The sequence below is a fragment of the Macrosteles quadrilineatus genome, unplaced genomic scaffold, assembly GCF_028750875.1.
Source record: "Macrosteles quadrilineatus isolate MER2022 unplaced genomic scaffold, UCM_ALF_1.0 Scaffold_13__1_contigs__length_4303367, whole genome shotgun sequence".
Lineage (NCBI taxonomy): Eukaryota > Metazoa > Arthropoda > Insecta > Hemiptera > Cicadellidae > Macrosteles > Macrosteles quadrilineatus.
In genome coordinates this window covers 383,602-671,959 of record NW_026542606.1, presented here as the reverse complement: position 1 = coordinate 671,959, position 288,358 = coordinate 383,602, and the positions used below count along the sequence as shown (strand labels likewise).

General features: G+C 34.2%; 1 protein-coding gene across 5 annotated transcripts; it reads left to right on the top strand.

Moving 5' to 3' along the window:
* The first annotated feature begins 81,372 nt into the window (after nt 1–81,372).
* LOC129004934 (myelin transcription factor 1-like) lies at nt 81,373–278,443 on the top strand. Of its 5 annotated transcripts, none has more exons than XM_054433650.1 (17): nt 81,373–81,388; nt 133,207–133,267; nt 189,499–189,542; nt 206,871–206,914; nt 218,893–220,307; nt 229,606–229,678; nt 237,952–237,992; nt 238,867–239,758; nt 239,934–240,108; nt 240,827–240,954; nt 242,521–242,627; nt 249,585–249,792; nt 262,839–263,033; nt 268,734–268,796; nt 270,464–270,750; nt 273,536–273,687; nt 276,967–278,443. In XM_054433650.1, exons 3-17 carry the CDS (start codon nt 189,534–189,536, stop codon nt 277,252–277,254), a joined length of 4,077 nt encoding a protein of 1,358 aa, XP_054289625.1. In that variant the 5' UTR covers nt 81,373–81,388; nt 133,207–133,267; nt 189,499–189,533; the 3' UTR covers nt 277,255–278,443. The 5 variants fall into 5 exon arrangements, with proteins under 5 accessions (XP_054289625.1, XP_054289629.1, XP_054289628.1 ...); XM_054433654.1 differs by lacking the exon at nt 276,967–278,443 and adding an exon at nt 272,693–272,823 and having other exon boundaries at nt 273,536–273,647; XM_054433653.1 differs by lacking the exon at nt 276,967–278,443 and adding an exon at nt 272,693–272,827 and having other exon boundaries at nt 273,536–273,636.
* The last annotated feature ends 9,915 nt before the right edge of the window (nt 278,444–288,358 follow it).

Below are 288,358 nucleotides of genomic sequence, written 5' to 3'. Positions count from 1 at the left end.
AGTTGTACAATTGTGGGTTAAGGAAAAAATATAAAACAACAGAATATTTTAATTTGACATGCTTATCATATAAAGGAAAAGAAAAATGCTGTAGCTTGCTTGTTTATTATTTAGATCATATTAGGCAAATTTATTTATTTCATCTTATATTATTAAATTTGGTCAAAAACACCTTTTTCTTCCCCGTAGCTGCAAACCTAAGTATTAGTTAAATCTAATGCAATTTAAATTAGGAATACGTCATATTACGACTTGTTTTTATAAATATTTGAATAAAAATCAAATCAGACGAATTTAAATTCCCTTACTACGAAGGTTTACTGTGGCGGGGTATTTTGTTATTTTTAGGTATTTAGACTGGGTATTAGAGATTAAAACAAAGGTTATTGTTCAGTTTCCACAACTCACCTAAAACGCACTTAAAAACGTTCTTAAACTGTTCTTTGACATCAATACTACAACTCGCTTAAATAACTTTTTTGTCGCCGAGGCTTCCTTACTCGCTAAAATAATTAAACTCGCTAAAACATCGAGACAACAGGGTTTTTGTTATCAGCCATTATTCCTACTCACTAGGGGACAGAGTGGGAATCCGGGGTTTTGGGTGGGGGGAAAAAGTCGCTTAAACATCGAGACAAAAGGGTAATTTCATGGGAAGATGGGTAATTTGTACAACGAATATGGGAATTTTTTTTAATTATGCGGGATAAAGTACCTAAAACGGGATAAAAATAAAAATTACTGGGGATAATATCCCCATTTTAAGGATTTTATGCACATATCAGGGATAAATGCAATGTCACGTCACTAGGTTTGTTGTCGCGTCGCTATTGGCCAATGATACGTCACTTAATATTTTTATTTTGCAATTTTATATAGCAGTTTTAGGCTTACCGAGTCAAAGCGAAATTTAAGATTTGTATTCAAAGAAACTATTATAGTTAAAGACAGACATATTAATATCTTACTGATAGATACCGAGAATGTGTATAAGGAGAAGAAGGAGTGGATTAATAATTCCAGCACCTTGAAAAGGCTAATGCTCATAAGTGAAAATTAAAACAAAACAGAGGGAGGCTGAGATTTCTTGGCAAACTCCTGATGTGATCCAACGTCTTAATAATTTTATGAAATTTTACCAACGCAGAAGAATAGGGCGGAGTTCACCCTTTGGAAACGATTAATTAATGAAAACAACTGAAAAATTCATGCGAACCTCTTTCATTAGCGATTGTCGTGTAGGAACGGTGTTTAGAAAACCTCATCCGTGAAGAGATCGGGGTGAAATTTGGGGAAGAGGGGATGAAATTTAGGGATGGGGGAGAGGTGCCGCAACGCATTCTTGTCCGTCGTCTTTGATTAGATTTGGCCTAAGACAGCTTATAAGGGGTGGTTTGTCTTACTGTGGGAGTGGGTTTATTATTTTATTTATAATTGGTACCTTTTTGGGGAGATGAACTTGTATCAGTTAATACGATCTTACCAAAAATGGTTTGTATGCTATGATTGCCAAGATAATTTCAAATTGTTGATATAATAGTGAAATATTTACTTAATATATTATAGACATGTTTTATAGTATTATTTGAAATCGTGATAGTGTTTGTCCATTTAGGGGTAAGCAAAATAAATCCTGATTTACATTTCAATGAATTGTAAAAATATACGTAGCACATGATGGTGTGAAATCCTCCATTTAAAATTGAGGCTAACCTTCTCCTAATAAGCCTTCTTTCTTAGCAAGTGCATGATGGAACCCTTCTATGATTGTTTGTGTGTTACCTGATTCAAAAAGAATGCCTGAATGACCGAATATTATGTTTGTTTATAACATTTTATAGTTCAGTATTAGTCATTCAGTTTAAAAATTTATATTTACATTTGTCCTTTTCTCCAATATTGTTGAAAAGTAATTAAATCTCCACTCATTGTAATAATATATCGTGTAAAATCACTAATTGTAGACCTAAATCAAATTATACATATATATATATATATATATATATATATATATATATATATATATATATATATATATATATATATATATATTAAAAACAATATTATAAAATCAAACTAATAGCCTAAATATATGTAATTAATATACAGGGAGTCCGTAAAAACCGTTTCAGGACTTTGGGAAATAAATCCTCATACTAAAAGGAAGAAAAAAGTTCATGTGAAGGTATGTCCGAAAATGCATATTTACACAAATATCCGCCACTTTGTTTTTTATACAAAACTATTTTTATCTGTGAAGTTTTTCATTCGATGATTATGAAATTGGTAAGCATGTTAATATACACGAGAATTAGAAAAAAAATACCTATTATAGAAAAAAATATAAAGTTGGTCTGATTGTAAATTTCAAAATGGCAGCCGATTGAATTTTTATAACTTAAATAACTCAAAAACGGCTAATTCTATGAAAAATGTTATGAATATTTGTTAATTTTTAGTTCCCTATAAAACAATACCAATATCAAAAATTTCTGACAAAAGATAACTGTAATAACTGAAATATAACGTTTTTGGTGTAAAAATAAGGTAAAGTTAGCCGGGGCCTGCATATTGTATAATATTTAAAAAATAACATTAATAATTAAAACAAAAACAACAAAATAAAATTCTGTCTGACACCAATGTAGAGTTGTTTTGTTCAAGAGTTCATCACGATAGTATTTTGGGATGTCAAGTTTTGTTTGCCTTTGTCCCAACTTTCTCTGGGAGAGGAGTGTGTCAACAGCGGTCCTTTAGGATTTTGCGATTGAGATATATTTTACAAATGAAAATCGCTGCCGTTATATTTTGCCTAAGCATAGTAAAACTATGATGGATGGTATGAGAGTAATACATTAATGGTTTAAAATAGCTAGCTTATGAAACCGATGTTAAACATAACGTACGCTATTATTCCCTCAATAAAATTTGGGATAAAGGGACTTAGATATTACTACAAATTATGATGAAGAATCCGTAGTGTACTTTGATACGTATACAAAATTTGGTACGTTATGAATTGTGATAATACAGAGTGTAGATAGTAAAATAGTTCAAAGAAGTACATGAAAAACGCATTAAAAATAAAATCCACACGAAATACCGAATAGGGTGAGGGCACCAGTGAGTGACCGTTTTAACTTGAGTTCCCATTATTTCGGGTACGATACGAGCGCCGAGCGGCAACGTGAGCCGCTCGTAAGCGGCGGTGGTGGCTACGATACATAAGGCACGTTAAATTTACTCAGCAAATTTTTAAAAGGCTCATTGAATATCCCCGTTGTAGGAGTCAGTTTAATATGGCTAACTGTGATGACCTGCAAGACTTATTGCAACTATTGCTGTTACCTGACATTCTCTTTTAATGAAAAACTTTCCTCCCATAGTTTTCTGGCGACTGAAATGTTTTTAAAACCTCCGTGCTGGTCATTTCAGAAACATTGCCAGGAATGCACTTCACTTATCAACACTTCTATTTGAAAATCACTTAAATTAACCCTCCCTGTCTTCTTGGGTTTGGCTGGAGGCTCGCACGTTTTCTGTTGTTCCTCTGATATTTTCGGCTAAACTGAAGCAGGACTCAGTAACATGGTAAATTCCAATCAGGCTCCAACGTTACTTTTAAAACAAGCTTTTATAGACGAGGCAAATGCATAGTATGATTTTTTGTTTAGAAACGGTTATTTACTGGTGCATTTACACTAGAGTATATTTGTGAATATAGAAGGAGAAAAAATACTTAAAATATTGTCGCTAGAAGCATTCATGACACCTTACTAGTGTGGAAGCTTGGCAGGTAGTTCAAGTAAAATATAACTGAAAATAATGAGGAGAGAATAATTGGAAATCAAAAAGCTATACCTACATAATTTCAATTATGGATCCAATCCAACATTTATTTATTGCCATAATTCAAATCTTAAATACTTCTTATATATCCACTTTGAGCTATTGTAGAATGAACAATCTATAACCTTTATGTAACATAATTCATATACACTAACATTGAAAATGTAAAATAAACTACAATAAGGTTCATAGTTAATTAGTAAACAAAGTCAAACTAGTTTTGAAATTGTAGTTTCCAACACAAACGACCTGCTCACAAGAGTTAGGGAGGGAGAGGTCATTGTTGGTAGGAACATATGGCGGGAAACCTACCTAACCTCAACTTGGGACAAAAGCTGTTGATCAAACCAAGATGGCGACCGTGTTGTTGCAAGTTGAGCTGCTGCGATTATTTGAAGTGAATTTCTGACCGAGTAAATCAAAATGATCACTGGTTCTCAGACAACGGCTGAATAGTTCAAGTTTGAGCTGCGTGTGGTAATGTCGTCGTTTTGGCGGTAAACTGTCGTCCAACATGCGACCGGCACGCTGCCTCTCATCTACACGCTGTTGTTGCGTGTTACTCATTGGTACAATGTACAAAATGCAAGAACTGTGTGGACGTACAGGGGGCTCAGCTGTTTATGAGTAAATATTTCAACTCTACAAATGCGTAAATCGATAATATCTGGATTTAATGCATAAACTGTGTCATATGGCCAGACGATTCACAGATGAAGCCAATTCTATATGAAATTCACCTAACGTTGCCGAAACCCCATAATACTTACCACTTACTTAAACAACTCATCGTATGTGTATGTACATAAAGTAACGTTAAAAAACCGAAGCGTTGGTACTTAGTAGAATCATTGAATCGTCACAGTTTTGTATGCACATTAATATCAAATTAAAATGTAATGTTAGTAATTTCATTGTGAAAGGAGGATATTTTAACATTTTGCCACCTTCTTGTTTGCCAATTTCTTGTCTTGCAAGCCAATCAACCAATCCAAACTGACTATTTAATACAAATTAAAATTTCAACTAAAATAGCAAAAGTAGTTTGGATATACAATTACATACTTTCACAATTTACTTTAGCTATTCCCAGCTATTTCTAAACTAGCCCCGGCTCAAGCAGGCTTTTAACACCCGTGTTCTCTTTATAATGCGACTCATGTTCCTATTCCAATCTAAAGGAGCGGATTTACCTTTTCGGATTAAAACAAATTACGAGAGCTGAAAGTAAACAAAATGCATAAGCTTCGTCCGCAAGTTGTGAGTGGAAAGTTGATGTTAGGGTCGTGATCTTATCACCTCACCGAGGATTACTCGGAGCTGCTGAGTGAAGGTGTATCTCATGTTAATGTTGTATAGAGTAAGAGGGACCTGTCACTTACGTGCTACAGCTTCATCCGTGGTTCTTGTGATTTTAGTCAAAGACAAAGATTTATTAGGTCTGGTTTATTCAGAGTACTATATAAACTGTAAACGTGGCTTAATGATTACTCGGTTTAAGTTCAATGTTTGTGATAGACGAGTGATTGTATGTTGTAGATATATCTTACATACTGTGCTTTTAACCCTTACAACCCATACTTGTTGAAGCATTACAAAATAAATGTGTGAAAGAAAACTTATTTTGCTTTAAATATTCTTTGCCTGGTTGCAAATATGTAGAATTTGAGTATTTTGGGACTCGATTGGAAGGAACTATACGTTCTATAATCAATAAGTTATTTATTTTTTCAACATGTCAGAACACAATTTAAAGATCATCGGAGAGAAAACAGTAATGATAAGAAGTTGTTAGACACTCGGAGTTTTTCGATCATAAATCGTGTGTAAAAAATTTGATTAAATCACTAATATTGGCCACAACCTCAAACGATTTTTAAATTCATATTTATTTTTACTTTGCTAAAATTGTACATTTTACCATCAAGATATTTCCAAAACTCCAGCACCAAATATTCACTCCTCCAAGTCTGTATGGAGATGGAGGCTCAATACATTAGCGCGGAGGGGAGTCGGTGGTCAGCAGAACCAATTTTCGAGATGTTTTCAATTTTTCAAACTTGACGTGTGATTTGACACGCAAACAACACGGCCAGATGTGTCGCCCATCCATCGTCTCGTGAATGTTAAGTCTGTTTGACCACCCGCCCCCCCTGACCCTAAGGGACCCCCTAACATTGGCAGGGGGTCTGTCCCTGGAGCACATACGTCTTGTACGTGCGTATCAATTCACCATCTGATTCAATATGCCATTGCCTCATGTCCAAGATGTTTGTTTAAGTTATGTATCCACGCGGCTATTTTGTATCTTTTAAATTTAAATGTCTGTATTTTATATTATGAGGATTACTTTTTGCCTTCTTAGATTGTATGGGTTTTATTCAAAATTGTTTACTCCGTTGAATCAGTTAGTAGGCCTAACTGAAATATTTTAGTGGAAAGCCATCCACTAAACTAACAGAAATTCGCTTCTGCAGGTTTGCTGCGGCGGGAGTATTTATTCTAATATGCTTACAAAATTAATCAAACTATCTAGGGTAGAACTAGTTCATGCCCAGTTTTAAGATACTACTGATTTAAAAAGTACCTATAAAAAAACATTTCAACTCGGTTAAATATACGTACGTATGTACTACTGTACACATAATGCAAGTATGATGCAGTTAGGTTGGCAACGGCGGTACAGATTGCTTCAGAGACCTTTAAAGTGATTATCCCGCATTACAGAGTCGCTGTATTTTTGTTCCATCTTCTTGGTTCATTACAGCTTTCATTATCTGGCTTTGTAATTGGACAACAAAGCAACCCCCCCCCCCTCCCCCTAGAGGACAGACATCAAACCTCTGATTGTATCTTTACAAACTCATTATCAATCAAGCTGGTTGACATCAAGTCATCTCTCTCGCTCCCTCTTTCTCTTGCCTCATCAGCAAGTCTAGTTTATGATTCTACCCAAGTACTTGTTTGTTTTCTTAGTTTTTGCCTCAAGCTGGAAATTTGTTTTGGCTTTTGTGTTGTGAGTAGGTTACTGACTAAAATAGAGATTTACTAACCTTTAATTACCTGATCTAGTAAATTTAAAAGCAAGAATGTCGGATTATACATGTTTGTTTATTCACTGTTAATTTATTCTTGTTAACAATATTGTTATAGGATCGAATAAGTTTTGCGAATTTATTGTATTATTTAAAGGCATTTTTGTGTTACCCTATTATTTTGGACGTGCCGTCCAATAAGCCGCATTGTAAATCTTAACGTATAGATTTTGGACTCAATTGGAGTACGCCATAGATTCATTTATACTTATCTGAACAAGAATTGAGAATCAGGGAGTGTAGAGGCATACATTAGGCGCATGTTTGTCTACATACAAAACAGGGGCACACAAATGCTGGTCAGAGTTGAATATGGATAGAGAAAGATAAACCTCGGATGGACATTTACATGAATTCCACAAACACATTTGGAGAAGCTTGTCATCCAGCTCTTGCAAGGAAACCTAAAATAATATGCGTTATATTAAGATTACTTTACTTTGTGTATATGAATACATGTATAAATGAAATGTACTACGCTTATTCTTTATAATAAGTACTTTATAATAAGTAGTGTAATAGCTACTTGTGTATTACTTTAAATTATCTGAAAAGTGTTAATAATATTAAGGCTAGGCCTAATGGTGTGTAGTAACGTAGTAACAATAGTAAACATTGTAAAGTTTTTGTTTCGGCAAATCTTTGGTTTCTTTACATATCACTCAAGCAAGTACATTTTATACAATGCACAGCATACACTGTGTTACAAAGTTGGAAAATTTAACTCCACTTGCGATTATGTTATAAACCTCCCATTTGTTTAAACTACATACTGGAATTACTTATCTGTGTTGGGAAAAGTAATTATACTTATGACTTCCATTGTTTGGTTAATGAAAATCACGCAGGTTTTAAATTCTATCTTTCAAATTAATTTATTACTATCCAACACCCCCAATTTCTATTAAATTACTATTCTGTCATGCATTGCGGCTTACTGTATACTAGCTATTTACTGTGGTGATAAATCAATACCCACTCACAAAGCAAGCAAACTATTCACTACTTACAGTCAACAATACGGGATAGCTAAATACACACGAGGAAACAGTTGTAATTTCAACCCTGAGTAAATTGCACGTCTTCTACATCCAACGCACATTAGTGGGGAACAAACCCAAAACGCATTATAAGGCGCTCAGCTAAGATGTCCGTCGTTGATTTGTGTTAATATGTAAACGATGCCGACGGCAGCAGCTGGGGCTAATGCGCCCCCATGAATACAATATTTCATTACTGAGGGGGTAAGACTCCGGGGAACGTCTTGGGGCTGCTGGCCGATTGAAAAGTCGCCAAGGATCTGAGGGGGAGAAGGGAATTCCTACCGCATACACAATGCAAATATCTCGACAGGGTCTCGGCTATCTCATTATAGGCCGTGATATAGCAATGGTTGGAATGCTGACAAGATTACGGGGTGAGATGTGGTTGGGGTAATGTTCCGATAGTGATTTGGATTTTTTAGGAATTAGGCCTAACACATGACTTTTATTGAAGGTTCTCGAATAAGAGACCTACGCTTCTTCTGTTTTAGTAAACGTTCGGGTAATGCTAACACCTGGTCATGACGTTATTGCATATGGGATTTCCAAAAGCATTATTTTTATAAATAAAAGACAATCGTCTCCCATATTATACTTTTTGAAATATCGTTTGATGTTCCTAAACCTTAATGTGTCTAAAACACTTATAAACATACGTACAGTATATTTTGATTAAATGCTTGTTCGTCATACCATAGAATAAAAAAACCATATTACTTATATTACCATATTACTTTATATTACTTCATCTATGGTCATACTGTAGCAAATTGAGCTCGGGCTGAAAAGAGTCACTTTAAGCCCTACTATTATCCTTAAATGCATTTGATAAAAGAGATTTGTTTCAATGAAAGATAGTTAGGAAGAAAAGTTTCCTCCTGGACAGTTATTGACTATTTAACACTTAACATCGTCTCGGTGCTTCGACTTATCATTACTGACTCATTACTAACCTGATTGGATTTTTACTCAAATATCTCCATAAAAATGTCATTATTATTCCCTATATAAATAACATAAGTTTGGAATTTTCTTCGTGGTCATTAAACACATTACAAGACAACGCTTCAATATGCTAAATTATTTATTTCTTTACGACCCATAAAATGGCTTGGAAATAAATTGAAAATCTTGTGTATTATGGTTCAATAATTGGAAAAATCTACTTTTACCCCATAAAACCACCTATAATCCAATTACGCTACGTATTCCCATAGTCCGAAATTATCTGGATAGTTATGAATTATGCTGGTTCGTAAAATTATTCAAATAAAATGCAGGTTTACAAATTTAGAAAAAATGTCATCAATGGCAGATGATTTTTGTTTGAGTGATCATGTTAAGGGTCAAACAAACAATGGCCTCTGGCAATCTCAAAACGAAAAATTAAATCGTTCCCGGGTCCAGGTCCTACGGTATTAGACCTACGGTAATAGCTTTTCCTTGTATGGGAAATTCCCTAAAACCTTAGATAGATATCAATAATATTAAGAATACTACAACGTGAAACAACTAATACCTTGCTTGGTAACGGTAAGACTCTTTCTTGTATATGAAGTTATTGGGAGGTATAAATGCTAAGGATTTCAGTAAATTATTTCGGTGCTATAACTCTGGTTCTTCACAAACAAGTATACAGAATAACGAAACCAATTGTAACGTATTAAGGTAGACATTGATAACATATGGATGGATATTAAGGACAACATTATTTTTAACTGGTAATTATAATATACATAACATATTATGTTTAATTTTGAACATAAAACAGGAAGTACTCAAAAAAGGAGCATAGATCGCATGTCGGACGATAGTTTACTACCAAAATGTTGACATTAGCTTACGCAGCCAAAACTTGAACTATTTACCCGTCGTCTGAGTGCCAGTGATAATTTTGAATTACTCGGTTCGAAATTCACTTGAAATAATGGCAGCTCAACTTGTAACAACCATCGATGTATAATAACTCTACTGGATAGAGCGCTAGGTGGTGGAAAAACGGTCCTTGCCCGCCAGTCGAATTGGCGGGATACCGAGGCGGACGGGCCGAATGAACCTCTCTGTTTTACACAAACATACATTCACTGAACCTGCTCTGCTACACTTATTTGTTAACATAAAAATTTCAAATTGATATATTATTTTTCTGGAAAAACCAGTGCTCATTACTATGTAGCTAGTTTTTACATTAACATATTTTTTATAATTTATTTAGGCAAATTAAAACAGATGGTTGTTTTTTAACACCATTAAAAACATGAAAAATGTAGTAAGCGAGGAACTTTTTTATTTTTTGGTCAGGAAAAAAATTCCTGCGGCAAAGTTTTAGATCAAAGTATGAATTTTATTTTTTATTTGAAGTTTTTTTTATACGGAGCCTGCTTGTATCATTTTTAAGCGATTAAAAATAGGTATAAAATCGCTTGGTGCGGCATTGGCGCTAGGAGCTCAGCCGGCTCAGCATCAGTTTACGGGATATAGAAACTGAGTTTCTAGCATTTAATTATCATTATATTACATCCAATATGTCATTACATTACGAAGAATGGTAACTAAATTTACAGGCGTATGTTTATGCATTTTAATGCTTACCGGTAGTCTATAGTTAGGCCTAACAAAATTCTTTGAAACAAAGAATAAATGTTGGATTTCACAGTAGTAGTATTTAATACATAAGAACATATTTTGTTATTATTTTACTTTAGTGAGAATAATGAATACATTTGAGATATTGGCATTAAATATCATACACTCATTTTATTTAGCAACATAATATGTTTTCCAAACACGTTAATCACAGTATGACAAAGAAACATACTATAATATAAACAAAATATATATTCTTAAATGATGCAAAGTCTCTCAATGATAATTGGGCCTCATCGAAGCAAATGATGACATGCATATGTGATCAAATAATTATTGTGATATACTTTGCTCTGGTTAATGTTCAAATATAAATAAATCTAACTCTTTTACATCATCACTACATTTCTTATGAGATTTACTTTTGACACATAGTCTATAAAGTGTGAGCAAGTACGTAGATTAATTATATCTGCTTATAAAACCTCCTTAAGTTCGTTACAATCAATTATCCTCGGAATATTTCCACAAAACTAACATAGCAATACACAGCGAGAGCGGGCGCGACGCTCGCCACTAGGGTGACTCATGCCTTTTATCCCCACTCCTCGCGGACAGAGCGAGGTAGCGATGGACCGTTTTTCGAGCCCTACTTCAACCTGAGCGCGCAATCCAGGGAGTTATTATACATCGATGGTAACAACACGGTCGCCATCTTGGTTTGATCAACTGCTTTTGTCTCAAGTTGAGGTTAGGTAGGTTTCCCGCCATATGTTCCTACCAACAATGACCTCTCCCTCCCTAACTCTTGTGAGCAGGTCGTTTGTGAACCTACAATCTGAATATTCTGGACTTTAGGATCAGCTCAGTGCAAATAAAATTTAAGTCACTTCTACTAGTATTTATAGTAATTTGGCGACAACAATAATATTGTAGTCTACTGGACTATGAACAGTATATGTGAATAAATTGAGTCACGTATAAAGAAACTAAAATTTGCTCAGTACATGCTAAAATTGCACATAACAAAAGCTCTAAAGAGTTGATTAGCATAATGAAAATGCCTAATCCATGTAAATTTAAACGATATCTAATTTTAGAGATGGATAAAGCAGAAAATCTTCAGAGTAAGAAAATTTCAAATTGAATATTTATAATTTCACTCAAATATATTCTTAAAATTGTCAGATTTACTTCCTGTTTAAATTTCAAGTTTTATGAGTTGGTTACTTAGGTTTGCTGCTACAGAAAAGACAATACAGTTGCAGTTTTATTGAAATTTTAATAGCTTAGTATGAAATAAATAATTTTGTCAAATTTGATTAAAATATAGCAATAAACAAGTAAACTACATCAGTGTTTAATTCTCCATACAAATAACACAAAAATAGCATGACCACTACTTAAATATATGGTTTTTAAGATTTTTTAAATTATCTCCGTTAACCATTAGGCGTGTAGCAACGCTTCACTGCACTAAGTTATTTATTTTCTTAAAATATACTAAATGGTTCCGAAATAAATTTAAGGGGTAAAAATGAGAAAACCTATTTTTTACGGTATACGTTTGTACCAAATTTAATCACTCTGGGGACATCGAAAAAAAAAGTTATGGAAATAGTAATGATAAAACATTATTTTTCCAAAACTATATGTAGGCTTATAAATAGATCTATGCAATCAGATCTATTTATAAGCCTACATATAGTTTTGGAAAAATGATGACAGCAGAAAACAATAAAAATAATATACGTTTTGTTTCAATTGCTTTGTTTATAATTGACCAAAATGTACTTGTAAGAGTTCGACCTACACTTCAATGCACATTTTAAATACTGTATTAAACTTATGTACAGTACTCAATAAATAATTTTGAAATCAAAACGCAGGCTAGAGCTTGGTTAGCAGTCAATAGTTATTGTTAATGTTGCTCACCAATGTGTTAATACTTACTTATGTTTGTAATATTACATATTATCACATATATGTATGTAATATTACTCCAATATTACAAAAGGAAATTAATTAAAAAAACTTATAAAATCATGTCTCAGTCTCTATACAGTATATACAGTATACATTATTCCACACGATCCAAACTTCCAAACCCAATCGTTTGGTATTCGAAACACCAAGCACGAAACCCAAACTTCCAAAAGAGGTGTCTCACGCCAGAAGTGGAAAGTGAGCAATAAATTCCCGCCCAAGTGCAAACCTTGCATTCAAAATAGTTGGGCCGAACACACAGGAAGTGTGGCCCATGTACCGCTCACTCTTATCTCCTCCTGACAGAAAGTTGAAAGTTGAAAGACGGTAGATAAAACAATAAACTACTGCTGATGAGTACGAGTTAGGGTACTCTAAGTTGTTTCAAACTCAACTTGTTCGGGAGTTTACTTATAAATGCTAAACTTCGGCCCACTTTCAAAGTCACCGCTTTTTTGTAACTCGCTTGTAGTTTCCGGACTGAACTGTTCAAGGTCGTTGACCTGGGCTCACTTTTGTTTACAAACATTGCATGTTTTAGGGTTCTTTAGTATTGATTAGGCTGTTTGGGGATTATAAAAGTAACTGCACAGCTGAATTGAGAATAACTCTTGTACTATTCAAAGGAACTTGAGTGTATAGCAATTTGATTATGAATACAACTCTGCAAAAAAACATGCAGACTAAGCAAATTTCCATTTAACTGGTTGGGTTTATTAAAATATTTCTTTAGAAGAAAGGGTTTAATTAGTTGTTAAATAACATTTATTTTAATATGTAAATAAATTTGCTACAGGGAAGGTAATAAAATGTGTTTTTATTGAAACGTTAATAACTTAGTATGTAATAAACAAATTTGCCAAATTTGGTTAAATGGTATCCCTAATCAAGCAAACTACAAACGTTTTTTTATCGCCCATAAGAATATCATGGGCCTTTTTAATTTACCGTGTATTGGAATTTTCTCTCTAATCATTAACGCTTTAATATACTAAATAATATTTATTTTTAACTAAATAGTTTGAAAGTAAATCGCAAAATATTATGTTTTTGGGGTCAAAATGGGAGGGGAAATTTAACCCAAATACAACCCAACATATAAATCTTAAAAACTCCTTCATATTGTCTGATCATTTTGACTCGAGAATTTGTTGGAATAAAATCTAAATTCGCTAATAAAAACTCTACGATTTGTGTGTGTGTGCGTGTGTGAGAGAATACACCATATCTAAGTATCACCAGATATATGTTTAATTGATCCGTAAACAATTTTATAAAATGAGTTACTTTACGGTATTATCTATATTGCTTTTCGATCCTAGACTATACGGTGTTCGTATATTATGGGCTAGCAAGGATAACATATTTCTATAAGGTTAAATGCACAGATGAATAAAATGAGTTCCTAACTTTACAGTAGCTTGAATAATAAACATGTTTAAGAATGTAGAAGATTATTAAAGTGTTTGGATCATCTTTGTTGTTACTAACTTATACGTACATTTAGCTTATAAAGCGCTTAAGTGAGGTTGTTGTTTGATATTGTATTTATTCTGAGCAAAACAGATACCTTTAAAACTACCACACTTACACTACTTACAACAAAAATGAGATTATATCGTTCAGTAAAAAATAGCCCAACATGTGTGATTTGCTTGTAGTAAATCATAAACGGGCCGTAGTTGTTTGGCCAAGATTGTCAAACATTGTGAGGTTTATAAAAAAGATTTAATTAAGAAAATAGATTTACTATACAGATCTACATTAACGTCAATTAAATATAAATAAATACATTTGAATATTACATTGAACAAAGCTTTGCCTGCAGAAAAACTACATTATTATAATAAATTACAACACAGAGGATTGAAAAAGAAACATGTTTTAAGAATTTCTGTTGGTATTCAGCAGGGCGTTACCTAATTCAGCATCTCCGTGTTATAAAATATTCATGTTTTAACTCTTAGAGTAAAGATAGAAGTAGTTTATAAAGTTTCCTTTTTACTAACAAGTCAAACAGCTGAACTACAGTTTCGAAAAAGTTATTTTAATAGTCGGTATGTGGAACATAGATTTTCTGAAGTACGTTGTGGTATTTTGCATTTACTGCACATGTTTAAATGCTAGAAATTTAAATGAGGAATAGTTAATTCAGAGTTAGCATAACTATGCTGTGTCATTAAAAATAATATAAAAAATCGTATGGATTTTAATCTAACTAAAAGAACAGCTCGCGGGTAAAAGAACAGGCAGTGGGAAGCAATATAGGTACTTGTGTGTGATGCTGGACTTGCAGCACGCGGTATAACAGGAGCTATCAATGTGGCAAGACTGATTATTATTTTAATAATTTTGACGTGATAGACACATGATTGTAATCACATGTGGGAAAAAACTACTTTAAGAAATGGGTATTGAATTTAACGTCATTGTGATGAAATTGATCGCTTATGTCTAATTAGTTTAACTAAATGCATTACTATGCTTTTATGTAAGAAAATCGTATTTTATACACATTGTCTTCTCATATAGAATTGTAGTATAATTTAACCTTAAATGTTAAATTAAAAAAAAAATCATTCTAGATAATCGATCACAACAACCGGAAATCAAAGGACCCAAATACTGGGTTCAAATATAGACCAGGTAATGCGGAAAGTGACAAACTCTTTATTCCGGAAGTAGAAAGTTATTCGTTTAGGACAATATTTAACATCATAATTTATGTGGTAAGTTTTCAAGGTCAGTCATCGACGGGTATCGTTCAGGTCAATATGACCGCTGTACGCCTGTCAGTGTACCACGTGGGTTGGGTGAGGGTAGCTACCAGGGTAGGTTGTACCGTGGGCGGACGGGTTGAGAGTGGGGAACCAATACCCACCTAGGGGGGCGGGGGCTGCGGCGTCTGCGTCCCAAAGTTTTGGGGAGGGAAAAACTTTTGAGTTTTTCTCGGCCCCTCCCCTTCCCTGGTTGACCTCGTTTCAGCCCAGCCTTCAGCCGATTATTTCAGTTTCTTGGCGATCGATATTATTGTGTAGTCCCAGCTCGACAAACAGCAAAATAATCTGCATTAAAACATCCAGGGGACTCTACGATGTGGGTTAGGCAGCTTCTTGTACGGTAATGGGTGACTCTGTACTTCAAGATTGAATCTTTTTACCAAGTCCTTGTAAACTGAAATTACATCGGGGTTTAGCGTTTGCAGTGAAATTAATTTTAAAGAAAAATGATCAACATACAAGGAAAACTAATTGTTTTACTTTATCGAGATTAAAATGATTGCCTGAGCAATATGTAAAAATGTTTTTTTCTTTATAACTGTTAAGCCTTTTTTTGCTTAGCCATAAAAAAATAACTTCTTGATCAGCATTGTAAATGTTATTAAATTTACGGAAAGTAAATAAAAGAAAGGTCTTATAACACTTAAAACATATATTTACGCTTATACTCTTACTCACAAGACGGTAAATATACAAAAATTATGGGTCTGATGATGATTGGAGTGTCCAATCGAAATCGATCACCACTTACCATTTTTTTTGTATATTTACCGTCTTGTGAGTAACAGTATAAGCGTAAAAATATGTTTTAAGTATTATAAGACGTTTCTTTTAGCCATAAAATAAACAACGCTACATGAGAAGCAATCATTACGGTCACGATCGCAAATGTTTTTGTTACCGTTTAAACAATCGAGCTATGCATACTAAATAATATTTTAATACGTTTTTTAGCTGAGAGAAGTTCACATTATAGACACATTTCTCATTACCTACGAGAATTATACTTTTTTCGCTTTGTAAATAGTCATAACTATAAGTCATGGGCTTATCAACTCTGTACAGATCAGCTACCTACCATGAAATTGATAAAACATGACTATGGATGATGACAAACCCTACATGCTGCCCGCGGAGCTGCTCGGAGGTAATCAGTGGTAATGTGGTGTATCTATACACCTCACTGCACTCACTGCTCCTTCCCTCGCAGCCTTATCTTACCGACTTCTTGTCTTCTTGTATATACTCCTTGATTGTTTATGAATGTTCAATTCACGGCTTAACATTCACATGTTATCTGCACCATATATCAATTCTGTCTCAATTATGCATTATTTCGTCCGTATTCTCTCGAGATTAACACTCTTATTAATTGAAATGTCAGCAAACTGGGTTTTATTTATTTTGACTCATAATTACGTGCAATCCTGAGTGTTTTTTTTTTTTTTTTTTAAATTGAAAACAACCTTTTAAGTTATTAAGTATTGCCATTCAGGCCAATGCAATTCATTATAAGATTTTAAATATAGACGGTAAGGTATCAACGATATAGTTGAATTATTCTGGAGCTAATTTGACTAAGACCCCGTTGAAGGTGGGTAAAAGTTTTGTTATACGGGAATAAAATTACAATTTTCGATACCTTCATATTCAATACGTAAGTAAACTTAAACTAAAAAACTGTTCCTGTATTTACTTAAGTTAATTACCATCTAAGAATTAATGTTTTATCTAATGTTTGTTTATGTTTGCCACGATCATAAAGTTTCCACTGCAAAGAATTTTAAAATTCCTATGTATTTGATTTAAACGTTCTAGGATGGATATTGAAATTTCCACTATAAATTTTATAAAATTCGCTTTAATACTTTATCACATCCAAACACCGCCCTAGTAATGATATAATTACATATTTTTTACAACATTCACCTACTGCATTCTAAGCTGGCAAACAAAGCAATGCAAACATATTCAACAAGAATAGAGCTTGAAAATAAAACTGTGTGTTATCTTCACAGATACTGCTATTCACATAATATAGTAATTGATAATATACATTAAATGAATAAAACAAACACCATACAATTTAATCGTATTGTCAAATAAAAACGTGAAATCCTTTTGATTTATAAGAGTATTAAACCTTTTCTAATAAAAGGAGCAAATAAAACCAAACAGAGGAATAGAGTATAAAACGAAGATGTCTGCGAGACTACAGCCCTACAGCTGATTGTGTTATCAACCGGCGTCAGCACCCCTGGACCACTGATGCTGCTGATACTGAGCTCTAAACCTGACCTAAACCTCCACTCGACTTGTTTGTTTTCTGTTAAATACTGTAGCTCTTAAATTCTACATTTTCATGGTGTTCTTAGATTGAGTTTTTAAATTTGATACATTATTCATGTTTGGATTTCCTTTTATGTACTCTAGATCTTCTTTGATATACTATTTGTTAAAATTGTTTGATTTTCTGGTAAATTATAGTTAATTTTAGCGATTAAAGAAATATTTCATGGATTCCTAGCAAATGGATTCTACAATTATCATCTTTCTATGTACCAAATGACAAATAATGTGTTCAGAGTCATTAGCTAAAATTGAAGAATTTAACAATACATGTTTACTTCATTACGACGTGAACTAATAATCTTAAACATTCTGGATGAGGAGTTGTGGTTATCAGGTGAAATGAAAGAATCTTTTTAGTAATGCCGTATTTCCCCCACTCAAAACATTATTGACTAAAAAGTAATTGGCAATTTGTTGAGCGACTGACTAATCAGTAAAGTAGTTTAAAAAAATATTACATATAAATGTTATATGACTTAGTTCGTTAGTTGCAAATTGGTGTAGAGAAATTTCACTACGAAGAAGTTTTCAACGTTTTGAATATGTTCCTTACCATTATTTTTATACCAATCTTTAATTTAATTTTTGTTATTGAGGTTTCATTCCCACACACTAATTAATAAATATTTCAAATCTCTTCAAATTTGCAGGCTAGTTGCATATTCCTCTAATTTTGTTCAACACGTGTTTTATATGAACGGATAATAAGTTTAAAAACACGGTTGCTTCTGTAATTGCACATTTTTCACGATTTGCTTGTTACTTGTACCACGATTTCTATCAGTAGTTGTTGGTTTAGGCTCTTTACAAACGGTTTCGCTGATAAAGTTTAATATAAATGTACTTTATAGCATTGATTTTTGAATACTGAAGCTTATAGTGATGAAAAACGACTACAGAATTATTGTACAGATAATTAATGATAAAAAACAAATAAAATCCCTTTACTAATAAAAACCGGTTTTTAGCGAATTTCCCTATAGGGAAGTAGTTATTACCGTAGGTCTCATGGTAAGACCTAAGCCCGGGACCGATTTACTTTTTCATTTTGATGTCCCCAGAGGCCAAAAACACCATTCGTTCAAATTTTTATATATCTATATATATATATATATATATATATATATATATATATACATATACATATATATATATATATATGTGTCCATCCGCACGATAACTTGAGTAATTTTTGTCCGATTTTGATCAAATTTGGTTTGAAGGTGTAAGGCGGGATAAACTTGAATGAGTTCGCGAACCAGCATGATCGGACTATGGGAACGGGGGTTTATGGGGGGTTTTATGGGGTAAAAATAGGTTTTTCCCATTTTTGACCCTAAGAACACAAAATTTCACAATTTCTTTTTAAACCATTTTGTAGAGCTTAAAAAAACAAATAATTTAGTATATTGAAGCATTATTATGCGCCTAATTGTTACGGAGAAAATTCAAAAAAATTGTAATTTTAAAATTCCCATGTTATTCTTATGGAGAATAAGTCAACTGTTGTAGTTTGCTTCTTTATGAACATATTTTGATAAAAGTTGGAAAATACATTAATTTCTTACTAAACCACAGTACCTTTTAATATTCTACATAAAAAAAACTTTTTTACCCTCCCTGTTGCAGCAAACCTAAGTACTCATTAAACTATAATTCTGTTTAAATAGGGAATAAATGTGATATTTTTAAGGAGACATTTTAGTTTAAATCCAATCAGGCAAATGGAAATTCGCTAAGTCTGCAGGTTTGCTGCGGCGGGGGTATTTTACAATTGATAGTAAAAGATTTAACAGCAATAGTTAACCTTCTAATTGTAGAAATGAACTCTTTATTATATTGTGGTTCTTTTCCCTTTATTTGTACAGGCCAAGCAACAAGTACATTTTTTACCCGATCATCGACCAGACTCCCCTTGTAAGACCATTACATGAACTCACCACCTGTTATTACCCGTAGAAGGGGGCAGGACTATTCAGTTCAGGGGTTAAAAGCGATTATCTGATCTCCAAGATGCAAATCGCAGGTCATACAGTCTGCTCACGTCTGTACGAACGTCTGTACCCTGATGTCTTTATAACAGCCGTGATTTTAGGGAGCGATAGTACGCTGCACGATGGTAATTATGGTATCGCCAAGGAGAATTAAGTCCTCAATTCTGAATAATTGTAATTTATATTTTAGCTTCTTTTATCATTTACTTTATAAATGCTTATACAAATTTATCGTACGTGGTTATGGAAACTAGAGTCTTGGATGATTGAATATTTTATATCTGCTGTATATATGTTACACTCAAACTCCGAATTCGGACAATGTCCGAAATCTTTACCAACTTTGCGATGTGGACAGTGTGAAATACCCACGTCGCGTTCATATATTTTAGGGTTTTTGAATACGGTAAAACTGATTAGCAGCAAACACCACGTGGTATGTGCAATAACAATTAAAAAAAACTCCCTTTCGTCCTTTAAGCTACCCTATTTTGTCTAACTTGAACAAACTAGGTGATTTTTAGAGAGTGAAGACCGTGAGTAAAAATACAGTAACTTCAACCAACAAATTATATTAAAATATAACGTTTGAGGAAATCTCTTAAATGCTAAAGAATTATTGGATTAATATCAACAGGTTTTTCCTTATATATATATATATATATATATATATATATAAAATAAAAAAAAAATAAAACTAGAAGATGTGTAGTCTATACATTTTTGTCTAATAAATTTATTTTGTGAACAAAAAAGTATGTTCAAAGAATGTTTGATTCACAAGGCTATCCTTTCTCGGTGAGATAAAGGGAGTTTCGTCTTCCAAAAATAACACCCTTTTACTCTAAACTGAGGAAAGTTGTAAGATATAGGCTAAATAAAACCGAGTCGTGGGGACGGTCCATATCTCAGCCAGCTCCCAAGCCCTTCTCCATCTATCTCTATACAAACGATAGATAAACATACAGGGTAGGGATTTAATACAGACATTTCGAACGATTTTAAATCTACATGGGCATAAAGTTGTTGCTGTACATATTTAAAGATTGGGAAATCACACCGTATTGTTTATGGTCAGCCAAATAACTAAAACGCGTTCAATATATTCCACCCTCTTCAGTCATATTCAACTTAAATTGCCTCCTTATATTATGTATAAGTCTATGTACCAGTTTAACTATATCGAAGCTACGAAGTAAAAAAATACAACGTTTCAAGAGATTTTTTATTGAAGGTTTAAATGTTTTCCATAAAATGTGTAACAGTGTTGAGAAAATATCAGCAGTAGCAAATTCCTATTGGCCTTTTAGACATGAACCAGTGTTGCTAATACTATGTTTCTAAAAACTGATAGGAGATAATTTTTACTTTATACTTTACTTATACTTTAATACTTTTCATTGAAATGGTGACCATACAAAGTAGGTACTTAAGCCATGGAAGAATGGAGATGAGTGCATGATAAGTGGCACGATCTTGTTAGTGACTTAAGGCCAACATATTCTTTAGACACAGCTGTTAATTGATAGCCCATACAGCTAATGGTAACTAAGGGGCCCACAGTTTATAGTGGAATCCGAACCACATTTTTCCTTGTAATTGACGAATTGGTCTAATTATCAGGATAGTACTGCGGATAGTCGTAGTGCTCACTAGTGTGGACGTTATTCCACAACAGGGAGAGGGAGTATCGCATCCACAGTGCATACCACCTATCACTTCGTGACCTCCTAGTAGCTGGATTACAGGACGACATATTATAGGTTAAACACTTTTTTTTGTCTGATTCACGTACTGTGATATGACCTTTGAAGGGAAACGATCCTAAAAAAGGTGTGTTGGAAAACGCATGGGTAATCACGAAAATGTGAGTTGATTTTTTAAATAGCCATCTTGAGATATATTTGTTTTTGTTACAGGTAAATCTGTTATGATTATGGTACAAATGACAAGCCATGATTGGTAAGTACTTTTTGAAACATTTTAAACCGACAGTTATTCGGTCATGCACATAGTTTTTTTGTAATACAATAAGTATACCTTATTATGGTGGTAAGTATGAGTTAACATTAAGAACCGACAACTCATGGATTTTACTGCAAGTACTGTTTTTGATAACCTTGCATATTTTTAAAACTAAGATTGACTATGTTTGATAGTCTACAACTTGTGTACTTCTGCTCCTACCCCCTCCTTCCTGAAAGTCTTTAGAGAAGTATATTCTAAGGAAAGTTTGAGACAGCCTGCGAACAACGGTCGTGTGTCTTGGTGTCGGAATTTCAAGAAACTCGTTCTCTTCATCAGGCTTATGCTGTTCTCAATACTACAATTGATTTATTCAAGTACGTTAGAGATCTATATAATTAAACTTACTACCTATACTCAACCAAAAGATTAGGGTTAGAATATATTACAACTTAAAATGTTTTCTTATCGGTATTGTTTTGGTATCTAAAAAATGTTATTTAAGTTTTCTTGAGCCTTATATTATTACAAATTATATCCAATAAAAATTATTCATGGTTTAGTTGTGCAAGGGTTTGTCAATTATTAACGAGAAGATTATTGTTATGTAACAGTACGTAAACCACACGTTTTAGAGTTTTTGGTACCACTCACCTTAAGCAAGATATTCTATTATATAAATTGCATCATATTTACTAACTTGGACAACTATTTATATCATGGAACATATTTTTAGTTCAATCAAAATTATCATCTCCTTGTTAGATTCCTAGATGGGTGACACAAACCTGAAAGTCACGCCATTATTACACAGCTGATTGGTATTGGAGAATTCTTTACCCACACCTTCTGAACAGGCTCTAGCCACAAGACTAGCCAGTTTCTTTTTCTCTATTATGATTTCTTGAAAGAAGAAAAACTCGAAAGCCTCATGTCAGTGGATAGACTCATTTAAAATCAAACTTGTCTATAGATGAACTATAGTTCGGCCGCTTAGAAAGCTACCTCCTCCAGCATTGGCTTAGCATTAGCGCGCAGGTCGTTTTCTAAGCGGCCGAACTATAGCTAATGTTTCCGTTATACAAAATTTACCTTAACGTTCTTCTCTCATCACGCCTCATTGCCAGTGAGATTACTTTCATACAAGTACAAGTGCAAGTTAAAGTAAAAAAGATACAGTAACTTAAATCGCAACAAATAATGTGACGTTGAGATATTCGAGAGTAAGTTATTCCAATAATAATATTCTGGACGGAGATGGAATTGTGAATGCTCGCCGCAGGGTGTGAACTTTGGTGGGCAAAGTGGGCGAATAAGAATAAATATGAGCGATATTGTGGCGATATATTGTGAGAGAGTGTCAACGTTTCAATATCGACTATTGCCCAGAATTGTATTTGTGACTGGCGAGTGTTCCCCTCCAAGAAACACTTCTAAAGTATGGGTTCCGAGCGGTACTCTGACTGACCATAACTTTGCTCTATTTGCGAGCTTTGCGCTGAAGAAGCCACACACACAACTTACGAGGATTCAGCTTCGTTTTGAGAGGGGATGTTTATGCTTTACCGCTTTACTTAAACATTCGTCTCTGATTTATTCTCACACATGAGATTTTATTTTCATGCTGTAGAATAGTAAAGTGTATGTGAGATATAGCTTGGTTTATAGTCAAACGTATCAAACGGGTTTAAATGTATTTAACTATTTACTTCGATATGATTTTAAGTAAATTTTAATATACAAATTATTTTAGCAGAGTTACCATTTTGTGTGTAAAGGAATGGTATGAATTAAGATGAGAGAGGATTTCTAATAACAGAAAGAATAAATCACAATAAATTGATCACAACAAACAAATTTTAATAAACCGTGTCACTGGTTTGGAGATACACTGAAATACTATACAAAATATGGTTTAGGTTTACATAAACACATATTCTGTTTTAGTAGGAGCGGCGATAGCAACACTAATCAACGAGGTATTCAATCCAAGTAAAATATTTAATTTTTCACAACTTCTACCAATTCCTACTTCCTTATGCACCTTCCTTACCACCATTCCATTGCATTACTGTACCTGAGTTAAAAATAAATGCAATGTCTAAAAAAAATGTATTTGATTTTTAAAAGACTATTTAAGGCTTATAACAATTAAATGCTCATAACTTTTACGTTTAAAATTTAATTCTCCAGGCTATTATTAAAACCGGATTATGAATCCAGTGAGCACTTTATAACACATTGACTTTGAGTGTTGTAGTATTAAATAAGAAGCATAATAAAGGTATCGAATATTCATATTTTTTTTAAATAACTACGAGTATAATATGCTTTGCCACACCTGAACAGTACTGTAGTTAGCATAACAGTTTGATAAATAAAGAGATTAAACATACATTTGCATTGCATAATTTTTGTTTGAGATCTAATTAACTAACTGCCTTCTCTCGATCAGTTGAAGCTCTTTAAAACCCTTTAAGACAATTAAAAAAACGAGCGACCGGCCTATTACAATGTGCTGGCTTATTTAACGTGCAATAGGGTGTTGATTTTTCACTTCCAATACAACATTTACCCGTCAATCGATGGTCTTATACTGTATAGGGTGTTTATGATATTTGAAGAAAAAAATCAAAAACAAGCCCAACTTTTTTTACAATACCACCAAGAATTAATACAGGTAAATTCTTGATAATTAAAATTCATAATTACGATTTAGGAAAGTGTATAGTCTCACTAACAGCAAGTAACTTATTTACAGTCGAGTTTTATTAAATTAAATCCTGTAATGTTTCTTAAATACTAGTGCAAAATCAATAGTATAGTTCTGATGTATTCTTGGAGAATACACAAAGCTCCACTTCAGCTAAAATCAAACTAACATACACATATGAATATCTATCAAAAAATTTACAGAGGTTTGCCCCGGGTGCATTAGTTTTGTACGTAAAACATAGCAGGGAAAATATAATACGGTAAAATTAAATAAATACTACAAACTACAAATAATATAATAACGTAATATACAAATTAGATTTTTAGATTTTTTAGTTATCTATATCATTTAACTAATATGAGTACATCGATCATGGAAGCAAATCGTCCCCCCCGATGACACTGCAAAGCGTCAGTTGTGGAGACAAAATAATAGTGACAATAAGCCAGATTGCGGAAACTGCAACAATAAGCCAGTCCGTGGCAACGGCTCATCATTGCTCATCTCAACTTCCGGTGTCCACAGGAAGTGGTGTATTCATTAAAACCGTTCATTATACAGTATCGAACATCGCACCGCATCTCAATGCCTTCAGTGAAGCAAGAGAAACACTTTTACAATGGAACCAAGTTTGCTAATTAAATCGCAGTCGATACAATGCGTTCATTCGGTTTTTATTCAGTTAACGAACCGACTCTTGGGTTGTTTCATTATTGTTCCACATTCACGTGCTCTTTCGTTGTGCGGTTTTCCTTGTATGGTTATATTCCAAAGTGTGGGTTTGAGTTTACATAATATACATATAGAGATCATTCACAATTAACCTATGTTGGCGGTCTGTATATAGTTTACATATAGTTGAATTATTTTTCGCTATTACCTACTTTGAATAATACCACTGCTGCAGCAAACCTGCAAACTCGTCCAAGTCGATCCCATCCTTCACCTTCAAGCCCAATTTAGTCAAAATCGGTTGAAAATTACTCGAGTTATTGCTTTTACGCACACACACACAAAATTAGCTAAAATAAACATATCAAATACAGTTGGCAAACATTTTGTGATTTAAAAGTAAACAATGTGGTTCATAATCATTTGCTTGCCTCAAATAAGGACTCTGTGATAAGTGTTTGACTATCCCTTCAGGCTATATTACTGTAGTTACATATTTGTCCTGCAAAGATTGATCAATTTTAGTTGAATTTTCGTTGTCACGACCTCGTCATCGTCACCAGCAGTGACGTTTTCAGCCTGTATCGATGTCACTAGAATGAAACTTCGACACATTTGGTTACAAATTACCCAATTTAAAAATTGTTTAATAGGCCGGTTGAGAATGTTATGGCGCCACATTGCTACACGTGACGGCCTCAAAATTAAAGCCTCAGTGAACTTCGAGTTAACTATTCTTTAAGCATACGGTGTTTAAGAAATAATGGAACTAAAATTAATAGCCAAAGATGTAGATCTTTTACCAAAAAGAGAGTCTGCACATTGATTATGAATTAAAATATTGATGTTGTATATGTTTTGTAAAATTAATATTCTCTTTCCAAAAGTATCCTACAAAAATGTAGAAAAAGGTAAGAAAGGAAATGAGAAAGCTGGTTGGGATGAGAGAGGGGGCTGGCGAACCTCTCCCAGTTTTATTTAGCCTATATTTCGCAACTTTCTTCAGTCTCGAACGAAAGGGTATTATTTTTCCCCAGAAAAGAAAAGTCCGATCTTTTATCCAAAGACGTGAAGGGAACGAGCTGAATAGATTTTCCGTTTCGACGTGAGTTCAAAGTTTTCCTTTCATTGTGACGCCGACTGACGGTTACAATTATTGGAACACGATTTGTGAAATTTAAAATGTCAAAAACTGAACTTTTTGTCCAAGCTAAGAATAATAAATCTCTGATAGATGATAGGTCTTTTGATTGATGAGAAATTTGGAATACATTTCATGAAAGCACCTTTATTTTAAGTCAATTAAACGATTAACTGCTAAATAACCCCTGAGTTTTTTTTTCAAAAAGTAGTGTAATATGCACTTAGGTATTAGCTAACCAGATTTCCGATTAGAAGAGGAAAACCCCTTAAATATTATAATTTAGCCTCTCGTATATTCGTATATAATTATGTAGGTTCATCAATTACACTAGTAGACAAAACAAAAACCGGTGAACTTGTAAAATTTCAGCAGCAGAACGTACTTTTATAAAGAGCAAATTGTAAAAGATGTTCTATGTTTCAAAAAGATAAATAAATAAGATGAGTGCCATGAAAGCTTACTGTATTGTTAAGAGTCGATATTTACTATAAACAGAAGTATATTTTTAAGTAACCCTTTATATAATTACTTGAGTTATTGCATTGGTTGAAACTGAATAAAACCTGGCTTTAACTAAAAGCAGTAGCCAACTGTTTCTCTGATAGAACGATGATAGATGATGTAGGCAAACAGAGTGAAAATTCAATAAAGTTACAAACAAGGTGTAAAAATGCAATATTATACTTGTATCAATTTGTACAGCATAATTTATTTGACATAGTTCACAGTATTACGGCCAGCCTAAACAAACCAAAGTACCAAAGTAAAAGAAGGCAATTTTTTTTTTTAAATAGAAGTAGGTTCATTACTCATAATTTTATTGTAACTTGTACAACTCATTTCAGGAAATATTAGCTTTAATAGTTAAATTATTTATGCAAGCGCTACAAACAAGCTTATGTGAACCCTTTGCGTGCCTCTATTCTTTAAAATGTTAATCGACAATAGTATGGCACACAATGTGTCATGATAACTTTGTGATAAGTTTTGATTGTAAAAGGAGTAAAACATTTAAAATAATACATTTTGTTATCCTAACGTATTTTACTTAAGTTTGAAAATTTGTAAACTAGGGAAAACTCTATTTTGTGTGTTTTATAACCCAATAACAATTTATATATATAATACTAATATTACAAATATTATTTAAAACAAATGTTGCAAAATGTTTATTTATCTTGTATGTTTTGATTCCCCTCATGTTGCTCTAAGGGAAGACGAATATAATCTTATATCGTGAAACTAGTAAGAAAATGTGTATAGCATTCCTCGCATCCCTTCCTACCAATCGATAATTTTAATAGTGGCAAATCGAATATTCCACCAACTAATAAATAACTGAACTTGATAATAAATTATTGATTTTTTTGCATGAACATGACATGCAGGCATAATTAGCTAGTGCATTGAGGATTAATACCTCGTAATCTTTAATACACTTTCCAAAACAGCCTTGTAATGTTTAATCTTTACATATTTAATGCTTTTCTCTATTGACACTCTGATTGGCAGGTACGATTATCCAAACTCCGCTTTTGACGGATTTCAAATTGTAAATGTGAAAGTTTTGAAACTGGTATTAATGTTTCTTAAAATAAAACTTCTTGACAGTTTTGTACCTTTGGATGTAGCTTTAACTTCTAATTATTATGAGCCTGAAAACATAAAGCACATCTATACCCAAAAATCATTTCTGTAGTTTAAAAATCTGTTTATAAAAGCTTTCCTAACGTAATCAACTGAAATACATAGCAGGATACATAGACAATCTTTGTAATTAATGTACAAAACATTTAATTTATATTAGCTGTATTTAGTAGCCTCACCAAAAATACTGCCAACTTTAAAAAGTTATGTAATCTTATAAATTTAGTATCTATCAAACATTTGCCACAAATCCATCAAAGTCTAGTTAAAATCAACCGCTAGAGTGGACTATTATCAATGAGGCAGTGAAAAAATACATCGTCCAAAGTTTGGCTGATTACGTCACTCGAATGTCAGATCAACTCAGTAGAAGGTTTGGCTTGAATGTTGTTTTGAGTTTTAATGATTTTAATTAAATGTAAAGAGGGTTTTATACCTTACTTTTCTCAGCGATGGTTATAAGAAAATTGCTTTCCAAGACAATAGATCGAAGGGGATGTTTTATTGAAAGTGAAAAAATTAACACCCTATTACACTTTCAATTAAGCCAGCCCATTGTAATAGGCCAGTCGCTCGTTTTTTCATTGTCTTGAAGTTTTAAAGAGCTTCTGCCGGGTGCACTTGATTAGGTGTAAAATAAAAACGCTGTAATTATAAATATTGCCGTCCTCAAACGAACTTTTTAACATTGTAATTCATTGATATAAAAGTATAAAAGATTTGTTACTCTTATTTGGATGAATATTTCAATTAAGTGTAGTTGATTGTATATATGAAAAAAAAAATGCTATGGAAAGTAACATTGTTTGATTGAAAATCTAAAATCAACCTAATTATTCTTGTTTATACTGACAGTTGAACGAGTTGTCTACAATGAAACGGTTGAATTGGATTTAAAAAATTAAAAAAGTTTGCACAAGCCACCGTGTGTGTATTTCTTAAATGTCCTCCAATATACCAACTCATCCATTGAAATACTCCACTTGGTTGATTAAACAATACAACAACATTAATCGGATATTCGTTAATAGAATAAATACCCCCGCCGCAGCAAACCTGCAGACTAAGCGAATTTCCATTTGCTTGATTGGATTTACACAAAAATGTCTCCTTAAAAATACCACATTTATTCCCTATTTAAATAACATTAATTTAACGAGTACTTAGGTTTGCTGCAACAGGGAGGGTAAAATGTGTGTTTTTTTAATGTTAATAGTTTAGAATGAAATGAGTGCATTTTCCAAATTTGATCAAAATATGTTCATAAACAAGCAAACTACAACAGTTTACTTATTCTCCATAAGAATAACATGGGAATTTTAAATTTACAGTTTTTTGGAATTTTCTCCGTGACCATTAGGCGCATAATAACGCTTCAATATACTAAATTATTTGTTTTTTTTAAGCTCTACAAAATGGTTTGGAAATAAAATGTTAAATTTTAAGTTTTTAGGGTTAAAATGGGAAAAACCATTTTTTACCCCATAAAACCCCCCATAAACACCTGTTCCCATAGTCCGATCATGCTGGTTCGCGAACTCGTTCGAATAAACGTGGGCTTACATGTTTGTACCAAATTCATTTGAACGGATGGTGTTTTTGGCCTCTAGGGACCTCAAAACGAAAAAGTAAATCGGTCCCGGGTCCAGGTCTGACCATGAGTACTACGGTAATAGGTTATTCCCTATATGGGAAATTCGCTAAAACCGAATGATCGCATCGCATCGAGCACTGGTGCTGGTTAATTAGCAAACTTGGCTCCATTGTAAAAGTGTTTCTCTTGCTTCACTGAAGGCATTGAGATGCGGTGCGATGTTCGATACTGTATAATGAACGTTCTTAATGAATATACCACTTCCTGTGGACACCGGAAGTTGAGATGAGCAATGATGAGCCGTTGCCACGGACTGGCTTATTGTCATGGTTGCTACAACCGATTCCATTGTTGATATTCTTTTGTCTCTGCAAATGACACTTTGCCACCGCTGTAGTAGATATGATACGATAATTCAATCGTTACAAATGGTCAGCAGCACTAGTTTTTCCCACGTGTGGAAATAAGTAATTTATTCTATTCTTTGTATTATGGTAATAAAATATATGATCTAGAACTTTTACACTAATAAAAAAAAATAATTATACCAAATATATGAATTTGTAGCTGTCAAAAACATCTGGTTTTGTAAAATTTTATTTATTAATTCAAGATTGTCATGGTATAAAAAGTTAAAGTTTTCAAGTAAATTACATGATTTATAAATAATAATTCACAATTGAACATACAATAAAACCATTATAATTATTGCACATTTCAGTGCATCTCAGAGATATTGAAAGTAGTATCAACATCAAGATGAGTAGGAATCCAGTTAATATATTTGAATTTCAATTCATAAAATCGTAAGATGCCTTTCACAAAAATAATGTTAATGAAACAACATTATCTAAATTTTCTCACATAAGCACATGCCAATCCCCACTTGTACTAAAGTATCCCAATATACAACCGAGCACAGCTTTCCCTTTGAGGAATCACGTGTTTAATTTAAAGTCAGCTGTGTCATACGAGGCGCAACCTAAACCGGCTGATGTGATATTGTTTGGAGCTATTTTATTAAACGTAATTGCGCCAGCTGAAAGAGCAGAGCCCTTGTTATTAATTAACTGACAGATAGACAGACAGACAGAGAGTCGCGCCGCAAAACTTTGTGGAATATCGAATTTTGACGAAGCAACCTGAACTTATATCCGACGTTCCGTACCATTAGATGAATTAGAACCGCGAGAAGAGCTTAAGGTTCTCACCTCATGTCTCTCTCCCTCTCTCTGCCTAAAACACACACACACACACACACACACTCACACACTGGTAATCAAGTGTTCGCGTTCACCACATTAATTGAACTAATGTTGTGTGCACCTCCAAGCACATACTCGCAATTGAGGTACAGACAATTTACCCATGTATGTGATCCTTGGTTGAGAGACACGACCACCACAGACTATTTTTCTATAGTCACCACACCACTACTGTCAACAATTTTTATATAAACATTTCAAGCAATAAACCAACTATAATGCAGAGTAGATTGATATAATTTTTACATTACGTCAAAAATATTTAATCCCTGATCTGGTCCATTTATATTTTGGCAATCTACTCTGCATTATATCTGGTTTATTGATTGAAATATTTATATAAAAATTGTTCGACAATAACTTTTCTAGCATTAATATTGTTCAAAATCTTTTTGTTGAAATACTTTTTCACAGGAAATATTAATCATTTCAAGGCTTATTCTTAAATTTTAAATGTTAAATTTAATAAGATAACCCATTTTATCTTCACTATTAGATAAGATAAGAATCCCACAACTAATTCCAAATTTTCTTGTGGAACGAACAACCACGGGCCATGAAATTAATGTTGGTAAATAAATGTGTAGGCATGAATTTATTCATGTTGCCTTGTTAAAATGCCTATTTTTAACTTTTAATTCAGCTTTAGTTTCCCAACTAGTGTACCCTAACTATTGTAATTCTATTTGATATATTATTCGAATTCTCAGTAATCTTGCCACATCTACGGTGTCATAAAGTATATATTTCGTTGTTTTGGTTGCAAAGAAAATAATATAAACATATTTTGCATTATATCATGTTGATGTTTTGTTTATTTGGACTTTATAAGCTAAATAAGCTAAGTTTAACTGAAGATTCATTATATTTTTTAACTATTTGTAATTTAAAACTTGTATTCGTTCTACTCTGTACTTTCTTTGTAAGTTTTAGCAACGTTATTTTCTTGGCAATAAGTATGTCCAAGAACACTGAAATTTACGGTGTATCTTAAAACAAAAACCAAAAATATAGTTAGTTGAAGTGGCGATCGAGTAAATGGAAAATACCCAATTTAAATACAAATTTAAATAATTAAAAAACAAAAGTAAAATTTGTATATTTGACTAAGTCCAGTTAAGCTGATGATTTGACTTATTAAACTGATTACTCATGCCAGATGGATGATGAGGTATTAAACGTGTTAAAATTTCCCCGTTATTTATAATTCGTCAAAAATATAAAACTTAGAGAATTTTACGGTCGTATATATCTTATCCGCAAAAAAGAAAACTCCAGTTAAATTTTTTCTTTAGTGATGTATAGTCTAAACTTTCAAGAAAATGCACATCCATACTCTTTAACCGCATGCACATACGCAGTAATTCATCTATATAAATCCTTGCATTTATTTGGCGTCATCCCTAACTTTCGTGCAACCCTCTTAAAAATATGTAGATTATCCTTTAACCATTACAGAATCAGTTTGATTTCAAGTGTTTTCCAAGGAAAGTGAAGAATCTGTGTTAAAGTGGTCGCATCCCCTTCCTCGGTAGGTCTATAATGAGGATTGATGATGATAGAACCCCCCCCCCCCTCCAACCCTGTACCACGCGCTCCCCTCATCTTTGATTAACTATAGTAGCAATGTTCCACTGCGCTACACTTCACCCTCTTTGCGTATTTTGACGACATCTCGTTATTAGCAGGTACGGAACTGTTTCTCCAACCTTATTAGTATCTCGCCTTTATGTATCGACTTACTGGTTCTTCTCGGTTGTGTCAAAGTATTTAAGCCTTTGCACTATAATATTAAAAAGATGAAAGTCGGAGGTAAAACACCCAAAACTACTCATTAGGCGATTAAATACTAAATTAGAAAGCTTAAATGCTAAGTTTACTGCGTAAACGTATACATTTCCAAACACAATGACAAGATGGCCTGTGTACGCTAAAATTAAAATGAATGCAATTATTTGAAAAATTCTTTATTCGTTTTTATAAGGCTCCTCTTTATGGAACTATATAACATTTCAATATCTATTTTATTTTCGAGTCAACAAACAACACAATTCAACACAATTTAAACATAATATTTTTTAGAACGTACAAGTCAACTGTAAAAAGCGTGGAATACATTTTGATATTGTCAAACCAAATCCACTCAACATTTAAATACAAATAATGATAATGAATTATAGTAAATGCTATAAAATTAGTCTAATATACATTCAGCCTCCTAATGTATACAGAACCACGTGTGATTTGGTTTAACGACTCATCTACAGTTTCTTAAAGAACTCCATGTAAACCTTCAGTCCAACACATATTCAAGAATTCATTCATTTTTTTCATTTCATTTCGTAGGAGCCATTCAGTTTTAAAATTTAGACACGACAAACCTTCTCACATCCTCTTTCAACTGACAAATGAACAAGGAAAACATATCGTCCGACAAAAGAAGCACGTATGATATTGACATTCAGGATTCGGCAAAGGTGGCGAGTGTATGCAAAGATGCCAAATTGTGACTAGTGTATGCAGAGGATATGCAAAGGGCCGAATTGTGAAGATAAGTTGGGCAAAGAAAGCGTGTGTGAAGTGGCGTTTTGGTAGTTGAGGCACGTCTCCAGGCCACAAAGAAGCGGGGCTACATATTCGTAGGTCATTAGGACTGGGTAACAATCGAATATAGCGTGTAAGGTAGCCCATCCAATCACACTGTCTTTGGTACAATACGTGTTTGTAGCATGTTGAATTGTTCAAAGACAATTAAAGTGTTGGATCCTTTATACTTCTATCGAAATTTAAATATTGTTATTGTTAGGACGTTACCTAAATAAGGTTTTGTAGTTGGTTTTACTGTTTTAGAAATCTCTTAGTGATCAATTATAATCTTCAAATTTACACAATTGTTTGATAGCTTTTGTTTATGACTCTATTAAATTCACATATACAGGGTGTTGAAAATGTCTGGAACCAACATTATATCTCGTGAGTGGTTAAAGAAAAACAACTGATATTTTGTGTACGGATATACTATGGTTTTACCTATCTTTTAGTGCCTTATGAAAATTTTTACCACTTATAGGGAACGTCCTGTGGAGGATGCAGTAAAAAGTTTAAATGGAAGCCTATGGTAAATGATACATCATTTTAAAGGCCATTTTTTTCTGAGTAAGGAGCCACAAGTTTCATCTCAAAAGGACCACCCTAGCAAAAATGGCGACTGTTTGAAATTTAAATAACCACTTATAGGGAACGTTCTGTGGAGGATGCAGTAAAAAGTTTTCTTTGAAGCCTATGGTAAATGATACATCATTTTAAAGGCCATTTTTTTCTGAGTAAGGAGCCACAAGTTTCATCTCAAAAGGACCACCCTAGCGAAAATGGCGACTGTTTGAAATTTAAAAATTCCGTTTCCTATAAGTGGTTTTTTAAATTTCAAACAGTCGCCATTTTTGCTAGGGTGGTCCTTTTGAGATGAAACTTGTGGCTCCTTACTCAGAAAAAAATGGCCTTTAAAATGATGTATCATTTACCATAGGCTACAATTAAAACTTTTTACTGCATCCTCCACAGGACGTTCCCTATAAGTGGTAAAAATTTTCATAAGGCACTAAAAGATAGGTAAAACCATAGTATATCCGTACACAAAATATCAGTTGTTTTTCTTTAACCACTCACGAGATATAATGATGGTTCCACACATTTTCAACACCCTGTATATGTATTAATGAATGGATTCACTATTAACGAATGAATAGTTAAAAATGTCAACCATATTACGAAATTAATTGATGTTATTGGAGAACAATGCTTGACGTAAGCTTTAAATGTCCAATCACTCAAAGACTTTTTCTAATGACATCTTGAATAAATGTTTGCATAGTTCTAAATTTGTATTGTATAATTTAAATTTATTATAATTTAATTTATTTTAAACATTCCAAACTCTAATAAATAAACCTGTTTTATAGGCGTTTGGCCAAATTATATAAACCATTTTTTACACAACCTTTCAATCTAGTTATTCGTATTATGGCTACGAATGATAAACATGATAATGATGCGTATTGTTGAGGTTACATCAACAATGTGTGACTGGTCGAGACCCAACGAAACCTCCCAAACGCGACTCACAAGGGACCAATCTGCTATAATGACACCACTGCCTCCATCATCACATCTCTAGCTGCTGAATGGTGCTGGGCTTCGCGGATCCTTATATATTTTGCTTGGTCATGTAACTAGACATACTTGCATTAAATATCTTTTTTTACTGAATCTACCTTTACATTATAACAATGTGTAAGTTTTGTGTGATATATCAGTTAGATAGTTATCAGCCCACGTGAGGTTTTAAAATCTATGACTTGGTGTAATGTCTTAACTATTTTATAGCATAGAATAAATTAAATTGCTAAATATTATGTTTAACTACAACAGCTTTGAACCTAAAAACCCAATCATTTGGTGTCGGGGAAAAAAGTGAAAATGTTTGTAAAAGTGAATGTTATCATCTATATATTTAAAAATATGGGTTTTTCTTTTCTGAGTCGGTACGGCTCCTCTATCCGACCTATTTCCATAAGTTTGGTTTTAAATTAAAGTCATTCACGCACAACTTTGCCATCAAGCGTCATCATTAATTTATCTGCTGTATTATTCGACCAAAAACAATAAATTAGATTTTTTCATATTCTTACTTCAATCAAAGATGTATTTCGCCAGTTCTACTAATTACATTATCCTAGATGTTACGGTTTAAGAACCTTCAGTGAAATACCAGCTTTCATTTGAGCTATTGATTATTAAGATAGGACGTACCTGAAGCACGCTGCTGAATCACGAATCAACAATAATACTTCTTTTAGGACTTATCTGCAATCAAAGATACGTAACTCCATTTTTATTTTAGTTATTTTAAATGTGTTGGTCTTAACGTATACACATTCTGTGTAATATATACACAGAAATAAAGGCTTTCATTTGAGATATTGATCGTTTGAATGAGTTAAGTTCAAGATACTGTATAACTCAATCAGAAAACATTAATATGATTATTTCTCGGATATGGAATTTAATTTTAGATATATTTACTCAATTCTTACGTTTTTATATAGGAACCTTCAGTGAAACACTAGCTTTCATTTGAGTTATAAACTATTAGCTGCTGAATATAACCTTTTTGGACGGACTCTAAGGCAACAAAAAACGTTTAAATCTTTAATCTTACAAATAGTCAATATTACAATAGACATTAATCATGCTATTATAATTTAATACACATTTTTCGTACCGTATTTTTGTTGTTGTTTACATTTAAAGTTTTTGCCAATAAAAGAAGATCGGACTGTGAATTTTGTCCTGAGGATATAGAGTGATTGTTTCTTCCGAAAACATAGCGTAACTCAGTTAATCAGGAAAAAAAATGAATTTACAATGGCCAGTTTTGACCACATTGCCTTTATGATGTTAGTTTAAGTATTTTGTCCCATACATTTCCTCTTTTTCACTATGCTACAATTAAATAAATCAAATTGTTGAATTACTAAACCGAAAAGACAACCTAAATTCAAATTGAAAATTCAGTATTCCAATAGTTAATGTTATTAGGAAAACACACGGTTCGCGATTTCAACTAACATAAACACTGCAAAACGCCTAGGAATGATCCGTTAAAATGGCGAATAATATAACCAACTACCATAAACCAATAAACCTACGGCAATCGTTTACAATTCACCACGATGCAATAATTTAAACCGTTCTCTTCCATAATCTATTGTAAAGTATAAAAATAATTATTTCATGGATAGTAGTTATTTTTTTATAGAATGTAATTTAATAATAGTAAATTTATTTTCCGATATCGAAACCCGTTACATCTTTGAAAACCTATTGAGTTTCAAATAATATTTATATTCTGGTTTCAGTAATAGTTTGAATGTATCTCACTCATTCACAATGTACCACATTCTTGCCTATCACATCTTAATCCCCTTACACAAAGCTCCATGATGGTTTGACATATCAAAGATTGCGTCGTTAATGACTCCGCGTTATCTTGACAAATCTTTGCAATTATCGCAAGAATTGGAGGCATTTGTCTTGCCGGTCAGACGAGGGGTCCCCCAGAGTCCTATGCTGGGTAATGGCTTCATACAGTCACTTCTACGACGGAACCTCCTGGGTATAGACCACGCAACACTCATCTTTCTATGCTACTTGATTGGTCCATGCTTGATATGAGGACTTAAAACCTTACATATCTTGATAGTTCGTGACTATTGTTAAATAAATGTTTGTATTAATTAACTGACTTTGGTATATATTTATTTCTATTAGTTTGCATTTTAGATTGAGTTTCTTTTGATATTTTCGTCGAATTCAGCTTTTGATAACTATTTTTCGTAGTTGTTTAATTATTATTCAGAAATACATTTGATTTAACAAACTAGACATATTTAGATTTTCTAGAGCAAAAATATGAAACTGAATTCGAAATTTTAGTTCGGAAGTCCTATTGAGGTGGACCTAAATTAATGTTGTCACATAGTGATACATATGTTTTCTTTTATTATACAATAAAGTTAAAATTCATTTGTTCATGTTTCTTACGGCTTTTAAATTGTCAATTAAAGTAGTTGGGGTAAATACTTCCTTTTAATTATTGATTTCCACTAAACTTTACTATTATTTTGAAACTAAATTATTAAGACACAGAAACTGTCAAAGACTATGTAAATAAACTGTAAATCATATCCTAAAACCTAATCCTGTAATTGATTAAATATTAGGTTTTATCAAATTAAATACTGTACAGGTCTTAAATATATTTAACCTAAAATTTTTATCCTAAAATTGTGTCGTCTAACATAGCTTATACAAACAATCATCTTCATAAATTACAATTTCAGTTTTGGAAATGACAACTATCCGAACATATTAATCGTGACGATAGTTTCAGTTCACAAATTAATATTGTGTTCAATAACAATGTTTCCATAGTTACATTGAAAAAATCAATATTGTTTTTTGTACTACTACACACACAAAATTTTTCATTTTCAGTTAGTTGCCTTTAATAATTCAACTTGAGTGTAACATGGAAAATTAAAGACGAACTTTCTTTTTTAAACCACCCCCAGCCAATTTTTGGTGTGTTTAAAAATCAAGAGACACAAAATGATAGTTATTTAAATACGTAAATGTCCAAGATTATTACATACATTGTAGTTGCGAAGTTACATTGAAGTTATTGGTAACGATAAAAAGAAAACCACCCACCCAACACACGGTCTGCTGAATATTTTTCAATCAGAGTTATAGTTTTGAATTTATGATTTATAAAAAAAGGACCAATAATTGGGAGTTTGCAATCGTATTTAAATTTCAAAGGACATTCTGTATGTTTTTTTTTTATTATTAACGTGATTGGTTATTGAATGCAAACATAAAAATAGCAGTAGTCTCCCTACCGCGGTATCTCGTCCTATTTAGTTAAAAACTATAAAATACCCTTGCCCTGCCCTTGCATATTTTCCTTCGTAGATATGTCCGCAATGTTTAAATTTGTGGAGTCCAATAAGATCCTTGTTAAGTGGTAGTAATACAGGTAGTAGTAGTGTTCGCAATCGCCCGCAGACCCCGGAAACCCCGTTGACAATTTTGTTTTAACGTGAGAAATATTTTACTGAAATGCTGACATATACGTATTGTATTTTTAATTCAATCCTAAGGTAAATTTTCTTGGGCTCGAATTATAATATGACATAGTTTTCTTGTCACTGTCTTGATCCATAATGTATTATTAGGATATTATTAAGAATTACTATAAATTATTATGTCTTATCTTTTTGTAAAAGAATCGTGTTAAATTTGATAGTGCTGTTAGATTATACTGGTGTACAAATGCACTTGTAAAGTTCCGTTGTTCCACTGGAGAGAAGGCCCCAAGGGTGCGATATTCCTAGCTGAGAGTACAGTTATAGCCAGGTCATATATACACTATACGGTGCTAGATTGAGTTCGTTGTTTACAACTAACTCAAGTGTCTTGCCTTCAGTTTATGATATGGTTTATTAGGTCTACGCATATAAACTGCAAACAGTAATTATGAAGGGGATTGCAAAAAGTGTATGATAGGTCAGTAATAATCGGTAAAAATGGGTAGATGTAAGATTTGTTCCTTTTAAATCTATTTACTTGTGATAAAATTGTTGTAACAATGTTACCATATCTTTCTATAGGTTGAGGCAATGAGAACACCCTAATTTTCTCTTGCTGTCACATGAGTAGTGGAGCAAATAATGATAAGCTGTGCTTATAGACTCAATTAAACTATGCCGTTTCAGTAAAAATGGGGCTATGGGTTGGTTGTGAAAACTATGATTTTGCTGTGGAAACCTGTTTTATGAATTGTGATTCTTTTGCAAACACTCAGTAATTTTCGGGCTACATTTTGTTTTTGGTTGACTGGTGCTGTTCCAGATCGAAAACGGCAGGGAACTAGGTAAAATGATCTATGATAACAGTTTAAGCCATAGAAATAATTCATGGAAACCACAAAACCCTTCAAACACCAGCAAACATTGAAATAGTGCAAGCCACAGTAACTCGAAGTCCAAAGAGGTTTACCAGAAAGCCTTCATTGCCTTGGATGATTTACGTAACCTCTTTTCTTTCTTTGGGGGTTCTCCCAAAAAAATACTTTAAGGGTTTTTTTAAGTTCAAGGAGTTTTTTTTTATTGCATAAAAGATTGGCAAGGACTGAAGCTATTACTTGCCCAGGAAATTAGGGAAGTTACTGAATGTTGGATTCGATGCCATAATCAAGGGACTAAACTAATGTCATTACTAAATAACCTAAAGGGTCAGGACGTAACTTGAAGAAGGTTTATTTTAAGAATGGAAAAATAACACAGTCAAGTTAAAATGACATAAGACAAGCTGTGTCCTGATGGGTTATTTATATGTATGTAGGGTAAATAGTATTAAATTTTTAATATAAATATATTGGGACTAATTGCCTCAATCTGTATGATGTTAGGAAATGTATAAGTGCTATCTAGGTCAGCTATTAAAATGATGAAAAAGACAATTTGGCAGAAAAAATATACATTATGAGATTGGGTGGGATGGTATCATAATAATGATAAAAAATATTAATTAGACAATAGAGTATAAATTCCAATTAGTAGGTTTATAAAACAATTAAATTGATGGAGAAAATTAACAAATTATCATTGTATGAAATTAATTAATGATAATTGTTTTCTTATAACTCAATTAATTGTGTTAGAATAAACAAAGTATTACTTTTTAATACTCTTGCAATTTAATAACACTGATTTTAATCTTAAATCTGAAGTTGAATAACAGTCTTGGTTGTGAAGGCAATGATATTGTACAACTCATGACACACTCTTGCAATAATAAAATAATACATCGAGTGTATACAATATAACCCACTGTGAAGGAGGTTTATTATTTTTTCCAAATAAAATTTATGAAAGCCCCTAATCTGTTTATATATTACTACTATGAACCCGTAAATAGCTTAAACTCTTAAATGGTATTTCATATATACTGATTAGTCATTCACAGATTGATTGTAAAAGCGCAATTGATTCATGAGGCTTGACTCTTGATGCACAGAACCCCCCTTAAACTATCTCTCACATTTCGTTTTTTTAAATCGCTAGAAGTTTTGGGAGAAAAAACATTGGTTTGTCAGCTAGATATATGACGCATATACATAAAACATCACGCAATGATATATTCTGCTGCAACACATGTCTCAGTTGCTTCCCTATAATGAATATAGCTCTCCACGTACAACGGCCCTGATAACGAGGCGAAGTTTGGGGCAAGGGGGGATGCGTCCCCCATAGAGTGGGGGGGGGGTTAGTCACGTCGCGACGGCCAACGTCGCCGGATTAGCACAACTTGGGGCATTAGGGGCAGATGGACACACCATTACCCCAAATAGCCTCAAGGTGTTGGGCTAACTAAGAAACTGTGATAGGAAAGTACCGCGTGCCCCCCCCCCCCCCCCCCCCAAATATCATGGAATTTATCGAAAGGCAGGAAATCACGTGAAAACCTATTTAGGTAAAAAAACATGTAAATTGTTTTTATAGTAGAATCACATATATAAATCATACACTACATTTCAAAAGGTCTGCAAACATAAACAACAGTTTCAGTTTTATGACATTAGTTAAGTTACCGGTAATAATAATTATTTAACTAAATCGTTCAACCTTAAACCAGAAATAACATATTTTAAAGTGAATAAACATTTGCTAACTTACTGGGCTTGTTTTCGTACCCATGGTGGGAAATCCAGCAATAAACAATTTGAAGTTACCTTGCAAAAATAAATTATACATATCTTTACAGATTATAATATTTTCACGGTGGAAACCACACTTTTAACCTTGACATTGTTTTATGAAACTTTCAGTTTAGTTTAGTAAGCTAAAATTACAAACTAGCTCTTTGGTTTTAAGTATTTTGGCATTTAATGCCAACATTATTGTTCCGTTTGTTTATCTTTCCATCTTCAACTAAGAACCTATTGAAACCAAATTTCGCTGAAATGAACTTTGGCCTGGCAACTTTACTGGACAACTAGGTTAGCAGGTACTTAGCTGAGTAACCAGATTAGCTTTAACTTTTTAGTAAACTTTAACTTAACTAGGTTGTTAAGGTAAAGTGTGTTCATGTATAGCACGTAGTCAGTATTTCGTTATTTAAAACTACATACAACACTTAGATAATTATTATAAATTTATGATACAGGATGAATTTTACTTGGAAGACTATTTCAACTGCATATTTTACAACGTATATTTGTTCTGGTGTAGAAAACTACACAACTGCTGGAATTATTGTGAAAGTGGTCACATTAATGCTATATTTATCAAAGGTTATCTGCTAGCAACATATAATCTGATGGGCATTTTTTGGACATGTTATGATTCATCGAACCTCAAAGTGATGGTTTGCTCGTTTAGTTGGAGCACATTTATTGTTTTTTGTTGGTTAATAATTTTCTTAACTATTTTATATAATAAGTTTTAGTGTAATAAGTGTTTTTTTGGGGTTGTTATGTAACCTTTTTCTCAAAATAATTGATGACGATATGGGCCTTGCATAAAGTCAAAAGGTAGTCTTGCATACAAGGGAAGCCGAGGAGACACTAATAAACGACCTTGTAAACTTCGGAAAATATGCCTTTGTACAATTATGTTAAAGATGGAGAGTTATTATGTAAAAACTAACTAAATCCTGCATTGGGTTTATTCATGAAAATTAACTTTTCTCGTTCAGTATATTTGTACCCAACTTAACATTTACTATTTGTCTTAACATTCAGCTAATTAAGTTAAAGTATATTCTGCTAACACGACACATCCTAAAAATATGACTCCAAAGCCACCTTTGTTGGTTGCATCCTCCAGCAGAGCAGCCAATTGAAAACTTGTCGTATTAGTCAAATAAAACAAACGACTGGAAAGTTTTCTTATTAAGTAAATGCGGAAGTTGGCACAGAAACAAAGCATGTCTCAAGTTGGTAGTAATTCAAATAAGAGTAGATGCAACGCAATCTTAGCTCTTACGAGAGTGCAAGGTGAAACGTCTTTGTAATTACTCATATGTTGATGCAACCTGAAGCTAATACGATATTTATGTTGAAAAAATATGTAACTGTATATTTTGGAACGTAAAATGACTAACATCTGTTATTCATGTGTTAATCAACGTTCATCTTTAAGGGGATCCGCCACCACCAAACCTAATTTTCTTATTTAGGCTAATATTTCCATTTTTATCTTATTCTTAGCAAATTTCCCATATAGGGAATAAGCTATTACCGTAGTACTCGTGGTAAGACCTGGACCCGGGACCGATTTACTTTTTTCGTTTTGAGGCCAAAAACACTGTGTGTTTATATATGTGTCCGTTAGCACGATAACTCGAGAAAAATTCATCCTACTTTGATGAAATTTGGTATAAACGTGTTAACCTACATTTATTTGAACAATTTCGCAAAACAGCATCATCGGACTACGGGAAACGGGCGTTTATGGGGTAAACATTGGTTTTTGCCAATTTTTGACCCTAAAAACAAACAAAAAATTTAGAGCTTAAATAAACAAGTAATTTAGTATATTGAAGTGTTGCTATGCGCCAAATGGTTACGGAGAAAATTCTAAAATATTGTAAATTTGAAACTGCTATGTTATTCTTATGGAAAATAAGTAGCTAGTTTGCTTGTTTCTGGACATAATTTGATTAAATTTGGAAAATACGTTTATATCATATTAAACTAGTAACATAAAAAAACACTTATTTACCCTCCCTGTTGTAGCAAACATAAGTATTCGTTAAACTAATGCTATTAAAATAGGAAATTAATGTGATATTTTTACGAAGACATTTTAATGTAAATCCAATCAGGCATATGGAAATTCGCTTAGTCTGCAGGTTTGCTGTGGCGGGGGTATTAGTTTTTTGGAATTTATATAATTGAAATATGATTATAAATCATAAATTGTTTATAAAAACTGTTGTGTTGTTGTTGTAATGAAAAAAAAATTATTGTTGTTTGTACCTACATATACATATTATATATACATATAAATTTTGGAGTGGGGTTTTATTTTAAGTTAACGTTTTATTTTAAGTTAACGAGGTGAAAAATATATAGTGAAAATAAAGAACTAAAATTACTTAGCTATAATCAAAAAATGAAAACATGAAATTGGATATATATTTATTTAATAGTTAAGTCAATAAAGATTCCAGTTGTTGGAAATAATTCCGGGAATGATAGATTTATTATACAGTTAGACCATGTTGAGATATGAAAAAATACAAATAGCTACTTCCCTATAGGGAAATTGGCTAAACAGAAAAATTAATTGCTTTAAGAATGACTGGATTTTTAATGACGACTTTGATTATTGATGTACAAAAATAAAATATCTAAAACACCTACTTGCATAAAAAAGTAATTTGAACAAGTTAGTGCAAAATGCAAGCCAAATTTGACTCGTTGAGAAAAGAACGTGCTGTTCTATCAACAGTCAAATAGTTTCAAAACAGACCGGAAGCATTTTTGTAAAACATACGTCACGGAAGGAAGTTAAAGAAAGTTCGGATTATGAATACAGTTAGGAATATTGATTATGTTACAATTTGCCAAGTTCGGCAGTCGTGGCTGCAAAGAAGTTTAACAGGACTTTCAAAGTCGCGAAAGAAGTTAAAGTGATCAAGTGAGTTTGGTCGTGAACTGGGCAGAACTAGGCCAACCTGTTGAAGCTGTATTTATATTTGTAGACTATCCAGGAGTTATGGAAGTTAAGTTGGGCAAACTTAACGTGGGAGAGTATTGAACCCAGCGGCCGCGAGGAAGCCTAGCTTGGAGCTGTTAGACACGAGTTGTAGACAATCACGTTACGTGGCTGTGGAGCAAGTATTTCGAATATCAGGTGCTCGGAAAGTTTGACACACTTGCTTTGATATGATAGTACTCCTAGTTTGGATGGGTAGAAAACAAAATAAAAATCATGTCACATTGCAAGAAAGGTTTAACAGGGATACTTAGAAAAATACGGAGTTGCTAAAAAACCCCAAAACATCAAATTGAATGAAAACTCTGCTTTGAAATTGTACACTACGAGTATATATGACATTTACTCACATTTTCCTTCAAATATTTAGTTTTTTTTTTATATAAAACCCTCCCGACTAAAGATCAACAATCTAAATCATAGAAAAAGTAATTCGATTCTAATTACTGAAGCAAACTATTAGAATTAGATTTAGGGGTATATTTAGTACAGCAAAAATTAGTATATGATAGTATCACACCATGTTGATTGAATGATTAACAAAAAGCTGTGAACAAATAAAAAAGCGACGTTTTAATGAAAATAACATTGAGTTTGAAAAATTTGTTCATGACAAAACAAATTCATCTCCGTGTCAATATATTTTTTTATTATATATTTTAATTTACGTTAGTTACTTGCGTGTTTTTACAAGGCTGGTAATCATGTTCTATTTTTAACCGATAACTGTGTGGTTTTTAATTATAAAACTACATTATTGTGCGAAAAAAGTACACAATAGAAAATAAGCAATTACTTACATCAAAAACCACATTTATTTATCATACCTGCGGTGGAACACTCGGGCTTCATAATCGAGTCTTTTAACTTAAGGCATAGAAAATATTGCCAAACATTTAGACAATACTCAACATTCTATGATCTCTGATTTTGATCTCCTCACGAAAACTTAGCAGAGTTTTCAATTGGACGAACTATGTATAAACTTGTCCCAATGCCATGAGGTCCAAGCCCAACTCTGACACCAAAGTTATAGAGAGGGGAGCCAGTCTGCGTGGCGACCGACCTTAGCCCGCGGGCGACTGAATATTTCAGCCAGCAAAATTTCAATCAATTGATAGCCGATATTGAAAACAAGAAAGACTGATGCATTATTGATGCCCGTATTGTGGTGGCTGCGCTACCTGCAAACCTTGACTTTTGTTTGTGTTTGGTAAACAACTCTACACCGGGGTCATATTACACGGCGTGTTTCTTTTATTTATATCAGAGGAAACAAAAAGCATTTTGTTATATATGATGTATTGATCATTATTTTTTATATAAAAATGATTTAGCAACAATTTTATGAGTTTTTCCATGGGGCCAAAATTATTATTCAAATCATAGTATTCAATCAATAAGTTTTTTACAAGAGCATCATAAAAGAAATGTATAACCATTTTTAAGATAATCAGTTCGAAATTCAAGTGTATACCAAAATATTGAACGATAAAAATAGCCACTTAAAGCTACTAAAGTTTATTATAAATAAAGACTCAATAATAATCATATAGAAATGCGGGGGTCATCGGACAGTTATGTTAATACTAAAATACTAATTTATTTGCTTTTTAGTTTACGACACCATATAAAATCAAACAGAGGGTTTCCAGCCAGGTAACAAACAATAAACGGTCCTTTCAGTAAATATTACGAGAACAATAACTGTAGAAAGCAATCAATTCCTTGACGTAATCTAAATAAGTAATATCTTGCAGAAGCCATAATGAACTTGGTCCTTCAGAGAACGAAGCTCTGCAAAGACGGAACCAACAGGTAGTTCCGCTTCAGCGAGCCGTGAACCCCGGTGGCAATATGTAAGAGAATTATCCATAAGAGGCCAAGGAAATAGGTTTTGACTGAGGCGTTTGACGCAAGAGAGGCTGAGAGGGGGGGGAGAGGGGGTTGACCGCAAAGAGCTCGTCAAACGGCGCGGAATGTGGTGCATTGTAATTTGGTAAGTACAAAGTAAGATCTGTTATTAGACGCGGCGCGGTTAGCTAATAATGTCTGGCTGAACAGTGCCACTATTGTGCTGTTTCTTACTTAAAGAGAAGAGTTTAACTGGCAAAGGATTCCTTGTAAATTGAAAATGGTAGGAGTATTTAGTGAGTTACTACTCTGTATTTTAAGACTTGTTCTATAGACAGACACTTCTTTAGAAGCAGTTTTTATGTTTTATTAAAGTTCTTTTGTTTTTTGGGTGCTACAATGAATTATTTATTTACGATGGTTTAGTAAAAAAGGTGGTACAGGAATTAATATCATTGTTATGAACTACACAACTGCACACATAAGAAGTAAACATAAGAAGTAATCGTAAACTTTGTGTTAAGGGAATTCTTAATACATAAAAAAAAGATTCATCACCTTCGATAGCTGTATAGTACTGTAGTTTTATTTGATGTTTTAAATGGGGTAGTGGATTTTTATCCCCCTGGAATTTTACCCCCTGGGCAAACGTGACGTCACAAACCAGGGGCCGTGAACTTTTGAGTTTTGCGACATCAGCTCGATGGATTAAACGCGGAATTAAACATATAATTTCACGGTTGTGAATTTAATCAGAACACATCAAATTATAAAAACCTAGAATGTACGGCCCGGATTTTTACCCCCGGATTTTTACCCCCGGAATTTTACCCCCCGGATTTTTACCCCCGGAATTTTACCCCCTGGCCAGATATATAAATTAGTGAGAATTATTACTTATCTTCATTCAGTTTTAATTTAATAGTAAACATTGTATTATTAAGTAGCCTATCTTAATTTATTTGTAACATTAACTAATCGAACAGGTTTTTAATTTTAATTTTGATATTCGTGTATCAGGATTCGATCTTTGAAGCCAACTGCTGTTAATATTATCAAAATAAAACAGCGAATGCTGTTTACTTAGTTGAGATTACAAAATAAATAAATAAAGATAGGCTACTAAATAATGAAATGTTTACAATTAATTAAAAACAGAAATAAGAAAATCAATCGTTCAATTTCTAAAATCGGCCAGGGGGTAAAATTCCGGGGGTAAAAATTCAGCCCGTACATCTTCAGTTGTCTAAACGCTAGTTATATGGACAGGGGGTAAAATTCCGGTTTTCATCGCTAATCTAATTAATAACGCTCTGACTATTTTCATTAGACTTCCAAATCCGCGGGGGTAAAATTCCGGCCGCGATCAAACTTTTGGCCACTCAGGTTACTACGTCATAGTGACGTCAGCTTTGCCCAGGGGGTAAAATTCCAGGGGGATAAAATTCCGGCGACCCTTTTAAATATATCAACTTAAAACTGAAGTTGGGCTCCTTACCACTGTGCTACTAGATTAGTAGTTGAACTTTTATCAATAACCTAGCCAGAGAAATAAATTTTAACCCACATTCTGAATTTTTTAACTTAAATTTATTGAATATACGATATAAATATATTTATTTCGCTGAAAAATAAATAGGTATAAATACGCTATTTATTTCTATAAGTAAAATCCCAACTAATTCATATTTAAATGTGTTTTCTTTTTTATAATACACCAGGGCAATAATTCAGGAATTAAGCGTGGTTATTGACAAAAATTTTCTACATTTATGGTATTTTAAATTATTAAATCAATACTTAGGTATAAACCTTTCTAAGAACACAAACACAAAATATGTCCCTTGCATAAACACAGGCGACGCCTGGGGTAAGTATATGGATGTCTGAGGGTGGGCTGATGGGCAGCGAAGGGTTACGAGGGATTAAGAGTGGCCAGTGTTTGTAGGAAGTCAAAGCGACTTAAGTCCTCCATCAGTCGGCAAGTTGGTAAGCTTCTTAGCTTCGTGCATTAGAGGCCTGACACGTGGTAATGACTAGGGTTAAAACACCAACAGCATGCATAGAAACGCCAACAATATGTATTTAAAAACCAAAAACATACCAAGAACGCAAAACATTTTGTTTGAAATGCCTATAGAATGTATGATAACACCAATAATAAGAATCAAAATATTTCAATGTGTGCGGAAAAGCCAACAATATGAATGGTAACCACCTTAAATGAATAGGGGAATTAATCAATATAGAGTAAAGCTGCTAACCGACCTTTTTAACCTATTTACTTTTGATCCAATTTTATAATTTAAAAAATTATAACACTATAAAGTGAATATTTTCCAAGTTGGCTACAAATTTACAGTTGAGGCTCTTATGGGGTGCAGTGATTTTCTGCCAATTTTAATTTCGTGTTTGGCCCATCGATGCAGATACCGTAGGTCTTGGCTATCTGTATGTGAATAAAAAGGCAACATTCATTGTTTTAAGGTGCCATATTGCAAGAGGTTGACATTTGTCGGAAAGCAAACGAAAATATGTATTAAAAACTAAAAGATTTCAACGGTCGTCCGACGTCTTGTATTTATCTTTGGCCGAATCTCCAAAAATGTCGATTACTCTTATTGGCACAAAGGGTTATCTTCAACAAATATTGTAGGATTTTGTTAATGTTTTGCCTGTTTAGTTGCGAAGGCTACACAATTAGATTCAGTGGCTTGTGGAAACACCAATATTATTTATAGAAACACCAATCTATAATAGTCTTTTAAACAGTTTCCTAGGTAAAAAATATATAAATAGACATATCAACACATTTTATGAATGAGATTGCTTTAAAAACAAAAATACGAAAAGGTTTATTAAGTACTACAGGGAATGACACATCAGTTTATGATGACGTGAGAAATTCAATAAGGCGTACAGGTATAAATAGCAAGTCATTTTAAAGTTAACTTCATTTATCTAAATAATTACACTGAAACCGTTTTGGCTTAACCATCTGAGATAGTGAATAAAACCATTTTGGTAGTTGTCAATATTTGATCAAATAAAAAAAAGTTGCACTACCCTTGAAAAGACACAACTGCCTGTACATTTTAGTTCTAGACTGGAATTCGTTAATTAGGCTTTATACATCAGAGAATGTTATGTTTACAATAATAATTTATATTTTCTACATTTTAAATTTTTAAATTTTATACATTGCCAAAGTTGGTTTCGGTAATTAAAAAAATCTATGATGGTTTACATTTTGTGGCGAATGCAAAAGTATTATTACATATCCAATTTTTTCACAACTCCCAATTGTAATAACAGTCTTTTTAAAGAATGGTTTGGTGGAAGAGCGGGTTTATATATGGTTTGGTAAGAAGAATGGTTTAAAGAAACGTTTTACTTTGCATTTATGTTTGTGCGTACATGTGTTACCAAAACTATAAGGATTTATAAACAAAAATAGAACCCTTGTTGAAATGTCAACCAAAGCCTTCTTAACAAGGGATAGATGTACTAAATACAGAGTACTCCCTCCGGATGATTAACATGCTTCTTAATAACAGACATTAATTGTTTGTAAAAAAAGTTTTCTATTTTACTGTTGGTGTTTTACGTCATTTTAGATGTTTTTGGAATTGATATACTAAATACAGTGTACTCCCTCCTAGGTCTAACTAGGTCCTAATGATCCTTTTGCGAGGATAAAATAAATCAACAATAACCGTACTTTAAACAATTGATAAAAAATACAATAATTCACTCTGAATTTTTAAACAGCAATCTTGGTTGTTAAACGTCATACAAGTACAACATCGCTCATGTGACGTGCATGAGAGTGTGTTAGGCGAGACAGTATTGTATTGTCTCACAATACAGCTCACAATACACAATCCACAATTCACAATACGCCCAGGAGGAAGGATGTCGCAAAGATTTATGCAAGAGAAGTACATTATCTTGTAGCCTCAGACGGCTAATTACAGTCAATGATACCACATTAGGCCCACGGCGGGGGGGGGGGCAGCTCCCACCCCCACAACATCCCTTGGGACTCAACATCCAAGATTGTCACGACTCATCTCCGAGCCACGAATTTCTATTCAATTTTAAGCATTAATCCTTCCCTGGAAGCCGAAGGAATGCTCCACAAAGGAACCGGAGTATTTTAAGCCTCTTTATCTTTTGTAATTACATAGAACATTGCTGTAGACTGTATGAGATTGGTAGCTGGAGGTTTCATGATTGTGGTAGTTCTTACATGAATGAAGGGATATGTGAAGGGTGTTATGACAATCTTTGTGGATTATAGGTATATATATATATATGAAAAATAGAAAAATAGGGCTACTATATATAAATAAAGATTAAACATTAATAAACTTAGTACCCAAGTAAAATTATTTATTAAAATAAATATAGTAAATATTTTAATAAATAATTTTACTTGGGTACTAAGTATATTAATGTTTAATCTTTATATATATATATATATAAGCCTAAAAAGGTACAATAAGAAAACTAAAAAAAATCATTTTGTTCTTTTATGAACAGGGTAGTATCATATTAACAATAAAATTTTATGATTTTATATATTAAAATATTTACTGTGTATACAAAGTTTAATTGATTGCTATCCTATTTCTACCAGGGTAACAAGCAATAAAACATTTGAAACGTTACATCCTCTTAGATAAATAATAGTTGGTTAATGCATTTTACTCGATATTTTATTGTTAAAAGGTCGAGGTTTTATAAAATTTTTTAAGAGTCGTGTATTTAACTAATGGGGCCAATTTAGTTAAGAATAAAAGGTCAAATAGCTCAAAACTGAAAATCGCATTGAAGAATTAGTTGTGTAAACAAAGGACATTTCTTATTCAAAGGATCCAGAAGAAAGATATTTCAGAAATACCTAATTATTGGCCCTAGCGAAAGGGTCGCTGTGTCGTTATAGTGACGAATTGCGCAGATTTTCCTTTTTCACTTTTTTTCATTCTCGGGCTTTAATTGGCCAAATCTGCTCAGAGCCGGCGCAAAGTTTTAAAGACCTACGACTCGCCCTGATGAAAAACGCGCGTCTTTTCAACTTCCCTCATTCTTTCCCTTATTCTAACAGAGCTAATTCCCATTAGTTGACGTAATTTTACCTTTCCTTACAAATTTTCAGTTTTGTTTTTCTGGAGTTAAAAGAAACATTAATGTTTTAACGGTACGTACACAAATAGCTATTCTAACAATTGTTTGTAAGACACATTTTTGTAAATTAAGTTGGTAAATGTATGCAATATCTCTATATTCGATACCTTTCGATTAACGATTTTTTTATTTTAATTGTATGCGTTATTAATTGTGAGAGAATCTTATTTCAAACTTTGCAAAATAAGTAATAAGCATAATAGTAGGTATTGTATTCCCAGTTTTCATTGGTATTTTGCTACCATCACTTCTTTTATTGCAATATTATCAAACGTATCAGTTGAGCATTATTCGAGAAAAACATAAATCCTCCGTTTGTATTCAAATGTCTACTCATGTGGGTGGTAGGTTAACTCTTAAGTGTTTCCATTATAATACTGTATTTTAGAAGCCCGTTTTAACAATGAATAGAATACGCCTTTTTTATTGAAACATACTATTTACTATTTTAGCATATGATTCCCACCCATTTGTATAGCTTGAGTACGGATATAAATATAATGTCGGCCCTTTTAATTTGAAGATCAGTGGAAGACCATGTTTTTTTACCTTTAAGATTCTGTTAAGGCATGCTATTCCTGTTTAAATTAACTTTTAAACCACCACTCAAGATTTTCAACTATGAGACATAACCATGTTGAATTTTAATTTCTTTGACAGCTCTATATGTAAAATAGCCTAATTTCCATTGGTTTTCTAGGGATGTGTTATTTGCCCAATCAATTTCGAGGTGTAGAAAAGTCCAGAAACCCAACGTATTTCGTGTTGGACATATTTCTTGTGGTAAATAAAGTTGATTAGCTAAATAACAGAATTTAAGTAGCTTCTTACGCTAAAGGTTATGAAAAACTAGGAAACAGTAAATAGAAGTACTAAAATAAACCTCAAAATTATAAAAAAAAGAACACATGTAACAGTTAAATTTATTGAACCACCAGGCTTGGACAAAGAAATCTCAATTTTTATAAAAAAAAAAATATTTTTCTTCACACAGCCGTTTTAATGCATGTGTTGCAGGTTTAAAGTAGTACTTTTACTCCCTTGCGTTTTTAGCCCCCAGGGAATAAAAATCTGCTGTTGTCAACTCAGTTGTAAATTTCGAGTGTAAACAATAGCATGTATGAAAGTATGTATCGATTATTTAATCGACTGTAGCTTATTGTTGCCTTATTGTAAATGGTTTGACATATCGATAGTACTATGTACAATAACACAATCGGAATAGACGAAACGGAATAGACGAAACGATTGAATCACTTACTAAACAGCTGCTTGTTTACATTAGCAAGCTAAATATACAAGTTAGAAGTAGTTTTGAGAGGTTATCGTTAAATTACTATTTTAGTTGTGTAACATAGTTTGCTCAAATAATGGTGCTATATGACGAACAATATAGTTCACCACAAGGGCGAAAAGTGTCTTTTCGACCTCAAAAAGAGTCACCTTAGGTCCTAGTGATGAAACATTGGCTATTATTAATAGAAAATATTATTTGAGATGCTGTTCTGTGACGATACAGTTTGAGTAAAATTATCCAACGATAAGGTTTAAAATATTTGGTCACATACCTCCTAATAACAAGTAAGTGACGATGGCGTGTTACAAACCATTCGATAACGATTATTGAGAGTGTGTTAGAAAAACATCGATGAACGTTGACGTAGTTTTTTACAAACCTCTCAATGACGAGCAAGATGTCCGGTACCAAACTATTCAACAGAGTGACTAAATAGTATACAAACCTCTCAAAAACGAGTGTTGAGATAGTTTGTTACAAACGGTCAACATGTAACGGCATTCTACAATCGCCCTATACACGTTATTGGTCCAAACTTTACCCCCTCAACATTAATTTCGGTGTTTTTCTTTCTGTCATCCCAATATCGGCAAGGATTGTTCAACATCGGTCAAACGGTTGGTAAACCTACAACTCGGTTATCTGTTTGGCAAAGTGAAGTTTCAAGAACACTCAGCCCACAGGTGTGGATATGTTATTGTTTTTATTTAATTTTACGAATGTATAGAGGTTTTCTGAAATTATAGTCGGATAGATTATTTGTCTCATGTGTTGTTATTTAAGTATCTTTGCATAGTACTATATCCCCGGTTAATTTTTAGAATGATAAATTATTCTAAAAACTCGATTTGGATGTAAAGTGTTATTTAAATTTCCCTTGAAAATTAGGCCCCTTAAGTCTCTTGGAGTCTATTATGATTTATTTTGACTTCAGTTTACTATTTGAACTAGATAAGTTGGGCACATAATAATTTTCCAAATTTCCTTGATAACCGCACCAAGGTGTCCTAGGGGCCCAGGATAAGACAGATAAGAGCCGGGCCGTGTAGGTGTAGTGGCCGTTTATCCTTCTAATGAAATTATAACCCGCCTCGGACCGCCACATCATTCTTACTTTAATCTTGCAACAACTTCATAACAGAGGCTAACATCCTTTTCCTTGGTTCCCTTGCCTTTGAAATATAACTTGGGATTGAAAACTCTCTCTGGCTAGAAACAGACAGTGTTACATACTTACCTTGGTCTACTTTCAATCACATACCATTATTACTAAATCAATCATCTAGATAGAATATGATTCCAGTAGAAAATTGCATCAAGTTTAAAATACAAATTGAGTTATAATATTTCCTTACATGTTACAGATATTTAAAGAAGGTCGCCATTTAGAAACTTTTTTATTCCATGCAGGCAAACTGTACCAAGGACTATCAGTAAATTTAAAAAATGACGCTTTGACATTATATTGTTGGGTAAAATTGAATGAACTTGTAAGCCACCTTCTTGATCTACGATACCTAGTTACTGTGTCAATTGGTTATAATTTATGATAAAATATGTATAATAATTCCTATGACAGTACTTTAAAACCAATTATTCATACTTTATGAATATTGTTTTAATCATCAAATAATTGCTATTATTTTGTATATTAAATTCACATCTGTCTAAGCTTATTGTCGTGGGATTAGATTTGGTTAAGATTTAATAAGTTTTTAATAAACCTAATAACAGTTATAACAGTACATGGGCCCAATATGTTATCTAGCGGATTATTTAAAAAATCGTTCATAACAAAGACCTTGTGCGATAACGCGCGATATAGCACACAAAGAGGTATTCATGATCACCCGCCAGACAAAGAGAGGGTATTTATGATCACCGCGGTTTCCGTCGCAGAAAGGGTGCGGAACCACGGCGGAACACGCTGTAAACCTTCATAAACGACTTTTTCAGCTAAAAATAATTGTTTCTTTTGTCAACAACCCTTTGACTTCCGCTGTTTTGTCCGCCAAGACGCCAGCGGACCTGCATCTTACGTAATTAAATCTGTAATTATAAGAATTCTCGGTTGAATTCATTACCATAAATCTTTCTCGGCGAGTTTCGCACCGGAAATCCCAGGAAAAGCGCGGTTTATTGTCTAACCGGTGTTTAAGTTTATCGTTACTATTGAGCGATGAAGAAACAACAGTACATAAATGTTGCTGTACGAAACTTTGCCTGAAGATTTACAGTGACTGTTTTTGCAATGACAATGTTTGCCAAAACATATCCCACTTATAATTTGGCTTTAAATTTATCATGCTATCTAATCAAAGTTTGACCACAGACTATAGAGTAGATACGTTTACTGTATAGTCTGTAGTTCGGTGTATATTATTTATAGATTGTCTGAACCGTCGCCTTACAAAAACATTAAAACTGCTAATGGTGGTGGTAAACCTAGAACAGTATGTATCCATCAGTTATGTTATGACTTTTTAATGGACCATTTTAATACATATCGCCTTTAAAATGTAATTGTAGGCCTACTTAAAAAATATTTTTGTCTCTATCAGAAAAAAATATACCATAATCAGAAAAAAAAAACAATATAATCCTCAATAATCACAAATCTTTACATCTTTAATGCGTCGTCATTAATTTAAATCGAAATAATAATATGAATTTTAGCATTTTACAATACCATTCAACTAGCACATCTCTTTAGTAAAATAATTCAGTTTTAATAGGGCATTAGGCTGTTTGATTATCCAACTAAAATATTACAAAAAATTTAAACCTACATACCACACCTAAAAAATTGTACAACTAATTAATAACCACCTTTTACCTTAAAGTAGCCTCTACTTAAACATTAGCATAAAAAATATCAGAACCCGACTCTATATAACGTCTCTGAAACCCCTAACAACTTGAGGACGAAATACGATCGTCCGGGGGCAGAACGCTCAACCAGCCAGGACTAAAAGTTGTCGTAAAATAGGTAAAAGTAATGAGAAGACCTCAGGAACAGTCCTGGAGGACGGTGAATGCGTATGTGTGTGTGTGTGTGTGGGAAGGGGTAGGAGGAGGGTGTGTGTTTTACTGAGGGTTAGATTCACAGCGGTCACCTCAAGCCCCATTGACTTGACATAAGGTCACTTTATCCTGTGGAACATATGTCCCAAGGCTAAGATTGAGTAGTACAAGATATATTAAATAAGAAACAAAGATCTGTGAGTTAATCTCAGATATTATTTTCAAAACCTTGTAAAATAGTTGGAGACTTGGTACAGTAGATGTATAAAGAGAATGATTAATATGTAGATTTAAAATGTGACATACAGTATTAAGGTCTTGTTTGTATCGTGCACCAGTGTCTTGTTCTTATGGTCTAGAGGGACTGGTTCGAACCTGGAGACAACGTGTCCACTTTACATGAAGAGGTTTGTACTGCTGCCTCACACCACATATTTTATCTAAAATAATATACCTCTGCTATGGGTAGTAGAAATAATCTATAAGGTAAGTGTTTAGTGGATATTGTTATAAACATAAAGGTGCTTTACTACTCGTGACACAAAATCCTTGCCTTATAAAATACGCAATCCAAACTAGTAGAAATACTGGACTTACAATCGAAACATTTCAAGTAAGCTATCGTTACCTTACCAGCTATTGGAGGTATTCTGTTCAATTATTATCAAGAGACTTTGAGGAGGCAGTTTTTGGATTAATGGCTCTAGGGCAGGTGGCTAGACCAATAACCATCGCAATAAAATCAATTCTATGGCTCGTCCAGACTTTATGGCCTAATAAGTCATCTAACTCAGGGTCGGGTGTACAAAGTTGGTTGGGACGGTTTGAATTGTTCCTTGATGGTCGTTCTAAAGGAATGTCTTCAATGAATAACATTAAATTATAAACTGTGGATGTAACTGTTGTGGATGTAATCAATGCGGAAAGGGCTAATCGTGTGATTTACTTAATTTTCAACCAGCACCCTTTTCTTGAGGCTATAATATAATTACTTCCAATAACTGTTTATTAGGCGTTAAAGTGGTACATATTTGTAACGGAAAACTCTAAAGTACTTCTGGAAAGGACTTTTTAATTTTGTATCTAAACTTATTGAATTACCAATAATACAGATATTTTAAACAACTTATAGTATATCTTAATAGTTTGGAGGGTGTCCATCTTGAAAAAGTAACTATTTGTTGATGTATATTAGAATTTTGATTTAAAACAAATGAATTTAAGCCCATTAAAACGCCTAATCACTCTCAGGACTTCCCCAAGCCCCCACTACGAGGATTTCCCATGTAAATTGCATCGCCGCCGATAATCGAGTTCTTAGACTCTTTGGGTTGGCAATTACATTCCTCCAGCTTTTTACAAACAATGCCATTAAGTGAGTGAACAATTATCGGACCACTTCCAAGCACCCTTGTCTTTGATGAGGAGTTTTTATTTTCTTTATCCAACAACCCTAAATTAGTGGCAGACCGAGTCTTTGAAGTGATTTATTGTTTCCCGGAAGTATTTTTGTGAATGCGAAAGAAAACACGATTCTTTTCCACCTGAACTTTCGGTGTGGTTTGAATTATAAGACGGGGCTTGAGTACGGTAATTACGTGAAGGGGTTGGTTTTTGTATTTTTAAGTAATTACGTTTTGATTTGGGTTTTAATTTATTTTGAAAGTACAAAACTAATTCAGGTTTTTTTAATGGTTATTTTTGGGGAATTACATTTGTTGTCTAACTAAGAGTTTGATACTATCAAATGCAAGTGATTAAGAAGACCCTCTGACTTTGTTCTATAAATAAACATGTGCCATTTGCATAAAAAGGTTACAAACCATCGACCAAACTATCCACTTTTAAATTGACCCAAGCTCAAACCACCGGTAAAAACGACAACTTCCTACACTGAAATTTGGCATTTTATGATCAAGAAGTCAACAGATCTCTTATCACCACGTCTTATCTCTTAATTCGCGTTTCTTAGTGTTTAAATCGTTGTAATTAGGCTACATAGTTTGTGTCAGTATGATATATAAGACATGATGACATTAAAAGAGATTGTGTGAAATTATTAGTGAAGTCCTGCACATTACCCACAGACCATCTGCACCCTTTTATGTTACTGTATCTACTAACATCCTATAACGTGTGAGAAACCTAGTTAGCTATAAAAAACCATTGAGGAAGTAATAAATATATATATATGTGTATGAAAGACTGGCCTGTAAGGTGCCACTGAAATTCTTAAAAAGTGGAGTAAGTTGTTGTTTTGTGTCATAATTCAAGGTTCAAGCTTAAACTAGTCGTAAAAATAAAGTATCGTATCCAACGTGATACAAATTATATTTTACAAGCCATATCGACAGTTTCTTTGCTCATTAAATTTGATCAATAATGTATTTCATTGTTTTCTTTTTAAAACCAAATAAAAAAAATATTTAACGCCTTCGTCCACAAGCTACAAAACCATCGCGTGGTCGTTGACACCGAAGTCTGAGACTTAAATCACCACATTCACCTCAACTAATGGAGCGAGAGAAGACTTGGCGAATACATAAAACATAGAGGAGACATCAGGCTGTCAGGCGACTCGGCCTTCAATAACCCGTCTCACATCGTTTATCATGGAATCACAACAAATATGCGCCCCAAAACACCCCCTGCACACCAGAGGGACTTTACATTCCCAAACGCCCTGATAAGGTCTCCCCCACCGATCAGGACAAATACACATCCAAATATTTCATGCCTACTATGATTCAATAAGTAGTTTTTCAATTCCATTGGATTCCTTTTCTTTCCAACTAAAGACAACGATTTCTATTGTGAATTGTATCGTTATACTTGGCCATTGAATTGATTTTGAACATGGAGAATTTTACTAACACTACGATGTTGATATTAGTTCAAATGTTTCTTAAACATAGCATACACTGGCTTTAAAGCCAATAAATATTGTAATCGATAGGGTATTTTACAAGCCTAGTTTAAGGCACTAAAAAAAGTTTAATGTCTTAATTTTAAAAATTAATAACTTATATTTTGTCATGCTATTGTAACCGTGGTTGACATATTTAGTGTTAAATTAATTTTGGCATATTTGTTTAGTAGTTTAGATTTTTCTCTCTATAAATAAATGCCTATTTAATTACAACTATATATAAACTATTATCAGCACCTGGGACGAGACAATAATTCAACCCCATCAAAAATTCAAAGTTAAATTAAATAGGTTTTGGTAAAAACTGAAACTTGTTTTCCACTTCTATTACGGACTTTCTAGAAACAGCAATACAGTTCATTCATAACTAATTTTCATCAGTCAGTCACTTACTATTACAGTATTGGAATACTGTACTAATGGATTATGCTTTTAAGGAGTAATAGAAATAACATTTACGACGGCTAAATAAAAAAACGACTTTCATTTTACTATTATTATTATTGCAGTTCGTCAACATTTATCCGTCCACCTGCTAGTCTCGCGGAAAATAGTCAATTTACCTTTGGTTAAACTCATTAAAATATAAATAACAAAATATTCGACAGTGAAATTTTAAACATAATACGCATCAACAAAAAGTAATGTATAAACAGTAAAAATACATATTACTTTTCTGTATTCACATTCAGTGGTTTTCAATTAGATTAAAATGTCAAGAGAAAGATTTGATCCAAGTGTGTTTGGTTATATTTTTCGTCCATCGATAAAAGTAGATTTTGAAATAAAGTCACCATAATATCAAACTGGCTTAAAAGAATATTTAAACATTGTAGACCTATATCCATTTACAACGTTGGCATGTAAGTGAAAATAAAAATTGAAGATAAAATGACTAAAACACTCTAAAGTAAGATCAATTTGATTTATTCAGCTTTAAAATAGTAAAAGCTTTACATAATTTCACACTATACTTGAAGCAGTGTATTTACGTGACTTATGGCACAGACTGGCGTACCCCAAATGTATGTATATACCCTTTTTGTATATTCAGAAAGTAAAACGGCGCTTGGAGGTGATCTTGTATAAATAGACAAGCGCTGCTTATGGTAATACACATGTGTGCGCTCTCTTCGGCTTAAAGGGTGAATTCATTTCGGCGGGAATAATGCTAATGCTGCCCTTGCCACTTTGGAATTTTAATTAGATAGAATTGAGAAAGGCTTAAAGAGTAAAAATAGGTGAAAATATTCTTTAGGAAAACATGTGTAATTTCTTTCCTTGGAGTTAAAAGAAAAGAGTTATGAAAATTATGATTGTACATACTTGATATGTATTTAGCTTTATTTGTATTTATTTGGTAAAAATTTAAAACAATCGTACATTATGGTATTTCAATATATACTGGGTCTCTATTAGTACTTAAAATACATAGAATTTGTATATACACACGTGAAATGCTATAACTTCTGTTTTACTTCTGCATGTAAAACTTGTTCTATGTGTTCTATGTAAAACTTAATAATGAATGAATCTGTACTCTTTTATTACATTATTTGTTAAAAAATAAACTTGTAAAAATTTGTGCATTTGTAGTGTCAAGCTGGGATTTATCTTCAGATACCTAAATGAAATTATCGATGCTAAGTATATATTTGATAAACAACAACTCAACCTACTTCAGTTTCCCTCTTTTCGATAGAATTGGTAATAACTTGGCATAATTAATTACAACAAAAAACTTGTGTTATAAAATATACGTCTTCATAGTTAACTTTGTGTTATTATAATTTAATTATAGTGGTATGAAAAATCTTGTGTGTATTACGAGCACATACGGTCATTGTTGCTCTCGAAATGTATAGCTTCACTCAGCTATAGCTTTGTGCCGTCGTCTATAGTAACCTACAGTTCTCTAGCGACAATGACGTACTTTGCGCTCTTAATACATAAATAGGTATTGCATTTAAATTAAAATATAACATTTTTCTCTTGTCAAAATAGTGTAAAAATAAACGTTAAGTTTGGTATTAATATACACTTTTTGTTGTCCAGCAATACTGTTAAAATTTGAGTTTGAATCTAGCAAATATGTTGGTCCGCTGAACTGTTATTGTCAGGTTAAGTGATCCGCGGACCTCAGCAAGTACAGATTCACAGATTTATTTAGTTGAGTTATAAAACATTGGGTTTAAATCAAGTAAATTTTAATGATAGTGCTCTAACAAATGTATTGTAAATAAATGTCCAACAAATTTCACTTGTATCAATTTCTTAGGCTCATATTTTCATCACACAAAACCTTTAGGCATCGGAGTACATTTCCCACCATGTTTCAAAAGTAGCAAAGTAAAATAAATTTAATTTCTGAGATAATTTTATGACATAATTTGCTTTACCTTAAATAATCTGTTTGCGAATTAATTATTGAGTGTATTAAGACAAGCTTTAACACTGTTAATTTGTTTTCAGGTGAGAACTGGCGTAAAATATTCCAATCCCACTGTTAAGCATCAACAAGTTTGTAAGTATAAGGATAATCATAAGGAAGTTTTATTTTAGTTCTTATATTACTTTTAAAAATATATAAATATGTAATATACTTTACTTGATGATGAAGTCTAACGTAAACTTTGTCCTTCCTGTCTGACGTTTTCCAAAGGAAAATAAATTTAAAATGTAATACTTATTCATCGCCTTTATTAGTAAAATAATATTTCCCATTCTGGTACTAACTTTGTTTCACTACGTTATATCTGTTGGAATATGACATCGCAGTTCATGTCCTCGTGACTGTACTTAGTCAAATTATCAGCATAATTTTGACGATTGGTATTAGTATAGTGTATCTATGAACTGTGGATACTGAAAACACATTCCATTCCTATGGACCATCCGTAGCCATTTTTCTGTGTTCATAAAGAACGCGGATGAATGAATGACCCACAGTTTGGGGATTACAATACTACAACTTTACCATGGGAATTGAATGTTTCGTTTTATTGTCAAATACATCGTACGTTAGGTCAAATATGTAATGCAATACAGTGGTGAATTGTTCCACAAATGCTCTATTAAATTTACAGAACACCGTTTCCGGAAAATTAAGAACGAGTAGAGACAAATCGTTGTAAGACCAAGAACCATCAAAAGACCATAGATCATTGCGAGTCATTAGTCCCATCTTCCCGGTTAAAGAGTGTCGGCTGTTAATAACACGTGATAAATGAGAACAACCCCTGTGATCTCAGCTGAAGAACCCTTCCGCCCTGTCTGTCAGATATCTCTCTGACTGTGAGTGTGGAGTGTATTAGGTGTGGAAGCTGTTTAAATTCGAGTCTAACACTCTTTTAGAAGCTTTTTTGTGGTTCAAAACTAAACCAAGTTGTCCTTTGTTATTTCGCTTCTAATATTTGGTTTTGGGTTTTAACTATGAATATGAATATACATGCCATACCCACGTTTGATTTCTTCGAGTAAATAGGAACACAGTTTTATTTTTAACAACACATTTTGCTGTTTTAAATTACTTACTTATGTTGGATAAACCAACTATAGTTTAACTATAAATTATTCTAAAATATAGCAACTTTTATGTCGCATAAACTATCAAAGTACCAAAGAAGAATGTCAGAGCTTATACGCTGGCAAACTCTGTGAGTGCTCATCCAATCAAAAAAAAAAAGCTACAGCTGGTCAATATAGATTGGATGTCTACTTCAGTATCCCTGTATAAAGAGCTAGCCGATCTTGGTCAATTACTAACATTTAATTGCATTTATTTTACTCTTATGCTTCACTCAAACATGTAAAAATGTGCATCCTGGTGCGTTGTAATCATAGTACTCTTTAATATTGAATTGCTGAAAACGTACTTTTCTACAACGATTTTTAATTTACAAATTGTATTTGTATTTGCATTTGACTGGAACATTGGAGAAACCCTGAGATTTATGACTTACCTATCTTCAGTTATCAGGTAGATGGAAGGAGCTTGTATTTTTAATTAGATGAAACTGAATCGGTAAATTTAATATTAAAAATATTATAAAAAGTGTTATTTATTTTTAGAGGTAAATAAAGTAGTAGGGCATAGTAGGCCCTAGCCTAGATACCTTTTTCTAAACAATAGGGGTATTTTGATGTACTCAAATGGTAAAAAAATTAAATAAAGATTTAGTCTCCACACTGGTACTGCATCAGGCTGCGGTTACTAAGCGCCTACCTGCACAAGACAAGTTTACTAACGTTGGATGACTACTTTGTAGTCTATCTACACTTCTCTTAGATGACAATAATGTCTTGGGATTGCCACTTTATCAATAACTATTTTAATATAACTAATTGAATATCAATTATTCTTTTCTAATTAATCACGATTTACATATTAAATGTTTTAACAGTTTTATTTATTTTGATTTATAACTGTTTGTTTACCTTTTTCCTGAGATAACCTTTTGATAATTATCATGGATTTTCTATAGTACACCATAAAAAGTTACTAAGTTTTTCTTACAATGTGATAGGCCTATAACGTTTGCTTTAAGTGTTGTTTTTTAAGTGTTACATTTTCATTATTTATATATAAGCTTTCAACATTATTGAATAGGGCCTACTACTTCTATTTGTTGTATATAAAACACATTATATTTGTTGTATATAAAACACTTAGTAATCGACTTTCAGAAAAATATTGTTATACTTACTTAAGAAAGAAAAAACAATATTAACGAATAAATCAATATCTACGAAAAAAAACTTGACGATGGTATATAATGTTTGGCTATTAAATACAACCGATTAACAAAGTGCTAAAAAGTATGATTTTCCACCACATAAAATACCGTAAGTAATAAATTGATCAAATTCACAAGACCCAACTAAACTTTCCAAAATGCTTATCTTGAAACTCATTACAATTAAAAATATTCTAAATAAGAATTTTAAAGAGATATAAAAGTAAAATATCCTGTAATATACAGTAAATAGGGTCTCTGATAGAGGCTGGCACGAAAACTATATGTTTACCATGGTCTGTTCCAAGAGTTGGCGTGTACTTAAAATTCCCTACTGTCACTATTTAAAAATTGACCATTCATTAACAGTAAATGTATTTAGATTTAGAGCCTTGCTTTATAACTTGTACAAAAATCTGAAACCCAAACAATTACGTACTTTGTCAAATTTAAAATAATTATTAATAAATTACACATGGTAAAATGCGTTTGATTGTTAATCTACAAAACATGAAACAGTAATGTTTCGAGAGGTGGTGTCTACATCGTCACATTTCGACATGGCCCGGCGTCAAGACATGTTCCTGATAAATGTCCCAGACGTGTTACACACACTCACACACAGACCGGCCGCAATGATGGATTGCCGGACCGGATATTTAGGGCCGGACACGTTTTCGGACGATGTTTGCTCCATTAATCAGACCTCTATTAGCGTGCCGTATCTCCTTCTGCATTTTTGGCGAGAGTGACGTGTTAATCAGTATGCTTAGTCTATTAATAACGCCTGGTGGCCGGCGATAGCAAACTCGCCAAGTCATCAAACTGTTTGTCTTGTGTTGTGGTCAGTCGACAGATGTTGACAAGCTTAAGATTATAGTCTTGGCTCGTCCGAGGAGGTGTATGTTGATGAGGGGTAGGGGGAGATGTGAAGAGGGTTGGTGTGATATCTATCAGAACACGGGAGTTTTATAGTGTATACATGTAGACCAGGTTGATTGGCACAGTAGATTTAAGAATAACTGATAACAATAAAGCATTAACAATATAAGTTTTACTCTGGAAACATGCCTTAAAACCCCTTTTAAAGCTTAAAAACACACATTTTAAGTTTATATTTGACCAACAAAAACTTAATATACTTTAATTACTTTTTCTTATTTAACAACGTAACAATACATATTTACAAAAGTACTTTTTAGATTTATGAATTATGTCAATTTAATATGTTTATGGTTGTTGAAGCATTATAAATCGAATACGCTTTTCATCAGTCTACGATAAACTACAATACACTCTACTATTCCTACTACAGTAAGAAACCGAAATTCCTTGCTACTCCATCGGGCCAGATAATTGGTTTACGAAGGGCTAATTTAAAGCGGAGTCCTGACGAGAAGCCGTGTAATCATCTCAAAGGTCCGCTCCTCCTGCTTTTTCCTTGAGATTGGATTATTCGGGCTACGAAAGGGTAAAGGAAACATTTAGGAGGGTGGGATCATTGGGTTAACGTAAGTCCAGATGACTCGGGAATAAAAGTAGCCACAATCTAGTTAAAACCGAGTAATGGAGCCGGCGAATCCCTTGACCTATCTGATTGGGAGATAGAGGTTCTGAGTAGTGGGACTCACTGTAGGAAATTTGTGGAAGATAACTTTTAGTGGGCCACTATAGAAAGCTGACGAAGATAACTTTTAGTGGGCCACTGTAAAAAAAACAGTCATTAATAAATTATTGTTGGTGGGCCACTATAGAAAACCTGTTGATGATAACTTTTATTGGGCCAATGTAGAATCCAACGATGATAATTGTTAGTGGGTCGCTAAAGAAAATCCGCCCAAGAAAATTGGGTCACACTGAACTCTAGAAAAGCTAGCTAAAATATTGTTTAGTGAGCTACAGTTTTGGAACTGGTGAAGATACGGAATCTGATCTGAGGCAAATAGATAGATGAGATGTATGATATTTTGCGACAGTTGACCTGGTCTTACCTTTGCAATTTTGTATTTTTTTTATATTTACATACCTAAAATCGACAGATTTATTTTTTTGTAATGACAATTTTTTTAGATGATCTTCTTGTTATTTGCAAACCACTATAACTTAATATACATAGTGTTTGTTGATACTGCAACATACATTATATTTAAGAAATAAAATGTCCCTATACTACGTTAACAGCTTGTAGAGGAGCAAGCAGACATCTAAATATGTAATGGGTAATATTTACCATAGTACACGTTAATGTCCACAATTGGAGGATTTGAGGAATTTTTATTGGTCCTAAGGTTTTGATTTGATTAAATCCTATTTATAATAACGCACTATAAAGTACATTAAAGGTATTTGGAAATAAAAAAAAACGTCTCTCTTAATTAATTGTATCCTCACAATAATTCATGTTCCAATAAAACACATCGATAAATGAGCCAAGTAAAAGAGTAATAACGCTAAAACGAAATTTTACGTTTTGAAAACAACCACTTGACCAAATCACTCAGTTGACCCCCTCCCCCACCACCCTTGTCTCACCTATTCACCAGATGTAGATGGTGCTGAGGCGAGGGACAACCACGATTATCCAGCAATTTGTCTTGGCCACGTCTCAAGACAACCCTCCCCCAAGCTCCCTCCACCCAGCCCTTAGTTCACCCCGGGGTAATCTCGCCTTAATTATCGCGCCAGCCGCGCCCTTAAAACCCCTTCACTCAAATAATTCATGGCCAGCCCGGAAGGGGCTCTTAAAATTATCAAAATGTAGAGATTTTAGTAAGAGACCCTACACTTGTGTGTTATTATTTTTTGTGATGCCATTTTTCTGTGGTATCAGGCTAGTCCTGTTTGGCTTCTACTGCACCAGAGTGAAATTAGTTGCTCAATAAAATGTGTTGATTAACATTTGAATAGTTTTTTTTTATAATTAATGTTGAGGTAAGAAACACAGTTTTTAAATACTTTGTTACTATTTTAACATAAGTTAGTTGACTATACATTGATAAATTTACCATATACTATGTATGATATACAGTATTTACGATTATAATTTATCAAATAAGAATTGCCATTATTATAGAGTTATTATTTTAATTATTTACAAAAATAAAATATCTTAAACATTTATTCAACTCGTTGATGGATGGCTACTGCTTACTTTCACCTTACAGTTACCAATCTCCTTTATTATAATCAAAATCTGATACAGTTTTAAATAGGCGTATGAAGTATCATTGGTCAACATAGGTTACGTCAGAGTTTGTGATCTGTTATTTGCATAAATTAATTGCCAATGGAAATATAGAGATATTACACTACAATATTCAGAAAAATCTTTTACCTTGTTATATATAGTTTAATTTTCAAATCCCTAAAACCATGGAATTTTTAAATCATCATTAAATTGCTCTAATTTTCTGGCCAAGCTTTACTTGTAGGTAAATCTGACGTATTTAATGACATTGGCATAAACGAAGTGAACCATAAGTCCAAATATAATACATTAGCCGAACTGTGTTAACGAGGCAATGTTTTGTTTAATTAAAACTTTCTTGTTGTTAAAAAAGATCTGAAAAAAGGATTTACATTCTGATAGTTTATCAAATAGATTTATGGATCAGATAGCTCATATTTAAAACAATACAAAGACATTAAATTAAAAAAATATGTTTAAAAAATCGGTAATGATTGACATTTTATTTTAATTTATATAAACTTGGTTACTAAAAAAATATGGTGGGAAGTGACAAACATAATTTTACTTAGAAAAGAGACTAACAAAGCCAACTAGGAAACGCCTCTGTAATGGAAAAAGTAAACAGAAAACGTTTGTCAATACTGTATATTTTTAGCTAATGGTATTGTCGACTTCTTATTATCCAACCTTTTACTAAAATTATCTTAATATATTTTCATGTTTATTTTATTATTATATTATCTCTGATGCGATATAAAACTTTTGATTCAGTCTTTTAAAACAGTTTTATCAAGCGCAAAATACGAGGTATTATCATAATCAAAGGTATTAATATCTTCACAAGATAAGATTAATATAATTGATAAGTAAATAAAAAGTTTCAATTTGTACTACTCGAGGATTTTGTAATATCTTTCTTCACTTGACGAAGATTTCTTTAAAATCATTTTAGATATTAATTTGGAATCATACGCATATAATAAAGGATTAAGCACGTTTTGATCAGCTATAAAGCAATTATATATCCGACTAAAAGCCCCTGCTTAGTTTCCCTGATGTTACAGTAGGACATTTCGTCTACAAAGTGATATTTGGCCCAATTCTCGTCAGATCTCCCACCACTCTCGTTCTTCTTGATTTATTGTGCCAATTCAAGAAAGTAGGTGCAACCCCCTTTCTATTAGTTGTCCATTATGAAATATTGCCAATTCTCGGATTTACTTTATCTCCAACAACGTGATTTGAGCACCTTGGTTCGAGAGCCGTTAGATAAGTGGTTTCTGTTACGTATTTATCTGTTACTTAGTATTTAGGTGAATATAAATATTGTTGAAAAATCGTCATTCGGTTTTAGTAGTTTATTTATACAAAAGTGAGTAGTGGGTTTTTCGTCGCAACTACTAATATAAATAAATTAGTTGTCAACAGCTTACTGTTGTTGTCAATTAACTTTTTTGGGCAAATCCTAAACAAGAACCTCTATTATTTTTAAATCTTAAATGTTCGAACCTACTTGTAAAAATAATATACAATATAAACGACTAGGCTAATAAACAACAACTTAATCCTTAACAGCTTTAACGTGATCAATTTTTATGTTTTTCAAGAAAGAAATATTATACAGAATTTAACGTTAAGAAGTTTGTTTAATAATATGGATTTTTCGTCCAAACTAGTTTTCAACGTAATTATTTTTATTAATCGTTTATCCAACTACTATAACTTAGTTCAAGGTCATACATGTTTTACTAAAACGGATTTTAATTAAATTTTCAATATAGCTTTTATTTTGTGTTTACATTTATTAGTAGTGTATTTATAATACAATTGTAAATACAAAGTTAAAAGTTTTCAGTTTGTTAGTTGAAGGCATCGGTTTAAACTTGTTAAACGAGTAGAACTTTTGTGTGAATTTAGACACACTGAAATCTATGTGACAGTAAATATATCGATGCACATTATTTTAGATTCACTCATTGAGTTATTTCAAATGATAAAATTTGGCATTGGTAATGAATTTGATTAGCTGTGACAATTTGATTAGCTTAAACCAACGAATCAAATATTATCGAATTGACTTTTTTTGTAACAATTATATAAAGAGAGTTCTCTCATTTTATGCCTATTTTAACAGGTTTGGACCAAAAGCTCTAGACAGGCTTCAAATTGCCGGGGCACGGAATTGTCTCATAGTTTTAAGCGTGTGTTTTGCACACTTTGAATTTGAGTCTCCGGGGAAGAGCTGTAGCTATTCAGCATCTCTAGCCCTTGTTGGCCCCACCTGTAGACTCTTGGTGAAAATAATCTGATAAAACTAATTGCCATCTTTTTTATTGGACATAAAAAATGAACTGATCCAAATAAACAGATGAAAGCGGTTGTGATTTAATAAAGGAGTATTGCAATGACGCTTTCTTTACTTTCATAGAGTATTGTTTTCAATTCATTGATAAATTTATTGACAAATTCATTATCACGAGGGCAACCCATCTCACTTAAAATTCTTTATTTTATCGTAACCAAAGTGTAATGTTTTTGATAGTATATCAAACTATCACAGTCTGAATATAATATTTTGCCAACCTATTTCACATTGGACCAAATTCCAAAGTGATAACAAACAATGAGAGTCAGTAGGGGCCACATCACTGAGCGCGGGTCATACATAATGCAACATGAGGATATGGTCGAGTTATATAACCTGCGAGTCACTCCGCGAGCGTAGCAGAGGCACGTCACAGCGTATATCACAGTCTCGGTTATTAAAGGAGAATAAAGCGGTAGTAAAAACAAGATTGCTTTGTTTACTGATGATACAATGAAGAGCCCAGAACGCTTCCTGCGTGCCTTAAGGAGGGAGGGAGTGGAAGGGATGGTTATTATTTCACCTCAAGGATAGCGCTCCTTGATATATGAGGACCTGCTTAATTACGTAATGCTGCAAGCTAAAGGGGTTTTTAACTTTGGTCAACCGTGGTAATACATTTGTTAACTTGATGTGCTCGTTCGGGGTTGATGCAATGTTTAAGGATACAAAACTATAAGAGGGTTTGTGATGGATAAAAATTATGCTGTGTTTAGTTGTTTACTAATTTTTTTTCATAGAAAATATTTGATGGGTAAATAGTTAGAAAAGTAGATATTTTCTAACGAGAGAAATATTTTAAAGCATGAGGCTTTCGGAATAAGACTTAATTTAATCTTCATACGGCCCATTTCTGATGTTTACTATTCAAACAAAGTAAACTTACCATACATTTCGGTTTTCATCCAGAGAAGTAAAAAGCAGTGGTCAAAGAGTATTGGGTGAAGTAAAATGTTGATAAATCAGCTGTTTTGCATAGTTATTCCAGTGGCCAAAATGCCACTTTGTTCTGTCATACAAACTTGTTGCTATTTTTTGTGTTATCAAATACTAGCTGGCCCGACAGACGTCGTCCTGTCCTATTGTGGTTTTATGTCACATGCTCGTTCATTTTTTTTCAAGATGAGCTCGTTCGCATGGCTCAATCACGTCCTGGTTGAAGTTCGTTCGCTACGCTCACTCACCTTTAGGTTGGAGCTCGTTCGCTGCGCTCACTTGCCTTCAGGTTGGAGCTCGTTCGCTGCACTCACTTGCCTTCAGGTTAGCTCGTTCGCTACGCTAACTCGCCTCCAGGTTGAAGTTCGTTCGCTACGCTCACTCACCTTTTGGTTGCAAATTAGCTGTTCTCATAAATTAAAAAAAAATATAGTGCTGCACCCTGTTGGTAAACCTATTAACTTTTTAATGCTATTGAACATCACAGAATCAAATTGTTTAGTTGCACCAGCTGTTAAGATTCTTTAATTCCATTTAAATATGAGTACTCATAAGGTTAGAGCCACTGGGGTGGAGCCCTTTTGACGGATCAGCACCAAACTTCACAAAACCATCCTTGAATAATGCTTAATAATGCCTGAAAGTTTCATCGCAATCTGTCGAGCGGTTTCGGAGTCCATAAAGGACAAACAAACATACAAACAAACATACATACAAACATACATTGGATTTTATATATATAGATATACAAACATCCTCTTTTATACTTATAGATGAAAGAATTTTGACAGCTGTTTCAACTACACAAGTTGGTTCTATGATTTGTCTATGACGATATTATGTAGCACTAGCTGTACCCGCGGGCTTTGCCCCGTTTAACTTCATATGTGAGCTCGTTCGCATGGCTCAATCACGTCCTGGTTGAAGTTCGTTCGCTACGCTCACTCACCTTTAGGTTGGAGCTCGTTCGCTGCGCTCACACGTCCTTGTTGAAGTTCATTCGCTACGCTCACTCACCTTTACGGTTGGAGCTCGTTCGCTGCGCTCACTTGCCTTCAGGTTAGCTCGTTCGCTACGCTAACTCGCCTCCGGGTTGAAGTTCGTTCGCTGCGCTCACTCACCTTTTGGTTGCAAATTAGCTGTTGTCATAAATTTAAAAAAAATAATAGTGCTGCACTCTGTTGGTAATCCTAGTAACTTTAATGCTATTGAACATTACAGAACAGAACCAACTTGTTTAATTGAAACAGCTGTTATGATTCATTAATTCCATTTAAATATGAGTACTCATTAGGTTAACATGGGAAACTCCAGAGCCACTGGGGCGGAGCCCGAGAGTCCGATCAGAATAAAAACCACTCAGTTTTCCTATTTAATGCCTAAAGAATCAGTGTACCAAATTTCAGCCTCCTAGGTAAGTGGGAAGTGGGAGAATTAGTGATGAGTGAGTCAGTCAGTGAGGGCTTTGCCTTTTATATACAGGGTGTTTGTGAACTCTCTCGAAAAAATTCACAGGATTATTCCTTGGGTTAATACATGAATATTTTACATTATAAACATGGGTCGCCGGAGCCTCGTTTTCCGTCTGTCTGTATGTATGTGTTTTTTATAAATAACCTTATAACTGGAGTTTGAATCGAGGTACAAACTTTAAATTTGACACACTTGTGTATAGTAACGTGATACATAAACATGCAAAATTTCATTTCGTTGACTATAGCCGTTTCAAAATGGCGGCCATCTAAAATCTTTGATCTCAAATTACATGAAAACCACTAGAGTTACAAAAAAAACACAAGAATAACAAAATGTAGGAAATTTTATGTCAAATCAAATGACACATAGATCTTAAAGATCGGACAACAAACAGCTGAGTTATTAATTTTTTTAATAATTAATAATTTCTTTACTGTCTTTTAATTGTTATTGTTTATTCTTTAAAATCATCTGATCCTTTCTAAATTGTCACAACACTGTAAGACAGCTGGTTGGACAGATGATTTTGAGATGATGATCAGATGATTTTTTTTGTTATTATTTTTTTAAATAATTAATAATTTCTTTACTGACTTTTAATTGTTGTTGTTTATTCTTTAAATCATCTGATCCTTTCTAAATTGTCACAACAATGTAAGACAGCTGGTTGGACAGATGATTTTGAGATGATGATCAGATGATTTTTTTTAGTTATTAATTGTTTAAATAATTAATAATTTCTTTACTGGCTTTTAATTGTTATTGTTTATTCTTTAAAATCATCTGATCCTTTATAAATTGTTACAACAATGTAAGACAGCTGGTTTGCCCTAACAACAACATTTAGTTTTTTTACTAGATGGTAAATGTAATTAGTGTCCTATTTTTACCTTAACTATTGAGATCTGTTTAAGGTTACGTAATGTACTCTGTATCAGATGATTTTAAAGAATAAACAATAACAATTAAAAGCCAGTAAAGAAATTATTAATTGTTTAAAAAATTAATAACTAAGCTGTTTGTTGTCCAATCTTTAAAATCTATGTGTCATTTGATTTGACATAAAATTTCCTACATTTTGTTATTCTTGTGTTTTTTTTGTAACTCTAGTGGTTTTCATGTAATTTGAGATCAAAGATTTTAGATGGCCGCCATTTTGAAACGGCTATAGTCAACGAAATGAAATTTTGCATGTTTATGTATCACGTTACTATACACAAGTGTGTCAAATTTAAAGTTTGTACCTCGATTCAAACTCGAGTTATAAGATTATTTATAAAAAACACATACAGACAGACTGACGGAAAACGAGGCACCGGCGACCCATGTTTATAATGTAAAATATTCATGTATTAACCCAAGGAATAATCCTGTGAATTTTTTCGAGAGAGTTCACAAACACCCTGTATATAGATAATGAAAATAAAATATATCATTTCTTTGTATTGTATATTACGTGTATAAAATGCTTTGCCCAAACAAACAATATGTGTAAACATCATCTAACAACCTTTCAGTGTAACAATTTTGTGTGAAATTTAGTTTGAAATCCACAATCTTTGCCTAGTTTTCAATTGTATCTGAAGTCTTCCATTGAAGGTAATTATAGTCTGAATTATGTGATTTCGATAGGTATATCACTCATACACACACATAAACTTTTTTTAAAGTTCGTTTTGATTCACAAAAACACTAAATTTTACATGTCTGGGGAGAATGATCAAAGATATTTTCGGTGACGACTGTCACATCGGCAGTTAGTTATGACGAAGTGCGAACCCCTGTCCACTTCACCCCCCCCCCCCCCCCACCACACTGGACATCTCCGCGACCCTCGTGGGTTAAAACACAAGTCGTGTGCGCGGTCACCTTGGATGTATTATTTAAATCCCTTATCTCTATAATGAAGAGTGAGGAGGGTCCGTGATTGCATTCTCTGGTTTTCTCGATTCCCCGTTTCCAATATTGAACTGGAATCGTGTTCAATGTATTGTTTTGGGCTTGTTTACCCCAAAGTGTTTTGTGGTTTTTACCGTTTTGTTTTTATAAAATGTGTTTTTACGATGGACAATTTTAACAAGTTTGAATTTTATTTATGTAGTTTTTGGGTAGGAGGGTTTTAATATCAGTTCAAATATAAAAATGAGTTGTTTATTGTTTGAAATAAGTAGGTTTTTTGGCATAAGGCCGTTTTTGCATGGTAACGGCGGAATGGTTAGTCTATGTTTCCCGAGACACCAAATATTTAATCACCAAACAATCCATTGAATATTTGTATTTAGTTAGGTTACATCTGATACCAAAAGTGTATGTTACTTGATTATACCACTCAACGCATTGCGCTTTCTCTCGTGCGTTCATGGTGCCTGCTTAATGACAGGGCAATGTTTTTAAATTTCAAGTTTCAAGCGACAACAATGAATCAGCTGATAGTTACAATTGATATTGAACAAAACTTCATGAGCTCAGTTATCATATGATCACCTTATAAAGAAAACTACTACAAATCAATTAAAGGTAATTTAAGCAAAATGGGGAAAATAGAAGATTGAAGAATTACATACGCTATCGCGCCTACTGGTGGGGTACTACTATAGTAGAAATGATAATACGTTTCAGAATGAATAGATCTAACAAAATAATTGAATGCCATTAATGACTAGGGATGATTTAAGGACATCATAACACATGTTATAAATTCCAGAAAAAAACTCCAATACTCCTAAAAACAGTTATTGAAACGGGTATACGTTGATCGTCATGCTATGGTTCCGGGCCAATGTGTTACCACGTCGCCTCAGACTTAGCCAAAGAATGAAGAGGGAATACAATACGCTCTCTATATTCTACCCTAAGACTAAGGAGAAACCTGATTCAACACCATATGCATGTTATAAATATACATTATAATTTTTTTTTTTTTTTTTTTTAAAAAGAGGTTGGTGGCCTCTTTTAACCTTGCATTTGCCCGTCCACATAGACTAAGCGCCCGTGCGTGGATCGTTTACGGCAAAGCAAGGAGTGAGCCGGTACATTACAAAGGTGAACTGTACTGATAAAATGTTATCGGCAGTGACCAGGATCCGAACCCACGACACTACTGCCTTGGGCCCGAAGTCCGCGACGCTACCGACTGAGCCACCGACTCACTAAAAGCTGTATTATGTCTGGATGTATTTTACCATTATTAAATTCTACGATAAACCACACTACCATAGAACATAAACTATACCATCATAACATGGTGTTCTTCTGTTTACAGCTGCGGGAAAGACACCGGCTACAATTTATGACGGGTCATATACCTTGATGGCTGTTTACAGGGTCTCGTTGACTCTTGGTTTATGACTTAAACTAGACGCTAGGAGTTCTTATTCACAATATAACTCAGTATTATTTATATTACTGCTATTGATCACAACTTAAATTACCTAAGAGTGCAAATATAAAGTTATAACTAAGTCATAATTGCATCTACTTGCAATTTTTGATAAGGTGCAACCCTATGTGAAGGTTTAAATTTAGCTTTTAGTTTTCATTTATGATACGTGAAGGGAAGATGTTTAAAATTCAATGTAAATTGTTCTATTAATCGTTTACAATTTGTATAAACCCGTGTAAAAATATAAAACCATAATTATGGTATGCACCATATGCACCATAATTATGGTATGGTTCGTGCAGTATAATTATGTAAATATAATATTTTTTTGTTATCTTTTTAAGTATATAGCACAGTATCTTTATATTTATTGTATATTGTTTGTTATATTACACACACATTGTTGGTTGTATGCACGTACCCAAATTAAGGAATAATCTATATATTAATAGGCAAGCATGTTTCTTTAAAACCTTTTTTCTCAGCTCATGTGTATCGTACGGAAAATCTACGCATACCGTTAGAAAGCTATTTTCCTTTAGGTGTTCAGAATCCCTTTATAAACTAAAATAGGCACAAAAATAAGCACAAAAAATGAATTTGAAATTTAAAAAAATTAACATGGGTTTTATGGGTTGCTATGGTGATGACGAAATAACAACAAAATATAAACAGAAAATCAAAACAAATGGAAGACATTCCAATCACATGTTTTATTTAACAGTGTGGGGTGAAAATAGAGAAGTTTGCACAAAACATACTTTTGGTCGATTTTTCGACCACGGGGCGTGCTCTCGTTAAACTAAATACTCTATATCACATTTGTCATCCAACCTATCACATATTTCATTTTTTGTTGAGTTATTTGTTTCTAATTGATTTGTTGAGTTAAATACTTACTTGTTTAAATTTCCAACGCCGTGGACTTAACATATTTCTGTTACAGATTAAAAAAAAACTTTACTTTTGTATTTTGTGCTATTTAAAACAAGCATTTTAATGGGGTTCATGCAAAGTCGGTTTGACGTAGGTAAGAAGCTAGGGTCCGTTGAAGGGGAGAGAAAGGGGGACATTTTTGGAAACTCTCCCTCCCCCAGAAGTTACCCTTACGCTAGACAAACATCCCTCATTGATTGTTCATATGTAGTTAGATACTGCTGGTACTCCTCTTGTGGTGTTTGGCTATCATTGTTGTACATATTTACTATACATTCAGTATAAATAAACCTGATTATTCTAACAAATTCTAATTTGTACAGAATGGATACATTTACGAAATCGTATGCATTATAATACTAAAGCGTGTGTATTTTATCATACATAGTGATTTTCAGTTACCTTCTACCAGCATTTAACAAATTCTACCATTGGCCAGACACTGATTCATGTGAACTATTATATTATTATCATGTAAAAAAATTATAAAGTAATATTTCTCGATATTGTCGAAAAATATGTTAAGTAAATGTTAATTACTTTTTTATCGATAGTTTATTAGAAACTTATTATTTATTAATATTAATACTTATAGAAAAATATTTAAAAATTGGAAAACATACTACACGTTTCTACTGTACTTCCCTTGAAAGCTTGTAATAGTGCTTGGTTTTGCGAAACCGACGCAGCGTGGTAAATGATTCAGACAGAGGGAGTATGAGAGTATAATGACAAAAATGATGACCTCTGGTACTGACTAAAATCAGATGTTTCTTCATCAAGAATTATTTCAAAATCACCAATGATAAAGGACAGTTGGTTAAGCTATATTTACATATCTGAAAAAAGTGTTTAGTCAACGTAACATTACATGCTTTTCTTGCTATATGGCTTTAAAAAAATATCGTGAAAAATTATTAATTCTTCGCCTATATTAAGATTTTTTCTACGATATCGCATTGAGATGAATCTAAGCTCTTTTTTGTTTGCTTACCATTCGTGTGTTAATAATTAATTGTTTTAAGTGGATTAAAGCATATCTACACGCGATTTTAAATATCCACGTCAAAACACAAGTTATATCAAATATTGACGACTTAGTACATTTTTCCAGACCGTACCAAATACCAATTTCATTTCATATTGACCCGCTCCCACTTTAACCCTCATATCGATTCGCAGTGTCCACATAACCTATATACTTATTTTTCAATTACACCAACGCTAAGCAAACGAAAGAAAGGGGAAAAGTTTGCAGGGTGGTGAAGCTCGGGAGAGGGTGGTTCTGGGGGGAAGTGGGGGCTGGACGTGAAACTGCCAAACTTTTTTATTTTGTGTTAGAGAGAGACGGAGCAAAGTTTGGTGGGTGGCGGGCGGGTCGGTATATAAGGGGTAAGGACGATCCCTGGGCAGCATAACCACCCTTGCCTCCAGGAGTGTAACACCCCCTGCCATCCACACCGCGATCTTTTTATCTTGCAAACGTTTTCTTCATCTCAAATGGTATTTAATGATTGTTCCAAATTAATACATGTCATCTAAAGTAGTATATTGAAATATAATATTAATTCTGATTCTTAATTTGAAATATTTAATTTAATCTTTCTCATTGTTTATTTTTAGGTGGTGTTATTTTTTAGTACGTGTCGTATAAATACTGTTGAATTTCGCTTGATATTCCAATCTTCAAAATGCAAATTAACAAGACACATTTCAAATTGACCAATCACCATCTATTGTCTACGTAATAATTTATTTTCGTCGTGCACTTGTACGGTTTTATATTCAACGTTTTAACCCGACAACACCTGAAAACTTCAGAAACTTCAATAAATTTAATTAATAAAATAAGAATTATTGAAAATATAAAAAAAAACTGTTGAGGAAACCGATAAACTATATCTATTGGGATTTCCCCTGCTGTATTATATCAAACCAAAGCAACGTACAAAACATTTTAACCATGCTAAATAATGTCAGAGAATAATATATTACTTAAGTCTTTATTTAAAACACATTTTTCCATGCATTAATAAAAAGTGTTGTACGTATTGAAATAATATTTTTATTCAGTTAGCTTTTAAAATAAAATGCAATTTTATAACAAATAAATTGGGTCATCAGGGGGTTTACACCCCTTTCAATCTATGAAAATAAATTATTTATATACATTATTTTACAGTATTTTCTACTATACTTGTAAACACTTATATTTGTCGATTTTCTTTAAATACTTATACCACTTTAATTAGAGCTCCCGTCACACTTTGGACCTATAATAGTGTTAAACGTAAAAGTCCAATAGCTGATTATGACGTATTTTCCGTTGTTACTTCCACATCCACTTACGACCAGTTGACAACCCCTGTTGGGTCTCCGGATTGGACCTCAACCCAGAAGATGGAAATCCCGACTTAGCCGAATCTATTAAGAGGCTTAAACCCCAATGAAGCCAACCCTTCTACACCACTCTGCCCCACTCTGATATTTTCTTCGCAAATCCTTTTAATTCCGGGTTGGTTGGGAGCTATTTTATTAACCTGGTGTTAAGCCGGGCTCTTGTTTTATACTGTACTCAAGCTGTGGATTATCCAAAAAAGGGAGGTTATCTGTGACCTTGTTGTAGGGAAGGACTGTTTTTGGCTTATGTTCCAAGACAAAATTACCAACTGTCTTGGCAAAGAACCTTTAAAAGGAAGTTAGATTGAAGAATAATTTATACATGAAAGGTTTGTTTAAATTAGATGCATATTAATAGATTTATTACGAATTATTTCACGAAATAGATGGAATTGGGACTAAATAAAATCGACCACTTGACTCTATCTACTTAAATCTTGACAATATTAATATAAGTATGCAGACTAAGGCTTTTTGTAAAGCAAACCAAAATTCAAATATAATAAATTAATCAAAACCAAGCAAAAGGCTTACTTTTATGTTATACTTAAGACAGCTAGAGTTTCTTACTGAAATGTATTTATCCCAGGTATATTTGTTGGTATATTGGAGTTCAACAGGTCAAGTTGAGACGTATGCATTTCCAAATTTAACCAAACAATACATTATGTAATGGATTAAATTACTTTTAAATGTACAGCAAAACAATAAGTATAGCTTACTGTTTTTTGCGAATTAATTATTTTGTAACTTAGATTAAAACCTAAACCTTTAAATATCAGGGTGTCCCACGAAATATACAATGCTTGATTTTATATTTATTCCCCATTTATAGACCGAATATTTTAATACTTTACACAATCTATAAATTATGTTTTAAAAATTCTAGGAACATTTTAGTTCCCTAACCCTTGTATAAACCAAATGGTGGCATATTGAAAATGTATTATTATCTAATAATATTAAGACTCTACTGTTAGGTTTATCATTAGGTTTTATTATAGTTTTCTGATGGAAAAGCCTCATTTTCCTTGTAAATGTCACTAAAAGTATTTTTAAAAACCAAAAACAGCATTTTTGATGTGTTTAATGTGTCATTTTTCAATATGCCACCATTTTGTCTTTTCAAGGGTTAAAGAGCTGAAAATTTTCCAAAATATTTAAAAAAATTACTTTATAAGTTGTGTAAAGTTTCAAAATGTTTGGCCTATCAATAGGCAAGATATATAAAATTAAACATTTAAACCTCTTTGTGGGACACCCTGTAATTCAGTCACGGTTACAGCATTATTGTTCGTTTGATATGTAACTGTATTGGTATGTAACTGTATTGGTATGTAACTGTATTGGCATGTAACCTTATTGAACATTAGTTATATGATTAAGATGACCCCAATCCTGTTTAAACATAATATATGCGGAAATGCTGACAACTAACTCCATACACTTCTTGCATCTTAAAATACACATCTGAACCAAAGAAATGACCGCACTGAGCGCGTTGTCCGAGAAGCGACGGCGCTGACAGGCAATATAGGTGCAGACTGTAGCGCGGGTTGCATCCACAGTGTAAGGCATCTCGCTAGCAAGTCGTCATACCACATTTTAAACGGGTCGCCGGAATTTTATCCCCCTGGAATTTTACCCCCTGGGCAAAGCTGACGTCACTATGACGTAGTAACCTGAGTGGCCAAAAGTTTGTTCGCGGCCGGAATTTTACCCCCGCGGATTTGGAAGTCTAATGAAAATAGTCAGAGCGTGATTAATTAGATTAGCGATAAAAACCGGAATTTTACCCCCTGTCCATATAACTAGCGTTTAGGCAACTGAAGATGTACGGGCCGGAATTTTACCCCCCGGAATTTTACCCCCGGAATTTTACCCCCCGGAATTTTACCCCCTGGGTGATTTTAGAAATTGAATGATTGATTTTCTTAATTCCTGTTTTTAATTAATTGTAAACATTTCATTATTTAGTAGCATATCTTATTTATTTATTTATATATTTATATTATTTATTTATTTATTATATTTATTTATTTTGAAATCTCAACTGAGTAAACAGAATTCGCTGTTTTATTTTGATCATATTAACCAACAGTTGGCTTCAAAGATCGAATCCTGACACTCGAATCTCAAAATTAATATTAAAACCCTGTTCGATTAGTTAATGTAACATATAAATTAAGATAGGCTACTTAATAATAAAATGTTTATCATTTAAAACTGAATGACGATAATTAATCATTCTCACTAATTTATATCTGGCCAGGGGGTAAAATTCCGGGGGGTAAAATTCCGGGCCGTACATTCTAGGTTTTTATAATTTGATGTGTTCTGATTAAACTCACAACCGTGAAAATATATGTTTAATTCCGCGTTTAATCCATCGAGCTGATGTCGCGAAACTCAAATGTTCGCGGCCGGAATTTTACCCCCTGGTTTGTGACGTCACGTTTGCCCAGGGGGTAAAATTCCAGGGGGATAAAAATCCGCTACCCCTTTTAAACAACTTTACGTAAACTTGTTTAAACCTAAATCCATATAAAGTATATACTTAATAGGATATTTACAATCATGTCACACTTAGAGTAGGTTTTATTAACCGTCTAGACTTAACAAGCATACGAATAGTATGGTCTTTTCACAGCAAGTACTGTTGAATGAGACTCGATGCCAAGAGATACTGACAGAAACTACATAATGTTTAACAAACAGTATAATGAAAAAATTCAAATAGAATAAAAAACATTCTTTAAGAGAAGGAACCAATGGGTTAAGTCATTTAGATGGATGACAACTAGGTTGCTCTTTTGTTGCGGAGACAAGCCAATCGTCTCAGGAAAGCTGTAAGATAACACTGATTTGGGTAAAAGTATTGTAGAATAAGCTATAATTAGTAAATATTCTGAAAAATATAAATTCACAAAGATAATAAAAGCCTGTTACAACACCTACATTATTTAATTTCGAAGCTCACTGGATATTCAAGCTGTTTGGGGACGTCAAATCTACACACTGTTGGTTGGTTGCATAACTGTATCAATGATAAACCAGTTTTATAATATTACATAACATACTATGACGTTCATCCAAACATTAACAAAAATCCGTTGTAAAACTCTCGACATTGAAGAGCAGAGTTCCAAATTCTTTGCTTGCTTTTGTAGCATCACCTACGCATCAAACGTACACGTATTTCGTAGGTTTTCAAAATATTTTTAAAAACGCATAGTTGATAAAACAATGTTCAGTGTCGAGAAAGAGTCGATTATTATCGGGTACAAGAAAACCCTGAGTGGACGGCAGGTACGCCGGGAGAAAAAATAAAAGGTGCGCAAGAGGCTACGATTGGGCCCGTCTCAACCCCTTCTTTCGCTGCCTCCGCCCCGGCCGTGGGTGGGGGCAAAAGTGGAAAAAGTCGCGCGAAATCCACCCCTCGGAATCGATAAGGGCGGACGCAGAACCCCTCTTGCCCCGCACAGCTATTCCGACCCGGACCGCGAGTAGACGTGCCGCTCGGTCGCTCCCTCGTCTTCGGGAACCTTCGGGCCTCCTCGGCTTCGTCCTCGGACTGTACCTCGGCCCCTAACGCCCAGAACTCTTCTTCGTACGGCCGGGATCGCTCTTCTGGAGGTGAGTCACTCATAAAACCGGACCGAACAAACTTTGTTTTTGATGGGATTTTATACTTTGTTGTTCGACTCTACTTAAGTCTGTGCAAAATTGCCCCCCCCCCCTCCGCGGGACTTCTTAGTATAACTAACTTTGACTTCACCCGCGGTTTTTCCGACGAGTAGTTTCCGAATAAAAGTTCAACGATAAAAGATTCGCGAACACTTAGTTTATGACAGTTGCCAAAGTTATCCCTCCCCGGAGTTTAAGTGGTATTTATGGGCAGTCTTCCTGGTGGATTAGTCGATGATTGTTGGCTGGTCGGTGTGGTAGAGTATCGTGGGATGTGTGGTGTAACTGTGATGTCGGTATACCATTAAAAGGGCGACATAATCAAATTATAGGGATACGGTGTATTTTGTTAAAATGGGATGGGTGTCGAAGTTAGATAGATCTGTATCATGTCTTTAGTACGGTCTGTAGTATGTGATAAGAACGTCGTGCCGCGGTACACAGTGGTAGGTAGACAGCGGCCGCCGCGTCAGTAGCTGCTATTGTTGTACAACAATACAACACGACACGGCCGCCGAGCGCTCCTCTTATCACAGCCCTGTTGTTATCAACAGTGTTGTCGCTCACTCCCTACAGCATATCTACTGTCTTACATTACTTATTCTTGACACGTGTTTCTGGTTTAAAATATTAGTTTGTGTAAGGTCTTGATTTTAAGGGTCCTGTAACAATCACCCACCTGAAAAGAAATGACGACAAGGGGCAAATTTAGTTATGTTATTATTTGTGAATAGTTTATGTTAGTTTTGTATTTAAAAAACAAAGAGTATTCGGCCCAAATAATCCATATGGGTAAGTGGTGTTTTATAATTTTCCATTTAAGTTAATGTACTAAGTTAAATTACTTTTCTTAGCTTAAAGTGGAATATATAATATGATACCGGTGTATTAAAATTTACAATTTTTTAATATTACCAGAATATTAGTTACATCATATAACTATTTAAACATACATCAAAATATACATTAAAAAAATAAAAAAATATTTCGGTATATTATCATTATGGATTTTATTTTGTTGTGCTACCATTTCATTTTTAATATCAATTTATTAACTTGCTATCCTACCATTTTCTGTTTGGAATTAATAGATTTTACTACCACTAATCTAAAAATAAGTTTATAAATTTCAAGTAAATTGAGTTGTTAATAGACTACAAACCGGAATTTACTGATTTTGATATGAAAGGCCACTATGTTATTTCGTGGTCTGCAGTGGCGCAGCTTTCTGGGTTCTGTAATACTTTTTTTAGAAAGACGCATAAAGTGAGCAAGCTTAGAAAATCAATCCCTACCCTTTTCTTCTTCATAAATTACCAAGCTAAAAAAACATTACACAAGTAATTTTTCAAATGATGTGTTTAACAATCGGACCATGATTAAAGGCGTTTAAATAGAAAATAAAATGGCCAGTTAGCACTACAAAATATATTCGTATGAATTTTAAAAACTTACTTGTAGTATTTAAATGCAAACATAAAAATAATGCTTCAATTTATTATTAACAAACTAACTTGTTTCTTTTTTGAGGATTAAAGTTTTTTTAATTCACTTTAATTAGTGTTTATAATAATGTAATGAATTTAAAAATGCAATATGGATAACTGTATAATTTTCACAACACTAACATTATTTTTAAGATCCCAATAATATTATTTTTCTATATTTTATAACTTGTAATTATTTTATACTCAACTAATACATTATTTTATGGCTATAGCAATTTATTACAACATTATTATTGCAACTAAACTGGTTATTGTAAAAATTCTCACAATTTTTGTCAACAGTAAATTTACTACAAAAACTCGATGGTTATATTGTTTGAATGAAAACATAATTTAAAATAGCCAAAATAAAATCTAGATTATGTAATCTCCAATCCGAAGCAGTGCAGTAACGATGATCCGCTGTACGGGTGTTGTGTGCGAGCCGCCGCTATGATGATTGCAGAGACTAAATGTCTAAATGTAAAGACTCCCCACGTGTGAAACCACAACCCTTACGCCAATCAACCCAATTCTCTCTCTGCTTATTATTAAACAATGTTACTGCTTTTCAGTTTGCATTAGTGTGTTTCTTACCTACAGACTAATGTGATTGAAATGCAGGTTTTGCCATTCAACCTACAGAATATGTAACGGTTTTTGTTTAAGTGGAAGTTTATAAATCGTAATTTCTGATTTGACTGTCTAGTATCTGAATAAAAAGTTACTATTTTATACAATTTAAAATATAATTTTTTGAATGTGCGTTTATCTATTAGGATGAAAATGTTGTACTGCTTTTTGGTAATAACTCTAATTTATTAAAATAAAAGATGAATTAACAGTATAATTGGAGGATTTGATACATAGTATTATTGAATAAGTAAAAAAAAAAAAATATTAAAGGTGCATTTCCTACAATTTAATCTTGGCTTTGTCAATTTATTAACCAGACACTTTTGTTAAACTTGTAAAATAAGGTAAGTTTATATAAATTAATACAGTTTTTTCTTTGGGCTGTCAATTAATACATGCTAGCCTATCAAATAAAAGAACAATACTAGATTGTAATAAGACCAGCATTTGGAACATTCCCTTACAAAAATTGAAAGCATCCAAACAAGTAGATAAACAAAAAAATATTATTGTAGTTTTTGTCGGGGGACCAATATGGTAGTAATTATATTATCTTTCGCGATTGTGATAAAATAATATAAAAGCAATGAACAGAAAATATGTAATTAGTTGAAGTATTCGAACCCTAAACTAATCCTCGGTTTCATTTTAATGTATTTTTTTGTAAATTTTTAAAATATTATAGCTTTTCTAGCTCCAATTAAAAATATAATCCAATGAGATTTTACTGTATAAATGGACCAGTACCTAGTGTAAATTGTATTATTTGTCATTCGTAAAATAAATGAACAAGAAAACTATGTTTGTTTAGTTGACTAATAGACTTTATAATATAGGCTCTACAATTTAAATATGACTGCTTTAGAAAATGTAAATTTTTATTAAAAAATTGTAAGCTCTTAAAATATATGATTTCATAAATAAACAATCAAATTTAATTCGTTTTAAGACATGAGTGGAATAAATGTGTTTTCACTTTATAATTTAAAACATAAGTTATTTAAATAAATCCTTATTAACATACATTAGTTAAATAATAAAAATTAAAAGGCAAATCTTAACTGCCCTTGACTGTATTTCTATACATAAACCAATAAAATTAATTTACAACAAATTATTTAGCTCTGTTTTTGAAAGGATGATTTTTTTAAAGAAGATGTCTGTTCTCAATAAAAGGTAGATCCGGGGAACGTTATTTCTATATAAAAAGGAAATATGCATTATAAACTATTGTTGTCACACACATTTAAAACATTAATCTAAAATGGGTTAATTTTAGTAAACGAAATGTTATACACACTATGTTTGGCCACATAACTACTAAACATTTTAATAATTGGGGTGAAACGAAACATTGTAAGACATTTTAATGTAGATATAGTGTAAAAAATGAAAGTTTTTCTAATTTAAATCATTTTGATAATATAAACACAGTACTGCCTACACAACAAATGTACATTGTACAGTTTGGCGCGCGCGGGATGGCAGTTTTTGCCGCCGACGGCGGGTGTTTGGACCCATGTAGCCCCGCAGTGATATGACTTCTTGCCCTACAAGGGCCGTCCCTTCACGCTATTCATGGCCTTTGCTCGCCCTCTAGTACGAGTTTATACTACGAGTGGTTCTGACACTTGGAACGCCATTTACCTCTGCTTTGATTGTCAACTGCGTGTAAGCGCCTTTCATACGTAATATGCCCGTGTATGGGGTAAAGAAGTAATTTAAAACATTTACGTTTCTTATACTGTTAAATTACCTTTACCAAATAAATGTAAGCTGTAAGTTTAATCTAGATATATGTGAACAGGATACTTCAATAACTTTGTAGACTACTGAAATCCTCTTAAAATATTTTCGCTTCATAATACTAAATAATGAAAGATCCACTATAAAAAGTAATGATAAATATTTTAATAAACAAATTAACATAGCTTACTTGGTCAGTTTTCTCCGTTTTATAAAGTAAAATGCGAGTAAATTTAACCGACGCAACCCAACAATTCAACAGACAAAAATATAAAAATATACTTCTTCGTAATTGTGTTACTAAATAACCAAAATTATGTGTCTATGCCAAATTCAAGCTATTATTTATTATAGAATTCGTGAAATTCACCACTATAACTGTAGGAATACTTATAAAAAGTCAACTTAATAAAATTATTTGTTTAGTGCTTATTACTGAATTTATATATTATTATTAATTATCAACCAACTCCTTTTAAAAATGGTCCGCAAAATACCAAATGAATGTGAACGATGTAAATGACGATAGAGGTTGCATATATTAATTAATTAAGAACAAAGCCACAGCCATCAATGATATATTTCTGTTGATTACTTTTAACAAACGAATGTACGTACATAACTGAAGTCATAAGAGCAAATTCACCCTCCTTTAAAATATAATCAATTCCACAAAGAGCTACTTACTCATGAAAATAACGTCAACTATTGAAACGGTCGTATTCCCAAACACAATTCGTATCATTATCAAAAACATTTTCTCATTTCACGCCGTAAATCACATTTCATCGCAATTACTAATTTGTGTAACAGTGTACAGTGTAACTACAATGCCAAATAATCATCACATGCTTACAGTAAATCTTAAGCATTGCAAACTTAAATAATCCAATAATTCCAAAGGGGGAAATACGTTCTGATTCGCTTTACAAGTAAAACCTTTTCATAAACGTTCCCAAACAGTGAAATTGCATCAATATATATTAGATTGCTTACCTTGCTTACGGGGAGAGGGCGAAATCGGTGAAATCGATAGTTTAAAAGTTAAATCTGAGGGCCATTGGCGGAGGAGACGAGGGGAGGGAGTATATCGTCTGAATCGCCTGATCTCAATCGGTGACATCTGCAATTCCACGTTCTATTCGAATGGAAATTCAGCGTTAATGAAGGAGCCCGACTCCGCGCGGGCCACCAATTATTTCAAATTCGGAGCTCAAGATGTCATTATGTACGTTGTGGAGAGCCTTTTGTGGCCTCTCAACCTGCGGTGTCCTCGTAAACCGATTGATGGTGTAAAACTACTTATTCCACGTGCTTGTCGTCGAAATAGGGTGAAAAACTGGGCAATAGTAGATGCACGCTTTTTAAAGTTAGTTTATTCATGCAAGGGAAAATGCTTAAAGATTATATTTAAGTGATGTTGTGTTTAAAATGAATGCACGTTTTGCTGGCTCATGGTTGGATTACCTGTTTTTGTAAAAGAACATATTTTTAAAATGTCTCCCATGCTAGTTTCAATAACCAAGAGAAAAGATTGTACATTTTTGGTTAGACATTTAATGATTACTAAAATATTACATTTTAGGCGTTTTTAAATTTATTTATTAGTTTATATTGATATACTAGATATATGAATAGTATTGTTAGTAGTGTAACATATTAAATCGTATGTATTCTCGATTATTTACCTTTTTAATGCATTCATTTTTGTTATTTTTTGTTCAACATTTTAAATTTCTCCATACACCTGTTATTGTTTGAAAAAATATATCTGTGAATTATAGTTATTGGCCACTTATTTAATTATTAGGATAGGGAGGTCTCTATTTTTCGTTCACAGTTTTTTGGAGTAAATTGTTGGTTCTCATATAATATTTGAATTGCCATCTAACTCGTTCCTCTCCAAATATTTAGGCTTTGGCGTCAGCTGTGTATGCATATTGTGTGTAGTTTACTTTTAAATTACCATGCAATTCTTCCTCTACTAAATAGAATTTGAGTATTTTTCTGCATACACATGCCCGTTATTAACTGTTGTTTGACGTATGTGTCTCTCGTCCGTCGACGTCGTGTAGTTGTTGACCAGATTGTCCCGTGCCCCCGGGACTCCTATAGTCCCTATCCTACTTTGTATGTATGTCGCAAGCCCCTACTCATGCATAAATATACTCATTACGCCCCCCCCCATACCCTTCCTATACTCTCGCACCTTTTTCAGAATTAACGCCCCAAATTGAATCACTTCAGTCTTCCGGGACGGCTTGAGATTGCGGTGTCTTTGCTGTTTAATTATTTCAGGCTTTGATTTTTTGATAAGGGGTTGGGTTGGTTAGCGTTGAGTTTCATATCAGTGTGCTTCTGTTACTTTAAAATCTCAACCAACATCATTTAATTGTTTAAATTATATTATTGTAAAGGGTGTCATGGGGCAATGTTTATTTACAATTTTAGAATATACGCTGTTTAATGCAAAGCTCAAGAAACTAGTTAAGTTTTAGTTATGTTTAGATTTCAATTAATGTTAACGATTTATTAACTAGATATCAAAGTCTTATTTATTTAACTGATCTCATGGATCTTCTATGTTCATTAAAACATTAATATAAAATGCAAACCCACTGTTAAAGATTTCATAAAGAGCAACAAATCACAACAACCAATCGAAGGCTGATCACAACACTGGTACACGGAAACACAAGCCTGGTTCATTTAAATTTAAAACAAATGAATTGGAATGTTATTTAGGTTAGGGGAGGAAATTAAATTTTTGCCGTAAAAGAGTTAAATACGTCGACTGCCAGTGAGGTCTTTGAAAATCACCGCCAATATTCGTTTGGTGGGCTTTTACCCTTAAATTGTTTTGTTTCGATTGGTTGTTCCATCAAAGTGCACGTGCTTACAGTGGAATACTGGGAGTGTCACTTTAAAATGTTTGTATTACAATAAACGAATGTAGTAATGTTTACCACTTAGCAGGAAATAATAGTCCAATAATCGATTACTGCATTGCAATTGATTAAAGGTAGCACCTCAATAGCTTTTGACATGTATATGTTATTTTTCTACAATAAAACCTTGTTTAATACAATTCATACCATTTGGTCAAAGGAGGGTTTCCAGTTTATGGAAATATGTATAACGGTTCATTAAGATTTAACCGACACTATTGTCTTAAATATTATTTAGTACAGTACTTGATATTTGTAAAGGTTGCATTTATTTACTAACATAGCAAATTTTACTGTATATTGTCATTCAAAAAAGTATACAAAATTTGTAATATATAGTTATATTACATCTTGTAACCTGTTCTTGACTAAAGTATGAACAGTCATAGAATCAATTCAGCAAACATTTTAAAATCAAATTTAAAAACACCATTTATGGAATTTAGATCGACGAACGTTGACTGGTCTTGCATTATACTGCGGTATTATGTTCTACATTGCGAAATTCGGCAAACTATTTTTTTTTTCACCGATAAATATAACGGTTCGTTCTCATTTCTTGCAAATTAGTTTTGGAGCCCTTCCAAATATTTTTAGTGTTATGTCACACTAATAACATTAGCCAAGCGTGGAAGTTAACTCCCCAAACATGGAGAGGCCAACAAGAAACACATGTGCCAACTTCCAAGATGGCGTCATCACAATCACAGCTGTCATTTAGATAATGCGAGTCGCCGCTATTCTCAATAAGCTTGGACAGATTGCTTCTGTTATTGATGTCAGCATTATCTTGATGATCGGTAGTTTGTTGTTCGAAGGGATGAAATATTAAATGCCTTAGAAACATTAGATCCAAGTAGGTAATTTATCACGAAATAAAACTCAATTGCAATAAGTAAGTAAGTCAAAATGGAGTTTGAAGACTCAAATTGGTTTCATTTTCTTGGGTTTCTCGTAAACAAAACTTAAAAAAAACCTTTTGTTATTGTCTTATGGGTACAATTTGTGTATACATCAAAACATTTTAATCTGCCGCTATCTGAATGATAGGTGTATTATATATTATTTAAGATTTAAAATGCGGTATCTCTTAACCACAATGGCATACATTATCTACATATTTATTTGTTAACATTGAATTAAGATTTTCCCAACACTTTGAACCAAAATATATTTTATAAAATAATATTAATTTACTAAACTTTTGGTTGTTGTAGCATTGCCTTGTTAGTGTTGATATTGTCTTTACAAGTATCCGAATAAATAGTATTTGGAAAGACATCTCTAAAAAAGTGGAATCTCACAATTATTTGCTCGAACGCCATTTGTTCCAGTAAAATCTACGCATATTCTTTAAATTGTAAAAACACAAAGAATCATAAATTAAAGAAAATTTCTGACTGCTTACGAACCATCCAACATAGAACTTCGTCACTATAAGGCGACGCGACAACCGCACGACATCCTATTGACTTGCATCTTCTACGCAAGATCTTCGGATCAGTTTTAAGAGCTTCATCAAACTTATAAAGCATTTACATTTACGATCGGCTTACCATATAAACAAGACCGAGTATATTGAACTGTAGGTTCCAGCCGCACAGACCGTTAAAGCGGCACTTCTTTGTTGTGGTGGCTCGTAAAAATATGCATTTTGCGAGGCAGCGATTTAATCAAAAGTTGGACGGCGGTGTCGATGTCGGAGCACCTGGGGGATTTTGGAGGGAGAATTTGGCGGGAAACATATGACATGGCATCGTCAGCAGTTGATTGCGAGAATCAGGAACTCGTTTTGAGCAGTATTGAAGTTCACGTGTGGAAATGAGACGAAACTACAGCGAATAAGAGAATATTTTATCGATACAGTAGCACATGGACTTATTGAGCCTTTAAGGAGAGTCAAACAAGATAAGTTACTTGCTCTGTTTAGCTAAACAGGTGAAATATCTTGAAAGAAACAATATTTTAGTTATATTAAAGCATAATCACCATGAGGTTACAATAAAAGACCAGGAATCTTCAGTCCTAAAGTGTGAGTGCAGCTGGTAATACGCGGTCCTTGGTGAGGTCGCTATAGCTGTAACATTACTGACCAGAACTTAGGAAAGAAAATGATAAGGTTTTATTTATACAGGTTTTTTCAGATGGGCTTCTGCCACTTCATAAAACAATACAGTATATCTAAAATTGGAAACTATTCTGTAAAATATTTACACAACAAGCAATGATTTTTTATCAAACTTTTATAGCAATCAAAGCTAAAAATAACAATAATAAACTACTATTAAGAGCTTATAGAATAGTCAGTGCGTTGATTAATTTTGTCTATAGGGCATATTCCACTTCCTGAACTTCTTTAATTTTGGACCTTTTTATCACAGCTCTTTCATAGTTTCATTTATTTATTAGGAATTGTCTAGAATGTTTTTTCCAAAAACATTTAATCACACGTCACAAATAAGAATTTAAAATGAGATGAAACACATTGTGCAATGAACACCGGGCCGTCATCCCTGCTGTTAGGTGACGTGCGTCACCGTAGGGACGTAACGTAAGGAGACGTGAGACATGGAGTTTGCGAGTTGGCGACCACAGCTGTCTAGGTGGTTCTAATTCGTTCCGTCAAGCAACAATACGCGCTTCTTATTGAGTTCAGTCTTAGACACTGTCACCACTAACGCCTTATTGCATTAACAGGAGTAGACTGAGACTGATGCTCCTCTTGTGGATGGACGAAACTAGCTATGTGTTATAAAAGTGTTCGGGGCGAAACTCTTACAACATTGAATATTTCAAGCTTGGGCTATCGTTATTATTTTATAGAATGTTTACGATGGACAGAAGTATTAGCTCCAAAGTAGCCGAACGTTTGTGTATCCGAGAGAAAAAAACTTCGTTGAAATATTTGTAATCGCAAAAACTAACTACAGCTAATTTTACTCTTGAAAACAATTAACAAATTGCATTGTTCAAACTATTTCTAATTTTTATTGTATCTTCCCCCGTAACTCTCTATTCATTGACCTGCCTAATATGAGCAAAAACAGTGGAGAAATGTATATAAAACTATCTATCAAATACGACTAATCATTTTGATGTATTGTTTCAACTGACAATTAGAGCTAAAATAATTAAAGTCCAATTAATTGTATAACCTCTTGTAGTTTTCATTTTATGTTTTTTATGCGTATAAATATAGGGCAATGTGTTATTTTATGAATTTTTATTTAATTATGTCACTCAGTTTACCTGACAGAGAGGTCTCTGTGTCACATCTTCGTCCAACTCAATCTAATAATATATTTGGCCCAATCTTCTCCCTACACAATTTTCTTTTAGGTTTAAGCGTTTCCCAGAGTCTCATTTCCCGATTGGTATTCATTATCCTGATCAAACAATGTTTTCATTGCTTCTTATGCAATGTCAAATAAGGTGTTTAAATTAAACAAAAAATACCAATCCTGTTTCAATAAATAACATAATTTTGCTGCATTTGTAATTCAAATGATTGCGTGGTTTTTATATTAGCAGACATGTTGAAGGATAAAGCTCGCAATCGAATGTTTTGATAATTTTTTAACCTAAGCTAGACAGTTGATGTTATTACACCCTGTGCATTATAGCTACGCACCCGAACTATGACGACAAAGCCTACATGATCGCGTTGCCGTGATGCAGTGATTACATGAGCAATCCACCGCCTCCACGTCGGAAGTGGCGGGGTCGGGCCGTGCCAGTCGCGGACTGGAGCTAGGGTCGAGGTAATTAGAAAAACGATTAACCACCTTCCGTGGCGTGTGTGGACCATCTATCGACTACACGGATCGCCAAATTGTTTACCGATTGATTCGCACGGTACCCAATCATGCATGGTGAAGATTCTTCTGAGATCAAGCAGGACTCAGATGATTTTCATGTTTCCTTTGATATCTCAAAAATCCGGAATCTGACAATCACGAGGTTTAGATTTTTGGGGGTTCCAAAACCTCTAATGGAAGTGTACATCGAATGTAGATTTTATCTTACAAATGTACTTTTTTGCTTATATTTCACGAACTTTCTACCGTACTTTTTAGTTGTAGAGTTCCCAAAAGCATAACATAGTTTGCATGAAATTAGTTTTGGGGTAGATCAGCTTAATACATTGGGAGATATATTTTTGGATGATGAATTGATTGCTGTAGGTCGTTTGTATAACATTTGGGAAACCCTACGTACTATATGAGTAATACTGTTTTTTTTTTATGTTTGGGTTTGGAGTGAATCTTAGTTTACTTTCACTTTTATTATACACATTTGTATATACAATTTAATGGATGAACCGGAGATTCGCTCCTCTTAGGTACGTAATTCTTTAGGGTAGTTTATATGTATCCTGTTGGTGGTTTTTCGTAGTAATCATTAATTCAAGTGAGTTCTTTTCTCTAAATCTTGTAAGAATTATGTTTAATGCCACAGGCAAAACTATTTGCTATTGTTTTATTTCACAAGATTAAAATTCAAATCGGTCCTTGTTTAATCAAATAAAGAATAGCTCTCTTACCTCAATCGACATATTTACATGTTCTTAAAATTAGAAACAAAAGTCAGGAGTTTACAACAACAAAATATGAATAGGCAAAATATTTCATATTTAAACTTCATATTGATGTAAATTACAATATTATGTTTCAAGCATTTTCCTTTTAATAACACGAAGACAAAATATAAGCGAGTGATGTCATTAGACTGCCTCGCGCACTCCAAATTGGCGAGTAGCGTTTGTCGCAACTTGTATAATTTGTTTTCGTATGCAATTCTCCTGAGGCGGCTGACATATTCCTTGCCTCTTAGGGTTTTAAAAGTTGTTTTCTAATTTGAGAAGCTGCCGCCGGGTCCCTATGCTGCCAACCTACATATTTCATGAGACAGCTACAGCAGTTCTACCAACCGCAAGTCACAATTAGTAGTGTCAACAGACTCGACTGGATTGATTACATTCATATGCGATTGCTGGTTTTACTGGGGAATTGGATACATTCTTGTGTTAATTTTTTTAAAATGTATTTTTTAGTTGAGCTACCAGGGTTGTTGGAATTTAACATGTTCTTTTTGATTGAACGATTTTAAAGATTAAGACATTCAGAGTAAAATAATGTGTTGAAATTACGCAGGTATTAACTAGCGAATACTTGATTACATTTATTAAAATTAAAAGACGTTTACTCACAAAAAGGCACGTTTTTTCTTACGAAGTAAGTACTGTTTCAATGGCTATTTAAAAGATTTGTAAATATTCTAATTCATTCCGGTGTTAACATTGAGAAACAGATATAATATGTTTCCTTCCATAATAAATCAGATGTACGGTAACCATAATACAATATTTTAAAAAGTAATATTTAGATAAAAGAGACAAAGTGTTTTTTGATAAACTCAGACATATCCACTGTCACTAAAGTTGAATTGCTTTTTATAGTCTTGGTATCATAGTCATACGTCACTTCTCTATCTCCATTCTTTAGTAAACATCTTTCTACAACGTGCTAAAACGCAATCCAAACACATAAATGTTAATGTAAGGGTGAAATGCCGTGTTAAGGGGCTGCACAAGGTTGTGATCATAAAAATGTATTTTATAGCCATAAAGAGGTGCAATAAATGCATTTTATTGCCGGTAGGTGGCAGCCTGTTTATCGCCATGTCAGAGTTGCCAACATCTGATTCGATAAATCACAATAACCCTCGTGTAGCTAAAGGTAACTTTGTCTTGCACTTTATTGAGATCTGATACAATGTCTGGACTTTGAGATATAGTGTCGGAGAAACTTATATAACTAGAACTATAGGTGACATACAACCTACTTTTATACTCTACCTGGTGTTTTATCAGAAATCTGCTAATGTCATAAATCCCTATACTCTGATTCAATAAGAAAAACGATCTTAAAACGTAATATTTTTTAATACATTTAATTTAAAACCGTTTTGATAACTATGTAACACATCCCTTTTACATACTTGTATTTCAACATTGTGTTTGTTCAGTTTACATGGCAGGTATAGACAAAACAAAATTTGTTCCAACATTTGATAACACTGATTCAACATGATACTAGTTACATGTTCCCAACATTTGACTACACTTATTCGATATGCTGAAAAGATTAAAGTTGTATGTTCCCAAAAAACTGCCTTCACTGATTTAACAGGCTGCGAAGATAAAATTTACATGTTTATTTTCTTTCTGTGGCGTAATGGTAAAATTTAGGATGTATTTAAAAATCAAATAATATTGTTTCCATGAAAGTTATTCTCTTTTATCTCCTCCCTACGTGCATATTTTCAAAAAGATAGGTACGTACTACTGATAGACGTTAGGTAGTATTCTTCTGTACACATAAACATTTCTTATTTTGTGATTTAATAAGTGGTAAAAACCCGTGGTGTGGTTTTCGTGAGTTAAAAGGTCGTAAGTTGAATAACTCCTATGATATTATTACACAGCAGTATGATTAAAATTACCGCACAAATTAAATAAAAACCCCGTAAATTAACTGCAAACTACTTTCTCAACACCGCTCCGTTCGTGATTAGGCGCGATCACGCTAACATTAAGGACTATTATTGCATGAGGCCAAACCGCCTTACACATGCAAAGACAAATAGTCCGCTCAATTTATGGCATGGAAAAATGATATTAATGTCTACGTTGGTGCCTTCTGCTCGTAAATAAATTACAGCACACGTATAAACCCCCTGCTTCAGTGATGGGGTTAATTATATGTTATGGATCCTTTGCACGATTTTAACCATCCTCGTTGTTTGAATAATGCTCCTAACATAATTTGTAAATGTTTAATTTTTGTAATAAGTATCTTTTTGGAATTAACTATAGGTAAATTGGAATAGTGTTATAATCTATTTCTATTTTATAAAGCATATCTTTTATTCCCATGTAATTTTGTTGGTTATTTAAGCACAGTTTAACTCAGCACATTATGTAATTATTCTAACATTTGTCCAAAAATGACATTTTTCTGTTTTAACGATTTTGTTTTAAACAACCACCTTCTTGAGACATTGTTAAGACTAGAAATAAAATTATACTTTTTTACCACGTTAAGACCGAATTGCGTCTTGAAGCAGAAGAGAGGGTATGGGCGAGTCTTGGAGCGGTAATTCTGGGAAATCAAAACAGGAGCGTCTCGGCAAAGTTGGCCTCTTTATCAAATTAACTGCGGCATTCCAAGACGAAAATAAGAAACCGCGTCTCGCAATGGAGTGGAAGCCACGCTCGTAGAGAAGAGACTAATCAATGATTCACGCGTGGTTTTAGCGCGATGGTTACTAGCGATTGTGGTGACATTTTTATAGCGTTCGCACAGAGGGGTGTGTTATTGGTTGATAAGTGGAGGGTATTATGTTGCTCTCTACACTCCACACGCGGAGCGGAGGGCTAATTTGTGTTAATTTATGTTATATCAGTTCTACCGAATAAATAATGCTGTTCGTGTTTTTAAGAAGAGGGATATTAGTGAATTTTTATTTGGAGGGGAACTACATTTAGTAACTGATGGCAAAGAAGTCTTTAAAACAATAATTTTGCTATATGTATGGCAATAACAGTGATTTGGCTTGTTGTTTCTTCTTGTTTCGCTTCTTACAGTAATGCTAAGCGTGATGTGATGGGCTTAAATCTAGCTTCCTAAAAAAATAGGAAAATTGATACGAAGTTTGCTAAGTGTGAAACTACTAGTTATTAAGATGGGGAAATCTTAGCAACATCCAAGATGCATTTATGTTTGCCACATAGCAATTGGTTGTTAAAAGCTCTTATTACGAAAGTATATTATTTCATCTCCAATGTCTTTGTTTGATTGACTGTGAAATAATAGTGAAAAAGTAATCTTACAATCTTATAAGCATGAGCTTCATACGTTTTCTGAAATTATGTAGTTGTTATTACTGTGATGTAGTTACTGAACTCCTTAAATCTTAAACCTAACAATATTTTTCTGGCATTTTAGATCCAGACAAACTTAAGAATCCCCAGATCACTGTAAAGCTTTCCAAAGATTTCATTCGCGGGAAGAGTCGACACCGGGTGAAAGGGTTGGACAATCAGCAGTTCCAACGACACCAATGCATTATTCAGCGCCGGGTCACATCTATAAGTAATCTACAAGGGTTGTAAGGGCCACTGTCCAGGGGCGTGAGTCCAGATAATTATTATTGTCCTTGCTACCCGACCAGCCGAGGACTCGCTCGTTAATTATTAGCGTCTTCGTGACCTTTGATCGTGCAAGGGTTAACGACATTTGATAGCGTCGTTGACAACGTCATTAGGTGGCCGTGGACCTTTGTGTGGTGAAGTTGTTGGGTCTAAGAACGTTTTACTTGCTTGACTGTACAAAGATGATGGCTACGTTAAGAAGACTGTGGCACAATGCGTGTTTTTAAGAATACTGTAGTAGTAGGTTCGTCTTTACCAGTCTGAGACGATCGAAGTTTCCCGTGGTACGTGATCAAAGATTTTAGTTTGGGAAAATATACGAACATGAAATACTAGTTACTTTTAATTCAGTTCGCTTCATTATACATTTAATGTGGAATTTAGACTTTCACAAAAACCATTGGATAACTAGAAGAGGTATTATGACTTTGCTAGTATTTTTACGTACGATGATTATCATCTATAGAGAAAATCCCTCAATAGATGTATCCTATTTGTTTGCCAAAATACTGTTTCCTAATTATTATAAATAAACAGTCATATGTTTTTAAATTTGTTTGCCAATAACAGATAATAGTTTAATGTGTTGTTTTGATGAATGAAATAAAGAAGATGGTTTTTGTTAACATTTATTTTGTCATTTCTAAAGTATAACATTAAGTAATCGTCCGTGATATCAAAGTAATTGAATCACGTATAGTGACGACTTCAATTTTTACTCACCCTATTTTGTTTCCTTAATAGTTAATTTAGCAAATTCTTTCTACACGATATATCATTAGAGTATTTTTTGTACAGCTATCCTTTTCGCTGTGGTGGTGTTTACAAGAGGCTTTATCACAGATGGGTTGAGCTGATTGGAATTTTTGTGTTATAATAGCACTGCAGAGGACAATCTTCAATACAGAGACATCACGTCTCAGCCAGTTATATTTATAGGCCAACTTATCAAATTACTTATACCTACAAGTTGAGATGAGATCCGAACAACAGCGTCGTGGTGGTTTTTAATAAAACACCTTCATTGATAACTGGCGGAATTTGAATTTAGAACATTCAGGATGAAAATCCAAAGCTCTCCTAGACTAACCATTAATCCAAGCTACTAAGCTTTTGCAGGCAGGCGTACGTAGTATGCAAGTCAGAAATTGGCAATATCCATAAACTTAATTTATTTGGACTTCCTTCTTTCAATTAAACAAATATTATGAGCTGGATTAATTGTCTTTCCGTTAAAAAAATGTTAGTGGTAAACATGCAATTTAAATCCTAAAAGAAATGATCAACTCCTCAACTGCAGATTGCAGCTGCTTGGAGTTGTACGATATTAGCTAGGCCCGCCAGACTCCAGACCGCGCGTTATTAACACACATCGGGGGCGCAAACAAGCGCGGCAATCGCGAGGGAGGGTTTATTTTCTTTTTCTTCTGTCGCACAAGTGTGTTTTAAAAGTTTTGATCACAATAATCCGTGGCGGCTCTCTTGATTGTGACGGTTCCCCGAGGAATCCCGGCTTAAACTGGAATGGAATTGAGCAATTTGAGTTTGTTGTGGGAAATATGAAATTCGCAATGGTTTGCTTCAGGAATCATTGCTTGTCTTAGACACTAATGAGGTTTGATTTATCCCCTCTAAATAAGTTTTAAGGTATTGTGAATATGGTTTGAAATAAATATACTATGCATTCATATTTAGATTTAGTATTGATTCCCTTCATAAATATTTCGTATTGAAAATATGTTTTAAAGATATCACTCCTAAAAACTTTGATCCTACAAAAAAAACAAACAAAAAAAAAACTCTTTAATGATTTATTAGCAAAACCTTTCATGCAATCCTTGAGGTTTGACACATGGTGACAATTATAAATAATGGAATAATAAATCGTATCATTAACTTTTATATTTAAGGAGTTAATCATTTTATCCTTTAATACTCCTTGGATATATCAGGTCAATTTAAAAAAGTGCATTAACGTAGAACTTTAGCGCTCATTAATCAAACCACAGAGCTTACCTAGGAGTTGTTCTATAGAATAAATAGCTGCTATAGCAGAGCTCCGTAACAGGAAGACTACATGGAAACATGATATGGCCCATTTCATTAGGTCAATTACTGCATGAAATAATTACACATTTATCAATGGTTTTAGAATCAAAACATAATTTTACTATTTAGTTGGATATTTTTTGTATTTGACATTTATAATTTATCCAGGTAAGAAAAAGACTAGTGATTGTTGTGGCTCGCCTCTGAACGGGTATGTATAGAAAACACAGTGTATACATAAAATAACAGTAATTCAATACTTTCAGCGGGTTTGGAAGGTTTTTGGCATTAATATTCCTAAGAAAATCTCACCTAGTATGAGTTTGTCGCGAGAAATTGAAGCAATTAAAATTAAATTGAATGGAAAATTATGTTCTTATTTATCAGCAGCAAGATTATGGTTACAATTTCAAAAACATAAAGATTTTATTACGTCTCTCTTTTTCATAAACTACCAAGCGAAATTACAAACACAAATATACTTTCAAGCTAACAAGACAAACCCATTATTCTTCCGGTAAATCAGCAATAAGGTGCCTCAGGACTTCGGGGTGGAAAACGAAGATGTAAAACTCACCCCCTGCTACAAGCAGTACTTAGCAATCCGTCGGGCTGCAGGTGTATTAAGATGAAATACGCGCCGGAATAAAGACAAGAAGCGCCCCTTCTTAAAACTGCGTGCTTGATTTATAGGATGCGTTCATTAAATGCCCGTGGACCACAACCGAGGTATGCCACCTCTTCCCTCCAGCGGTAAAAAGCGCGGGAATATAACGGCGGTATATCATCGTAATTGTGTTATCTGGAGGCGAGGAAATTGTGTTGGGATTTGGTCTACAGGTTTGTACAGAGTGGTAGGAAGTGAAATAGGTGCGATAAGTTGTGGTCGGTCATAGTCTACGTAAGTTAAATTAAAAGAGGAAACGTTTCAAGCTAAACTGCATGATATATTTTTTATTTAAATTTACAACTAACTAGCTACGTGCAATGCTAACATGGAAAAAGCTAGTTTGAGAATTATAAACAAGTAATAATTAAAACAATAAATTTATATATTAAAATATAGACAGGAATTACGTAAAAATATGAATGTATGAGAACAAAATATAAGACAACGTTCAAATACAAGTGTGGATATGAAACTAGTGGTGGCATAAAAATCATATCCTATACCTTCTCAACATATTAGTTGTGTTCAGTTAGTTTTTATTAAATGTAAAATTAAATCTTTGGAACTACCGTACTTAAACAAAAAAATTATGGCCAACAGTCACTATTTCTGCAAATACAAAATACCATGTGAGCCATTGCATCGTTCTTACAGTAGCTAACGGTGAATGCTAGAGCGAATTGCGAATCTTGTTTGGCAAGTTTTGGTTCAAATAAGAGTTGTAAGATGCAAAGGAAAGTATTTTGTCACCATTGAAGAGAGTTGGGTATATTTGTTTGTTTAATTTCGATGAATCAAACGATTGGCCCTTAATTTATGCATAGTATATTATTTAGAGGTCCCTTAATTTATTCATAAATGATCTTGTACAATTTACAAGACAAGCGGCAAGTGTACTCCTTGTGGCGAAGCTGCTACAAGTCAAGTACGAACGGTCTCTGAGGGTTCTATCTACAACCTAGATATTCACACCTTGCATATTCAAACAGAGTGAGAATTTGTACTTATAACCCAAGCATATAACTAATTGGGATTGAATGATTAGGGTGAAAAAGTTATTGATTGCTACTATTCAGTAACATTAATTTTTAACTGTACTATATTTTCTTTGTATGATTTACTTTTCAAGACTGGTTATATATTACTACATAAAAGAATTGATATTTTAAAAGTTGTTATTAAATATATTTTACTTTATAGAAGACTAGATGTAACCCGCGGGCTTTGCTCCGTTTAACTTCTTAATTTTCAAGATGATTTCGTTCGCATGGCTCAATCACGTCCTGGTTGAAGTTCGTTCGCTTCGCTCACTTGCCTTCAGGTTAGCTCGTTCGCTACGCTAACTCGCCTCCAGGTTAAAGTTCGTTCGCTACGCTCACTCACCTTTTGGTTGCAAATTAGCTGTTGTCATAAATGTAAAAGAAATAATAGTGCTACACCCTGTTGGGAATCCTTGTAACTTTAATGCTATTGAACATCATAGAACAGAACCAACTTGTTTAATTGAAACAGCTGTTAAGATTCATTAATTCCATTTCTCATAAGGTTAACATGGGAAACTCCAGAGCCACTGGGGCGGAGCCGATTGGACGGATCACGAAATTGATGGTGTATAAACCTATTCCATGGAATTCTACACGTATGTACCAAGTTTCGTGGCAATCGGTTCAGCGGTGTCTGAGTTTATCACTGCCAAACAAATATATATATATATATATATATATATATATACTGTATATACAAACATCCTCTTTTATACTTATGGATAAGTAATTAATTTAATTAGATAAATTGTTGATAAACGGCAGCACTGATTAAGTTCCTTAAACCTTTATTGTGTTCAGAATTTCGAAAATAGAACCACAAAGAATTAAAGATTTTTAATCAATCCAACAACACAAAAGCAAACGCTCCTCCCAAGAAGCAATCCGACTTACAGAGACAGTAAATGGCACTTTGAGTACATCAAATCGGAATTTTCCAATCACCAAGTAGTCGGATGGCTCAAAGGGATGGTCAGTCTCGGGTGGGGGGAGAGGGGTGTCTTAAGATGTGGGTGGGGGGAAATACATACGAGTATATAGATAAGCACGGTCTGCAGACGCTCTTATTTAATCAAATCCGAGCTGAGAAGCCAGCCAAGTTTCCAAAGGACATAACTTTGATGCATTAACGCAAGACTTGCCACTTTGAAAGACTGGGGCATGGGGCAGGCGCCCACTTAGAATTAGTTTGGAAAACCCACATCGCATGCGGGTCTTGTGCTTGACGTTGTAATTAACATGATTGTAGACAACAAATGCCCCTTGTCGGCGGCTGCGGTTGCGATCGGACCAGCTGATTACAAACGTCTCACGTCTTGAAGGCGATTGGCTAAGTTCGGTGAAATCCCTGACGTCTTGGGAACATTCAATATGTTGAAGTGAACCGCGAGAATCTTAGTTACCAGGCAAGGGTGGTGTGGTTAGTTTGATGTTTGGAAAGTGTTATGAAATGTAAACGAAAGAAATATATAGATAAATATTTTAAATATATTAAAATTGAATAATATATCCGTATGAGTAATAAAGTAAATATTATAGAATAAAATAATCATGAAGAAGATCCCTTGTACCGCTTTGGAATACATACCATATTGTGGAATTACATTTAGTAAACTACCTATAAACTATAGCTATAAAGGATTACAGGATTAAATGGGCATGCATAAAAGATGTTCATAAAATGTCTTCAGGCAAAAGTTTTTACACATATTGGCTCTAATTTAACTTTAATTTTTCTCATGTAAGCTTCAAGAAATTAATCTAGAGGTTAAAATACCTTTAATCCGTCAAAGTGATCAGACGTCACCGATGAGCGGCGACCGGTTTCAGCCCAGCTGTGGGGCCATCTTCAGGCGATGAAGGAACATAAATATCACTCCGAAGAGGTCGTCATACAGTCCATAAATACGTCACGAGAAACAACACATAGATACATTATTTACAAACACACGTGTGGCCACAAATTAACTGCGCGGCGGACGGTACGCGTACATTAAGTTGCTAGTCCAGACTTCAAGAAATTCTCTGACATCAACGGATGAAACCCCCTTACTGGAACATACACATAGATGTCAAACACATACACAGTACTGAGGAAACTTAATGACTTACACGAAAATCATACGGAAAATAAATGTAAAAACTCTGATTCTAAAACATTAAAATCATTAATCTGTTAAAAATCGAACGATAGAGAAATACTGTGCTGAGTTTTGTTTTCTTCTAGGTCAGAGATTACAGACATAAAACATCAATTTTAACAACATTTTGGTAGCGATCACAATGCTGACTTGAATTTTTGGGCCAATCTCAGTGAATGCGGAACCAAACTCAAATAGCTGCAGGGAAATGAAAATGATTGAGTCAAAGAGGAACTTATAAAGGGTTAAACAATCGGGGCGCTGGGGGTGGATGATCCCACAGCTAATTTTGAAAAGTCAATAAGAAGGGAAGGGTAATCATCGTGTCAGGTGACTGAGTCCGTTAATTATTTTTGACGGGCCTAAGAGGCGTTTTGGGCCCACTTCACTTCTACGAGAAGCTTCATTGCTTCTTGAACGCTTTATATTTGGCTGGTGCAAAATTGAGCTCATTTACATAACACATACCCAAAACTATCTTAATTTTAGTTGGATATAAAAACCTTTACGTTTTGTCAAAGTTTATTTAAAAGACACATGCAAAACCAAATAAAGGTGCCAATTAAAACTTGTCTCATAGTTTGACTATTAATTCTATGCAAACTGTAATTGTTTACATCTCGAGATTTGCCGTGATAAATACACCAATGTCGATGATTAAGGCTCCAGTATCACGAAATGGATTTCACTTACATCATACTTTCTATGATTATATTGCATCTTCCCCATAAGTTATGTTGGTAGGTCAGAACCTTTCTTTTAAAAACATTGAAATGAGACTCTAAAATTTCAAAACTCATCTGGTTCAAGTAAACAGTAAAATGCATGCACATACAGATTGAATCGCACTGTATATCAGATTATAACGAGATAGAACGTACACAGAAAAACATATTGTTACAAAATTGAGCCCCTTCGGAACCCCTCACCTACATTACAATATAAACAGACTCTCACCATTTACAGACACATTGTACCGGTATAAACAGACAATCTGTCCCTTTTGGAGGGAAGAATAGCGTCTCGACGACAAGATGACCCTCAGGACGTTGTAAAAATGCTAACCAGACAAGCCCTTACACAGTGTAGCCCTTGATAAGCTGCCTTCAGCATGGGATTCCTGCATTCATGTGGTATTTGAATAACCTATGATACAAAAGAATATAAGATGAGCCCTATTATAAAAGTTCTGAGTAATTTAATCAATTTTTACCAAAGTGTTTTCATGTTATCTATTTTCATTATCCAATAGTTCAATCCAAAGTTGAAATGGCCAGTGCCATTTCAGTATAATTTCCATATTTTATGGACTATTAACAGCATGATTCTTTTAAATCAAAGCTATAGAGGCTTAAATACATTTTGTGCTTAGAATATATTTATGTGTCAAGATTAGGGACCAATGTCCTTCGACTTCTGGAAAAATTCGTGGTTTTGGCTGTATAATTATAGTTTCCTGCAATCCTTTACATCTAGAACACATTACATTACATTGAAATCATGGTTGCCATTTTATTCTTTTAGAAAAAGACATATTCCTTTTCAACATTGAGGTAACTGCATGCAAATACTTTTCATCCCAAACGCTTTACTCACCGGCACATAATGAAATGTCTCCGCAAGTATATGACTGATGACTCCGCTATCTGCCTGTAGAAGCCTCAGCTCTCTTTAAACCTCGATATTTCAAAGAACGCCGTCGGAAATTGAAGTTGTGACATGCAGGAGACTCAAGTTTCGCTGATGCAGCTTCACGTCTACTTGTTTATTGCTAGAGAACGAAATAAGTTTCGAGGTCTTTAGTCTGTAACCCCCTAACCCCACCACGTCCCGTGATCTCATAAACTAGATCCGACGTTATGTAGCTTCTCCTTTGGGATTTTTAAAATATTACGTGAAGTTTGTTTTGAGTTTTGGCTAAAAGGAATTCGTCCTGTGAAACAATTTGACCATGAGAAAGTAAAATACTCCTAGATTATCTAACGAGATGTGATTTATTTTAGATAATCATCTTATTTCACAGGCTCTTAAACACTAACTAACTCAATAATAATATAGACAATATTACATTGATGTTTTGCTCAGCTTACAGAAAATTTACAATAGCATTTTAATAAAAATAGCATTTTAATAAAAAAAAGGTTTATGATGGTACTAGATAAATGTTAAGTTTAAATACATTATTTTCAAACAACTATTCTTTATGAGTAGGTTTCACTGAAATCTGGATTAAACCAATTTTTGCAAACGTCGAGAATCTAACCTTTGAGTTAAAAACCAAAGTATTGTGTTCAAAACTAAAATGATATTACTAAATAATGTATCCACATTAAATCAATATTTTTTGCGTCACAAAAAATTATAATCAAAGCGAGTATCAATCCAACACTGCATACCAAATAGCTTATTTTATAACCATAAACGTGCTTCAATATTTCCATCACGATAAACAAGTGAGTACTTCAAGAGTGTGAGAACCAGAAGCTCTGTTGATGGATGAAGCAAACATCGTCACCCTCTTCATCTCAATCTCAACTCTTCTATTACGTGATGCAAATTCTGTCACAACACTAATTTTAATTTCCCGCTTGGCGAAAGAACTTAGCATGGTGCGTTGGCGGGTGTAAGGGTGTGTGTGTACATTTCATCGTACTCAGGGGTCTTTCAGTAGGGTCTCACATGTGTGTGTGTGTGTGTGCGTGTGTGTATGTGGGGGAAGAAGAAATCTTCGTGGGAAGTAGCTCCTTTCCCCTGTTTGGTGATCCCTTCTTTACAAGCTACGTCTCTTCGGATTTCCTTCAATAATAAAACAGCCGATATGACGATAAAGGTCCGATTATGGCGCCAATTCCTTCACTCGCTCTCGTCCGGTCTGGTGGTCACCAAAACATGAAATATCAACATTGTTTTGGGGTTTCTTCTTTTAGTTAAATGTACTCAGATACTGGTGAAATTGCAAAACTTTTATTTACGTACTATATCAGTTTTTAACACACAATGAAACAAATCACATAAACTTAAATCTTATATCAGCTGTTTACTCAATTAGTTGAATGTTGAAACAAACATTCGCATGACAAAGGCTAGATATTTTTAGTCCAATTTTCAACACAAGTCAAACCAATCAAATATATCTCGTCCCACACTTATGCTAACATGTAAATAAACAAAAATATAGTAAAGAAGTACATGTAATAAAACCTCACAGCCTACTAGATTAATTACTATTTTTAAATAAAGACATAATCAAAGTACCGCAGTTACGGCTAAATTATGTTTCTTACACCATTTAAGCAACTAGAGAAGTAGAATTTATAAAACTAAAGACTATTTGATGTTTTTATCCTAGTAATGTTCTCGTCTTTATAAAAAGTTGGGATGTACAAATGGGTGCACTTCATAGTATATCATTATATAGACCACAGAGAATGTATGCTTTGTATATATACCACTGTATCTAAAGACAAAAAAATCATATTTATTTGCAAGGTCTTGCCTAAAAACAATGTTGAAATTAAAATTAGTTGTTTTACATTCACTTGTTCTATGTCAATTTATGTTCGTTATTCTTTCAAAACAGCTTCACGTAACAATTATTAATGCCAATAAACTACCTTGTTAGTCATTGGACTAAAGAAAGAACTTTTTTTAGGTTAGCATAACACTTCTCTTCCATACAAACACAATGTATTTATAATTACACCTTTTAGTCCATCGTTTGCTAAAAATATCTTTCCGTTCATTTTTTATAATCTATTGGACCCACTCATTGTAGATCTATATCATTTTAAAAGATTTCTAACGACCACTGGGCTCACTCTTTATATTTTTATTGCCTCACCCCCTAGTCCTGATGATTTGTAACCTCGGGTAGTTTGTCGTATTGCAAAAATATCTCGCTTATCGAGTAGCCCATCTACCCTAGTGGTGAGGGGAGACCGTACCAAATATATCATTTTAGCGAAGATAAACTTTAAACTTGTTTAAAGTTATAAATAAGCAAAGGATAAGTTAAAACTTAAGTTATTTATAATGGCAATACAATTATTAGTAAATATATATTACTAGAATTTATCATAATGTTAAAAAATAATAATAATAAGAATAAGTTCAGTTTGCTATTGCTCAACTGAACTTGCAAACGTACAGATTTCTGATTAATGATTTATTATTGGGGCATTGTCTTTAAATTTTTAGTTTATTTTCGGACCATACAAATATTTACCTAATTGCCCCGCCTGCCATAAAATACATCATCGAATAATGTGATTATTTCTTATGAACTTAAATTAAAATTATGATTAGCAGCACGCGAATGTACCAAAGGTTACCTTTTCTTAAATCATGCTACATTTTGTAAGTAACTGGCACTACACGTAAAAAAAGGTTAGACTTGTTAGGATAATTGTAATCAATAGTACTTTACTCAAGGAAATGTAACCATGAAGGTAAACCCCTTCTCTAATACCAACTTACCCTCACCCATAAAGTTAACCGGTTATTTCAGCTGAAAAATATAAAATTGATGTATGATGTTTAATAGTTAGATTTTATTCAATAAAAAAATGCATAAAATAGTCTTGAGTGAACCCAGCCTTATGTAAAGTTTCATTCAACTAATACGGACAAAAAGAATGGAGCAACTCAAACGTAAAACTGTCTTATCTTCTAATATCGTTGGCAAAAAGGTAGTAGGCAGCTTGCACGCCCCTCTGTCTCCCCGATTTTTATTTGTAGGGCGAGGGTCGTATGTAGGCCAAACCTACCCTAAACAGTGACGGGACCCCTGGTATCGATTATATATGTCTTTGCTCAGCTCATCTTGCTGAATCCCTAGTTTTTTTAAAATTATATTGATAGAAACTACTCAAATTATAAATATTTTGAAAACTGAAATCCATAAAACTCGTTTTTTAAATTTTGAAGATAAGATCAAATTTGTCACTATGAAATTAACATGGATAGCAGAAATTTTATTTTTCGGGGTTTATTTAATTCTGAGATCTAGTTAAAAATCCAATTTCCGATTCCTGGTCTGCTAAACAAGATTTAACAACGTTAATAAAAATACGTTACTATTTACAATTCAATTGAGGAAATTAGAATTAACGTATGGTTGAAAAAGTTTTCATAAATATAATCTTTTAGGATATTTTCCTGTTCAATTTTGGGCACTGTTTTACCTTGCTTGAATATTTATTTGTATTGTGCCAAATGAAAACCATCCATATTTACATTCAATATTTATTTACTTTATAAGATGCATGATAATGTTTCAGCAATGTTTTATTGTAATTATTGTATAAAACGAAGATACTTAAAATTTATTCTTTTTTGAAATGGTTAATTGCTACCTTTTATACCACAACTTATGTTCTATTAGCCTTTACATTTTGGAACTATTATTTAAAAAAAACACAACACTCTCAAATAGAAACAAACAACCACAATATTCCAAGTACAAAACAGGCGAGGACCCAGAATACTCCCCTGCAACACACCGATCATAATTTCAGCGCTACTACACTGGACTCAACTTTCCACACAAATCACGTTCGCGCCATTCTTCGCCGATCTTGAAGGGTTGAATCTTTCCCTTACGATTTCCATTTAAAACCGACAAGGGTTGAAAGCTATGGGAGTGGCGACGCTATTCACTCTCGGACCCGCCGCTTTCCTGTAATTGGGACCAGATTCAGTGCTAAACGCCCTCTATTATTCTTAAGCAGTTCAAGATCGCTCTCTCCTCCCTCACCTCGCCTGTGATCGGGATTCCGTATTCATCTCTGTACAAGTTGGGCGGTCGTGCGGAGAATGCGACGTTCATACGTCAAAGAGGTGTTTAGCTTTTGTTGTAGAAGGATAATGGGGCGATGGTAATGTAAATGATTTATCTCAAGGATTATATGATATTAGATTGACTCTGTCTTTCTCTCGTAGCATTATGAATGCAATTTGATTCATAATTTTACCTTGACTTGGAATTGCTCAAATATTTTTTACAATGTTCAGTTATTGTATAATAATAGATCTAACAGGGCTAATAAGTTAGTTTGGACTGCTTTTCATTTTAATACTTTATAGTGGAACGTAAGTTTTACCTTATCGCCTAGTACATAATTGCAGGCCGGTATTTCACGTAAGAACATCAATTTATAAAATGGATAGACTTATAATATAGATTCTTATAAAAGTTAAGAAGTTATAAAAGTTCTTATACAATTTTGTTATGAACAACTAAGCCTCTTGAGACAACTCGCCTATACAATTTTGACTACTTCGACAAATTGCTTACCATTCAACGCGTCCAAGGGTTTCAGGAAGGGTGGTTCAAAGCGTTCCCGCTGACCACAAGATCCTGTTTCAAATCCTCAGTTCCTGCCTATTGTTGGTCCTTCTCCTCTGTTTCCCCACGACGTCGTCTTTGATCCCAGGCGAGACCCCGGCGACGAAGGATTATTCTGCTCAGCACCCTTAGTCAATTGGCAAGTCAGTCACCTCAGTCCGTTGTGAATAGGCTTTACAGATATTACATTAGCTATTGTAGTTTTATAAAGTAATATTCTTAAAAGAAATTTTCTAACTACAGAGAATAATCTATGGAGTTGTAGCAGACATAGATATTGTTCATATCCTTGGATAAACCACGTTTTTACCATTCACTTATTGTTGTAAGAAAGGTCTACAGGTTATACCTGGTGAAAGGTATACACTATACAACCAATACTTTTTTTTATTTTCAAATTTTGTGGTTGTACGAATCAAGTACTGAGAGGTAATAAAAACTTGTCCTAAATAGTTAGGGGTAAAATAGATAAATATATTATTCGTAAAAAAACAAAAAAAGGTTCATTAGTTAGAGTACTAAAGTCTTATCATAATTCCCTCCTTATATTATTATCACGGCTTTTGCATTTATTAACTTCAATTATAGCCTCTTGCATGAACGGTAGATACACTGCCTCATTTACCGACAGATTAGTGTCTGTTGCAGATGTGTGTGTAGGTGTGTGTATGTGTGCGTGTAGGGGACGGTGGCTCACAAAGACGTCTAAGTGTCGACGACGAGTACATGTCTACAGGTGCCTCGTCTCACACCCCCCCCCCCTCTACACAACGTATCCCCCTACACGTCCTGACACGCTCACGCACCCGTCAAAGCCTTTTTGAAGAAAACATCCCCTTTTTCCAAACCCTTACTGCCTATGATACAGGTGATTTTACTCCTAAGGGGAAAATTTGCCCAAGTGTCAGGAGACTAAGATGAAAACCAACATCTTAACAAATAAATATATATCTTAATGATTTTTCTAATGGAATAAGACAAAAATATCTAATAACACAATACCTTATCCCTCGAAGATTGATCCCTCGATCAGGTTTGACTTAAAGTGATTAATCGCGTATAAAAAGTACCATTGCCACAATGATCATATCTTATACAGGCTGAGTTTGATAACCAAAATATGTTATTGTTTAAGTAAAAGAGGTTGTCCGCCTCTTTTAGCCTTGCATTTGCCCTGTCTGCATAGGTCTCGGGCCTGTCCATGGATCTTACCTAGCAAAGTAAGCTGGTGGGCTGGTAAAATACACAAGTTTAACTGTGCTGATTTAGTGTTAGGTAACAAGAATCCGAACCTACGACATCTCTCCAGAAATAATTATGTCCGTTGCGCTACTGACTGAGCCATCAACTCACCAAAATATACATTTTACTACTGTATTTATTTATATTTGTAAGTACTTTTCTATTAGAAATCCCAAGAATGTATGGGTATGTATCCTTAGTTTACATTGAAATTGGTCTAAATCTTTACTAATTCCATGTTTAAAATAAACTATTTCTTAGCCACAAAAATTGTATTTTTAATGGCATTTTGAATAAACAATATGTTACACAACTAAATCATTTAAGTTCTTGACCTAAAAATATTTAACAAAAAAAAGGGAGTGACACCACGTAATCAAAGAGGGAAGAGAGCCAAAAAGGAAAAGAGTTGTCCAGTGCTAATTACTCTATCCATTACCCGGGGTCGGCGCCAAGCGGGTGATTCACGGTTATGGCGCCAAAAACGCCTCTTGGCTCGTCTTAGATTTCATTAGCACTTGTCCGAGGGGAAGATAAATCCCGTGTCCAGCCAAGGTCCGGGCCACCACGCCGTTAACGACAGTGTTTCTCAATTAACGATTACACCGGCTAAACGACAATCAGCCGTCTTGTAAACAACCCCAGCCCAACACCCGGGGCTTTTTGCTTACAACGGTCATCAAGGGCAAGAAGAGAGGGGTGGTCGTGTTGTGAATTATGCCGAGTAATTTGTTTAGTACAACTAAAAACAAGGTGTTATTTTCTGTAAAATAAAATGACCATACATACTGTTTAAGGTTTAAGGCACTATATAATTTATTTTAATTCAGTTTATTGGAACGATTTTTGCTTGCTTAATGTACTGAACAATGTTTGGTTTTACAATATTAATAGGGTTTTAAAATATACACAATGTTTGGTTATGGAAGGCGCGATATTTTGGTATCTCTGAAGTGCATGTCTGTAATAGAGTCACGACCAGCTATGACTACAGCTATGAGTAGTTCATGAGGTTTATTAAAAACGTGGAAAAAGTTCAAGCTAAGTTTCAACAGTTTTTCCGAGGTTTTCTGAATGATATGATAACAATTTCTAATGAATCGAAGAAATTTGAAAAACTATATCTCGCGTTATTCCAGAGCAGTCAATTGAGAACATCCATATTACACACGTGCGATACTATAAGGTACATATGCAGGGCTTGGAACCAAATTAGCTCCTAAATATATTTCTGTATGCCAACTACACCGCAAGTAGCACGTAGACTAGGAACACAATTGTAGTTGAAGACCACTTTGAAAATGAATATTGCAAGGGCTTTATAGAGCAGGCGCGCAGACTCCGCCCATCTTGGAAAACTTTGTAACTACCAGCTTGTGTGAAAGCGCACCTGGATCGCCGGACTCGATGAAAGATTTAAGCGAAGCTCCCGAGGGCATGGGCTACCTCCCCCTTGAAAACCACCGTCCGCCATCTTGCTTCGATTTCCATGTATTGAAGGTAATGTGTTCCACAGTTGTAATTGAGCGGTACATATGTGGTGGTAACTATTGTCACTACATGCGTTTCAACAGTGCGAAGCCTATTTAGGGAGAGTTTGGGCTCATTTATTCGAGCTGTGTTTTAAGATCTAACTTCTTTAAGGTCTCGCACAAAGTTAGTGTTACTTGAACTTGTCTTGTTATTAGTATATCTTAGTATATACTAATTTTCCTTGTACCATATTTTAAAATAGCGATGTTTTTCCAAACGAAGAACCAAAAATAAACTAAAACAAAAACCAACCCTTTAAACAAATTAAATCTTATTCAATTATTTTTACGGTGTTCAAAAACGACGGGTGTTTTACGGTTATTTGGTCAAACGAGTTTTTAAATTACAGAAATAACAAGAAACTAATTGTAAACAAAACACGACGCGACCTCTACAGTGCACCGGACTGAACTAACAATTTGTCTTTAGCTTATCCATAAGGATGAGAAATCAACTAAGGGAGTATGTTTTATTTATGGCCTTATTTTGGTGTAAGTATATACATGTAGTTTACAAAGATAAGAAAGATGTAAACGTTTATGTAACCAGATGGCTAAGACAAAAAACATTTTTGGTGGATGGTTATAATAGTTAGTTTATTTTATAAGATTTTTAAAGGTCTCGTGTTTATTTTTTGAAATGGCCCTTTTCGTTTCCAAAACTCCCAAAACTTGAACATGATGACATCCGTCAGTAACCACGGCTCTGTCTCTGTATCAGAGAAGGGTATTGTGCCTGAGCAGCCAGCGCGTCAGTCACGGTGGGAGAGCTCAAAACACAAAATGCCCCCCTCAACCCCATAACCTTACACGATAGAGGGTGCGGTCGTTTGGGATACAAACATTGTTATTTTATATACCAACATACTAATATTATATCTGGGGCTAGTTATAAGTAGAGTAAAATTAGATGTAATTAGCTGAAGTATGAACTCAAAAAACGTTTACTCCAGGAAATTGCCTCACCTTACTCCATTATGGGGTGAAAATTCCCAGTTGATAGTGAGTCATGTTTGAGAGGGAAGGAGGCGAAACAAAAACATACTAGTGTCCATCGTGTTCCATTATTGGCAATGCTTACAAATCAACACGTTCTTACACACTTTTCTACAATAGATCTCGTGAAACTAACTGCTAAAAGGGATCTCATCTTAGGTCATCAATTATTCCAATCAATGCAAGTTAGTACGATATAAAATATTCACCTATCAGCCACATAATTACAAAATATTATTGATCTTTCTTACATTCTGATTAAACGCATTGTAAGTTGGGATTATGTTGTACTGTGTGTTAAAAGCCGTATTGCCAATCAATCCTATTGTACGCCAATGTTTTTTTATGAGTTATTGTTACCTGTTGGTCACTTTCTAAGACAAACATTGTGAAAATAGACCACTACATCCTGACAAAGTTTTAGGTTGTGCATTTAAAGAGGTGTTGCCAATATTTAGAAAGACAGAGTAGCACTTGCCTAGTACACTCTCTACGTTATATAACAGTGTACCAAAGTGAGGCAAGGTATTGACTGCTACAAGGGCGGACTGCCTCCTCCCGTCTACAAAGTTTCGGAACGCCGCCATGTTGGCGAACTTTCGAGCAACACTTTTCATTGTAATATTACCCGCAGAGCTCTCTAATAAAAACAAGCCTGTGCGCGCAAGCCTAATCTAATCCTCCGCCATTTTGGCTTATTGGCTGCTTCTGAGTATCGCGTAATGTTGTGAAACAATTAACTGATTGTCTCCAATTATTTTAATGAGTTTCGAGTGTAAGTTTAAGTTAGGTTTGGATTCACACGTACATTTGCTTTTAAATCTCTCTTATTTTAGCTCGTTTGATTGAAATTGCATTTCGAAGTGGCATTAAAATTTATACAACTCACGTTTAATAATCCTTAGTGTATTTTTATTTTAGACTGAAAATAACAACTACTTTGACAAGTGGGCTCGTAGGTTTTCATCGTAATATTTTATAAGTATCCAATATCTGGGCACATGTTAGGTAGGTTTATCTTTAAATAAATTAAATAAATTTGAATTATGAACAGGAGTTTCATTATACTGATGACACTTTTAGAACAATTTAATAAAAACGATTATTTTATTTTCTCATCTGTAAACAAAAATTTCACTTTAAGGGGAATGTATTCCAAAATAGTCTTTGAGTGTCTTTACAATTTGCTTTAAAAACGTATCTCTATGTACATGCAAGTTGATCTTTCCGAGTCCCTTTATATGACTCACCCGATTAAAGATAAAATATACATTTAATCCTTTTTAATTCTCAACCTTACCAATTTTGCATGAGTTTTGTGAAGTTGCTTTGTTATTTTTTACGGATTTTTGGATTTCACAGCTATGTTTTTGGTAGGCTGGAAAAAGAAATGTCCACGTGACTTGTGCTTACAGTGCATTTTCTTTACATTGAAACTGCCAGATTTTTCGTTTATGAAGGTCACGTGTATAGTGTTTTTTCTGCAGATCTTGAGAATTAAAAACTTGAAATAATAACTAACAGTCAAATATTAAATCTTAAAAGATCTCCGTGCGTGTATTTTCATTATTAAATGTGCTACGCATTGCTAGACATTTTACAGATCTAATCCATTGTGGACACAGTGAAATAAAAAAAAATAAAAAATGTCAACTGATTCTCTATTCTCATTTAGTAACACTTGCAATGGTGCATCGGTTGAAAATGTCCATTGCAAGATTTTGCGTCCAGAAAGTGGCTATAACCCCTTTTCAAAAACAATCTCGTTAGTAACTACTCCTAATACACCTACTGCCATAAACCCTATTACCATTAGAATTAGAGTTAATTTTACATTTTATCTGTATGATCAACATTGCTTTCAAAGAGCCTGGTGCCATAAACGAGTAGGTATCTCAGCTGTGTTGGACGTATAAAAGTACAACGCCCAGGGCGGGTAAATGAGTGCGGCTTTAGTTTACTGCAAGGTGTTTAACGTCTGTGTTTGCAGAGATTTATTCCCTCGTGTATCTTCTTTCTCTCTCTAACTGCCATTTCCCTCGTCGTCTTGCATCTCTATTGTTGGAAAAGCTTTATAAAATTGTTTCAACTCCGAATCATAAATTTTTACGGTTTTATTTATATCAGTATAAATTTGACTATCAAAATATATCTTTAATCAGTATTTATAAGTTGTTATGTTTGATCAAGATTTAATTACATCTACATAATAAAATGAATCACATACTCGAAAGCTTGGTTGAATAGTTTTATGCCCCATCACATCCGATACTTTTAGATATCTTTGTGTGCAATGAGGGTCGAATAAAGAACAAGTCAAATTTAAATTGAGCCCATTGAGAAAAAAAAACGTGTTTTCCCTATACAACACTATCTCAAAATCTTTGCTGAAAACTTTTGTCGAAACCATTTAATTTAATGCTCTTTAAGTTTATTCTATAATCTGTGCCCTAAGAAAACCAAGCTTGCAATTCCCTTGGATATTCGTACATCTATATGTAAATATGTTTCCTTAAGTGTATTCATAAAAAGTAAGAGTTTTTCAAATAAACCAAACACAAACCTACTCTACATGTCTACATTCTTTACAAACGACATTCATAGTGAACTCTAAGATAACTATAAAATATAAGATAATTTCAATTAATATACTTAAAGATTACAACGAAGCATCATATGTTTATATACAGAGTACAAAGGCAAATCCTTCCCCACGACCATATCACTAGCCAACGCATCAGCAAAGTTGAGTAACCCTAAACCTGTGATCCGAAAGATCGTGGTTTCCACTCCACAGGCTGCCTGGCCGCTTCTTACCTTGGGCACTTTGGGGCAAGTAAGTGGTCGAATCAACCAAATTAGGCGAAGGTGGAAGCTCTCAGTTTGGCGGGTAAACTAATAACAGCGAGCTTTGAGTCAACGCAAACAATGTCGGTAAATATATCATCGGCCGAGCTGTCTGCGGCACTGGTCTGCGTGTAGCTTTTGATGGGCTTGGAAGAGTGCTCAGTGATGTGAGGAGGGTGTTCTGTAATTAGTAGTAAAATTCATGTGTATCGTGTATCTACGTACAATAAAATATTAAAAACTTTTTAAACTGAATATGTTTTGACAAAATACTCAATTTCCGGTTTGATCATGATTGTGTTTATCAAGATGTATTACTTTTTTTAAGTATTAGAATATTTTGCAATTAAATTATTCCTCTTGGTACTGCGTATATTCTTTTATACAGTATTAACATACTTTTGGACGTTATACTTTGATGTACCATTTAAACAAGTGAAAACAGTAATCGTTGAGTAAAATCTCAATATTTTCCGCATTTGGATCCATATACCCTTTTCGAAATACCTTCACCTTACCAATAAAATATGATTATTTAAAAATTCTCCTTGAAAATGTTATGACTATGTGACCGTGTTTAACTACAAATTTAACGAGAGGTTACAGCACAAACAAGCTCTTACACTCTGTTAAAATCTTATAAGGAATCGCCAAGAAGTAGCACACCCCAAAGTAATGACAGCAATAAAGAGAACATGCTAGTGTATAAATAACCCAGTGTGTTGTATGAGGGAGACATTTGTCTCCTAATTGTAGGGAGAACAAGTGGCGGTGATTTAGTAGGCCTCACCTGGAGTACAGCGACGCGGGGTGTAAAAATGTTGTGTAATTTAGAGTCAGAAGAAGTCATAAGTCGTGCAGTGTCGTTAAAAAGGTGAGCCAACAAATCTCGGGGGTAGATTACGGCAAGGACTGCTTAAATCCAATTTATATCCGGGGGAGTCGTTCTTTATTGTAGGTCGACCGCGCGGCAGGCGACGCAACGGCGTGTTGCAGAGTTCAGTCATAGGACCGCTCTTATTTTTCCGAAGCTTTCATTTAATATCAATAGAAATATGGTAACAGTCTATACATTTACTCTAAGTCTCCATTTTTTAAAAGGAAAACATTTTAATAAAACAAAATTATGTTGTTGTTAGGTATATTTAGCAAAATTTAAGGTAATTCGTTGATTTTGTGTATTTTGAAACATTTAATATAATTGAAAATCTTAAAATACTTTTTGATTATTCTAAAAATATAGAACGAAGATGTTCTTTATCACTGGCTTTCATAAAGGAGTATAGCAAAATTAATATTCAGCTGAACTTAACTGAACTTTCACTACCTTAAACAATTATTACCTTGCATAGTAATATAATTCTTTAGATATTGATCTTTCAAGTGTGCAATTAAAGATTTTTTTATAGGTAAGTGTTTCTAATTAAAGAGGATTATAAATACGTTCAAGACATGTAAAATATGTGAGATTTTACTATATGTTTTTTCTGCTAAATAAGAACAATAGATTAACTCCTAACTTTAAGAAGTAGCACCTAAGCATGAAACGCCAACAATATGGTCCAATTCTTTTTCTATTAGGTGGTTTTATTTTCTGGTTCTAGCAGTAAACTATCGGCGCCGGCTCAGCAGAGAGATATCAGAGATATTTACCCTCAGCCCAAGAAGTTGTTTATTTCGAGAATCAGAGTCTCGGAAGATTTTCCTCGACGTTTTATTTTGATCAAAATTGGCACAATAACTTCAGGTCCATTACATCTAATACGATTGTAGGGATGTAGGGAGTCGCCCCCTCTACCTGTGGCGCCCTCACGTATGTAACACTTTACGGCTCTGGAACGCCTTCTGCGTCGTTTTTTTCTAATTTATTGCCCCCTATGTCACCGTTGTTATCTTCGGAGTGTTTCAATTTGGTCGTTAAAAATCATTATTTTACGAAAATAGGGGATTATCTTAATCAAGTATGAGACAAGATTTATTTTGACGTGGTTTTGATGCTGGAGAAGATATTCTATCTTTATGGATCAGCTGTCATCTTTTTTGCTCAAGGAAAACAGTACCCTTTCATAGACCAATATTTTAAAAGAATATTTTCTTTAAAAATGATTTTAATCAATTTTGATGGGTCAATAAAGGTGTTATAGTATACAATACGATTCCATTACAATTTAGTACAGTTAAAAATTAGATGGAAACTATTTAGATTTTTAATCAGTAGACTGTCGTTAACCATTGAACTGGATTTCTTGGTATCTTGACACTCGAACAACCTCAATGTGTCCTTTTTTCAGTAGTGGAAACTCCACCTTTTATTCTTTGATTAGCTTCAACTTGCCTCTTTTAGGGAAAAGGATTGAAATTCTGTATAATTTGTTGTCTTAAATCGAACTTTTAATCAAAAATCATAAGCAATCAAAATAAGCCCTTTACAACCTAGAAATATGTTATGATTCCAATAATATCAAAATGTTTAGCATAAAGAATAAAAGAATTGGTTAAAGGAGCATATTTACAGGAATCCCCATCAAAATAATCCTTCCATAACCTGAACTCTGTAATGATTCCAATAAAACCGAATCCTAATCATAAACTTTCGCTACACTACTGTGAAATAACCTGTTTTCGTTCCATGTTTATAACTTCGAAAATGCATCATTATATTGTTTACTACAGCAAAATAATGTTTACTATGCGAAAGTAATGTTAACTATATTTCTTTTTTGTTTGCCAACGTAAACAAACAAAGACTCGTTATTGTTTTGTCAACTGTTTCAATTTTCAACAACCAAAGTAAATATTAACATAGATAAAACATTGTAACTTCAAATTAAGACACAACCTAAAGATACTATGAGTTTGGCATGCTCCTAATTGTAATGAAGAAATATCCAATGTCTGTTTTAATTAAGAAAATAATTAGTCATTATAGTATAGCGAAAAGTAACGTACAAAACACAAGTGAAAGTGGGTCTATTGAAATGTGAAAACAAGATGTATAAAAAGGATTTCTTATCTTATTGAATTACTAGTTAATTATTAATTCCAACAGTAGATTGTTGTTAGATAGTAAAAAGACCAAAAATTGGGTAGCACTCTTGCATAAAATAATATTAGAAGAGTTGCTGAATTTGTCAAAAGAAGAAAAATTCATGCATCTTAATGACCATTTAATACTAGACTAAATGAATTGATTGCTTTTTGTTATTAATGTAAATCATCGTTTTAACGTCGACCTACCTAAAGTGAAATAGTGTAGCACTTTTTGGTTAGTTCATAATCAAACATTAATTTTTCGCTTTACACATTTAGTCGAACTAGAAATCATTAATAAGCCTATTAATATTTAAAATAATAAATGAGATACTTGTAATTGACCTAGAACACCAATAAATTGTCTTAAAGTCAAAAAGATTTTTTTAGGTTGTGAACAGTGAAGGGTGTGATTTTTCCCGTGTGTTGTGGGGAGGAATGAGAGGCTTAGGCCTTAATTGTATGTGTTAAAACAAGGCTTCACTTAATGTTGCTTTAAAGCAGCCAATAGAGTCAAGAGCTTAAGGGTGTTAAAGAGGTGTAAAAATCCCTCTCCACCCCTACAACCCTGAACAACCCTCCCATCTCTATCATTCCTGTTACATGGCTTTAGTAGGAACACGAATATTATTTACTGTTTTAATTAGTTTTAAGAATATTGAATATTTTATTTAAAAAGCCCTAGGAACATATTAAGTTTAATCTTAGAAAAAAAAACATTGTCATGTAAACACCAAATTAAACCCCACATCCTTTCCTATATACTCATTAGACTTTAAAGCTACATAAAAAAATCTTCATTTAAAAAACCCGTATAAAGTCGAAATCAATATAGACATATTATCATTCACGACGTTAGGGGAAGAAAAGCTTGAGAGAATCTGCATTGACAAGCGGTCAGTCAGTGGCCATGCGTCAATCAAAATAATAAAAACAAAGTGGTTTGATTTGGAAATGTACAACCCTCCCCCATTCTAACCCTTATAGTGGCAAATGGTATTGGATATTACACCAGGGTTGGGAATATTCAGTATTCTGTCACTTAGGAATGACTGTTCTCTGCCCTTTGAAAATAATATTTATCACGAAATCTTAGATTTATATTCTCAAAACTATACAAAAGTTATCCAAACGTATTGGGTATTTAGATTAGATCATATCTTTGATAAGAGATATTTCACTCTTCACTATTTTTTTTTTCTCACAGTAGCACACTCAAAGATAGTGTGAGTTTTATTTTATGCTGATAAATATGGCTAAAATTACTAAGTACAGCCGTTAGAATTAAATATCCATTCCAATCTTATTACATATCATCTAAAAAGAAAGTCATGCAAGAGTCTACGTTTTATATCTATACTTGAATGCATGTTCTTTTAATTTCAAAGGTGATTGTTTATCTTCTATAATGTTAAAGATAAAACTAACTTAGACTGAATTTGCATGTGCAGATGGTCATTCTATTTTAGGTTACCTTTTTTATCTAAGGAGACGCATACGTTTTGTTAACTGAACATGCTATTGTAATCAGCTAACCGACTCCCAATTTTACGGCGAAACCTTCTCCCAGTTTATTTTCGTTTACCCTCTTTTTTACTTTGGGTGAATATTTAAATATATAAAAAAACCAACCAAAAACTTTCAAGGCGAGCTTGAAAGCTTTAAAAATGTGCTTTTGTAGTTCAAACCATCATCTTTACAAACATGCTCCAAGAAAACTAAGTGAAGACATGCGTGTCTTTATCTATTCCTCTGTCCCTTTCCTGTGGAATTCATGAATAACCAGGAGTGGAGTGGACAAGTGCAATAATCCGGGAAACCTCAGGTGAGGGTCGGGTTGAGGTTTGGGGTCGTAGGGGATATCTTAACCTCACGTTCGACAACCCTATATGGGGTTGATGCGTAAGGGTGTGTTTTAAGATATAAGACTACACGTGAAGGTGTCATATTCCTCGTTGAAAATTATGTTTATTTAGAAAAGCTGTGTTAGTTTAACGGTTATATTTTAATCTTAGCCACTTTATACATGATTATTTTTTTAGAAAATGTTTTTCTTGTAGAATATTACCGTCCTCATTAATGATTTCTGAAATTAGAGATTCTTATGTCTCGTTAAATTGAATGACTTATTCTAAACAACAAATGTTGTTGTAGTTGGCAAATTAGTTACAGCTTTTACTCCAATGCTTGAATATGATTCGTATTTAAAACGCCTATATAAAATAACACACTGTATATTTTAACCCTTATATTTTCTGAAATTTTACCAAGGATAAAGTTTGACTATGGCATAAAAAACTAAAAATACAATGTTGGTTAATTTTCCGTTAGGTGTTTGTGCTAAAACTTTCTAAAAAGCCTTGTGTTATAAAGATTATAGAGTCTGCTATCATGAGCTACGATAGCCCTCTAGGCATACATACAAGATAGCCCTTGAAAACACATGTCCCAAAACGGAAACCTATAAATTTGGGTTTTACACAAACACAGTCAGGAAGAAAGGGTCTTGATAAAAAGGCTTTTGTCGCGGCGCCCCCAGACCGGAAGTGGGTTGACCAATCTGAAGAAATGCACAATTTCCGGGTCCACCGTTTCCTGGTTTGCATAAGCAAATTTTGGAGGAAATTCAATAATGTCCAGCTCAGAAGCTATCATTCTTCGCTCTGCTCCCCTTCATCTTGCCTCCTAGCTTTAGGTCTCTTGCTGCATCTTCTTAGTATCGATAGAATATCAATATTATCTTGTATTTTACTTTTCCTAATAAAAGATTTGTATTCATGATGTAGTGTATGAACTCTTTTTTAATAATAAAAGTCATAACTAAAGTAAAATATTTGTTTATCCTTTTGTCCACTTTGGAACATAATAATAATAATAATACCAAGACATTTTTTTAAAGAAATATATTGGTTATTAAAGTATGTTTTTAAAGTAGTACCGGTTTGGGAAAATGTATAGATTTTTTGACGTTTTATGGTTCCTGCATAAGACAATGAAACATATTTCTACACTTAATAGTTAAGAAAATAGATAAAAATTGTGTACGAAACTATTTCATAAATATGAATTCATTTTGTTGATAAGTTTGCATTTTTCTATTAATTCCTTCATTGTTATAAAAGTATTCCTTTTTCCAAAAACTCTTGTTTACGTTATTCCGGAGACGTGCCCGCCCCAACAAAAGTTGCGGTTTTTATCATCCGCATAAATAATTCAAACATATTGATAGAAAGACGCGGTCTGGCTGCATTTGCATTTATTGTCGTCTTTTTACATTCGTCCCCGAATTTGCATGCTTCTAATGGAGTCGCCAAGATTTACTCCTGGACGTTCCTTGGATGCCTAAGGGTAGTTTTTGCATAATGGCCTCCCTACTGGGGTGGTTCCCACGCAGTCCCTCGACCCAAGGGCTACTCACCCCCACCTAGCCGTAGTATTAACTTTTAGATAAAAAGCTAGGAAATGCTTATTTGTCAATGATACCTAAATTTTGTAGGTCCTCTCTTATATTTTGAAGATGTATATTTTTCATATTTGTTGTAAATATCTGGTTGAAATAGTATGATGTTTTTAAATTCTATAAATTTCAAAATAAGTCATGTGCCATGTTATCTCACTCACCTCCACAGTCCTTACGTAAAAGTCTGTAATATAATTACATTAATATAAAGCAGCGTATAACTTAAGTATTTTTTTTTTTAGTTTAGAGTACGACTATAAATGGATTTATATATTGACGTTGGATGCCATGTTCAGTTTAATAAAATAATAATATTGTGTGTGAAGTATACTACCTAGATTAACCAGCAAAAACTCAATACAATATTTTAATTCTGTCAATTTAATAACACTACACTAATTTTATAAATCTGTGGAAACCAAATTTGAATTTAGAAAAATGACTATATTTCTGAATCCTCAGAATATTTGTCATAAATTGCATCCTCCCTTCCACAACATACGGCAGAGCTCGTACTTACATATGTACGGAAGGTCCGGTCCATAAACCTACAGCTGGGGTCCATAAGTCCATAACTCTCAGGAAAGTCCTCTATTTGTCGCGGCTCCTGAATACCAACTCCTCAGATTCAATAAGTCCCCGTTCTGGTCATAATGGGCGAAATAAACCAGCTCGGCCGTTCCACTTTATGATATTGCGGTTTAAATGGTAATCGGCTACACTGAGGGGGACAAATGGATCGTATTAGGATGGGCTATGTTTTTTGGAACTTCCAAATTGTATAGGACCAAATGACGAATCGATATTTTACCAATACCGAGTAGATTACGTATAAATGTGTTAGACAAATATAAATCCAGTTCTTACGAAAAATATTGTTATTTGGGATATAATTTAGCAACAAAAATTACAATTTGGGAACGGTTAAAGGAAACTAAGTTAAAATAAAAATATCAGCCCAGGCCGCATTAGACCAACTACAGAAACTACAAACTACCAACTACAAACAAACAGCGGTAAATACGTTTTTAGTTTTTACCAAATAAAAAGGGACGATTACTCAAATTCTTGCACGGTTTATTTATGTTTACCTATTAGGTTAATGCAAGTTATACTCGTATCCACTGGAAATAGTATTTAACAGTCACAATGTCACAATAATTATCATCATTGAACAATCGTTTTAACTTTACATCCTAAACTTAACCCTACGCTTTATCCAATGCTTTCAGTATTTTTGGCCCTTCTTTTGTGGAATTCACTATGTTATCTAACTTTTGATAGCTAGATGTTGTCCTTTTTAAAGACAAATATAAAAATGGAGTGATTTGAGTAGATGGTTAAGAGTTAAATGAGAGACAAGAAGATGATCAGGGAAAGATAAAGACAGATAGAGAAGTGAGTGAGTAGGAGGGTTAGAGAATTAGAGAGAGAGAACCACGGTCACCTCGAGAGCTCCAGCTACGGTCAAAGATGAGGACGCATTCACAACTTTTAATCCAGAAGCACGTTCCGTTAACGACCCCTTTTGTGCACGTCTCTGTCTCTCTTCACTCAAAATATTATATTAAGGCCGGACACTACCCCTAGCAGACCCTAACCTCTCGATCCCCGGACCCTTGGACCCTAGGGCCCTCGAGACGTCACCGCAATTAAATCTTGATTCTCAACTTATCACCTTCGTTAGTGAGCTCTCTGATTCGTAGATTTGTCTGTTGCGTTGAACGCTTTTAAAATAATAATTATGTAGTAAATTTACATAATGATACTTCCAAAACGCTTAACTTTAATTAAGACATCAAAAATAAACTAGGCTAACTCTATTTAAAATGATTTAAAATAAACGTTGTGATTCTATTTAAAAATAAACTAAAATAAACTTATCGTTGTCAACCTAAACAATTTGCTCACGTGATTTGATGATGGTTTTTTTATGGTTACGGGCAAATTTTTTTATAGAATGATTTCCCCGATAAAATAAAGATAGACTTATGGAAACAACTTCTTGTTTGAAAGAATCCCTTATTGTGTAACAATATCTTCAAAATGTCCCTTATTTGACTTATATTATTGTTGACTACTGAAATTATTATTTTTTCTAATATATACTCAATAAAAAAAATGAACCAATATGTAGGCCTACGTTAAATTTATAAATATCATATCACATATAAAACTTCATCTACAATTTCCATCCACATACAAGTGGAGCAGGATCACAATCAACGTATCTGTTTGCTCTTAGACATCACCAGGACGGTAAATACCTCAGTCCTTCCCGCCAAGTCCTGGTCCTGGCCGATAATTGGTGAGGGATCTCCTCTCTCCCCTCACTCTGCACAGGACTCCTGGGACCATCACATTGATCCGCGTTGTCTCCTGTCTAGAAGTCATGGGTTGGTCAGGACAATTAAACTGTTTGGGTTGGTAGCATGTTTGAGGGATGCTGACACAATGTATGTACAAATACGTAAACGTAAGAGAGCGTCATCATTGAAAACATAAAGAATACATCAAATGTATGGATCATCAATATACCATTGTACGACCGACACGTTTGGCTTTAAAACTACTTAGAAAAATGTCCACAGTATTGTTTATGTCAAGTTATTTTTAAACATGAACATATAGGCCTACATCTTTTAAAGAATTATATTCTTACTTTATATATTTAACCGTTTTGAACTAAAGAGCTATATTTTCAAGATAATAAAGATGCTTCGTTGAAATTAGAAGTTTTAGTACAATTCTTAGTCAAAACAAGTTTTTAATACTGCTGCCTAATGTTAAAATATTTATCCCATAATATTGTCAAACACGCTATAAATGCTTAAGCGATGTAACCACTCATGTTGTTGTTTTCAATATTAAAAAAGTGTGTATGTTAAATAATGCCCAACTGAAGGAGAACACTGCTTGCGTCCAAGAACTCCTTCAAACCTCGTGAAGCAACACGGCTACAGTACCTATATTGCCTATGAGCGCCGCGCGGTGCACTTTTAAATCTCCATCTTTTCTATAGTCGTGTTAAGTGCATCACACTTGTTTGTTTTGTACAGTACTCTTTAACATATAACCTTCATTAAACGCTCAAATTTTAAAATAATGTAGCCTACGTATACACACTTTGTTTAATCAATAAAAAATCCAAATAAACGTAAATTATAGAATATAGTAGTTTTAGTGATCCGTGCTCAGAACATCATTGTGTTTAGTTCCCACCGACGCGACGTCTAACATTTCAGTTGGGTTTTAAAGTTTAAAGGCCCGGCCCGTCACGTGATGCTAGCATGTCGGCAACCGCAGCGCCTGTTGTTATTCAGATTGCCAGAGTTTGGTCCAACTTTGGCGCTAATGGACAACTGATGACGTTTGTGTAATAATGAACCGTCAGTGCCTGTGGGTGAAGGAGGGGGGGATAACGAGACCCAAACGTCAGCGTCCAGGACGGAGAAAACACGGGAAATATTGTACAAGTGAGGTTTTGGACACGGTTAGACCACTGATGGACTTGTCAGTTGCTTTGCAAACTGATGGTTGGAATTTTATATTGAATAAGTGATTGACGGAAGGTAATCTTGAAAGAGCTTAATATTAGATATTTTTGTGTTACTTGCTTGGTTAAAGAAATAATGAGAATATATAGCGAAAATAAAAATTAAAACCTTGGTAAAGGGTTTATCTACAAAAAATAAATATTGAGAAAAAATTTTCGTACTCATAGTATTTGTTAAAATTTAAAATCCACACATTTCATAATTTGTTGTTAAGTATTCATTTAGTTGCTATTATATGGTATGAAGTTGAAAACAATAATAATATGATGACTTGAAGGTAGTTCAACTAGTCAAAGGTCACACAAGCAGATTAAACAAGAACATCAAATGTATGGAAAAATATGTTCGAACAACATATTACTTTTTGAAAAAAAGTTTATCTGACTCTATATTTTGACAATTATTAAAGATTCCATTGAGTGATAGAAATAAAATAGAAACAAATATAAATACAATATTCTAAAGTGTATTAAAAAGTACCAGACCGGTATAATATTAAGTAATACAACTTATTTAAAACATAATCCAATCTTGCAAGAAGTACTGCACAGCAATCAACCGTACCGTTCTTAGACAGACAGACAGTACGTCGGGCGGGTGCTTTGAAGCCGGCAACCAATCAAAGAGAGTAAACGCACGAAACAAAAGACCAAAGTCTGCGACATGTCGAATGTCGGGGAGCCCGAGATAAAAGATATGCGAGGGACTAATCACAAGTGAGTTTAAGCAGACGTTTCCGTCAGGGAGAAGGGGTAGGTTTGGGGAGAGATAGTCTTATCTGTCGAACGCTTTGTTTGTGAGGGTTCGGGCAGAAAACATAGAAATGCCTCCGTCGCTGTCGAGTGTTTTAAATAGGCATTGTTTTGGCAAACTTGTAGATAAGAATTTACTTGAGCAAAACTTGAGATAGTTGGCGTTTGAGCGTTAGAATGGAAGACCGAAAAGTTGACGCTTCTAAATTTGATAAAAATGGCTAAATTGTGTTTTTGCGTCGTGTGAAAATATATGTTTGCTTTTTTCTTGAGTTTTCAATATATCGTTTCTTAAACACTATGCTGTGCCCTAGGAGTGGCTATCTGCGAAATTAAAATGGTAAAAAGATAAAAACTTTTGTAATTATTACTATCCTAAAATATGGCTGTGTTAATAGACTTATAATAACCTTCTCAAACATATTACATGGAACCAAATATATATTCAATTTAAATTTTCCTACATTATTTTCCTTTGCTTTACAAATACTGTCTCCAATGAATCCACGGCACTAATGGGAAAACGAGTTATAATGTATCTTCTATGTTGCATCTATTAATTTGAAAGAGTAAATAAAAAATCGATGTTAGAAACTTAGTTCACGTTCTTTCTAAATAGTCATTATTAAACTTAAATTGTTAACGGAGTTCGTGTGTTTCCCATTCTTTAAATAATCATTGTATCCCTTTTAACAAAGCTTTATTAAAACTTATGACCTCTAATTCTTTCTTTGTTTACAGATTCTTATTCTATTGGTGGTAAACCTATATTTTTACAATCATAAGCTGGAGCCATACATTTTCTCTGAGTTTCTGTAATTCCAAGAAGTCGTTACAACTGAATGAAGATTCTTTGTCTACAACAAAGTTGTGTAATTAAACAGAACATTTCTTTTGGAAGTCCAACAGAAGGGAAAACGAACAAAAACAATCGAGAATCTTCAGGTTGACCGGGTGTCGGGGAGAATCAGAGGTTAAAATTATTCAAGAAAAATAAACGCCAGGAAAGCAATCTCGGTGAAAGAAAGCGCGGGAAATTACGTCGGTGGAGCAACAGCTGATGATACACTCGGAAATGGCGGGAATTCTTTCCCTTTGAAGCGCCCCTACTGTTTGCCGTCTTTTTTCATTGCCCCTCTTTTTTAAATGACTCGTTGGCTTTTGATTGTTGAACAAGAAAAACGCAAATAAACAGATTACGGCCTTTGTTCCTGATAAGTGTATGTCAACGCTATCGCGTCTTTAGACCTTTTATTTGGAGTGTTTTTGCAAATTGCCCTTCATCTTTATGAAGTGCTGCTGCCCCAATGATCCTGTGGAACTCTTTGGGGACTCTTCAGTGGGCTTTAACTCCTTTTAATGGGTTTTATTTAGAGTATTTTATTTTATTATGCGTATTTTATTTTATTAATGAAAAAAGGTGGCTTTAATTGATAAACTACTAATGTTACTAATGTAAATGTTTAACTTTTTCACTAATAATAATTTATATACGCTTAGTTCTGCTAGGCGCATTATTTTTTACCATCCTTTTCCATGTCCCGTATTGGTGTTAACGTTTTGATATTTTTTCAATGGCGAGTACAAACTCAACTTATCATATGGGTTTCTGAGAAAACTTTAGGTGATGTGGAGCTAGTAGGCTTTTTTACACATGTTCAAGTATCGTCCATGAGTTATGACTTATGATTTTGTGGTGTAGGCTTGTGTGTGTAAAATAAGTAAAACCCCCTTTGCGAATTGCGATAACCAATGGAATATTACAAATCCTTTGGAGACCACAAAGAAAAATACTTTCACAACTAACTAAACTACTTACTCCTTCGTAATTTGTGTTCAACATACACTTTGATAGTTTTCATTTCACATATCTTCCCAGACATGTATTTCAAATAACGTTTCTAAGCGTGGTTTACCTAAAATTTCCTACCAGGCTTTAATCAAGTTGTTACTTAAGAGGTTTGAGCCTTTCACGTATAATCTACAACGATCCTGCGGGATAACCTTATAACACTAACGCGCGTGTGGTGCCGGTTATCAGGATCAGGCTGCTGAAGGGATGTTGTAAATTGGCTTAACCTTTACGCAACTTGTGGGGGGGGGGGGGCGCAACGTAAAGCAATAAGGTGGTGAAGGTAGTATTTTGACGGGACTATAAGTGGGTAAAGCGTACAGAGTGAGAGAGACAGCGAGTACAGACTATGTGGAGAGAAAGAGAGAGAGATAAGGCTTAATGGAGGCTAATAGGTGGTACGCGAAAAGCTCTCGCGATTATAGAAATAGCGGAGTATAGGAATTAGCAAGATATTAGCTAGTCCCGGATGACCTCTCTTTCCTTTCCCTTTCCCCTCTTCCTGTCATCCCCAACGGGAGGGGAAAGGGGGATGATAAGATAAGGAACCGACGTTATGGCATTCCGCTTTAATTACAGTAATGGCAGAGTAAATGTTAATAGCGACTCTGAAGGATAGCAATTTATAGAGAAAGCATCGCATTCAAACACTTTGGGCACTTTAAGATTCCATCGTAATTTACAACTCTTGAAAAGATTTCGACAACTTCAATTGGATCCTTAAATGGATTTCGGATTAGCGTTTGATAAGGCCGTCGTTATTTAGAAAGGTTTAGAGAATGGGTTCGATGTTTAAACAGTGAATGGAACGAGGAAGTCACATTTTAGCTTGTCTTGTTAATTTAGACATTAGATTGTATTTCACTTGAGTTAGTTGTGGCTAAAATATTGGAAATAATGTATTAAGAGATGCTTTAAAAGGATTCCATTATGACATATGAAAATCCTTCTTTATTGAGGCAAACTTATGTCCGCATGGTCCTTTTATAGAACTTAATATTTAATAACCAACTTAATATGAATTGTGGACCCTTAGATTCGCCACTTTTTTGTGTAAATGCTCATGAAAATTCATTGGGGGGTCCACTACCTGCAGAAACTAATATATAGTTCGTAATTGATGTCATTACAGAACCTGATATTTCGAAATGGTATTAACTCCTACATACTCAAATTATAATAATTTGTGGTAGGTAAAAAAGAATCAAAAATAGTTGTTAAAAGGTATTGTGTCTTCAATATACTTGGTTTCCTTGACTGTGTTGTCAAAGAAAATAAGCAACAGAGGATTTTGGTAAGATGCATTTTAGGAAACAGTGATCCTCTTTGATAACCAATTATTAAAGTACAAAACAATTTAAATGCTGTAGTATATTTTTGGCAATAAAGTGATTTTAGATAGTGTTGTCAACATAATTAATTCCCTGAGACGTATATTTTGTATAGTTTAGTAAGAAGTTACCTGCAAAAATTTTAATTTAAATATTGCTAAGATGAAAAATTACACATAAACGTAATCAACTATTTAAATGACTCTGGCAGAAAACAACATCGCTTCTTTATACCTCGGATTGTACTATCGATCTGGTCTCCCAATTATAAAATAAAAGTTCGCCTCCAACTTTATATTGTTTTCCGAAAGGACCAATAAAAACAAATTGAATGCAAAACTTCCTCCCGATATGGTAGCAATCCGTCTCGCCGCTAGCGATGGTGGCGCTAGGACCGCGAGGTGGAAGGAGTTGGAACTAACGGCAACCACTGACTGTCACCTACAGCTTTTAATCATGTCTCCCTCGGACGTTAATACGGAACAGATACGTGGACAAAATAGAACCGTCAAGGGAGGAGAAAAGGGACTGGAGAAACCTTGGCGACAATGTGTTGAGGGTAGAAATAATTGGGATATAGGTATTAGACTGTTGTGATAAAATTAGGTTGATATTCTCTTCTTTTTGATCGTGATAGAGTTGATTTTGTCTATTTAAATCAGATATGGAAACATTTCTCTATTCATAGGCCTACTGCATACATGACATTCGGTCTGCTCCACAGAACTATTAGAAAAATAGTTTTCATACGAAGTGTAAAAACTTGTATGCAGATTTACCATAATTGACAAATATTATTTTATTCGTGATATTTTTTAGGCTAGAGATATTAGAATATTACTATGAATACTGCACTGACAAGAGGTATGATAAGGGATTAAGGTAAAATTTAAGAGAGTCATTGATGTTTGGTCCTAACTAAAACAAGGGTTATATGTATTAGCAAACTGTTTGGACACTATACTATTTCCAAACCGAATTTCTTTCAAATATAACTTTTAGTAGACATGGAAATGGATTGCTGATTATATTTTTGTAGATAGCCCAATGAGCACAGTATACATGTTTTTCCGAAAATCAGTTTTATAATCTCATGATTTGAACTGCTCCACCCCCTCTCCACTCCCCTAAACCCCCTCATTTGGCTGAGAATGATTGTGAAACATAATTTGTTAAATTATAAAGGTTATAGATGTAAATCTTAAATTGGAATGTATTTTATAATACTACAGTAAGCAGTGGAAAAATATTTGGCTTTATTTTATGTAGATAAACCAAACTATTTATAGAGAACTTCTTGATCAGCATTGTACGTGTTATTAAATTTACGGAAAGTAAATAAAAGATACGTCTTATAACATTTAAAACATATATTTACTCTTATACTGTTACTCACAAGACGGCAAATATACAAAAAAGTCATTCGCCTATTGGGTCTGATGATGATTGGAGTGTCCAATCGAAATCGATCACCACATACCATCTTTTTTGTATCGTTGTATTACTTGAAAAATTAAGATAAGTATTACATTTTTTTATTATAATTTAACGAGTCGTTAGCCTAATATGCAAAAAGTTGACTAACTGCTCTACCACTGAATTTAAGAGAAGCTGAAGCAGAGTTGACTTGCTGGAAGGGTTACACGACAAGATAGTGTGTTATCCCCTCATCCCTAGTGTGTGGCTCTAGATATATTTGAGCTCGGTTTCGTTTTGTGTGCTCCCTGTACTTCAAAGGGCTTAAACACATAAATGTCTGCTGGGAGCCATATTTCTGGCATCGTCGCTTCATTTCCTCTCTGATGATATTTAGTTAATAAGTCTTGATCGAGCTTCCGTTTGATGTACTCTGTATTGGTTGAAATCGTGGTGGAGTCTATGAATGTATTTGAAAATGTGGAATTGTAAATAGTTTATTTGTAAGTAAGTATAATTTTTATTTGGTAATGTATATACATTTCACAAATGTTGAAACTAACAATTTCAAGAAACGATATTTAAGATACCTCCTGGACTATTTAAATATTCATTATTTGGAGCATAATTTTGACAGGGAATCTTAAAGATTTATATCTAATAATTTTTAGTTGTATGCCTCGACCAATGTGAAATTCTAAAATGGCTCGTAACAATATTATTTTTACACAAAACAAGCAGCCAGTAAGTGACTTCAACATCCGTGATATATTTAAACTAATTAAACATTTTCTAGTGCTATGACTTAAGTTGAAAATTACCTATTTTTTACTTGATAATCATTAACTCATCACTAACTTGTAATGTTTCAAACAAACCTTGAACATAACTTTGTAATTAGTTTTTTACTATGCAAGCATAAGATCTAACACAAGTCATTTTCTTCTTTACATTTTAAACAAATACCATTAAAATATTTTATTTGAATTAAGTAAAACCCCAATAAAACATACTATGACAACACAAAATATTACTAAGTAATTTTCTTCTTTACATTGTATACAAATAACGTTACAATATTTTTCTCGAATTCTCTAAAACATCACCAACTGTAACGTTAATCCCATTTTCGTATGCAAATAAACAAAATTGTATTGTGACCATCTGTTTTGATGTAAACAATAAATGTACGTCTAAACTTGAAAATGGATGAAGGGCTTTCGCGGGATATCATCCTAAACTGCAAAAGCCACATCTAGAGGATAAGAGCTTTAAGTTGATACCCATTATGCTTTTAATAGTATATTTCGTACCTAGGGCCGAAAACAATTTCGGTTCGAGGTACGAATGATATTTTTCACCACACTGTACCCTATTACCACTATTCACCACAATAATAATGCACCCGGATAGTCAACACAACTACAACTTTAAGGGTTATGTGAAGAAATAATTTGAGTAATCAGCAAAAATAACGATAAATAGTTGCTAGGCAGCGGTGACAATAAAACAATTCTATTGCAATACTATGGATACTGATTATGTGTTTAATATGCATTCATGTTTTAAGAAAGTAACCGGGCAGCTGATTTTGTAGCCCTAGGGATGTAAAAACCTGCTCGGTCTCGAAATGACGATGACAGCTGGCATGGCCAGCAAAACGTAACTTTCTGCCACCAATGTATGTAAAACAGCTAAAAACATCATTGTGTGGTGAAAAATAAATATTTTGGGGTCGATTTGCTGAATACAACAATCCAACAAATTCTTTAGACAGCTTTATCTTTTCGTTTGATGAACATATTGGATCGGGATTAAATGGGGGGGGGGTATAATATGGTAAAGATAAACATATTTTTTCCATTTAGGGGCGGGGGTATAATATGGTAAAGATAAACATGATTTTTTAAATTTAAATTATAAATCATTCTGTATTTAAGGAAAATATATTTTAATACATTAAAGTGTTTTTGTACGCCAGATGTTTATAAATAAAATTGATAAACACTATTAAAACTCTTTTATTATTAGTATGAAGTATTGGTAAACTTTTGTAGTTACTTTGTTCATCAAATATATGCTAATAAGATTCTGTAAATATATCTATTTTATACCAAGGTGTTAACATTATCTAAAAAAATCACACTTGACACTATGACACTCTATGTTGCAGAAAACCTAAGTAATCATTAAAACTACTTTTATTTAAAAGAGAATAAATGTAACATGTTGAAGAAAATATTTGAGTGAAAATCCAATCAGTAAAATTTATAATAGTCAAAGGTTTGCTGCAACGAGTGTATTTATTTTTTTTTCTTTAGCTGAACCTTTGTATATGTATATTTAATATTAGTATCTTCTCTGAGTTTTATACACACATATATAAAATATAAGAATAATATATTTAAGATGACTGTTGAATTTCATGATAAGCCCAATACAGGATGATTAATTGATCTTTTTTGTTCCAGTATTACCCACGCAGTGTTACGCAAAATATCGAAAAAGACGACCTTTGTCCTCAACCGCAAGGTAAGTTACCAACAATAAAATGTAGTCACTCTTTGGTACAAATATCTTATACATTAAAATTATATCCATACAATCTTATAAGTTTGCTTGAGGTATTAAAAATGGCAAACATAGATTGGTCAGTTTTAATGTCTTTTTTTATACGTTCTGTATCAAGAAAATCACCAAAAACAATAAAATATGCATGTCCTGGTCACTAGACTCTTTTCATCAGTTTCTATTATACATAAATATATTACGAAAAACCTTAACTTCGTTTATTTAATCTTAGTTTGTACTTTTTATCAAGGTCTGCCCCACCGTCGTTATTATAGTTACTCTTTATGACAGTAATTAAAAAATCTGCACAACAATAATAATAGTATTATTCCTATAAAGTTTCCTAATGTTTGTTTTGTTTTTAAAAATAGTCCATTAATATTTCATGAAATATGTTAGCTACGGCAATATAGTTTACATTTGGTTTTACATTTAGTCTCGTAAATTAATTACCTTAAGATCTATTATTGCCCTTCCCTAAGACCCAAACCTCGTTCCAACCTTGTTCCACCTTTCACTAGACAATAATCAGCGATAAGACAATCAAGTCCCGCTAAAGACATAGAGGCAAATCTTCTCCGTCAGACGTCACTAATCACGTTAATGCGTCTCCTATTAACATTAACAGAAGGAATTGATTGAATGGGTCACAATTGTCGGTGAATGGACGCTGATGAGTGAGATATCGAATCATCGCGGCTGTTTGGTCGAGCCCCGGGCACGGGGAGGACTACCCGCCAAATACAGTCTCGTTCCCACCAAATATTTGGCCGCCTGGGGGATCCTCCTCGTCTTTCGCCGTCTCGCTTCTCTCTGTGATGTTAAACTGGCGTGTAACGTGATTTTGGGGATCTGTTTACTTTTAGCTGGAGCGGCTATAGCTATATCACTTCGTAAACGTCTTTTTTAGAGAGAAGAAATGTTTTAAGTAATTAAAAACGTAGTAAACTTGAGGTATCATTTGCATAATCATTTATTTAAAGTCGGGCTTTACGTAGAACAATCTGTATGTTCATACTTTGAAAGTGGAACCAACCGTCTGGGATCAGAGAGATTTTATTAAATGGTCATGGCTTAAGAAACTGCTTATCTTACAATTATAGCAAACTGCAAAAGGCATCAATCTCATCTCACGCTTATTTTCGATGTACACTTTTTTGTCAAGATGGGGATCCATGTCAAGCAGGGTTATTGGCATGAAAAGTTATTCGTTTTAAACCTATTTGAGGCTCTTAATCAAATAATCTCTACAAACGACATACGCCTGTTTTTACTCAGTCACATATAGATTTATTTTATTAAGTAAATGGTCATACAGCTTAATGGGACTCAAAATTGCCTCGACCCAATGACGCAATTGATGTTACCCGTCCTAATATGCAGTATTAGTGAGGTAGACTCGTAAGCATGATTCAGCGAAAATATACATTTGACAATTTTAAAGACTACTGACCTATATAGCTGTAGACACCCCAACTACATGGACAAGCTGTCACCATTCTTATATTTAAAAAAGATGTAGCTGATTGAGTTAGTCACAGAATGTGCTAGTGTATAAAATTCTATTTTAAACCTAATTTTTTGTTGCTGGCCAGGTTGATGGGTCATAACAGTTGCTATAGCTCACCATAAGTTATTCCATTAGATTGACTTTGTAAGAGATTTCGTGTATTCTACAGAGTTTAGTAGCAAACTGTCGACGGCTCACATCAACTACGATGACTTCGGTACAAAATCTGGCGACAAATTTAACATGTAGATGGCTTGCACTCTATGCAGAATTTATTACTGATTACAAAATGAAGTTTGATCCCAAATCGTGTTGGAGATTCCCAACATTTAAGAAAATTTACTTAAACTAACAAACTATAAACACTTAAATATTTATCTTCATTAACTATATTTAATATAAACCCTCAAATCCATATAGATAAGCAACTCAGTGGTCGCGCCCTAAATGTTTACCAGCGCTGCATTCAAGTCGTATTGGTGTAGAACAACGGCATGCTCAAGCCTCAAGTATGGAATCTTACCATCTGCCATAATGGAGGGTACATTCCGTTGAGCGGGTAAGACAATTCCCCCTCCCAAAACTGAAACTTGGACTGGCCATGCGGGCAGCCCTTATTTACTCGCCATTTTGGATGTTGCAGTAACGATTGTTTCAAGTTGACATAGCCGTTGACCCCCCGGTGAGTGCAATTATTCCACTAATGGTTTCTGCCTCACGCCCTCACTGACTCGTCTTGTTACCGTACGTCTTTCAATTTTTATGTCTTTATAAGATGGGTGTTAAATATTGGAGATGTACTTGAACATGGATAAGTTGTTTGTGTTAAAGTAAACGGAATGTTGAAATATTATGGTTTTAACATTTTGATCAATATTTGTTCTCTATTAACCTTCAGTTATTGATTTTTTAAATTATTTTTCATACTATTTTTTCAAATTTTTAGCGAATTTCCCTATAGGGAAGTAGCTATTACCGTAGGTCTTATGGTAACACTTAGGCCCGGGACCGATTTACTTTTTCATTTTGATGTCCCCAGAGGCCAAAAACACCATTTGTTCAAATTTTTATATATGTATATATATATATATATATATACATATATATAGATTTATATATATATATATATGTGTGTCCGTGAACACGATAACTTGAGTAATTTTTATCCGATTTTGATGAAATTTGGTTTAAAGGTGTAAGGCGGGATAAACTTGAATGAGTTCGCGATCCAGCATGATCGGACCATGGGAACAGGGTTTTATGGGGGGTTTTATGGGGTAAAAATTGGTTTTTCTCACTTTTGACCCTCAAAACATAAAATTTCCCAATTTTCCTCTAAACCTTCTTAAAGAGCTTAAAAAAACAAACAATTCAGTATATCAAAGTGTTTTTGTACGGTTATTGGTTACGGAGAAAACTAAAAAAATGGTCAATTTAAAATTCCCATGTTATTCTTATGGAGAATATTGTAAAATGTTGTAGTTTGCTTGGTTATGGATATCTTTTGATCAAACTTGGCAAATATATTCATTTTATACTAAGGTATAATTATTTTACTTAAAACACACACTTTATTAGTTTCCTTGTAGCAGCAAACCTAGGTACTTGTTAAACCTAATGTTATTTAAATGGATCAATTGAAAATCAATTCAGCCAAATGGAAATTCGCTAAGACGGCAGGTTTGCTGCGGCGGGGGTATTTAATTACTCGAACCATTTCAGGTTTTTTTGGTCTTCTTTACATGTAAAATTTAAAACTATAAAAATCAATTAAATTAACTATAAAACCACATATTGAATAATGGATTATTGAAATTAACCCAAAAAAGTGAGAAATGTGTTATCACAGTAGAATTTGTATTTATGAAATGTAATATATCCTGAAACAGTTTCAATCCAATGCAATCTAGTCAAAAAAAATAATGTATTCTTTAGGTAAGACAATGACAATAATCATCTATAATAATTTATTTTGAATAGGCGTGTAAGTAAAATTTAGCAGCACCATAAAGTAAAGGATGTGATGAAAATTTGGGCCATGATTTCATGTCTTTTGATTTTGACAAATGAAGGTTAATAAAACTCTATTTTACTTTATAAACACGTTACGCTTTAAACACAGCACAGATTAGTTAAGTCCTTTAATTTAATCATATGCTATTACTCGTGGCTTGAATTACTTCTTATACGAACACCAACTTGTAAAAGTATTCTTCAGAGTTATAAATAACATTCTTTCCCACTGTGTAATATTTTTATTACAATCAAAACCGTTATACATCGTTAACAGTCAATACAAAATCAAACAGTTCACTTGCCGCTCCAAGCCAGGGTTTACTTATTAAACAACAATCGCCCAACAATAGTGTGGTCTGTAAACACGTCAAGCTGCACAACAACAGCTGTCGAACAACAGTCAGCAGACTGACTAATCGCAACAAGAGTCCAACAATACAGGTAATTAATGCGAACTGGCCACCTTGTACAAGTTGGCCTCTAAATTGTTGGCCTCTAAATTGGCACAAAGGCCGCCAATAGAGCCTGGTTATTACAGAGTAACTTATTTATGAGCAAACTACAGCGCGGGATTTGGTCTGCAATAATGTATCGGTTTGTCTAAGAGGGTGGCCTTAGTGGCTTAGAGAGATATAAATATAAACATCCCTCTGTAAGGGTGGCTTACGAGCGCTTTAGACGTCTTTGCCGCGACACCTAGGGTGTCTTGAGGTAAATACTACCTTCAGGGAGGTTCGTAAGTCAAGTTAAGGGTGGTTTTGCATTTTGTAGAGTAGTATGATATTATAATTAGCATATTGAAATAATATTTTACCTATCAAACACTTTAAATTTTCTAATTTCTCAGGATTGTATTAAATATTTTAAAATATGGACGTCTGTTTGAACTATAACACAGCAATGGATACACAGTCTTAAGTGACTTTCTTAAAACATACATCACTACTAAAAATAAAGCACCTTTAAAAAAGTTTAATTTATATTTATACTTGATGACAGCATTCTTTGACTTGCATGTTACAAGCATACGAAATGTTAAATACATATAAGTCATTTCAGAAACATTTACAGTACAAACATTGACAAGTTATTTAATAGGTAGAATCCAAAAAATCTAAATGTTATATAACAAGCATGACTGATGTTTATAATAATAAATTTTTTGGCGCATGGATTTTTTTAAATAAGCTACGAGTTAAACTGTCACGAGATACTAAATTGCAATGTAGATTGCAATGTATCGTAATGCATGCCAAAAAATACTAGTGAGAAGTACCTGGCGGACTTAGTACTGTACCACGCCACCACGGGTCTAATTGTAGGACTAAATAAACGTATATTGAGGAATATTAAAGCAATTTACAGATCATATGAGAGTGATTTCCAAATCACACAAGAGCGAGCGGGATGCACGCGCCACACAACAGGTGGGTGAGAGAGCAACCCTTTTTAAATATTTCACGACCCGGGAAATGCGATCATCGCCATTTTATTATGCTTTTGTAATATTCACGCCACGTCGACTCGTATAACCCTCCTTTTCCTCCTCATCTCACATCGGTCGTGCGTTTACAAGAGGCCCAAGCAGCCATTTAATAATTTGAGCAATTTATACGTTGTTTGTATATTTATGGTAAAACTCCTTTATGCCGTTTTTACAGGTGATGTGGCCAGTGAAATAGTTGAGGCCAACTGATTTGGTCCCATTTGAAAAAGAAAAACAATTTCATCATCAGTCACGCTTTCCAGGGTTTTTTGTTTAAAACCTTTTAAATTTTAGCCGTATCATGGTACAGATTATACGTAATAATAATATGTTAAACAAAAAAACATCTTTAAGCTACATGTTGTTCACAAATAGTTGAAAAGGTGTACTGTAAAAATAAGAATCATTTTCAACATTTCAAACAGGAGGAGAAATTTTAAATTTCACTGGGGCATTATATTTATGAGCCTAGTTAAAATGTTAAAGGTTAAAGGTTTATATTTTTATTCAATTTTATTATCTTAAGGAGTACTTACAAGAAACAAATATCGCATAAAACTAAAACAATTGCATCTAAAACCACACAATCAATAAACTAATCGTTAGTATGTGATGCAATTTTTTGAATTTACTATCAAAACACAAAAAACATTATAATTTTTAAAATTTATAAATCAACTAAACGAAATATTAATCAGGCAAATTTTTTTCTTATTCTTTTGCCTGTAATCTCTCAGTTAATATAATCAGTCCTACAAAATCCTAATTGTTTTCAGAACTCCAGTTAAAGATATTTTTAAAAGAACCTCTCCATCCCTGGTTACTTATTACATTATACTTGGCTTTTCCAAAAATACCACTGACTTTGGATCGCATGCACATATGACGGATCAAAAGATTCAGCTTTTCAATATTTGTTAAATGTTGTAAGTAAAACCACAGGTATTATTTAATTAGTGGATTACTTGTTATTTAATTAGTTGGTTTTACATGCATTCCTAAAATTCCTCAATTCGCATTTCTGGATCAAAGATAGATAACTGGACCCTATGGTAAGCTGTGAAAATCGAAGGGTGGGGAACGGACAAACAACAGTGAGGGAGAAACCGGAAGAGGAACGGCCGAAGTCTGTCTGACTTCCGGTCCACGTTCCGCTGCTCCGTTCCGGCGTTCCAGAGACAATATGGCGAGCAGCGCGTCAAGATGTGCTCCACTGGTGACATTGTTGGAGACATGGGTTTCAGCTTTACTGATCATTCAGAGTTACTCAGCGAGTTTGTGAAGGGTTAGATAACAATACGTATCGGAAATTTGATTTGAGGGTGTTTCATTAGAGGGGAAGAAACTTCAATAAGTGTTTCTTTTTGTTTATTGGAAATTTATAAAGGTAGAGATTTTAATTAAAATTTTAAATACTCTGATTAGTAACTTTATGCGTCATAATAGGGAGGATTGGGTCGTATTGAAGTAATATTACAGATTAGGTAACCAATATAGGGTGTCGAACTGAAAGTAGTTTTTTAGTTAACATACAAAAGTTCAATTTGTGAATTATGATATTGTTGATTTCATATTATCAACACTTTATCCTGAGCTATTATATCATCTCTACAACTTGAGGTCACTGGCAACATAATTTTCTTATTTCAGTATTAAAAATAGGTCAGTAGATTCCCTCTTATCCGGACACCTTTTAACCGGACATCGGTTTAACCGGATTACAATCGGCAGAAATGACATCTCTTTAACCTGACAAATTTTATCAGCATATTGGTTTAACCGGACTAGATTGGCAGGAAGTGGGTGGTACTGAAACGACCGTTCTCTTGGTAAAGATTTGAGACCAGTGATCACGTGTCTAAATACAATGCTCTCCTAAATTTATTTCAAATATCACAGTAAACGGTCCGTTTTGACGAGTTTTTGTGGACGTCAGGTTAACCGGAAAACCGTTATCCGGATTGGCCTCGGTCCCGAGGAGTCCGGATAAGTGGGTGTCTACTGTATTTGTAGATTGAAGATTTAAGTATATTAACCACACTTGAAAATATCGTGAATTATAAGAGTAGATTTCTATCTCTAGATTGGGATGAGGTGAGTTTACACATATATTGCCAATATGTTTGCTATTACTCTCCAACTTGTTCGCGTGTTTTAAAAGTTCGTTCGAAATTCAAGGAATTTTATATTTTAAAAAGTTAACAATATTTTACAATGCAATATTAATAACAATGTATAGATATTTATGATGAACCAAGCCCTTACACGTTTTTCTTTCAATAATTTGTCACATTTGAATAATATAACTTTCAAAAGTTTATCTTTATTCATACCATATCCCGAAAAAAACTATTTCTACTCAACCGATACGTATTTTAACAATCATAGAACACGACGAAGTACAATGATTTCGCATTTAAATAAAAATATTCGTTCTCCTGGATGATGTAAATCCCCCAAACATGTTCCCATAAATATACTCTTTAAACCGATATTAAAGCCCAAACGAACGCCTAAATAAGCCAAGGAACATCGAAATTACGCTCACCAGCTTCGGGGATAAAAGCCTATATATTTTATGATTACGAGTATAATGAGAATCGCAATACGGGGACGGTGCATGCGAAATGAGTAGGATTTGAGTAACCGATATAATCGCCAGTAAATTACATCCCGGACCGGGTCGAACGAAGCTGGAGTTTTGGATGAGAAAAAGGTTCTTATTTAAAGAGCTTTTAAATTAGTTGTGGTAGGGGGGGTGAGATCACATCTAGGATAACTTATTTACTTGTTTCGCAAACACGTATAGTTTTCGCTAACACTTATAGTTCTTTGAAATATTCTAACTGGAAACAATTAATTATTATAATCAATACTGTCCAGCTTGAAAAAGCAAATTTACGAGGACTACTTGAACTTCTTCCTCCCACATCAGTTATTAGCATTCTTGAAAGTGTTTATCGTTTTAATTGTTTAAAGCTACTGCTTTTTTCGTTGTGGTGGATAGGTCCAAAGCCTACCCACGATTTAACCTAACGGCGAGTTAACTCCAAAACCCGAATCATACCTATTCTAAAGGGTTTTAAGTAGAAAAATAGTTATGCATTCCATTACGTTCCAAAATGACAAAGTTAGATTTTGTTAGTGACAACAATGCATTTTGAGAATGTTGATATTGGTATTATTGAGCTTAGGTCAGCTTACCACAAGTTCATAGTCCTATCTGATGAAAAATAAAGCAATATTAGCTTTAGATGACAGTTTTGTCATAACATTTTTACCCTAATTAATATTCAACTAAAATGCTGTATCGTTGAAAATGCAGATGATTTATTTTTGAATGTTTTCACTCAACTCTAACCAAGAAAGACCAATTTCCTTGGAATCCACACAAGACGCGTCACAACCACAAACTTGACAAGATTAGGGGCAAAAATCCACGCCGAGACAAAGACAAGTAATTCAGAAGATGAAGGGAGTTTCCTAATGAAGATTCGAGGCTGTATTATCGTCTGAAAACAAGGCACAATTCATTCTGGCTGCGGCAGCCCCATTTCAATAATCAAGAGACTCACTTTTGAGGGCTGCTTTCGGGCGGGAGGGTTGGGGGTGTAAACGAATCTGAGAAGAGTGCAGTCTGTCAGGCTCCGAGGAAGCGGTGTTCGTTTTGAATTTAATCATTCCTGAGGAATATTTGGTTTGTAATTAATATTAAATATTCACCGCCTCTCGGAATTGGGGAAATCCGAGGTTCGGATGGTTGTCGGTTACTGACAATGACAGCGAGTTCGCGCCTTAAATGTTTTTGATGGTTTTGTTAATGACGGCTGCAAATTCAGGATTTTGGGGTAAGAGATTGCTGAATACTTATGCTGGACGGATTTAAAACTGACAGTTGGTCTTATTTCGCAAAGTACGAAACATACCGTTGGAAAAGAAAACATTAATACTGTGAATTTAAACTTGTTCTTAAGTATTTTTTTACGGACTACTGCTGTTAGTATTAGTTGTAACAGTTGTATTATTAGTTTTAAGTATTACAGTAGTTAGTATCCAAGGGTTAAACTTGGATGAATTTGAAAGACTCTTTAAATATACTCGGGAACACTAAATCTTACGAACAAGGAGATTCAGTTTTATAGTAACATTTAAGTAATTTTCCAGTAATTTGGTAGTAAAAACTACTTGTAAATTAGCGTCACGAAACATTCATTAAACAAAAGAAATAAACTATACATATGTTTTAGTCATACATTATAATGCTTATACACAAATAGTATTTAAGGACATTATCAGTGTGAGGTAATAATTTTGCCGCCAGGGTGACAGTCTCTTGACGTTATGATAAACTCACTGATTGTGTCGTAGTAAAGCCGCAATTGTAGAGTTAATTATCAAAAGCAGTCGTAATTGTTGACATTCACTCTCATACGTCGCGTCGGTTGAGGATAATTCCTTTACAAAGGGCTACATGTTAACGGCCGCTTCTGGGGACAAAAACACACTCACTGTAACATGTGTAATTAATCATCCTGCTGTGTGCGAATATTTCTCTGGAATTATACTGTTGGTAATGTAAAAATGTTATACTTTAAAGGAAAGCATTTTGGAAAATAAGGAATATTTAAAGAAATTAGGTTTTATCAAGTCAAAACTTATTAAGTCTAATAAATTTTAAGTAAAATAAGAAAAATTAAATATTTATTTTCATTGTGCAAAAAAGCTAATTCATGCCCATCACTCATCCTCTTTACGAAGTAGGAGATATATAATCAATAAAACTTAACATGCAAGTATAGTTTGGCATAAGTTTATTTTTACTTGTAGGCTACTTACTAATAGTCAAAGTGGTAAGACTTTTTAGGTTTCCCCACAGTGCTCGTAAGGATTACCAACAAAGAAACTACTCGAATAGACTCTGCCTTCAAGTTCCTTGAAAGATATCTAATTACAATAGTTTATATTCTCATGTAATCGTTTTATCTATCATATCCTTAATAATCTGAATGAATTCTTGGTTTATTTTACCAACCATAAAACCACTTAACCAAAATTCCCACGTAGTAGAAAAGCAATTTCATCGGGACCACACCAAAATCGACAAAGCCACCACGAAAAGACGCCCCAAGAAGCCTTTGCCCCCCCCCCCCTCCCCAACATTGTGGTTTGTGGCCCACTAAGAATATGCTTTGTGTGATTTGCATGTGCATAATTACCAGAGACCGCATCCCCGTCGCCATGGCAACGTTCTGTTTGTTTACAGGTGCCCAAATTATTCCTTTGTACCCCGTAGGCGCCCTGGCGGACCTAATTTGAGAGACCGCATTTCTGATTGCCTGCCCTTTGATTTCTATTTTGATTTTGATTCCAATAAGGAAGGTCCGATTGATGTCGGCTTTGATTTCCAACTGTAGGGATTCTCGGGTCAGAGGTAGCTTAACCTCGTTAAGAAACCATCGAGGTTTTAATCACTTGAGATCCAGGTGGATCAGGAAAAGTTCCCCAAGCAATGAGCGCTAGACTCTTTATGTAACTATACTGTTAAGAACGAGTTAAAAATGAAACAAAACAATCAAGAGAAAAAGTTCAGACCTAATAATTAATTTATAAAATTTCGTTATTAATGTTAGTTAGTTTTGTAAAGTTAATACAGTATCATAGCTTGAACGAATGTGTTTATTTTTGTAAATATGTCTAGCAATCGAAGGCGCTGGTAGGCAATATAGGTGCTGCCTCTACATTGCATCGTATCTCGTGAAGGGGCGATGCTGCGTTCCCCGTGGGTTTACTCACTCATACCTTGTGTACGCTGCTACTTGGTATACAGTAATCTTATAATGTTGTTTTTTTAAATATATACATATGCATATTTTCATTCAATCCAAACTCAGATATTCATACATTATTTTCATTAATTTTACTTAATTTAATTTTAAAAAAATCTCATTTTACATTCATTTTAGACTTAAAAATGTAGCATAATCTAAGTTACAATTATTTTGTTATTTGAAGTAAGAATAAGAATTCCGATTATTTAAAGTAAACTTGTTATGCCACTACAACATTTAAAGTTAATCCTAAACATTTTAAGTCAAAGCTATTCAAATACTTAAACTAGCAACGTTTTGTATTCAATCTCAAATCCTTCTTCCACTTTAACAATATATGTAAATCTGTTACCTCTCATTACAGTGTAGATAAATCCAAAAACAGCTATCGCAGTAATTTGTAATACTACAATTTAATAAATTGTAAAGTAATTTTGTGACTTAAAGTGAAAACCAGTGTTATAATCTGGTGTAAAGCGACGCGCCGACGGAGAGAGGCAGATTGCAAAACGAGATAATCAGGAAACAGTCGGTAAAACCCCTAAAAACCATCCGGGCTGAGCATTATCTGTTGACGCAGCGCGCCCTCCGTGACAGGGTGCTGCGGTCTTTCATTACAATATACACCCCCCACCCTCAGACACCTGAGCAGTGAACACCTCAGCAAATGCTCACTTTGGACTATTGTTGTCTCATTTGGATACACTTCCACTGTAGACAACCCGGTCTGTTTTTTATTTCTTAACATTAAATGTTGGCCAAATTAAATCGTGATTATTCCTGAAATATGTATTAACACTATTCGTGCGGTCGACATGTTTGAACATAAAAGTTGCATTTATTTCAATGTTAAGCAATTGCGGGAATTCCCGTCATCAGCACCCAACGTGTTAAACATTGGAAGCAAATTCTGTAGGTGTGAAAAATATTGGTTGGTTTTTATTCTAAAAACTGATGTTAAACTAACTCTTCTCCAAATAATTTAAAATGTTTCAAACAAGTTTCAAGTTTATTTAATTTATCTTAAAATTCACTACTTAGTACTGTACGTTACTATTCTAAGCCTTTTTATCAGCATGATATTAAAAGTTTGAAAATCTATATGCTGTCATCAAAGTTTTCTTTGTTTGCTTATTTAGAATACGTAAAAAAATATTCTCGTAACTAGAATAAATAGTTACCATTAATTGTTTACTTAGACGGAGCTATTACAGTTTTATGATAATAATTGTATAATGTTTCAGGGATAAATAACCGTAACGCATCTCTTTTCAAAAGTTTTGAGTTTTTTTAACTAAAACAATACGTAAAATTTACAATTTATATGGACTTACTTTGTTTTTGTATGGTTAAAAACACCTGATCAAAGCAAATTTTTCCATTTAGTTTAAAAAGTATATATCTACTCATACCTAACCATCAAGTATAAACTAATTTCATCCAAACAAATCACGGTTCAAAACCACATCGTAACGACTTGTAATACACTACAAAGGATTGTTTTACACTTTACTTTCTCAGGGGGAGTATTTTATATTAAGTGGAGGTGCAAATGAACATTCTCGTTGAAGCAGTTACACGACGCCGGAACTCCACCAACAATCGTCCGCCGTGGTGAAACTGTGTATTGTAAATGAGGCTGGAACAAGGTTATGGAATTAACTAGCGAAGAAACAAGGCGATTCAATTAATTGACAAGCTAAGAAACAAGGAAGCAGCACCTTTAGGTTCTACAGGGCAAGAACCCGAATCGGCATGTTTTATTCACCTGTATTAAGTTAGCTAGGATTTTAATTCGGGTACTTGTGGTTTCTAAGTATGTGAACTAAGGGATGTTAAAATACAAAGGACAACATATAATGCCCACGCGTAAAAAAAAGAATTACACACTCATGAACGCTTATAGCTCACACTCTACAATAAACCTAACTATAGAAATAATAAATGCTCAAATAAATATTGCAATACATATTTGGATATAGATAATCAACCGTAAATGTTACACTTCATTCTTCTGTTAAAGTTCAGTTTTAGGATATAAAATCGTTTCCTTTAAATAAGTCACTGAAAGAGTGTGCGTTGTTATCAACTAAGAATTTATTTCTAAAATGTCTCTAATCTTAAGACAATTTATTGAAAACCATCCCGTATTCTATGACTCTATTAAGTAAAACAAATCACAGAACTAGTAAATTCCCCCTTGGACATAATAATATTGATACAGCTGGTTCATTCAAATTGGATGTCTACTTCAGTATCCAAATTCAATTCAATCCACCAATCAATAAACTCTTTTTTCAATATTAGTACTCTGTACATAGAATGGTGTCAATATAATACTAAGATACATTATAACCAAGATTGATTAATACTAAGGCTGTCAAAACAAAATATATAGTTATATGCATGAAAAGAAAACAGAACTAAAAACTTTCTTTACACATAATTTTTACATGGGAATTGTGTGGCTGAATGACTGGATTTACTGTCAAACCTTTAATAATTATTTTCAATAACTCTTATAAACACGATCACAACAATATTAATAGATAAGATACTTTACTTTGTTTTGTTATCTTTTGTGTACATTTTGAATAGGGAATAAACAGTGTTATTGCGAAATATCAGAGTAGACGGAACGTATGATTTGCATGATGCCGTCTTATTGACACAGTATCAAGTTAGACGAGTCAGTAGTTGAGAGAAGCGCGAAATTAAACCACCTTGATCCAATGTTTCAGTTACGCCTACGCCGCCGGCTTAACCGTGCAGGTTAACTAACTACGCTGGAGATTACGCTGAATTATTGCTCAAACATATCTAATTGTGTCGAGCGCGCGCCTTGCGGAACTCCCTTTAGTGTCATGAGTAGTAGTGAAATGAACGTTCTGGAGAATCTTGCGTTTTTTGGACAAATGTTTGAAATCTTTAGAAATATGCGACCAAAACTTTTGTATATGGTTAGTCTGGATACCTCTTTTTCCTTGAACGTGTAAAACTAGATATTTTCATAAGAACAACATACATTTAGTTATAGTTTTCCAATATTATGCCCATCTAAAATTAAGTTACGTAATTGCAAAACAAAGCTAAAAGAATAACTAGCGTTGGAGAACGATACTGAATGTTTACTTCTACTATGTGTGTATTTGCTACTGGAATACGTTATATTTAAATATTACTACAAATGCTCACCCAAACATTCGATTCATTACATATATCGCTATTTCGCATAATTATGCTGTAAAACTATGGTCAGTACAAACACGAAGATTACGTTCACATAGTATATATTTTACGTATCGTATTTTAATATTACGAGAAGAACTCTACACAAATAGAATATCTTGTAGACACCACCAAGCAAGCAAAAAACGTATCGCCAGAATTACATAATTAATTCACAATTCTGTAATAGCTATTTTGTTAAATATTTGCTTTATCATGATACTTTAAACTTAACTAACTTAACTTTAAATAGAATGCAAACCCTCCCAAAGATATTGTTCCATCCCATGCGATTCATTAGGAAAGGGTTTCTTAAACGCTGCCATAGTAGATACTAACTGCAATACCGCTGACCCCTAATGTGCCGTTATGCTGAAGACAAGATGTTGCCTTATACCCACAACCGCAGTCACATCTAGGGTCTACAAATGACTCGAACGTCTTCTCTCATGATAGCATTATAACCATTTATAGCCCTAAAGGGTTAGAGCCAGACAAAAGTCCGTAATTTGTACAACGAATTTGTAATCAGTACCTACGTTCGATTATAATTGAAATTGGTAAAGAGCATTTATATTTTTTTTACAACAGGGGTATGGCTGGACTAGTGGTCATCTGTCCTCGAGGCCCCAGGTTCAAATCTCGCTTACAACCAATGACAATTTGTTGTGTGATAATGATGTGTCCATTAGCAACTAAATCAACGTAAATGGTCTATATTATAAATTGATATAATTTTATTAGTAATAAATCATATTTTAGTTTAGTCATACCTTCCAGTAGCTTTTTTATAGTCAAAACAAATTTGCAAAAAGTATACTCAGCAACCAGCGATCGTAGTTAGAGAGAATCGACTGATTGGTAGATTTTCCTATACACAGCACGTCTACTTGTGAAGTAATAAGATTCTAAATATAATTAATAATTTACATAACTTAACAACGTTTAATAAAGGTGACTTAAAATACTACAAGATAGAGCATAGTCAATAGTGTGAACCCAGCCTGTCTTGTTAAAGTGGCAGAAACGTCTCTGAGAAAAAGTAAAGGTGGAGCAGTTCACATGTGACCCACGCACTCTCGATTTATCAAGTCAATTTGATTCTTGTCAATAAGGGGTTGGCGACACTGCTAATGGTTTTATAACGTATTTCAGGCTGGCAAACATTACGGATTCACCCGCGCGAACTTTGTCCCACACATGGCTCCGCAGTCATTGTATTTCCATTTACGAAAGTAAAATAAAGGCGGGAGGCGGCGGAACTCGGAAATTTGCATAGACCCAGCTGCGCTTCCCGCGGAAATTTCCGGCTTTCCCGCGCTCGGCGGAACTGTTAATGCCGTGTCATATGCGTTACATTGCAATCGTACATTCGAAGGCTCAGCTATCTTATGGTAATAGGATTAACCTCTCGCTTTCTCAGTGCTTTTTGCTTGGTAATGTATTATTTGTAGAGTTTTAGATGAGTTGTTAAAATGGTAATGGAATTGTAAAACACAAGTTAAAATATTTGGATACATTATACAATACATTTAAAAATAGCTTGTTGTTGCTTGATTTGTTTAAAGTAAATTGTACATCGTACATTGTACTGTTTTAAAACCTTATTGAATTTTTTTATTCCATACTGCATCGTTTAATGTTATTGAGCTAGTCTTCAACAATCAATGTTAAGTAAAAGTTCCCATTTAATAAAGAACTAGAAGTTTTATCTAATGAAACAACAAAATAGAAGCTGTTCATTTATCAATACAATCTGAATAACTGTTATGTTTGAAACTTTAAATTATTTTATTGAACTATTCACAAGGACATTATTTAAAGGTATTTCAAGGGGGGCACTATTACTCTCTGTCGTTATGATCTCAGCCTTTCACTACTATTTTAAAATGTAAAATGTCTAAATATTCTAAGAAAACATTGGTTTTTATTTTGCTGTGAAGACTGAATGGTAAAAGTAACCAGAACAATGCATGCATTTATAGTGTCTGAATAAAGTTAAAACTGCTTGAGCAACTGATCAGCTGATATGAATATGGTTACACTTAAGAAAATGTATTCGTATGTATGGAATGGTCTTCTTTATTCTCATACGCGACTTCGGTGCGTACTCCCAGTTAAAATCTAGTGTTTTTGTTGCAGTAGTATAAATAATGAGAAACATATTTTTTTCAATTACCACTCATATAAATCAATAAAACTACTACTACAAATAAAAAATAACAAAACAGACTGTAATATTTTAATAAATAAAATAAAATAGAGATGTAAGTTTTATTTTAATATCAATTGTAACAAGACTCAAGCTATATTTCTATGCATAAATTTACAAAGACAAACTATTACATTATTGTATATTATCTGTTGGAATACAAATATAATATAAATTTGAATGTTTCAAAAGGTAATTAAAATATGACACAAGCTATCTCCTTGTCGACCCTTTACCCTTAGGCATCCAGGGAAGGGAGCAAGACGCCCTTCAGCACGATAACAGTAATGTCTCTGACGATAACGTTAACGATTAACTATAACGTTAACGATAACTGCGGCAATAACGACATCTGTCTTACCGCATTGCAATGATCAATGGATGGGTTAACAGTCACAGGCCAAGATTATTGGCATTTAACCTTAATCAACACAGCTCAGCAGAGGATCGTATTTACTGGTGTTGTATCAGCGAATAGTTCCAAGTGTTTCTTTTTCTCAGGCTGTTTCTATTAGAATTTATTAAAAATTAAATCTCATCCAATATGCTAGTTATCAGGTATTTTAACAAGTCTAAAGATAATCCTTATTAGATCACCCCCAACTAAAGTGAAATACTAAACCTTTGTATGTAAAGGGTGTATGCCATAATAATTTTACAAATAATTTCGAAATTAAGTGAAATTAATTTTTAAATACTCTAGGAAGATTAAGGTTAACATTCTCTTAACTTCCGTGTAAGAGAATTTTTAATGCGTATTAATACAAAAAAGAGGTCGTCCAGTAGTCGAAAACACGAGCAAAAATATCTAATGTACAGACTTCTCTATTTCAACCCCACGCTGTAAATACAACATGTGATTGGACTTTCTTACATTTGTTTAGATTTTTTGTTTATATTTCGTTGTTATTTCGTCACCAATAAGGGCAACCCATAAGGCCCATGTTCATTTGTTAAATTTTTAATTGATTTTTTGTCCTTATTTTAGAGCCTATTTTAATTTATGGGATTCTGTACACCTACAGGAAAATATCTTTCTAACAGTATGCGTAGATTTCCCCAACGATGCACTCGAGCTGAGAAAAACGGTTTTAAAGAAACCTGCTTGCCTATTAATATATAGATATTATTTTTTTCAGATTTTAGTTTTTGTATGCTAAATAAGATCACGGTATTATGCCTTTTCGGAAAATCCATGTTTATTATTAAAGAAGCTTGTTCATTGCTCTTGACGGTGTGTAAAACCTCAGAGTTTAAAACCCTGCCTTATTAGAAATTTCCCTATGACAGGGAGTCATAAAACATAATAATCATGTTTATCCATTCGTAATGGATATTCTAATTTCATTTTAAGCAGTGGTATAACTGTATAACTTGGTTCAATTTTCAAATGTTCTGATGAAACTGTAAAAAGCTGTATACAATACTTTACAGGATGACATGCCAAAAAGTTTCAAAAACTCTGGAATCCAAATTTCAAAATTAGCTCTCGTCCCGACAGACCGATCACATCGCTCTGTATACTTTAGTCTGGGATGCTGCAATATTTGTACCCGTCGCCCCACGCTTAGCCTCCTTAGTGGCTTCTTGAGAGGGATCTTCCTTAATCGGATAAGCCCCCCTTCCCACGCCCCCTCCCCCCCAGGGTGGCGGCACAACGACGTTAAGCTGAATTAACATACAAGAGTTACACCGGAAATAAACTAATGAAATCACCATTTGGGAAGAGATATTGAGAAAGCATCTCTTCGTTATCTTCGGTGTGAGTGGAATCCTTACACTCAACATTACTGGAATATTTGTTACTATTTGTGATCTTTAATAGTATCAAATTAAAAAAATCACTTATATTATTGATTCTACTGTAAACTCCCTTTCATAGAGGACTTCTACCTTTTGTAAAGTATACCAGGTAAAACAAGCGGTTGGGCTGTATAGGCTTTGGTACTATAGTGTAATTTAAACTAAATGTGTGATTTAAGTTCTAAGTTATATAATCGTGTGAATACAATGATATAAAATAAAGAATGACTTGATTTGGTATTCTCACATTTTAAAACAATTTACATTCAGTTTTATGACGATAAACTAAATAGTTTAATAATTCATTTTTACAGCCACAGGATTACGTGAATAACAAATAATGGCCAAGACGTACCTTTTCAAATGATGGCTGACCATAGTTAAGCTCTAATAATTCTCGATACATATGAAGCAAGTTTTACACGCTACATGCTAAGATCTTAACTTAATATTTGCCCAGAATTGACTTTTACTTTTAATTTCACCCCTTACATACTAGACAATCATCAAAATCGTTTACTAAAAATTGCTATTAAAATAGTACTTTGGAGCTACATAATCAAATATTGATATGTAGTTGAATATTTTTTTAACAATCTTTTGGATTCTGCTCATTCTTAGCAAAGCATAAAACGTATTTATAAGGGGAAATGCGACTGTGCATCTGGGTAAACATACTTCAACAATGTATCAATATACTTTACAATTACCTTGTTTAGAGATGGAAAGGTATTCTTCAATGTGAGATGTTTATAACTACAGGCTAAAACTTGATGTTTAATCACATTTACAAACTTTGCGAACTTGGAGCTACCAACAAATTGTGTTACGTTTAAGACTCGTACACTCTGCTGAATGCCTTTAACCCTACCCTAGTACCCTTGCTTGTAAATGTATGCAGTGAATGATATATTGAGATGCAACATGCTTCAAGAATTGTTTGTTTTTATAGGTCGCATTAATAATATTTGATATTGGAAAGAGTTTTATATTCAATACAAATTTTATCAGTGTATCTTATAAAGGATCATTTTTAAAAGGCAAAAATGCATAATATATTATTGTTACTATGTGTAACATTTACTATTAGTTAGGATTCATGTTGGTATAAAACACAACTCACATACATTATTTCAGATATCATGTTATAATTTGCATGTCTAACAGGACACAAATGTCACAGTATAATGACAGACCACCCACCTCCAGGGACATCTCTAATTGCTACGTGTTCTTGTGACACACGTCGGGTCGTCAAAATCATCCCCAAACGATAAATAGCAGCCACTTACAACTCCTTGCCCTTGAGGCCCCGAGGGGGATTTTTTATTCAAAAAACGCGGCATTAAGAGAGCGATCCCTCATTTAGAGCGGCGCTAGGGGCTGTAATCGGCGTTTTTTTCTCATTGCGCGAAGATTTCTGAGCAATCGTGTTAGGCGGTGATTAAAAACTTGATCCCGTCAATGAGTCCTCGGGCTCTTTGACTTTTTTAAAGCTGAACCTCGTCGCTCTCTTTCTTCCTCTCAGGGGTAAAAATCGCATTGTGTCCTGCTTTGTCACTGATCCGTTGATGATTCTCTGAGCGTTTTCAATCCAAACGATCGCCTGGGAAGAATTAATGATTGATCTATGTCGAATTCACACTAGTTGCTTGATATTAAAAGACATTATGTTTGTAATAATTATCTGTGAAGGTCCCTCAGTTGTCCTTTAATTAATATGAGTGTTACAATTAAATAATCCATTAGTAACTTTCAAAAGTTTATACAATGATAAAAGTAAACAATTTGCTAACTGCTATAAAATAAAGTGCAAGTAAGGAGAGAGGCCTGAAGAAATAAAAAAGGTCTTCCAACACATTTAGTTGCAACACGAGTCAGTTGCAACGTTTAAAATAATTCAACAGTTTAAGTTAATGTCTATTGTTTGTAACAAAACATTCCAACAGATTAACTTGCAAACACATGACATGTTAGTAGTGACGATTAGTATTGGAATTTTTCAAATAGTTGAGCCTCTCCAATCTCCATTAAAAATAACTGTGTGTTTGTGTAAGCACGAAACAAACAATAGAATCTGACTCGATACGGCTTAAGAATTTGCGTATAAACTGTATAAGGATAAGGTGAGCAAAATATTATTCTTAAGCTTTATGATGACTATAACTAGTCAACTTATTCAGCCTTGTGATGTTCCTATTTGGTTTTGCAGAAATAAATGCAAAATCGTGGCAAATCGAGCTTTTTAACCAGTTATTGCTAAAAAATATTCAATGTAAAATACGAGTAATTAGCTTTTAAGGAACGTTTGAAGGGATTAATTAGTGGAGGTATCGATTTGTTAGACGAAAACACATCATTTGACATTGAACTATATTAAATTGTATTTTTGTTAAAATTTGCATTTTACTTTACAACTTTGCGTCGGCTAAAACTTCCAAAATCATGTACAATGGGCAACTCGTCCGAAAGAACAATACAAGGGAAACACGCGTCCAAGCCAAGTTGTTAAGTAAGGAAGCCTCTTAGTCGGAGGAATTGAAATACAATAGCTGGCAGTTAAGCAGCAAAGTTGGTGACTTGGATATTTAAGTGGGCCCATTTGATATTCTTGACAGCGCTGCAGACTTTAGACTTAAACTTGTTGTTTGTCCTGGACTAGTTTTGTTTTGCCGGTGTTCGTAGAGTGTACATTTCCTGACGTGCCTTGCGGTGCTGCGGCAGAGTTGAAATACGCCTCTCACAATATGTTGGATCCACCTTAAAGGGTTTACAACTTCGATAGGATTCAAACACACTATGCTGCAAAGTATGTTTAGTATTTATATTTGAGTAAATAGCAGACTTTTCCTCCCTTTACAGAATCTAAAACTTGTACTTTCAACTGTGATATGGAAATGAGACAATATATAAGGATTGGAGACGGTATCATGATGTTATTGGTTGCTTAGTGAACCTTAAGTGTGTTATCATTTCTTTGATGATTTTGAACTCATATTAATTTTGAATAAAATCTTACTAAACGTGTGTTTACTGTAATTTTTTTTTTATTTCGTCCATAAGTATACTGATTATTATTACAGTAGGCTACGGATTGAGAAGGTTAAGATTGACTTACAAAATCTTAAACGCGTTTTGTAAAATTAACTGAAAACATTCAGATTTGTTTTTTAATGTCATGTTATTTATCCCTTCGCACATACAGATTCTAACATTTGAATATCTTAAACTAGCTCATAATGTGTAGCTCTAGCGTACTCTGTTTGCTAACAATAGCACATAATACCATAAATACTATAGAAGTAGCTTAAAAGCTGAAAGTAGTTTTTAAAGAATTAAAGATGTATGTAGTTTGTTGAACCATACTTTAATATAACGTGCTAGTAACAAAGAGGAAAACCAAGGTTAAATTTGGATACCTGACGCATTAAAAAAAGTTGGACCTCTACGGAATCTTTACAACAAAAATACATTCAGCAAAACACAAAAAGGAAACCTCCCAATCTCAGAAGGGGAGAACTCAACAAGCAAAGATTTAGCGAACAAATCCAACGTTTCTCTAATTTAAGGAAAGAAGTAAGTGCGAACCATCCAAGCCTTAATAAGAAGGGCACTAAAACTTTATTGGTTCATTGAGACTTGTAGCGAGGGGAGAAAAAACTCGGGGGAGGAATGAAGCTAATTTCAAGCGATCTAATGAATAATTTGTGTTTGGCGATTTTGAAGTGAGTAATGTGACACACCGCGACATTTGGAAGGGCAACCCTTCTAACGTCGAAATGCGGACCAGAGAAACGCATTTGAGAAATAAAAATAAGGGGGAGGAAATCTGTACGTCACTTTTAGCTCAAGTGCTTTCTGTCCTTACAACTTCCTGAGTGTACAAGTACTTTGAAATGCGTGCTGTTTTCATAATTATTTTATTCAATTGTTCACTGTTGTTACAAAACAAAATATAAAAGTGTTTTTTTTTTCACCGTTGAACACAAAAAGTCCTATAATTTTACTTGCTTCAGGCCTAGAGATAATACAGTTCACAGTACTGAAAATAACTGAAGATTACCCCTGTATTCAACCTTGGCAATCAGTGAATTAAAAAAGTACACAACTGTTTGGGCTAAGGACGCTAACTACTACTGCTATAAATACAGTAAATAAAATTAATAACTATATCCATACACAGGTTACTTATGCTACTAAGTTCAATCTAAGCTCAGTGATTCAGATGTTAGTAAGGTTTTGGTGTGTATAGTCGTGGGTTGTACAGAATAAATTATTACCAGTTAAGTGAAAGTATACTAACACGTATTTTCTATTGAAACTATGAGATTTCGTTTAATTATGATTTGGGTGGTTAGTGTGAACTCTAAGTTCGTAATCTGGCCAGTTTGCACACAACTGCCACAGTAACATTGTTTTCAGGCGTTCACTCATCAGCTAGCATCTCATACTCACAGAGATACAGTATATATATGTATATCGGAAATCAAATATTTCAATGAAACAACTGTGTGTGTGTGTTTGTTATTTCCCTAAGATCATGATATTGGTAAACCATTTTTCGGGTTAATTCGTTAGAAAATCAACTTTTAGAACAAAATTTGTTTTGAATAAAAATATAAACTGTGTATAAAATATACGGTACTGGGAACATTCATTATTATCGATGATTTATTTTCGATGTATCGATAGTTTTTTTTCCATCCGATATATTGATAGTAACAAATTGAAACATATCAGCTGACAAGTACGATATAGGATACAGTAAATAAATATTGTTCAGTATCAACAAACAATTAAAAAAATATCAGCCTATATTAAAATGAAACTGTTCTAAACTAACCTAATATACTGTATATCTAACTTTAAGTATTCTCACCAGGCGATGTTTCATTAAATACATTACTTGATTAAAAGTTGTTAACGAACATGAAAACATATAAAGCAGGTTTAGGAAATTTGTATTTTATACTGACACAGATAACATGTTAGTTTTACAAATATAAAAATATAGTGGTACGATGCTCCACTTTTCGAAACTGTTCTAACATATTTACCATAATGCATTACACATTTTCTAACAAGTTTCTTGGCCCAAACCCGACTCACTCATCTGAACCACTTAAACATTTCTTCTCACTTCCCTATCTTCGCAATTACACACACTCTCACAACTCATAACAACCCCTTTCAACCCCTTATTTTGTTCGAGGCGTTAAAACGGCGAAAATCTCACCCCATGACTCGGCAATATCAAAATGTGCGAAATGAATAACGGCTCTAACACATTATATCTTGGCGGGCATCAGAAATAGTAAATTTTGAGAGGGAAAGGGGAGGTTTTTGGAGGGAGGGTAAAAAGTGGAGCCGAACCGGCGTTTCGCAACTGCCCTTAATTAGTCCACCCTAATGCACGGAAATCAAAAAGGTTCCACTTACACTTTGTGTATTTACATTTTTCGTCTTTCCCAGCCCTTTTGAACCTAAATCACTAACAGGGTAATTGTAATTAAACGGACGCAAATTAATATCTTTACAAATGCAACTCTGAGTGGCCTTTCACATTGACCCAAGCCAATCCGGACTGAACGTTTGAAGACTTTTTGTAATTACGATTGAGTTTAAAGAAAAAGGTTTATCAGACCGGATTAGTTTTAATTTCAGACTTTTGAATTTAACGGAAGATTACACTTGAATAGCTGTATTGAACGTTACTTACAGTTTCGCAAAGTTACGTTTAATTTAAATAATTGGTTGTTGAAAACCTATTATATGAGAGGCGTACACAATTTCCAATTTTTACACGAAAGGAATTTTTTTATAAATTTTCTACATCATTTACTTAAGATGATATTTTAATCTTTTATTATAAGTGTTTTAAACTCTAAACTCATTTTTTCATAAAAAATGAAATTTTTGTTGACAATCTTCTTCATAGCGAAATCAGTACCCAAGTACACAACCTTGTAGCCTTTAAATGGTCAAAACTATCCTTCGCCATAAAAGTATAGGCAAATTAGATAGTTTTATATCAAATAATGTATTTTGTATGTACGTATTAAAGCAAATATTTTTTTTGACTTAGTAGTAAAATAAAGAAAACTACTCGTTCCCCTCGCAAGTCATTTCTTCTCCGTGTACAGATCCCATAATTGACAGGGAGAGCCAATACCAGCAATAGACGACATTAAGCTCGCTAAGGGCTCGGCTGAGACGTTAGGCAGATTACCATAACTGCTGTAATTAAAATACAAATTAAGACTGCTTTGCCCCCGGGACGTTATCGAGCCGATGTCGTAAATTTGGAACGTTAAGACTCTCGCGAAAAACGTCGATAAGTGGAATTCCGATTTCCTCTTGAGATTTTAAAGATTTGTCAGGGAAGTAACATTTTAAAAACATTATCCTAAAAGTATCTTACATCTTGGTTTTGATTTTTTTATTTCAAAAAGCTTATTGAAAATTATTATTATTAATAAGGATACCTAACTTTTAAACAAATTAGCAAAAAAATACTTCCTTTGCTTATGTGGTTGGGTTGTGAGTAAAAACATGTTTAAAAGTTTCGGGTTTTAAAGCTCTAGACGGTTAAGGCCAGACATAGTTTTTAAAACGTGTCAAAAAAGCATTTTAAGATGTTGGATTTCTTGAAAATAACTAACTTTGTACAAATTGAGCCACATATATTTGCTTTACGCTCTCTTAGTATCATACATGAAAATGTATATTTCAATTATTTATCAATAAAATAACTTAATTTTACTCGGTGCGTTTAGTTCACCTAATTATCCTTAAATTGTAGGAATACAACTGAAAGCTGAAAGAATGCGAACCGTTGTCGGTGCTTATTTAATTGTATATTACCTAAACACTATATTATCAAATAAGTTCCAGCAGTATGTCGAAATCTGCAGATTCCATGAAGCTGTATGCCTACTACAACCCTTCTCCATGTTTACCGCCTATAAACCCTTTGTAACCTCTCCTTAGGCTCCACAGCGCCTTAGTCTCGCCTCCTTAGCCTCATCACAGGCTTTACAACCGAATTAAGCGCACATCCTTGAATATTTAACTAACTTTTTCACTGAGGTGATTAAAAATCGCGTTATTAAGAGCCCCAGGGCCTCAGGGAAGCTGTGATCTGCACTAGTGCGAGAGAATTCTGTTGTGAACCTTCATTAGAATTATGTTCTAGCTTAACGCTTCATTATAATTAAAAGGGGATGCAAATTCTTTATATAATCCCTTCAAGTGGCGCTTTTCTTAAGAGATCGTTTTTCTCAATTATGATAACCTTGGGCCTTTCATTGTTATTATGTGAAATAAGCGTTATACGGGTTTCTTACCCGTTCGTTACACCTTGTAGTAACTGCTACGAACAAAACATGCCATATTTTATACATGAAGTTTTCATAATTTTAATTATTATAATATTTGTATCGCTATCATAATAATCTGAAATTCTTGCAAAACAAATAAGAAATTATTTCTTGGTTATAATTTTTATAAATTAAGTTTATAAGATATCTTTCAAATATACTAAGTTTCATGCAAATTTCAATGATATCTTATAAAGTTAGTTTCGAAAAATAATAACTGAGGAATAATTTCTTTCTTACTATAGACCTCTAGCTACCGTGTTCTCCATTTAAATAATGTTAAAAAGTAGTCTTGAACGATTGAACATTGTTTAAATGCTGTTGTTTAAATGAACGAAGAGCAATAATGAATTGTCCTCAATTCCATCGTAAGGTATCAGTTAAACCCTTTTCATCTCAAACACTTGCTTGCCTACAAACAAGAGCAGTAAGTAAGTGTTTTTGCCTGATGATTAGAAGATCTTGTGATTGTACAGTCTCGGTATCTGATGAGTTGAGATGTTTGGACGGCCCCCATCCTCTGTTTGATCCTTACTTTACCCCTATCTTCTAAGCATCGCAAAAACACAAGTTAAACTTTAAACAAGAGTTTGCGTCTTCGTCTTATATCTTGGATTACCTTCCGTCTAATAGCAGTACTAAGTGCCCTGTAAAGTTTTCCTTGCTTTGTGGGGGAGGGGTTGTTTTTTACCAATAATCCTATTACAATCAAGGAGTAATGATTTTTCATATGATAAACAGTTTTTGTGGAAAGTTGGAATTAAATTAAAACCAAGTTTCTAAGTTTCTATAAGCGATTTAAGATTGCATCCCCTAAAAAACTTAAAAAACACTTTTCGGATCAGTCAATACAACTTTTATAATGCACAAAAATGACTGACCAATATATAATATAAGCAGTGTAGGAAACAATATATTGATTAAAATTAAATGTATATGATTAACATTATGAAGTTAATATGGGGTAACAAAGCGTATTATTACCTCCTAGTTAAGCCAAAATTTAAATTTCAGAAAAACATTTTAAAGCAACACAGTGATAACATGTTCTAGTACAAAAGAATTACATTATTGGTCGCGTTATTTCATTGACTTAATATACATAGTTTATTTTAAAATGTAGTACTGTACAAAAGTTGCCAACTCAGTTTAAGCCTTAGAGATGCATTCACTTTAACAAGAAAATATTTAATTCTCACAATTACCTTAATTAGCTCCATAAACCTTTGATATTAATACAAAACAAACGCAAGCAACATTTAATATCTGGGGAAGGACATTGTTGGGGCATCTGTCATAAAAAATTAAATAAAGAAGAGAAAACGAAGGAAGAACGGCGAGCTTTAATTGAAATAGGGTCATTTGCCTGAGAGGACTCTGTCGACGAAGATTGGCTTTTTTAATTTTCAAGAAGGCGCTTTGAGCGGGGACTAGGGCTGCTAAAAGCTGTATGAAGACGTGGTGAAAGGAAGGGAAGGAGGGTCAACAAACAAGAGGGCTTCTAATTAGTTGATTTGTAGAACCCCTGCACTTTGCCGCTAATGCAATCTAAATTTTTGATTCCGCGATCCCACCAAAGGTCAATCAATGGTCCGATTGAGTTTAAATCAATTAGGAGCTCCTCGGGTTTCGGTTCGTCCACTCAACTTGGTCCGGTCCACTTCGTCCACCCACTTTTGGCCGGAAAAAAACTTTTGAAATGCTCTCCTCAAATTTTTTCACCCAGTGCACCCGAATTGACCTCCTCTTGTCTATAAAGTTTTAAAGGATTTGTGCTTACAGTATATGTTTACAAGTTACTAGTATTAGAGCCTGGTTAATATTAAATTTAACGTTTACGTTGATTATCCCTTTGTATCTTTACAAGTAACGACTGTTTTTTTTTAATCAATATTTTTCATTTTACATTTATTATTAAATGTTTAAAATAGAGAATCATTATAGTATAGTATCATAGATTAAAGAGTAAACAGTTTACTTTTTAATCAACGATTAAGTACTCTTCAATCATAGATTATGAGTGGACTACGAACAAGTATTTATCAATTTAATACAAGCAAACAAACTATTAAAGATTGTGACTTTATTCAGACTTTATTCATACACATTAATAAGTTGTAAAACAGGATGGTTTATTTAGGCCAATTTTGATACTGCTGTCTACCACTTAAAAACCTTATACTTACTGAAACTCATATTTTCGTCCTGATATTAGACACTAATCTTAAACAATCGCCGTGTAAACTTATTAATTAATTCATCCAACTAAACTTTACACCCAATAATATGAGTCTATATGCTTATTACAACATGAGTATAGATTCTTTTTACGCGACAACGGTAAACACAGTTTATTATTATTTTGAAAACAAAATGACAGAAATATCCTCGTGCCAACAAAACTCAGTTTATATGAAAATATAAATAATCAATCATTAAAACAGAAATATCAAGTTTAATAATACAACCAAAGTTAATAATTGTCAAGAAATGTTTATATTGTAGATACTAGATAATAGTTTATATACTTTATCTTCCTGAGTTTTGGTTTGTTTTTGATTCCACAAAACATCAAAGAGCGTGGAGGAAGCTAGAAGGGCAGTGATTACAATGCAAGGAGCGTCTCGTCCCCGTCCGCGTTTAAGAACTTCCACACTAAGCTATTTAGCCGTGTTTGTTTTCCTTAAGAATTAGTCGTTCAAAGAGGCTGTTAGTGGTGGTATCAGTATTCCGGGCAGGACCCACTGTGGCTAAGAATACGAAACCCTTCGAGAAACCAAGGGAGAGCGGGGGAGTCTTCAAAGGAAAGGTGGGGATCTTAGAAACAAACGGGCAACCTGTAAACTAAGGATCGAGTCCACCGTTCAAGGTGAAAATGAAAAAAAAAATCAAAATCTGAGTGAAGACTCTTCATAAGTTTTTTTTTTTCTCTATTGTATTTCGCCTCTAGTTCTATTAGGATTTTATGACGTTGGTCAAGTATTATAACATTTACTTGATGTATATTACATTTTCCATCATAAAAAAACTGCCAAAACAGACATTTTTTTATAGCTATGGCTTGATGTAAATGCATTCTTCCATTCTCGCCTGTACTGATTTTTCAGGTCAATTTTTATGTAGGCGTATTTCTTTAGCCACTTTATGATGGTTACCATCATTCACTACAATCGGACGACATCTTAATTATCATTGGGAATATTCTAAAATCCATGGAAAGGTCGATATATTTTACTCACACATTTAAAAACAACGGAAATACAACTAGTGTTTTTTTTACCAAGCGGCCGGCGGAAGTCTAGACCTTCGGAAGCGATTCTTGTCTTGTAACACCTGATGATGGCTCCATTGTGAGCTGAATATAGTTGCCAAAATAACCAATTGGATTACAGATAATATAGGTAGGTTATTTTAAACTACTTATAGTGAAAGTTTGTCTAGCATATATTTTAGGGGAGACTAAGAATCTCTTATTTAGCTACTAGGTACAGTAGATGATTTTCGATCCGAAAGACCGAGTACAGCACTATTACATAGCTGTGGTTGACAATATTTGATCTTGGCTTTTAGGATAAAAGTTCCACGCTTTAAGACCTGCCGTTTCTTTATTTTATCCACTTTAACACTGTCGAGTAGAGTGGGACTCTGATGAATTTCCCGCAAATGGAAAACTCTATAGAGACCAAGGAAATACTCCATTTCCAGACATTAGGCGGTGCATGAGACGACCCGCCCAGATGACACTTAATTTCCTGTGCCGGACCTTTTCATTTGCAAAACCGCCCTTATCTGGCGAGTGACGTCACAATCACACGTGAAACGTTGTAATTAAACGCAAAATCTTTGTTGCTGTTGCTGCGTTTTGTAGGTTTCGTTTTGTTTTTGTGTTTTACAAAGTGTTTATTTGTAATGGAAAGTGTTAACTAACGTAAAACCACTCATAATTAAGTATAATGTATTATTTTAACTAAGATAGTTGTACATGATTAAGCCGAAAACATAAAATCAAAGATGGTGTAGATGAATCAAATGGCTTTCTAGAAGTCATACTCGTTATCGCCATTATCAAAAACTAGTAGACTAAAAATAATAAATGTAGTAGATGCTGTGTAATTTCATTCTCTATGTTCCATTATTTTTCTGAAATTGCATTTTTACTCCATTAGGAGAACTTATTTTTCGAAAAAAATTCTTTAGATTTTAAGTCCACAAAACATCATTCAAAATACAATATTTGGAAATCTAAAATTTCGTATGATTAAGAATAAAACATTTTAACACGGCTTCAATACTTAAACAAACACAAAGACGCTCTTTGTGAGGGCCTTCATGTTTTAAGCTGCATATAACACTGCAGTACGCGTGTAGAGTGGTATGAGAAGATCTTTCACTTTTGTTACTGATTCAAGACCAGCTGAGGATATAAGAAAGGAGAATTAATTAAAAGTCCAAGAGCTGTGTCGAGTTTTCAACAGCTACCGAATGTTCTACGGACCGAATCGGTGACCTTGTGGTTAACAGGTGAACACTGTAAACATTCTCTTACCATGCTGTATGCAGTATAACTGCGGAAAACAATAGCCCCAACACCAAGATGTTTGGTTTATATTATATCTTGTCTATATGGTTTATTATATAGCCAAGTCACCTCAGGAAGGATTCCCAGCCGGTACAGTCCCCGACGGACCAAAGTGCAAATGTGCTATGCTAAGGCGCGCGGCGACGCACAATTTAAATGCTAATGTTCCTTCAGGTGTTTGATGCTGTCTTGGTGACAAGTTGCCGACATTTTTATCACTCGAATATTTAATGTTAAAGAATTACGTGAAGAATAGAATGTTTACATTTACAGGGGAAGAAAATGCAAAAAGCTTTTGGATATTAATACATATGAGCAACTATACAGTAACAAGGTTACTGATAACAATTTCAAGGGCCATATCAGAGATTGTGCCAAATACACATATTGATCAAACACACAAAATTAGTAAAACTTCAAATAGAACATGATAATTGTTAAATGTCATGTACTTTTTCCCCATTGCTCAATAATAAAACAAAATATATTACATCGTGATAAAGGAGTTGTACATTAAACACGTCAAATGCATCAAGGATCAAATCAAAACAAACTGTTTCTAAAATTTGTATAAAGATTTCCCTCTGAAAAATAAAACCACTTTACGAGGTCAATAAAGGATGATAACAGAAAAACACACGATTGCCAACAGGCCTACAGACAGGTCAATCAAAGAGCGAGTGAGATAGCACTACATAGCCTGTAGGTGGGAGAGAGACAGCTGTATAGGGGGACCCTATGTGTGCGAGAGAGCGCGAGATAGGGCGGGACGTGTGGACAATATCCATGAGTCACTCGGATACATGCTTTTAATTTTTCACTCCCTCGCTTATTGTTATTTGGAACACACGAGTTTTTATTTTTAATTTTCGCCGCCTCTTTGAGTGGCCCGCAAGGAGAAATAGCGTGGTGACGTGTCGGGTTTGACCGTTCGGTTTTTATTGCAACTGCTCACATGCACGCGTTGGACCAACACCGCTGTGTTTGTTGACAAAAAAATTTAAATATGATATTTGGTGGGTAAAAATACCTTCTGTTGTGTGGGTGAAGGCAACACAATGGTAATTTTACAACATGGATTTTCAGCACCAATTATGCGATATATTGATAGACGATTTTCTGTTTTATATTATTATGAGGTTTGTTAATCATTGTAATCCCCCTTTTTTTGGAGTAGACTAAGTATTGTAATTTTATCCATGCATTGCTCATATTATCTCATTAATGCCATTGTTTAAGTAAACTGTGGTTTTTCATTTTTAAATTTACCCTCTATTTGATCAGCCTTTTTAGAACGTGCCTATGTGTACGTATGTACTTACTATATTATTTCTGATATCAACTGATGTTTGAACTACCAACATTTAAGTAAATAACCACTGTTTTGCATTATTACATCATACATTTCCGACATTAGCTTAGAAAAATGAATTATTTATCAAATCAATTCATCTGATTTGCATTTATACTACTACTCTCTTGGAAACATACGTTCCCAGGTATTCAAACATTTTCAGAGAAATTTTTCAGAGAACCTTTTTTCAGAGATATTGTAATATAACATAATAGGGGAATTTAAAAAAAAAAGCATATGCTGTAGTTTATAAACCCAGTTAAAAGCCATTGGCGATTGATGGATAGTGAACCGTCCCATACTATTACAACATTACTTCATAATGATCAGAAACATTGACTTTGCTGTAGTCCCGTCCCTGAGGCACATGTGTTGACTGCATTGCGCTGATAACTCGTCGTATTTCTTATGGTAATTGTCGTCTTAGAAGGGTGAGATTCAAATGTGCTGCTGTTTCTCTTCCGAAACTTCCAGACAAAACCACATGGGAAAGGTTTAGGGAAAATTACACTTACTATACGCACCTTTAGGGAAAATATATTTGAATTGGTTGTCAGTGCAAGAGTGTTACTTCTCATTAATAAAATAGTTAGGTTCAGCTACGATGAATAACTATTAAAAAAATGTATGTTTTATTTTATGGTAATTTTGATTTAATACCAGATGAGGGAAAGATAGCTGCGTTAAAGCTACCTGGATAAGATGTGAAATTTGTGTTAACATCCTTATAATTATTTTTGAGTAAGGCCCTTTTCGTTGTACTAAAACATTACAGCTCTATTATACGACCGAAATAAAAGATACCTATAACCCAATATTACACAGTATATTGTAGTTATTTACTGTATAACAGTTTAAATAATTTCAATTCTATAAACTAACAAACTACGTAACTAAAAACTGAAAGCTAATTTAACACGAATGCCACTTTTGTGATCGTCATCTAAGATTTAAACTCAAACTTAGATCTCTTATTTTTGTACAGTTACAAATACAGTAATTGCATGAACAAATATGTTTCATAAAACCATTAAAAACAAAAGGTTTTTGTAGACAAGATCTAAAACTAAAAGTCATTGTTAAAGTATAAATCACTACAGACAGGAAAAAAAAAAAAAAAAAAATTGCCAATCAAAGACATGTGAAACACTTATCTTTACCGATACAATGCATGTTGGTTAACAAAGATGTAGATTGCCCAGTGCAACAAATCTCTTTATCAGTCCTAATAAACATTGAAGCTTCAAGGTCTTTGTTATAGTCAAAGTGAGCATGCAAGTGATAAAAGTGTCGGCAACTTGTCACCAAGACAGCATCAAACACCTGAAGGAACATTAGCATTTAAATTGTGCGTCGCCGCGCGCCTTAGCATAGCACATTTGCACTTTGGTCCGTCGGGGACTGTACTGGCTGGGACTCTTCTTTATGTGACTTAGATATGAAGAAACCTCATGAAAATGGTGCTGGATGTAAAGTATTGGGGCTTAGAAGTAGTCAGCGTGATAGGTCGTTAGTGATAAAAAAGAAAAAATGAATGTATTCAAACTTGTTTATGTATTCTCAAACAAAATAATGGAACCATGCACAAAGACTGTTGGATTCCATTTTATAAGTTTTATTATTTCTTTTTTAAATCTGCAATTACATGCAGAAGTTATAAAGCGTTTATAACTCATTTAATAACTACATTTAGACGTATAGAAAAAATGGAAAAATTAGTCACCATCCAAAGTTTTCCTGCTGCTATATTATTGTAGGTTTTCTTTTTGATATCGTAGTTACCAAATCAAAAAATCCCTCGACGTCTTCTATTTGATGACAGTTATTAATTTGTTTTCTAAACAAGCTTTTTGCTCATATAACTAGCTTGCATGCGTATGGGCCAGTATTACACCATTATAATTTGTGATCACAATTTAATCATATATACTTTTATAATCTTTACAATACTTTACTGTTTATCTAAGTAAAATAAAATTAAAAGCACCCTCCAATATTCCTTTCTTATATCCACCAAGGAGAAACGTCGATCTAGGGAATATTACCTGGTAATACTAATAAAAATCGTGGAATATTTTAATTTGACGGATATCCTTTGATCTTTTCCTTACCGAAGTAAAAAACAGCACCTCATAAAAATACTGCGGCGCCACAAAGGGTGTGCTTTGATAGGAAATTAAAAGACGCTGGGCAAAAACCGCCGCTAACTCCGAGTGTGTCTTACAGGTTAGGGTCGATTACTTCGTTGTTTTATTCTAATATACACCGTCTCTCTCGCTCCAGTCTCTCGACGAGCTCTATCTCTTTCTCTTGGCGTTTTTCTTTTCCGCTAGGAGAACGCTTAATTAAATTATCAGTTTAAAGAGGTATTATGCGATATAAAAAGTCTTTGAGAACGCCTAGGGATGATATTGTACCTTATCAAAGAGCCTTGCCGACCCCTGTAGATGTTACTTTGCGAGTTTTTAATAGGGAAGTAGAAAATGGAGCTGCAGTAGGATCTTTGTAATATCAGGGAGAAAGGGTTCAAAGGTCCAAGGCTCGTGTTGGGATATAAGAAGGGAAATGATTACTTATAAACAATTATATCCTAAATAAATACTTAAATGTGCAGGTAGTTTCATCATTTACTTACCCATGATGTTAATTTGAATCATCAACTTCATTAAAATATTAATGTACGTTAACAAGATTGTTCATCACCAACACTGGAATGGAAAATTAAAGATACAATGTTGAGCGGTTTAAAGTAAAATGATACTTTATTGTTATTGAATCATTATTTCCCATGAACATTACTACCTAACAGTATGTTTTTTTTTTTTATTTATTCAAGTAGCTCTGGTTGAAAGTGCGCAAAATAGTTTAAATCTTTATTGCTTTTGGGGAAAAAACATTCCTTACCTTACCTCCTCGATCACTCAAACCTTAGAAGGTTTTTGGCCTCACCATCAAGACACCTCACTGCTGCCAATCTGCCGCTAGGTCTAAAATTGCCCTTATTCTGCGTCCTTATTGACTTGGTCAATCAACCGTAGCTTTTATCTTCCCAGTGGGCGAGTACCTCGAGGTTGTCAATGTGTTTGTCCTCTTAAGTATACTGTACCTTCATCCTCCCTTCTTTTTCGCATGTATTGCCCATCTCAATCGTCTACTATTAATTATGGCAACTATGTTGGGATAATTGTACGGTTCTCAGAGCTCTCGGTTGTTTTTATTCGCCACATCCCATTTTCATTTATAAGTACAATATTCTTCTTCAAAATTTTGTTTTGAAAAATAACAATAAGTTTGTCCTTTTGTTTGTTAATGTGCCTGTTTGCTAACCACATAAAAACCAGTTTAATTATAGTTTTATAAATTCTTAATGTTGTGTCTGTTGATAGCATTTTAGATTTCATTAGTTTGACAAACTTCAAAAAAAACTTGGTTGCTGTTATCAATCTCGTTTCGATTTCTATTCCTCTCCCAGTAATCCAGTTAACTAATTTGAAAAACACATGCATTATAAAAACAAACTTACTCATTTATCTTATCATTTTTCTGCAATCGTAAAATATTTGCAGGTATACATTTATAAACATAAACATATATAACAACACTAAAGTGAGCTTGAATGAAGGAAACAAACTCGGTTACAAAACAGAAACCTGCAACTTTTCTCATACAGATATGCAGACAACAAATTGTGACAAGGGGTAAAGATAGGCGCTTAGGGGCCAACGCGACGTACAACACGTCGGTAAACAAATGTTCGGCAAGACTGAGCACCAGTTGACAGTGGTGAGGGGGTGGGGGGTAATGCATACATGGTGTAGTTTCATCGGTAGTGGGGGAGGGGGTACGATTACCTTGGGAAATTCCAGAGGCGATGGCGTAGCGTGAGGTGAAAAATATACTATAATTACCTTGGTAGGTGCCGCTCTGCGCTCAGCTGTGGCCGGTTTTTATGTGATGGCTCATGCGATATCGTCTTTATACATGGAAGGCACGATAATAGGCTGTATCGTAAACTGTGCCTTTCGTCGGTACAAGGGGGTATGGGGGTAGCACAGGGCTGCATGATAGTGCCGCTGCTCTTTATATTTACCTTAAGTTTTGCTGGGTTAGCATGTGGTTCGCTAATTATGTGGCTGAAATTAACAACGGCATTGCTGTTTAAGTGGTTTTTGGTGTTTGTATAATTATTATATTAGTAGTTAAACGTTAATGTGGCACACCTTTTAGTAAATATTTACATATTTTAACTGGGAACACCAAAATACGTATATGTATGGAAATTATGTTTTATCGAAGATGTTTTATATGAAGCCTTGTTCAATATATCGTTTCAATTTAGTTGTAATCTTTGTTATGATATTTTATAGATGGATATTAAACTTTCTAGTTTAAATAATTAAGTGATGCACTTGAAATTAATTAGAGTACTAGCTATCTGTAAAATGTTTGTACCGTTTTTATACACAAACAAAAATAATTCAATTGAACAAAGTTTTGCTGTGATTTGTTCATGTGTTGAGAAGGCGTTTTTGTAGTGACTTACAAATATGAAACTTATTTCAATAATGTTGTGAGTTTAAAACTAAGTCAGAAGAATCAATGAGCTCCAAAGTTTGCTAAGATTCTTCTTTCCAACTAGACTCAAAGAACAATTTAAGCTTTGGTGAAACTTTTGACTTTTAATGTTCCTCCTAAATTTACCTCAGTCCATTGTTCTTAGAAATGTATTTTATTCTTTGGAGAGGAATGTTTGATTATGAAAACCTCAAATTTCTTTATGAATATTATGAAAATAGTTGTAATGAAGGAGGTTTTGTGAATCCATTTGTTTACGTATAACCATGTATACTTTGCAATATGGATTCTTCTAATGATTTTTTCTAGCCTTACTGCTTAAGAAAATAACTTTCACTAATACAAATAGATCACAGCAAACTAAAAACTTAAGAAGTCCTAATGTAGGCACACTGTTGCTTTTAACAAAACTGCCGTGACATTTACTTTTACCATATGCTTCACAGAATTTTAGCCATCGGTTGAAGGCATTATGACGCGGTAAACTGTTGTTCGTTATTTCCAGAATTTGAAATCACGACCCAGGCTAGAAGTTCAACGATTAATATAATTTTTATAGAAGTAGCAAGGTACTTATTGCTGCACAAGTACCATATACTACATGAGATTTTGGATAGGTTCCTATAACACAACCTAACACGTTACACACCAATGAACCAGTCGATACACACATTGGAATTAACCAAAACTCAACTTTTGCTAATAAATGCGTAAATTTTTTATTAAATAAGCTTAGTTAACATTAACATTTAACCAGTTTAATTTCCACTAGAGCACATTTCAAAGTGTTGAATGTACAAGATGACAAGGGCTATGTTCCTTGCACAACTTACCCAACTCTCGTCTCAGTTTCAAGATGGCGGCTCATATTGTTCCGGCTTGTAGTTGTAGAAACTTTGCTCTTCGTTGTATTGTTGCTAAAATATTACAAAGCACAGTAGAGCCTTAAGTGATTCCAGAGTAATTTGATATTTCATTATCCTTCAGTAACATGATATTGCGTATGTTCTAATTGCTTTGAAAATAGTGCAATAGGGTATTCCTTAATTGTGATTATTGGTTTATAATTCATTTTTACAGTACTTATGAAGCTAGTATACAATAAATATTTTTCTTAGTCTCATTTCCTTACATGATTTCTATTAACAACATATTATGAGAATAAGTGTGCTATCGGAAACAGCTAGGTAAAACCTTCGTACAAACGGGGAATGCACTTTATAAAATAATTGTAATTATCAATATTGCTATTTTTTTAACATTCCAAATAATTGTCTAAGGTTAAACAAATTGAATTTAAATCCTATTATAGGATTCGTCATATATCATAAATAATGTTTAGTAATTGTTTGAAGTGAGAAATATATAACAAGTAAATACCGTATCACTTGATGTTAAAATAATATGATTGTTTACTAATTACTAGCAAACTTACCTTATGAATATGGTTAATGCCTTTTTCACGCTCTAATGTTAAAAATTATAGCTATTAATTATTTCCCCTAATTTCCTTGATTTTTAAATTTCAAACCACTACCACAGTTATCACATTACACACGTGAGCTTAAAATCCTAACAAATTAGTAGACTCAGTACATTTTACTTCAATCAAAGCTGTTCAACATAAATACTTATTTAAACAATTATTTCTGTTTGGAATGATTTATTCTCAACGCAAACCATATTCTTCTCAAACAATATCCATCTTGAAGCATCTTAAGGGGAAAACAAATAAGACAGCTAAATAGGCTGCCCCGCGCAGATAATAATGCAGTTAAAAAAAGCAATCTCATACCATCTCTGTGTAATAACATTTCCTGAATTATTCCAGGGGAGTCTGTGACTGCTAGGGACTTACGGGCAAAGTGAGTGCCCCAAAAGGTGTTTCCGGGCATTAAATATTGAAAGAAATGAGGGCTGGGGAAGTGTTTTGAGTGGCTTTTCTCCCGACGGTATGAAAAATGGCTAACCATCGTTAGCTTAGTGGTCCACCGCTTGTTGAGAGGTTTTCATAGAGGATAACACTTAGGTAAGCTATCAAACGTTTAGTGCACGAAAATGTCGTGTCAAGAAATGTCCTTTATTTGATTTTAAATGTTGATTGGTGTTGTCGATTCCAGTATGAGTAAACTATATTGCGTCAGCGTAACATTTATGAAAGTGTTTCAACATTTGACATATTCAACTCATGACATTTTATACCAGTGTTTAGGTGATATAATAGCGAAGAAACGACGTATATAACTACTTTTGTACTAAATTTTGTATAAAATATCAATAACTGTACCAACTTTAAACGTCTGTACAATGATGCTGTATAGTCAGATAAATATTTATAGAATATTATAAAATGAAGAGACAGATACCTAAATTATCACTTTTCGCATGAAGCTGAAAAGTATGAACCAGAGCTTGCAATAGTAAAAAAAGTCTTAAACATATATATAGCAATTTTTATAATAAAAACTTTAAATTTCTTTTTTAATTTTATTTGTAAAAAAAGTGTTTCTTGTATTTGTTGAAACATAAAAACCATTATGTGTTACTCCAAAACTGTATTGAATAAGCCCATTACATTTTCAAATAATTAATGGACTATCTTTTAGTAGTTTTCTACAAGTCAATTAACATTAGAATACTAAATAGCTCAGGATTATTTACTCCTCACATCCATTCAATCTAATACAGTATACCGTTTCCCATAAGTTATAATTTTGTGAGCATAATTTTATTGTGCACCCCAGAGCGCCATATCATCCCTTATATTTTCCAATCGCGGTTTCTCCTTACAGGGGCAATTCCGCACAGAAAATTAACTTATAAAATTTGTGGCGGTCCCTTAATACTGTGCGATGACTTAACGACTAGCGCTGATGAGGATTTATGCAGGGTCCCGCAATTTCCCAGCAGAGCAGTGAGTGCAGCCAGGATGGGTCAAGATGCAGGACGAGGATGTGGATCAGGTAGGGGAGAGTCCCAGGAGATGTACTTGTAAGAGACGTTTTACTTGCAAATATTCTCCTATTTCACAACAGCATATTTCAGTGTAGGGGAACAGACCTTTATTACAACGCAGATATTCTGTTTGAAAACGTTTTTTGCTCATCTGGTTTTGGTAACGTAGTGTTAAGGTGCTAGAAAAACTTACGATTTATCAGCTTTTATAGATATGGATAAAATGTCAATCAATCGATGGGCCATGTTATCAAAAAATAAAGAACTCTCCCGGGTCCCTTTGTATTGAAAAATAAGAAAAGTGTGTAGCGTAACTTATATTTAAAATAGATCCATTTTTGCTCTGAAATTATGTGTTTTTTTATATCTAATTAATAATATTCATCAGGAATAAACTGCTGCATAAATAACTGAACAATTTATTAAATTATCTTTTTATTAAAAGGCAAAATGTTGAGATATTGTACAGATTTTGAGAATCAACAGAAAATACCCTTGATAAAAATTTAAATACTTCCTCATTGGCCTACTGATCTCAATATTACACATGCTCGGCGTTAGAGCTCTTTGCATGCACAATATGTAAGTATTACCCCCGTCAGTCGACTGTTTAATCTTTATGAAATAATTGAAACATATGTGACTCAAATGAGCTAAATCAACTAAAATAATAATTTATCTCTCATAAAATGTAACGACCATACTTGTTAATTTTAATATGTACCTTTTTCGTGACTTCTGGTTTGTAGAATTATTACAATTCAAGGCTTTCCGAGATATGGACAACAATGGAGATCGATGAACAAATACCTTCAAATTATTGCTTACCTTTTTCCAGATCAAGTGTATGTACAAACTTTGCGTAAATATCGTGTAGGGGAAAAACTTATTGACTTCTAGCTTTGAGGACTATAGGCTTCACATTTTATGTGTTAAATACTCTTCATCCTATAGAAACCTCACAAATACACTAACAACAACAAACAGCAAACTGTACGGACGACCCCTAAGACCAGCAGTCTCGTGAATCGTCGGTTATTTTTCACTTGTTGCTCGTCCATTAGCTTTCACGCCTCTCTCGGTCTTTTTATGTCATTTAAAAACCTCTCTTGACGGAAGTCTGTGGCGAGGGGAGGTGGAGGTGATTGATCTAGTCGCTAATTGTATGATCGATGGGTTTTTACTTCATCAACCAATATGGGGGTAATTTGCAATGGACTCCCCCGGCTAAGAGCGCCCTTGAAATTATCCATTAAACATTAAACGGGCCCCTCCGATCAGCGTGGCATGTCTTTCTTTTTTAACTCTGTGGTTCTTTGGAGGATTGCCGCAAACAATGACGTTTAGAGCAATTAAAATATAGTTTTATTATTTTTCCTAGCGAACCTTAATTTTTAATCTCTAAATTACATATTGCAGCTAAAAAACATAAAATAGTTACTCTTTAAATCGAATTCTGGAGACCCGAGTGCTTTACCAAACCCTTCACAAAAGCCGAATTCCCACTTTCTATCAAGCTTTGTCTTTCAGAGTGGTTTAATTTTATTTAAATCTGTCTCAAAACAGAACATAAATGAAGACTCTAGATAAGAGGGTGTGGTTAAAGTTTCCGCGGTTCTCATTAGAATCAGTCTTAGATGGTGGTTGTGGGGGCGGAGGGGGAGTTTCAAGTTTTGAAACTTGGAGTTGCCCCTTTTTCCACTTTGTACTCTTCTCAGATCCATTTGAATATTTGCGAAAGGCGTACGTGTAAGCGTGTAGCTTTCTCACTAGAAACTCAATTATATGTAAGCAACAATACCGGTACATACCTACCTTCCCTCCGTGCTCTACTCAGGTCTTTTGTCTTCTCACACTTAGGATCTCAGCCAGTGTTGATTAACGTCATCACGTGTCTGCTTTATCTTACTTGATCGTTTGATCGTTTGACGGTCTCTCCTTAGCTGTACTCATAGAAGCTTGGACGAATGTTGGAGTATAGAATGGTGGTACGTGAATTGGTCTCAGAACTTCGGCTTTCGTATGTTTGCACACTAGACTACATTTTCACATATTTATTGGTCAGCATTGATTTTCAATCACTATATATATGCTCAGATTAATAAGTTAATAAGTCTTATTAGGATTTCAGTAAAGAGTTTTAACTACCAGTCAGTATGTTACTAACTACCGATCTATATCCAGCTAAATATATTTACTCATTATATCAGTTAGTATTAAAAATAAATACTTAAATCAAACTGTACATACACTCTCAAAATTAATGACTTATTTAAATCGCATGGAATGCATACTAGATTAGTACCTAACTATATTTAATATCTAATTTAGAGGTAGAGATTTAATTTTATTTTTCAAAGCAACCAATTAAATGATATTACCAATTACCAATTAGATATAACCAATTAGAATTATTTGTCATTATAATCCAGTAAACTTCAATTAAGATCCTTATAGTATTGAGATTGATTTCGTGCCGTATAATCCAGAAATCTCCAGTTGCTACGAACAATCAAGGCAGAGTAAAAGATCAACCTATCTCAAAGCTCTCCAGGAATCATTAATCAAAAGATTACCTTCGCGTGGCGTAATCGTCCCGGATTCTCATTTTTCCCCGGTGTCACAGCCGCTGCGTCCAAGGTCTTGAAGGGTGGTTACAGGGTCGTAGAGGGGGTTGGGGAGTGAAAAAATATAAACGCTGCTGGTGACACCACATTAGGCCTTTCCGCACGGGTAAACTTCTCTCAAGGAAGCGTAAATGAGAGGGCAGTGAAAAACTCGAGTTATTTCTCTACAATGGGATTTGACAAATAGCTCCTTCAAGTGACAATCGGTTTGAAAGCTGTAAACGTTTTCACATTTTCGCATTGTGTGCGACGGAGAAATGTAGAGTGATTCATTAAATTAAAATATCGTTCGCACCTAAGCGGGTTGCTGAGTGATGGCTGCTGCTTGGTGTGAACCCTTCATTCATCAAAGTCTGTCTCACGGCGCGGCGATCCGTCTTGCCAGTCCGCCGCACCGCGCGCCACGCAGATAGTATACATAGTTATACCGTGTTATGTTTTAACTCAGATTGACTATTTCTGTATCGGTCAGTTATCATAGTAAATTCAGTATTAGCCATCGATATAATTCGTAACTGGTATAGTAACCCATTTAAAAACAATTGCATTTAATTGGTTTAGTAAATGACAGAGTTGAAAATTAGGTAAATCAATACAGGTTGTATTGTTTACTTTAGTTAAACAGTTTCTTTTTCTGCATGAAATAATAATAAACGAGAGTACGCCCCGTGGTCGAAAAATCGACCAAAAGTATGTTTTGTGCAAACTTCTCTATTTTCACCCCACACTGTAAATAAAACATGTGATTGAAATGTCTTCCATTTGTTTTGATTTTCTGTTTATATTTTGTTGTTATTTTGTCATCACCATAGCAACCCATATGACCCATGTTAATTTTTTAAAATTTCAAATTCATTTTTTGTGCTTATTTTTGAGCCTATTTTAATTTATAAAGGGATTCTGCACACCTACAGGAAAATAGCTTTCTAACGGTATGCGTAGATTTTCCCTACGATACACACGAGCTGAGAAAAAAGGTTTTAAAGATACATGCTTGCCTATTAATATATAGATAGATGGTGCGTAAACTCATAAGTCCTACTTGAAACCATTTTAATGTCTAAGACTACAATATAAATAAACGAAAACTGCAACATAAAGATAGAAATTAAAACAAGGGACAAATGTAAAATGATATTTTGAAATTAGTATGCTTACGATTTTTATTTATTTATACATATTTTTTATTTATTCGGAAAAATAAATATAATTTTAAAATTCCCATCGTATTTGTTCATTAAGGATATTATTGTTACATTTGTATTTATTAGCATACATATAATAAATCCACACAGATATCCGTAAACCATGCCACAAATTTAACTAAATCTATCAAAAAATATCCCACAAATGGATGTTATTGTGTTTATTATTTAGTATTCAATTCCTCAAACCTACAGTTACAATTTAAAACCTTACATAACGTGTAAATAAATCCAAATCCATCCTGAGATCAGCAGTGGTCCCATGTCACTTCCCTGTGGCTAGCCTAAGCCCCGTCTCGTGTGGGCCAAGTTCCGTCAAGTCAGGCTCTCATTAACCACGTTCGTGCCACCGTAGGATTACGTATGTAAGCCCCGCTGCGTGTCTCGCATACACGCTCTCCTTGTGTGGATATTAACGAGATCTCCGAGCTCCAGATTGGGGCTCGGCTGTGGTTACGGTTATCGCCTCCCTTCACCATTTCTCCGCTTATTATTTTCCATGTTCAATTTCCCGATTAGATTGGATATTGTGGGTTTAGCAGGTTGAATTCAGTGGAGATTGTTCTCAATTGGTTTTTATATGAGTCAAAATGCTGTTATTACTAATTAATTTCATGGTGGTTATGCATTGGGATAACTTTTTTGTTGTAAAATAAATTTGATTATTTCAAAGACAAATAAGTTTCCAAAAAGGGTGTTATTTTATATGTTTGACTTTAGTTAGTAGTTCATCTTAAATTGATTGTATATACATTTCAATTATCTGTTTATAATGAATCTGTTGTAAATATGCACGAAATCTGAGTTACATTTCTGTTAATGAGTGCAGATGCATTATGTGCAAGTAGATTAATATGCTTATTCTTTCAAGAAAATCTTGAATTACTCTGTAAAATTTATAATAAGTAAAAATTTGGAATTTGTAATCATAATTATCATTTTTCAACACATCTTAGGTAATATTTAGACAACTGCCTCCATTTATTTACGTGAATGTTAAATACACACGATATTTTACTTTGTTACACCAATATTATAGGCACCATTGACCATTTATTGTACAATAGTCCTGCACCATTGTACAATCGTACAATTTGTCGTCCTGCACCATTCATTGTACAAACATAAATTCGTAATGGTTGTACAATAAATGGTGCTGGACGACACTTACTCAAACCATTTAAATAGTAGTTAGGCTCTTCACAATTACAGTACATACTGACAAACCTTAGAATAATTCAAAACTGTGCAAAACACACTGATCATGGTTTATATAATCTCCATTGTTCTAATCCACAAAAAAGTCCCATATTTTTTGGCGCCAAAGCTGCAAACGAGGAAGTCATGGTGGGGAGGAGGGTTTGTTTTAGGCTGATGTGTCCGTATGGGGCTGACAGCGTCTAATTACGTTCGCTCGTTATAATACCTCGTCGCCGCGCGTAATCTCAAGGCAATAGCTCGTAATATTGTCTGGTACTAGGGGTGGGGGCAATATTCGTCTTTTGGATTATCGGCATGTCCGAGCGCCACTACCAATATCGCCCTTCTGTGAATAGAGTTGTTTGTTTGGAATAAACAACCCACTCGGGATGTTTTTTGCGCAATAACTCGGGATTTGTGTTCAATTTTACATTGAAAACTGAGGTTTATTTTGTCAAGTTTGATTAATTTTAGATTATCTGTTAAGACGTGGTATATTTACTAGAAAGAAATTCAAGTATAGGCAAATGACTCAGAAATACGAAAGTCATTTGCTGTATTGAAATAAATACTCGCCTGACGTTTTGATGTGTTAACGTAAATGATAGATGGTGATGCACAAGATTAGCTTAGCTTTGAACTTGAATTGTTTTAAAATAATGGGTTTTTCATTATTAATTAGCGTCATAAAGAAGCCTACTACAATATACATCGAATCTTGGCTATGGATTCCTCTAATTTATAAGATTAATAAACACAGTCCAAAATCAACGAGGAAATTGGTAAAGGGTATAATTTAAATTGCAATTAACATTTGCGCCTTTACATTCTTCAATATAAGTTAGATGAAAATAATAAAATGGGACATACATTTAAAAAAAAGTTGTAATACTTTAGACTTTATAGCTATAAATTCCTGCAATCCATAAAAATAAAATATCTCCTTGAAAAATCAAATCACAGAAATAAGTCATAAAAGCAACCCCATCAATAAAGTGGTCAACAAAACTGCAAGAGGCGACGCCGCGCCGCGCCGGCCAGTGGGGCTAAAGCTTGAGTAACGGCATTGCAGCGTTTATCCGAACACAATCACTTAAGCGGGAAAATAAAAAGCTACTGTCCGGCAAATATTTGTGTCATAAAGCCGGACACGATGGCCGGGGGAGTGTGTATCAGTATCAGTCCAATTAAAAGGGCTGTGAAGCTGTGTCAGTGTCCCTTCCTACACTTACACCCTTCTGATAATAAGCATGTGTGTGGACAACAGAGCCCTCTTGCTTATAGTCTTGCAACATTGATCTATATGTATTTAATTGTTAATGTATGATATTACTTGGATATAAATTTTACTTATGAGTTGTAAATGAAAATTGTTACATACGTTTTCTTATTTTAAATTTTAGTTCGATCAGTTTATCTAAAATACTATCGTTTTGTGTTTGTATGTTATTTATTGTTTAGGCCCTAGGCTATGACATAATCTTTATGCATCAGAAACTATGCGTGAATAACAATTCTGAAAACAATTTGAATGAAATTATTTGTACAGGATTTTGATACTCTTTATGTATTAAAATAATATTAACCCACTGTTAGCCAAAATCTGTTGCAGATAACATTTCCATTCACATTTTAGAACATTATACTAAGTTATTACATGGAAACGTAATAAGTGGAGATTAAAAGCCCAAAAATGTGATAGAAAAATTACCCAAAATACCTTGGGCTTGTAGTTCAACCGTAAAAACATTACAAAATGCAACTTCAACAAAATTGTAAAATTGGTTTATAGTGAATATCGAAAATTTAATGATATTTTATCTATTCCACATCGGACAACATTAATTATATGATTTTATTCGGTTGGCAAAAATATCTTTATTACCATCTAAATTAGTATTTTTTTTACAAATCATGATGTTTTTATTACTCTAAACTACTCTATATTAAAATTATTACTCTATATTATTACTATTACTCTATATTATTTTATTACTCTATATTAAAACCACATAGGCTACTCTCTTTACACAATTAATTTATAGTTTTCCATCCAAATGAATTACGATAAGACTTTCAGACGGCGCACTTAAATCACAAAACACATTAAAACGTGACAACCTCTCTAAGACGCTTACGTTATAAGAGCGAAGTCTTGCTGGGCTGTTAGCCCGGAAGGAAATTAACATTGGGAAAGAGTGACAGCATCGAAGGGTTGAGGGTTGAGACTAGGGGTGCAGAATGAGAAGTTTGAGTTTGAGTAGCCCCCGAGGCGCGCAGCCCCGCCTTGGCTGTGGCGTCATTTTTTAGAAATTCATTCATTTCGGAAGTTTAAAGTTAAGGGTTGCTGCAAGGGCTGGAGGAGGGGGTACAAACCACAAACATGCTCGGTGACCGCAGCGCCTGGAGCCCCTAGCGGCCAAAAACAAAACTATGTACATCCTCGGGCATGTCAGCGTTTATTACACTGTTGCGGACTGAAGGAATTGTAAGGAGATTTTGAGACGTTTTAATTACTTACACCATAAATAAATATAGGTTGACAAGTTTTTTTTTTATTGTTGTTTACATATTCATATACAGTTAGTCGGATAAGTCAATTTATTTTCTTCACGATTTATGCGGTCAAAGATAGGTTTTACAATTTTTCATCCTTGGAGACCTGTTTAATTTTTTTTTTTTATTTCGTTATACATTATCCTACATACTACAGAGTTCTGCAATTCCACTTTTATTTTATGTAGCTATGTAAATTGAATTTTACTAGAATATGAAGACGTATTTCATAGATCATACACGTTCAGAAATCCTCCTCTTTTAAGTAAATGGATTCTTTAATCATTCCAAAGAGTGTTACCTGCTAATTTACATTTATAAAACTTAACAGTTTGAACACCATTCAATTAATGTATCTAAATCAACACGGTTTATTCATAATACATTATATTTTAAATGCGATAATCCACTTACCGTGGTGTTGGTTTATCGAACGATTGTTGTAGCCAATTCTTTATTTGTGTGTATCAAAACGCTAATTTATTGTCAACAGAGTAACTGACCCTTAGTAATAAATTGTGGGAAACACGAGAGAAAACGTGACTGTGAATAATTAAATCAGACCCAATGTGTGATAACCCCTCATAAGTGTTTCGAGAGAAAACAAATCGCGAAAACCGCTTCAAAGCTACGTGTCGACTGACAAAAGAAAGGTAAATATTTCGTTTGTGAACGTGTTAATAGATTTTCGCACACGGAGTTCCTCCCTCCTCTACTGGCGCGTGGGGAGGTTTTTAAAGAGCCGTTGCCCTTACGTCACTTGTCATCCCTTTTCAACGTCCTTTAATTAATTACAGCTGATGGCAAGTCCGTCTAGTAGAGGGGCGGGAGGGGTTTCCTGTAACAGCTGGTCATGACTTTCCCCTCCTTCTTCGGTTTCTCAAATTTTCCATATCCCAAAAGGAAAGTTTCACATATTAATTAAAAGTGTTTATTCGCCAAGTTATGAATGTTTTGAGACTGAGAGTTCGTGTGACAATTTGCAGTTCCCCCTTTTCTCTGACGGATCGTTTTTCGTTTTGACGAGGGGAAGTGTGGTAAAGCCGATTATTTGTTTTTAAGATTTCTATTGTGTTTTTGTGGTGAAATAAATTGACGTTTTATTTAAAGGTTGGTATAATTTGTCTTAATAACCCCAAATATTTACAATTATGTAAATAAAAAAAAATCTAAAATTTTTATTTCATATAAAAAATTATTTTAAAATTATTTTAGTTTATATAAATTAAATTTTAATTAATTTTAATTTTTTATTTGTACCTGTAGATTTGTAAAAGTGTTTTTACAGTTTATAGGGAATAAGTTTTGTCAAGGATAAAGGTTAACTGAATATTAAACAACGGTTCTGAGGATTTTTTTAAAAGTTTTCCGTACAGTATTCCAATCTTGCTAAACCATTTGGAATAGTTTTTCCTCATTTAAACTAGGAAAAAGTTCAAAGCGCAGACTTATCTGGTGATTGAATATTAATAGAAGAGTTTCATAAGTCCATTTCATAATCTAACAAAATTGCTTAATAGTGCTAATTCATACAAAATATATTAATGTAGAATACGCAAATATTGCAGTGGACTGCAGTAATGCAAGCTATGTACATAATTATGTTAATAAAGTTTCTAAAAACCTCTTAAATAAATTTAAAGAAACATCTTATTAACTGGGAAACATACCGATTTAAAAACCGACCGCCCGGAGGAAGCAGTCTAATTATTGTAATCGTACAACTTTTCTGCAGCGGGGCGGGGAGGGAAATAATTTTTCAAAGATTGTTACAAGTGAGGCCGGAGGTTGTTTTTACAAGGTTGGTAATTGTGACATGATGCACTGCTCAGATGTAGATAGTGTTTTTGGAATTAGGAGACGGCGCGGCGTGACCCCAGACGGAAAAATAGGGTAGCGTGTGGTCTCTGATAAGGGGTAACTTTTCGCTATCTGTTTCTTAAATACCGCTTTCCTTCCAGTATCCTGTGAGATAGAAGAACTGCGATCGACTTTCATCTGAATTAATGCTGTGTAAGTGCAAGCTTCAATCTTCTTACATTGTTCTTCAGTTTAGTTTATTTCTACGGTTGATACATTGCGTGGATGCACTGACGCAGTTTTTATGATCTTTTCCTGATAAACGTTTTGATCCCAATACACACTTATTTAATCATTATTGGTTAATTAGGATTTACTTTTATGAGTTTACAATAACGTTTATTTTCTTTCAGTTGTCACTGAAAAGAAATAATAATACTATAATGAATAAAAAACAACAAATTGAAAAAATAATCAAAAGAAATAAGCTAGGACTACCTTAGCATTGTACTATAGCAGCTTCCACTTATATATATTATTACCAAAATTTAAATCCACAAGCTTTGTATTACCATATAAATTAAACTCTGGTCCCCACATGCTTTCATCGAAGGAAAGATTTAACCGAAAACAATTCGCATTTCGTCGGGAAAAGACAAATCACAAACGGAATGATTTAATCCCAGGGTGCGAGAGAGAGAGAATATGGGTTGAGGGAGACAGGGGGTAAAAGACGCCCCCTGAATTATCACTGGCAACCCTTTTTTACTACCGATCAGGGAGCTGTAAAGGCAGTCGTCGTCATAAGTACTTCCTTCCCGCGACAAAAACGCTAAGAATGATGGGCAAATCGTGCAGCCTCTAACCCTTCCTCTGTGTTTTTACGCCCCGAGGTGGTGCGGCTTGTTTTATGCTGCCATTAACTTGCGCCCGTTGCGGCTGCGATGAATACTTAACTGGGTAGGATTGTAATGACGCGAGTTATGGGTAGGGCTATTGGGTATGTTGTGTATGGTCATGATTTTGTGTTGTAGGTTTGCCTCGTTAATCGTCTAGTCTCTCAGTTTTACTGCTTACAATGCAAGTCGCCCTAGAAATGTGGTGGACTGAAGGGTACATCGGATTTAGGGAGTTGGTTTGCAATTTTGCAATATTCAGCCTAATATTGTCACTCAGAGCATTGCCATGTACTTACAAAACGAATTTAATCCCACATACCTCATTAATTTTAGTTTAATTTCGTACATTTAAACACAGATATTTTCATAAACCATAACGCGTAATACTGTTGCTGTATCATGTATACACTCTTTTTCCCGTTCCAGAAAAGTATTTACATAATAATTAATATCATGTGTATGAAACTATACCATCACATAATAAAACATTGGAACACATTTATATTTTTGTCATACAATTTCTCAAGGTAGATGTGGCCGTAAATCAAACTACGTCTGTCAATACAATTTTTCCTGTGATCGTGACGGCTAAATTGATTGGCGTGTTTGAACCACCTCTAATTGTTCCCTCCCCTCACCCCAGAACAGACCCAATCCAATCCAAACTCCAGTTAACCTCGACCGAGACACAAAAATAACATCGCTCCTGTTCAGACGAGTAAGTTAAATTGGGAGTATGAGTCCCGGAGTCGGATCCTGGGCCCTGGTAATGTATTTGGTACACAATGCAAGCTAATGTAATCATCATGTTTAATTTATTAAGCTATTTTAATTTAATCATTAAGTTGAACATTTAAAATGTATAAAACAATGCTTAGTAGGTTTAAAAGTAGAAATTGATAAATAAAGAGGAAGGCAAGACAGTAAATGGTAAGGTAGCTAACAATCTTATCCCTTAAGACTCCCTTATCATAAAACAGCGGCTCAAGAAAGGGTTAAGGACTGGGGTTGATGTCAAGGGTCCTAAAGGGATTTTTTCAACCCCTTCAGACTTTAGTCTTCCTCTCCATTGGTAAATTAAAACACCCTTTAAGTGTTGTGGCCGTAGTAATGGAGCATTTGCCTCTCTTAACCTGGGACTATACCGTGTATAAATTGTTAACTTAATAAATTCAAGCCAATTAAAAAATACTGCTTGTGTACATACTGGTGTATGCAAATTTATCAGATTATAACATTTTAGTTAATTTTACTTAAACTACTAACGCATTATTCATTTAAAAAGTATGTTTCCGCCAACAGATATTTAGGACTTTATAATTGGTCATCACAGAAACTTCAACAGTTTATACAAACATACCTTCTATTTTTCAATTCAGACGACGATGTTCAATTATGACAAACATAGGTAGGATAGTTATACATTACCCTGTACCCCTTTAATATCAATGCTACAACGGTTCAACCCGTTCTATGACCCAGTATTGGGTTTTATTACATTGCTAAGTTTCTTTCTTTTTCAAAACCTTCAAATTTACACTGCCAAGTCTTATTAAAATTACGTACCTGTTAAAAGTGACTGGGGGTTGACTAATCAGTTGATAAATACAGTAGGCCTATAAGGAAATATTATCTAAATCCAACCCAAAATAGCCACTCCATAGGTATAGTACATCTCACCCCAATGTTTGAATACGTCCCTCCCTCCACCAAACTCCTTATCAAGATCTACTTTTTACATTCTGATATTTATTGCCGGGGAAGTTTCGCTAAATTTTTATTCCATCTGGAAATAATTACATGTTTCCACCCCTCACGTGATATTCCCTCGACGAAGTTTTATAAAACCACAAATTATCCTCAACTTTCCAGGGTTGTTGGTTGTTTATGAGTAATTATCTTGCGTATATTTGTTTGGTTTATCGTGTTTATGCCTTGTGAGTTTGCGTAATATGTTGTTTGTATTTATAGTTTTATGTAACAAAAATATTCATTCTCAAAAATCCGATTATTTTATGATCTTGTATAAATTTTAATTAAGGGATGAATTTTAATTTTGTGAAGGGATATGGTTCGTAGACTAGTAAACTATATCCACACACAAAGACACCCACATTAGAGGAGCTGCATGATTTTCTGCCACAAATACAGTCATTACTGGTATAACAGAACGAAAACAACCTTCTTAACCATGATCTTCGGGTATCTGGAATTGTATTTATCCATAATTATTTTACAACATTTAGGTCGTTATAAATTTAAAAGATAAACTAACCGGCTGTCATACTTAAAGGATAGTTTAACTCCACATATGACGCGTATGTTCAGTTAGGGAAAACATATTTTTTCCGGTTCTGAAACATAATATGTATGTTGAACCTAATGTGCTAAATATATATTTACGAAATAGGGTAAACCAATATAATTCCATCACCAGTTAATTAACAACTGTGAAACTATGTCAACTGATATAATTATTAGTTTAATTCAAAATTAAATTAATAAAAAAAAACTAGAATATGAACTTATTTCCAGCATTTACGTTAAACTAATAAGGGTTTTGCTAAGTAAAATATTTTACACATTACAATTTGCTTATAATTGATTTGAATTGGTATTTGACCTTGAATCGGTAGTTTGGCGAACAACTGACACAAGTGCATAATTAAAAACATATATCAAAGTTTAGGCAAAGCAAAAAAAGCTTTTAGAAATATGAGTATATTTTTAATGTCAGCTAGTTTCATGCATTTTTACACATTAAAAAGAACCGTGTATAATTTACCGAAACTGACATTAGGAGAGAAAATCAAGCTATAAACTGCAAAAAGAAAGCATTTTTGAAAGTGTAAGAGCCCGTGAGTCGTCAAGTGGTGGCGCCCCTTTGGGGCAATTTTCATATCAGGAACCACATTGGCGTGACGTCACATTGGGGTGAAGTAAGAGAGAGACATTTAATTAAGGTAAGGTTGAAGAAGCTGTAGGAGAGTTAAGAGAATGGGTTTCGATAACCGAAAGAAAATTTCTTTACCTTACGTTACACAGTTTATATAAAGTGGGACACGTACACAACACACCTTTCAAACGAACAATTGCATGAAGATTTTCACTCTAATAAAATGGTTTATTTATTTCATAATTTATTAAGGTGTTATTTAGGTTCAGTTATTTAACAATCGTAGCATTTTTACATACTTACGTGTGTTACTTATGTGTGTATCTCTGATCAATCGTCTGTTTTACTGTTTATTCCGTATATAATCGTTGGTTTTATATCACATGATGGCTGATGTCCGTTTTGTGAGGAAAAGGTTTAAGTTTCTTGTTGATTTTTTTTCTTGATTTACACTATTTAAAATTAAACTAGGCGTAAGAATTTTAAAATGTACCTAAAATTGTATATGGTATAGGCTCTTGATTATTGAAACTTTTTTGAGAGATTTTGGTTTTTTTTATGTTTAATGTTAGAACGAAATTACTTACAGCAAAATTCTGTTGGAGTATCACTCAGTGCCGATCCAACATTTCAGCTGTGTATTTCTCTTATTACTCATTCGAAAGTAACTTTTTGTATTAAAAGTAGAATGAAACTGAACATGCGCCTTAACATCTCCAAGACATGGGGTAAACGTGTGTTTGTGTGGGCGTGTGACGGTATTACACGTCCCATATGAACATTATCTGGCTAATACAGTCGTGTCGTCGCCTCCCTAACATCAACTACCGCCCTAATCCGCCTACTGTTAATGTCACGTTTTCTTCTTGGAATTTAAGTTAAGGACCCATTAAATGTAACATGAATACTTAAGTAATACAAATGGAATGTATGAACTATGAATTGTATATGTGAACTAGCTGTTTTTAGTCCCCAATCTCCAAACAATCTCTCATATTAATCAACCCACGTCAGTCACTCTATGGCTGGTAGTCGTAGAGTGATATTAAATAGTAAATCCACATATGAAATATTCAGTCCAGAATTGTGTAAAAAGTGTATGAAATACCTTGAACATTCATTTTGATGGTAAAAAAGTTAGTAAATTACAATTTAAAACTTAAACATGGCAGTCTCTGTCGTATGTGTGTACTGTATAGTGTATTAGCAACGGGTAGTCTACCACTGCCCTACAATAACATCTCATGAGCCCTCTGTTGAATCAAATGATCAGGAGGTTATTGTCATTTGACCTTCCTACTGTTGGCTCTGGTCAAGTTGGAAGTTTGAACCAACTGCTCAAACTAGGCTCGGCTCTGTTATGAAAATATGGAGGCTGCTGTGTTTGGAAAGTTTGAGGTAGAATTAATTAACTAAACTAGATCGCAGATATTATAAGACACAATACACGATGCAGGAAATGTTTATTGCGAGGGTCATTATATTTTGTATATCTTAACAAAGTTAAGATAATTCAACGCTGTTCATTTTCAAAACTCTACACAAAACATCTTTGTTTTTAAAATATTAAGTTACATCTAAGAATAAGATTTTTAAAATTTCACTTCTTGATAGGCAAGCTAAAAACAGAAATTAAATTGTGTATTATTACAAAACATAATTTAACCTTATATGATCAATACATGTATCTTAGGTATTTGATAAGAGCTGGTGACCAACTTTTTAATTACCATTAGCATTATCGAGGCTAAAAGCGATGCATCTAACGAAAAGTCCCGCTCTAAAATTCTTACCTTACGGTAGCAAAATACTTAACAAACTTTTCAATTTAAGAACTCCATGCACGTGTAACAATGTTGCTAGAATCATTAGGTAATCCATGAGCTATCAGACGAAGCTTATGTCACACTTTTAGGATTATCCTTCCCGCTGCATTTTTCCCGCCTCGGAGGTGAGTTTGGCGGGTATTTGCTCGGCGGGGGATGCCGGGTAATTAAAAGTCAGAAGAGGTTTATTCCCCACTCAGGGCGGAAGATCGCCCCATTGTTTTCTCATATTGCCCCAAGCCCAATAATGCTACCTATATTAAACCTATAAGGATCTTTCGAGGGTCTCAAGTCCACATTCGTTTTTTCGTCGTTTTTCCCTCATTTCGGCATATTGTGGGGTTCTGACAAAAGAGTGTTTGCTTCTATATTTTGTGGTTTACTGTTTAGATTTTCGCGAAATGTAAGCTTCATTATCACTAAAACATTCTCAGCATCTTGACACTCATGCTCTCTATGTGTTTAACGAATACATTTTCAAACACTGCTTGGTATTGGTATTCTTACAAAAGACGATTTCTGATACATAAAAATGCGTATGTATGTACAACGTAAAGCTATTTATTCATAAACAAACAATTGTTTTGAATCTATTCTCTTAACACTCTTTGTTAATAAAACATTTGTTTACAAATAATTGTAAATTAATATCCCAATTCGTATACCTAGACCGATGGGAAATCACCATTTCACTAGTTCTACTTCTAAGTTCGTTATATTTTTATACAACTCTTACTGATTCAATGACTTGTTTCAAAATTGTGTTTTTTTTTAGCGAATTTCCCTATAGGGAAGTAGCTATTACCGTAGGTCTCATGGTAAGACTTAGGCCCGTGACCGATTTACTTTTTCATTTTGATGTTCCCAGAGGCCAAAAACACCATGCGTTCAAATTTTTATATATGTATATGTATATATATATATATATAGATTTATATATATATGTGTCCGTGAACACGATAACTTGAGTAATTTTTATCCGATTTTGATGAAATTTGGTTTGAAGGTGTAAGGCGGGATAAACGTGAATGAGTTCGCGATCCAGCATGATCGGACCATGGGAACAGGGTTTTATGGGGGGTTTTATGGGGTGAAAATTTGTTTTTCTCACTTTTGACCCTCAAAACACAAAATTTCCCAATTTTTCTCTAAACCTTCTTAAAGAGCTTACAAAAACAAACAATTCAGTATATCAAAGTGTTTTTGTACGGTTATTGGTTACGGAGAAAACTAAAAAATGGTAAATTAAAAATTCCCATGTTATTCTTATGGAGAATATTGTAAAATGTTGTAGTTTGCTTGTTTATGGATATCTTTTAATCAAACTTGGCAAATATATTCATTTTATACTAAGCAATAATTATTTTACTTAAAACACACACTTTATTAGATTCCATGTAGCAGCAAACCTAGGTACTCGTTAAACCTAATGTTATTTAAATAGATCAATTGAAAATCAATTTAGCCAAATGGAAATTTGCTTGGACGGCAGGTTTGCTGCGGCGGGGGTATTTTATTTGTATTGCATTTTTCACAAAAACTATTTTAATATCAGTCTTATTAACTTTCTAGCGTGCCAAGTTTCATTGCAAGGTCCTGAGTACGTTATATGAACACATAAATTTGGCTAAGCTTTAATATAAACCAAACCCTTACAGGATCAGATTTAACTGGTGGTAATGGAAGGGTTATCCCTAGATGAGACTGGTCCCAATATTAGGCGAGATGACCGAGAAGTATGCATATCGTATCAGCAATTTGATCAATATCCCGACCTCTCCCCCTCACCCCTCGGCTCGAACCCCAGAGTCTTAATTAGCAGCGAAATCCGTGGACACACTCCTTCCTTACACGCAGTCCTGAAAACATATGTCTTAAGATAATGTTTTCAAATAGTTTAGCAAATTTTAAGACTTTTTAAGAGGTGCAGGAATAGAAAATGTACGTACAAATTGGGCAACCCTACAAAATGTAATTAGGATTTTTTATAGTTATTTGAATACATTTGAATGAAAAAATCACTATGTGAAATATAACTTCAAAAACAATTGCCTCTGAAAAGTTTGAATCAGAAAATACTCCCAGAGATTTAAGTAAGATCCAAAAACATGCGGCTGAAGAAAAATCTGGTCCATTAAGTAAAACTAAATCAATTACTCTACTGTACTTATCATAACTGTACTTATGACGAAATTAAGACATGCTAGCTAAATAAATGGTGTTTTTTCTTTTAAGACTAATTTAATTTTTGTTTACAGATTTGTCGGTTCGGAGGCCGATAGCTCGTCAAGCTATGAGCAAGGTGAGTTCTATAGTTACTCTTTATTCGGCGGCTTTAAACACATGTTTTACTGTATAGATAGTTTAACAGAATCTATTAAGCCAAAATAGCTGGAAATTATTTGCCTGAATTGGATCAAAACTTGGAAATAAAAATACATTTTAAATCTTATTTGTTGTTAAAAATATTACCTAGTACAGGTTCTGGTTGCAAAGCATTTGTTTTAATATTAAAAAAATAATGTTCCTCCTTGAGGGTTGATTCAAATTTACTTTTCCTTTTCCTTTTAAAACCATACGTGATTTGTGTGCAGTCTGGAAGTATTTATAGTGTCCCTGTATATCTTAATGCCAGCCCTCATATATGATAGACAAGTAAACATATTTGACTAAACAGATTTCTGTCTTCGTATGGCCAAAAGCCCCTTATACTTTATGATCGAAAAATTATTTTTTTTCAACTACCGTATAATTAAAGATTATTTTTAATAGTAACACTGTTATGGGTATCACTAGATATTGTTAAAATACAGCAAGATAGAATTACATTCGCCACCTGCCCTCTTACTGTTAAACTATTAAGCTTAACAATTAATTTTAAGATTACTTAGATCATCTTTAACTATTGTAAGTTGGGGGTTTGACACCCATACTCACCACTCTCTGCTACACTCGCCCCATAACTAATTACTGTACTGCCTACAAGTTATCGTCGTCACATTTCCCCACACTGCAACATTCTGCTCCCCCCTCCACGAAGGTTCCTTAATTTAATTAGTCTTCATTGGGATAAATATTTGGGCCGAATTGTTTATATTCTGACGGCCCAGCGGGCCCTTCCTTCCGCCCTGCAGTTAATTACGAAATTTGATTTTCTAAATGAATAAACTCGAAAATTTTCATGCGTTAAGTGTTACAAAATCTATATTCTACATCAATTATTTACTATCTAATATTACATCTTATTTAATGTAAGTGGATGCTAATTTGGTGGGAAAATATACGAAGTGCTGGGTTGTTTTAAACTTTGCAGTTACCAAATTGCTATTGAGAAACAAAACTCTTAGATAATGTGTATGCATCATGTTATGGAAAATAAAAGAATACTGAAAGACGCTTGAAGCAATATCTTCAAAGACTGAGGGATTCCAATGAGGAGATTTAACTGTAGCTGAAGAGGAAAGATATGTGGGAAAACCTCAGAAAAAACGGGAGTAGTTTCATGAGGTCGTAGTAAGCGTTGTCTAATCTTTTGAAGTAGATGGAGAATAATCCTAATTTATACACAATAAACTCAAATAAAATGATTAAGGTTACTAATAGCCTTTTTATTAAATTGTAATAGAGGCTACTTTATTTGATAAATATACACACTTTGTGTATTAATTTCACTATAACCAGTAATATTTTTGCTGTAATAATGTAATAACCCTTTTATTATTAGGATTACGAGTCATTGATAAGCTTTAACGGGCCCCGAACATTGTATTTTGCACTATATAGTTGAAGGTGGTGTAAATGAGTCAATAGTCAATGTATATATGCAAATTATAAGCCGACATCAATTAATTGTTTCACTAACATTTCGTTAGGAAAAGCACACACAATTTCTATGTCCACACAGATTAAGTAAAACAGATTCTTATCCTTGTTCCTAAGACACAAAATGAACTCATAGAGGTATGAATCCTAACATAACCTTTATTTGCATAGGGCAAAATTCAATATTGGGAGCCCTCTTCTTGAAATACTTTGATGGTATACTGCGTTATGTCTTTTTGGGATTGTCCTATATTCAAAATAGGATTTTACAATTTAATTGAATAACAATAACTTATCTTCATAGACATTATACAAGGCACCTGGTAAACACAATGTAGGCTACAAGATTAAACTAGTTAAAAGTGGGCAGTCAAAGGATCACGGGAATAGTCAGTGGCAGAGTTGACTCAAGGTGTTAAGTCCTCCTCAAACACTTGAGGACATGTCCTCTAGGATGTCAATATTGGTGCGGGCAACTTCTCGTTTACGAAGGTCCTCGGATTACAAGGGTTGACCTATTAGGACTGTTTGTCCGCCGCCTGTGTTTGCGGAAGGATCGAGATGAAACGACAATAAATTGCGGGATGGAAACCATAAACTTAAAACCTTTGTTAACCCTGTTGCCTTTGTTTCGTGAAATATATGCAATTTTTTATATTGAGTTTAAGAATATAGATGAATTTCTTGATGTTAACCTCCAAATCACTTAATAATTATAATAAATGATGTTTGAATACCCTTTACTGCTGTGCGAGTGTATAATTGTCGTATATTGCTAAATCTGTGACGTTTTCTAAACGCAGCTAACGTGAAACGCTGTGGCATGTAGACTTCTGAGAGTCGAACCCGTTAGTCCACGGTTAGAACTACATGATTTGAACTACAGTAAAATATGTTAAACCACTTTTACCATACAATTAAATGACTTGCATGTTTTAATATAAAATTAAATGGCAAAACTACACGTCAAGTGACCGGTATCATTCAACAAGCTGATATTTGATGTGTAATTTGTTAATATTGTTATTTTGAGTTCATGTTTCGCTCTTCTGTATCTTATATTCCAAGGAGTTTCTTGGTTTTACAGAGGTTCACTTGAGACGAAACAGTTTCTACTATACAAGCTTACGTGGAGTTTATATACCTTATTATTATAACCGAAGTGTTTGAGTCCCATAACATATTATCCCGTAGAGTTAGTCGTACTCTATAGAAAAATCTTATCATTCGTGGAAAATGAGAACAATTTTGATTAGGTATCAGTTTAAAAAGCAAACGATTAACGACACAAAAAGTGATTTCGGTATTTTCTTATAACACATATCACTGGATTCCCTATATAACCTGGATGACCACGGCCACTACAGGGGGAGTTAGTTGCCTGTACGTTCACATTAGTACTAACCAAGGGCCCGCATGAGACGCGGGATACATTTATAATGTTGACGACGATGGAAGGTAATGAAGTGAGGCTGCTGATGTAGACATACACTGCTGAGGAGAGGGTCGTTGCTTTACTACCCTCAGGGAAATATAAAGGGGTTAATACTGATTTATAATCATTTTTATGCATTGGAGATTAAATTTGGGAGGTTGACTTATAGTTTAATTAGAATCAGTTGAGTTTAGTGTAGACAAGATGTCTATGATTTGGTTGTGGTTTAAAATATTACCAGTTTCATACCCGCTGTTTTATGGTTACGTGTGCATGTAAAGTAGGTACCCATTCATATTTAACTGTTGTTTAACTCTTTTTAGTTTTGCATTTTTAACTCGCACGCATGAGTTTTATTTGATTCTCATTTTTTAAAGTATTTTTAAATGTTCAACGTGTTTTATATACATTTTTTCTAGTTATTAATTTAAATTTGAACATATGTTTACCAAATATGTGTTTTCAAAGAGATATGCTTGTATATATAGTGTGAATTAGAGTATGGTAATATTCGGCCAACCTCTTTAAATATCTTCATATTTTTTATACATTCCTTTCTTCAACATTTAGTTTAAAATTAGCCAACATTTGTCCTCATTTTAATTGATAGTGGCGTATATAACATGAGCATATTTTCAGTAATAAACTGACTTTTTAAGTAGTGTAAAACACTTCAAAACACTAACGTAATTTGCAATCGTTATCATCACCTAGTAAAATTAGTATGATAACGGTGGTAAAAAACTTTGTAAGTAAAAAATAAAGATTGCCACAAAATTAGTTGAGTACAACCGTAGCTTTTTACCTCATAAAAGATAGCCAATATAGATACTGGACTAGACAACAAACACAGCCAAAAATCCGAAGATATTGAGGTCTAACCACACCCCTGTTTGCTTAAGAGTAATACACTTGTCCACAAACAACCAGATACCCACCCTCCACCTGAAGTCTCGGGTAGGCTCGTGTAGAAGGAGGTGCACGTTTAGCTGGAGATTACCACTGTATACAACCCCCACGACGCTCGTCTATCGCTACCTCTACCCCCAACGTTCTACACTCCGACAACTTTACCCATCAAGATCCAATACGTTTTGATTTCGTTACGGAAAGTAAACCTAAATTTGAAGGGTTATTTTAGTGAGACAGAAGAAATTAAACTCGTAATTATTGGCACAAATGCCTACAAACTGTTGTTTTACTTATCATCGTAGGGCTTATGCATAATCTAGAAAGTTTTATCGAGAGAGGTTGGGAGTTTTAATTCATAATTCGTCTATGTAACAAAATCATACAGTAACATTTCTGTAATATTATTGTCGTTTATGATAATAATTTCCATCATCTTTTCATCACTACAGTTACAGTACCGTTCTAAGTTCATTCGATTGACTTAATATGGGTGATATTACAGATTACAAAAGATAATCCCGTAACTCATTTATCAGTATCTTGGTATTTTATATTACACGTATTATTCAAGCTATCGCAGTGTTATTCGGTACTGAACGAATATGAAAGAGAACAGTTAATGTATTTTATCAAAAGGGAGGATTTTTTGTTACTCTATTGATGGTATTTTTGTCATACTACAGGTATTTTAAGATTTATTTTCACCAAATGTAATCTAGAGGATAAAACGTGTATTCATAATATGTTTTCGGTATTGTCCAATGAATATCTTAAACAATTTGTAAAACTTAATTACTTTGACTTACATACAGAAGTATTATTTCCATGGATGATATTTAACCATATTCGCACAAGTTTTATGTTTTACTTTTTTTACGTGTGATGACGTTTATTTTTAATTTTTCATTGTTATAGCATAATGTTATCCAACTTCCATTCATTAACTAAAATGCAGGACTTATTAAAGGTTTAGCACAACAGTTATACATGTTGAGTTTACTTGAACTGATATCCATTTTACTATACCCAACATATATCAGACTGTTGTACGTTAGTATCATTTTACCTCCTAGAGCCCTTAAATATTTCACTCGTACGATGAATTGGACTACCAATACCTCATCTAAGCATAAGATACATGTTCATTCAATGTCTTATATTCCCACAATAAGACCAACATCCGGATCAAATGATCCAACTTTTCATTTCAAATCACGATAACAAAAACCCCTCCAGAAGCCGCGAGAAAGCTCTTATCACTACGCACTTATTGATACATACAGACTGGGAACTGATTCTATTGCTGGATTGCATTAGGCCTGATCGAACCCCAAACTCGAAATTGCCCTTGCGGCTGCGAACTAAGAGAATTTCCATGTTGTGCCGAGGGCCTCACGTATGCTAATAAAGAAGTTAGAAGACCTAACGACTCCATATCTAATTTGAGGGGAAGTGGAGGGAGGGGTGCAGGTGGGCCGCATATTACAACAGCATCAATCATTGGCTGTAAGAATTACGAAAGTTTCCCTCCAAAAGTAATTACGATATGGATTAATGTGTTGGTGTTGCGAACATGTGTCACTTTTATGCTGATAGTAATTTAGCTTACTTATACTACTTATTTATACTTATTTTAATTTTGTCTAAACAATTTTAATTTCCATATTCGTTAGTGTATAGTTCGAAAAGAAATGGCTACAATGTAAAGCTGTTTTTATTTCAGCTTATAACTCTGAGTTCCAATGATTATCATTTTGAAATCATCACATAAAAAACTGTAAAAAAGTAAGATGATTTCCTCTATTACCTTGAGCGTTTTAATTAACAATCACCGATAAACACTTTTGACATATTTTTTACGTTTATTGCTATGAAAGATTGCATTTTTAGAAATGTGTAACCTGAGCAGCGTATACCTTAATGAAACCTTTCAGATTTCCTATACAGAGTTAGTTCATCTCTCTCAGTCCTTAGATAGATCAATACTGTATTATTTATACTCATAAGAGTATTTATTTGTAATGCATTTATACTCATGTAAGATAAGCCTGCAATCCCATTTACAGTTAAGCCTAAGTTTATTTAAAGTCGTTGTATAGTTTTACAGATTTAAATACATTACGAATTGTATTGTATAACAACTAGTATTGATTACTTTAAAGCCTAGTATTTTTAATTCGTTTGAGAAACTCTATAACTCTAACGTCGGTCAACTCCGTATGTAGGTTTGCTAACTCATAACATACCAATATTAAGACAGTTTCGATTGTATGCAGTGGTGAAGGATAGGGTAGGTAGTGGGGGAGTAGGTAGGTACCACCCGTGTTGCCATCGCATCAATCATCTTAATTACTTCAAACTTCTAAACTTTCTTAATTACTATGCACTTTTTACCTATTTCACAAATTTTCTGTCTCTTGAATTCTGCAGGTAGAATACATTAATCTTAGAAGTACAATATACAAGACGTAGGTAAAATTGTTCTTGATTAAATGGTTGAAAAATTTTAAATGTTGGAAAACTTGTATAGGTTACCAAAATCGCGTTTTTATGACCGTAGGCCTACGCTTGTTTCGTGACTATAGAACTTGATAGATTTGTAAAAAAAGGAATATTATCATGTCTGCATCATGAGTTGCCAAAATAGTAATACTACTCCATTAAGAAAAAGAGGAAGATAGTTACTTCTACAGTGAGATACACTACTAAATCTTTTATTAAATTAATTTTAGAGATGTTTTAAAGATACGGGACTATTTAAGCTTGGAATAATTCCTGAGTCCTTTAACAAATAACAACTCGCTATCCAAACCCTTAAAAAACACCCGGCATCATTTACGCCACTAGACATATCACAACCCCCCCCCCCCCCCATCCTCCTCAGAAATAAATCCGAATATCTCAACCTCCTTCCACGCGTCATTGCACCTGACGGCGCTCCGGGGGGATGCGATGCAAAAACCAAATTTCCCCGGAAACAATTTGGGGCGTAAGGCAATGATTGATCAGTGGGATTGATTGTGCCGAAGACACACGTGTAATCGTGTTGTGGGGCAATGTTTGTGGGGGGGGGCAAATCACGCATAATTTATCCCCAAGACGTGCGCAAGATCGTTCGTCTCCGGGAATCATATGGTTGTAATTGCTACGTTATCATTAGGCAATTTGTCCCCGCCGCCGCCCTTTTGTTCGCTTTTGATTGTTCCCTTCCCGCCGGAACCTTTTGTCTCATTGTTAATTGTTTTGCATTTTTACTGTCGGCGTTTTGATTGTGGTTGTGTTAAATTTATTTGTAATAAATTGAAAGCTTTGCATTTTATGTTTGCATCTCTTGATGTTAGTTTTGAGTATTATAACGATATACACGGCTTGGTTACGGGTTCATGCTTAGTTTTTATTCTCAAAGGTTGGTCATATTTGCATTAAAAAATTTCAATTTAACCAACGGTGCTAAATGTTTTAAAATCCTATAGCGAAATAAAATAATACTTTTAGCGAATTTCCCTATAGGGAAGTAGCTATTACCGTAGGTGGCACGGTAAGACCTAGACCCGGGACCGATTTACTTTTTCATTATTTTGATGTCCCCAGAGGCCAAAAACACTATTCGTTCAAATTTTTATATATGTGTATATATATATATATATATATATATATACGTCCGTGAACGCGATAACTTGAGTATTTTTTGTCCGATTTTGATGAAATTTGGTTTAAAGGTGTAAAGCGGGATAAACTTGAATGAGTTCGCGAACCAGCACGATCGGACCATGGGAACGGAGCTTTACAGGGGGTTTTATGGGGTAAAAATTGGTTTTTCCCACTTTTGACCCTCAAAACACGAAATTTCCCGATTTCTCTTTAGACCTTTTTAAAGAGGTTAAAAAAACAAATAATTTAGTATATAAAAGTATTTTTGTTCGATTATTAGTAACGGAGAAAATTAAAAAAATTTTAAATTTAAAATTCCCATGTTATTCTTATGGAGAATATTGTCAAATGTTGTAGTTTGCTTGTTTATGGATATATTTTGATCAAACTTGGCAAATTTATTTATTTTGTACTAAGCTATCAATATTTTACTCAAAAACACACTTTATTAGTTTCCTTGTAGCAGCAAACCTAGGTACTCGTTAAACCTAATGTTATTAAAATATATTTAACTGAAAATCAATTCAGACAAATGGAAATTCGCTTAGTCGGCAGGTTTGCTGCGGCGGGGGTATTTTACAATACAGCCAATTATGGGCTTATTAATTTTAAAGTTTTCTCGATTTATAGAAAGCAAAACTATGAAAATCACAATTATGAATAAACTCTCCCGCGAATCTTAGTAGTGTCCGAAAATTTGCATATTGTGTTTACAGTTGTATTACATTAAACAGCCATGTTAGGCGTGTTTTATGCAGTAGTGTCGAAAAGTCTCGATATCCCAGGGACCTAGGTATATTTAAAAGGTAACCCACGTCGTTGTCAGTTATATGAAGACGTATGTGGTCCGATCACTTACCCTTGTACTACACGGACCTGTGTGCCCCCTGCCCCCTGCACCCTGCTGCCCCGTGCCCCCCTGGGGTCCTCTCCGTCACCGACCTCTCGAGTGAGGGATCGGCCCCCCTGGAGCATCCTTCTTGTAGAGAAAACTGATTTACAGCTTAACACCTTGTAGGATGTAAAACCTCTCAGAAGACACAAGATGGACTGTTTTTTTAAGTAAGGAGTACTGGTAAAAGAGTTTTAATACAACTTTGGAAAACATGGAGAATGATTCTTACATTAGTCTATTTAAAACACCGTTACCAATATTTGATCATATAATTGATTTATTTTTTTATCTATATCTATAAAATAAACTGTATAAAACATGTAAAGGATATTAATTTCGTGTCATTAAGCATTTTTCTCTCAAAACTAATATGATAGTTGTATTTAATAAATAAATTCATAATTAGGGTGTGTATAAGGTTAAACATTATTAACATTAACGTGTTCCCAACATTTCTATCAGGGAAGTATTTTTACTATCATTATCCAAAAGACCAAAGCTACCTTAGTAAACCAATATATTTTCACAAACATGTTTGCTTAAATGTTGTTAAACCTCTAAAAAAAATTTAAATTATCGATTGAAAATAACATCAACAAAAGCAAACAAAGACAAACAAGAAACTGTGTTTTACACAAAAGATATGTTGTATTGGAATATATATCCTGACACATAGATAATTTGATTCTGAGTTTGTTTAAATATTACAAACATTTGTTTTACATTTGAGCTTTTTAGGTACTTATGTTCCTACAAGCCACTAGTAAACTATTACATATATAATCAAAAGAGCTATTTAGTTTTCAAGATTAATTATTTAATTGGAAATCTAGTTCAAAGTATTTAAATATAAGTTTCCAAAAAATTTTTCTATTTTTAAGAAATACTCGATAACCTTATCGTTTGAATAGAAAGTCAACTGCCTTTCAACCGATTAAACAAATTAAATGTTTGTTAAAGCTTAGACTTGTATGAAAAATAATTATTCACAAGAAGTCAAAACAGCAAATGGTTACTATTTCATTAAATACAACAAATTGATATTGAAAACTATAACTTGGTTCCTTTGCTGAAAAAACAAAATTATTACAAAAGCAAATTATCATTCAAATCTGAGATCCCAAATCCCCCACAGTAGAAATGAACGTAATAAATCAATAATGATTTAACCCTCCTTCATCTACATATGTTCGTAGCCTCAAAGACGCCCTTGGCTTATTACGGATGCAAAATTTCCCATTCATATTCAAAATTTAAAACCCACACCACCACCACGCGGCTCCTCGGTCTCCTTGGTTTTTAGCTAATTTATTCAACCCTCGTGATCAAGGTGATTTCGCATTCCACCGCCAGGCGCGCCGTGATCTAGACCTTAATTGACGCCTTTAACACCAGATTGCAGCACCTCGTTGTGTTTTTTACTTTGAATGTTGAATTTTGTAGCTACTTCATGACAGAACCATCCAAGTTTGAGGATTTTTTTCTTAACGATGTGAAAACCTAAAGCGCCTTGATGTTAGTCCTATGAATGTTTTTGTATTTTACTTACTCTCACTGTATGTATTATGCTTGCAAGTAACAGATTTGATAACTACATAAATACAACATGCCTAATTTGGCATGTTATATATTGAGTTCTAAGTAATATAAGAGTGAAAGTCGTTATTTAATTGCAAATTAACTCTCGTGTTATCATAAATTTTCCTGTTACCTGATTCGTTTTCAATTAACATCAATTTACCAAAACTTTTAAAACATCATGTTTATACATACCTAGAAGTAGATTCTTCTATGAAATAGTTCGAATTATACCAACCGATTATCCTTCACAAAAATATCTAATTAACTATTAGTATTACTTAAGGTCCTTTTCTTGTATTAAGAATAAATTAAATTCGTATCAAACAATAAATCCAGGCAGCCATATTGACAAAGTTTTAAGGTAATGACGTGCCAGTGCCACCTGTTTTCTTCTTCTCTCGTGCGGTTTCTTCCTCCATGACATCACCGCCTCCTTGATTTCTCCGCAAAACCACTTCGTCCTAAATTAATTTCGTCAAAAGTTCTCTGTCTGAAGTACATTGTTTTGTGTTTTTGTCAAACGTTAGAGAAATATATAAGTTATTTTCTTATTTCTCACACCAATATCCCACAGAAAGAACGTATTTTATTCCGCAGTACATTCTTTTCTATGCTGCTGAAATATCATTTTACCAGTAATAAATAGATTCTGCATTTCATAAATTTTCTTAACGTGTTAAATATGGTCGCATTGTGTGTTGCTTATTTTTAACGAATATATTATACTATTATTTAATACTTAAATTAATTAATTCTGTATTTATATTAATTTCATTACAAGAAAACCTAAGGAATCCAAGAATACGACAGAGTAAAGAAAAAAAGAAACGGCTATGGGAATATTATTATAATGCTATGGGAACTAGACTGTGCATTTTGGAACTATAGGGCTCTATTATTTTAAATTAAATTAAATATCAAATTAAATATTACAAACGTCTTATGAGATAATATTAGACATTTTCTAGACCGGAATGATACACAATCGATAGTAACAGTAAATAGAAAAATATATAAAATTCATACAAAGCTAGTGCGGATAGAATACAAAAAGTGGATGGTAGAATGGTTAAAAAAGTTAAAAACCACTCTACAGAATCATATACAGGTACAATATTTTTCACGTCTTGATCTTGTTATTTGTGTTTCACTAAAAATCAAGATAAGCTTCCACAAGGTAATACATAGAATATCCTGAATGTTAGCATAGTTTTATTCATACACACACGACTCCTCGGAATTCATAAATCTCTTTGCCACTCAGGTAAGGGGGGAGGGGGGGGCAAACTCAGCTCCAAACATTACATCCTGACAAGAACGCCAGAAAACTTGTGGCTGCTTTTCCAATTTCCTGCTACTGACGTCTGATTTATGATTTATAAAGTTTAGCAACAAAACTTGTACACCTGTTTGCGATACGGCAAGGCTCAAGTCGGAGCGGAGTGATTTTGGTCTATGTGGTTTAATAAATTAGCGCCCTTTCAGGGAACGGCTGGAAGACAGTAACGAGAGGAGAAGCAAATATGTAGTTCTGTATTTGGTTTTAATTTTGTGATTCTAACCTTTGAATGTTTTAAAAATACAAATTATGTCTTGCTACGAATCGTATAAGATTTTATTCTTTATTTAAAATCCCTATGTCGTTTATTAGGCTCCTTGTATCTGCTTCCCAAAAAAAACTTACAATGTAAAAATGTTTTTTGATTAAAAAAAAATATGTTAACAATGTAGAACTCAGCTTAGCGTAGATTTTAGATTATCTGTAAGTGTATGGTATAATAATTGCCAAGATTAAGTGAGCTATTTGTCAAGTACAAAAAGGCCATTGACATAAATTATTCCAGTTTTTCAATACGACGAACCATAATTAAAGTTATATCAATAATGGTGCTCTTCTGACTCTTGAATACACGATTGAAATAAAAACTGCTTCTTTTATTTTACTATATCTAATGTAGGAGTCATTTTTATGAGGAACTAAAAACGGCCAGACATATTTAGATTGCATTACTATAGTTTTCTTTTCAACTTGTATTGTTTGTTTGGATCGTCTTACGTTAAATATGGTATTATCTTAATGCCATGGCTTAAAAAACGCCTGTAATTCAAACGACCCAGAAAAATTCCCACCCCTAGGAGCACCCCTGACCCACATCCAACCCCGTTGATCGACGGACATCAACATCAACTCTTCAGCGTGATCGGATAAGCAAATCACCCCCCACTACACTCCCCTCTCCCTCTAGTGCTACAGGTGGTTGGTCAGTTACGGGGGTGCGTGATACTTTACATTTATTGACAGGGCTATCTGATGCAACACCCCTTGGATAAATCGCTCTGTTAGCCCAACAAACGACTGTATGCAGATTAGGGGACCTGTTAACGGCGTTTTGATCTTTTGGAATTAATTTTGTTGTAGGAAGTATGACTAGCGTTGTGAATGTGTGGTTGTGTTTTCCAACCGGTGCCGATGGACCTTGTTTTTCAATATGTACTGATTATCGTTTTCTCATTTATGAAAATGGCTTTTGAAACCAACACACGTTTTATGGGAGTTCTTTGCAACATAGAATTATTTATATTTTTCAAACTTCCTTAGTAAATGTTATGACAGCTTAAATTAGCCAAAACAATAATGTTATTCCAATGGATGAAGAAAAGTATGTTCAGTACCCTTACATTTATATTACCTACATTTTATATCATTTGAACCTGATGCAAATTACTACTTAGGCTAAACATCTCAAATTGAGAAACATGTATCGTGACTTTGTACGACGTAAGACTGAGGCTAAACAATGACATGGTGTGACAAAAACTATAACATCAGGCTTCAAACTATTCACAGATACGTCAGAATACACTAGTGTGTGACGTCACGTACCTGGCCGCAATTTCTCACTTCACGTTGTTTGTAATGAATGACGCAACTGAGAGTTGGGAATAAATTAAGGGAGAACAAAGGGGGAGCGGGAAGGGGGCAAAGAAACCTAATGAAATATTCAAAGTTGATTAGCATCACTGGAGTGACACTAGGAGCCTGGCTGATCCTTAGTGGAGGGTCCTTAAATCCTGGATAAAACCTTAGAAGCATTTTACGACTTTGGATATAGGGAAAACTGTTGAAAACGTAAGGCGTTCATATTCTTATTTTAGTTTTCCTTGTCATTATAGTATTTAATATTACTTTCCACAGAGTATTTATTACAAAAAAAAATCAAATTCAGAACCCAGTCTACGAAGAATGATTTTGTTGTTTGGTACATAAATTGTTTACCATTCAAAGGAGTTAGTATTACATATTTTGTAAAGTTTATCAAACTGGGCTCTTGACAACCACTACAGTAGCTCTTGATTGAGTTCTCTCATCTGATATTGGTTCTAAAGTTTTCTCTCACGCAACATTTGTGTTATGTATTTTTCCTTTAGTTTATTTTTGTACTTTATTTCTTTTGGTTTTATTGTTTAGCTTACTTTTTAAATAACTCTGGCGATAACATGGAACCAACAACAGAATTTGTATGTTATTATTATTAATTAGTATTATATGGGTTGCCCTTATTATAAAAAGTAGTTATTTAATTACATACGCGTTATGTAGAAAACGTTCAAGTTAGCTATAAAACTGATTCTGCACACTCAAAAACCTGAACGATAATTGCCAAAAGATTTAAATACAACACTTTCTAAATAACATTTAAACGCTATTCAAACAGAAGCTATCGAATCAAACAAATCAGTGTACACACATTAAAAAGCTTATTTAATACAACAGTTTCATTTTTGGCAACTATTTGTTTAAAATGTTATTAATTTGTGATTTACCTTGAAGAAACCTAACACGTTAAAAAATGTGTCACTAATATATGGCTTTAATTTTCAGATTTCATTTGTTTGAACATTGATCATGTATGAGTCAAGTAAACTAATTTCGTAAAATTTATGCCCACTACAATGCTCATTAACGATCCCTAATCTTGTCCATTACAAGGTAGTGTATTAAAGAAAGAGAAACAGTAAATTTTTTAGCAAATTACCTTCATTCTAACAGTTTTACTGGCTTTAATCCTCAAGAAGTCTCCAATTAAAATCTCAACCCTCTATAACGTCGCAATAACTCACTCTAAGTACGACACGGACCACCAGGCCTACCTGAGGAGGCTGGCAATGGCTGCTCTAGCGTCTGAGGCGTTTACTGTGTCTAGTCGAGCGGATAATGCGAATTGCTCGCGATCTGGAGATGAGGAAATAGAAAGAAACCAACGACACTCCGGGGAGACGTTCGCCTATCAGAGGATCATCAATCTGACCCAGGGGGGGGGAGGGGGCGCTGCGACATATCCGCCGATTATATCACCGATTATTATTAGTCTACCCGGGTTGAATCAGTGTGTTTTGTGTATCCAGGAGGGCGTTTGTGCGTAGGATTAAATTATGAGCCATTTCGTATAATTCTTTGCAGGCCGTTAAATATAATTTAAGAATTGAGTAATTTTATTTTTAATAATTTTAATGGACTTTTAAATATTTATTAAAATATCTCTTATGTAACAATAAAAACATATTATTAATACACCTTACGTCATTATTTTGATGAAGTGTGTGATCTATTGGACGTCGTACTTGAGTATCGAGTAATATAGACTTTTTTATACTTTCATTCAGAGAGTAAAGAGTGTAACCATAAAGAAATGTATCCTTTGAAACCCCAGTACCCAAGTTTATACCTTTAACACGAAAATATTTTTGTTCGAGTTATTTGAAAAATAAGAAAAGTACACAAAAATACAAGCGTTGAGTTCGTATAATTCACCAATATTTTTGTCTTTGTATAAACTTAATAATATCAATGCTTTCCAAACGAATAATATCTGTTACACTTTATAATTGTTTCTTAAATTGTAAACACATTGAAAACAGATCACAAACGATTATTTCCAGGAAGAAAGAGGAAGTTGAAAGTACGCAACAAATGAAGGGCTCGTGACAAGCGGATTATGAAGGGTCGACACAATGGGATCCTTGTAATATCATTTACAACTCCTGCAGGACAAGGTGGATGCAATAAAACAAAAAGAACGACTCGGAATTCGTAATCTGCTGGACAAAGGATCGACATCTGAGGCTGAGGAGATTAAAAAGTTGACGACACTTCCTACGGAGGAGGTACTTAGCTAAAGAGGATTTTAAAACCGCATCAGTCCTTGGGACCGCGAACTGTACGGGGCTTGGGCAGAAAGAAATAAGTAACCTTTGTCGTGATTGTTTTAAGTCTTATTGGATTAATGTGGAAGTATCAATAGGTTTTTAACGGGAAATAATCAGTTTATATTCCCTTGAGTTTGAGAAGATAAACAAATCGGAGGGAGATGGAAGTAGAAATCAAGGTATACACATTTTTATTTTATATTGTCGGTGTTTGAAGTTAAATTTGGTGATTTTTTTTGTAATTTACAATGTGAATTTTTATATAAAAATAACACTGTTAGAAGATTTACGAAGTATTAACTTAATTTAGGTAAAAACCCAACAAATCCTTCTCCGACGGTATAATTGGAATCCTTCTCTGACATGAAAAATTTCTTAAAGGTTCCAAAGCAATTTCATTTTATAGAATAAATAGTATTAATAACTAAATAAAATCCACTATGTAACGTATTAAAATAGAAAACTAAATCATCACAAAATCAAAACTTACTCAATTCAAACCATCAATTATTAACCCCTAGCATCTTTTGAACCCGAAATAAAAAACCACTTGACTCGATAATCCCTCCAAAAATGAGACAAAGGGTGAAGGAAGTGACAAGATTGCGTTCTGTGGCTGCTGCGCGCTCGATTAGCCCAGTAACGAGTATTGTAGGGCAATTTGTGGATGGGGGGAGGGAGGGGAGGTAAGTAAGCATCTGCTTGACAACATAGAGGAAAGCTATCTGATTACATGGTCCATGTACTTATACTGCGGCCGTTAAGTTGGGCGCACCGCGCACCGCACATAAAAACATCCACTGACTTTGCACCCCGGGTATTAACTCATTAAACCCCCCGCTTCACTTGATAGGGTATTAAACTGTTATTACTTTTTGTCAAATTTTATCAAATATGTTTAAAAAGTGTTATTTAATATATTAGGTGGCTATTTACGCTTTTATGAGCATAGCTATTGCTAACACACATGTTATTATTTTTATTTGTTTTAGGTCTATGTAATAAATTTATACACTTATTCATTTCATTATAAATAATTAAATTTTAATTTTTTTTTTTTATAAAAACAGGATTAGTAATAAATACATAACATAAAAAAGACGAAAATATATAACCTGTTATAAAATACTAAAAGTGAGGAAACGACAATGATGAATATACATACTTTAACCCAAATAATCAATGTATACATACAAATATTATTAATACATCAACTTTTATAAGCCTACCTTTATTTATATTGTATTTAATGTCGCTTGCAAAACTTGATCTATAAAAGTGATTGTATATTATACACAATAGTAATACTTAACTATATAGTAATGCTTAGTAATACTTACTATATAGGCATAAATAATGTGAATGAAATTAAGTAACAACTTTTCATAATAAGAGCAACCCATATGATACAAAATAATAGTAATAACAACATAACAAAATCATATGTTAGTTTTTTTTTCATTTCACAAGACAAATATAAGCTAGACAATAAACCAAAAGAAAGAAAGTACAAAAATAAACCAAAAGAAAAATACGTACCCGTAACACAAATGTTGCGAGAGAGAAAACTTAGAACCAATATCAGATGAGAGAACTCAATCAAGAGCTACTGTAGTGGTTGTCAAGCACCCAAGTTGATAAAACACAACAGCCCTCTAGATCACGGGGTGTATTAATTGTTGGGGCGTGTGTGCCACCGGAAATACGGTGGAAACACCGGAAGTGACGTCACGACATCCATCAGTGACGTGTCAATGTCTGGCGGTTCCGGTGCGCGATCGTTCGGAAAACTGAATCACTCTAATCCAGATCCTTTCTCCTCAGATAAAAATATGTTTTCCCTCCGATCGGTCCCAACCATGTGGAAAACGCTTGGATTTCATCCGTGGTTGGTTTTGATTTCACGTTTTCCGTGTTGAATGTTTTGACGGATTATTCTTATTGCGTGGTTTGTTTGTCAAGCTTTTGCTATTTCCTAATCAATGCATGTGTATTTTCAGTGCGTTGTGTTTTGGAAATTGTGCCGTTTTTATTAGTTCGTATTAGCTTTAGCATTTTCATCGTTCCTGTGCTTTTTGTGCGGTTTGTGTAGTGGGTAAAAATAGCTAATAGTTGGTTTTTTACAGGCAGACGAAAGGGGAGAACTAAATAGTCGATTGCACGAAGATCAGTGAGTACCAATTTGCTATAGACCTACTTTTATTAGAATTACACGTTAAAAGTGTGTAATAATACTTTTGATAATTTATAATTATTTGAACTTAATTCCACGGTTCACGAACAATTAATCGATGTAATTATAAACAAATAAATATTTAAACCTTCAGTACCTTGATATTTTGCTGTATAAGTTTATCTTTATAATAACAAATCCAAAATAAGCTTACAAAACTGTTGCATTCGTATCTTGTCAACAACAACTTTGTAGCTTCCTCAAACATGAAACAAAGTTTTCACTAGAAGAGTTAAAGTGGAACAATGATTCAGTGAATGCAGTCGTTATTGAGTCTGGTGCCGTAATCGCTGGTGTAAATGCTAAACAGGGGTTACGACAGTGTAAGCCGCGACGTCGACAGAGCGAAACGCGTAAAAGTCGGAGCCAAAAGGCGTAAAAGCGGCCGTAAATTATGTAAATGTGCGACTTTTGTGTCAATCAGCACGTTTATGTCTGAATGCAGCTAGTTATCGAGGGCAGCATTGTACGTGGATCGAGATCTTATGAAATAGTTGCGTCTAATTGAAGCGTTTAAATATAATCTTTGACAATAATTCATTTGTAGATCTATATTTTTACACACGTTGTTCTAACATTTCCATATATATATGGGGATGTATACGTTTGTGTATTGGATGAGAACTCAGCCAATTCAAGTGATTTTAATGTTAGATTTAAAATCAATTTTTGGATAAGTGTCAAAGGTATGGTTTAGTTTTTATTATTTAGTTAAGACCCCTTTTCAGTTAGAATATCCAAAAGGCTTGATTCGAAGAAGTAAATTGTTTCAGTTGGTAATAAATAATTTATTTTGAGCAAGAACTTAATTCGAAAGCATTGAGCTTAACGTAATAAGATCCCATTAGTAAAAGTTAACTGTTAACTAGCTCCTGATGACTTACAACTGGAACCTTTTGTCAACTATCCGTGACTAATCGTGATTCTTCTTGTAATGTGCATTTCACTTCCGTCAGCAAAAACCTTGAGATATAGATTTCTGTCGAAGCGCTAGGCGTTAGCTGGACACATAAGTCCTTGACAGGCTCTGATTTATCAAAGGAGGGGAAATCCTTAAGGGGGGTGTCGTAGAGCAGGGGAAGAGGTTCGCGTGAACATAATTGCAAAAACAACAGCTTTATGAGCGCTAGGCAAATACGGAAACGCAACTTGAATTTATGATTGAAACTTTCTAAGCCTAATCGCCAGCAAAGTCAATTTTGGAAATGAGTTTGCTTGCTTTACTGCGCCTATGTTCAATCTGAACGTCAATAAGTTACCAGATTTTGTCCCATCAGACTTCTAAACACAAACAATACGTACAGAATGTTAAAACACAACTTTATTTGTAATGTGTGAATTGATTTTTTATTCCATTATAATATAGAACCGTGGTCGTATTTTACATGACTGATACATCAGCCTAGACCTGTTGTAGATTAATCATCTTTTATAGGATTTCAATTAATTGACCAATACCACACACATTTAAAATTAAGTATGGCTGGTTACTGGAACCATATACTTAATATATACTTGACTTTTTATAAGTACATAGATTCTTGTTTTGAAATAAATTATCCCGTGATTTTTGTGTGAAAACGAAGTAGTGATTCGATCCAAAATAAAAAAAATCTTTAAACGATTGTACATGAAATGTGGTGGTTGATATTTAGCTGTCTGTAAAATGTAAAATTTGTTTAAATTTTTCATATAACACTAATAAATGGGAACACTTTCAAATATTGATTCAAAAAATTCAATTTAATTTTAATTTATTAAAAAAAACATATTATTTGCTCCCATACTGGACCAAAACAAATTCAATTTCGGACTGCAACTTTTACAAACCCCAGTTCACTTCCTTGTGTATTCAGCACTTTAAACCCCCTTTTCCATCCCTCACACCACTCCCTCTAACGGTTCCAAAGAAGCAATCGGCAGCAAGGATTTATCGTTTCCAGATATGTTTGCTTGATTTAGGAGTCGCAAAGAAACTTGCGATCTCTGTTTAATCGGACCACTCCAGGTATGAAGGATTTACGGACGAGATTTGGGGGCAGATCGAAATCTACCCTCTGGTGTAGCGCCACGCCGTTCATACACTTGGGAGGTGTCCGGCTTTGTATATGTGATTTATATATCAGTTGATTTCTTGTTTGCTCCATCTACACTTTTCCAATATGCAAGAGTCTTTTGTAAGTGATTTTAACAGATTCTAATAAAAATGGCTTACTAAGTGATTATCATTAATGGATTTCAAAGACTTAAAAAAGTCTTATGTCTATGTGATATGAAACGTACATAATTTTTTTTTTAATGTATAGTCTGATAGGTAATAAAAGCTATTCGTTAAACTATATTTAAATTACTGTTCAGTTACTGTAAGAAAATGAATTTCAAAAGCAGTGATCATTGGTTTACTCCAGTGGATATTTGTATCACTCTCTCTATAGATTAGCTTCATAAACAACTTTATTAAATTATGTACCTGGCATTATTTTTTATGTTCACATGAGGGTGATAATACTTCTGAATAGAGTGAGGATTGGCATAATGCCTTATTTTATTCATTATTTATATACTACGGTTGATTTCGAGAGACCATTACACTACTACAATAGCACTGTTGCCTAAGGGGCTCTAAAATATAAAACAAAAAAACTGTATTAAATGACCGGCAAAGGCATCTCCAGCTCCAACGCCGTAGCAAAAAGTGCAAATAATGTTACTCTGCCTAAAGCAACAAATGGGGCTATGAAAACATAGTGTGAAAGAAAACATTTTCAAGTTTTCGTTATGTCCTAGTAAACTTTGATGAGCTCAATTTGTTGCTTTAGCTACCAAGAAGACCTCTCTAATTTAATTTAACAACGTAAACCTAGAGAATTGCCTAATGAACAAAATGAATACCAGAATAAATACATGATGCCACAGCGAACCTGCAGACTAAGCGAATTTCCATGTGCCTGAATTGATATACAATTAAATCCATTTAAATAACATTAGGTTATTTAAAAACGAAAGTTGGAAATTGTGGGTTTACTTTGTTAGAGGTAACGAAAATGTGTATTTTAATAAAATTTATAATGAATATGTTTCCTACTAATTACCAACAAATTATCATTGATTCACCGTCAGGTTTTACAAACACAAAAACAAAAGACCTCTCGAATTTACATTTTATAAATACAGCTCTTCCTTTGATTACAAATCTCACTTTTAAAACCTTATTAACTAAATACGAAACCCCTATACTCTACGTATTTTGAACTATACAGGGTGTTTTCTAAGTAACCCAAATTACAAGAACAGTCACACAATTTTTAACGAAAAAACCAGCATATATTTTCGTATTCCTGTTGTCATTACTTCATTGTCATCGTTGCTTCGTCATCTATGAGATTCAGTGTTATTGGGAATTTATTGTGAATAAGACAGAACATTGTGTTTTCACAAGCTTATAAGTAGTATGTATTGAGTATGTATTGTAAATTTGTTTTAATCAGCTATTTAACACATAGAAAAGTTTGATATTACGTTTCCAGGTATCATTCTAGTGCCTAACAAATCAACTATTAATAGAAATTCAATGATTCGAGGAAAGCGGATCCTGTTGAAGGCAAGAAAACCGTAGCCCTACATAAAATACTCTATTTGACCTGCGAAATCACCATGTTGAGGCTTATTTGCAATAAATTCTCAAATTCTCAGAAACACTAAAACTCACAGATATCTTATAGTACAATTTACATTAGCTGATCGATAATTAAGTAAAGCAACACGAATGATGTCATTAAAAAGGGACTCGAGGTACCAGTATTCGTAATTATTTAATTTTTCATAAAAAGAAACACTGTATAAATATTTTCAAAAAATCAAAATGTTATTGGAAATGCTCCTCTCGTCCGTTATGGCGTTGCACGCTGAACGGGTGGACGTTATGCGAGCAGCTAGCAGCGCTGTAGATCGGCCTGGTATTGATCCAGGGCTCACCAAACTTTTAACTAACTTTTTCTCCAAGTTGGAAACTTGCTAAGAAAGCTGAGGCCTGAAAGTCTGCCTTGGAGTACAAATTTTCTCCTTCAAAACATCAGGCGTGAACCGACATCGAAACACCCGTATTTTGCACTTCACTAAATATTTATCTCTTTTGAGTTATTTTTATACAAGGTTTTACGTATATCTTTCCGCATACACATGTATATTTTGAAATTAAATGTTTTCGTAGGTATTTTTAAACTTGTGCTTTAGTTGTGCGTTGACACTATTCAGGTATTGTGTGTGTTTGAAAAGTTTATTGGGGAATTATTTAAAACGCTGTAACTCAATTTGCTTGGTAATGTATAAATTGTAATTTAAATTCCTCAGTACACCTTAACGATTTGGAGACTACATCTCTAAAAGATACGGGATATTCGATCAATACGGGCTGATATGGTCGAAGAGATATTTTTGTATGACATGTTTCAAATCATTATAACGTATTATCTCAACCACGGGCCCAGAAAATAAAAATAACCCTTTATCTTTGTGGTTACCTATATTACCTCATCATTGTGAAAAATTGTATTTCAGAATATTTCAAATCTCATTTGTTAAGACGATGAAATAAAAATCCTTCTTTATTGAGGCGAAATTAGGACCTCACGGTCCTTTCTTACAATTAACCTCTAAATAACTAACAATAATAATAAAACATTAACAAAATAAAACAACAAAGTTTACAATAAACAAATAGGTCTAAAGAAATTACATGAATTTATTTCCCTAACATAAAATCACACACACATACACTCACAGCTGCACCCCAGACCTAAAGCACGCCATCCCGCCACGCCACGGCCATACGGTTAAGGTAATATTCTTTCAGCGCCACATACACGACAATAGTGGCAATAGTGGTAATTGATAAACAGTATGTGGTTATTTTTACTACGTGTAGGTTGTTGAGGTTGGCTATCTTATAAATGAAAATACAGAATCCACTTAAAAACACACGTAAATGTATTATTTTTTTAGAGTTTTAATACAATAATAATGTCGGCTGGCAGATTTTGACATGCAATGCAAATGGAGCGTCATTTTGTAATATGCCTACGTACTAACCATTAAACCATGGAATATTTCAATACGTATTTTTGTATTGTTTTCTTGTCTGAAACATACAACAAACCAAAAACAAAAAGCTTAAAAATGTATTTCCATTGTTCAAATCATAATCATTATTTTAAATAAAGAAGCTATTGTAATTCACAAATTACCGTACTAGCTGTAATTTTCCAATAAGTTAATCCACACATTATACGTATAGTAAGTTAATAAAAAGTTCAAACTCACAGAACTCATTATTCGTTCAACTACTATGTGTAAGTGTACTATGTACTTTTTAATTGATTTGGATTAGTTGGCAGAACATTCTACCCTAATTATTTGGTAAATGTTATTTAAAACATCTTTTTCTATGCAATAACTGCAGCAAATTAAGAGGTCCATCATATATCATTATTAGAAGCACTCTGCTTTACGTTATTATATTTCTATTACAATTCATAGGTTAAACTACACCAGTTTCAGATTCAATCGGTTTTATGCTAGGAGTGGTTAAACCATTAAATACGTCAATGCCATTTAAGAGATAATTGATTATTCTGTGTCCAAAACCGCTTGAAATGACGCTTAGCCGTCTAACAAGGACAGCTCACCTCTCCTGGACCTAAAACTTTTAATTTCAAAACTCTCCTACTCCTCCCCCCTGTCCAAACCCTCGACTCTCCAGGTATCTCAACAATGTCTGGATCAATAACACTTTTCTGTTTTACTTCTCAAGTTTTTATTTCAGTTTCAAAAGAATTCTTTTGATTCAAACATTTGCTTAGTATAGAGATTCTAGCGGTCTCTTTGCTGTACCTTGAAAGAATTGGGAAACGAGTTAAGGTCACAAAGGCATTCGTGTAATCATTACGCGTAGTTCTCTGCTAGGACTTTGCTATAAGTAATGTTGTAAGTGGAGGCAAGTTAGATTTTCAAGTTTTTATACGGGGTTTTATACGAGTTTTCATACGGGTTTTATACGAAAATGCCATGTAGCAGGCATTGATATGCAGTTGTACATTTTAATTGACATACTGTTCAATTAATCGTGATTCTTTCACTTTCCACCAAAACAAATAATGAGATAAGTACACTCAAAAATATTTGATCTATTCGGCGTGTATAGGTGTCACGTGGCTTTTAACAAAGTTATTCAAAATATATTGCAGGAGCAGCGAAATTGAGTTTGATCAACTACTCCCGTTTTTGAGCGAAATGACTATTCTAAATTAATCCTATATTGGCCCTCGACAGGAGGCCAGTCAAAGAACTGCTTATTTACAACATACTGTATCATACATCAATTGCATAATGAAACACAAAGTTAATACTAGTTGAAAAAATATAGAAAAGGCTAAAAATAAAATTGGTATCCAGAAACGTTTTTTGCTGCCATTCTTGGTTACATATTCACTTGGGTCTTCAGAAATAACAGTTTTTACCATTCTTAAAACTTATCTGTAACCCTTCATGAAGGTTTTATTATAGAATTTGCTTAAATTACTTATATCTAGTGTAACGTTTAGAATAGGTAAACATCAACTCGCCTTCGCCTCTTCGCCCACCACTCCCAATCTGCTTGTCCACAGCTGAAGAATGTGTTTTGATGAGTCTGTTACGTCAGGGGGTGGTAGGGGATGTCTTCATCTGTGTGGTTTTATCTCCGGGGGGGGGGGATTTATGGCCCCGGGGGCACTCCAGATTACAACACTCTGCTCAACTATGGCCAAAAAACAGCCCCGAGATGTTTTTGGGCCATTAAAGTGCCCCACACCTGACTCTGTTTATCTTGTTTATATTACTACAATTTGTAAGCTAAAACGTCGTTCGTTTTGTATAGAGTAAGGAGGCACTACGATAGTTCCTCTTTGAAAGATCCACAGTGATTCGATGAGAAGATGTTTTAATCAGCAAAAACTTCATTGGTTAAGAATGTTGGCAGTAAATATGTATCCTGATTTGCAGTATGAAAATCAAATGGAATATTAAGTCATCTATTTACTACCGTGACTGAAAGGTGTATGCTATCTTAACAAGTAATAAAATTAAGAATTTGCCCTCGTATCTTACATTGTTTAATTTTATAGCATTTGCACAGGAATAACATAACAATTGTGTAAACCTAAAAACAATAACAAATAATACATCCCAATCTTTGGATAAAATGTAAGGTATATTTACTGTAATAACAAAAATGTTCGAAATACAGTTTAGGAGTTCAAGAAAAACAGCCGAGAAAGCGGGGCAAAGGGGCACCAAGACGAGTAAAGCTCTCGATAAATCATACTTATGTTGATATGTCTCCAGGCAACTTGCGCCGGGCCGTACGTCATTGGTGTAGTGGAGGGTAGGGGGTTAGATATAATTAAAGAGAGCGCAACACGCCACGGCAAGCCAGTGTTCTGAGATGTTCAGTCATTAGGCCTAGAACGTAGCTAATTATAGGGTTGTACAAAGTGGGACCCCCCCTCCATCCCCGCCGATGATGGAATGTCTACGGCAGCCTGCGGCGCTACCCGCTGATCTCAGATTAGGGATGTTAATATCTGGTCCACAATGCACTGTTTACATTGTTCACTGGATTATCTACAGTCCCGTGGGTGTATAGATTACACAATCTTTCCGGGGCTTTTGATATCGTATAAGAGGTCTTACAGTTGATTTTATCTTTAAATAAGTATGTTGTATGTACTTACTTTTATGAGGTTAAGTTTCTTCAATATTTAGTTGATGTTTAGTGATTTTAGGGTTTTTTCCAGTTCATTCATTATTTTTATTGCACTTTTTTAGGATAGTTAATTTTTTAATATCATCAGAATAAATAAAAGTACAACACACCGAACACTGTTGCTTAGAGGTAACGTCTTGTGATGACAAGCAAGATATTTCTGGGCTGGGACCTCACTTTGGTCACCACTGACTGGGTCAGCTACCGTACTAACTCTGTACTTCACTCTCATTTGATCAGCTCACAGGCCAATTGTGTATGGTGACGGGTAGATGAGGTTTAAAATTAATAAACCAAAACATAATAACGTTGATTTTGACAACCGTGCAGTATTATTATAATACTAAGGCGTGTTAACCCCACTGACAAGTTATCTCAGTTAAAATATTCAACCCTCATCACTATAAGTTACGTTAAAAGTCTTCCAAGGTCATATATTCCACCACCCCAGAATGACTTAATTATATTCATTTTTCATCCTTTAAAACTCTTCCGTAACCCCTTTACACTGTACCATACCAATCTGGCTAATGGATTTAAAACAATACCGTAGGTCAAAGGGAACTGGGAAGGGTTGTTTTCGCAAGAAGCAATTGATTAATCGCCTCCAAGGTCTAGGACATGACTCCGGGTCGGGGATGGAGATAATGAATAAATTGTATGATGCATGGTCGAGCCGAAATTTACGATCGGAGCTGATAGGGAGGCTGTCCTAATGAACAAGGGGCGAATCTCACCCTCAACTTTAAACTGGAGAAGCTATCGGCTTCCTCCAGAGGTGTAATCCCGGTTTAAGCACTGCAGACAGACAGACGGAGAAATCAAAGAAATTTAACAAAGTTTCCTCTCGACACCTCAATTAGCTTTGGATTTGTTCTTTAAGACCAAAGTCTTAAGCTATTTCGGAAAGCCTCAGAATACATTCGAAAACTTAATAATACTTATGAAAGTGTTTTCTCGAAAAAAACCAAATATTTCTAAATACAAGTATGTATGTGAGTTTTGATCAATTTAAAATATGTCCTTGAAAAGTGTGTCTAATTATACTAGTTACTGCATTACTGTGTTGATTTATTTATTGTTCAAGGACATTAGGGACTGCAGCATTAATTGACATATTTTCCATGAATGACATTTAAAACCTTCATGAAACTGACTTTGGTTTTGAGTAGCTTACTTAAAAGTAACAAGATCATAGAAGATACAACGTTTAACATTACATGATTTAGATAGTATACCCTGAAGGAAAAAAAAATAGAAAGTCCGTCATTAATGCAATTTAGAATACTTACTTAGTTTCTGACCCACGCATTGGGAGTACAATTAGTTAAATATTTTTTTATGGTATCACAACTCTAAAATAAAGTAAAAATGGTCCAACCATGGCCACATGGGTTTGATTCAAAAACGCAAAGAAATTGTAAAATTGCCAACGTGGTAAATATGTCGAAATAATTGTTTCTTAACACAGTGTTACAGACACTTAATAAAACGATGAATACATATAAGTTACAAAAACATAAAATTTTAAATTGTTTTATTGAGTTGTGGATGATGTGGATATCGGTCTGCAAGAGTGTTGCAGTAAGCTGTAAAGCGATTGACGGCGCTGAGCGGCTTGAGCATAATTTGCTGCGGATCACAACACAACACTTACACGACGGATGTCTTGTACACCTGATAGGAGGAAAGAGGAGAGGGAGGTGTTTAACACAGCATCATCTTGTTCTTGCCCCTTCTCCTTGAGGTAATACAGTACTAAACTGGTACCTGGAGAGATTGTAAACTTAAGTTGATCTGTGACAAATTAAGTTTATCGCCATAGTGTCCGTTTTTAATTGTTTACAAATAATATAGTCCCTTTAAAAATTCTAAATGTTTTGTTAGTAGTTTAAACATGTATTTATTACACCTTAAGCTGTAATTAAATCACCAACCTTTAAACTATTTTCTTGGGATAGTTGTTTCTGTTATTTTGGTTGATGGACGTTGGTACACATTGTTTTTACTTTATGCAACAAATAATCTTGAAACAAACCTCCCGTGCAATTAACGTTCTTCTCAGCCGTTCCCGTCTTCTCTGATGCACAACACCGTCGTAGCAACCCATAAACCGTCACCCACATGCAACTCTCATGTATCACAATTAACATGGACACAAGTTGTACCCCCACTCTACCCCCTTTGTCTCATGACGTCACGCTAGGGGCGAGTGCGTGTCGCAGCGAGCGGTGAGGGTAGTTCTAGTATTAAACGTATGATGAAAATGCGGAACGAGGTGTTCTTGAGTGCGGCTTGTCACTCAATTACCTAGACTTGCGTGTTAGACGCACATCCTACGAGAATTATCCCGGTTATGGTTATTGTACGCTATGAGGCATGTTGAGTCCCCTGTCGTCTTGCCGTTGTTCGTGGTGGTTTATGTGCAAGGGTTGCGCTTGTGCTAGTCGGTACCGATTTTGATGATTTATATTCGTGTTTAGTGGGATTGAAGAAGAGTTTAATTTCCCAAATATTGGTATTTCTTTGCATGTTTAAAGGAGTGTATAGAACAATAGAAACCTTATTTATCAAATCAGTTTATATATATATATATTCACTTAGTATAAGTGTGCATGAACATAAGTCAATTTCAAAATACAGTAACACAGTAACAGGAACCATATCTCTGTCAAATACACTCCAATAAGTTGGATTTGCTTGGGGAGAAAACACCGCCTCTATTCCAGGTCAGACTAAGAGGGATTTTTAGAACAAACTGGAAACCTATTAACTTCTGATACATCTAACAGTCTCCGTGCATTAGATTGTAGTAATAGTATTAATACAAAGGATATTGTTAAATTTAAGGAGATAAAAACTCTCAGGAGGGATTTGACGGACAGGATAGGGAGAGGGCAACTGAAGGGGCGGCGGATTGTCCATCTTGGGCGCTCGCCAAATTAATGGATGGCTTGAAAAACACACCGTCTAAAAATTTATGCATTAATTAGCATCCTCGAAAATTGGAATGTCGTGTAGGGGCGCGCGGCCGCCACCTCTCATTTTTTAATTGCAAATGACATTTTTGCAGATGATAAGTCGGCGAGAGCGGGTCGTATTCATTAATTTGTAGCTCCCCGGCCGCAAGATCCGCGATTGAATAATTCATCTTTCGAACTGATTGTTTAAAACAATTCGCTGGGCTTTGTCTTCCTTTTATTCCGCTGTAGTGACGAGTTTTTGTAAACAGAGGGGATTTCACAATTGATGGCAACCCTTTGCAATCAGCTATTTTTTTAAACGTCATACCAAACAGCTATGCAAGAATGAAACGCATTTTAGCGAGTTTCCCTATAGGGAAGTAGCTATTACCGTAGGTCTCATGGTAAGAATAGGCCCGGGACCGATTTATTTTTTCATTTTAATGTCCCTAGAGGCCAAAAAAACTATTCGTTCAAATTTATATATTCATATTATAGGTCCGTAAACGTGATAACTTGAGTAATTTTTGTCCAATTTCGATTAAATTTGGCATGAAGGTGTAAGGCGGGATAAACTTGAATGAGTTTGCGAACCAGCATGATCGGGCTATGGGATCGGGGTTTTATGGGGTGTTTTTTTGGGTTGAAATTGAGTTTCTCATTTTTTACCCTCAAAAAAAATCTCAATGTCTTTCTAGACCAATTTAAAGAGCTTAAAAAAATTAGTATATAAAGTTTTTTTTGTGGTTATTAGTTACGGAGAAAATTCCAAAAATCGTAATTGTAAAATTCTTGTGTTATTATTATAAAGAATATTGTATATTGTTGTAGTTTGCTGGTTTGTGGATATGTTGATCAATCTTGACATTTTTTTTAAATTTTATAATGGGCTATTAATGTTTGCTGTAGCGGGGGTATTTAGAACGTTAACTTTTTCTAATAAATGCATTGAGTCATTATGACAGCCGCCATTCATAAATTAAGTTCAACATGTTAATTAAATTAGATTTGTAAGAATGGCCTAGAGCAAAGTTAGAAAGTTTACTAATATTATTTAGCATAGTGATATTGAATTATTAAACGCGTTTTATTTAGTTGATTAAAACGATTAGGTACAAACCTTTAGTCTCACAAGGATTATTCTGTTTCAGGCCTCTGTCCACTGTCACTGAACTCCCTGGATCAAGTCCGCTCACGCAGGCGGCCAAGAGACGTGCAGAAGCGCAGAAGAATAGAAACTCTGATGTCCTGCGACGACAAAACATGGTGAAGAAGGAAGAAGTCATTGTAGACGAGACGACGGTCAAGAGAAGGCGGAAAAGTGCAAAGAACAACGACCAAAATGACGACGACCATGACACCAAGCCAGTATTGCTCCCTCAGAAGAAACGAGCGTTTGTGTCCTCCTCACCCAGTCAGAGCCCAGCGAAGAAATCCTCAAAGTCAAACAATAATTCTGGAGAAGGAAATGTTGACAATGAGACACTGATAAGAGAAACTGAGGCTGACCTGAAGAGCCTCTCAGGTAGTTGGCCAGGTCCTCGGTTGGCGTTTTACAACAGAGGTATCGCTGATGCTGAGGAGCCAGGATTTGAAAATCTCTTTGATGAGAAGAAAAACAACATCGCAAATGGCACCTCGTCTACATCATCATCCAACAACGGAGACAACTCTTCCTGCTCGTTGAAAGACGTCATAACCTTGAGGGAACAAGACGCGAAGGCAACAAAAAACGACGTTCACTCAACCAACGGACCACCTGGGAAAAGTGAGCATGTCAAGTCTTCTCAGAGCAACAAAACGCCAACGAACTCTCAAAGAGAAGGCAAGGAACTACCTAAAACTGTGCAAGAAAGAAACTATTTAGAGAGTCTGATAAAAATCGAAAATGAGTGTGACTCGATACAGTCACAAGCCAAAACAAAGCCAAAGAATGACGATTCTAAGTCAAACGACAGGTACTCAAACGGCCAGAGGTACGAGCCTGACTTTAATGAATTAGTGGACGACTCTTCAAACGACCTTGAAATTGACATGGAAGTTGACGAGCGGTCTGGAAAAGGTGAGAAGAAAAAGAGAGACGACAAAGGAGACAAAACCAAAAATTTGGGAAACCATTATACATCTCAGAAGTCTGAAAAGGGAAAGAACTCTACTCCAGTGGTGTTTACAGCACCTAACTTTCGTGATGGTAAGGAACCGAAGATTGCAACGTCTTTGGACCCAATAGGACCGTTCCCAGCGGGAGCGACATTCGTAGGTTATCCACCAGCGGCTGCAGCACCTCCCCCTCGTCCTGAGGAGAAACCCTCGACTGTTCATCTACTTCCACTCAAACCAACCCCGGCCAAGGTGGAAGCTGAAGAGACTGCTGCTGTGACGTCTAGCAAGGTGTCCGCGTCTTCCCCTGACTCCAAGCAGTACACAATCCTGCAGCCCGCGGGTGCCGGCTCCAGGGCCGCTTCCGCCATACAAGACGCTGCTGGGGTGCCTGCCGTCAGTAGCACATCCTCTGCAGACAAGGACGGCAGCCGCAGTGGCAGCAATCTCTCACCTATTGGCAAAGGTAACTTGCTATTTATCTTGATATCAGTTTAGTCTATGACCCATATGTAGATAATAGACGCAGAGCAAATTTAGCCAACTAATGTGCCTGCGTTAAAGGTTACATTTACAGTCAAAACATTAGTTCAGTGTTTATGGTAACGGTTTAAGCTTTTGTTGCCTTTGCCCACTTAATTATAAGAATATACAACAAATACAAATTGAATTAAACACAATAGTGATTTAAATTTTTGTTACATGCGATCGCATCCAATTATCATTCCACAAAACAAATATTAGTGTATCTTTATCAATTATTATTATAGCTAAATAAATTTCTTAAAATTCTTAAAGGGTTATATTAAAACATGTTTATACTTCTTATTACCATAGGGGAGAGTACCTATTATACCGTATATGCTAATTGGTTGCTACATAATTTCTACAGCGTCCTTTTGGAATTTAAGATTTATCGAAGTAGGCTTTTTATTGTTTCAAAATTAAAATAATCAGCATCAGCAATCTGACACATACATTCTCCCGGAAGCAAGTAAACAACCCTTATCATGAGTAAGCAGAGGGAGTAGCCATGACTTTTTATGTGGAAAATCACAAAAGTTGCAATACCTTAATTTGAACCATAATTTTTACAGCAATAATTTTACACCATTTTGTTTAGTCTTAAAAGGGCCATAACAGTTTTCAATAAGCAACAATCGCACCTCAGTTAACTTCGTTGGTTACATACTAAATTGTTATCAAACCCGGTCGATCCAGTTTTTTAACTCGATTTTCCGTTATTATATGAGTTTTTATAGGAAAACCCCATAAAAAATCAAAATAAAAAAATAATAGATATTCCGGATATATCATGGCTTAGTATCCACATACTAAATTCAATCAAAATTGGATCTTAGGTGTGGTCTGCAGCTTTATACACATCCAGACACACAGACAGACACACACACAAACAGAGAGAAATTACTTCGAAAACCATTTTTTTTTTTTTTTTTTGTTCAGGGGGACCTAAAACTCGAACTTGATAATTTTTACGAAAACAATACTCTATTTTCTAGGGGAATAACATAAAAATATAAATTACTAAGCTCCGTGTGACCAGTAGTTGTATTATAAAACAACATAGCGTCGCGCCTTCAATAGTTTGTCTGCAAAAGAGACTCTGTATTTGAATTGCCAGGTGCGCCGTGGTAATTGTCAAACACATTGACATTGATCAAAACATTTTAAAATTCAACATTAACATTTCAACATATGAACAACTCAACATACTTAGTTTACTCAACACAATCTAATTAAAGCATCCAATGGCTTCATTCATTAGGTAAAGAGATTTAGGATTTCTTTTATTATTCCCCTTAGTTTCAATACGATTATTATACAATTTTCTATTAGGAATATCGCTTTCTATTCAATAGGTATACTTATTTTTTTACATTAAAGGAGGTTGGTATAAGCCTATAAACCTACTAATATGAGAATGTCTTTATTTTCATACCAATAGTAAATACATGCTGTTAAACCTGACAACAATATACTAATGTTATTAATGCATACTAATGTTGGCCTTATTAATATTTGGAATTCGTATAGTATATTGCAAAGAAAACTAGCGTGACTAACATATTTCTTTGTTAAATCATTTATTATAGCAATAAACCTACGTAACTAATAAAACATTCAACTTATTCTGCACGATTTTTTTTCAATTTTAGATATTGCTTTATCAAAGTAGAAACTAAACTTCAAACATAAATAAAAATTTAACATATTGAAAACACTCTTTTCTCTGTCTTGTCATCTTGGGTTTGGGTGAACACAGAAGCTTATCATCTAAATGTATTATTTGCTAGAAACCTGATCTTCAACCAAATGCTGACAAGTTAACATCAGTGAAAGACACCAAAAACTTCTACCCTTAAAAGCTTCTCTATCCAAATCGAGGTTAAATATTTGCTCGCGAGATTGCAGGTTTCAAAGAGATTCGTTCACCGTCAGATAAAGTAAGACTTAGCAGTGTTGACGCACAGTCCGACTTCACGACTTCGACTTGCCTTAATTACCTCCAGTTACATACATTTGCATTTTTCGACGCGCCGAGCCGTCGGAGTCGCTTTTGACTAAGTTTAATTGCCCACTAATGAGTTAGTACCCGAACCTTCTTTCCCTTAAAACGCGTTTTGAACTAGATTTAATGAGTTTTGCCTGAGAATGTTTGGAGTCTGAGATTCGCGAGTGTGTTTTAGAGTAAAATTGAAGATAAGATTTATGAAATCCGGAAACATTTTCTATTTTTTCTTATTATAAGAAATAGTTTTGTTTTATTTTGGTGGGTTACCTCCTAAATCGCTGGCACAGCCTTCACTTCTTCTCTAAAGTCCTGGATTCAAATCCCACTAACCTATGATTGTTATTGATGTGATAATGCCATAACCTATCAAGAAAACACATCATATAATAGGTTTACAGACGATATTTTTCTTTTGAAGAGTTGGCAAAATACAATGGCAAAATACGATATTTAATTCTTCAACTAATTGAAAACTATCTTCTAAGAGTTAATATTCTACGAGAGGACCCAAGCGCAAATCATCTCTTGTTTACAAACTGGCTGTGGTTAAACATTCAATTGGAGGATTACCTCTTAAACTACAACTCACTTTTAAACAGTTATAAAGAAAGTTTGTCAGCATCACATGGATCTTTGAAAATGAACTCTATAAATAAATTAAACTTAAGGAGGACAAACTAAAGGTAATGATGACCTTTTATGTTACCGTTCGTCACTCCGCTAGATAATAACCTTTAAAATTACTCATCAATTGTAAAGATTGGTTAAGTAGGATGGCTGCAAAAGGGGTGTTACAGAGCTATCTCTTACTGTATCAAGTACCTATATGAATAGAAATGAGAAGACATTTTCGGAAGTTCTGGGAGATTCTACTATTTATAAACATTCAGGATTAAGGATTAGGCTACATTTGTTTATTATAATCTAGCACAGTTCTTAAAAATACAATGTCAAGTCATGCATATCACCTTCATTCGTATAGTACAGTATTTGGAAATTCCATGTGTTGTATACAGTAGTTAACAAATTAGTAACATGCTTTATACAGTAAATAACAATTTTCAATCAAATTGGCGAAATTCCTACATACTCATTCATAATTTTATCGGAGGAGAAATTTTTTTTTACTAATGAACTAACAGTGCATAAGTGTTTAGAGTCCCTTGATCTCTACGATATTTCGTTAGCCAGAAGGATACAAACATTCTTTGATTTGATGTTATTCGCCGTTAATATTTTATGTACGAGTTATATACATACATCCATTACTATATTATTAATCGTACCATGCATGGATTTATTTTATACGAAAAATTATTTGCCGTAATACAGTACAGTAGGCCATCTGCAAAGGTCTGGTGTGAAATTGTCTAATTAAAGGTGTCATAAGTAGTTTTATTCATGGTGGTAGAACTATTTTTGATAGACTAATTGTGTTTGATCCCTCTCGGCTCTCACTCAGTCCAACGGCTGTTGCTTGTTCACACAATCAACCGTAGTATTGTATCATTCCCAGATTATAACTACCCACTATCTGCAATTCCTCCACGTCTGATTGCACATTGCAAGTCAATGGGGGATACAGTTAGTTGATCCAACTATAATTGCAGGTGACTCACGTCCGGGTGTAATCCAGGATCTGACGCGTGATTGCATCCAGTCGTGGGATGCACTTTAATGCAGTCAGATGTGTTTTACCAGCTCTGCAGTCTACAGTCTACACAATCGTCACGTCTGTGTCCCTCTGACTTAGGATCATCTATGTTAGATAAAATGTTAAGTGTGGGGGTTTATATTGTTTAAGCGTTTATTCCTAATTACGTTACTATAGAATAGGCACAAATATTGCCAAAACTAATAAAATTGCTTTTGTGCCAAAACGAATTTATGAGTATACATAATTACCTTATTTATCGATAATAACTGCTATACAAAATATTTTCAAACTCGGAACTTTGGAAACTGTTTATATTATATAATATAGTAAAATCACTAGATATGTACAGTTAACCATGTCTGTGTGAAGCTTTTACTCGGCTATACGACAAATTATTATAAATCAGATGCTTAATGAGGGTTATTTGGCCAAACTAGGATGGGAATAGAAGATTATGGCTGATTACTGATTGTAAACAACAGTTAAACACGTTTACTCCCGCATTTACTTGACTGAAATAGTATAATGCATCATTATGGCGTAAAGTGACTCTTTTTGACCCCAGTTCAAGTTTTACGATCGAGGTGAAGCTGGGATCAGAAAATGAGTGAAGGTTGAAAAGAGACTCTTTTCCTGTGTGATGAACTATATTTTTCGTCAATCATTTAGAACATTACGATTGGGTTAGTGTACATCATACCATCGATATGTCAAACCAATTGAAATTAGCGATAAATGCTCGATACCTACATGTTATTGTTTACAATCGAAGTTTACAACTGTGTATACAACAGCTGACTTATTCGCCCTGGGAGTAAAAGAGCTACAAATTTAGACCCGCAACGAAACTGCTGTTTTTGCTGCAGTATGACGAAAAATCAAATTGTTGTTCATTTTAGTGGGTGTTAGTAATTGTTAGATTATAGGATAAACAGGATGAGACTACGTATTTAAACTGGAACTAATCAAATCACTTTAGACACTTATTTCTTTCTTGTTTTCAACACAGTGTACATACGGTCATAAAAAGTAAGCCTTTTTCACTCCAGTCAAAACAAAGCCTTTTGAGAGTGGGGGTGACAGAATGATCGGGGTGGGGTGGGAGTGAGAGAGAAGGAAGTCGAGTCCAGCTCCAGCGGAAGTCAGCAACGGAACAGGACGTGGGAGGCGCGGATACTCCATTAACGTCCTCTCAAAAATTAGCGCAATCATCGCCATGTAAAAATAATTAGTGCTTCGAGGCCTTTGACCGGCAGGAATAATGGGGTTAAGAGAGGGATTTGTTGAATGGATTTCTGGTTTGAAGTGGAGGGTTCGTTAGACCCTTTCTTGGATTACGTAAATGAGTTAGACAATGTAAAATTGTACATTCCACCACTACTTTAATAACAAGTTATATAAGTAGTAATTATTTGGAATATGATGGAAAATAGTTCTTTTATGATAAGGTTAGTTGAAATTGGTGAATGAGCAGTTATAAGATAACTTGAAATCTTTGGCTAACAAAATGCGCACAACTGCAGTTGTTTATATGTTAAATGTAAAGGAAGTTAGTCTAAAAGATCATAATTTAACCTTAAAATATTTTTCAGATTAAGACACATTTATACGATACTTATCATTAAAAAAACTACTTACGCAAAAAATAACGTTTTATACAGTTTTATACTGCTTCTTTCTTAATGTATTTTGTGGTATTATTTGGGTATGTCTTTCATTTTCAGTTTAAACTTAATGACAGAGTAGCCTTGTGCATGGATACACGTACGTACTTTGGTTCTTTAGACAGTAACGGCAGGATAATAATTTCCCATTTTCATATCGAGTATATATGTTGTTGAATTTCTTTGAAGTATCAAACATGCAAATAGTTTATTGGGCTAACCAAAAGTGGCTTTCTCTCCTAAATCGAATCCAACATCGAACAGGAGACGATAACAGAACCGTCGATAAAGCTTGTACAAAGTGTCCTGGAATTTATTACAGTATCATGTGACAGGGCGGCGTAGATTAAAGAGGGAGAGTTTGTAACCCTGTCACACGCTCAAGATGAAATCAGTTGGTACGCCTGACACGCCCAAGAAGGCAACAGCTGGTCGAAGATGGACGCCTTCACATTGATTAGACGACCAAGACGCCTATGCTAATTCGCCATCTTACCCCTTTATGGCCCATAAAGACGGGTTGTTACTTAAGTGGCTCTGTCGCGTGGTTTTTACGCTTTAAATGACCCCTTGAGGAATTTTGAGGGGTGACTCTTTTAAATAGAGTGTCAAGTTGTACAAAACCAGTTTGACCTTTTTTACTCACTGTTTGTTTAATTTTCAAGATTGGTCAGTGATACTAGTTATAAAATAAAGTCGTTCTTCTTTTTTAATGTGAATAAAAACATTTTATAGAAATTTTCTTGAAAAATCTATTTACTCTAGAGTGTTTGTTAAAAATAAATAGTGCCATGACCTCTTTACCTCGCACTTCCTCAAGTGAATTAAACATCTAAACCCCAACTGTAATAATTATCATCAGCTGTTACAACCATAATCAGCTGTAGAGTTCACAGAGGAACAATAAACACAGAGTAAGTGAAAACAAGGGGTTGTGACACGCTCGACAAAAGGACACAATATTTAAGATGATAACGCCGCCGCGCCCAATTTGTAGATTCGCGCCGTTTTATCTGCCGCTATTAATTCCCCCGCAAACAAAGCCGTTCCCGCCATAAACGCAGCAATCGCGTCGCTTTATAATTTCTCGGTTTCCTTAATTTTTATGAGTTGACAGTTTTTCGCCGGGGGAGAGGGTCTTTCATCATTTTTGATCAGAGGATATAGATTCTCGCGTCATTGAACAGCTGGGTCCCAGCTTGATTTGGCGCCTTTTTATTAAAATTTTAATTTAGGTCGTGTTTAATTGCTCTTTTTGTTTACGAAAGGTGGGTCGACTTGTTAATTAAAAATTCTTTGTAATTGCTGGTAACTTAACAAAGTTAATTGTATCTTTTAGATTTTATTTGAGATATTTTTAAAACGGTTTGATTATTATATAAGTGAATTTAATAAGTCAAAAGGACTAAAGTTGGTTTTATTGCTTTATTGTTTAGTTCAGTACAAAAATAGAATTTAAAAGTACTATTATTAGCCTACTGTGCCTTGTTTTTATTATTTATATATATATATCCAGGTAGTCTCGGATATTACTGATCAGCAGCCGATCCACGTCACCACTCACCAGTGACGTCATATACCTAATGACATCACGTTCTCTCCCTCTCCCTGGACCTTTGATTTGCTCTTACAAACTTTTAATAATGTTCATCCCTCACCAGCCCCGACTGAGCTGCTGTGCGCTTACTGGTTTCGTCCATAAAATTCAACTTCAATACATATTTAAAATGTGTCTCTATTAAATACTATTAAAGCTTTCGTATAATGTATTTCAAGGGTAAACAGTATTTTGAATTGTCAACTTGAATTATTAATAAGTAGTCAAAATCGTGATTTCAATATTTTAAAAACTCATCATTAATTTAAGTATGATTTAGGATGTTATAAACATCAGCAGTTAACATTATCAATTAAAAGTTATATTTTGAATTAGTTGCACAAAGGAAACAGAAAATTTTGCCTATAATTTACCTAGACCTATTTGAAAAGTATTGATGAGTAAAGTTTTCGATTTTTAGTTAGATCACGCTGTTTTGACTTGGCATACCCACTTACTTGCTAAATTTTAGGACTATATTTCACTACCTTATAGATTAAGTTTTCCTTCTGAAACAATCAACGTAACCTCGAAATTGAAGGTGTTGCCGAAACAAATGAAAAACCTGATGAATCACTGACGCAGACGAGTTCGAAGGGTTGGTTTGGTAAGCACTGTCATTTGTCTAGCATTCACTTTGTTGAGCTCGAAGCCGTTTCGGCGTTTAGCCGCTAAAATCAGGGCTATCAGTCTTCATTGGCTGGAGCACCTTCCGCTTCCGGAAACCGCGTCCCACCACCAGCGCTGCCAACTTGGCTTCCGGTTATAAATTGATTCCTTAAGCGGCGACGAAGTTTCGAAGGCTATGGCTACTTGATCAATGTTACTGTGGAAAATGCAATATTGATAATATTAGTATAATAACAAATTTTACTAGGAGGACCTGTGCGATTTCGTTCAAAATAAGCTTTCTTCTAGTACAGCATGAATAAATTAGTTCATTGCTGAAATTCACTGCTCTCGGATAGGATTAGATTTATACTCTTGAATAAAACTGCTTGCTGCATTGGAGTATTTAGAAGTGAAATTCTCTTTTACATATGGTACCCGCAGATTCCTTGCTAGATCATCTCCCACCACCACGGCAACATTGCGATCAACATTGCAACATTACGCAGTATCTTAAAATGAGTTTTATCCCTTATTTATGAACCGATTTCCTTCAATTTGTACATTGTTAGAATTGTAATCCAATTGTCTAAATAAAACATTGCCACAACATTTTGGTTTACCTATGTAGTTTTTAGGTTAAGTTTAAAATCTTAAATTGCGCCATTTTGAACCTGAACATTATGGCTGTTCAGAAGGATTTTATAACGATACAAAATTTCTTGGTTTAATAATTGATAAAAATCTAACCTGGGACAAACATGTTGATCATGATATCACAAAAATGTCTTCAGGAGTAGCTGCTTTAAGACAACTGTATAAAGTTTGCAGCTTAAAAACATTAATATCAATATATTATGCCTTAGTCCATTCTAATTTAGCTTACGGAATCAGTATATATGGAGCAACTACATCAAAAAACTTAAAACGGATTTTATCGTACCAGAAAAGGGCAATTAGGGCCATGTTTAATTTGAAAAGGAAAGTTTCGGTAAAACATAGTTCTTGGAATACTAACTGTTCATGGACTATATATCTTGGAAACTATTATTTATGCGAAAGATATTACAAAAACTCAGGCATCAAACAAAATTAGTCATAATTATAACACTCGTTCTCAATTTCAAATTGATAGACACAATATAGAATTTTATAAAAAGAAAACGAAATTCACAGGAAATAAATTTACGTCTCATCTTCCAAAAGCACTTCTAACTGAAAATGATACAAAAAAGTTTAAAAATTGTCTGAAACAGTATTTGATTAAAATTGCCCCTTATTCTCTTGAAGAGTTTTGGGAGAACAAATAAAATAAATATTCTGTCTTATTTTTAGTTCAATGTAAAACATTTTATTTTGTAAGATCTGAATCTATTCCTGTACAATTGTACTTAAATGAATAAAGGATAATTTGATTTGATTTGATTATAAAAATATAATATTTTTATCTCAAAATATGTTTTTGCATTATAATCTATGTATCAATTTACCACAAAAATCCGCTGACAAAATTAAAATAGCATTTGTGAAATGACAAATTGGCAGCTGTATGGGAAACTTTTGATATTTGGAAATTTTTTACATGATATTTTAGTTTTTCTTTGGTCCAGGAATGATAAATTATAAAGTCAGTAAAGAGTTTGGGCAAAAAGTAAGTTATTTTTTATCCTTGATAAATATTTCTAATGTTTAATTTGTTTTCAGATGGAACCAAATGTCCCACACCTGGATGTCTAGGAGAAGGCCATGTGACTGGACTTTACCCTCACCACAGGAGGTATTTAAATATTTTTAGATTGGAATAGATTAGATTAGTTTTGATGCATATGATGTAGTATACATTTGTACAATATAAGAAATAAGAACATTACTGTGTAGCTTTTGTAATCGTTAGTCTATACTGTGCTGTAGCCCTTTATCCCTTGTAAAATTGGCAGTAGGAACTTAACAGCTTTGGCATGACCAATTTGTTATTAATAATCCATAAAGTATGGGAATATGACATGTACTTACTGCAGACTAGAGCCAATTGTGTGCTGTCAAAGTAAAGTTCAAGGTAGTTTCCACACAATAAATGTGAGTCTCAGTACAGTAGTGAAAAACATATACCTAGTTAAGTTGAATAACACAAACAAGTTACAGTCTTTTAAAGAAATTGCTCATATATTTAAATGTAACAGGCATTAAAAGGTTATACTGAGGCTTGACATTTGCCTTCATAATGAGTAAGTGGTGGGAGAAGGAGAAACATATGAGTATGTTTTATCTATGATATAACTTTTGAACTGTAATTTATACAGCAATGGGGATTGTATCATCTTGTTTGTTATATTAAGGACCATAACATACATAGTTTTTATTTGGAGATATAGCCTGTGGATCGTATTGAACATAATTAAATCTAAGGCTTACCTTACGATCCAATTTATTATATAGAGGAGACCTAGGTTTCTAGTCGATGCTGCTATAGGTCTCGCCACCCTAAGTTGAGGCAGCCCAGACGGACGGGCAGGGTCATTATCGGCCGGTCCCGCCCGACCCTTTATAATCCGATTAAGCAGCGGCTACACTTGCCCGATTCGGTCCGGTTCGGTCCGGTCCTCCAAAATGCGGAACAATGCTTCCCATGGTTTTAAATGGAGGCGGCTACACTTACCCGATTCGGTCCGGTACGGTCCGGTTCGGCGCGGAACAATCGTCCAGGGAGCATTCATCCGCGTTTTGGCGGAAGCATTCGGAGCGGACCGGACCGAATCGGACAAGTGTAGCCACCTACTCCCGAAATTCGGATGAGGATCGGGGGGTTCCGTGAGCGCTCGGCTATGAAAATTATGAATTAAATTAGGAAAAATAGTTATTTGTAGGACATAGGCCTAAGAATTTATGCAATATTGGTTCATATATTGCCTCGATCATGGAAGACGATAATTATGTCTACACGACAGCGGAAAATAGTCAGAATTTTGACGCAACATCGGGAGACCATTAAATTGTCTACACCGCCGCGAGGGATAGGAAGTTTACCGCGATTGCATGCAAATACATTCACCATTTTTTAATTTTTAATTTTTTTGGCACCCCCCCAAAAATAGCCAATTGCCTCGCACCATAGGCACGTGCCTACCGTGCCTATTCGGTTAATTGGCTTTGACTAAACCCCTTCTATATTGCTGTACTTGTGTCCCGTGCTCGTGTGTGTCCTTCAAAATATTGTACAAGTGTAGCTACTTCTTCCGGCCGGACCGAAACGATTCGTGCAAGTGTAGCCACCCCTCACAAATTCGGGCCGGACCGAACCGAACCGGACCGGACCGAATCGGGCAAGTGTAGCCGCTGCTTTAGTGACACTTCCGTGAACGCTCTAGTTCCATAATTGCCATTAACAAAGTTAAAAACCGATGTATAAATTTAGTCTTTTACATTAATAACGTCGATTTAACAAACATTTCCGTTTTTGTCCCATCAAAATCGGACAATGTTTACGGTTTTTGGATTTTGGGATCTACACTACTTTGTTTTTTGTTTATAGCTCACAAACCGTAAACATTGTCCGATTTTGATGGGACGAACACGGAAATGTTTGTTAAATCGACGTTATTAATGTAAAAGACTAAATTTATACATCGGTTTTTAACTTTGTTAATGACAATTATGGAACTAGAGCGTTCACGGAAGTGTCACTAATCGGATTATAAAGGGTCGGGCGGGACCGGCCGATAATGACCCTGTCCGTCCGTCTGGGCTGCCTCAACTTAGGGTGGCGAGACCTATAGAAGCGAAAGTCATCACATCCCAACTTCGGAGGTTAGGTTTGATAAAGACGAAGATCATGGCCATGTATCTATGTTGTTTCCATTTATGTCTTTGTAAATATTTATATGTGATCAATGTGTGTGCAAATTATACCAAATCGACAATATCTCAAACAAGAAGTTTAGCTAACCTATGATACAAAGGACTGACGATAACGTTTTTGACGTAGAAACCTAAGTCTCCACTATATAATAAATTGGATCGTAAGGTAAGCCTTAGATTTAATTACATAGTTTTTATCAAAATTGTTTAAAAGCTTCGTTTGAATGTGATTTTCTGTTATTTTGTGGGTTGTGGGAAAATCTCATAAGCTACAATAATATCTGAAACATACTTTTTCCAGCATGGGGGTTGTATTGTTTTGTTTGTAGTTTACTAGCAGAGTACTCGTCCTTCGTACAGGGTTGGTGTATAAGCATAAAATTATTTTATTGCAGTTATACTTGTGCTATGCGTTTACAATGGAAGGGGACATGGCTTAAGAAAATTTTATTCTTTTAATTTACAGTATACTATAGTATAGCAAATCTACCACAACTATAATGTTCTACCACTGCACCTAAACAACAGAAAAAAGTAAAGTTCGCATTGTCTATAACAGCTTTTTGTTGCTGCTTGGGGTTCAACTTAGCTGCTGTCATTAATTCAAAAAAGTTAATAGTGTTGCATCCTGTTGGTAAACCTTATAACTTTATAATGCTACTAGCTGTACCCGCGGGCTTTGCCCCGTTTAACTTCTTAATTTTCAAGATGAGCTCGTTCGCATGGCTCAATCACGTCCTGGTTGAAGTTCGTTCGCTACGCTCACTCACTTTTACGTTGGAGCTCTTTTGCTGTGCTCACTTGCCTTCAGGTTAGCTCGTTCGCTACGCTAACTCGCCTCCAGGTTGAAGTTCGTTCGCTACACTCACTCACCTTTTGGTTGGAAATTAGCTGTTGTCATAAATGTAAAAGAAATAATAGTGCTGCACCCTGTTGGTAATCCTTGTAACTTTAATGCTATTGAACATCATAGAACAGAACCAACTTGTTTAATTGAAACAGCTGTTAATATTCATTAATTCCATTCAAATATGAGTACTCATAAGGTTAACATGGGAAACTCCAGAGCCACTAGGGGCGGAGCCCGAGAGTCCAATCAGAATAAAAACAGCTTAGTTTTCCTATTTAATGCCTAAAGAATCAGTGTACCAAATTTCAGCCTCCTAGGTAAATGGGAAGTAAGAGAATTAGTGATGGGTGGGTGAGTCAGTCATCAGTCAGTGAGTGAGGGCTTTGCCTTATAGATTAAATAGCAAAAAACCAACCCAACTTGTGTTTTTGAAACAGCTGACTAAATTCCTTAATCCTTTTGAATATGAATACTCATAAGGTTAACATTGGAAACTTGAGAACCACTGGGGCAGAGCCCGAAAGGATTTTTTAGATAAGAATATGTCTAATGGGGAACGTGAGCTATCATCATACCAAATTTCAGCCCATTCCGACCAGTATTTAATGCGTGATTGAACTTCAAACAAACAAATAAACAAAACAAACAAACAAAAAACACACAAACTTTCACATTTATAAAGATAAGGATTATAACATAGGTACTAAATTTTAATCAAAATCACTGAGGCTTTTTTATTGAAGATTTGATTTTTCCATTATTTTTTAGATGTTAATGGGAACATAACAAATCACAATTTCAAAAAATTGAAGAAAAAGGCCTGGATATACCATGGATTAGTACCTATACCAAATTTAATCAAAATAGAATCAAAATTTAAGTTATAACAACTAAAGGGAGGACCCATGCTGCTTAATAAAATTTATGATTTTTGATTGAGTAATAGAGTATCTTGAACTTAACTGATTTAAACGATCAATAGCTCAAATTAAAGCCTATAATTTACTGATTATTTTGAGTCTAAAACATATAAAAACATAAACAAAACTGGAGCTATTGATTTTTAATCATAGAAAACTTTATAAAAACTAATTTTTATTTCGGTTGTTCACCTTGCATTTGTTTGAAACTTGTCCGATTTGTATAACTAATAGCTTAAATGAAAGCCGGTATTATACTGAAGATTCTTACTAGACCAAAATATACAGGATTATATAATTAAAACTGGTGAAATACATCTTAAATTGAAGTAAGAATTAGAAAATAAATCAAATGTTTGTTTTTTGGTTGAGTAATACAGTGGATAAATTTATGTCAATGCTTGATTTGAGATATGTGCGTGCATACCTTCAATTTGAGACCTCAATCATGAAATTTAATCGGGTAGAAGAGCCAAACGAACTCGGAAAAGATAATCCAAATTTTACTCCCGTAAGAAATACATGGGGAGGATATTTCATTTATGTATAATCAGAGTCGGACTGTAGATAAATATATGCCAATGCTTGATGTGTAATCTGTGTGTGCATACCTTCAATTTGAGACCTCAATCATGAAAATGGGTCAGGTAGAAGAGCCAAACAAACTCGAGAAAAATACCAAATTTTTTAAATATCGAAGATTACAATGGAAAATACAGAATCAGCACTGAATCAGCTATGAGTTTAACGATAAGAGCATATTATTATCAAAAACATTACTAAAAATCATACCATACCTATTATTCCAGCCAATAAAAATTGATGACCTACGGTAATATGTTTAACATATTTTTAGTAGAAGGGATGCTCTGTTGTCTATTATTTATGACTTCATATTTTCTCTTAAACATTTGCTAAACGATTTCTCTACTTAAAATTTAACATGAAACTTGAAAGAATATACAATACGCTTCTAATAACACTCACTCACTTTTTTCCAATATTTAACAATACTGTAAAATAAAATAAATTCATCATCCCAGTTTTCAAGATTTACCTTACCTATATCATTGCAAGTAAATAGATTTAATAAAAGTAAACCCTTGAGGCATATTTGTGAAACTACTTTTAGCATTTAGGCTACTATTTATAGGTGATACAGGATAGGTTTGTAGTCTAAACAAGTACTGATTATAGGTCTATAGACTATGCCTTTGTCCATTATCTTTGTAGACTATCCCTATCCAGGGTTTATAGCCAATTATTACCTAGGAAAAAACACATTTCTGAACAAATCTTTGTGGAAATTTAATATAACATCTTAAAAAGTGTATAATCGTGAGTGTTTCTAATTTTAAAGGTCGTGAATTTTCCCTAGATAGAGATTGCTGTATAATGTCAATAATTCATGTACATTTTTTCCTTACTTACTGTCTGGAACAGCTGTTGTATACATACCTATTGTTAACTTTTTACTTTCTCCCCCTATACCATAGTATATGGAGAAAGTATTGTTTTCGTCAAAATTTTCGAGTTTGAGTTTTGAGTGGATATATCCGTTTTGGGTCCCCCTGGACCCAAAAAAGTGGTTTTCAAAGTGATGTCTGTGTGTGTGTGTGTGTGTGTGTCTGTGTGTCTGTGTGTCTGTGTGTCTCTGTGTCTGTGTGTCTGGATGTGTACAGAGCTAGGGACTACACCTGTGGTCCGATTTCGATGAAATTTGGTATGTAGGTTCTAATCCATGGTATCTCCAGGCGTTTTTTTCATTTTTTTGAAATTTTGATTTTTAATGGGGATTTTTCCATAAAAACCCATAAAAAACCTGAAAAATCGGATTTTCTCGAAAATGGCCCGAACGATTTTGATAAAAATGTAGTATGTTGTAGCCCTTTAAATTCTAAACAAAATGATACAAATCCCATTTCTTTAAAAATTACGGTTCAAAAGTTATGGTAAATAATGTAATTTTCCCATAAAAACCCCATAAAATAACGAAAAATAGGATTTTAGAAAAAAATCCGGTTTTATTTTAACATGGTCCTTAAAATTTTGATAGTTTTTTCATTTTTAAAATTTTTATATTTTTAATGGGAATTTTCCCATAAAACCCCATAAAATAACGGAAAAATAGGATTTTCCCAAAAACGGCCCGAACGATTTTGATAAATATTTTGTATGATATAGTCCTTTATATTCTGAACAAAATGGTACAAATCCCATTTCTGTAAAAATTATGGTTCAAAAGTTATTGTAAATTATGTTATTTTCCCATAAAACCCCATAAAATAACGGAAAAATCCGATTTTCACAAAAATGGCTCGAAAGATTTTGATAAAAATTTAGTATGTAGTCCTTTAAATTGTGAACAAAATTGTATAAATCCCATTTCCGTATATTTACTGTCACCGCTTACACAATATGATAAAGGTTGTTGACAAACTTGGGAGAAAGTATGTGTCAGAATGCTGATGCCGTTTATTTATATTCAATTCTAAAAAGTTTCAATTCAGAGATAAAACTAGTGGAACCCCGTCGGTTAAACTTGAGGTTTTATGCAAATTTAGCTAATTGCGGTAGATACAGTGAAGTCATTAAAATCTTAGTTAAATGAAGGGAAGATAAGCAATAATAAGCATGACGATTGGGTTCCCTAAAAAACGTGATTGATGAATTCGTTTAACACAATATTTCCTACCTTTTTATCGGCTTTAGGTTGCCCAAAAGGTTTTTTATGAGTCTTATAATTGTTTGTTCATGAGTTTGTTTCATGTCAAAGCCACTTTCACTATATGGGAGAAGGAGTTCATATAATTAGTCTATCATGTTACGGAAAGAGTCAATATTACTAACAACTAATTCAATCTGCTTTAGGAAAATCATTCAAATTGTTTCCGGATTTATAAGTAAATCTTCATCTTGGTCATAAAAATACAGAATTTTATCAGCATATTAAATTAGTTTTTTTTTATTTAATAAAAATATCTGATTCTCTAGAAAGCAGTAACATTCTTACTTCGATCCAAGCAATTTTAATTCCTTCTCTTGCCACATCGACCCATGTATTTAATCATCCTGTTCTTACTTGATAATTCGTTAACTTGGGGTAGTTTTGCCTTGGCCATATTGATCACATAAAGCTATGCATGTATTTCGTGGATGGAATGAACCATAATTGTAGGAAATTTGATCACAAATCTTGAACATTTGCGGAACCAAATGCATAACCTAGTCCAGCCTTGGTAACAAATTATGCAAATGCGATGAGATGTGATGACACTGTTGTGTTTCCGAATGTTTTGTATGTAGTGAGGTTTAGATGCGTTGTTCGACCTAGCTACATGTGTACATCAAAAAAGTAAAAACCCTGTACAAATTTATTTTAATACCTGAATTGGCATTAGTTCAACTACTTCACCAAAACCATAGATGAAACATACTCCGTAGTTAGTCTATTTCAAAACTTGAACACAGCTCTCATCCTCAACGTACTCATCTATGACACAATTTTCATCCCAATTATCGAAAACTTTTATACCGATAAATGAATTTCTGGTGTACTTTCTTGAATTAAATGGTGATTGAAAGTTGGCAAAAAAGGCAAGTGCCAACCATACAATATATATAAGCTAACCCGATAAGGAATAATTATCTATTCCTTCGAAATTGATATGTCACACTTATTTCATAATTTAAAATTTTCTAAGAGCAATAAAGCATAGATTTTTGAACAAAACATTTAAAATGTATAGTAAATTCATAATTTGTTGAAACTATAAAAAAACTTGCCATGTAGTGGAGAATCTATTTCAAATCATAAATAATAATGTAAACATTTGATTTTGACAGTTCAGTAGACCTTTGAATACAATCTTAATATTAACAGCTGGTTCATTAAAAGTAGTGTAAAATTATCCATATGGTCTTAATGTAAACAAAATTGCAGAGTGAACTTTAAAGGCCTCTGGGGCAGAGCCCCAAGGAAATTTACCTTGTTTCTCTTTTGAGGGCTCACCTACAGACCAATACCTTTCTTTAGACACCCCTACCAAGTTTTTACGCCCAGCCGTTCTCTCAAATTAGCTGTGACAAAAACCCCGTTTTCCTCCATAAGAATAACATGGGATGGGAATTTAAAGGCCACTGGGGCAGAGCCCCGAGGGAATTCACCATGTTTCTCTTTTGATGGCTCATCTACAGACCAAGACCTTTCTTTAGACACCTCTACCGAGTTTCTACGCCCAGCCGTTCTCTCAAAATAGCTGTCACAAAGAAAAACAGTTTCAAATTAATATATAGATTCCACAGTTTTACAATACCACATTCAACTATATGTTCTAATCAACCATCTCAGTTTTTATCCAATCACTTAGAGATACAGCAGTGATGATCTATAAGTACCAATCAGACAATGTTTGTTCCATGCAGCCTCTCAGGATGTCCCAGGAAGGACAAAGTCACACCAGAGAGTGAGTATTATTGTATTGTCCTTCCAGTAGTGCTTTATTCCTGTCCCTTTTCCTTCACAGCGGGTTAGAGAGCTTACCATCACTTTATAGTATCCTATTTCCTCCTCAGTTCAACAAAACCTCTAGATATGTCTCAAGGAATATTCTGACATTTGCAAATTGAAATTTTGTCCCCCGGTCTGGTCTCCGGTCATTTCCTTCTTGTACTTCATATTAATCATCAGGAATCACCAAAATCGTAAGTTAGATAGTTATCTCTTTGTTTGTAGTTAGAAGGAGAAGTCGATGACCGAAGATCACAACCGTACTTGCTACTCTCTACCCGCTTCCCTCCGACCAATGCATTGTCTAGGATATTCCTGTGACATACGAAGGTGATTGTTAACTAATGGTTACGCTCTCCCCGCTGTTGTCTAGTCCTGGCGATGCATGAGACCATACTCAAATGCCCAACTCCTGGTTGTAACGGCAGAGGGCACGTTAGCACCAACCGTAACACCCACCGCAGCCTCTCCGGTTGTCCAATAGCTGCCGCAACCAAGCAAGCTCTACGCCAAAGCAGGGCTAAGCAGAGCACACAACCGATCAGAGGTGAGAATTTGGTGCAGATGGTTTTGTGATTTGCCAACCCCGTTAAAAAAAATTGTATACAAGCTCTAATAACTATTAGGAATATCCCTAAATCATTTTCTAAATATTTGGAACAAAATTTCAAAGATTTGAATGAATAGGTACGGTAATAATGAATAGGAAAAACATTGTTGTCAAATGTATAAATTTAAGATGGGTTCAAACAAGTGATATTTCTGATCACACGGATTTAATTTTCATCCATAAATAAAGGTTTATCTTCTGAATTTTTACCTATTTTCAGTCGCAACCACATGTGCAGCGGATTTCAAGCCACAGCCCTCGTTGTTCACGAGCCCTGCAGCACCTGGGGAGATGAAGCCTCACTACCCTGTTCCCTCCTATCCATCACATGCTCCTTCTCCTTACTTCTCAACTGCTAAACCAACTATCAAACCCACCAAGATCGTAAAGAAAGAGGAACCTGACAACAGCTCTTTTACGGTTGTACCAAAATCAGAATCTTCCAATACCAATAACAATAACAATTGTGCTGTGCCCACCAAAACAGAAATGATAGTAAAGCCAGAGATTCCATCAGGCAACACCTGTAGGTCTAGCAGCCCACCACCACCTCCTCAAGGGTGGGGTAACTCTTACGACTACATGAACCATGATTCCAATTCTTCCTCTGTATCAAGTATGGACGTAATGAGCCATTATCATCAGATACCTCCTCATATGCCAGTAGCTCCTACACCTGTCTCTCATCATATACCTGCCCCACCAGCTTACGTTGCCAAAAACCTTGAAGAATCTCGATCTTCAGTTCAGCACCGTTCTCCTTATGAATCCCCCTCAATAAGTTCTTCTGAAGACGTTTACAGAGACAATCCTACTCGCACTTATCCAATAACTAACACCACTACAATAAACCGTCCGGTTCCCTCCTACTCAACAGAGGTTACTGCTCACACTTACGAAGTAGCAGGACACAGACCGTACGACCCTGGTAGTACCACCAACTACGAACGTTACGATGCCACTCCCCAGCCCTGCCCTCCCACCCCCCGCTACCCCGAATACCAGGAGCATGAGATGAGAGCCTATGACCAACAGCACCACCAGATGTCTGGGATAATGAAGCCTGAACATCCTTCCGAGAGCGAGTCGTCTGAAGGCCCTCTGTATCCCAGGTACCACCTCATCTAATTTTGCACTAACTCTTAACAAACCATATATAACCAGCAAAACACACAAAATGTTGAATGCTTCAAGAGAGTATTAAGAATTATCTGTAGCGACTATTTAGTTACTAGCAACCTGCAATGATTTCCAGTTTCTAATGTGACTCAAGTATTTGTGTTGCAGGCCCATGTACCATTATGATCCAGCGACCGGGCCAGTTCCAGCAGGATTTTCTCCAGCTGCTATTAACCTATCAGTTAAGTGTGTAGCTGGGATGAAGCCTGGAGAACCGAGGTCTCCTGGGGCAGCTTCTGTGATGGACCTTTCTACTTCCAATGTTACATCAACCAGTCCTCAGGTACATCAAGTTACCCTAAACCAGTATGTAAGATATCTTGCTGTCAAAACATGTAGGCTACCTACAACAGGGCCGTCCGAAGGGGGGGGGGGAACCGGGGCAAGCTGCCACGGGCGCCGTGGCTAAGGGGGCGCCGAGCAGCGGCTATTTGTATTAACATAGTATTAAAATATGAGAATACTGGGGGGGAGGGGGCGCCACGACCATGTTTGCTCCGGGCGCCGCCAACCCTAGGGACAGCCCTGCTACAAGCCCACGTAGAAATGTTCAGTTCCTTTAATGCACACATCAAATACTTTTTAATACTTTTCAATGAAATGGCGACCATACAAAGTAGGTATTTTAAGCCAAGTATGAATGGAGATGAGTGTAGTATGAGTGGCGCGATCTTGTAGTCTTATTAGTGACTAAGGCCAACTTATTCCTTAGACGCAGCTGTTAATTAATAGCTCATACAGCTAATGGCAACTAAGGGACCTACAGTTAGTGGAATAGGTGGAATCCAAACCACATTTTTGCCAAACACACTATCATTCATTGTTTTGAGGTATCTGCATAAATGCCCTCAAACAGACTATTGTATTAAAGTATATGAGAATTATTAAATCGGCTGAATTTTTTCATGTAATAATAGAAGGCAATAAGACATCTAACTACAGTTTTAAATAGGGTTTTCTTATTATTGAAGCTTATTACATTGATTGATTGATGTTTTCAGGCTCCTTATGGCTCCAGCCCAGGACAGTACCCCAGGGGTAGCCCGAATGCCACCAATAGTCCACACCCTAACAGCAGTCCTCAAGCTACAAGTCCTCAGCAACAAACACTGGACCTTAGTGTTACAAGGTGAGTTGACTCCTTCCCTTACAGAAATGTAACTCTCTACCTACCAATGGCATTAGTAAAATTTTCAGAGTTAAAATAATCTTAGTGATTGAAAATTTGGGAGTTGGAACTGAATAAGGCTGCAGTAAACACTGACAACAAATAACAGAGGAGAAACAGGTTCCTTTTTTTATCCTCATCACTACACCATTGTGGATAATTATACTTGTTCAATTTTTTGTGGTCTCAAAGATGTGAATATCTCCTAACTGAAGTTTGACCACTTGTAATAGTTCTCCATAATTATGGCCACTTTTATGTTCAATAATTGAATTACCATAATTTAAGGATTTTTTATATATGATGTAAAAATTTGATTTTAAATAAAGTGATAAAAGGTCAGCCCATCTGTGCCATTTGCCCATTTAGTGAAAGTTCATTAAACAATCCTCATAAAATTTCGATGTCTGGTCAATCATAATTACCTTATGTTATTCTTCACATTTCTTTAATTTGCCTTTCCTAAAATTCCCATTACATTCTTTGCCTTTTCTTCCACCCAAAATCATGAAAATTTGTATTATTGAAATACAGTATCCATAGTAAGTATATAAACCCCAACAATTTGTTTTGGTTTCTTTGATTACTACGTAATTTATTGATATGAGTAATTAACTGATATGAGTAAGGAAAGCACCTTACTGTCTTCATTTTAAATTGCATTTTTACAATTTCACCTTATATTTATCAGTACCGTATGTAAGTGTAGTTTTGTATGTTTGATAACCACACATGTTTCCCCGGAGTTCTTTATATATTGACTTTGTTGTGCTGAAGTGATGACGTGTAAGTATTCTTGTATTTTATAGCTTATGTAACACTGTTGGCATTACTTAAGAATCAAAAGAAAAAGTTTAAGGATTTTTAGCAACATCCATTGATTTTATGATAAATGAAGACATAATGATGAGGTGCATTATCATATTTTGATGTATTTCTTATTTTGTATTAGTGTCATATACTTTTCTGACAAGTTAGTGTGTACTTTTAGCATTTCTGATTCTGACTTTACTGTATATACTTAAATTGTTATAGGTACTCTATGTTCCTTGAAGCATTCAACATTTTTACTAGGCTAAATGTTTTACAATTACAAAATTATTTTCTGGAAAATGTATAAAAACTATCTCTTGACTGATGCTGGCAGTCAAAATGGAGTAGTTTTATACAAAGCCTAATAAATTAAAATTAGCTATGTCATTTATGATACACAAATTGACATTTAAAAAAGTGTTTTAAACGTACAATAAATTGTTTCCTTAAAAATTCTGTATCCTACTTATTTATAAGTTAAATTAGTAGTTTATTTCTCATACCTTCTTCTGTACATTATGATTTTTACATTGTTGGCTAAATTAGTTTTGATGTTGGGTTTTCTGGCAACAGAATGAAAAGAATTTGAGTGAAGTACAATATTGTAGTTATATATTATGCTATAAAGCTGTAATCATATTACATTGTTTCCGGTTATTTGAACTATTTTCCTAATTTTCTGATTAGACAAGCAGCTTGCTCCTGTCTGTTTAGGGTTCCTGGACGTCCGGTTTTCCCAGGAGGTCCTGCAGGATACAGTCGGGAGTCTACTCCAGACACGGGAGGAACTCATTACATCGACTCTTACCGGGATGTCAATGGTAAGCAGCAGCTGATTTCCTTTCTGTCTCAATACAAATAGTACAGTATACTTATTTTTTCTGTATTCAGTTCTTCAAAAAAATGTAACTCTTTATTGGATGCACTGATTTTGAAATGCCCCCGGCTGAATGCGGAGATTGCTGTACTTCTATGTTTGGGAAAATAAACACCTGTTTTATGTGATTTATTCTAAGAACCAGGGGACAGAGCCATGCAGTTTTTTTCTGACAGGCTCGGTATAGTTTATTTTGATTGTATATAAACAATAATATAAAGGAAATTCACATTTATTTAAAAACTAATTTTGGCTTTTATTATTTAAGTTTCAGTGGAATTTCAATTTATGATGATGGAAATTTTAACCTGGCAATCCAATAGATTAATTAGTTTTAATCTCACTCATTTCTTTTTTTTAAATAAATAAAACAATTTAATGTTAAAAATAAATCAAATAAGTTTTTTTTTGTTTTAGTTCCAACTGTAGGAATTAATCACAGGTAGCATTTAATACGTAGTGTATGTAAGGGGTGTAATTCATTTCTTGGTACTAAACTAAATCTTTCTTTAAGTAAAAGTAAAACTTCAGCATGAGCATACTCTCTAAAATACTCTCGTATGATGGATTTGCTGAAGATAGATATAAGTCAGATTCAAGCGTACATTGTTTACTATAAAGATTATAGTAATACAATTAACTTACTAATTAAACTGAAGAGTGCATACAAATTGTAAAATATACCCTTAAATAAGAGTGAAACATTGAGTTCAGTGAAACATTGACGTCAGTGTACTCAACGTCACCAACACGAAACACAACACCAACATTAGCTCTATTTTCCCCTATATCGATTAATCTTCAGTGTAATCTTTGCTCAATAGTTACAACTGATATTTTTTTCCTTTATAGGCCCACTGTATTTAGTAATTTTCTAAAGCTCACAAAAATGAATAGTATTTTGTAAGGAATAGCACTAAATGGAATTCAAATAAATGAATTTATTAATTTAAGAAATATTTACTGGTATTGAAGGAAAGAAGGTTTAAAAATGTAAAATTCTGCACCTAATAGCAATTTATTGGTAGATATATCAGGGTCTTTAGCAAAAGTTACACTATTGAAATGCTGTGCAATTTTTTAGCAAGTGAGGAGTACACTTCTGGTGGAAGGTTAAAAAATTGTATGGGTGCATAGCTTTGTTGCTAATCTTTTATTATCAGCTGGATTTGATTATTACCCAATTAGCTTTACAGAGTAACTAGCTGTTACCATAGACAAATATAAAACTAGGGTGGTCTGTCGTTACACTTTAGACGCATAAATGAGCGAAGCATTATTTAAAGATTGTCAATGGCTAAAGCAGCTAACAACCTACAATATGTTCCCTTTCAACAGATTCACCGTTTGTTTGCCCGATATTATGTAAGTTCTAAAGAATGACAAACTGGCCATCCTGACCATTTGCTTGTACTTTGTAAATGCGCATAGCGGGATGTACTCGTGCAATCAACATTTGTTCTACAATCGTCAGGTCAGTTAATTCGTTCGGGACACTTGACACATCCATATTATTTAACGCCGTGAATTTAGTTGCATTCGAACGACAACGCGAAGAAATCGGTGATTGGTTTGAAGCTGTTAGTGTTGTTGGCGATGACAGTTAGTGCAAAGTGTAAAATTTTAGTGCATCTAATTCATGTTGGGATTGATTAGCTAACTGCCTATCATTATCAGCTTCTTCTGCCCCTGCTTCATCTGGTTCTTCTTGTTCACGACGCCACTCTCTGACTCTCTTACAATATTTGCATTATTGGTGCGACGACCAATATTACGACGTGGCCTTTGAGGCATGCTCAAAACAAATATAGCAAAACTGTTACTTCCATTGATAAACTGTTACATTCCAACTTTAACCTAGGATGAAAGTAAACATTGAAATGTAAACAAAACAGTTACAAACAATTAACATATGTTTATCTTATTTAAATGAAACGAGATAAACCCATATGTCATAAACCCAATATAATTTTTCTTTCAACTTACATTAAAATAACAAGCGAAATTGTGTGACCCGTAAAATAAAATCCAGAAGGAAATTTGCAAATAAGTTTTACCTAAACATTGTGCTCAGTATTCTTTAGCTGTTGGCCAAATTTCATATCAATTGGTCAAGCCGTTACATTCTGATGCTCTTACAAAGAAGTTACAAAGTGAGGGAAAGTGAGCTTCGCTCAATAAATATAGACTGTCAAAGGAAGGTTCCGGCGCCCATCGCTAGGAGTACCGTGTAGTTACGGCGCACACCGCTTCAGGCGAGGAGCGCAGTAGCCGTATGTGAGCAGCAGACGCTGCAGTGATGTGCGCCGTAACTACATGGCAAACCTAGCGGTGGACGCCAGAACTTATGATAACCGCAACACAGCTGACAGTCTATATTTATTCTATTTGTCTATGCTGTTACCCACGGGCTTCACTCCCATTTGACTTCATAAGTATTAATAAAACTATCGATTGGTTAAGTTAGCTGAAATAAACAAAATAGAGTACAGTGTAATATAAACAAATAATCACACCCCAGACAGCACAGGATGTTTTAAAAATATATTTTTTTAATTTTTAAAGTATATTTTAAAAATGCATCCTATTTTACCCCCAATGTATCCTAAAAATATTTTAATAAAATATTTCATTTTCATATTTTAAAAAATTTAAAAATATATTATTAAAAAAATGTTTATAAATATTTTAAATAATAAAGATTTAATATGAAAAGCATAATTATTAGTTGAGTAAATTGATTAGTTAGAATTAAATAGTTCATAAAAACAAATTTTGAAAAAAAACTAGAACAAAATTTTTTAGCCCAGACCCGGGTCTGGAACCTGGTACCTTCGTCTTGTGAGCCTCTTATCTTACCTCTGAGCTAGCTGTGAGTGTTGATAATTAGAGTTTTCAAGTGGTCAAAGAGTAGCCAATAGTTGCAATGTCGCAATACTTGTACTATTTTTTAATATGATTCTGTTTATCTGTTTGGGCATCAATTAGTTGAATTGTTTTTATGGGAGTTAGAGAGAAGAGAGGGTACTGGTATTTGAATATAGATTATTTAATTACCATTAGATTAGTAATGTTATTATAATTGATGATCTTATAAGATTAATTAATCTTTCCCCTTAAATTGTTAAACCACCTATTAAAAAATTAGCTCAAATTAGTTAAAGAATATTAATTGAAAAAAATTTACATTTTAGTATAATTGTTATATGTTAAGCAGGTGTTCCCCACTGTATCTAGTATCACAACATCATCTGACTACATTTATTATAGATCCAATTTTCTATAGATCCCAACCATGCCGAACCATTTCCCAACGTTGGGTCAACAATGACAATAATGTGTGCTACTTGGGCGGACATCCAGTAGGCCTATTTTAAAAGTTTACTTTTACAACATAGTCTAAACCTTGTTGTTTAACTGTTTGGGGAAAAAATGTATTATTTTTGGAGTGATCTTAAGACAACTTTAATATAAATGCAATTTTTAGTATAGGCAACTTGAATTATTTTAAAAAAGTCAAGTGAAGTGTTTTAGTCATGGCCTTAAAACAATTATTTAAGGAACAAGAAATTTGCTGTCAAAATATATATTTTAAATGTGTGGGAAATATATTTTACCCAGCTCAATTGAAACAAATTACCACAATATATTTTTAGAACTTAAACAAGCTATTTATAAAATATTTTTACAGTTACAATTCTATAAATATTCATAAAAGCTATATTTTTAGGTGAATAAAATATTTTATAAATATCTTTTACATAAAAAAAATTAATTATTTTGTCTTAATATATATTAAAAATATTTTGTAAATATATATTCAACCGAAAAATAAAAATATTTAAAAATGTATTTTTAAGACCATTAAAAAATCATTTTGAAACTAATATGTTAACATATTATTAAAAAATTAAAAAAAAAATATTTTAAAAATAATATTAAAATGTATAAAATATTTTTAGGATGAGGATGTATATTTTAAAAATATTTATAAAATATCCTTGTGCTGTCTGGGACCTGATTTTAATAAGGTAAATTGAAAGAATAACATACAAATAAGTACAACTGAGGTACTTTTAACATTATGTATATGGAAAGTTTCCTTTAGAAAGTAATTACAACCTTAATTTATGATATAAGGGACAGTTTTGAGCAAGTTTCTCCTCACGACAAACATTTTAAGTATATATGGCTTATAAGTATGTGAGTTGTAGTTTTCTCAAAAGTTCATGGGTACTTTGGGATTTATTTATGGATTTCTGAGTTTAGTTAAGTTACGGTATATTATAGTTGCTTTACCCATGCTTCACAAAACGGTGAAGATGCAGAAGAGAATACACTGTGGTTTTTTTAAATCTACTGTGTTCCAATTCCTAATAAACGTTACCTATTTAGATGAATCATGAATCTTGTGAAATTAAAAAAATGATGAAAATGTTCATGTCAAATGTCATGCAAAAAGATGCATTTCCACAATTTGGGTTACTGGACACATAATATAAAACAACTTGGATCAAAAGTTTTGGTTGGTAGACTAATAGTTTTACTTTTAAACCTTTAATTGATTCAGTAACACAGGTACCGTATTTAACTTTTATTTATTTTTTTTTGTAAATAAGAGGATGAAATTAATTACAACAATCAGGATATTGATAGCACATTGAGATAGTCAACTTTTTAATACAGATTTCAGAACCTTCATTAATTTATGCAGGTTCCTCTAAAATAAAAAATAAAACATTCAATGAAGATAAAATAGTTTTTTCTGATCAAGATTTTCCCCAGCCTCAATTTGTTTTTTTAATATGAATGCAATTTTTTTATTCCAATACTTGACGAATTGACTTCCAGTTGCTGCCAGTTTTATTCTTGAAATAATTGGAAATTGCTTGTAGTGAGCCCCTTGATCATTTCCAAGAGCTCAATATTGCTGAAAACCAAATTAAAAACAAACACAATTGAGTTTCAATCATCATTAGTTTTTTTATGTATTTTTCCCTCTGAGAATACTAAAAATTTATTTTATGAAATTGTTTTTTTTAAATCGTGTTGTTATTAATACTTTTAATTTTACGACCAATTTAGTTAAATTAAACTTAATGCTAAAACAATCACTATTCACAGTGGGCTATAATGTACTAAATAAACGGTATAAGCAATCTGACTCATACTTTTTCCTATAAGCTTGATAACAACCTTTATCATGGGTAAGCGGAAGCGGGGGGAGTATTTATGATATTTTATAGGGGAAAATCATAAAAGTTGCAATAACTTTTGAGCCGTAATTGTTACAGCAATGGGGGTTGCACTATATATACACCGTGTCCCAAAAAGAATGGATCAAATCTGCAGTTTAATATACGTGTTATTGAGGTTCGTAGGAAAGTCAAGTATGGCTTATATTAAAGCTGACATCTTTAAGTTTTTTTTTTTAGTATGATTCAACAAAAATCAGCTGTCCATTGTTGTGATCATGCTTGAATTTTCAAAACATAAACAAACAACACAGTTGCATTATGAATGTGCAGTTAAAAGCACAGCGTCTTGAGTGGTTCATTGAGACTAAATCAGTGGTTAAAGTAAAAAGGAGATTTCGAACTGTATACAATGTAAATTCACCATCCAGAAACAGTATGTAGCAATGGTACAGGCAGTTTAAGGATTCTGGAAACATCGGCCAGACGGATGAAACCTTCCCAGTTGGATTGGTCGCGGCGGTCGCATACGGTGGCCTCCTAGATCTCCAGACATTACGCCTTGTGATTTTTTTGTATGAATGGGGATTTGTGAAAGATCAAGTGTATAACTTGCCGATCTCAAACTTAGATTAACTTAAAGCAAAGATAAGGGAAGCCTTTGGAAAATATCCAATGAAATGCGACACAATGTGTGGTCTGAGCTTGAACACCGCCTTGACTTTCTCCGAGCGAACAACGGAGAACATGTTGAGGTTAGGCGGTGAAATCATGTTGGGAAAAACTTAAAATGTTAAGAAATAAAATGTATATAAAGTTAGCTTTTTATCTTTAAGAAAAAAGTGTTCATGTCAGTTTACTTTTGATCCATTCTTTTTGGGACACCCGGTATATATATTCTGGTATTCTTGATTGATCCTGGTCAGTTAAAACATCTAGAAAACTACTGTGATACATTAAACCATCTTATTCCCATTTCTGTATCAACGACACAATTATTTAAACCCTTAAACTTGTTCTATCAAATAATGCACTTACTTAAAAATATTGTTATTCATTGTGACCCTTGGTTGGAAATATAATTGATAAAATGGAAGAATTACCTTATCCAACCACAGTTGCTGGTATGACAACTAGTTTCGTTCCTTAGAACATTGTCAGGTCATTGTATGCAACCACATCTTCAATGTATGTATGTACATTGTGGTATGTCAAAAGATTCTTTAAAAACACTGTCAGAATCACAATAGTAAAAACTAGTCATGTTGATCAAACTTAAACTTTTTTTAGTCAGTGACAGTGATAAGAAAGTGCTGGCCAGCCTTTACAGTTTTAACCAGTTTTAACCAGTTTTATCACTTTTTATTCAATTTTAATAGTTTGATCAACATGACTAGTTTTTACTATTGTGATTCTGACAGTGTTTTTAAAGAATCTTTTGACATACCACAATGTACATACATACATTGAAGATGTGGTTGCATACAATGACCTGACGATGTTCTAAGGAACGAAACTAGTTGTCATACTAGCAACTGTGGTTGGATAAGGTAATTCTTCCATTTTAAAAATATTGTCCTGTTGTGTGTGTATATTCTATTAATTTTATTCTATCATCATTAAATACTAAGAAAATGAATGTGATTTTATTTTTTTTTATGTTTAGGCGAATTCTAGAAAGTAATTCTCTCAACCTGATTCCTTAGGTTACACGGGGATGAGCCCCCATCCAGGTTATGCTATGTCTGGATCTGAGTATCCAGCAAACAGCTACACTCCTTACCCACCCTCTGCCTACTCCTGTGGATATCCTGCAGGAAGCTATCCCCCAGGACCCGGATACTCCCCAGCCGCCTGCTATCCCATGGGACCTCCGCAGCATGATAAACTTCCTCCATCATCAAAGAATGATAGGTGAGTTATTCTTAAGACATTTTTACAGTTTCTTTCATAAGTGAAACCCCAAAACAAAAATATGAGCAGTAGCAAAAGAAAATAGTGCACATGCACGGGCTTACAGCAGAACATTGGGCTGGCTCAGTTTGGTGAGCACAATTTCCTAGCGTAGGATGATATCGGTTTGTCATATCAAAATCTGTTATGGTCTATTGACTAGACCTACAAGTTTCCATTATATTTTTATGTTTGTAAATACCTACAGTTCTTCTGTTCACCGTGCCTAAGCTTTTGTTTAATAGGGTGTTTACAAAATAATTTTTTGAGTGTTTAGTTTGTGTTTTTAAGTAGTTTTCTCATTTGATATTGTTGTTTATTAATTAATACTCTACTTCCATTAACATTTTTTATATTTAATTTTTATTATTTTTTAAATTACTAACAAAATAATTTTCTTTGTTGAGAAAATGAAATTTTTGCCACACTACTGTTTTAATAGACTTTCCACACTTTAAATCAGTCCGGAAAACAGCTGTTTGCCATGGGGTTTCATTAGACTGTACTGTAATGAATTTTTACTGCACACCAGCTGATTATAATCAGCAATATAGGTCAACGAATCAATAAACAAAAACATATCCTCTTTTAGAACTTATGAGAAGTGATTGTTAAGTCCATTCGGTTATATAAACGGATTTGTAGGCTACAGTTTTTTTATTGTTAGGTTAGTTTAGAGTAGTATAGCTGGTCCAAAATGTGTTTACTATACTCGTATGCTAATCCCATGCGAGACAACCATACTGGTCTGGTAAACACCTATTTTCCGGACCATTAACATTAATATACTATTACGAGTAGGCCTACTTAAACACTACTGAAGAATTTAGATAAAACGCTGAACGATTAAACATATAACTGGAAAGTATAGTTTTTAAACAAACCTTTGGTAATGCAATATTTTTTTTAAACGAATTGATATATTGTAGCGATGTCTTTTTATTTTCCATGACACCCATAACTGCGATCTAGATTATCGCTCTAGATCTGAAATCAGAAACCCTGATTTACTTGAACTCTCTCCAGCATGTGGATGCCCATGTAAATATATGGTGACCGTACCACTGAGCCATATTCCAGAATAGGACAAATAAGACTTTTATATAAAACTAAAATAGTTTGTGGTGATCAAAAGTATCTTTTATACCTAAGTATGAAGCAAAGAATCTGATTGGCTTCATTAGTGGACATGATTTATGTGCTCCAATGGCAATGAGGTCAAGATAAAACTCCCAGATCTCTTATCCAATCAACTCTGTCTAGTTCTAATATTTCATTTCCAAATTGATATTCATGGATGAGAGGAGCCGACCGGGCGTGAGAAAGTAATTCTATATGGCACTTATTGATTTGTAGCTGTAAGCCACCTGTCTATTTGATTGAGATATATTTTAAAACATTGTTTGCAATAAAATTATTGTTAAGTTGCTATTACATTTGCTGTTTACTTTTCTTTCTTCTGATGTTACACTTTTTATCACTATAATAAATCTTCTAAAATACACATTATAGGCCTACAGGGTGCACCAAAATAACCTGACGGGTTTTAAAATTAAATAACTCAAGAACAAAAAATTGTAATGTATTAAATAATTTTATATTGTTCACACTAACACCATTTTCATTTATGAAAAATTATATCACCTAGGTGATGGACCTTCTCCATTGACGCAAGCTTTCCCATCTTTTCTACGTTGCAGTCACCTTCCGTATCACCACCTGGGGAATAGTAGAGTAATCTCTTGTGTACACTACTTGAGTTTAGGGATGATTCGAGATTTTGAAACAAATACTTTGCTTTTTAAGTAGCCCCACAGCCAACAGTCACACAAAGTTAAGTGTGGACATCGAGCTGACCATGACACATCACCAAACCGTGAGATCACTTTACCAGGAAAGAGTTCACACAAAACTGTCATTGAATCATTGGCTGTGTGACAAGTTTTGCGCCGTCCTTTTGAAACCATACGTGTTGGTCATTTCTATCCCTAACATTCCCAGAGTTGTGGAACCATAAAAACCCCATCAGCATTTCCACATAGCGTCCCGAGTTTACCGTGACTATGTTCTTCCTTTATTCCTAAAAAATATGGTCTGATGACTTTGGATGAAGTGATGTTTCATGAATTTTCTTAGGATTTTCAGCAGACCAGTATCTGAAATTTGCCTTTCTGGAATGATAGAAATGAGCTTCATCAGGCATAATCAAAAATTTAAGAGGTAATTTTCAGTAGCCAGCTGCAACAGAGTCTCTGAAATGTCAAAACTTGTGATTAAAAGCCTCTTTCATTCAATTTCTGTACCATAACAATTTTGTATGGGTGGAAGTTGAGATCTAAATGTAAAATTCTACGTAAAGCAGTTTGAAATTGCCAAGTCCATATTATATTGTCTACAAGCAGAACAATTTGGACAGGGCCGCAGCTACACATTTTTCCGGGGGGGGGGGGGGCAAGTCTTAAATTTGCCGCCCTTTAACCACACAACTGAGGATTTTTTCTAAGTGCCAATGACATTTTATTATCAATCTTTACAAGAGGCAGACAAACTTTTTTTAAGAAAATGGTCCAAAGGTTTGATCATACTTTATATTAGGGTAAGGTGGGGCAAGATAGGGAACTTTAGCATTAATAATTTTTGGAAAGCTTCCTAATTGATTAATAAAAATAATTGATATTGCAACTTAAACTTCAGTGTCCTTATAGAGTATATATAAATATTTTTACTCGTCTAACTTAGAAACTTAAACATAAAAAACCTTTTTTTAGTTTACCAAGTACGGTACCCCATCTTGCCCTGCATGAGGGCAAGATGGGGTGAACAGGATGGGGCAAGATGTGGTGCCATTACAAAGTAAGGCAAATAAACAAAATACAAACTTAAAAACATTTGTTTTAATATAAAAAGTACCTATAATGTTGTCAATTAGTGATATCAAGTTTTAACAGAAAACATAAAAATGACTCAGATAAACATACAAATTAGGCCTACTCCAATTTATATTACTACCTTTTTTTGGAACTTCAACTGTTACCTACATTTGCGATAAGTATCGCTCTGTGGAACTGATTTTTGGATCAAACCGTTCCTGATAACAACATCAGCCATAAAAACTGTTTCTTGAGTCACTTCACTTCGCTACCGGTACTACTAGTAAGAGGAGGGCATAATCCACGGCCGCCTTTAACTCCAGACACGGCCACCTTTAACTTCAGGCCGCGGCCTTGTAGTGTTGGCAACATCGCAAGTGGTGTTGTTTAGTGACAGACGTCCCAAAAGATAACACGACAGACAGGTGACACTATCTCATTAATGCGCCCTTTATTGATTTGAATTTAAATGTATGAACATTATTAAAATATTGAAAATAAAACATACAGAATTAATAACCGAAACAATATGAATTAAAAATCAATATCTGTACAGTTTAAGGCGAGTCAATATTGTCATAGTCCAGTAACCAATCTTTCGTAAATACACAAATACCATTAGCTGCTTCCAAACAAAACAGCTGTTACAACACCACTTGCGACGCTGCCACTTCGAAGGCCGTGGCCTGGAGTTAAAGGCGGCCATGCTCCAGGCCGCGGCCTTCGAAGTGGCTACGTCGCTTATACGTCGTTTATAAGGAATAAGCCGAAATGGGCAGCGAGGCTATTCGTCGACTGTAGTTGCGTCCAAACATAACTTTATTTTATCAAATACAAAATCTAAATAAATAAATAAATAACAGAAGATATGATGAGGTGAAAATATGATCTAAATGGAGTTACAAGAACAAACTCCATTTTGTAATTTTATTGTTGTTGTTTGGGTTTTGTAATTCTGTTGTTAGTTCTGTCCGGTGTACTGTAGAAGTCGTGTTTTGTTTACACTTTGTTTCTATTATATTTCAGGGTTAGTTTCTCATGTTTTGTGTCTCACTATTTGGTTATATAGCTAGTGGACAAGTTATTGTTTATGATTAGATAGTTTTATTTGGTTAAACAATGTTGTTGTAAATTACTTTTTTTACAGAATTTATTTCTGGTTCAATGATGACATTATTCACAGAAAGGTTAACACAATAAACAAGAAAATAACAATTATAACATCGTGGGTTCACCCAGGAAATAGCAAGAAACGAATCGTAAACAAAACACGACTCTACAGTACACTGGGCAGAACCACGGCCGCCTTTAACTCCAGGCCGCGGGGCGGCCTTCGAAGTGGCAACGTCACAAGTGGTATTGAAACAGCTGTTTTGTTTAGAAGCAGCTAATGATATTTGTGTATTTACTAAAGATTGGTTACTGGACTATGACAATATTGACTCCGCTTAAAATGTACAGACATAGAATTTTAATTCATATAGTTTGGATTTCCAATTCTGTATGTTTTATTTTCAATATTGTAATTAATTTATGTTCATAAATTTAAATTTAAATCAATAAATTGCGAATTAATGAGCCGATGTCACCTGTCTGCCATGTTATCTTATGGGACGTCTGTCACTAATCAACACCACTTGCGACGTTGCCAATTCTACCAGACCGGGGCCTGTAGTTAAAGGTGGCCGTGGCAGAACTAACAGTAAAATTGGCTTCACCCACGGCCCCCTTTAACTCCAGGCCGTGGCCTTCGAAGTGGCAACATCGCAAGTAGGGTTGTAACCACGGCCGCCTTTAACTCTAGGCCGCGGTCTTCGAAGTGGCAACGTCGCAAGTGGTGTTGTAACAGCTGTTTTGTTCAGGAGCAGCTAATGGTATTTGTGTATTTACGAAAGCTTGGTTACTATGGACTATGACAATATTGACTCACTTAAAAAAGTACAGATATAGATTTGAATTAATATTTTTTCGATTTTCAATACTGTATGTTTTATTTTCAATATTTTAATAAATTTATAGTCATAAATTTAAATTTAAATAATTAAAGTGCGGTACTAGTACCGGTAACGAAGTGAAGTGACTCGAGAAATAGTTTTTATGGCTGATGTTGTTATCAGGAACGGCTCCATCAAATCAGTTCCACAGGGCGATACTTGTCGCAAAAGTAACAGTTGCAGTTCCAAAAAAGGTAGGATTTACTGCGGCGAGATGGTCGTCCAAATTTCTGCCATCCGTAGCCACTGAGCTAAAATTATAACTGGAGGTAGCACTGCCATGGCAGAAGTCTGTCAAGAGCGTGTCGCTGATTTTGTTAGGTTGGTATAGCAGTGAGTTTTTTTAACCAATGACATGGCTTCTATAACTAGGTCTGTATAGCAGTGAGTTTTTTCATCCAATAACATGGCTTCTTTATAACTCACACCTCACGCAAACATGGCGGCTGGCGACACGCATCTTTGACATTCAGTGCTACCTCCAGTTAGAATTATAGCTCAGTGTCCGTAGCCGTCCTGCCATCTGGATTTGCTCCCGTCCTGTTGTTATTTTAGTCGTCTGTGTTTTTTATTGTAAATAAAATAAAGTGTTTGCATTTTGCAATTTGCATTGTCAATGTCAATTGTCAACATTGTTGTTGTGATAAGTTTGGGTTTGGCTATTAACTCTTCATTAGCTTGTTAAATAAAGAAATGAGTCACTAGGTTGTCACTAGGCATAATATGTTAATAATAACTAGGCCTTGCTCATATGCAATAAATAATAATAATTCAATAGGTTAAGATAGGCCTAATCGTAAATTAATAACTTATTTTATCCATCTTGGATAAACCTAGGTACCAATTTATATTGAAAACCTAGTCCTAGGCCAAAGTTAGTAATTTTTAAAGCTTAGTAAGTTTGAAAGGTCTATCTAAATAAATAAAACCATTTGTATTGTTATAAAACTGTCATTACTTTCAACATTTATAGGTTACCATTTATCAGCTCTAGTTATAAAGGTAGACTTCTCTTTGCTAACATAGGGCCTAGGTAGGCCTACTTAATTAATTCAAGTTTGACTAGGTCTAGGCATCGAGTTCTTTGACATTGAAATCACAAAGGCGGCAGAACTCAGTAGTAGCCCTAACTAAAATCTAAGAAGGACTAATAACTACTTAGGCCTAACTTAACTTATAAGTTATAACCTAATAAAAAAAAAACTAAGTAACAAAAATGGATGACAGGCTTATTGAATCCAGTGACTCAGACTCATGTGATATTCAAGATCTTCTACAGAATCTGGCCTTAGAGCAAAGGTAATTTCTAAGTTAAATTACTAGGCTAAACCTAGTGGCAAAATTAAACATTAGAACCTCTATAGATTGATGAAGCCTTTAATTTCACCTAAGTTTAGCCTATTTTTAAGCCAACTTACTAACTTATTTAGCCTATAAACTTAGGAATTAGGCCTACCGGTAAGCCTAACTTAGATTTTATTGACACTGACACACCAAGATGCATTCTTATTTAAGTTATTGCGAAGATGAGTTTTGAACCAATGAAATGAGACGTTAAAAAGCCGCTGCACACCTAAGTTTAGTATCGGTGAAATAGAACAAAATCCTTCCCAAATTATAATATACCTAATTAAGTTTACAGTAGGCTAGGTACTTTCCTGTTTATCGATGATTTTATTTTCGGTTAATTTATATCGATATTTTTGTTTTCCTTTACGATCCATAACTTATTCCATCTGTTTTAATATCTTTAAACGCATTCGGCATTACAGACAGACCAGACAAACAGACATAGGTAGCAAATATGTCTACAAGCTATAACTTACTTGGTTCAATAACCGAGTTATAGCTCGTATTAGAGAATAGGATTAAGACCTAATCTTGTTTAGGCAAAAATAATAGCCTATAATTGGATTAAGAAATTATCTATCCTAAACTAACCTAACATAACTAACCAAACTAGGCTAAGTTACCGTTTCAAAATTCTGTTTGTTAACAAAAAGGCATATGGGGAATAGGCTATCAAACGGAATTTTGACATGTTAACTTATGTACCGTACAGCAAGTTTGGTTAGTTAGGTTAGTTTAAAGAACAGTTTCATTTCAATATAAATATACTTTATTTTATGTATTGTTTTTTTTAATACTGAACAATATTTATTTATCGTAAACTTAGTTGTCAGCTGATAAGTTTAAATTTGTTAATATCCATAAAATCGAATTAAAAAATAAAATATTGATAAATCGAAAAGAAATCATTGATAATAATGAATGTTCCCTTTAACAGGAATGTACCCATAATTAGTTACAAATAGGCCTAAGTATTTATGCTATATTGCTCCTTAGAACATAATTTACCAACTTAACTTAGGCTATTAAATCTCTTGTCTAAGTTCAATTTTGATTAGGTAGGCTAGTCTAAACAAAAAATGCACTTGGCTGCAAGTTTTGTGAAGGGGGATTAGATGTAGGCCTACACTTTATCCTTAAGTTAATTAGGTCTAATAAATATAGGCTAACTCAACAGTAGGTACGATTGTAGATATTCGATACACACCACCATTTGGCTACAAATCAAATAAAATATTCCTTTATTGCCAGTTAACATATATACATGCATGGCATGCGTTGCACAATTTTTAAATAAAACACATAATAAGCAATGACATAGATACACTTTTACACATTTACAGAAACATATTATGCCTAAAAAAATACAACATATTTATGATGAATTGTAGTTAGGCCCTAACATAATCTTTTACGCTATAACAACTATTTTTTTAAAGAACATGAGATTGTTATTAACTTAACTTATTGCCAGTGTGACTTTTCGACATAACTTAGGCTATCTAGGTAGGCTATTAGGCCTATCTCTTTGTTTTATAACTTAGTCAGAATTTTTAACATTTGTTCCTTAATTAGGCCTAAGGACATTTTTTACTTAAGTAGGAGGCCTTCTTTCAATCTCTATCGGTCAAAGTGATTTATTTGACGGAACCTCGATGTACGACTCCATCGATTAGGTCTAAGTTAAGTAGATTGTTATAGCTTAATGGATTTTCCAATCAATCTTTGCAATACCGTATGCTTTTTTTAAGTTAACTTCCGTCTTACTAAATAGGTTTATCAATTTAATATTCATCAATGTAATTGAGATGAGGACGCCACCTAGGTTTGATTCTATAACAAATTAACTTAAGTTAATGGCTACCTATTTCTTCACTTCAAGTATTTAGTAATCTTGAGGTAAAGAAAAACAAACTTGCTGATAATCAAAATGTAATGTTTAATAGGAAACGCCATTTAACAATACATAGGCCTAATTATATCTAACTAATGGACGAATTAGAAGTTTTTCAATTTACAATTCAGAATCTCTATTAGCCAACATGTGCTCAGTATTGAAATAGACAACGTGCTCTTCAAAACGTTCAACAATATAGTGGGTGAATTACTCTACTCCAACAAAGTGTACTGGCGTTAATTTTTACAGGGCTTAAGAGTTCAAACAGCTTTAAGTGCATTAATAATACTTGGCAAATAGTATCTTGTTTCAAAATTATAGGCAGAGTCACGAAATAGGGCAGACTTATTGCTCGCCACTCCCAGGCTGGCTGCCTTCTACAAAAATCGCCGGGCAAAATACCCACAATACCTTAATTGCCACCAGCACAAAAGGTTTTTGTGACGAAGTAATCTTATAATTTATTTTGATAGCCCCAGGATTTCCTTTTATTACTAATAATGGTAGAAACGTATCTTGTCAGACAATCCTTAATAATATGTACCGTAATGTCGAATTTGACTTGCTACATATGTTCGGGTGGTTCTTGAACTCCACTATCGTCAAGCTTACAAAAGGATCCACTTCTGGAGGTGTCGTCAGAATACGTTACTAATATTAAACACAAAACACGAAACGATAACAGATAGGCCTATCAATTCACACGTGTATATTGCCGCGGGCAGGACTGGGAGTAAACTGAATCAGGTTATATGACGGAAAGACGTGGTCTCTGGATTGTCGTCTGTGTTATCAAAAGCTGACATTGGACTAATTGTAGTGACGGAGGAGAGTATTGAAAATATAATGGGATTCATAATTGAGTTTTCCATTCAAAATTATTGACAATAGCCTAATAACCAAATTATATACTGGATATAAATTATGGTCTCAAAATTCTACAGTACTGCGCAAAAGGAAATTTATTAAATACTTTGGAAGAGTTTGAAATATATAAATAGGGACATAAAACTAGGGACAGCACACAAATTTTGAATGAAAACACTCAATTAATTATGAATGCCATTATATTTTAAATACTCTTCTCAGTCACTAGGGTACCAAATAGTGCAATATCAGCTGTTGAAAACGCAGACGATAATCCAGAGACCACGTCGGTCCGGGTCCGTCGCATAACCTGAACCTGATTCAGTTTAGGAAACCTTGTTTCTGAAAGCGCTAGTAAATAAAATAAAATAATTATATATTGGCCTTGTTGAACTTGTAAATTTAATTATACATTTCATTATAATTGCAATATCTCCAATATAAAATATATCAAGGATTGTCTGACAAGGTGCGTTTTACCATTCTTAGAAGCAATCTTAAGAATGGCAAAATGTTGATAGTGAGCTACTTAGAAACACCTTTTCAGGCTGCTTATACAAAATTAGACATTCATTACGACAACTAGCAAAAAAAATCCCCCGCAAAAATTCCTGTGTCACAAATGCGCCACAGCACCCCCCCTCCCCCTCTGGACACCCCTGCCTAGGTGGTGTCCCCAGTCTCAAATAATTGATAATTGAAAATAGAAGGGTTCAAACCCTGGTCATGTTAGGTATTGTCTAACGTCGATCTTCTGTTTGATAGCATAAATTAGTATGCCTTGGATGGCATCTAGGTCCAGCAACGATTCGATAGGAATCAAACTAGCGACGTCTCTAGTTTTAACATAATTAAAACTTACTTTTATTTTAGTTCAATCTAAATACGACAGTAAACTTAAAGACCGTTTGTTATTTATACAGATTATTGCTGGATAGATTGTTGGTTCCCATCTAATGTCAAGATTGTGGGTTCCCATCTATAGTCATGTTAGTACACGCAAATTAGGCTACGTCACAGCATAAACCTGTTAGCAAGCATAGGCCTAATCCTTCTAAATATTTTATTTAGATACCTCTGTTCCAAAACGGTATAGACCAAGATATACTGTATTTAAAGTACTTAATTATTCACACTAAACAGGCTAGGCTTTTTAGTAGTACCGTACCCACCAGTAGTAATGGTTTCTTGCACAGTGCGGGTAGTGGTCGCAGGGGTGTTAAGGAGCTCGTTCATTGTCCAACAGAAGGTTGTGATGGTACAGGCCATCTCAGCGGCAGCTATGGAACCCACAGAAGGCAAGACAATTCAATAATCTGGTGACTACACTGCTGTTTCTATCCTGTCGCTCTCTTTTGATTCTCTACAAACTTTCCTAGTACTTATACTTGTCTTGTTTGTTGTCTGCATCGTGGATTAGTGTGTAGCCCTTCTGATTTGTATCTGTGTCCAACTAGTTTGTGGTGGTTGTCACAATCCTCATGACATGGAGTCTTTTATGACTTGAGTTGAATGGTTTTCCGACTGAGTCAAACTGCTTTCTAAATTCTGAAATCATTAATCTGCCCTTATAGCTCTAAAATACCTGTGCTTCATCAACATGAGCTTAGGTCTGTAAGGATTTAAATAGACTAGGCCTGATTATCTGCTTTGAAGATGTTTGATACAGCAGATTGTCAACAAACTTTAGACCTATTACAAAAGGCTTGTGTATTTTTAGTATCTGTACCTTCATTTTTTTGTTTTTGTTTTTTACAGTTTAAGAACCAACGAAGAAAGCAATTGGAGACAGGGCCGGTTCTAGGAATTTTTCAGAGTTAAGCGAACACCCGAATCAGCGCCACTTAGAATTCCATGAACAACTTAACCGTATTTGTGAATTTTTTCCCAATGATTTTGGGAAGCACTTTTTTATAAGTTTAGGTTAGAAGAATACTTGCAATAAAAGACTGTTTATTATTAGCAGAAATTTAACATTTTTACACTTTTACTCATCATATAAACTTTAGCAAAACCAAGGCCACGCTAAAAAACAGACCGTAATGCTCGTCAAGCATGACGTCATGATAGAAGACGGCAATGGCATAATGTTTGCCGTTTGTGATCAGCTGCTTGTTTTAATTTGGAAAATAAATAAATTAATACCTACGTCATTGCCGTCTTCTATCGTGACTTCTTTGGGCTGACTGGACTCGCCACCAGATGATTTAAACAAAAATCTACTTATTGATTTGGCTTGTTTTTTATCTTCCTCTTCCAAATTCGCTTACGCTTTCTATAAGTGCTAGACGGTTTCTTTTTTTCTGCCATTGTTTTCTTAGTATCGGCTCGTAATATGTTTTACTCGTTCATTCAGTTTATACTTTCTTCTTATTTAATGCGCTAATTATAAATTAAACTTAAATTACTCGTAATCATTCACTTATCAACATCAACAATCATGAATCATCAAAACGATGCCAATACGATACCGATACTGTGTACTTATAACGTATACAACTAAAAGAGTGCAATACAACGTAATGTTCTGCTCTAGGATCAGAGGCAGAAGGGAGGGAAGGGCGGGGGATGTGGGGTAGCGGATTTTTATCCCCCTGGAATTTTACCCCCTGGGCAAACGTGACGTCACAAACCAGGGGGTAAAATTCCGGCCGCGAACTTTTGAGTTTCGCGACATCAGCTCGATGGATTAAATGCGGAATTAAACCTATATTTTCACGGTTGTGAGTTTAATCAGAACACATCAAATTATAAAAACCTAGAATGTACGGCCCGGATTTTTACCCCCGGAATTTTACCCCCCGGATTTTTACCCCCTGTCCAGATATAAATTAGTGAGAATGATTAATTATCGTCATTCAATTTTAATTTAATGGTAAACATTTCATTATTAAGTAGCCTATCTTAATTTATATGCAACATTAACTATTCGAACAGGGTTTTAATATTAATTTTGAGATTCGAGTGTCAGGATTCGATCTTTGAAGCCAACTGTTGGTTAATATGATCAAAATAAAACAGCGAATTCTGTTTACTTAGTTGAGATTACAAAATAAATAAATAAAGATAGGCTACTAAATAATGAAATGTTTACAATTAATTAAAAACAAAAATAAGAAAATCAATCATTCAATTTCTAAAATCAGCCAGGGGGTAAAATTCCGGGGGGTAAAATTCCGGGGGTAAAAATCCGGCCCGTACATCTTCAGTTGCCTAATCGCTAGTTATATGGACAGGGGGTAAAATTCCGGTTTTTATCGCTAATCTAATTAATCACGCTCTGACTATTTTCATTAGACTTCCAAATCCGCGGGGGTAAAATTCCGGCCGCGAACAAACTTTTGGCCACTCAGGTTACTACGTCATAGTGACGTCAGCTTTGCCCAGGGGGTAAAATTCCAGGGGGATAAAATTCCGGCGACCCGGGGATGTTTCTTGTTGTCACAAGTGGCGCTGCGCGCTTGCTTATCTCGACTAGTGAGAGAGTCCGAGTCGTGAAATGAAACCCACAGGCGTCGCGCTGTACGCTGCCGACTCCGACTGCCGAGCGCCAGCTCACTACAGATCGAAACTGCAAATGGCATCGAGTCCTTGAGTTGTAGTGCTGTACAAATATACGCATTTTTCAAGTGCTGTTGGTACAAACAGAATAAATGCCTTTACTGTGGTGCTTTGAATACTTGAACTCTGAGAAAAAATAAGCAAAATTACGTTGTTTACGTTAAAAAAAATTGTTCCGTTGGCGCCACGGCGCCACTTTTTCGTGGCGCCATATGCGGCCGCGTAGTTCGCGTATGGGTTAAACCGGCCCTGATTGGAGAAAATGCTAATGTTCACATTAAAGGCATTTGGTGAACCATTGTGTTAGTGGACTATTTAACATAGTCTTACTTGGTTATTATTAGCACTTTTCTTGGATATAATGATCATAGGAAGACTACAATTTTCAATATGGTAGTTTTTTATTTTAAATACCTTATTACCAAGCTCATTGTATCTCTTGACTTCACTTCTCCCTCCCTGTTACAGTTTGTCTGGGTGTCCCCGGGCTGACAGGACGCAGATCCATCCCCACTCTCAAGAGCTTAAGTGTCCCACGCCCGGCTGTGACGGGTCAGGACATGTTACAGGCAACTACTCTTCTCACCGCAGCCTCTCGGGTTGTCCTCGGGCCAACAAGCCCAAGAGCAAACCTAGAGATGGTCAAGACTCTGAGCCTTTACGGTTAGTATTTAATGAGTTGTTTTTTTTATATTTTAATCACTTTGATATCATAGGCTAACATTTGGTATTGTAACAAAACAATTGAAATGGTTTATAATTTAATTTAATAATGTTTTGAGGTTTAATTCAAAGACAAAAAAATCTTTTTTATAAAATTTTATTGGTTACTTAATGGGTTTCAAAAATATCTTGTTGAATGAAGGTAAAAGGGCATCATCAAAATATAGGTCTACCAATTTAGAACTCCTAGCTAGATCAATTGGAGGGCATCCTATCTAGATTAAAAACTTATAAAAAGAGTATAACACAGTGGCACAAGGCAGTTGACTTGTTGCCCGCCAATCGGTACAACAGTACAATATACTTAACTTACCACATGTTGCACACATTTGCCGATCAATAAAATATACAACAGAATAAACAAAAAATGCTTACTTATTAACCACGAATAAAACATAAACAAATGATGTTTTTGGCTCGAAAGTAAACAAAACCCCTATACTAATAGCATTAATTAATATATGGTTTTGTTTACTTTCGGGCCAAAAACGTCATTTGTTTATGTTTATGACCCATACAGGATCTTTTCTACTATTCAAGTTATTAACTATTTCTGGCAACATTTTTTTCACTCAACATTTTGCTGAAGTGACCTGGATGATTAGAGTTCTACTGTAGGCCTACTCTTTTAATATTTTAATCACATTCATATTAAAATATTAACCCTTTAGAGACCGACACTGTAGTATATGAGGCGCTGCCTAGGACCAGGGTACTTTGGACAGTTTCTGCAATGTTAGAAAAAATAATAGGCCTATAACTACTGAATAGCAGCCCTCATTAACATTTATTGCGTGCTGTTGTTGATTTTTTTATACTTTAATTTGTTAGATTTCTTTTTTTTAGATAATTGTTAATTGAAACTGCCAATATATCGGAAGTTCGCCTTTTTAGTAAAAAAATTCTAACTTCCGAAAAATCGGAAGTTGGTCTCCTAAGGGTTAAAACTTTCACTGTTCAGTTCTCATATTAAGAGAAACATTTTTTATTCTATCCATGTCAGCAACATATATTTTTTGAATATTTAATATTTTTGGTGAATAATATTTTTATGTAATAAATTAATTCTATTTCGCCTTTGGAAAAATTTCCAGAATCCACACGAAAGTAAAATTTATGAGTAGCCTATAAACTGATAATAGTTTTAAAGGAATACGAGCTGTTGGCCTGTCCTATGTAAGGGAATCGAGTAGTCCATTAAAACTGTATATATTGTGTCTATTCCTAATTCAAGCATAGTTTAAGTAGTGCAAAATATATTGTAAAGAAAAAGCTGCCAAGATGAATTAAAACATGTGATCATTGTTATTTTCCCAACCTTTCTTTAAAAAGTCGATTAGTAAAATAATTTTCATAAACTTTCTTTTGAAGTCTCGTGAGCTTCAATTCTTATATAACAACGGTTATAGAATCTTACTTATTTCATATGATCAATAACAAAATCAAAGAGTAAATAAACTATAACCACAAATTTCTATAGAATATTTATTAATCCAACCAGCTGTTAGTTATAACAAATTATATTGCACTAAAACAAACTAAATATTTTAAAGAATGCTCAAAAAAATAAATTAGAATAGGGATGGTCGAGATTGGATTTTTAGTTCGAGACGAGACGAGACGAGATTTTTTATTTCTCATAAAATTTCGAGACGAGATCGAGACGGGATTTCCCTTCTCATACACAACGGGAAATGCACGTTAAAAATGTTTACCTGATTTTGTAACATTGTTAGATGACTGTTTAAATACAAAAATAATGATAATAGGCAAGAATATTTACAATATTTTATTAAAAAACATCAGCATAACATTTTTTTATTAATCACGCCTAACTTAATAAAAATGCCTACGATTAGGAAACATAGTGATATCAGTTAGGACAGAGTTCAACTTATCCTAAAATAAAATAAAACAAAATTAAAGCAATATTAATTTTTATAAAATAGTTACTTGTTTTGACTTTTTATAGTAATAACACATTCCTCACACTGCTTACACTTAACAAAACTTCTCAAATGTTATTAAAGTAATATTTACATTAGGGATGGACGAGATTGGATTTTTAGTTCGAGACGAGACGAGACGAGATTTTTTATTTCTCATAAAATTTCAAGACGAGATCGAGACGGGATTTCCCTTCTCATACACAACGGGAAATGCACGTTCAAAATTTTTACCTGATTTTGTAACATTGTTAGATGACTGTTTAAATACAAAAATAATGATAATAGGCAAGAATATTTACAATCTTTTATTAAAAACCATCAGCATAACATTTTTTTATTAATCACGCCTAACTTATTAAAAATGCCTACGATTAGGAAACATAGTGATATCAGTTAGGATAGAGTTCAACTTATCCTAAAATAAAATAAATCATAAAATAAAAGCAATATTAATTTTTATAAAATAGTTAGGTACTTGTTTTGACTTTTTATAGTAATAAAACATTCCTCACACGGCTTACACTTAACAAAACTTCTCAAATGTTATTGAAGTAATATTATTAAAATAATTAAAGTAATATTTACATTTAAAGAATTAATTAAATAAGAACGCCTCCGCAAAGGAAACGCAACTACAACACGCTCCTGTATTGCGGGTATTGCATTAACTTTCTGCAGGCGTTTTTAATTTTTTTTTTTTTTTTTTTTTTTTTATTCTCGTCTCGATAAAAATCTCGGTCAAAAAGAAATCTCGTCTCGTGTAACGAGATTTAAAATTTCCCGAAAATTTCCCGAAATTTAGAGATTTGACCATCCCTAATTTACATTTAAAGTATTAATTAAATAAGAACACCTTCGCAAAGGAAACCCAACTACAACACGCTCCTGTATTGCGGGTATTGCATTGACTTTCTGCAGGCGTTTTTATTTATTTATTTTTTTTTTTAATTCTCGTCTCGATAAAAATCTCGGCCAAAAAGAAATCTCGTCTCGTGTAACGAGATTTAAAATTTCCCGAAATTTCGAGACTTGACCATCCCTAAATTAGAACATTTAGTATTTTACTATGTATATTTAAATAAACTCTCATCCTCTTACCGAATAAATGAATGTATCAATTATTATAGCATTACACATAGTATAAATAAGTGAATCTCATTTCATTTTCATCCAAATGCTGAATTTGTGTCAAAACGCTGAATGTTTACAGCTGTTACGTTAAGCAAATGGTATTATACCAAAAGCTAGAGTAGAATGTTAGCGTGGGCTGCTAGACTTTTTAGAATTTAAAACTTAGTTTCTAAAAAACTGAAACCCTAAACTAAAATTATGGCTTCGACATTCCCTAGTTCTCAAAATTATCTTTCTTTCAACACAAAAATCATAAAAATCCGTCAAGTTCAGAATCGTGAAATAAAAAAACCCTGTTACGTTTTAATATATAAGATAAAAATATTAGTCAAGCCAACCTGTTCTAACATAAATCTTACTTATTGGAACCATATGTTTTCCTCTGAGTGCAAATAAATTTTGTATAGTAAAATATGCAAAGTAAATAACAAAAACCCCTGCTGCAGCAAACCTGCCGACTAAGCGAATTTCCATTTGCCTGGATTGATTTTCAATTAATATATTAAATTAACATGTATGTTTAACGAGTACCTAGGTTAGCTGCTACAGGGAAACTAATAATGTGTGATTTTCATTAAAATATGAATAGCTTAGTATGAAATAAATAAATCCGCCAAGTTTTATCAAAATACATCCATAAACAAGCCAACTACTGTAGGCGAGAGTTAAGAAGTCCTCTGAGCTCTGGCCTATTCTAAAAATGCAGTCTCTTGCTACTCGACGTCTAGGCGCGCCGGGCGGGTTACTCATGTTCCACGCGGCAGTCAGGGGTCACATCCACTGCGTTAAAACCAAAAGAGCACCTGCAAATACCGCGCGGCAACATACAAACATTGCTGCATTCGCTCTGAGGACTTCTTTAACAGTTTACAATATTCTCCTTAAGAATAACATGGGAATTTTAAATTAACAATTTTTTGAATTTTCTCCGTAACCAATCACCGTACAAAAACACTTTGATTTACTAAATTATTTGTTTTTTTAAGCTCTTTAAATAGGTCTGGAGAAAAATTGATAAATTTTGTGTTTTAGGGTAAATAATGAGAACACCCCATTTTTACCCCATAAAACCTCCCGTTAAACCCCGTTCCCATGGTCCGATCATGCTGGTTCGCAAACTCATTCAAGTTTATCCCGCCTTTACACCTTAAAACCAAATTTTATAAAAATCAGACAAATGTATATACCTAGATATATAGGCTACATGTATGAAATTTTGAACGAATTGTGTTTCTGGCCTCTGGAGACATCAAAATGAAAAAGTAAATCGGTCCCGGGCCTAGGTCTTACCATGAGACTTACGGTAACAGCTACTTCCCTATAGGAGGGATATTCGCTAAAAGGCAATTAGCCTATATAACAGACGAGGTTCACTAGTATTGAAAGTAGGCCTACCGGTATTGCAAGTTTTTAGGTAGCATAAACAAGTGTGTATGCAAACACTAGGCAGTTTTAGTTGTGCTGATACTTGTTCTTGCCTCTAAATATATCTGTGTATGCTATAATTAAAAACTCTCTTTTCCTAATATGTTTTTCTTCAGTGAATTCTTTTGGTATTTTCTCATCAATCACAGTTCTGGTTCCCAGACTTAAAGTTAGGCCTACTTCTTTTCTTAGTTAAATATGATACTGATTCACCAGAGTGTACAGATTCGTCTTCAACCATTTCAAGACATTGATCTGATTTACAATCTATTACCTACTTAGTTATTCGTAATTACAACATCAAATATCTTATACTCAAAACTTTACTATTGAGCAAATTTCCTTCTTTACCATCACATACTACAGGGTGGCGCAGATGGATTGGGTGGTTTTAAAATACTTGTCAAACTGTCAATTTTAAAGGTATTGGATTGAAATAAAGTGCAAAACGTGTAGTCGCAATGGAAGTTTATTGACAACAAATTAGTTAAGATAGTTTTTACATCCATCAAATTACATCCATCAAATGCTTTCCTTCTTGAGCGACGCATTCTTGGAGTCGGTCCTTGAGGTTCCGCATTGCTCGCTCAAGCACATCACAAGGAATTGATGTGATTCCGTTGTGAATTGCAGCCTTCAACTCCTGAAGAAAGGGTCTACATGAACGAACCCCAGACCATTCAGAGTTGAAGGCTGCAATTCACAACAAAATCACATCAATTCCTGGTAATGTGCTTGAGCGAGCAATGCGGAACCTCAAGGACCGACTCCAAGAATGCGTCGCTCGAGAAGGAAGGCATTGGATGGATGTAATTTTTAAAAACTAACTTAACAAATTTGTTGTCAATAAACTTCCATTGTGACTAGACGTTTTGCACTTTATTTCAATCCAATACCTTTAAAATTGACAGTTTGACAAATATTTTAAAACCACCCGATCCATCTGCGCCACCCTTTATAAAACTAAATATTCAATACATTACATTTTCTATTGAAAATATGTTGCTCTCTCAAAGTGTTTTTTATAACAGATGTTGTTTAATGTCCTTTTTCCATCTTGGCTTGATACTGTATAGTGGTGTTGGGAGTTATTTAAACACTAATCCCATATTGTTGCCCTTGCTAACTAATGCAGATGCCCCATTCCTGGATGCGACGGGTCTGGTCATGCCACTGGCAAATTTCTGTCACATCGGAGGTATGTTTCTATGTGTGCGTGTCCTGGCTCTTATTTAATTCTTAACTGCATGTTACCCTCATTTGGTTTCAGTCCAAAATATTCCTCAAATTATTCCTGTTGACTCAAGTTCTACTTTCCTATAATTAGTTTAAAGAAATGGTGTTCTCAAAACTCATAGTTTGTTGCATTCTTTATTCTCCTACTTGCCATCCTGCTTTGATTTTGCACGAGACCTGTTTTATATTGTATATTCTGTAATAAGTTAGGTGTGTACAATTTTATTGAAAATAATCTTCCCATTACTTCTATAAGATACAATAATTTGTTGACACTTGAAGCTTTTGTGTTTGGACTCAATTATATAAATAGCCTTTACTCAGCTTGTAGCTTTGAAGCACCTATATTAAGTTTTGTCACACATCTTATACAGCTTTTGTGTTATTAAATATAGTAATTAAAAATTTAGCAAAGGCCAAGTAGAACTATTTGTTAAGCTTTTTTTTATCTTGACCTACTCAGTGCTCATAACTTCATCAAATTACTGACTGTGTGTCGTATTAAAGTTATATAGGTAGTAGTTCAGTCCTACTGATCTTTAGATAGTATTCACCACTTCTAATTTCTACTTGTTAGGACTCTTAGTATCTTGACATCATCTGTACAAGTGTGTGCAACCTTGTTTCTTGTTGAAATAAATCTTTGTAAATACCTACCAACTTGATGCGGCTCTCGCCGAAAGACAAATTTATTTATTGAGTAATATCGGGTGTAGTCAACAAAACCTCTCACTAAAATACTTTGTTTTCTTTTAGTCAGTATTTCAGAAACTATTAGATGTAGAGACAACTTTAAATGGGAAACTTCACCTAGTTTTTCTTCATAATTAAAATAACTAGTTCCATTTGTTTTAATAAATTATTGCCATTTTACAATATGGCGACTGAATTTTAAATTTCTTATGGAGCACCATTTATTTCAAGGGGGTTTTAGTATTAAAATGTGATTTTAAGACTTTTCATGTTTTCTCCAAGCCTACTTGTTCAGGAGCTACAACATGTTGAACATTGGAAAATGGTGGCTTGCCGTGTCAATTTACGAGATTGACATGACATGTATGAGTACCAGGCTCATATTACATTGTAGGCCTAATATGAGCCTCTTGCTTATAAGAAATTTTAAAGATAGTCCCCATATTGGAAATTAGCGACCGTTTATAAAGAAACGAAATTGATTAGCCATACTGTATTTTGATTATGATGAAAAACTAGGTAAAGTCCCCCACTTAAAATGTTCTCTAGATATAATAGTTTCTGAGATACTGGCAGTGGGACTGTTAAGCTGTTCACACAGTAAGTTATTAAAATGTGTTATTTTAAAATCTCAATTTTTAGGTTATTAGGTAGTAAGCATTTGTTTTATTAGCAAGAGATTCATACTTAATTCTATCTGCAGGTTTGCATACACTGTAAGGTAGACTTTAAATGCACGTTTTTAATGCCACTATTTTGAAATCTGTGTTAGTGTATTACCGTTCTTATAATAGTGCCAACACATACAATTCTGATGAAGAAGTTATTTACATACTTTCATTGACTTCCTTCTCCAACAAACTTAATTATGATTGAGCAGGATCCCATTGTATAGTTTGAACAGTCAACACCTTAATACTAGCCTATTGCCCACAGTGCCTCGGGCTGTCCGATAGCAAATCGCAACAAGATGAGAGTGTTGGAGAGTGGGGGGACTGTTGAGCAGCACAAGGCGGCGTTGGCAGCGGTCACAGCTGCAGCAAAACTGGACGGCATCAACTGTCCCACACCCGGCTGTGATGGCGGCGGACACATCAACGGATCGTTCCTCACACATCGCTCCCTCGGTGGCTGTCCCACGGCTACCAACCCACTGTCCGTCCCGCCTAAGAAACCCCAGTACAAGTACAGCAGCGACGACATGTACTCCAAACCACCAAATCGTGAGTATCAGACATCAAGGCAGTTGAACCCTCTTTACAGGTTGAAGTGTTCGCCATAGTCTTGGTAGAGGTGTTTTGGGAAACTGCAGTGCTTATCGAAAATGTGCAAGGACTGTTTATAGACTGCTGTCACTGTTGAAAAATATATCTTGCAGCTCCTTTTAAAAGTAAACTTATTTATTGTGTTATCTGCTACTGCTTATCAAACTAACCGTTTTAAACAAAGTTACCGGTAGGTTATTTCCCCACAAAACAAAGGACTCCATGAAAATTAATGTAAACTCCAATATCCTATACTCTAATACAAGCTATGTCCGATTGTCTGTCTGTCTGTAACATATAAATACATATTACGGTTGAAATCCAGCGGGAAGGATTTTGAATAATTTTTGGAATTAGGCACTTATAGCCCTAAAAACGTGATTGGCAACAGGCACTGTCTCAGGAAAATTTGTATTTCACTACACAATTCGTTTGGAAATTAACAAATTTATAGGTTGCCAAGTAACTATTTTGGTTGAACAAAATAACAAGGAAAAGTTAAAAGACTTGTAATGTGTTTATTACAAGCCATCCACACTACTATACTAGCAAATAAATACGGTACAGAGGGAAAACATCAGTTGTAACTATTCAGCAAAGATTAATCGATATAGGGGAAAATGTTGATGAGTGTTTCGTGTTGGTGACATTTTAGTGCACTGGCGTCAACTCAATGTTTCACTCATATTTAAGGGTAGATTCAAAATTTTTATACACTCTTTTGTTATATTTTACATAATTTGAGACAGCTGTATTCATATGAATTAGTATTAAAGTTAATTTTATTACATTAATCTTTATAGTAAACAATATATGCTTGAATCAGACTTATCTGTCTTCAGCTAATCAATCATGGAAGAGTATTTTAGAGAGTATGCTCATGCTGAAGTTTTACTTTTACTCAAAGAATGATTTAGATTAATACTACGAAATAATTCAAACCCCTTACATAAGTTATACATAAATAATTGTATTTTCCATGATAAAATAATAAAAGCTAAAATTAGTTGTAAATAAAACGTAAGTTTCCTTTATATTGCTTTTACAATCAAAATAATCTGTACTGAGCCATGGCTCGGTCCCCCAGTACTTTAATGTAGTATAAATAATGAATATACAGTTGGGTAGGCAACTGTATATTTACTTCCATAGTTGGGAAAAAAAAAATAAATGAAAACCAGTGTATAGCAAGATCTACCTGTGTAACATTGTATCTGTATTATAGAATGTGCTAGGTTAACAGTTTTCCTATATATTAAACAGATATTAAATAGAACTTTGTCTCTCTCAACATTTTTAAACAAAGTATCTTCATGAACAGATTTGGATTGAAAGTAATCAATTGCTTATATGATAACTACCAACTACCCCATTTTCCCATACCACTTTCGTGCAAAAATTCATCTTGTCAGTAGTTATGTGTAATAAAATTGAATAGTGTATCTGAGGTCTGAGCTATAACTTATTAGAGAGCAAAACAGTTGTAGCTGCAAGCAATATTCACCTGTACATCACATAAGTTGTTCAAGTAAAGATTTGTATTCATTATGGTAATTTAAGGTTTATCAGAGGAAAATGATAATTACCTTTTGGTTTAATATTTTAGTACCGTAACAATAGCCATCAAGTTAAATTACGTTATAATTCAGCCCTTGAAAGAAACACGTAGGTGATGATGTACTCTCCTTCTGATTGTTTATTTTGCAGTAATAAATTATCTTGTTAAAATTATAATTTACATAAGTTAATGTTTTTTTGTAGCATAGTTGTTTGCATTTGTGTTTTGTGAAGTTACCATTATAATATCCGTTATTGCCTATGCCATGAGTGTCTTAATACAGTTGTTTCAATGGTTCTGCACTGTGTTGTCCGTGTGAATGATATTTGTTGTTGGTTCCAGGGCTCATCTTATCAGACATATTTGATAACAAGAATGGGAAAGGTTATGTGCTGGATCGGGACTTCTACCCGGATTTCTTGTTATTCAATCAATATTGCAGTTAGGTTCCGGGCCAGCCCCCCACTTATAGTGTAGGTACTTTCCCATTCTTGTCACATTTTGTCTGCATGTTTATTTTTTATTAAAAATACAAAACTTTCTACTGTAAATTACATTTGTTCAAATGTTAATAGTTACTTTTTTTCAAAATTATAAATATCTACCATTAAATGTAACTATATCTTATGTCACTTTAAAAGGATATAACTGAAACCTAGCCTATCCTTCCCAATTATAACCTAGTAGAGGGGTAGATGTCAAATTGATTTAATTCTATAAATTATGTATGTTTTAGACTAAACTAAAACCATTCAATGAGCCCTGAAACAACCATAATATCCCAAACACAATCATCAAACGTTTAGATAGTTATAAAAAAACATTTCCACCAAAATCCTTATACTGAATCACTAATGTAGACAGTATTATTGATTGGTCAGAGGTTATACACCACAGTGCATAGAGCACAGAACCTCAGGTTGCTGGCTAGAAGCTAATATTGATTTTTCCTTCCATCACAGATTATACTCCACCCATCCACCCCTTGAGTAGCTCAGCTCATTGGCTATACTTGCATTACTCCTCAAATTATTTATTTACAAAATTAGCCATATATTATCGGTAAAAATTAATATATTTATAATCTCAGTTTTATATAATGAGTTGCATGATTATTATTAATTACTTGCTGTTACATAAGAGTTCATTTCATATAGTATAATAACATATGTGTTTTGTATACAGATTTAGAAGGCAGTGGGGGTGGAGAAGACTTGTATACACTTGAAGCTGAAATCACTGAACTACAAAGAGAGAATGCCAGAGTGGAATCTCAAATGCTCCGATTAAAAACAGATATAAGTGCAATGGAAGCACATTTAAGACAAGGAGACAAGGTATTAATATTTTGTTTTAAGTGACCCGGAATATCCTTTTGAGAAATTATAAATTCTGAACATTGTAAGGACTACTAATTTCTTCTTTTATAGGTTAACTATAATTTTTATTTTTGTCATCATGATTAGGGAAAAACATGCAAATTAAATTATATTTAGCTTATTTTAACAATGTGCCATTTTAGAATAAAACTTTTAATATTTAGAAAAGAAACCTGGGTTTTTAATAAAGTAGAACAAATCAGAAGAAAAAGAATAATTTATTGTTTTTTAAGAGTTGAAAGGAAAGCTCCGTTTAATGATCAAGCAATTGTTAATATAAAATTAGGGATGGACGGGATTGAATTTTTAGTTCGGGACGGGACGGGATGGGATTTTTATTTCCTTCCCAATTTTCGGGACGGGACGGGACGGGATTTTTTCCTGTGCATAAAAAGAAAGTACTGTATTGCAGTTACCAAAAAAGACATACAAAATCAATTTTTACCATTTTGTGGCACTGATCTATAAAAGCCAAAAAATTGGTAACAATTTACAGGTATCTATAGTAACTTGTGACTCGCGGGTCACGGGGTGATCGTCTGTATGACTCACGGTCACGGCGCGATCGTCGTCATGACTCGCGGTCACGGCGCGATTGTCGGTATGACTTTGCGGTCACGGGGTTATCGTCGGTATGACTCCTCGGTCACGGGGTTATCGTCGGTATGACTCCGCGGTCACGGGGTTTTCGTCGGTATGACTCCGCGGTCACGGCATGATAATCGGTATGACTCGCGATCACGGCTCGATGGTCAGCATGACTCCGTGGTCACGGCGCGATCGTCGTCATAACTCGCGGTCACGGCGCGATCGTCGGTATGACTCGCGGTCACGGCGCGATCGTCGTTATGACTCCGCGGTCACGGGGTTATCGTCGGTATGACTCGCGGTCTCGGCGCGATCGTCGGTATGACTCGCAATCACGGCTCGATCGTCAGCATGACTCCGCGGTAAAGGGGTTATCGTCAGCATGACTCCGCGGTCACGGCGCGATCGTCGGTATGACTCGCGGTCACGGCGCGATCGTCGTTATGACTCCGCGGTCACGGGGTTATCGTCGGTATGACTCGCGGTCTCGGCGCGATCGTCGGTATGACTCGCAATCACGGCGCGATCGTCGGTATGACTCGCGGTCACGGCGCGATCGTCGGTATGACTCGCGGTCACGGCGCGATCGTCGGTATGACTCGCGATCACGGCTCGATCGTCAGCATGACTCCGCGGTCACGGCGCGATCGTCATGACTCGCGGTCACGCCGCAATTGTCGGTATGACTCGCGGTCACGGCGCGATCGTCGGTAGGACTCCGCGGTCACGGCGCGATCGTCGGTATGACTTCGTCTCCTGCGTTCGCGGACCTATCGCTCGCAATAACGGCGTTATCGGCACTCGCGAAGCGGAAAAATCGCCGACGATCGGACCAAATCCCGTCCCGAAAAATTCCCGAGTCAAATGTAATCCCGTCCCGATAATCGGGAATATTTTTTTCCCAAAAAATTCCCGAAATTTCGGGACCCGTCCATCCCTATATAAAATCCAAGTTATACAAAATGATTCTAATTTATTTCCGTATATAGAAATGTAAAATCACCTAAAATATGATTATATTTTTGGTAGTTATTATAAAAATACAAAAGAAAAACAGTAAATTTAACCATAGTTTATAACAGATTTTGCAGTAACGGATTTTACGAAGAAACAAATTTTAATATAAAAAAATTCGATAAACTAATATATTTTGCTACGAGTTTTTTGAACATATTATGTTTGGCAGTTTTGTACATGGTGCAACTGACGTAGCTCGAAATGTTTTGTTCACTTTTGTGCAAAGTTAGTTACATTGATCAGTTTGTGATATAAAGTCCATTCATGTTGATAACATTTAAGTATGAAATATTATATTTCAATTGATACACATATTATACAGGGTGTTTATAAAAGAATGCCGGGATTTTAAAAGGTCGTTGCTCGGAGACTATTCAAGATAATTAAATGATTTAAACATTAAATTAAAGGTAAAAGAAGGAAGTGTTTCTCATACTTTGATATAATTCAGAATAATTTAAAAAAATTCTGATTTTCATCAATCTAATATGAGCGTAAAACTGGCTAAGTCAGTACGCTTAGGGCGATACCTGATGTCAACGGAATCTTTTTAGGCACAAAGACTCTATCTTTTACAGATAACAAGTGTTGATTTAGGTATGTCATCGCTTGTTTTTAGCCGCCCAGGTGATTGTCTTTTCAAAACTCTATGGTGCCACGAAACTCATTAAACCGGCGTCAAATTTATTTATCATCAAGTAGATTTAAATTAAGTTTAATTTAGCAATCGATATAAACTCAGTGAACCACAGATTATACGCAGTGCCTTCTGTTGCGCCGTAAACATTGCACGAGCAAGTACCCTACCCCCCCCCGCACCTGTTTTGCGCATGCCAAGGTGAAGGTGGGGGGGGGGGGGGGTTGAAGTTTCCTACCTTACTACACGGGAAACAAGACTTAGTTATTTTAGCTTCAATTTGACGTATAAAACGTTTATTGAATAGTATCCAAGCAATTACCATTTTAAATCCCGGCATTCTTTTATAAACACCCTGTATTTAACAATAGTTTTAGCCATTTATTTGGAGTGAAAAGAACCTTAAAAAGTCATTATTATTGTCTCTGCCACTACAGACACCAACTAAGTTACCGCAACTATTACAGTCACACTGCCATTTGTTGGGTTAAATTAGGCAAATTTACACTTTACTAATACTTCTGATAAATATGATACATATTTTAAACATACAAATCATCCACATGGAGCTTTGCCTGTAGTTATTGTGGAAAATATCATTGCACATTCTTATATCATTATGGATCATTATTATTTAATATCATTGTGGATTCAGATTGATTGTTGAGATATTTTAAAATGTATTAATGTGAAAGTTATCAAAAGTGCACCTGTCTGTTGGGTAAATGGGTGAAGTGGAAAATATTGATTTTACTGCTGTACCCACATTTAGAATGTAAAATTTGGAAAAGATCAAGTGTTAAACACTAAAAAAATATTTTGAAGTAGGCTAATATGCTGATTCAACTTTTGTATAGCCTATGTAATATGTCAAATTTAGCAAATACCTGTCCTGTCATAGTTAAACTGTAGGCTAATGAGGATGACCTAAGTTATTAAAGCTCTCAAACTAGATGGATTCATAAGATTTAAATTAATGTGTTTTTAATTTTCAGGAAACACAACAGATCACACAACGAAACAACAACCTCAACGAGTATTATGAGAGTTTGCGGAATAACGTGATCACCCTGTTGGAACATGTTAGGATACCAAACGGTTCTACTGGAGGTCCTCCGGAGAAAATGACGCATGACAACTTTGACAGCTACTTGAGTAGACTACAAACATTGTGTGGTAGTGGAGTGGAGGGGTCGGCGTACTGTGATGAAAACAACCGACCTATCTACGAAACAGTGAAATCTGCATTGCAAGACTTTACTGTGCTACCGACACCCATTTGAGCTTCCTCCTGGCAATCCTCCCGCCCTGTGTAAAGCGTTGAATGTACATCTGTATCATAGTTTTATACTTGATAGACTGTATATTGTAGTGATCATTGTACGTCTAGGTATTGTATGTATGTAAGCTGAATTTGTAAATTGGATCTGGATTCTGTTCCCATTTAAGGTACCATATGTAGTTTTTGTTACTTTACTGTCAATAGTGTATAGAATATTGTTATGTTTATGTTTGTTGTTATGCAGTGAATATTCTGGCTTAATGAAGTTTCATTCGTGAAAGAAGTTAGAATCATTAAACAGTGTTGGCAATATTTTATTGTTTAGATTTAGTCTCTTTATAACCTTTTTTTAGTGTACATTTTTGCAGGTTTTCTTTAAGCAATTTTGTTGATCAGGAATAGTATTGTAATCTATGATTTGTGAATCAGGGAATATTACTGTATTTGATGGTATATTTATAATACTATGCAGTGCTGGATTTACCACTGCCGCGGCCTAGGGCCGTAAGCATAAGGAAGCCGCAGAGGATTGACAAAAAACATTTTTCAGAACAAATTTTAACTTTTTTAAACCATCAGTTTGCCGGGATTGCAGATGACGACAATAATGTCGCCGTGATTGCGGCCTGCGGGAGATACTCATGATTTTGCCGTAGTCGCGAGTGTCGAAGATTATCTCCCCGTAGTTGCGCCCGTTCCCACAGGGTAAATTCTTATTTGATGTTCACAATTTTGCCGCAGTTAAGTTTTGATCATGTCCCAAGGGTTGCCCATCTCCCATCTCTAAAGCTCATGTCGCAGAATCCCCCCCCCCCCCAAATTTGTTGTTTAACCCATGCCGGGAGGTCTGGTGCATGGTGACTAAACCATAGTTAAAATAGGAAAGAAGTGTCCTCGACACTTCTTTAAATTACATTGCAAATTTATGGGAACAAGCTGTTGGCCCGTCCTATGTACGGGAATCGAGTAGTCCATTAAAACTGTGTATAGTTATATCATTATTTCTATTGACGGAATTGGGAATCCTTTAATTATATAAAACATGTTATTCTATAATAAAAGGGGTTAGGAGGCTGGTGGGATTTTTCAGTCGTGTTAAGCATAGGATGCAACCGCTTGAGAAACATATTGAGTAGGACTCTAGTAGCAAACCATTTGTTAGGTTAATTTTACTTTAACCAAATTGGATTTTCATAAAACAGCTGGACAGTTTGCTTCCAGTAAACCAATTTATATTTTGATGGAACCATAGATAATTATCCTAAACATCTCATATAGTTTACATACTTCACCAACAATTATTTTCATGGAAATGTTACAGACAAGTCAACAGGAGCAGTTGAAAGAAGTAGATTACTTAAACTTATCATACAACCAAGAGGCCTTTAGTAGCACTGTATTTTATTTAATGTAAGAATAATTTATTAGTAGAATAATATATTTCCTAAAAGGCAATGAGTTCATTTGAGAAATGATTTCATAATGAACGGTAAAAACAAACTGCAAACTGCAGATAAAATTTAATAAGCCAACCATAATCCTTTGACAGCAGTTGTCAGTTCTACAGACAGCAGTGTTTCTCACTGTCAATCATGATACGAGTGCAAAAGTGGAAATCCAAATAAATGTATTTATATTTTATAGCCATTATAAAATGATTTATTTAATAAGATAAAATGTCAAATGGGATTTTGATTGCATAATTACCCCAGTAATAAATTAAGGGAGTCGTACAAATTATCTGATAAATCTTTTATGTGCTTCTAACCAACCAATGGCTTGAATCCCCCAAAATCATAAAATCCCTCCCAAAAATTTCCTGATGTAGCCGATTGAGACATAAAACCCCCCTGTGGGCACCCCTGGATGTCCCTGTAATTGGGGCCCGGGGAAGAAGTTCTTGATTTTGCGACGAGTGTCGATGATGTCCCTGTGATTGCGGCCCCCGGGAGATGTTCACGATTTTGCTGCAGTCGTGGGTGAGGATGATAATGATGTTGGTCATGGGAGATTTTCACGATTTCACCGCTATCTCGGGGACTTTCCACCACAGTGGTGGAGGCCGCTCATGTAATTTGGCCTAGGGCTGTAAGTACCTAAATTCCGACACTGATAATACGTACATTGCTTTCCAATCAGACTGAGCAGTATCAAAGTCTTTCGGTAGTGAAAAATTTACTCAAACAAAAAATACATTTTAAACTAACTCCAAATCATTAAAACAAATTTTTATGATATTTTGTGCATGATAAATTGAATTTGGTTTTAGTTTTACTTTTAAAACTTTTTAAAGTACTTAGACTCTTCAAGAGTTTATACCTACCATAATTTATAAACCTACCAAATACTAGTCTTTAATGGATGTATGATTTAATTTAGCCTGTGATATTTTCTAATGCCCCACAACATCTTGTGTGTACATCTTGTGTTGTATGTAAGTTCTTTTTTGTGTCATTTGTACTTATAAAGCGTACAATGTTTTTGTGCTGTGAAAATTCTAGTCACAAAATTAGTAATTAATTGTAAATTGAAACTGATGTATTAGTTTTAAATTTTAAAATATTACTTACCATTTTGGTTTTGTTGTTTTGTTATTTATTTTTCATGTCAAGAGATTCACTATTTACTGTTAAAATTGGATGTTGAGCGTTAAAGATAGAACTAAACGTTTTGTAAAATAACTGATTTAGAACGATTTTGTTTTGAATATAACTTATGTTTGTGCAAATCAAATGAGCATTTGGTTACTTGTATAAGTGTCATGATGATTTGTTATTGTACATGAACAGTTGTTGTATTTATGTGAATATTACAAAATTACATATGCTTACGAATACCATAGTGAATAAAGATCACATCTTCATAGGAGTTTTACTTTCTACGACTTATGACATACCGGTGTCATATTCCAAATTTGTAAAGCTACTTCAGTACATTTCGGTGTAAGGTATGTTTCACAAATAAAGAGACTTTAAATTGTACTGGAAAGTTTTGTCAATTCCTCACCTTGTATATCTCTATGCATGCCATTCGTGGTAAAATGATAGTTACACAGCATTGGTGATTTCCTCCTAGAAAAATCTATTTATCACATAATTATAGTTTTTTTTTTTTTTTTTTTTTTTTTTTAGAAGTGGTGAAGGAAGTAGTAAAGGTGGAAGTAGTCTGGAGTGTGGAAACTGTTTATGACGATTAGATTAAGGTATCTGCAATCCTAAAATGCTATTGGAAGGGAAGGAAACAGGTCCGCGATGTAGGAAGTTGTGAAGGAAGTAGTCAAGGCGAGCTGTCCGGAGTGTGGGAACTGTTTATGACGATTAAATTAAGGGATCTGCAATCCTAACATGCTATGGGAAGGGAGGACAACAGGTCCGAGACGTAGGAAGTGGTGAAGGAAGTATTAAAGGTAAGCAGTCTGGAGTGTGGAAACTGTTTATGACGATTAGATTAAGGTATCTGCACTCCTAAAATTCTATGGGAAGGGAGGAAAACAGGTCCGCGACGAAGGAAGTAGTAAAAGCGAGTTGTTCGGAGTGTGGGATCTGTTTATGACCAATAGATTAAGGTATTTGCGATCCAATAATGCTAAGGGAAGGGAGGGAAACAGGTCGGTGACGTAGGAAGTGGTGAGGGAAGTAGTAAAGGCGAGCAGTCCGGAGTGTTGCAACTTTTTATGACGATTATATTAAGGTATCTGCAATCCTAAAATGCTATGGGAAGGGAGGAAAACAGGTCCGAGATGTAGGAAGTGGTGAAGGAAGTAGTCAAGGCGAGCTGTCCAGAGTGTGGGAACTGTTTATGACAATTAGATTAAGGTATCTACAATCTTAAAATGCTATGGGAAGTGAGGGAAACAGGTCCACAACGTAGGAAGAGGTGAAGGAAGTAGTAAGGTGAGCAGTGTGGAGTGTGGGAACTGGAAACCGTTTTTAACAGTTAGATTAATGTATCTGAAATACTGAAATGTAATGAGAAGGGATGGAAGCATGCCCATGACATAGGAAATGGTGAAAGAAGTAGGTAGTAAATGCTAGCAGTGCGGAGTGTGGGGAATGTTTGTGGCAATTAGATTAACGTATCTAAAATACTAAAATCCTATGGAAAGTGATGAAAACAGGTCCACGATGTAGGAAGTGGCTAGGAAGTAGTAAAGTATGAGTATAGTGTGAGAACCGTCTGTGGCAGTTAGATTAATGTATCTTCAATCCTAAAATGCTATGAAAAGGGAAGGAAACAGGCTGGCAGTGCGAATGGGGGAACTATTTGGGCAGTTAGATAAATTAAAAATACAGAAACTATATTACGTCTAATAACACTTGCAATAATATACACTTATGCTGTTGACTTACAAGACGGTAAATACATGTAAAAGTTGGTAAGTGGTGATCGATTTCGATTGGACACTCCAATCATCATCAGACCCAATAGGCGAATAGATTCGCAAAACGTTACTTTCAGCCACCAATTAACGTATGTAAAACAGCTAAAAACATCATAGTGTGGGGAAAAAATCGTTACCATACTTTTACATTACCATGAATTAATTATATGCATACAGAAACAAACGGAGTCATACTTATTGTGTATTTTAATGTAAATTTCTTGTATCCATGAAACTGATAATTTACCCAGCACATTAAGGCCTTTAATCCAAGTATCTAAGTTCGTAACGTAAACCATACATACAATGTGACGATAAAATATCAACGACATAGCATGTAGTTTTATCATGTAATCCTCATGACATTTCATTTGGTCCATTGACTTTAAATCCAATAATTGTCAAAATTATTGGAGGTTGGAAAAAACTGCATGTAAAAAAATCGTTACACTAATAAAAGACGACGTGATGAGCGCGGTCAATGAGCTACAGTGGCTAGGGCATAGCCACATGAATACAGAACGGAATGAAGGAACTAGAACGGAGAACTGGCAACAGCGCACGCGAGAAGTAGGGGGGGCGAACACAGGAACACACCAATTAGTTTAACGAGTACTTTTGGTTTGCTGCAACAGGGAGGGTAAAAAAGATTTTTTTTATAAAATGATAATAGTTTAGTAAGAAATTAAAGTATTTTCCAAAATCGATCAAAATATGTTCATAAACAAGCAAACTACAACCATAGATGAAGTAATATAAAATTCTATGCTACAACTAACAGTTGACTTATTCTCCATAAGAATAACATGGGAATTTTAAAATTACAATTTTTTTGAATTTTCTCCGTAACAATTAGGCGCATAATAACGCTTCAATATACTAAATTATTTGTTTTTTTAAGCTCTACAAAATGGTTTAAAAAGAAATTGTGAAATTTTGTGTTTTTAGGGTCAAAAATGAAAAACCTATTTTTACCCCATAGAACCCCCTATAAACCCCCGTTCCCATAGTCCGATTATGCTGGTTCGCGAACTAATTCAAGTTTATCCGCCTTACACCTTCAAACTAAATTTTATCATAATCGGACAAAAATTACTCAAGTTATCGTGCGGATGGACACACACATATATATCTGTATATAGATATATAAAAATTTGAACGAATGGTGTTTTTGGCCTCTGGGGACATCAAAATGAAAAAGTAAATCGGTCCCGGGCTTAGGTCTTACCATGAAACCTACGGTAATAGCTACTTCCCTATAGGGAAATTCGCTAAAAGGATAATATAAAATTCCAATGTTATTCTTATAGAGAAAATGAAAACTGTTGTAATTTACTTGTTTATGGATATATAATGATAAAATTTGACAAATTTATTTATTTCATCCTATACTATTGACGTATGGTCAAAACCCACTTTTTATCTTCCTCGTAGCAGCAAACCTAAGCACTCGTTAAATCTAATGTTATTTAAATTGGGAATAAATATGTCTTATTTGAGTGAAAATTTAAAAACGTACGTTTTCAGGAAAAGCACTTTGCAAATTTTTTTCCCTTTTTTTAAAACTTTTATTATTCTTTTTATTTCATTAACATTTGAAGTTTCATAAAATGTCCATGGTAACGCAATATCTTGGTAGTTATTTTTTTAAAGAGCATCTTTAGTGGAAAAACACAAAATCTTGTCACGACCATAACGGACGTTTAAATGAATATTAAAAATAGTTAATATTATTTTTATAACTATGTTTTGCTATAAACTAATTTACTTTTAAGACCATTATACAATAAAAAGGTCACTAAGCTTTTGGTATATTTGGTCTTTCCAGGAAAAAATAAAAAAACTCAAAAAATTGAAAAAAGCCAAAAAAACCTTTTTAAGTTTGTATAACTACGAAAAAACTTACCTGAGACACGAAAAATCGTTATGTTTGTATAGAGGTGTGCTTCTTTTGTGTGTAAAACATTGAAATATGACGATATTTTAATTTTTGAAATTGTTATGATAGAAATCATAAACGTGATGGTCAGGGACAAGCGGTACGGTCGTGAATTGTCTGGAATAATTTAAATCTTTCTAAGCAATCCTTCAATTATACTGTTAGTTATAATAAAAATATGTGTTTCAATTTAACTAAACTGTTCAATTTGCAATTATATTAAAGTGTTTGTCACGACCAAACACACTATGATCCATAAGGATTGGTCGTGAAAAAACCCGCGATGGTCGTGAAACTTTGGTCGTGAAATTACGTGTTATTTGGCTCTGTTCTGGCGGTAGCCCTGCACCTCATGTTCGAGGATACAAAGTGGACTTCTAGGTTAATCTAGCAATTGAAATATTTTATAATAGTCCAGTCAATGAATGCTCAAAAGGGGGGTGTAGAGGACATGGAGAGGGGGAATTTTTTTTTCTGCGGGAATGTGTTCGATGTAGTTAGAAGATAAAAATACCAAAAGTCCCCGCCCATGGCCCTGCTGCTTCAGCGGGGGGAGGGGGGGAAAGACCCCATTTTTTAGTTTTTTACTTCTACACTGAAAACCGTGCATCGTACGAGAAGAATGTAAATTATAAAAAGAAAGATGATAAAATTCTCTACAAGAATGGTCATATACATTTCTTCCGTATATGCATTAGTTTAAAAGATATTCTCAAAATAATATAAAAATTCTTAAATAAATGGATTTTTCACGCGTTTTTTGTCAAATAAGTTTATATAATCCATTAGCCTGTTGTTGTTTCACATCAATCAGGATAGAAAACAGGTTTTTGAACACTAACCTATATAATATAATATATCAATCGTATAAATTGTGTTAAAAATAGTTAATATAAATTTAAATAAGTTATATATATTTGTCATGGAAATAAGTAATTTTGGCATAATTATTACATTAAAAATTAAAAAGATTATGTTTGTAGCTATATTTGTCCAGGTTTATTTATAACAATTACCGAAACCAAGGCTTAATATTATTGTTCATGGTCTGGCTCACTTGGGACAAGAGCGACTTCTGTCCCAAAAACTGGTGCCATCTGGAACTGAAAACCACCATCTAGGACATCTCCATCATTCAATTCTTGTTTATTAGACTCAATATTGGCTATCAAAGTGAGAATTCGGTGTAGGCCTGTATATTCTTCATCTTCCTCATTCATCAAAATGGGCATTTCATGTAAAAAGATCCCTTAGCAGTTCTGGCATAACGGAGAACACTTATTGGACATTTTCTTGCATGCACAAATTGCACATCAGGCACTGTTATAATCTTGAGTACATTTGCAAAAAACTTGGTTAAGGGATTAACTGTTCCTGGTTACTATAATTTTAGTGTATCTGTTCAAATGAATATTTACTGACTAGTGGCGGTCCCTTGGGGGGGGGGGGGGGTTCTGATTAGAAACTATCTTTGTATATGATATTGTATAGTTTAAATTTATTAGTCCAGTGCAATTAGGTTGTGACCCGGACAAAATTGATAACAGGCTGAAAATTGGTGGAAATGTTCAAAACAATGTCCTGAGTGGCCCACACAAAGTCCCAAGAAATCCCAGTTGGGGAACGGCCGCCATTTTGAAAAAAACTGCCGCCATCTTGGAAATTTAGATTTCTTGCTGTATCTTTTGAAGTAATTGTTCGAAAGACTTTATTTATGTCTCAAATTAAACGTTTTGGGCTCATGTATGAGGGTAATATATAATTAAAGAGTTTATTATGCTCTAAGCATAAATATTATTTATATTAACCTCAAAAATATCTATAATAATGATATAGATACGGTTATGTCCCCCCTTTTATACGAATTGTGGATATTTATAGGCATGCAAGGTGGATGCGATACTCCCTGGTGTGGATTAACGTCCGCACGGGTGAGTACTACGACTATCCGCAGTACTATCCTGATAATTAGACCAATTCGTAATTACCAAGGCAAAAATGTGGTTCGGATTCCACTATAAACTGTAGGTCCCTTAGTTGCCATTAGCTGTATGGGCTATTAATTAACAGGTGTGTCTAAGGTGGGGAGTCACTAACAAGACTACAAGATCGCGCCATTCATCCTACACTCATCTCCATTCACACTTGGTTTAAAATACCTACTTTGTATGGTTTGCCATTTCATATAACAGTATTAACAGTATAGATATTGAGTCTAATGAACAAGAATTGGATTATGGAGAGATCATGAACAATAGTATTAAGTCTTGGTTTCGGTGATTGATATAAGTAAACCTGGACAAATATAGCAACAAACATAATCTTTTTAATTTTTAGTGTAATAATTATGCCAAAGTTACTTGTTTCCATGACAAATATACATAATTTTTTTAAATTTATATAAACTATTTTTGACACAATATATACGATTGATATATTATATTATATAGGTTAGTGTTCAAAAACCTGTTTTCTATCCTGATTGATGTGAAACAACAACAGGCTAATGGATTATATAAACTTATTTGACAAAAAACGCGTGAAAAATCCATTTATTTAAGAATTTTTATATTATTTTGAGAATATCTTTTAAACTAATGCATATACGGTAGAAATGTATATGACCATTCTTGTAGAGAATTTTATTATCTTTCTTTTTATAATTTACATTTTTTTCGTACGATGCACGGTTTTCAGTGTAGAAGTAAAAAACTAAAAAATGGGGTCTTTCCCCCCCTCCCCCCGCTGAAGCAGCAGGGCCAGGGGCGGGGACTTTTGGTATTTTTATCTTTTAACTACCCCGAACACATTCCCGCAGAAAAAAAATTTCCCCCTCTCCATGTCCTCTACAATCCCTTTATTGACTAGACTATAAACAAAAATTAACACCATGTCTACTTCATCGAATGACTACGTACGGTCATGGACACACCAAAATTACAAAAAACACAATCTTTCCTTTATCAATCTTGTAATTCCTCCTTTCAACTCGAAACGACCGGCACTACAATCCTGACGTACACCCCGAACTAGTCTCTAAAACCAGCTGACTCCATCGACGCCAGGCTTGCCACTGCCGTGCTCCAAAGTTGAAAATTTTTCCCAAATGGTCGTGACGCCAAATCGAGGGACAGACTTATTTTGTCATGGTAGTCAGTTTGCAATGACAATAAAATTATAATATGCTCCTTTTTTGTAAGTTTTATAACCATTGATGACATAAAAATATGGCTTTATATATTTCGGCATGAATAATTAGTCTAAAAACAGCGTGAAAGTTGGAAAATGTACCCTAGGGACACGTCATGGTCGTGAATTTTGAGACTTTAAAAATACGAATAAAATACCTAGAACCTATTTAAAACCAAATAAATGTGTGTAACATGTTGCCCCCGTCCCAAAAAATATTAAAACACATAATAATAAACTACAAATCCAGTATCTACGAAGTAAAAGGCCAGGGACATGAAAACGTACGTTTTTAAATTTTCACTCATTTATGGAAATGTTTTAGTAAAAATGTAATCAGACAAGTTGAAATTCGCTTAGTCAGCAGGTATGCTGCGGTGGGGTTTTTTTTAAACAGAGGGTCAGGCTTACAAGTGACCATGGGATTGCATCGCAGCTAGAACAGCTAACTGTACAACCTCATTCACAGGTTCTCATTATCCGTCAAATCCCAGGTCCTTATAATGAACTGTAAGAACCTTTTGACTATGGTGTTCTTCCCTTTGATCTCCCATCAATAGACCAAGGGATCTTATACGCAGACCTTGTAGGGCTGGGCACATAAATATCATAAAACGCTGATACCTTAACAGCTTTCACAAGGTCTCTCTGGCTAAGGCAAGCTCCTGAACTAGCTTGACCAGCCAATCCTCTGTGGCTGCGTTTGCTCCGCCTTCAAGATGGCAGCTGCTTATCCTGACGTCTTTGCCACGACGAATGGCCCATATGGACAGCTCCCCCTTGATTTTATTGGCTTCAGCCTCCGTCCGTTCAGTCTGGGTGTTCAGATTTAGCGATTTAGCCATCTTCTCTACGGACAGTGTCTCCGAATAGGTGGGTGACGGTGCTCTCTTTTAAATACCCGAGACCTCTCCCTCTTTCGTTCTCGTCTTCTTTTTTCGCCCCCTCTTTGCATCTTTCTTCCTGGAGGCTTCATTAGAGTCAGCTTTGGGGGTGCCGCCCTCACCCTGCTTTTTTCCAGCATCCTGGTTCCCGGAGGAACTGGCTTTGCAGGGAGCAGAGTTAGGGCACAGACTGTGGTTAGGGTGCTTGGCAGCACACGCCAGCCTCCTCTTATTTCTGGATAGCACCTTTTTGCCTTTGGCTAAGGCATCCGCTATCCTCCATCTTCGCAACTCACCTCTGGAAAGTCGTTTTTTCGTTCCTTTCCGGTTTCTGCGAGCTTGTCGTCATCGTCAGATTTAAGCAGACATTCCTCCTCCATTGGGGTCAGATGGTCCTCGTTGTTCCCATAAATACCGGGTATCTAAGGTCCACCCCCAGTGACCCGATTAGAAAGGTAAGGGCTACATTCGACTGGTACGACTGGTTCCCAGAAGGGTCTGTTAAGAAGACACTGAATATTCGGCCCCCAGTGCCACAAGACTCTTGGCACGGATCACATTACACCTTAGTCTAGGGCCTAGGGCCCTCCTCACTTGGTTCTGTAGGTGGACCAACACCCATTGGCAGAAGGTAACTCTCCGCAGCTAACAAGTGAGAGGAGTTTAGGTGTGTCCAATCTGCCAAACCAACCCCGCATGCGAGGTTTGGCCG

Bases quoted from the DNA above. Each gene is read 5' to 3' on its own strand.
- LOC129004934 (XM_054433650.1), top strand. The intron at 239,759-239,933 runs GTACCACCTCAT...TTTGTGTTGCAG, and splicing joins GAAGGCCCTCTGTATCCCAG to GCCCATGTACCATTATGATC. The intron at 240,955-242,520 runs GTGAGTTGACTC...CTGTCTGTTTAG, and splicing joins CTGGACCTTAGTGTTACAAG to GGTTCCTGGACGTCCGGTTT.